The sequence below is a fragment of the Hyla sarda genome, chromosome 4, assembly GCF_029499605.1.
Source record: "Hyla sarda isolate aHylSar1 chromosome 4, aHylSar1.hap1, whole genome shotgun sequence".
NCBI classification, from domain to species: domain Eukaryota; kingdom Metazoa; phylum Chordata; class Amphibia; order Anura; family Hylidae; genus Hyla; species Hyla sarda.
Window position 1 is genome coordinate 303574535 of NC_079192.1, and position 288358 is coordinate 303862892.

The following is a 288358-nucleotide window of genomic DNA, read 5'->3' on the forward strand; positions in this document are numbered from 1 at the left end:
TTACTGCCTAAAGCACTATGCCTGATTTAGTTTGTGAAAAGGAGGGGGATTGCGATAAGAGAAAAAAGCTGGAAAAGTCGGGACAGCAAATTCTGATAAGATTAGAATTTGCAGTCGTCATGGTGCACAGAGCTTACTGGAGAGCAATATGAAAAATTAAGAACTTCAAAGAAGACATCATTGAGTTTAGAGGGGTTTTCTAGCCATTAAAAAAAAAAACTATACTCAAAATTCCCTGCTGGGTGCCATGTGATGACTTTGCATACATTATCCATGTAGTGCTGCATCCAATCATATGCTGAGTGAAAGGACTGAGCCAAACTACATAGGCAGCATGCATGGACCGAGCCACACATACCAGGGGAAATAACAGAGGAAACATACAATGAAAAATTCTAATAAAACATGTTTCAAAATTGTTATTTAAGGGGGAATATGAATATTAACTAAGACGAAAAGGTTGTCAGAAACTTGTGCATCTTCTCCAGTCCTGGGCACAGCTCCTTTCTTCTGCGCACTGCATTCCCTGGTTACCAAGGGAAACAGGCCAATCAGAGCTGGCCTTAGTGTCCTGTACCTCCATTCAGTGTGTATTTAGACGGGCGTCTGCTGACCACAGATGCCCATGATCGGTCTATTATTAGCCTTCACCTCTCCTAGTACGACTTAGGTTTCCTATGATCCTTACCATTTGCCTGTTCAACTTGATGTGACTCTGCTGGTTTGGTTTCTGTCCGTTTACATATTAGCACTGTAATCCCCCCCCCCCCCCCCCCCCCACCACCAAATAAACTATTTTATTTTTTACACAAAAAAACTAAAACAAGGATACAACAATATCAGAGGAGTGTCAAAATGAACATGTCCATAATTACCACCATACATATGAAAAAATATGAAAATCAAAATGGCTCCGAATTAAAGTATAAAGAAGGCAATCCTCCATAAGTAACATAAAAGAGAAAGAAAAAGCAATATATAAGTCCACAGGTAAAAGAGAAAAAGGAAAACAACATACCTTGCAGCCACGAACACCCCATATCCAGGCAGCTCAGGGGAAAAAAGTGGACAGGTAGGAGGCTATAAGAGTGATCTAAGCAGGAGAGGATGAATGGTGGAGGGTTCTAAAATCAGGGGAGGAAACAAAGTCGATCTACGGGAACCATTTAGCCACATATTTGGTCAAGTTGCGGCACGTGTCCGCTAAAAGCTCCTCCATTCTTTTCAAATGAGCCACTTCATGGAGCCAGAATGAGAGGGGTGGAGGTAACATGGATCGCCAGTCAAGGAATTACAGTCCAGGCAGCTAGGAGCAGAAAACGAGAAGAATTTTTTTCCCTTGAGGTATTGCTGGCAGGAGCACCGAGAGAAGGAGAGGGGTCGGGTCAAGAGGTAAGCTAACTGAGGTTAAACGGTATATCAGGTCCAACACTTGGGACCAAAAAGTAGACATATGAGGGCATGTCAGCCAAATATGGTGGATCCTGCCTCCTGGTGCACCACAGCGCCAACACACATCTTGTAAGTACAGATAGAAACGGAAGATAGCACTGTAATTTTGTCTTTTATGTGGCCATTTGATTTGGCCCAACAAGTCTTCCCGTTTATTTATAAGCACTGCACTGCTCCCTACCTGATGTAACACAGGTCAGTAGAACAGACAAAACCTCTTTAACTTCTGTATATTCTGCTTGTGATTGTATTTGATCAGTACTCTTGTAAAGTCTGTAGTTTGGTAATACTTTGTCTACTGCTTGTGTTACTGTATGATGGTATTATTATTTATATTGATGCTTGTATAGTAGTAGACACTTATTCCTGACCGAAATAGCAAGTACATGCCTGCAACTGATTGTGTGATTATGTGTTTTTATATCCAACTTTTCTTTTAATGGTATCTTTTACATATTTAAAGGACTAGTAAAGAAAGTGACCAAACAACAAAGTTGACACAGTGCCTCGTCCCCCTAAGTTTTAATTATAGATTTGGCAATGTTTCCTTCTCAAGTTTTAAGACCAATAACTGTTTAATTTTTTCCATCTGCAGAGCCCTATGAGGGCTTATTTTTTTGCGTGATCAATTGCATGCACAAATATACGTTTATCAAAACCACATTTGTTTGCTTAATTAGTATAGATGTTAAGATGAAGAGTTAATGATCTTAATACATATATAATACAAATACATAGCTCTTAAGTGGAGAGTTTGTATTAATACATATTCAATCCGACACCATGATCACAAACCTCTGTTTCTATCTACATAATGATCTTTTTCAAAAGTATCTGAAAATAAACATAAAAGTCTGCAAACATATGAAACAATGATAAACCAGTATCCTTATTTTCTGTGTGTACATATGCATGTTGAGATATTCACATACTTGTATAACAGGTGTCACAGAATAAGCTGTGTAAGTAATACATAAGCTGTGTGTGTATACAAGCATGAGCATAAATGGAACCAGCATATGATTAGGAGCTGTAAAATAAATGAACAATAAACCTGTCCTACATAATAAAACAGAATAAATATACACGAGTAAAAGATAAAAGATGAGCAAACATAAATTCTGTCTCTTTATGATAGGTGACACAGCAATACCAAAATATTGGAGATGAAAGTAATAATAATGCATGTTATCTTTGGCTATGGGGTCGGAAGCTTATGTTGAAGAAAAATTGGTGGCATGGTAGTAATTCCTCTCTGTCGCCACTTGATGATGTAGCTTTACGGAGGCAACATGTATGATATTCTGTTGTCCTGGTCATGCACACATGGTGTTCCTTGGGACACCATAATCATCTCAAGCGTAACATCGAAAGCCCCTGGCTGAACAAGTATATTAATGGCCCATACAAAAAATATGGAGAAAAACTGTACCAGGTTAAGCCACCCCAAAGGACGAGGGGGCACTCCCTCCATCTGGAGAAGAAAAGGTTTAGTCTAAAGGGGCGACACGCCTTCTTTACCGTGAGGACTGTGAATTTATGGAACGGTCTACCTCAGGAACTGGTCACAGCAGGAACAATTAACAGCTTTAAAACAGGGTTAGATACATTCCTGGAACAAAATAACATTAATGCTTATGCAGAATTATAAAGCTACATCCCTTCCCCTTATCCCCTTGCACCCTTCAATTCAATTCCCTTGTTGGACTTGATGGACGTATGTCTTTTTTCAACCATACTAACTATGTAACTATGTAACAATTTACAGCTATAAGATCTTCAAACATGCTCATAGCTAAATACAGGGGAGCTTAGCTCACAGCTCTGGCGGAGAGAAAAGACCCTGGCTCAACCATTAGTTTCTAACAGTGTAGAGCCTGTTTTCCTCTGCACTGTTTTCCTCTACATTATATGACATCTTTATTGTACATCTGCAGAGTGGAGGGAGACAGAGGAGTAGCCTCACCACAGGAGGCTGTAGACTTGTTTTTTCTTTTTCTTTTTTTTTTTTTGTTGGGGGGGGGGGGGAGACTTGGGCTAAAGAAACTATCTATGTTGTAGACCTATAAAAAGGGGGAACTACCTACAGGGGAAGGGCTACCTTAATGGTGAAGACCTATAAAAAGCAAGAAAATACCTAAGAGTGGGACAACTGCCTATAAGCTATATAAGGGGATGGGGCTAATGACATACTGGGGGAACTACCTGGAGGGAATTTGTTTTGAGGGAAAATCTTCCCATATGGTGGTATATATGTCTTCAGTGTCTGATTGGCTGAGCCCACCCAGTTCTTAGCACTAAAGAGACCACGACTCATCAGAGAAGGGCAGAAACCACATGGTCTGTGTCTCTCAGGAGGGTAGAGGCTGCTTTCAGAGAGTGATTTGGACAGAGACAGAGTGGATGGCTGGATGATGTCATTCCCTCACTTCATGCATGTAAGTGACAACCAATGAGGGGAAACTGCTCTATATAGCTAATGAATGATATTTAGGGAGAGTGCAGTCCAGAGGGCGGTCCAGTAATACATGTGACAGAGCCCACCTGCCTCTCCGGACCCTCCCCTCCATCTCCGGGCACAAAGTTGGTGCAGGATGTGCGGAAGCATAGCTTCCTCGCTCTGTAAGCAAAGTGCGTTGCAAAGTTTAAATCAAAAGTGGAATATGTGGAGGCCATTCTGTGGTGGGACATGACCCCAAAACAAAAATGCCCTGCTAGGTCCGGGACGGTTGAAAGCTATAAGTTAACAATGAGGTTTCACAGTTTATAGGCAGATGTAATATATCTGCATTGTTATAACTGATGTGGCTTTAAGGATTAGTAGAGGTATGTTTCAAAACTCAATGAGGAACTCTTTTTTTAACTTATGAAAACCATACCACTATATTCCACGTCGCTGTGAGAGCATCACTCAATAAAATATTAATTACACTTCCTGTACTACATATTTGTGCACGGACACATAAAGGAGTGATTGAGTAAACAACAGTATATTATAACAGTACAGCGACATCTCTAAGGATTACAAAAGCTTTCCTGTAACAATATAGTCACCTTTGTCACAATCTGTCATCTGCTTATAAACAAGACTCTTGTTTGGCTTGATAATCTTATAAACCTATCCTAACACTAAAAACCCTTTTAATACATTGGAACATTGAAATAAATACTGATTATAATATAATAGTGGATACTAGCAAACTGACTTAAAATGAGAACTGTGGCACAGCACTTTTCATTTCCCCTGTGCACGGGCTGCAAATACAAAAAAAATCTAATTTTAACTCACCTTCCTACGTTCCCCTATTGCGCTGATATCGGCGCTCCAGTCCTCTGGAGATGGCCCGCTTCCTGCTTTTTGGGCTCAGTGACTCATACTGCGCTCAGCGTATCACCGGCCGCAGCGTTGTCCCGCCTCGTCATGTAAGGAGCCTAGGCCCACCTTCTTCCTTCTGCCCAGGCTTCTTACATGACAGTGCACTCAGCCTATCACCGATCAAGGTGGGACATGGCTGCGGCCGGCAATACGCTGAGCGCAGTATGAGTCACGGAGCCCAAGAAGCAAAAAGCGGACTAGTTCCGGATGACCGGGATGCCGATATCGGAGCAACGAGGGAACGTAGGAAGGTGAGTTAAAGATAGCTTTTTTAGTTTTTGCAGCCCGGGCACAGGGGAAATGAAAAGTTTTTGGGCAACAGTTCTCCTTTAAGTAATTTCTCAATTTGGAACCCTATATGACAGTACCAGTGTAAAATTTGTGACTTTAGTACAAAATATTTAGTTCATTAGGGCTCCAATCATATTAGCATTACAGCTTCCATTCCTAATAGAGCAGTGACAATTGTGTTGAATCACAAAAATCAAAGAGGATCTTCCATTTTGGCTCTCCTTATAGGAAATCTGTCATTAGTGTCACTCGTATTAATCTGTTGGTACAGGCTTGTAGTGTGGGTGACACTTATGAAAATGATACTGACCATGGGCTGATACATGGCCCCATTCACCCATTATCCTCCTTAGCTCCTTAAGGACTTAGGGCGTACCTGTACATCCTGAGTCCGCTCCCGTTCTATAACGCAGGGCCACAGCGTCATAGCGGGTCGGGCCCAAACTCTAACAATGGCCGGGACCCGTGGCTATTAACCCTTTAGACCCGGTATTCAAAGTTGATCGCCACATCTAAAGTGAAAGTAAAAGGCTGCCGGATAGCTCAGGAGGCTGTTCGGGACCACCGCAATGAAATCACGGCATCCCTAACAGCTGTAGGAAAGCAGGAGGGTCCCACACCTTCCTCCTCGCTGTCCAATCGTCGAATGACTGCTCAGTGCCAGAGATCCAGGCATGAGCAGTCCAGCGGCAGAATCATTGATCAATGGTTTCCTATGAGAAACCATTGATCAATGTAAAAGATCAGTGTGTGATCTTAAAAAAACAACGGTGTAAATAAAAATAAATATAAACATATGCGGTATCGCTGCGTGCGGAAATGTCCGAATCATAAAAAGATATCATTAATTTAACCGCATGGTCAATGGCGTACGTGCAAAAAAATTCCAAAGTCCAAAATACTGTATTTTTGGTCACTTTTAATATCATGAAAAAAATAAATAAAAAGCGATCAAAAATTCCGATCAATAAAAAAAAAATGGTGCCGTTAAAAACTTCAGATCATGGTGCAAAAAATAAGCCCTCATACTGCCCTGTATGCGGAAAATTGAAAATGTTATTAAATATATATATATTTTATATAAATATAAAAAAATATATACATTTTCCTGCATGTAGTTGTGATTTTTTTTAAGAATTACGACAAAATCAAACCTATATATCCTTTTAATCGTATGGACCTACAGAATATAGAGAAGGTGTCATTTTTACCGATAAATGTACTGCGTAAAAACGGAAGCCCCCAAAATTTACAAAATGGCGCTTTTTCTTCAATTTTGTCGCACAATTATTTTTTTTCAATTTCGCCGTAGATTTTTGGGCAAAATGACTGACATCATTACAAAGTTGAATAGGTGGTACAAAAAATAAGCCATCATATGGATTTTTGGTGCAAAATGGTAAGGGTTATGATTTTTAAAAGGTAAGGAGGAAAAAACGAAAGTGCAAAAACGGAAAAATGCTCAGTCCTTAAGGGGTTAAATAGGCAGCTGGTTAGGTGCAGTGGCTCCAGTTGCTTACTGATGTCCCCTCTGCTGCTTTATTAAGCCTGCTTGTAGCAGTGCCGAGTGAGGAAGCAGCACTTATGACATCAGCATGCTCCAAACCTGCTGCCTGAATAAGGAGGATAAAAGTCAAATGGGGCCATAGAACAGCCTATGGTAAGTATTGTTTTTAGCGGTGTCAACAGGTAAGTGCGCTGGCATTGATGACAGATTCCCTATAATCAAGCAGAGCAGAGAATTTTAATAGTGCAACTAGAACCTAAGCATGGCACAAAGAATATCGCACTTACATTTATTTTTCAGTATAATTTATTTGTGATGGCAACCAAGCATAGCAAACCAAACTTATCCTATGGTATGGAGCAAAGTGGCTTGATTTGTGACATTGCCACTGTGATAAATATGCTAAAATGGGCACTATCAGATTCAAAAACATTTTATATTCTGTACATTTTGGCAAAACTTTAACCTTTCTAATGAAATTAATAAGAAAATGTTATTTCCTTTTTAAAGAAATCATGGCTTTGTCCAAACTGAAGCACAGGCATAGACCAAGTCCAGTAAGTGAGAGTGGGCTAACATTCCTCAGTGTTCTCCCCTGTCTGATAGTACTCCTCTGTGCTCTCTCCTTTCTTATACGACTCTTCTGTGCTCTCTCCAGTCTGATAGGACTCCTCTGTGCGCTCTCCTGTCTGATATGACTACTCTGTGCTCTCTCCTGTCTGATAGTATTCCTGTGTTCTCTCCTGTATGATAGGACTCCTCTGTGCTCTCTCCTGTCTGATAGCACTCCACTGTGCTCTCTCCTTTCTTATACGACTCTTCTGTGCTCTCTCCAGTCTGATAGGACTCCTCTGTGCGCTCTCCTGTCTGATATGACTACTCTGTGCTCTCTCCTGTCTGATAGTATTCCTGTGTTCTCTCCTGTATGATAGGATTCCTCTGTGCTCTCTCCTGTATGATAGGACTCCTCTGTGCTCTCTCCTGTCTGATAGCACTCCACTGTGCTCTCTCCTGTCTGATAGTACACCTCTGTATTCTCTCTTGTTTGATAGTACTCCTCTTTGTGCTCTCCTGTCTGATATGACTGCTCTGTGCTCTCTCCTGTCTAATAGTATTCCTGTGTTCTCTCCTGTCTTATAGGATTCCTCTGTACTCTCTCCTGTATGATAGGATTCCTCTGTGCTCTCTCCTGTATGATAGGACTCCTCTGTGCTCTCTCCTGTATGATAGGACTCTTCTGTGCTTTCTCCTGTCTGATAGTACTCCTCTGTGCTCTCTTCTGTCTGATAGTACTTCTCTGTGCTCTCTCCTGTCTGATAGCACTCCACTGTGCTCTCTCCTGTCTGATAGTACACCTCTGTATTCTCTCCTGTCTGATAGTACTCCTCTGTGCTCTCTCCTGTCTTATAGGACTCCCCTGTGCTCTCTCCTGTCTGATAGGTCTCCTCTGTGCTCTCTCCTGTCTGATAGGACTCCTCTGTGCTCTCTTCTGTCTGATAGTACTCCTCTGTGCTCTATATTGTCTGATAGCACTCCTCTGTGCTCTCTCCTCTCTGATAATACTCCTCTATGCAGTCTCCTGTCTGATAGCACTCCTCTGTATTTTCTCCTGTCTGATAGTACTCCTCTGTGCACTCTCCTGTTTGATAGGGCTTCTCTGTGCTCTCTCCTGTCTGATAATACTCCTCTGTGCTCTCTCCTATCTGATAGTACTCCTCTGTGCTCTGTCTGATAAGAAAGGAGAGAGCACAGAGGAGTCCTATCAGACAGGAGAGAGCACAGAGGAGTACTATTAGACAGGAGAGAGCACAGAGGAGTCCTATCAGACAGGAGAAAAGGAGAGGAGCGCTTCCATGTGAAGAATCCCATGATTCTGACAGAGACCGTGATCACCTGGTGTGGTTGTGCGGTCTGCAGGCACAACACTGACAAATCGCAGCAATGAATGAACAGGACAGCTGCTGCTGCTTCCCACACTGGATCTCCAGCGTATGCAGATCATGAAAGGGACATTAATTCCCTTAAACGCGTTGTGTGTGTGCTAAATAAATGTTTAAACTTACTGAAGCAGTCATCCTTATCCACCATACAGCAGTGCGATATCAAGCTTCCAGTTTCCTGTTCTATCAGACAGGAGACAGCATATCAGACAGGAGAGAGTACAGAGTAGTACTATCAGACAGGAGAGAGCATGGAGGAGTACTATCAGACAGGAGAGAGCACAGAGAAGTACTATCAGACAGGAGAGGGCACAGAGGAGTACTACCAGACAGGAGAGAATACAGAGGAGTGCTATCAGACAGGAGAGAGCACAGAGGAGTACTATCAGACAGGAGAGAGCACAGAGGAGTACTATCAGACAGAAGAGAGCACAGAAGAGTACTATCAGACAGGAGAGAGCACAGAAGAGTGCTATCAGACAGGAGAGAGCACAGAGCAGTACTATCAGACAGGAGAGAGCACAGAGGAGTACTATCAGACAGGAGAGGGCACAGAGGAGTGCTAGCCCACCCTCACTTACTGGACTTTGTCCATGTCTGTGCTTCATCTTGGACAAAGCCATGATTTTTATAAAAAAACAAATTACATTTTCTTAGGAAGTATGTTAATAGGTTAATGTTTTACCAAGATGTACAACATATAATTTTTTTTGTATCTGACAGTGGCCATTTAAAGGGGGCATACCCTGTGAAAAGGTAAGCACAAAAGAATAGAAGAAGAAATTAAAAAAGGGGGTGGTTAGTGTGGGGCACGCCCCAATGAGGTAACCTGTGAGTGGAAACCTGCAGTATTTAAGAGGGGACAGTTGTTCCTCTCACAAACACAAGTTGACAAATCAGCCTTAATAACTTGTGGTCAAGGCAACCAGTGTGGAAAACGGAGCATTTACCCTATGTATGGAGTAAAGCAGCTTGAGTTGTGCTTTAGTAAATATGCCTAAAGAGAACAAAAATCAAACAGATAGGATAGTTAAACACATACATCATTGATACCTCAAGCATGAACTCTCATTATTTACATAAGATTCTGAAAACTTCTGACATTCCCTTGCATGGAAGCCACTAACTCGGACACTACAGCCGCTTCTGCTGTAGCTCTCCCGGGGCCTTCGGGTCTCTCGTCATGTGCGGTACCAAGCCCGGTAGCAGTCATGTCGTTTAAGATGCAGTGGCAGCATTCCCATGAACCAAGCTTCCTAAATAACATGCTGGAATATGAGGTTTGGAGGGTGGTTCATCCCTAAGTGGACACCTGATGAACTGGAGGACACTTTACTGATGCATTCTTTCATCCTGGTGGCCAGGAGATGCCTACTCTTTCATTGGCTTTCCTCTGACATACCAATGGAAGGGGAGGTGTTACAGCAGATGATGAAGTAACTCTTCATGTATGAGAGGGAGTACGGTAGAATCCGGGAAAATTCGGCCAAGACCTTTTTTAGGAAATCGAAAACCTTTATTGTTTCCTTCTTATCTGACTCTGAGATTGCACAGGTAGTGGCTCCCTTTAGGAACACCTCTTAGTTCTTGTTGAGAGGGCCGGCAGGCTCATTGGGTCAATTGGGAGTGAGCTATTGTGAAGATGAGGGTAGCTGACTGGAAGTGGTACGGGCAAGTATATGTTTTTCTTGGGTGAAATAACTAATGTGACTTTAGACCTGTTTCGGTAGGGGTGTGGAGGCCCGATTTTATTCTTGTCTTCTTTTTTGTCTTCTCTTTGTGTGGCGAGACAACCTGGATGGGGGATTTAGGGGGGGGGGGGTTGGTTTCTTTTACACTTTATGATACAATGGCATTAATATTGTACCTTCATTTTATGTCCTATGTGCTGATTTCTCATGTTCCTGTTGTCTAGATAGTGGTGTAAGCCACTGTGTGCAATGTATGCCCATGTTACTGTTTCTCTGTTGGGATTGCCCAACAAGTGTGACAATGTATAATATCATAAACTGTGATATGCCCGATATGCAGCAGCACACAAACACACACATATATATATATATATATATATATGTAAAAGGTTGGCACAACCTGGATTTATGGGAGGAGCCGCTAGCCTCCATATAACAGGGATAGGCGTTGCAGGCGTTTACTTTCACCGTGGTGAGTCTAAGCTGGGAGCGGACAGCGGTGGCCAGTGTTGCAGGATAAGGTAGGACTCAGGTTTGGTCCCAGGCGGCGTCGGCGATCACCGGAGGCAGCCCGGCGGGGTAAACTGTTGACACCGGGTGCTTCCGGTGGGTGTGGCGCGGTCCTGGGGCCAGTGTGTCACTCACCCGGGGCCTGGTGTCGGCTTACCAGGGCCAGCAGGGGGGTGAGCGCTGGTGGGGACTTAGCCTGCTGGCGGTACCATCCGGCGGGGTGGTCGCGGCAGACGATCAGCTGATCTTGGGGCGCCATGTCTGGTGCGCTGCACCGGCGTCCTGCGCACGTTGCCTGGAGACCCGGATCAGCTGATCGAATGGATTTTACAGCCCGGCCTCTAGCTTACGCTATTGGGCGCAGCGGGCCCCGCTGTCCTGACATACCCAGCTGTGGTTGGGATTGCAGGTGACGCGGGGGCCTGAGTTTCATGCTGGTAGCAGCAGGTTGCGATACGGGGGACACCAGGGGGTGCCCGGTCACGTGGCTGACAGCAAGACGACTTTGCTGCACGTCAGCCACCGGGTGCCTCCAGCTGTTTTCTTATATAGGGGGTCACATAGAGATTCGGCAGGGATGCATCATGTACATTTAGTAAGATGTTTTGTTTAGGCTGAATAGTAATATGCTACATATGGGGCACGTGCTTGATGTGGATATATTTCATATGTACAGCAACTTCGCACGGCCATACTAGCATGTCCAGGCACGCAACGACAGTGGGTATATATACAGCTGCTACATACCGCATGTGGACTATAGGATACTTGGGTAACAATATTTCCCCTATTCCGCCCTTAGATCCGTTATTGCAGCCGTGTCTCCAGTTGTCGCCTCTGTCCTACAAGGGTCCTCATATTTATTGTCTGACGTATAGCCTAATTTAGAAGGTACACCTTGTAACTTTTTCCGCTTGGTTATGTGTTTCAGGTTAAAAATCGCTAGTCTCTAGTCTTCACATCTGTTCAGTTGTCAGGCTAACACGTGGCTCATATTGTTTTTATTTCCCCGTTTTCATACGCAAGCCATGCATAATTTCCGTAGCTGACTCTCTTTTCAGGCACCTCTAGGTGTAAGCGTTTGGTATCTCATCACATACTGGTTGACTTATGTGCTATCGTGCTTATTCTCTTTCATGCGCTGTCATCCTTTCTTTTGTGCGTATGAAATCTAGCGGTTCTTTTTCCATCTTAGTAGTTTCTGTGTTTTCCATTATTTACAAATGTCTGGGGCTTTCTCATTGCTCGATTCTGGCTGGTGGTAGTTGACAACCTGTAGCGCACATGGGTTACGATGGTTCCTTCGGTAGGGGAACGATGCCATTGGCTTACTCATTCTATCACAAGGGTACATTTCTGATGTCATAAATTAGCATGCGAGTTACATTTGGTTTACTCTGTCTTACATAATTATCTCCGTAGTGATAGCTTCACGGTCGCTGCTAGGGTGCGAGGTCGTGCGGTCACACAGCCAGCAAGTATTTTTGATCAGCGGTATGTGTCATATGGTAGGGTTTTTTTTGGGTCGCTTATTGAGATTTGTGGTTAATTACACATTATGTTTCTAGGTGCTGCGCTAAGTAGGAGGTAAGGTGGGCTAAATGGTAGCCTAGTTCACGCGTGGATGGTGAACATTAGTCACATGGCGCGGGTAGAGCACGTTACGATTATTTCTCCTTCTCTGTTTCAGTCACTGTCGGTTTGAACTATTATAGATGGGCCTCCCGACTTATTGTCGGCACGGGCACTGGCTCTGATCAGTCTATCACGGCTACAGACCAATTAGGGAAGTCCTGTCACGGCTACAGGCATAAGTCACTCGGTTCAGTAGGTTAAACTGGCTCTGTTCCGTCCCTGAGTTCCCATAGCCTTGCCTCGCATGGAGCCAGTCGGTTGCGCGCCAGAACCAGTGATAATAGAGGGTAGAATCGTCAGTCATCGTGAGGCCGCAGATGACTGGTAGGAGAGTTTTTACCTTTTTTCGGTTGCACGTATGAGGCGGTCTGCTTGTTTTCTTGCCTTTAGGTGTCCTGGCAGGTAAGTGTACATGTCAGGTAAGAGGGTGACGTTCGTGCGTTTCACTCGTTCACTTCGGGGGTTCGGGTAATCAACTGGTTCTAATACAATTTGGGGGTCTTCGGGGTTATCTTGTAGGATCATGTCCCACGGGTCGGACATTGAGGACCATCTCTCAGTCCCTGAGACGCCATCCAGGGCTTCGGAGCACAGGAGTACATCGTCCTATCGGGCATGGACCATCCCTAAAATCACGACAGAATTACGCAGGAGAGGAGTACCCTTCCCGGCTACTGCCAGGAAGGTGGAGTTGTATCGCATCATGATGGCGGATGCTCCGGGCACAGGTCAACAGGCAGACCAGTTCTCTACCATCCAGACGGCACTCACACAGCTGCAAGGCATGATGACGGGGTTCTCCACTTCCCTAGCGGTAGTGGCTAGTGGCATGGACTCCATGGAGGCCAGGCTGCCGGCTACTCCGCAGGGAGTGGTCTCAGTAGCTGTTCCAGTGGCAGGGAATAATGTCATTAGTCTGCAAGCCACTAACTCGGACACTACAGCCGCTTCTGCTGTAGCTCTCCCGGGGCCTTCGGGTCTCTCGTCATGTGCAGTACCAAGCCCGGTAGCAGTCATGTCGGAAAAGTCTCACCGGATCTTGCCAGCCCACTTCATCCCTCCCAATATCCGAAAGGACATTTTAGAGGGAAAAGACGTTAATTTGGTTTCATTACTAATTGCTTCGCATGAGCTCGCTGACAGTAAGACCATAGCATGCGGGGAGGTGTCAGTCGTGCTCAAAACCAAGGACATTAGGCTGAGTAGGAAATTAACTTTGCCGGAATTCATGTTAGCTTTCAGCATCTACCGTGATGTTATCTGTTCAGTTTATCCGTTGCGCAGAGAGGAGTTAGATATCTACCTATACAAGCTCACGGAGCTGGGGCACAAATATGGTGGTAGCGCTTTTTATGATTATCACGTGTCTTTCGCAGCCCAGGCAGTGGCAGCGTGGCTGCAATTTCAGCAGGCCACTGACTGGACCGTGATGGACACAGAATTATTTTGCCGCCATTTCGCTCGTTTGAAGGCCCCGGCCTGTAACCATTATAGCTCCATTTCTCATACCAGCACTTGGTGTGAGCAAGTAAATAATCAAGCCTCCTCCAGTTCTGGCCCGGCTCCTATCCATTCTTCTGCCCAGAAAGTGGCAGGTCTAGATAAGTTAGGCAGACCAATCAAGTACCTCGGCAAGGCCTAGGTATGTAATAATTACAATTGGTTGGCCTGCAACTATTCCCAGTGTAAGTGTCTGCTTGCTGTGTTTCAGAGCACATCCGAAGACGCAGTGTCCTCAGAAAAACACATGACTAAGCGTGGTGGATGTGGAAGCCTTGGCAGCCTTTTTGTCATCACACCCCAATCAATCTTGGGTGCAGTGGCTGTTGCAAGAGCTCCAGTTCGGGTTCCATACAGGACTGGTGGCAGTGCCTCAACAGGCATTCACTTGCCACAATTTGCAGTCTGCTGATAGAGACCCAGAAACAGTCACCACGCTTATACAGGCAGAAGTTCAAAAGGGCTACATGGTAGGCCCCTTCTCGGAAATACTCTTTCACACATGGCGAATTAGCCCAATTGGAATAGTTGTAGGAAAATTCTCGAATAAAAAACGTTTTTACCTAATTGTAGTGTCGTCCCCAGTCTGAATGCCCTGATCGCTTCCGAGGAATATTCAATGAAGTATGCATCGGTGGATCAGGCCATCCAGATTGTTTTATCCTTGGGTCCAGGTGCATGGATGTCCAAGGCGGATGTGACTGACGCTTTTAAGTTGTTACTTATTAGACAGGACTTATGGAAGTGGCATGGGGTTCAATGGCAGGGAATGTTTTATTTCACCATTAAACTGACGTTTGGTGCAAAAAGCAGCCCATGGCTGTTTGACCAGTTTGCTTCCGCATTACATTGGATTCTGGAATCAGTCCTGAATTGCCCACATGTCATTCATTATTTGGATGACTTCCTGATCATCGAACCCTCATGCCATCCTCCCACCGGGTTACCAACCACTAGGCAACTATTCACAGCTTTACAGGTCCCTGTTGCCGAAGGGCCTAGTACCACCATCACTTTTTTAGGTATCGTGTTGGATTCAGTAGCCATGGAAGCAAGGCTGCCAGAGGAGAAACTGGTTTGTATTAGACAGACCATAGACTTATTTTCTAGAAACCGCCGTTGCTCCAAGGTAGAGTTACAGAAGCTCCTGGGCATGCTGAATTTCGCTGCCAGAGTTATCTCGCAAGGGAGAACGTTCGTGTCTCGTCTCTTGGCCTTGCTTCCTACGGCTTCAGATCAACATGCAATACTGCATCTAGACAACGAGACCATGAGTGATCTGGTCATGTGGAATCACTTCCTGCGGTCCTGGAATGGCATTTCTTTTTTCAACCCTGTCGAGGACAATTTTTCCCCAGGGATTTTTTCTGATGCTTCTTCCATAGGGTATGCGGCTATATGGGATTCCCACTGGATAGCTGGTCCTTGGCCGCAGGAAGTGTTATCGATAGAAAGATTTTCATCCACCTCAGCGTTATTCGAAATGTATCCAGTAGTTGTGGCTGCGGCTACCTGGGGCTCGCTGTGGTCCAGGAAGACGGTGGTATTTTTCACTGATAACATAGCTGTGGTGGATATTATCAATAAAGGGAGATCAAGGTCTGGTCCCATTATGTCTTTCCTTAGGAGGTTAATAATATGGTTGTCCTTGTCTCACAATTTTCATGTGAAATGTCAACATGTACAAGGGATACGGAATGTAGCGGCAGATGCCCTATCACGTACTAATTACACTCTCTTTTTTCAGGTTATGCCAGGCGCAGACAGGTCAGCCACGCGGGCACCTCTTGTCAGCGACCTAAGGTTCCTTTAGATCACTACATGTCTGTTGCTAAAGGTCTGATTAATAAATCACTGTCTAAGAACACGGCTAAAGCATATTCTCAAGCATGGAAAATGTTTTCAAATTTCAAGCAGAAGTTCCCACAAGACAGTCATGATAACGTGTCCTACATCCTGATGTTTGTAGGTTTTTGCCACACTGACTTAAAACTTAGCCATAACACGATTAAGTTATACCTGTCGGGGATCCAGCATTTCATGTCCTTAGAAAATCCTGGGGGGTGGGTCATTATTTTCGGCCCATCCTGTTCAGGCTATTTTAAGGGGTATCCAGAAAACATCACCTACAGCCACACCTGGTAGACTTCCGGTTACTGGCCCCCTGTTTACACAATTGTCCCAGTTACTGGATCAGCATCCTTTTGGGGTTCATGGTAGTAGAGTGGTAAAGGCAGCTATGTATCTGGCCTTTTATGGCTTCTTGCGACCGGGTGAGTTTGTGCAAGCACAAGGTTCTAGGAACTTTGTACAAGTGGGTCAATTACAATTTTCCCCGGGTTTAGCTCAATTGACACTCTCCTCCTCTAAGAATTTCATCGGTAGCACGGTAGTCCCTCACTTCACTACGGATCATGCCTGGTGTCCAGTAACGGTGCTGAAAGTGTACATACAGTTTCTAGCTCCATCCAAATCGGTCGCACCACTCCTGCCGTTCCCGGTCAAACCCCTCTCAATCAGTGTGTTCGTGACGCATATTCGCTGTCTCTTGAGTTCCCTAGGTTTAGAAGCTTCTAGATTTTCCGGGCATTCATTCCGGATAGGAGCAGCATCAGCAGCATCCAGCAATAATGTCCCGGTGCATGTTATTAAGAAATTGGGCAGGTGGAAGTCGGCGTGCTACGCTACGTATATTCCTGAACCACACAATGAAATGCTTAATGCTGTTAAGTCTTTGGTTTTCTGAATAAATATTTTCCCTAAGATTGTTGTCTTTGCCCTCTTTCAGGCTTACCCCCGGCAGCTGCTTGGGCACACCACAAGCCGTAGTTATCTTAAAGGTACTAGTAAGGTAGGGATAGGCACACACCTCGTGTCAGGCGGTAGGCTCTGACCATAAATATATATATATACCTAAAAACTAGAAAAGGTGGTAACTAAGCATTCCTAAGTATACAGGTAACCTGTTGACATGACAGTGTTGCTGATAGTATGAAGGCCCCGTATGCATAATATCAGCAGTAGTCCTAACTCCTGCAAGTCAGCCTCTAGCAACAGTGGTAAGTGTACGTCCTGAGTAACGATACCACCCCCTGCTCCTCAGCGGAGAACACATTGCCAGTAGCCTTTCCAGCCATTGCCAGAGAGTGAAACCCCCAAAACACATTAGTAACCCTGTCAATGTGTCACCATTGGCGACTTCCCACTTGACTGCCCCACAGCAGGGAAAGCTTGAAAACTGCACCAGTGGTACAGCCGTGTATTGGGGCCGGCACTTACCTTCCCTGCTCTGAAGACCCGCCACACAAAGCATGCACAACCTTAACAGACTTTATTAAAGTCAAATATCAGGATCTGACAGTATTAGTTAGAAAACGGAGTCGGCATGAACAGAGCTTTAGAATGGGGCCTCGGCTCCCAAAGAAAGGGCATGCTGCAGATGGCACATGTTCCATTAATTTCTACAGATACCTGAGTACAGTACTCTAGATTTTTTTCACTCCCATAAAAATAAATGGAGTGTGTGTGGTCTGCAGTAAGCACTCTCTCTGAGAGTCGGGGCCTCGTTCTGGAGATCAGTGGGTCCCCAGCAGTCGGATAACAGACACTTATTTCCTATCCCCAGGAAGTTGTCTTTCACCAGACAACTCCTTTAATTGTGACAGTCCGATGCTGACAAAACCAAGTCTGTGTGCAATGACTAATCCCTGCACCATGTTGCGGCACATGCAGGCATGGTTTCACCTACATGCAGCTTTCACAATTAGGCCACCCTTCTAGACAGAGAATACTTAAAGGGGTACTCCGGTGGAAAACTTTTTTTTTTAAGTGAACTGGTGCCAGAAAGTAAAACAGATATGTAAATTACTTCTATTGAAAAAAATCTTAATCATTTCAGGACTTTTTAGCAGCTGTTTGCTACAGAGGAAAATCTTTATTTATTTATTTTTTATTTTTTTGTGTTGTCCACACTGCTCTCTGCTGACACCTGATGCCCGTATCAGGAACTATCCAGAGCAGGAGAAAATCCCCATAGCAAACCTATGCTGCTCTGGACAGTTCCCCACAAGGACAGAGGTGTCAGCAGAGAGCACTGTGGACAAGACAAAAAAGAAATTCAAAAAGAGAAGAATTTCCTCTGTACCATACAGCTGCTAAAAAGTACTAAAAGGATTAAGATTTGATAGAAGTAATTTACAAATCAATTTAGCTTTCTGGCACCAGTTCTTTAAAAAAAAAAGTTTTCCACTGGAGTACCCCTTTAAGAATTTTATGACAAGAGTGTACACAGAATAACACATTTCTTGAAACTCACTAGACATGTTAAAATGTATATTTCACTTGAGTGAGACTGTAGTGTCTAGAGTTATGGAAACTGTGTCAGTACTAGGGCTTTTGACACAATTGGGAAGGGGGGTACTGGGTATTTTTCATAGTGTACTTGTGTACTTAATATTATTATTATTATTTATTTTATTTTAACATTTTGTTGAATTGAGAAAGATGAGCCCCCATTTCTAGAAAAAAAACCTACTCTGTTAATGTAACAGTAGTCAATATTAGAGCTGTGCCGGTTGTAGTTAGACTCAGCTTCACGGCCACCTGTTCTTATATAGTAGGTTGTACTATTTCTCTCTTATCATATGTATATAACTCAATAAAAAGCAAGCATTAACCTTGACTTTGTATATCATCTTCAAAAGAAAAGACAAATCAGTCTTGCCTTAGGTACATATTCCTGGTTTAATTTGGCTGCATTACAATATTTTCTTTGGAAGGGCATGCAATATCCTATTTGAATAAAGCAAGTCTAAATAGCAGAAGAACTGTATGGGAATGTCAAATAAATATTGACTGGATGACTTTTTCATTCTCATACTTTCATGGTGACTGTGCCGACTACGGACATGATGCCAAATACAACAATTATCTACCCACCTTTGTACTGGCACAGATTTAAAGTGTCAGAAAATGCATTAAAAAAAAAAGAAAAAAAATGAATTTCGAAGTGAAATGTTCTAATAATGTAATGTTTATTTCCCCACAGAAGTTAAATTTGGAATCAAGGTATATGTAAAGGGCCTTATCATCTTTAAAAAAAAAAATTGTTTAAAAGATATGGCCGGACAAGTACATCAGAAATATATAGTTTGATCACCAAAATTCAATATGCTCTGGTTTTATTCCAAAACGTTTCAAATGTTTGGATCAATCGGTTTGACAAAATCTCGCAAAAAGTTTAGTTTAGTCTGACTATACTTCACCAGTAGCACAAAAACTTAAAGCCTTGTATTACACTGTAAGAAAAATAAATTGTGTAAGGATAGTGCCTAAAACGTCACTTTTATTAGTGTTTTATTAAAAACACACCACAAAATTATATCGCGAGCCCGTCACCATTAAAATGATACGAGTACCAGGCTATTAATGAACATCTGAGCCCACACCGCTCAGGATTTGCACATTAGTCCAATCTCTTGTCCTCAAAAGGGCAATAGTGCCATACAAAGTAATTCACTCCAGAAATAATACTCACGCCTTCAACGCGTTTCTGCTGGTCTGTTATTGACCAACTTCATCAGGATGGCAATGAGCCGTTATGGAGATTTAGTATAGACATTGGATGAAAAGTATACACTACAGTTATTTACAGTTGGTATAACATCAGTTTGGTTTCACTATAATATGTCTATCAGTAACCTGTAAAATAAAGAGATGAAGGCAAAAAAGTATCCATTTTATCAATTGCTCTACTAAACAAGTCATCTATGTGGGATTTTGCACGTGTCCAATGTTATACATTGGAAAAACTATACGAGAGTTCCGCAAACGCATCTTGGAACACATTGGAGATGTGCAAAATTCTTGGGATACCCCCATAGTTAATCATATCAACACATATAATAGTGGAGAGGTGTCATCGCTACGATTTGTAGGAATTGAAGCACTGCAAAGGCATCCAAGGGGTGGTGACATAGATCGACTACTTCAACAACGGGAAAGTCGATGGATCTGTGACTTGGGTACCACCTCTCCGGGGGGGTTGAATGAGCAATTACATTTTGGTTGTTTTCTGTAGATATGATGTAACGGATTGGGTGAGGCGATGATGGCTAGGTAGACAGGGAGGACTGTAGTCAGTCCGAAGGAGTCAGCTCATCTCCTAGTGGGAGGGAATAATAGGGCCATTGTAGGAGGATCCTGAGCGGGACTGCCCTTTTTAGGGCGGCCATCCCACCTAGGTATAGGGCTATTTAAAACAGGGAAAATAGGGCTCAGTCAGAACCCCCTTAGGGCCATGCTATAATCCCTTCATTCAGTGATAGGTAGCCCCTCCCCCTATACCATCCACCCAATCCAACGCAGGATAGGTACGGATAATTATGTTCTTGTTCATTAATAAACTTATTGGATACTTTATCCGAAACATCAATTAGAATGTCAGGTGCCTCCCTCTGTATAATCGTTGGCTTTTGGATGTTACTATAGGTCTCGATTTAGACAAAATTATTATTATGTTATGAAGCCATGGATAGGGTTAATCATTTTAATGATTATTTTGATATCACTCATATAGGATGGGATAAGTGATTTCTCCATGACTATATATTATAGGAAGATCGCTTATTCATATATGGGGGTATATGTACATCTCCTTATAAGTACCGACAATAGATGTGTTACAAAGTTGTGTATATCTGCATACTTGTAAATCCTCATAAGATAAAAACATGTAGTAGTGGTATATCGTAGTGCTCTATAACAGACATATACAAAGAAACCAAGTGTAAGCATTGATGAACAGCCTCCTCTCCGGCCACGGACTCAACCTGACGTCAGTGGGGATTCCCTATATGTGAACACGGTATCCTCAGTGCGCGCGCCTCTGTTGACGTCAGAGAGAGGGCGGCACACTGCTGACGTACAGGGTCCGGAACCGGATATGAGGCAAGATGCCAGAACAAGACAGCGCGAGCAGCAGTAGCCGATAAGTCACGGCTCCCTGAGCTACTGCAGGTTCTGCTCGGTGTCCTGGACTTTTGAAGGAGCATCGGTCCCGTAACAGCTTTGCTGTATAAACGTTTTTTTGAAGGCCGTGGGAGTGACACATTATCAGCAAAATGTATGCTCTTTTTATCCCTAGGTGCGGAATGAGCATCCGAGGAGGATAGATGTTATGAACACCTCCGGTGACCGGGGATAGATGTTGCTCCTACTTTCTCTTTTCAGGCGAAAAACTTCACTGTATTCACAGGCTATCCTAATCGGCATGAAAAAGTAGAACTAAAATAAGTGTCATAATAGGAATGATTTTCTGTGGATACTTTTTTGTTTTGGTCTCTTTATTTTACAGGTTACTGATAGACATATTATGGTGAAACCAAACTGATGTTATACCAACTGTAAATAACTATAGTGTATACTTTTAATCCTAAGTCTATACTAAATCTCCATAACGGCTCATCGCCATCCTGGTGAAGTTGGTCAGTAACAGACCAACAGTAACGCGTTGAAGGCGCGAGTATTATTTCTGGAGTGAATTACTTTGTATGACACTATTGCCCTTTTGAGGACAAGAGATTGGACTAATGTGCAAATCCTGAGCTGTGTGGGCTCAGGTGTTCATTAATAGCCTGGTACTCGTATCATTTTAATGGTGACGGGCTCACGATATAATTTTGTGGTGTGTTTTTAATAAAACACTAATAAAAGTGATGTTTTAGGCACTATCCTTATATAATTTATTTTTCTATTTCTATGCCGGATAGGTACCACCTAGTGGGGTAGATGAGGCCAAAACAATAATCATCAAAACATTGTATTACACTGTAAGGTCACATTAAACAAGTAAATGGATGGTGCCTGGTGGTAACTAACAGCTTGTTTAAAAACATGCTGTAGTAGCAAATTTTTTATGGTTTTTAAAATAAAATAGTTTTTTTTTTTTTTTTATATATATATTTTTTTTATTCATGGTGAAAAAAAAAAGTTGCTGTTTATATGCACCCAGAGGTTTCGGAAGAAGCAATGGCTATTTCTAAGCAGTTCAAAAATTATCTTTCTTTGGATGCAGATGCCTGCTGATAATTCACAAGATGGTTTTGTGTCTGGATAGTGATGAAGCATTGGCTTTTTACAAACCATCAAAAAAGCTTCACTCAGAAATGGCAGAACTTTTTTCAACTGACTAATAAGTTACTAGGCTTTTTATTCTTTCGAATCCTAAACACCCCCTTTATGCTTAGTAGAAATTATTTTTTTTTAGGTTGTCCCAAACCACTGTTCCTACCTAATGTCATGTATGGGCAGGGAAAAGGTGAAGTCCTGTACTTGCCCACAACCCCTGTCCCTTCCTATTTTGTATCCGCCTTACTAACTGATCCACAACCATGAAGACGATCACTCTCTCTCTCTACGTGCTGGGACTTCAAAGTCAAAATAACAAACTAGAGAAACCTCAGGGAATGTCAGGAATACAAAAAGGGTAAATACACACAATACAATACTCAGGGGAGACAAGCAAACACACAGAATAGTCAACATGCTGTGCTGGAACCAAGAGGACAAAATATAAACCAAGATGCAAAACATGAGAGAATATCCTAAGACAAAAGTCGTGGTCATAAAATACCTGTCAGGATTCGGCAGGCTGGATGTGGATCCTCTGTGTCAGCGAGGGATTGGCGTGGACCGTGTCGGTGGACCGGTTCTAGGTTGCTACTGGTATTCACCAGAGCCTGCCGCAAAGCGGGATGGTCTTGCTGCGGCGGTAGCAACCAGGTCGTATCCACCGGCAACGGCTCAACCTCGCTGACTGCTGAGAAGGCGTGGGACAGAAGGACTAGACAGAGGCAAGGTCAGACGTAGCAGAAGGTCGGGGCAGGCGGCAAGGTTCGTAGTCAATGGCGATAGCAAGAGGTCAGGAACACTGGTAAGGCAAACACTATAAACGCTTTCTCTGGCACAAGGCAATAAGATCCGGCAAAGCAGTGAAGGGGAAGTGAGGTTATATGAACAGGGAGCAGGTGGAGGCTAATTAGACTGATTGGGCCAGGCACCAATCATTGGTGCACTGGCCCTTTAAATCTTAGAGAGCTGGCGCGCGCCCTAAGGAGCGGAGTTGCGCGCGCCAGGACGTGACAGCCGGGGACCCGGACAGGTGAGTGACTTGGGATGCGATTCACGAGCGGGCGCGTCCCGCTATGCGAATCGCATCCCCGCCGGCAGTGTCAGTGCAGCGCTCCCGGTCAGCGGGTCTGACCGGGGAGCTGCAGGGAGAGGAATGCCGCGAGCGCTCCGGATAGGAGCAGGGACCCGGAGCGCTCGACGTAACAATACCAAGTAATCAAGAGCAAAGCAGAAAGCAGGATGGAGAAGCTAGCTTCAGAAACAGTGTTCTTTCACAGGCACTCAGAAATGGATTAGGCAGACTTAAATACCCAGGCCTAACAGGGTGTGGGTAAAGGCTGGAATCTGAATGGATGAAGAAAAAGCAGAGGGGATAAGCTAGGACGTCGCCACAGCAATTGACTAGACAACATACAGACATTTAAAGAGACACCACTCTTACTTGGATGATCTGCCCTAAACCATGGCCTCCTATTGGCTGGTGGTCCATACACTGAAATTATTGCAAAGGAGCATCAGAGAACTTAACTCCTTAATGACCAAGCCCAATTTCACCTTAAGGACCAGGCCAATTTTATTTTTGCGTTTTCGTTCTTTCCTCCTAGCCTTCTAAAATCCATAACTCTTTTATATTTCCATCTACAGACCCATATAAGGGCTTGTTTTTTGCATGACCAATTGTACTTTGTAATGAAACCTCTCATTGTACCATAAAATGTACGGCGAACCCAAAAATTCTTTTTTTTAGGGAGGAAAATTAAATGAAAACCCAAATTTTGCACATTTTGGAGGGGTTTGTTTTCACACTGTACAAGTTACGGTAAAAATGATATGTGTTCTTTATTCTGTGGGTCAGTACGATTAAAATGATACCCATGGCTAGATACTTTTATATTTTTGTACCGCTTAAAAAAAAAAAATCTTTTTGTACAAAATCAGTCATCTAAATTTGCCCTATTTTGACCACCTATAACTTTTTCATTTTTCGGTATATAGGGCGGTATGAGGGCTCATTTTTTGCGCCGTCATCTGTACTTTTTTTTAGATACCACATTTGCATATATAAAACTTTTAGAGAATTTTTTTATAAATTTTTTTGAATAAAATGTGACAAAAAAGCTCCATTTTTTGACTTTTTTTAATTTTTTACATTTAGGCCATTCACCGTACGGGATCATTAACATTATATTTTGATAGTTCGGACATTTATGAACGCGGCGATACCAAATATGTTTATTAAAAAACATATTTTACGCTTTTTGGGGGTAAAATGGTAAAAACGGACAATTTTCATTTTTATTATGGGAGGGGATTTTCACTTTTTTTTACTTTTTATTTTTACATTTTTCAACTTTTTTTCACACGTTTTATGTCCCCACAGGGGACTATCTATAGCAATCCTTTGATTGCTAATACTGTGCAGTGCTATGCATAGGACACAGCACTGTTCAGTATTATCGGTGATCTTCTGCTCTGGTTTGCTGGATCGCTGACCAGAGCAGAAGACCCCGGGAGACGGCCGGAGCCAGGTGAGGGGACCTCCGGCCGCCATGCTGGATGATCCGATCATCCAATCAAAGTACCACAATGCCTCAGATGCCGTGATCTGTATTGATCACGGCATCTGAGGGGTTAATGGCGGATATCCGCGCGATCGCGGATGTCGGCCATTACAAGCGGGTCCCCGGCTGCTAGCAGCCGGAACCTGATGTGTATGACGCGAGCACTGTTCCGATGCTCGCGGTCATACACAGGACGTAAATGTACGTCCTGGTGCGAGAAGTCCCGCCAAGCAAGGACGTAAATTTACATCCGTGGTCGTGAAGGGGTTAAACAGGCTAAGTCAGCAACACACAGGCAAAATAAGTACAACATCGGCAAACAAGGATAAATTAGGAACAATACAGAGTCATTACGAGTGGGACTCGTAGGCAGCGCTGGTACCGGGCCAGGTACATATGTTAAAAGATGAGTGTTTGATCAGTAGGGAACTGATGGATGGAACCTCCAATGAACAAGAGAAATAAGGACACGTGTTGTCATGTATGGGCAGGGAAGAGTAAAGCTCTGAACTCACCCACTCCCACTTGCCCTGCCTACTTGTGTACCCACCCTAGGTGACGGGTCCACAACCACGGTTACATTCCCTGCCTGAATAAGTGCAGGGAGTAAAATGTCAACAAAATAAACTTACAATACAGACGGAGGTCGGGACACTGTATGGAATCACACACACTAACTTATGTCACAGTCCACAAGCAGAGTCAGTACCAAGAGATAACAGAAAAACAAAATCGCAGAAACAAGAGAGGAGTCAGAGAGCAGAACCAATGGATCAAATATGCCAGAAATACACAATACAGTTCAAACGTTTTCTAGGAGTATGAGCTCTTTTGCAGGCAAAAGCTGAATGAGAGTTTAAATAGGGAGCTAAGCAGGTGAAAAGACAACAAAGTCAGCTGACCATCCAGAGAATAGGGAGTTTCTACAGTAACCAGAACAACAAAAGACCTCAGTGCAGATTAACCCTTTTGGTTCTTACAGTATCCTCCCCCCCTTTTAAAAGGGACCACTGGACCCTTAAGCACCTTAGAGTACAAAGGTCTTGACTTTGGCTACAGATGGACCATCAATGTTCTCATCTGTATCCTCATCCTCCAAATGACACCACTCATTGGTGTCCCCACAGTTATCCTCCAGAATCTCATTACTTCCCACTGACGGCAAGTCCACATGAGTGCTCTCGACAATCTTATTGCCCATGGTGCCACAACACTGGAGCCAGTCAGAGGTTGCTGCAAAACAGGCCTTACAACAGCTTTAGCTGTTAAATCAGGTTGTATACTAGATGGAACAATGCCCCCCAGAAGAACTGGCGTAGCTCTCTGAGAGGCATGAGCTGGATAAATACTGAGGGCTTACATTGGTAGCTAAGCAGGTGAAAAGCCAACGACCATCCAGAGAACAGGGCGTTTCCACAGTAACCAGAATAACAAAAGACCTCGGTGCAGACTAACTCTTCGGGTCCCCCCTGGTTGAATGGAGCAGTGTTATGCCGAGCGCTCCGGGTCCCTGCTCCTCCCCGGAGCGCTCGTGGCGTTCTCCTCTCTGCAGCGCCCCGGTCAGACCCGCTGACCGGGAGCGCTGCACTGACATTCATGATGGGGATGCGATTCGCATAGCGGGAAGCGCCTGCTCGTGAATCGCATCCCAAGCCACTTACCCCTCCTGGTCCCCGGCTGTCATGTTCTGGCGCGTGCGGCTCCGCTCTCTAGGGCGCACGCGCGCCAGCTCTCTAAGATTTAAAGGGCCAGTGTACCAGTGGTTGGTGCCTGGCCCAATCAGTCTAAATTAGCTTCCACCTGCTCCCTGTCCATATATACCTCACTTCCCCTGCACTTCCTTGCCGGATCTTGTTGCCTTGTGCCAGAAAAAGCATTAGTGTTGTCCAAAGCCTGTGTTCCAGATCTTCCGCTATCCTCATTGACTACGAACCTTGCCGCCTGCCCCGACCTTCTGCTACGTCTGACCTTGCCTCTGTCTAGTCCTTCTGTCCCACGCCTTCTCAGAAGTCAGCGAGGTTGAGCCGTTGCCGGTGGATACGACCTGGTTGCTACCGCCGCAGCAAGACCATCCCGCTTTGCGGCGGGCTCTGGTGAATACCAGTAGCAACCCTAGAACCGGTCCCCCGACACGGTCCACGTCTATCCCTCGCTGACACAGAGGATCCACATCCAGCTAGCCGAGTCCTAACAGTAGATCCGGCCATGGATCCCGCTGAGGTGCCGCTGCCAAGTCTCGCTGACCTACCCACGGTGGTCGCCCAGCAATCGCAGCAAATTGCCCAACAAGGACAGCAGCTGTCGCAGTTGACCGCCATGTTACAGCAACTTCTGCCACTGCTACAGCAGCAACAGGAATAACGAGGCCTTCTGCGCGACCTTTAAAAAGGCCTATCCAGTAACATCAAGGATGTGCTGGCCGCACGAGAGATTCCTGCCAACCTGCAAGAACTTATCCATTTGGCCACCCGCATTGACATGCGTTTTTCTGAAAGACACCAGGAGCTCCGCCAGGAAAAAGACCTTGATCTCTGGGCACCTCTGTCACAGTATCCTTTGCAATCTACCCCTGTCCCTCCCGCCGAGGAGGCTATGCAAGTGGATCGGTCTCGCCTGACCCATGAAGAGAGGACTCGCCGTAGGGATAAAAATTTATGTCTGTACTGCGCTAGTACCGAACATTTCTTGGTGGATTGCCCTATTCGTCCTCCACGTCTGGGAAACGAATGCACGCACCCAGCTCACGTGGGTGTGGCGTCTCTTGGTACGAAGACTGCTTCTCCACGTCTCACTGTGCCAGTGCGGATGTCTCCTTCTGCCAACTCCTCCTTCTCAGCCGTGGCCTTCTTGGACTCTGGTTCTTCTGGAAATTTTATTCTGGCCTCTTTGGTGAATAGGTTCTGCATCCCAGTGACCCATCTCATCAAGCCGCTCTACATTTCTTCGGTCAACAGAATGAAGTTGGACTGCACTGTGCGTTACCGCACAGAGCCCTTGCTTATGAGCATTGGACTGCATCACGAGAAAATTGAATTTTTCGTCCTGCCCAACTGCACCTCTGAAGTCCTCCTCGGTCTGCCATGGCTCCAGCATCATTTTCCTACCCTTGACTGGACCACCGGGGAGATCAAGAATTGGGGTCCTGCTTGCCGCAAGAAATGCCTCACGTCTGCTCCCAGTCCCGTCTGTCGGGCCTCAGTGTCTCCTCCTGAGCCTGGTCTCCCCAAGGCCTATCAGACCTGCTGACCGGGAGCGCTGCACTGACATTCACGATGGGGATGCGATTCGCATAGCGGGATGCGCCCGCTCGCGAATCGCATCCCAAGCCACTTACCCGTCCCAGTCCCCGGCTGTCATGTTCTGGCGCGCGCGGCTCCGCTCTCTAGGGCGCGCGCGCCAGCTCTCTAAGATTTAAAGGGCCAGTGCACCAGTGATTGGTGCCTGGCCCAATCAGTCTAAATTAGCTTCCACCTGCTCCCTGTCCATATATACCTTACTTCCCCTGCACTTCCTTGCCGGATCTTGTTGCCTTGTGCCAGAGAAAGCGTTAGTGTTGTCCAAAGCCTGTGTTCCAGATCTTCTGCTATCCTCATTGACTACGAACCTTGCCGCCTGCCCCGACCTTCTGCTACGTCTGACCTTGCCTCTGTCTAGTCCTTCTGTCCCACGCCTTCTCAGCAGTCAGTGAGGTTGAGCCGTTGCCGATGGATACGACCTGGTTGCTACCGCCGCAGCAAGACCATCCCGCTTTGCGGCGGGCTCTGGTGAATACCAGTAGCAACCCTAGAACCGGTCCACCAACACGGTCCACGCCTATCCCTCGCTGACACAGAGGATCCACATCCAGCTAGCCGAATCCTAACAAGCAGTGCTTGGACATGCATACTGCTGCTCCATTTGACTTTCCAGGCAAGTCAAGTACTCTTACTCTTTACAATCATCCCTGATTCATACAATGCATTCAGAAATGTTTCAAACTCTTACTTTTTTCACATTTGGTTATGCTATGGCCTTGTGCTAAAATAAAACAAATATCAAGTTTTACCTTATCAATTTGCACTTCATACCCCTAGACATTTTTGAGAATTTCTTAAAATGAAAACACAAACATTTTGCATGGACATAAGTATTTAGACCCTTTGGTATGACACTTGCCATTCTATTTTATCATCTTTGAGATGCTTCTAACCTAGAAACATTATTGGACATAATTTGGAAAGACACAGCCCTGTGTATATAAGGTCTCAAGGCGGAAAGAACTGCATGTAGAGCTTAGAGACAGGATAGTATGGAAGCACAGATCTAGAAAAGAGTACAAAAAATGTCCAGGTCATACACTGGGAAAGATTAAAGGGGTACTCCGCCCCTAGCATCTTATCCCCTATCCAAAGGATAGGGGATAAGATATCAGATAGCCGGGGTCCCGCCGCTGGGGACACCTGGGATCTCCGCTGCGGCATCCCACTATCATTAGTGCACAGAGCAAACTCGCTCTGTGCGTAATAACGGGCAATACAGGGGCCGGAGCATCGTTACGTCATGGCTCCACCCCTTCGTGATGTCACGGCCCGCCCCCTCCATACAAGTCTATGGGAGGGGGCATGGTGGCCATCACGCCCCCTCCCATAGACTTGCATTAAGGGGGCAGGTCATGATGTCATGAGGGGGCAGAGCAGTGATGTCACAATGCTCCAGGCCCCTGTATCGCCGTCATTACGCACAGAGCGAGTGTGCTCTGGGCAGTAATGATAGCGGTGTGTCGCAGCGGAGATCCTGGGGATCTGACATCTTATCCCCTATCCTTTGGAGTACCCCTTTAAGTGGGAAAAAGTGAGAAATATAAAACATAACTTTTATTATTACTGAAATTTTTTTGGGGAATAATGATTCAGAAAATAATCTCTCAATTGAATAAATATATTGTTGTATTGTACTCCCTTGTCTGTGAGTTTCTTATATTGTAAGAGTGGGATCTATGTTCTATTAAAATTCAATCCCACACCGTTTCTATCAATAAATGTAAGCACCAGACGTCCACTAAAATATTACTCTTTTACCACACAAAAATAGACTACAGTCATCTCCTTGTATGGTAATATCTGTATAGGAAAAAGAAGAGAATGTATAAATGTGACATCTACAGGAGCACTGTACATAGGAACATGGATCCCACTGTTATGATGATATAAGAAATACATAGACACGTTAATACAATACAACAATATCTTTATTCAAATTAGAGAATATTTTACTATTCACTATTTCTCAAAAAATGTATCAGTAATAATGAAAGTTACATTTGATATTTCCCACCTTTTTCCAGTTTATGACCTGATTATTCTGTGGGGTGGTGTCCATTCCGATGCAATTTTCTTTTGGCGCCATCTATGGTTAAATACATACAAATAAATGTCTACTACACTGAAAGTTCTAACGAACACATAATTATTAAATGGAAGAAGTTTGGAACAACCATGTCTCTCCCTTGAGATGACCACCCCACCTAACTAACTAAAGAGGGGAGAAGGGCCTTGCTAAGAGAAGTGACTAAGAACCTAAAGGTCACTCTGGCTGAGCTACACAAGATCCTGTGTGTAGATGGAAGAAACTTTCAGAAGGTCAACCTTCAACATCACTGCAGCACTCCACCATTCTGGGCTTTATGGCTTAGTGGCCAGAAAAAAGCCTCTCCTCAGTAAAAAGACATGAAAGCCTGTCTGGAGTTCGTAAATGCAACTAAAGGACTGTGAGAAACAAAATGCTCTAGCCTGATGAAACCAAGATTTAACTTTTTGGCCTCAATTCTAAGCGTCATGTCTGGAGAAACCAGACACTACTTATCGCCTGCCCAACACTATCCCTACAGTGAAGCATGGTAGTGGTAGCAACATGCTGTGCAGGTGTTTTTAAGTGGCTTAGACAGGGAGACTGATCAGGGTTGAGAAAAACTGAATGGGGCAAAATACAGAGATATTCTTAATGAAAACCTAAACCAAAGTGCTCTGGACCTCAGACTGAGCCAAAGATTTACCTTCCAGCAAGACAATGACCCTAAGCATATAGCCAAGAAAACATAGGGATGACTTAGGGACAATCTGCAGAGAAGACTGGCAAAAAATTCCCAAATCAAGGTGTGCAAACCTGTGTAGGGGCTGTAAATATAAAATATGAACATAACAAAATGGAAAAGAGTCTGAAGACTTCAGAGTGCACTGTATATATTGTATAGTACTGCCACCTTGTGGCACAACTTGAATATGAGCCTTTTTGGTTTATTTCAAGAAGATAGTTTTAGGCTAAAGCTGAACAAATGCCCAGTGTATAAACATTTGCTATGAAGCATACATTAAAACTTGCATAACAGCATTTGCATGTGTTACATATAGCATGTGTGTCAAAGATTTCAATGCAGATTTAACCCCTAAAGGACACACAACCCATTTTAGCCTTGAGGTAAATTTTAGCCTTGAGTCAATTTAAATGTTTTTTTGTTTGTTTGTTTTTTCCCTGTCATTTAAGAAGCCATAACACATTTATTTTTCCATTCACAGACCTATTTGAGGGCTTGTTTTTTGCATGACCAATTTCACTTTATAATGACTCTTTTCACTTTACCATAAAATGTACAGAGAAACAAAATATATTCTGTGTGGCAGGACATTGAAAAGAAAACCACTATTTTGCAAATTTTGGGTGGGGTTGTTTTCATGCTATGCCCTTTACAGTAACACTGACAGGGTATCTTTATTCTGTGGGTCAATATGATTAAAATGCTACCCATGTTTACCTTGTTTTCCATTATTATACTGCTTTTATAAAAAAGTATTTTTAGGGTGTATTCACAGGGGAGAGCATCCGCACCATATTTGATGCCATAGATGTGCTGCCGGCACACACGGTAGAGGAAGCTCCTTGCTGCTGCTGTAGCCCTCTGTGTGTCTGCTCCCACTGGCAGTCACAAGTGGACACACAGAGCTATGGCAGCAGGATGCTCGCTCTGCCGTAACTGTGTGTCCCAGCAGCCCATCCATGTCGTCAAATATGAACTCCCGTGTAAGTACACCCTTAAATAGTTTTTTAATCCTTGAAAACCCCTTTGCAGTTTGATTGTTTAAATTCACAGCATGCCAACAGTCTACTGCACTTTTTCATGTTCTTTATGAATGGAGTTTATTTAAACCCATTCCATCTGCATTGTGCTGTACTTTATGGTGAGCAGTAACTTACACCATAATGTACATTAACACCAAGGGGATTCTGTGAGCTCAGAATCAGAGCCTACCAAATCAGCAGTGGGAGCCAGTTGTCAAATACTCCAACCACAACCCCATAGATGCAGTTAGTACAGGATCCCTCTGTTTTCTCAATGCGATCGCAGGGTTCCGTGGGTTGCCATGGTAGCCGGATGTCAAACTAATTTAGTAAATTATTGTGAAAATTTGTAAATTTGCTGCAAAATTTCTCAGCCCTCTAAGGTCCCAAAAAAGTAAAAGGACATTTACCATATGATGGCAATATAAAGTAGACATTGGCCCTCATTTACTTAGAAAATCGGGTTGTAAGTCTATCTTGCTTTCTTACCCGACTGCTTTTTCCCCCTGGTATTTATTATTATGTCGCATCCTGTTTGTCGCACTGGGTTTTGTAGGTTTTGGTTTCCAACTCCTGTTGGGAAAAAATCCAAAACAATTCAACAAATTCTGGTTGGAAACATTTATAAATACGTGGGAAAGCTCAGAAAAGTCGGGTTACGCCCCTTTTTCGGGTTTGGGAGAATCCACATCGGGTCCGTCGGGAAAAAATGTTGCAGACAAAGATGCGCCAGAAAAACCCGACAAAACAATCGGGTTTAGAATAGTAAATGAGGGCCATTATGTAAATGTGAATTATTATCTGATTTATGTGACTTGAATATAACATTTAAAAAAATGCCAATTTTTCCAATATTTTATTATTTTTATTACAAGTAATAACTGATGGCATAGACCAAAATTTTCCACTAACAAAAAGTACAATATGTCAGGAAAAAATAACCTCAGAATTACTAAGGTACAAAGTTATTAGCACACAAAGTGAGAAAGGTCAGATTTAAATTTCTGTGCCGATTCGTAATTGGAATCCAGCAGGGAGAATTCTCTGCAGCAGAGTCCCATTGAATTCAACGGGATTCTGCTCCGCTGAGCACACAGCGGAATTTAAGTGCCAGATGTTTCCATCATGGAAATTCCATTTTTCATGTCCACACAAAGAATGACCATGTGCTTCCATAGGCCATGTTCGCACAGCATAACATTTGTGGAATGTCCGTCTGGAAAAAATTGGCACACATTTTGCAAATAGTGGGTGCCGGCAAAATATGCCGGCACTAGAATAGCTTAAAAGTGCGCCATCTCCACTCAGAGAAGTAAAATCAACTCTTTCCACAGAGGCCGGAATTAGGATTTCTGCGGCAGATGTTTGCGCCATGGAAATGCCACTGTGTGTTTGGTGCAGCAGAATCCTATTGAAAGCAATGGGACAATGCTGCAATGGAATTTCTGAGCTTGGAAATCCTGCCATGTGAACGTGGCCTCAAAAGGTTAATAATTTCCTCCCTATGTTGCCAATTTTAATTTGGATTTATTCACCAAACCCATTGCAATGCAACAGGGGGTAATTGTGGCAAAATCAGCAACATGTGCTTCATGCTATGGATTACAAACAAAAAGAGAAAACACATATTGATCCTTTTAGACTCTGTTTAAATTTCCCTTTTTATCACCGTTATATGCAGATCAGTGGCCAAAGGAAGATGTTAAATTAGTTTATACACCTAACCTATGTTATCTTAATAACATCAACTAACATGTGCAGTACAGCTGTCAGAGTTAAAATGTAACTTTTATCAACCTGATTCATTTCCTTGTGTAGGAGCTGTTTGCATGTCTTTATTGTGTGTATTATATGTAAAAATTATAATTTATCAGTCAGTTTATCTGTCTAGAGGTGTTGACTCAGGAACCTTGGGACAAAATGTTAGCCTCAGCATGGATGAGGGCAAGGAAAGAGAGGGAAGGGCAGAGAAAGTGGGCAGAGGAGGGGAGAGGAGGCAGGGAGGGGAGACGAGGGGAGGGGAGAATAGGGCAGGGGAGGGGAGAAGAGAGCAGGGCAGAAGAGGGGAGGGCAGAAGAGGGGAGGGCAGGAGAAGAGAGAAGAGGGGAGGGCATGGGAGGGGAAGGGAAAAGAGAAGAGGGGAGGGCAGTGGAGGGGAGACAAGGGGCAAGAGCCTGCATTGCCAAAATGGCTTTGTTAAATGCCTTGACTTGGAAATCATGCTTCCCTGCAAAAGCTGCTGCTTTCACACTTTTTGTGTAGCCTCTGAGGCACCCTGGTTGGGAAACAGTGCTTTATACAGATGCCGAGTGTTGGGGGCCTGAGTGCAAATGCAACCACTGTAAACCATATAGCTAAATACCTGAATACAACTAGGTATTCTATGACTTATTGCTACTGAATGTAGTGTGTGCAAATTCACTCTCCTTGAGAAGAAAAAAATGTCTCACACAAGCCAAAACTCCAGTTGGCCGGATATGTCTTAGACTCTGTGGGCGTCTTATTTTTATAGCAGAGACCTAACAGTGTTTGGGGATTATTCTCAGGCAAAGTCTGAGAACCTATAGTCAGCACTGACAGAATAGATTCATCAGCATGGGTGTAGACTCATGGGTGTAGATTCTGTTGGCTTGTCCTTGTGAAAATTTAAAGATGGACATTCCACAGACAGCAGGTGGGGGCAGATCATGTTCTCACTAGGACAGCTCAGAAATGCGTTTTCTCCATAGACGGCAATGCATTTGCTAGCGGATTCCACAGAAAGAATTGACAAGTTCTCATTTAGTAATGCTTTGTAATGCTTTGAATTACGTGTTACAAAAATGTGCATGTGAAATGTGTTTATGGAAAATGCCCATACGTTTTCTTTCATTTTTATAGAATCAAACACAAGGTTAAGCCTTTCGATTTATTGCAGTTTTTTTTGTCATACAATGATGATAAATGCAAATATGCTTCATGAATTAATGTTTGTTTGTTGTTTAACAATCTTTATCTGACATTAACATCAGCCTGGCTTTCCTGTAAAATAACAAGCAAGAAAAGGGTTAGCATCAATATTTTTTAATATACTTATTTTGCCTTGACATATTAGTACACATCACACAATATGCTATATGCCGTGGAATCCCATTGACAGCAGTTCAGTGGTGTGACCCCAGACTAAATCTTGGAATAATCCCTTTGAGAGTCTACTCCTTGGTCTTTCCCCCCTGCCCGCCTGGCAACCTCTGCAAAGCTGAACAGACACAGCATTTTTGTTTAAGGGTACATTCCCACACGGCGTATTTGCTGCGTATTTGCTGCTGCATATTTTATTTTCTCTGTTGAAGTCAATGGGTAGGAAAATACACAGCAGCAAATACGCAGCAAAATACGCCACGTGGGAATGCACCCTAAAGGAGAAAAAAAAGCACCAAAAACCTGCAGACAGATATTACCTAATTAGCTAGAAGTCAGTAGAGAAATATTGACCCTATAGTAGGGTTTTTAGGCACATTGTCAGTTTTCTAAACTGCAGCATGCTCTAGGTATGATTTCTTTTTTCTTTAATAGTGGTGTTGTTTCTCTCATAGTCATGTGTGCATATATGTTGGCATTTTTCTGATGTTTCTTTTTCCCAATTTTCTCAATAAAAATCCTTGAGTTACATGATGAAAGAATCACATGACATGACAGGAGAAAAAAATATATTTTTGTGGGTTTTTTTCAAGCAAAAAAAAGTTGTGTGTTTGTAACCCAATACAGTGAGGCTACGTTCACACGGCGGAATGTTTGTGCAGAACTCCGCCGGATTATGCAAATGTGAGGAATGTCCACACATGTTTTCCGTGCAGACATTTTACATCTTGTGAACATGGCCTTAGGGTTCTTTCACATGGTGGAATTTCCAGCCAAACATTCTGCAGGCAGCAGGCATTGGCAGAACGAGCCAGCACTAGGACCACTTGGAAATCCCCATCGCCCTTAACAGGAATGCATTTCCACGCAGAAACTACTGCTGTGTGTTAACATACCCTAAGGGCCTGTCTACACTGCTGAATCTCTTGAGATATTCCAGTCAGAGATTCTGTCTGCAGCGAACACCAACAAAATGATTGATGGTTGGATCACGTACATGTGCGGAGTCTCCATAGATGGCACTGCAGTCCAGGGAAATTCAGCCAAAAGAATGAACATATTAAATCTTTTTGTGGGTCCTAAATCTTGAATTTCCACTGAGAAACTTTCCATAGCGGAAGATCTGAATTGTGATTGGTGCGCCAGAATCTAAGGCTGCTTTCACACTATGAAAAGTACCCGTTATATAATGCCCGTTATAAAATAGCGGGCAATCGCGGGGTTAAACTGCCATTGACTGATGTTAGAAAATCCCTTTATAGTCTATGGGATTTTTCTAATAGCCGTTTTAACCCGTTATTAATAACGGACGTTATTTTATGACGGGTGATAGTAACGGGAGAATTAGTGCATGCACTATTTCTCCCGTTCATTCGCCCGTCAAAAAATAACGGCCATTGTTAAGAACGGGGCGATAACGAGTTAAAACGGCTATTAGAAAAATCCCATTGACTAACGTCCAGCGCTCAGAGTAGGAGAATTTGCAGAATAGTTTCAGGTAGTCATAAAAAGCAGAGTGATGGTTCACTTACTTCACTTGGGGGGAGTGTAAGATCAGGTCTCACATACTATCCCCCCTCCAGGAAAGCATATAGGTAATGACCAGTAGAAGTCCTCACATATCAAAAGGGTTTTAACAGCAACGCGTTTCGGAGGTCATATATATAGCCTCCTCTGAAGAAGGAGGCTATATATATATGACCTCCGAAACGCGTTGCTATTAAAACCCTTTTGATATGTGAGGACTTCTACTGGTCATTACCTATATGCTTTCCTGGAGGGGGGATAGTATGTGAGACCTGATCTTACACTCCCCCCAAGTGAAGTAAGTGAACCATCACTCTGCTTTTTATGACTACCTGAAACTATTCTGCAAATTCTCCTACTCTGAGCGCTGGTCTTTTTCTATATTTGTTTATATTCTTTGCTACGGATTCCCTATGGGTCTTCCGGAATACCTTGCGCACTCCTGAAAGGGATGTCCTTGTGTCAGAAATTGGGAGATTAATATCACGTTTGAAGAGGACCCAGGGTGTTTGTGGGGGATTACACACCTAGTGTGACCCCCACTCACACCGGGTGAGTAACACACACCTCATTTCATACATTTTGGGATTAGAGCGCCGCCTTCTTTTTATTAATATACTGTATCTCATTGACTAACGTCCGTTAGTGATTTTCTAATGGCAGTTTAACCCCACGATCGCCCGCTATTTTATAACGGGAGTTATATAAAGGGTACTTTTCATAGTGTAAAAGCAGCCTAATTGAAAACAATGAGACTCCAAACACCTTCAAAAAAAGATATATTGATATAAAAAAATACGGCAAATAGAAAGTTCTTAACTCATTAAGGACCCGGGGTTTTTCAGTTTTTTTGCATTTTCGTTTTTTCCTCCTTAATCAGAACTCTTTCAATTTTGCACCTAAAAATCCATATGATGGCTAATTTTTTGTGCCACCAATTCTACTTTGTAATGACAGTCATTTTACCCAAAAATCTATGGTGAAACGGAAAAAAAATCATTGGGAGACAAAGTTGAAAAAAAATTTGGTAAATATGACACCTTCTCCTTATTCTGTAGGTCCATATGATTAAAATTATACCCTACTTAGGCTGCATTCACATCTCTATTTTACATTACGGGTGCCGGATACGGCTGGGGGAGGGGCAAACCAGGCTCTCCCGTACCCCAGCCGGACCAGCACTGAACTCTATTTACTTTAATGAGCCAACCGGAGTCAAACGGTGACTCCGGTCGGCTCATACTACGGTTTGAGGTCCGGTCACAAAACCAGATACGGGTCAAAAATGAGCTGACCGGAGTCACCATTTGACACCGGTCGGCTCATTAAAGTAAATGGAATTCAGCGCTGGTACGGATCGGGGTACGGGAGAGCACGGTTTGCCCCTCCCCCAGCCAGATGTAAAAACGAGATGTGAATGCAGCCTTATATAGGTTTGATTTTGTCGTACTTCTGGAAAAAATCATAACTACATGCAGGAAAATTGATACGTTTAAAATTGTCATCTTCTGACCCCTATAAATGTTACATTTTTCCCTGTATGGGGCGGTATGAGGGCTAAGTTTTTGTGCCGTGATCTGCAGTTTTTAGTGGTACCATTTTTGTACTCATAGGACTTATTGATCGCTTTTTGTAAATTTTTTCATGATATTAAAAGTGAACAAAAATACACTATTTTGTACTTTGGAAAAAATTTTCGCGTACGCCATTGACCGTGCGGTATAATTAATGAAATATTATTATAATTCGGACATTTCCACACACAGCTATACCACATGTTTATTTTTATTTATACTGTTTTTTTTTTTAAATGGGAAAAGCGGGATGACTCAAACTTTTATTAGGGAAGGGGTTAAATGATCTTTATTCCCTTTTTTGTTTCCCTTTTTTTTTTGCAATGTTATAGCTCCCATAGGAGGCTATAACATTGCACACACTGATCTTTTACATTGATCAATGGTTTCTCATAGGAAACCATTGATCAATGATTCTGCCTCTTGACTGCTCATGCCTGGATCTCAGGCACTGAGCAGTCATTCGGCGATCGGACACCAGGAGGCAAGGTAAGGGACCCTCCTGCTGTGTCACAGCTGTTCGGGATGCCGGGATTTAGCCGCGGACATCCCGAACAGCCCCCTGAGCTATCCAGCAATGATTTACTTTCACTTTAGATGCAGCATTCAACTTTGAATGTCGCGTCTAAAGGGTTAATAGCACGCGGCACCGCGATCAGTTCACACACAGTTTTTCAGCTGCTATTTTGCCTTTGGTCTGTTGTTTTTTAAACCCATATAAGTATAAAAAGAGACTAAAACAACGGTGTGTTAACATAGCCTTAGAGTCATGTGAAAGTTGCCTAGCTGTGAAATTTAACAGTTAAAAGACAAAGCAGATAAAAAATAAATAAATAAATAACCTTCAGTTCGCATTCCCCATCAAATACAACCAGTAGGTTAGCATTCCTGCAATAAAAAACATGAAAATTATATCAATATCAAGTCTGGTTCGCATTTTCCAAGGACTGGCATGATAAATTTGGACTCTGTATGCACTAGTTATCAGGAGATGATGAACAGATTTAGCATATTTTTTGGTTGTTTTGATGCCAAAGTTGATTAAAAAGTGGCGCAAACGGTTTACACATCATTTTGATTTAAATTATAGTATAATATAATTTGCTTTGTTTTCACCATGCAAAAAGGCTAATTCATCACTTTTTAGTGTCACCACAGTACAAGTAGTATAAAAAGTGCCAAATTACAACAGAGTCCTTGTGGCATGTCCAATTTTTTTTTTTGTTTTGAAGTTGCATAAATTCGAAGAACTTGACAATTAAAAAAAACATTATAATTTTAATTATGAAATACATTTTCATATTAAAAACTTTCAAGTAATCTGTGAAATCATGTTTGTTTGTGTTTGTATTTCGCGTATCCATATGCCGGTCTGAAGTAAATTGCTGCCCCTCTAACCCACACCAGATTTAATGAGAGGTGCATGCCCTTCAATAAATCTGGTGCATGTCAGGTTGTCTGAACGACAGCTTAGGAATTATACATCAGCTCCTATCCAGCATAGATTTTCCTTACAACTTACACTTGCTTGCAGGGGTAAATTGTAGAACATTCAGTAAAGTGGACGGGCACACCCATTTTATGCCATGCTGCGCCTCCTGCCTGTCCACTTGCACAGTGTAGAACAAGCAAACAATTGCATTTTTTTAAGCAACATTAGGTTACTGATTTAGGGCTCATTCACACGGGCGTAAAATAAGCTGTGGATCCGCCGAAAATGGACCCCTACAGTGTGCTTCAGATTTGCCTTCTCGGAGCAGCAATCCGCCGCTACAAACAGACACACTGCGATGGGCGAGTCGCAGTATACTCACACACATCGCGGCTTCTCTCAGCCTAGCTCAGGGAGCAGGGGGAGAGGTCAGCAATGTGTGAGAGTACACCACGCATGCCTACGGCCTCTCGCACATCGCAGCAGTGTCTGCTCATAGTGGCGGTTTGCAGCTCCAAGCAGGTACATCTGGAGGCACACTTTAGGGATCTATTGTCAGCGGATCCACAGCATAAAATACGCTGTATAGGATTTATCCCTGGCAACAACTTCTTGTCACACCATGGTTTAGGCTAGGGCTAGATGGCAAATTTCTTCACCTGACATGAAGATTCTGAATGCTGCTTTGCGACCTTGCATGAAACGATTGTCATTATAGTTGTTTTGCTAACAATACCTTCATTGGTAAATTGTTGGACACAGGTCATAAGTCAAACACAATTTTGTTACTACAGACATCAGTGCTTTTTCTGTGTTTAATCCTTAATGTCATCAGGCGTACATGTACACCCTTGTTGTATCAGATTTAATGCACCAGGGTGTAAATGTAAGCCCTGGAGCATTAAGTGACTATGAAGAGAGCGCAGGAGCTGCACTCACTTTCTAGGCGATGAGTGCCGGATACTATCAAATAAGATAGCAAATAAGTGTCGAACTGCTGGGGCCCCCTGTGAACTCCTGTACGGGTTTGTTTTACTTACCCGTCCTGGGTGCAGTACGGCTCCTGCCTTCCTGGACGTGGGTAACTGACATAGTGATGTTCTGTCTCAGACGGTGATTGGATGAATGTGCCATGACTTGCCCATGCTCAGGAAGGTGGGAACTGGAGAGTGCAGAGGACGAGTAAGTAGGATGGGCCATACACAGGAGATAGACAGCAGGGGGCCCCAGTGGTCAGAAAAGTGTCTGATAAGTTTAGTTCCCCGGAGTACCCCTTTAAGATTTTTTTTAATGGAAGTAATTAAAAAAATCTGTATAACTTTCTGCCACCAGTTGATTTAAACATTTTTTTTCCTCCAGAGTACCCCTTTAAGGGGTTAACCTCTGAAACACTCACCTTTTCTTAGCATTGCAAAAAACACATTTGTTGGAATAGGTAACAGCATCAGATCCGCAGACTGGTTTATAAATTCTATTGCAAGCTCCTCCAACTCCATGGCATTCATCCTGAATGAGTGAGAAAGTGTTCAGCGTCACAAAGTTTAAAGGGGTACTCCAGTGGAAAACATTTTTTTTTAAATCAACTGGTGCCAGAAAGTTAAACAGATTTGTAAATTATTTCTATTAAAAAATCATTACTGTTCCAGTAATTTTTAGCAGCTGTTTGCTACAGAGAAAATTGTTTTTTGTCTTGTCCACAGTGCTCTCTGCTGACACCTGATGCCCGTATCAGGAATTGTCAAGAGCAGGAGAAAATCCCCATAGCAAACCTATGCTGCTCTGGACAGTTCCTGACATGGACAGAGGTGTCAGCAGAGAGCACTGTGGATATGACAAAAAAGAAATTCAAAAAGAAAATAATTTCTTCTGTAGTATACAGCTGCTAAAAAGTACTGGAAGGATAAAGATTTTTTTAATAGAAGTCATTTACAAATCTGTTTAACTTTCTGGCATCAGTTCATTAATCAGTTCCACCGGAGTACCCCTTTAATGGTTTTATGTTGTACTACCAAGAAATGACAGGGGTTGTCTAGGACTATTTTTCGATATCTCTCTAATTCATTGACAATTATAATAGAGCTTAAAGATTTAATGTGCTGAAAAAAACCCTCTCCCTGCGGTATGTCACAGAGCTTGGCGCCGCGCCGCCCCCCCCTGTGCACACACTGCAGTAGTGATCAGTCAGTACATTACCTATATGGGACAGCTGTACACAATACAGATATTGATACATTCCTATAGCTGGTCATGATAAACAATATGTCATTATGTGACTTTTCATGTGAATGTTGAAAAAGAAATTTGACTTAACCTTCACAAGACTAAAGAAACGAAAAATAAATGATTCATATACCGTAATTTTTATAACTAGCCAAAAAAAAAACACTAGGTACAGTAATATTGAGTGACTATTGTTTACTGATTACTTGGGTAATATGCATTGTCATTTTTTTTAACCTTATGAACTATTTAATCTAATTTATGGGGATAAAATGTTGATCCAGGGATTTATTATGATGAATCAGGAAGGAATTTTCTCCCTGGTATGGGGCAATTAGCATTCGCATCATATGGGTTTTTTGTCTTCCTCTGGATCAACAGAGTAAGGATATAGGTTGAAGTTGGTTTACTTTCTTTTTTAACATCATGAACTATGTTACTATGTAGCGAAGGGCTAAGGCCCAGAAGCAGCCTCCCATTGTTTTCAATTGGATTCTGCAGTACCATTCACACTACAGAATTTCCCCATCTTGGAAATTCCAGATCCCAGAATGAACATGTTCATTCCTTTTGGTGGAATTCGTTCTGAAATGCATTGCCATCTATTGAGACAGAGTAGTCCTAGCGCTAGCTTGTCTGTTAGTGTCTGCTACAGATGAAATTTCATAGTGTGAATGGGCTCTTACAATGAATCAAATGTTCCTTTAAAATGCCTAAATCTTATGCTATACCATGTAAAAAAAGAATAAAGTGCCTGTAAAAAGTAATACATATAATCCAGCCTTGTGACAAAATTACACCAAAATAAGGAAAGGGGAGAAGGAAAGCAAAAAAAAAAGAACCCCTTTATACTTACTCCACTTGTCTCTCCTTCAGCACCACCACTTATTCAAACGGCAAGTACACATGATCCCTGAGGCCAGTCATTGACTGTAACATCCTGTTCACAGTGTAGGGCAGTGTTACCCAACCAGTGTGACTGCAAAACTACAACTTTCAGGATGCTCAGACAGCCAAAGGGACGCTGGAAGTTGTATTTTTGCAACAGCTGGAGGCACATTGGTTAGGAAACACTGGTGTTGGGTGATATTACAGGGGCACTTCAGCTAAGAATTCTGAATGCTGAAGTAGTGCTAAATGAATGGCAAGCAAAGGCGTAAGTATGGGATTCTTTTTTTTTGTTCCACGAATTTCTGCCATGGACTAATTTTGGCACAAGGATGGAAAACTCCTTTAAAAACAAATACATATAATAACATTATATTTTTTGTATTTTTGCACTTGGAATGGAAGAGGCTTAGTATACACAGAAGAAAATTGTTGAGTTTATCATCTGCATAAAACATATTTCTGCATGCTAAAAAATGGCGCAAGTATACTCCACTCCCAAGGTGGTATAGGATGTGGGAAGTTCGTTGGACATGCTTTTAAAAAATTAATGTACTTTATTATTTTGTGTTCTTAAATTAACTTTTATTATTAGACTTTAAACTAAATGAATTATTAGACTTTAAACTAAATGAATGAAAAAATTGGTGCTCAAAAGTGGTTTAAAATTACATGTAGTATATGCCCATACTGATCATATTAACAGGTGGAACACCACTCTCATATGTAGTAGTAGTGGGAAATACGTATGTTAGCCCACTTAGATTGTCATATATCTCATGCGTTTAAAAACGTTAGATGCCTCCCCTACATGTTTCGGTGAAACATCACCGTCATCAGGAGGTGTGGCAACACCTCCTGATGACGGTGATGTTTCACCGAAACATGTAGGGGAGGCATCAAACATTTTTAAACGCATGAGATATATGACAATCTAAGTGGGCTAACATACGTATTTCCCACTACTACTACATATGAGAGTGGTGTTCCACCTGTTAATATGATCAGAATGGGCATATACTACATGTAATTTTAAACCACTTTTGAGCACCAATTTTTTCATTCATTTAGTTTAAAGTCTAATAATAAAAGTTATGTTTTAGGGAATCCTAACATATAGGGATATCTGTACCCCAGGCTATGTGCTCTGGGGTAATTGTGTTTCATAATTGATCAGATCCCGGATTGTCCTTTTAGGGGGACACTTGTGATTAGTGTTCTTAACCATTAAAATTAGACACAGGCACCCCACCAGAAAAACTATGCAAACAAAAAGAAAAATTGGGTAAATTTTTACGCAAAGGATAAGCCTCCCTCTTAGGGTACAGTCACACAAAGCATTTTAGCCTCACAAATATTTTTCTCAGAATTTGCTTAAAATAGAAATTAAAAAAAATAACCTTTTCTTCACATACACCCTCAGATATAAACAGTAGGCCAGCATTTCTAAAAATAAAAACATAAAAAAGGTGTTAATATTACATTTGGTTCAAAATCTTCCAAGGCCTGCCATGATTTACCTGGATACTGTAAGCACTAGTTATCTGGACAAGGGGGCACATTTAACAAAACCTGTCCAGAGGAAAAATTGCTGAGTTGCCCATGGCAACCAAATAGCTCGCTTCTTTCATTTTTCAGAAGCCTTTTCAAAAATGAAAGAAGAAATCTGATTGGTTGCTATGGGCAACTCGTGGAAAGGTTTTGATAAATCTCCCCCACTGTTTTTACTCTGGACCCTGTTCACACAATTTACCTAAACATAACTTGCTGTCATTTTGAAGACCACAAAATGCTGTAAGTAAATGGAAACATTTAGGGAGGCATTTATTATATTCCGCACAGATCAGTAAAAATGTGTAAAAATAGTTTGTGCAAAAGTGTGCAACTTGTTAACAAACTAGACATTTACCCATAGAGCAAACATGTTTGTTCTTTGAGTGGAATTTCGCGGGTTTGACTGCATTGCCGTCTTGAAGATGATTATGGCGGAGCCAGTTGCAAGCGGACATTCAGCCACCAGAATTCTGCTGTCTGAATGTCCGCAGCATGAACCAGCCCTAATGAGGACATGAATTGTTGTTTCATGGGGAATGCAAGTATTAGGAGGGCCCACAGGTCGGATGGCCACTAAATGGCCACTGTCCTTTGTAAAAACTTTGTCTAAGCAACAAGGTCTGAGTTTTCCCCTGTTCAGGAGAACGAGCTAGGAGAAGTTTGCGCTCAGCCTGTTCTCTCCCAGCTCCATTTCACATGTGGGAGACAAACTTGCCATGTAAGTCTATAAGCCTGTCTAAATCACGTGATACGGAACTGGAAGAAGAGCATGCGGCAGCACAGACTTCTCCCGGCTCGTACTTCTAATCAGAGGAGGTCTGAACACTCAGACCACCGCCGATCAAACTTTTGACATGTGAAAACTTTTTAGAAATGATAAATACACCACTGCACAAAAGTAGAATATACTATCTACTCTGCTTATATGGTATGGACTTTGTGATATGCTGCTATGCATTATTAGTTCATGGCTGCAGTGCAAAGACAAAATGTAGGTCCTCTTGGTGATATTTTCCTGGCTATTCGTACTTTTTTATGTCTATGAGTCATAACACAGTGGGGGACATATTCAAGAACAACTGTAATCTCTGTTACAATATCAGTCACATTTTCACCTCTTGTACTGCTTTTAAAATATGGGAACATTCCCTTTAATGCCACTTTTGTTTTTTTTGTGTCACTTTTGGGGTTTTCCACATCAAACATGTCAGTGGTGGGTGACAAATTGTAAATCTCGAAAAAATTCCTGTGGGATCAAGGTAATATCACGTAATTTACCATGCTTATGCTTTTAGTGCCCAGACAATCGACAACTAAGAGGTAACATTACTAAGGGTAAAGTTGAGGTGGACTAACCTTTAAGCACACAGCCCGTTTTCACCTTGTGGACACATCCAATTTTAATATTTGCATTTTTGCTTTCTCCTCCTCACCATTTAAGAGGGATAACCTTTTTTTTTTCCATCGACAAACCAGGGCTAAGGAGAAGGTAAGGAGAATTTCGGCCACAATCTGGACTCATTGTATCCCTGCAATCGTGCCGTGGGTGGTCTGATGAGTATCATGAAGCCCCCTTAATTGTTTAGATGCCTTGATCAGTATGGATATTGACATCTAATGGGTAATGGTGGACATAAGTGTGATCGCTGAAGTCTGCTATCAGCAGCAACTCCCCGGTTGCTGATAGCAGCCGGGACCGACAGTCTATAAAGCAAGCGCAGCTCCAGCACTTTCTTCATAGATGTATAAATATATGTACGTAACTGTGCACCAAATACTAGAGCACAGCAACTATTGAAAAACCGACGTGTAACCTTTGGTGGAAACTTTTCGTGTGTGAAACACAATAATTTTGACACAAAAAGTTCTTAATATGTTTCCTACTTTATTTGTTTTTGATTTCAACTGCATTGTATGTTTTGACCATACATTGTTGCATAGGCAAATACCAGTGATTTATATTATAAACCTGAGGCAAGTTTCTGTCCTTTCTATTTTTAACCTCTATAACACTCACTGTTTCTTAGCACTGCAAAAACCGCACTTGTTGGGATAGGTAGCACCATCAGATCCACAGACTGGTCTATAGTCCAATGTACAAACATCTCCATATGTTTGGCATTCATCCTGGGGCTGTTTATTTTGAATCAGTGAGAAAATAAGTGTAAAATGAGATGTAAAACATTACTGACAGAGAGAATGTTATTTCTTATACCAAAGAATTAAAGGGCTTGTCTAGCATTGTTATTTTTTATTTATAGAGGTTATCCAGGGATAGAAACAAAAAAGATAATTTTTCCAAGAATGTTTATATCCCTGTATAACCCCTTTAACTCTTTAATTCAGGACAAAAACAATAATAATAAGACTTTTCTACTTATCGGAATGGAAAACCTTTCCTTGCAACGTTATCTCCCCGCTCTGCATACTCATTGCAGTGATGTTTAGTCCATATATCACCTTCTCTGCCCTCTCCTAGCCTGTGCAATGTAAGGGACAGCCATACAAAGAACAAAAACTGTTTTCCCTTCTATAGCTGCACATGTACAGTATGGAAAAACAAATTGATTACCAAAAATATCCATATAAGAAATGGAATACAAATATTTATATTAAAATTTCTACTTTAAAAGGGGTTGTCCGGGGACATAATATGTGATCTTAACCTACCACGATGTCCCACAGCTGTCAATCCAATGCTTCATGGTCAGAAATACAGATGTGAAATATTGACCATAATTGTGCCATGTGTTCACCCACACTAAACCCAATATACTGGGTTATAGTGTGGTGAACAGGAGTCCGATGAGGGGTCACTGACTAAAATACGTACCTTAGGTCTGGAGATATGTCCCACCGAATATCAGCTGCTATATTCTCTGAATTGCACACCGATGGCTGCCCCAATGGCTCAATTTGAATATTCATTGTCTGTGACTCCACCTTCTTGTGATGGGAAGTCGCTGGCCACGTGAGCGCATGTGCCGACTGAGCGCTCACATAGACAAACAATACAAATGGAAATTGATCCAGCAGGGCCCGCCTCCAGTACGCAATTCACAGAATATAGCAGCAGATCTTTAATGGGACATATCTCTAAGGTACATATTGAAGTCGAACTCCTGTTCACTTACACTATAACCCAGTGTATTGGGTTTAGTTTGATCGAAAAGGCTGATCATCTTCCTTTAAAGGGAAAGTTTAAGACATAGCAGATAAAGTATAATACAAATAATAAATAAATGTACCTTTATGTGGCATTTACTCTCAGATACAAGCACTAGGCCGGCAATCCTGCAATAAAAAACATGGAAATCAATGTAGAAGAAGAACAAGTGGCACAACTAGTAACCACAGGGTCTAAAACAAAGGATACAGTGCAGGTGTGGGTTTTTTCTATGTTTGCTCAAAAACATGGAAATGGTGTCAATATTAAATTTGGTTCCAAACTTCCAAGGACTGACATAATTTATCTGGATGCTGTATACACTAGTTATCTTGCTGCCATCCTTTAATGTCAGTAAATGGAAATATTTATTGATACTATCTAGAGACAGAAAACCTTTTCTATGTGCTGTTCATTTAAGGGGTACTCCGCTGGAAAACTTTTTATTTATTTTTTTATCAGCTGATGCCAGAAAGTTAAACAGATTTGTAAATTACTTCTATTTAAAAATCTTAATCCTTCCAGTACTTATCAGCTGCCGTATGCTCCACAGGAAGTTAATTTTTTTTAACTTCCTTTCTGTCTGACCACAGTGCTCTCTGCTGACACCTCTGTCCATTTTGGGAACTGTCCAGAGTAGAAGCAAATCCCGATATCAAACCTCGCCTGCTTTGGACAGTTCCTGACACAGACAGTGGTGTCAGCAGAGAGCACTGTGGTCAGACAGAAAGGAAGTTCCAAAAGAAAAGATCTTCCTGTGGAGAATACAGCAGCTGATAAATACTGGAAGGATAAAGATTTTTAAATAGAAGTAATTTATGAATCTGTTTAACTTTCTGGCATCAGTTGATTAAAAAAAAATGTTTTCAAGCGGAGTACCCCTTTAAATGAATCAGAAATGTCCATAGTAAAGAGCCTTAGACTGGATTTACTAAGCAAAACATTTCCTTAACCCCTTCAGGACCAAGCCCATTTTGGCCTTAAGGACCAGAGCGTTTTTTGCACATCTGACCACTGTCACTTTAAACATTAATAACTCTGGAATGCTTTTAGTTATCATTCTGATTCCGAGATTGTTTTTTCGTGACATATTCTACTTTAACATAGTGGTAAATTTTTGTCGATACTTGCATCCTTTCTTGGTGAAAAATCCGTAAATTTGATGAAAAATTTGAAAATTTTGCATTTTTCTAACTTTGAAGCTCTCTGCTTGTAAGGAAAATGTATATTACAAATAAAAAAATTTTTTATTCACATATACAATATGTCTACTTTATGTTTGCATCATAAAAGTGACGAGTTTTTACTTTTGGAAGACACCAGAGGGCTTCAAAGTTCAGCAGCAATTTTCCAATTTTTCACAAAATTTTCAAACTCACTATTTTTCAGGGACCAGTTCAGGTGTGAAGTGGATTTGAAGGGTCTTCATATTAGAAATACCCCACAAAAGACCCCATTATAAAAACTGCACCCCCCAAAGTATTCAAAATGACATTCAGTCATCATTTTAACCCTTTAGGTGTTTCACAGGAATAGAAGCAAAGTGAAGGAGAAAATTCACAATCTTCATTTTTTACACTCGCATGTTCTTGTAGACCCAATTTTTGAATTTTTACAAGGGGTAAAAGGAGAAAATGTATACTTATATTTGTAGCCCAATTTCTCTCGAGTAAGCACATACCTCATATGTCTATGTAAATTGTTCGGCGGGCGCAGTAGAGGGCTCAGAAGGGAAAGAGCGACAAGGGGATTTTGGAGAGTACGTTTTTCTGAAATGGTTTTTGGGGGGCATGTTGCATTTAGGAAGCCCCTATGGTGCCAGAACAGCAAAAACCCCTCACATGGCATACCATTTTGGAAACTAGACCCCTTGAGGAACATAACAAGGAATAAAGTGAGCCTTAATACCCCACAGGTGTTTTTCACGACTTTGGCATATGTAAAAAAAAAAAATTTTTTTTTTCACTAAAATGTGTGTTTCCCCCCAAATTTCACATTTTTCCAAGGGTTAATAGCAGGAAATACCCCCAATATTTGTAACCCCTTCTCTTCTGAGTATGGAGGTACCCCATAAGTTGACCTGAAGTGCACTATGGGCGAACTACAATGCTCAGAAGAGAAGGAGTCATATTTGGCTTTTTGAGAGCAAATTTTGCTCGGGGGGCATGTCGCATTTAGGAAGCCCCTATGGTGCCAGAACAGCAAAAAAAAAACACATGGCATACCATTTTGGATACTAGACCCCTTGAGGAATGTAACAAGGAATAAAGTGAGCCTTATTACCCCACAGGTGTTTCACGACTTTTGCATATGTAAAAAAAGAAAATAAAATTTCCACTAAAATGTGTGTTTCCCCCCAAATTTCACATTTTTGCAAGGGTTAATAGCAGGAAATACTCCCCAATATTTGTAACCCCTTCTCTTCTGAGTATGAAGGTACCCCATAAGTGGACCTGAAGTGCACTATGGGCGAACTACAATGCTCAGAAGAGAAGGAGTCATATTTGGCTTTTTGAGAGCAAATTTTGCTCGGGGGCATATCGCATTTAGGAAGCCCCTATGGTGCCAGAACAGCAAAAAAAAAAACACATGGCATACCATTTTGGAAACGAGACCCCTTGAGGAACGTAACAAGGGATACAGTGAGCATTTGCCCCCCACTGGTGTCTGACAGATCTTTGGAACAGTGGGCTGTACAAGTTTTCATTTTCACAGACCACTGTTCCAAAGATCCGTCAGACACCAGTGGGGTGTAAATTCTCACTGCACCCCTCATTACATTCCGTGAGGGGTGTCATTTCCGAAATGGGGTCACATGTGGGGTTTTGTTTTTTTTGCGTTTGTCAAAACCGCTGTAACAATCAGCCACCCCTGTGCAAATCACCTCAAATGTACATGGCGCACTCTCCCTTCTGGGCCTTGTTGTGCGCCCCCAGAGCACTTTGCGCTCACATATGGGGTATCTCTGTAGTCGGGAGAAATTGTGTTACAAATTTTGGGGGGCTTTTTTCCCTTTTACCTCTTGTGAAAATGTAAAGTATAGGGCAACATCAGCATGTTAGTGTAAAAAATTTAATTTTTTTACACTAACATTCTGGTGTAGACCCCAACATTTCCTTTTCATGAAGGGTTAAAGAAGAAAAAGCCCCCCAAACCTTGTAACGCAATTTCTCCCGAGTACGGCGATACCCCATATGTCGCCCTAAACTGTTGCCTTGAAATACGACAGGGCTCCAAAGTGAGAGCGCCGTGCGCATTTGAGGCATAAATTAGGGATTTGCATAGGGGTGGACATAGGGGTATTCTACGCCAGTGATTCCCAAACAGGGTGCCTCCAGCTGTTGCAAAACTCCCAGCATGCGTGGACAGTCAACGGCTGTCCGGCAATACTGGGAGTTGTTGTTTTTCAACAGCTGGAGGCTCTGCTTTGGAAATAGTGGTGTACCGGACGTTCTTATTGGGGGAGGGGGGCTGTGTAGGGGTATGTGTATATGTAGTGTTTTTAACTTTTTATTTTATTTTGTGTAGGTGTAGTGTAGTGTAGTGTAGTGTAGTGTTTTTAGGGTACAGTCACATGGGCGGGGGATTACAGCGAGTCTCCCAGCGCAAAATTTGCTGCATCTCAAGATGCGAGAAACCCACTGTAAAAGCCTCGCCCATGTGAATGTACCCTGTACATTCACAGGGGGGGGGGGGGGGGGGGGGGTGCACCAGCTGTTGCAAAACCACAACTCCCAGCATGCATGGTCTGTTAGTGCATGCTTGGAGTTATAGTTTTGCAACAGCTGGAGGCACACAGGTTAGGAAACACGGAGTTAGAAACAGACAATGTTTCCCAACCAGTGTGTCTCCAGTTGTTGCAAAACTACAACTCCCAGCATGCCCAGACAGCTGAAGGGCATGCTGGGAGTTGTAGTTCGGCAACATCTGAAGGGCCAGATGTTGCTGAACTAAAACTCCCAGCATGCCTGGACAGTCAGTGCATGCTGGGAGTTGTAGTTTTGCAACAGCTGGAAGAGCACAGATTGGAGACCATTATACAATGGTCTCCAAACGGGGGCCCTCCAGATGTTGCAAAACTACAACTCCCAGCATGCCCAGACAGCCAAAGGCTGTCTAGGCATGCTGGGAGTTGTAGTTTTCAGACTCCTAGAAGCAGCAGTGAAGATCTTCACTGCTGCCTCTGAGGACCACATACTTACCCGTCGCTGCTCGTCCACGTGGCCGGTCCCGCGCTGCTCCTCGGTCCCGCCGCTGGATCAGGTAAGTCCGCCGGTCCCCACGTGTTCCCCCCGAATGCCGCAGGTCCCCGCGAGCCCCTGCAGCCTTCGTCCCCCGTTCTGCCCGACTTCCAGGGGCGGGCAGTGCGGGGGATCTCAACTTTCACCCCAGATCACTGTGATTGGTCCACAGGGACCAATCACAGTGATCGCTGACCAGGACCATCAATGGATGGTCCTGGGGGTGAAGCAGAAGTTGTCCCCTGCTGGAAACAGCGGGACTTCTGCCAGTTAACCCGTGCGATGCTACGCATCGCCGGGTTAACTGAATGTCATTTATAAACGCCGGGATGCGCGAACGCACTGCACAACCCGGCGTTTATATATGATATTCTGCGGGAAGGGGTTAATGTCGAGGTAATTCCACCGTGTGCATGGAGCAGCAGAATCCCATTGAAATGGGGGTGAAATGGCGGTCTTAATAAATTCTCCCCTAAAGGTTTTCCAAAAAAGAAAGCAAATATTTTATGTAATATATAAATAACTAGCTGAGTACCCGGCGTTGCTCGGTTTTTCCTTCCTAATCCTTGTAAGGGAGGAAAATAAACAAAGGAGGAAACTTTTGACTTCATATCCCGTCCTCATATATTGTTGTCATATCCCATCCCCATATCCCGACCTCCTATCCCGACCTCCTTTCCCAACCTCCTATCACGATCTCCTATCACGACCTCCTATCCCATCCTCCTATCCCGACCTCCTATCTCGATCTCCTATCCCGTCTTCCTATCCCGTCCATCTATCTCGACCTCCTATCTCGAACTCCTATCTCGGCCTCCTATTTTGACCTCCTATCCCATCCTCCTATCCCGTCCTCATATCCTGGCCTCCTATCCCGTCCTCCTATCCCGACCTCCTATGTTGACCGTTTTTTCCTTCCTAATCCTTGTTGGGGAGGAAGCTTTTGACTTCATATCCCGTCCTCGTATATTGTTGTCACATCCCAACCCCATATCCTGTCCTCATATCCCGACCTCCTATCCCGACCTCATATCCCATCCTCACATCCCGTCCTCATATCCTGTCCTCATTTCCTGTCCTCCTATCTCGACCTCCCATCCCGACCTCCCATCCCGTCCTCATATCCCGACTGTCACGATGCCGGCTGGCAGGAGGTGGATCCTCTGTGCCAGAGAGGGATGGCGAGGACCGTGCTAGTGGACCGGTTCTAAGTCACTACTGGTTTTCACCAGAGCCCGCCGCAAAGCGGGATGGTCTTGCTGCGGCGGTAGTGACCAGGTCGTATCCACTAGCAACGGCTCACCTCTCTGGCTGCTGAAGATAGGCGCGGTACAAGGGAGTAGACAGAAGCAAGGTCGGACGTAGCAGAAGGTCGGGGCAGGCAGCAAGGATCGTAGTCAGGGGCAACGGCAGGAGGTCTGGAACACAGGCTAGGAACACACAAGGAAACGCTTTCACTGGCACGATGGCAACAAGATCCGGCAAGGAAGTGCAGGGGAAGTGAGGTGATATAGGGAAGTGCACAGGTGATCAGACTAATTGGAACCACTGCGCCAATCAGCGGCGCAGTGGCCCTTTAAATCGCAAAGACCCGGCGCGCGCGCGCCCTAAGGAGCGGGGCCGCGCGCGCCGGGACAGGACCGACGGGGAGCGAGTCAGGTACGGGAGCCGGGGTGCGCATCGCGAGCGGGCGCTACCCGCATCGCGAATCGCATCCCGGCTGGAGGCGGTATCGCAGCGCCCCGGGTCAGTGGATCTGACCAGAGCGCTGCAGTGAGGAGAGTGTAGCGAGCGCTCCGGGGAGGAGCGGGGACCCGGAGCGCTCGGCGTAACAGTAACAGCCTGAGAACCTGAGGAGCAGACTTTTGTCTAGGATATTGTCCTCAGGTTCCCAGGATCTCTCTTCTGGACCACAACCCTCCCAATCCACTAAAAAAAAGGTTTTCCCTCTGACCTTTTTGGATGCCAGAATTTCTTTGACGGAGAAGATGTCCGAGGAGCCGGAAACAGGAGTGGGAGGAACAGATTTGGGAGAGAAACGGTTGATGATAAGTGGTTTAAGAAGAGAAACGTGAAAGGCATTAGGAATACGAAGAGAAGGAGGAAGAAGAAGTTTGTAAGAGACAGGATTAATCTGGCACAAAATTTTGAAAGGACCAAGATAGCGTGGTCCCAACTTGTAGCTAGGGACACGGAAGCGGACATATTTAGCGGAGAGCCATACCTTGTCTCCAGGGGAAAAAATGGGAGGAGCTCTTCTTTTCTTATCCGCGAACTTCTTCATGCGTGATGAAGCCTGTAAGAGAGAATTTTGGGTCTCTCTCCATATGATGGAGAGGTCACGAGAAATTTCATCCACAGCGGGCAGACCAGAGGGCAACGGGGTAGGGAGGGGGGGAAGAGGGTGACGGCCGTACACCACGAAAAATGGGGATTTGGAGGAAGATTCAGAGACTCTGAAGTTATACGAGAATTCGGCCCATGGAAGAAGATCTGCCCAGTCATCCTGGCGGGAGGAAACAAAATGTCGTAAATAATCACCCAAGACCTGGTTAACTCTTTCTACTTGTCCATTGGATTGAGGATGATATGCAGAAGAAAAATTTAATTTAATCTTGAGTTGTTTACAGAGAGCCCTCCAGAATTTAGACACGAATTGGACGCCTCTATCCGAGACGATCTGCGTAGGCAACCCGTGAAGACGAAAAATGTGTACAAAAAATTGTTTAGCCAACTGAGGCGCTGAAGGAAGACCAGGAAGAGGGATGAAATGTGCCATTTTGGAGAATCGATCAACGACCACCCAAATAACAGTGTTGCCACGGGAAGGGGGTAAATCAGTAATAAAATCCATACCAATCAGAGACCAAGGCTGTTCGGGGACAGGCAGAGGATGAAGAAAACCAGCGGGCTTCTGGCGAGGAGTCTTATCCCGGGCACAGATAGTGCAGGCTCGCACAAAGTCCACAACATCCGTCTCCAGAGTCGGCCACCAATAGAAGCGAGAGATGAGTTGCACAGATTTCTTGATGCCTGCATGACCTGCGAGATGGGAGGAGTGACCCCATTTGAGGATTCCGAGGCGTTGGCGTGGAGAAACAAAGGTCTTTCCTGGAGGAGTTTGCCTGATGGAGGCTGGAGAAGTGGAAATCAGGCAGTCAGGAGGAATGATGTGTTGCGGAGAGAGTTCAACTTCAGAAGCATCCGAGGAACGAGAGAGAGCATCGGCCCTAATGTTCTTATCGGCAGGCCGAAAGTGAATTTCAAAATTAAATCGGGCAAAGAACAGAGACCACCTGGCCTGGCGAGGATTCAGCCGTTGGGCAGACTGGAGGTAGGAGAGGTTCTTGTGATCGGTGTAAATAATAACTGGAAATCTTGATCCCTCCAGCAGATGCCTCCATTCCTCAAGTGCTAATTTAATGGCTAGAAGCTCTCGATCCCCGATGGAGTAGTTCCTCTCCGCCGGAGAGAAGGTCCTAGAAAAAAAACCACAAGTAACAGCATGCCCGGAAGAATTTTTCTGTAGAAGGACAGCTCCAGCTCCCACTGAGGAGGCATCAACCTCCAATAGGAAGGGTTTGGAAGGGTCAGGTCTGGAGAGCACGGGAGCCGAAGAAAAGGCAGACTTGAGCCGTTTAAAGGCGTCTTCCGCTTGAGGAGGCCAAGACTTGGGATCGGCATTTTTTTTGGTTAAAGCCACGATAGGAGCCACAACGGTAGAAAAATGTGGAATAAATTGCCTGTAATAATTGGCGAACCCCAAAAAGCGTTGAATAGCACGGAGTCCGGAGGGGCGTGGCCAATCTAAGACGGCAGAGAGTTTGTCTGGATCCATTTGTAGTCCCTGGCCAGAGACCAAGTATCCTAGGAAAGGAAGAGATTGGCATTCAAACAGACATTTCTCTATTTTGGCATAGAGTTGATTGTCACGAAGTCTCTGAAGAACCATACGGACATGCTGGCGGTGTTCTTCTAGATTGGCAGAAAAAATCAGGATATCGTCCAGATATACAACAACACAGGAGTATAAAAGATCACGAAAAATTTCATTAACAAAGTCTTGGAAGACGGCAGGGGCGTTGCACAGGCCAAAGGGCATGACCAGATACTCAAAGTGTCCATCTCTGGTGTTAAATGCCGTTTTCCACTCATCCCCCTCTCTGATGCGGATGAGATTATAAGCACCTCTTAAGTCCAGTTTGGTAAAGATGTGGGCACCTTGGAGGCGATCAAAGAGTTCAGAGATGAGGGGTAGGGGGTAGGGGGTAGCGGTTCTTAACCGTGATTTTATTAAGACCGCGGTAGTCAATGCAAGGACGTAGGGAGCCATCTTTTTTGGACACAAAGAAAAATCCGGCTCCGGCAGGAGAGGAGGATTTACGGATAAAGCCCTTTTTTAAATTTTCCTGGACGTATTCAGACATGGCAAGAGTCTCTGGGGCGGATAGAGGATAAATTCTGCCCCGGGGTGGAGTAGTGCCCGGGAGGAGGTCGATAGGACAATCATAAGGCCTGTGAGGAGGTAGAGTCTCAGCTTGTTTTTTGCAAAAAACATCCGCAAAGTCCATATAGGCCTTAGGGAGACCGGTCACAGGAGGAACCACAGAGTCACGGCAAGGGTTACTGGGAACCGGTTTTAGGCAGTCCTTGGAACAAGAGGGCCCCCAACTCTTGATCTCCCCAGTGGACCAATCCAGGGTTGGGGAATGAAGTTGAAGCCAGGGAAGTCCAAGGAGAATTTCAGAAGTGCAATTGGGGAGGACCAAAAGTTCAATCCTCTCGTGGTGAGATCCGATGCACATTAGAAGGGGCTCCGTGCGGAAACGTATGGTACAGTCCAATCTTTCATTGTTTACACAATTGATGTAGAGGGGTCTGGCGAGACTGGTCACTGGGATGTTGAACCTGTTGACGAGAGAGGCCAAAATAAAATTTCCTGCAGATCCGGAGTCCAAGAAGGCCATAGTAGAGAAGGAGAAGGCAGAGGCAGACATCCGCACAGGCACAGTAAGACGTGGAGAAGCAGAGTAGACATCAAGGACTGTCTCACCTTTGTGCGGAGTCAGCGTACGTCTTTCCAGGCGGGGAGGACGGATAGGACAATCCTTCAGGAAGTGTTCGGTACTAGCACAGTACAGGCAGAGGTTCTCCATGCGGCGTCGTGTCCTCTCATGAGGTGTCAGGCGAGACCGGTCGACCTGCATAGCCTCCACGGCGGGAGGCACAGGAACGGATTGCAGGGGACCAGAGGAGAGAGGAGCCGAGGAGAAGAAACGCCTCGTGCGAACAGAGTCCATATCCTGGCGGAGCTCCTGACGCCTTTCGGAAAAACGCATGTCAATGCGAGTGGCTAGGTGAATGAGTTCATGTAGATTAGCAGGGATTTCTCGTGCGGCCAGAACATCTTTAATGTTGCTGGATAGGCCTTTTTTAAAGGTCGCGCAGAGGGCCTCATTATTCCAGGATAATTCTGAAGCAAGAGTACGGAATTGTACGGCATACTCGCCAACGGAAGAATTACCCTGGACCAGGTTCAACAGGGCAGTCTCAGCAGAAGAGGCTCGGGCAGGTTCCTCAAAGACACTTCGGATTTCCGAGAAGAAGGAGTGTACAGAGGCAGTGACGGGGTCATTGCGGTCCCAGAGCGGTGTGGCCCAAGACAGGGCTTTTCCAGACAGAAGGCTGACTACGAAAGCCACCTTAGACCTTTCAGTGGGAAACTGGTCCGACATCATCTCCAAGTGCAGGGAGCATTGGGAAAGAAAGCCACGGCAAAACTTAGAGTCCCCATCAAATTTATCCGGCAAGGATAGGCGTAAACCAGAAGCGGCCACTCGCTGCGGAGGAGGTGCAGGAGCTGGCGGAGGAGATGATTGCTGAAGCTGTGGTAGTAACTGCTGTAGCATAACGGTCAGTTGAGACAGCTGTTGGCCTTGTTGCGCTATCTGTTGTGACTGCTGGGCGACCACCGTGGTGAGGTCAGCGACAACTGGCAGAGGAACTTCAGCGGGATCCATGGCCGGATCTACTGTCACGATGCCGGCTGGCAGGAGGTGGATCCTCTGTGCCAGAGAGGGATGGCGAGGACCGTGCTAGTGGACCGGTTCTAAGTCACTACTGGTTTTCACCAGAGCCCGCCGCAAAGCGGGATGGTCTTGCTGCGGCGGTAGTGACCAGGTCGTATCCACTAGCAACGGCTCACCTCTCTGGCTGCTGAAGATAGGCGCGGTACAAGGGAGTAGACAGAAGCAAGGTCGGACGTAGCAGAAGGTCGGGGCAGGCAGCAAGGATCGTAGTCAGGGGCAACGGCAGGAGGTCTGGAACACAGGCTAGGAACACACAAGGAAACGCTTTCACTGGCACGATGGCAACAAGATCCGGCAAGGAAGTGCAGGGGAAGTGAGGTGATATAGGGAAGTGCACAGGTGATCAGACTAATTGGAACCACTGCGCCAATCAGCGGCGCAGTGGCCCTTTAAATCGCAAAGACCCGGCGCGCGCGCGCCCTAAGGAGCGGGGCCGCGCGCGCCGGGACAGGACCGACGGGGAGCGAGTCAGGTACGGGAGCCGGGGTGCGCATCGCGAGCGGGCGCTACCCGCATCGCGAATCGCATCCCGGCTGGAGGCGGTATCGCAGCGCCCCGGGTCAGTGGATCTGACCGGAGCGCTGCAGTGAGGAGAGTGTAGCGAGCGCTCCGGGGAGGAGCGGGGACCCGGAGCGCTCGGCGTAACACCGACCTCCTATCTCGATCTTCTATCCTGACCTCCTATACCGTCCTCCTATCCTGACCTCCTTTCCCATCCTCCTATCTCGACCTCCTATCACGACCTCCTATCACGACCTCCTATCCCGACCTCCTATCCAGTCCATCTATCCCAACCTCCTATCTCGACCTCCTATTCCGTCCTCCTATCCCGACCTCCTATACCGACCTTCTATCCCGTCCTCCTATCCCGACCTGTAATATGTGTACCAGGTATTGAAATATCTCCAGCTGTACGGAAGTTATGTGGGAACATACATTTCCCATTGATTTGCATGGGACTTTAAAACAAAAACCCCGACCCTCACAAATGGGGGTAGTTAAGGGTTAAATTATCTATCCTATTTTTTAAGTGGACATATAAGTAACATGTGACCAAGTATTATCAAAATATCTCCAGCCGTTCGGAAGTTATGCAGTAACATATATTTCCCATTGACTTGTATGGGACTTTAAACATAAGCCCCGCCCCTGGAAAATGGTGGTGACTAAGGGTTAAATCACCTATCCTATGTTTGTTGTTGACATATAAGTAACATGTGTGCCAAGTTTCATGTTAATATCTTTAGCCGTTTGGACGTGATGCTGGAACATACACACATACATACATACACACAATGGGGAAGATTTATCAAAACCTGTCCAGAGGAAAAGTTCTCCAGTTGCCCATAGCAACCAATCAGATCGCTTCTTTCATTTTTCACAGGCCTTTTTAAAAATGAAAGAAGCGAGCTGATTGGTTGCTATGGGCAACTGTCCCACTCTTCCTGTGCACAGGTTTTGATAAATCTCTCCCATTGAGTTTTATATGTATAGATGAACTAGCTAAATACCCGGCGTTGCCCGGTTTTTCCTTCCTAATCCTTGTTGGGGAGGAAAATAAACAAAGGAAGCTTTTGACTTCATATCCCGTCCTCATATATTGTTGTCATATCTCAACCTCATATCCCGTCCTCACATCTCGTCCTCATATACCGACCTCCAATCCCGACCTCCAATCCCGACCTCCTATCTTGACCTCCTATCCCGACCTCCTATCCCGTCCATCTATCCCGTCCATCTATCCCGTCCATCTATCCCGACCTCCTACCGTGTCCTCCTATCCCGGTCCTCCTAGCCCGACCTCCTATCTCGACCTCCTATCCCGACCTCCTATCCCGACCCGTAATATGTTTACCAGGTATTGAAATATCTCCAGCCGTATGGAAGTTATGTGGGAACATACATTTCCCATTGATTTGCATGGGACTTTAAACAAAAACCCAGACCCTCACAAATGGGGGGAGTTAAGGGTTAAACTAACTATCGTATATTTTAAGTGGACATATAAGTAACATGTGACCAAGTATTATCGAAATATCTCCAGCCGTTTGGAAGTTATGCAGTGTCATATTTCCCATTGACTTGTATGGGACTTTAAACATAAACCCCGCCCCTGGCAAATGGGGGTAAATCACCTATCCTATGTTTGTTGTAGACATATAAGTAACATGTGTGCCAAGTTTCATGTTAATATCATTAGCCGTTTGGACGTGATGCTGGAACATACACACACACACACGTTGAGTTTTATATATATATATATATATATAGATAGATAGATAGAACAAAAAACATATTGATTGTCTTTGCATATGAAAGATAGTAGAACATCCCCATCTACATAACAAAGGGAAAGTGAACAAAAAAAGGTACTCTTTCCTGTTTTAACCCCCTGAAACACTCACCTTTTTTTAGCACTGCAAAACATACATTTGTTGGAATAGGTAACACCATCAGATCCACAGACTGGTTGATATTGTGAAGTACAAATATTTTCATATGTTTGGCATTCATCCTGGGGCTTTTTATCCTGAATGAGTGAGAAAATGAAAATGAGATATTAAACAATTTTGACATAAAAATGTTAAAATAACTTTGTAATACAATAGAAAACATCCAAAGGATAGGGGATAAGATGTCAGATCGCCGGGGTCCTGCTTCCACCTCACACCGGCTTCGGATCCCGACCACAATGGCGGAAGAGCGTGACGTCACAACTCCGCCCCGTGTGACGTCACGCCCCGCCCCCTAAATGCAAGTCTATGGGAGGTCCGTCACAGGTGGGTGCTGCAGCCGAGATCCCGAGGGTCCCCAGCAGCGGGACCCTGGCTATCTGACATCTTATCCCCTATACTTTGGATAGGGGATAAGTTGTCTAGGGGTGCGGAGTACCCCTTTAACCTTCTTAAATGAAACATGAATTTTTTTTTCAAAAATGTTCCACAACACAAAAAAAGTTAAAAGAGGGAATCTGTACATCATTTGTTACACTAACCAGAATATCACTTGAAACTCACTCAATGTTTATTCTTATGTAATAAGCGTTGTAAAAGGGTGTTGTAATGAATCATAGATAATATTTTGCTGTCTAAAAATATCAGAATGTTATGCTCTACCATGTAAATAAGGTCTATTTTAGCCTCTGAAGGACACAGCCTATCTTGGCCTTAAGGACACAGCCAGTTTTCATTTCATTTCTATTAAGAGCCATAACCCTTATTTCTCCATCCACAGACCCATATAGGGTTTTTCTTTTGCATGGCACTTTTGATTTTACTATAAATTGTATGGGGCAACCCCATTTTTGTGGGGCTGGGGGGGGGGGGGTTGGTCTTACACAGTGCTGGATCAAAAAAAATGTTTTAATAGTTTGGACAATTACACATGCAGCTACATCAAATATGTTAATTTTTTGGGGGGGAGAATTGGAAAATAAGGGTCATTTTATTTTTTAAATAGGGGAGGGGGTTTTATTTAATTTTAGAGACTTTTTTTATTTTTATTTTATATACAATCATTAGATAGCATTCACTGTATATAATGCTATGCCTATGACATAGCATTACACTGTGAGATTGACATTTCACTTATATAGCAAGGCTGCATCAGCGAGCCAGCGATCGGAGCCAGGAGGCAGGTAAGGGGACCCTCCGCCACCATTTTATCTTATTGTACAATAAGCAATAAGCTAGGGCAAGCTTTACTGTCACTTTAGACAGTGGCCTAAAGGGTTAAACGATGGTAAGCGGTGGGATCGCCGCTGCCCGTCATTAGCAATGAGCGTCTGGCTACTGACAGTAGCTGAACTCACTGCTCTGAAGCAAGCGCAGCCCCTGTGCTTGCTTGAAAGTAACTTAACGTCTTAGGGCATACATGTTTGCCCTGGTGCGTTAAGGCCCAGGGGCAAGGGCCTACCTGTACACCAATGTCCCCAATAGTAAAAAAAAAAAGGCAAACTTTTTAAACAAAATATGTATGTTTAAAAGTTTCCTAATCTGACTCCTATAACTTTTTTATTTTTCTGTATACGGGGCTGCCATGTTTATCAGTACCACTTTTGTATACGTATTTATCACTTTTTATTCTATTCTTTCTGGAATGTGATGTGGCCAAAAATCTGCAAACTTGGACTTTGGTATTTTATTTACGCCATTAACCGTGCGAGATCATTAATATCATATTTTAATAGTTTGGACATTTCTCGACACCACATATGTTTATTTATTTGTTTTATATTTAAACCGAAAACAACAACTCAACTTCAGAAGCTAATAACTATTGGAAGGTTTAAGATTTTTTAATAGAAGTAATTTACAAATCTGTTTAACTTTCCAGAGCCAGTTGATATATATAAAAAAGTTTTGGCCTGGAATACCCCTTTAAGGCGTTAAAACTTTTGAATGTTTTAATGATTTATACAACACAGTAGGAGCAGGTACTGTGCGTACACATACGCCTTGTGTCCTTAGGTCTCATTTACACGGATGGATCCCTAGCATATTTTACGCTGCGGATCCGCCAACAATGGACCCTACAGTGCTGCCTCCATCTGTGCCTGCTCAAAACAGCAATCCTCCGCTACGAGCAGACACGCTTTGATGTGTATACTCGCACACATTGAGGCTGCTCTTGGCCTAGCTCAGAGAGCAGGTGGAGCGGCCATGATGTGTGCGAGTATACACATCAAAGCGTGTCTGCTTGTAGTGGCGGATTGCCGTTATGAGCAGGCACAGATGGAGGCAGCACTGTAGGGTCCATTGTTGGTGGATCTGCAGCGTAAAATACACTGTGGATCCATCCCTGAATGAGGCCTTAGGGTACGTACGTTCACACGTACAGGATCTGCTGTATATTTTCTGCAGCTGATTTTGCTACCTATTGAAGCTAATGGATTGCAAAATCAGCTGCACAAAATATGCAGCAAAAATATGCAGCTGATCCTGTACATGTGAATGTACCCTTAAGGGGTTAATGATAAACTACCAGTGTGTTCACATGTCGTCCTTCCAGAGGGGTCACTTTCCCTCCTCCAGTGTCCACAGGTCTCCAACAGGTCACATTACCAGAAAAATGTATGGAAAAATCGCGGCAAAAAATTGTGCGATTTTACCGCGATTTACGAAAAATCGCGGTAAAACCGCGCAATTTTGCAGCGATTTTTCCCAAAAATTGCTCTGATAATGTGACCTGTGGACACTGAGGGAGGGAAAGTGACCCCTCTGGATTTCTACTATACACATGACCTAGCCCCAGGATATACTGCTGATCAGGGGGGAGAGAGGGAGGACACAGGACGTCACTCACCTCACATGAAGCTGCTCTGTGTTCCGGAGGCCTGTCAGCTCTCGGCCCCCGTCCTCTCCAGTGCTGGGGGCGGAGCCATCATCAGGTACCTTCATCCCTGCTCTGTCTGTCTCTGCTAATGGTACGCAGCGCAGGGATATCCCTAGCAGCTGCAGCGGGCTCTTTACCCAGCCTGTCAGTCCGCCCCTGGCCCAGATACTAGTATCGGTACATCCCTATTTATTTTAAATTGGGGGGCACAAGGGGGTGCACGGCCCCCCCCCCTAGCGACGCCAATGATCAGATTGCTTCTTTCATTTTATAAAAGACCTCTGAAAAATGAAAGAAGCAATCTGATTGGTTGCTATGGGCAATTCAGCAACTTTTCCTCTGGACAGGTTTTGATAAATCCTTATCCTTCACCTTATGGCAGAGCTGGATAAGCGGACTTTTATGAAAGGTTAAATACCCCTGTTTGTGTTTTTCTTAACTTAACACTGCTTTAAGTATGTAAAAAATTACCTTATCAGTGCAACTTTTCCTGTACTTAATCTTGATGTTATCTTGGTTTGTATTCATCTTCCTGTAAACACATGAAAAATAAATTGTCAAGGAAAAAAGGTTGTTACAATATTTCTATGATACTCATCATTTGACCACGTTCACACAGATTCCGTGCCAAAATCATTACAGAATCTACTGATATTCTGCATATAATGTAAATGAATGAATACCACAGATGCTGCACAGAAAGCCTGCAGATTAGCCCCCGAATGACAATGAAGCTATTCTATGTGTGGATCACGTTGCACATCCAGAGCAGAAAACCATGTTTCAGTCTTGTTTCTTTGCCATGGATTATTTTATATAAATTAGACTAGCACAGTGATCATTGTAATACATGTAACCAAATAAAATACAATTGCTAGTGTATTACAAAAAGCTCCAATATACAGTATATACATCATGGAATAAAAGCTGTGTATTTGCATTAGACAAAACCTATGTATTATCAGACAATTTTATATAAAAAGAAGGATTACCGTATATATTCGAGTATAAGCCGACCCGAGTATAAGCCGAGACCCCTAATTTCAACCCAAAATCCCAGGAAAAGTTATTGACTCGAGTATAAGCCTAGGGTGGGAAATACATCATCCCCCCTGTCATCATCCAGACCCGTCATTAACATCCTCATCATCATCATCCCCTTTTCATCATCCCACACATCCCCCCTTCATCATCCCCTTGTCATCATCCCACACATCCCCCCTTCATCATCCCCTTGTCATCATCCCACACATCCCCCCTTCATCATCCCCTTGTCATCATCCCACACATCCCCCCTTCATCATCATCCCACACATCCCCCCTTCATCATCCCCTTGTCATCCCACACATCCCCCCTTCATCATCCCCTTGTCATCATCCCACACATCCCCCCTTCATCATCATCCCACACATCCCCCCTTCATCATCCCCTTGTCATCCCACACATCCCCCCTTCATCATCCCCTTGTCATCATCCCACACATCCCCCCTTCATCATCCCACCCCCCCTTCATCATCCTCTTATCATCCCACACCCCCCCCCTTCATCATCCTCTTCTCATCATTCGCCCTCAGTGGTCTTCAACCTGCGGACCTCCAGAGGTTTCAAAACTACAACTCCCAGCAAGCCCGGGCAGCCATCGGCTGTCCGGGCTTGCTGGGAGTTGTAGTTTTGAAACCTCCGGAGGTCCGCAGGTTGAAGACCACTGCGGCCTTCGACATCATCCAGCCCCCTCTCACCCCCTTTAGTTCTGAGTACTCACCTCCGCTCGGCGCTGGTCCGGTGCTGCAGGGCTGTCCGGAGAGGAGGTGGTCCGGTGGCATAATGGTTCCGGGCTGCTATCTTCACCGGGGAGGCCTCTTCTCCGCGCTTCCGGCCCGGAATAGAGGCGTTGCCTTGACAATGACGCAGAAGTACGTTGGCAATGAACGCACCTCTGCGTCGTTGTCAAGGCAACGTGACTATTCTGAGGCCGGGCCCGAAGCGCTTAGAAGAGGCCTCCCCGGTGAAGATAGCAGCCCGGAACCATTATGCCACCGGACCACCTCCTCTCCGGACAGCCCTGCAGGACCAGACCAGCGCCGAGCGGAGGTGAGTACTCAGAACTAAAGGGGGGTGAGAGGGGGCTGGATGATGTCGAAGGCCGCAGTGGTCTTCAACCTGCGGACCTCCGGAGGTTTCAAAACTACAACTCCCAGCAAGCCCGGACAGCCGATGGCTGCCCGGGCTTGCTGGGAGTTGTAGTTTTGAAACCTCTGGAGGTCCGCAGGTTGAAGACCACTGCGGGTGGGGGAGTTCACTCGAGTATAAGCCGAGGGGGGTGTTTTCAGCACGAAAAAACGTGCTGAAAAACTCGGCTTATACTCGAGTATATACGGTATGTATGTTGTATGTAAACCTGTCCATTTCTCAGAAGAAAATAGTAGCTGTCCAGCACTTTTTAAATCACAGTATACATAGTGTAGGAGTTCAAAGCTAGGCCCTTAACACAGTATAGGTGATAAGTATCTGATCATGGGTCCATGGGGCCGATCATGAGAATGGGGACCCAATGTCATCTATCCAATGGAGAGGCAGAAAGATTTAATCTTGTTAATGTTGCTTTTTAATTTTTAAAATCTTTCCTGGGAGCAGCAATATTTGAGGCACCCATTTCCTCCTTGTATTATCTCTTTTAACAGAAAAGCAATACATTTAAATAGATCAACTCCTTAAGGACACAGCCCATTTTGGCCTTAAAGGGGTATAAGAAAACATCTTATCCTCTATCTAATTGCGGGTGTCATGCCGCTGGGGACCCATGTGATCTCTGGGCCGGCAGAGGTGGCGTCCGGAACAAAGAAGATTGGAGCTTCTGCATTCATTATGTCATGCCACGCCCCCTCCATTCATATCTATGGGAGGGGGCTTGAAGGCTAATATGAAGCCGTCACACCTCCTCCCATAAACATGAATGGAGGGGGCGTGGCGGCCATGTTCGCCAGTCATCGGGCATCGAGCAGAGTTCGCTCCGTGCACTGAACGACAGGGGTGCCGCAGCAGAGATCACGGGGGTCCCCAGTGGCGGGACTCCTGTGATTAGACATCTTGGCAGCTGTTTGCCAGTACCGGCGAGTCCCTGGCTGCTGATAGCACCTGGGACCTGCTGTGCATGAAGCGAGCACGAGAACTGCGCTCGCTGTCTCATGTAGAGGATGTAAATGTATGTCCTGGTGCGTTAGGTACCAGGATACCAGGAGGTACATTTATGTCTTATGTTCTTAAGGGCTTAATGGAGTATCCAGATAGAGAAAAAGTAAAGCACCCTCCACCAGAAACTAGGGAGTGATGGGGGACATACACATCAAGTATTATATGTGAGTATAATATTACTCTGTTGCCTTACTTAGAAAAATGTAATTAAATCCCCTGCTTCCTAATGATGATGAAAATACTTATTAGTGTTAATATTGTCCCAGTCTATACAGCATAGCTGAAAAGTGAGCACCAGAAAGGGGAGATGTCAGCCTATTGTGTGTGCACTGGTGGCCAGTTTAAAAAATAAAATAAAAAATGTTTCCAATAAAAACTAGATTAAAACAAATATTTTTTTCTGTTGCTAATTCCTTTATAAAAACCAGAATAATTATTTTTATTGTTCTTAACCTTTAACATTGATGTAGTCATTTTTAGATCCAAGCCTTGTTTTTTTGTGGCATGAATTGCAGTCAATTTTAATGTTTTTGTTCTACTTTTTTTTTGCACTATTTACTGATTATTGTACCACTATTTGTACTATATGTTACATGTATAGAGCAGGCTGGCATGAGTTACCAAATATGTGCATATTATTTACGGTATTGTAACATTTTTTTAATTAAATTGCAAGATTTTCCACAAAAATAAATAAATGTGGATCGCAGTGGGTCTTAGCAGAATAACCTGCTGCGATCTGCACCTCAGTCCCTGGACTATAACTCCCATCATGGATGGAGTCTGTCCATGATGGGAGTAGTAGTCCTAAAAGTCCCGCAGACAGGGGATGTGCAAGTGCCATCCCTCAGCGCTGCGGTACTACAACTACTCCCATCATGGGACAGACTCTGTCCATGGTGGAAGTTATAGTACAGGGGCTGAGGGGCAGATGGCAGCAGGTCATTCTCCAGAGACCCGCTGCGATACGCATTTATTAACTGTAAAAGCCGGCGGCACATGCGGCTACACTGCTCTCCCCGCCGGCTGCTGTATACACTGTCATAATTCATAATCCCCGCCGCCGGGAGACTGGAGCTCTGATTGGTGAATAGCTTTTCACCAATCAGAGCTTCATTCTCCCGGCCGCGGGGATTATGAATAATACTATACAGTATTCCCCGTCTGGAGCAAGCGGGGAGCGCAGTGGAGCTGCATGTGTCACCGGCTTGTTATCTTAATAAATGCGGATCGCAGTGGGTCTCAGCAGAATGACCTGCTGCGACCTGCACCTCAGCCCCTAGACTATAACTCCCATCATGATGGGAGTAGTAGTCCTAAAAGTCCCGCAGCAGGGGGAAGTGCAAGTGCCATCCCTCAGCGCTGTGGTACTACAACTACTCCTATCATAGGACAGACTCTGTCCATGATGGGAGTTATAGTACAGGGGCTGAGGGAAAGATCGCAGCAGGTCATTCTCCAGAAACCCGATGCGATTCACATTTATTAACTGTACAATCCAGCAGCTCCACTGTGCTTCCCGCCTGCTCCTGTATACAGCTCTCATAATTCATAATTCCCACCGCTGGGAGACAGGAGCTCTTAATGATGAATAGCTTTTCACCAATCAGAGCTCCTGTCTCCCGGCGGCGGGGATTATGAATGATGACAGCATATACAGTATTCCCCGCCGGGAGCGCAGTGTAGCCACATGTGTAGCTGGCTTTTACAGTTAATAAATGCAGATTGCAGCGGGTCTCTGGAGAATGACCCTCAGCCTCTGGACTATAACTCCCATCATGGGCAGAGTCTGTCCATGATGGGAGTAGTAGTCCTAACTGTTCCAAAATAGTTAATATATTATGTTTAAAAAAAAACAAAGGGGAACACAAGTTTCACATTCTCAGATGCTTTCTGACACTTTGGTACATGTCCTCCGAGGTGGTATATATTTGCTTTTGTGCATTTTTTTTGCATTTAAAAAAAAACACAGTTAATAAATTTGATTCTACAGTAGAAAGTGCTCTATGGTAAACTTAACCGTAGACATGGCAATGAAGAATTCTATCAGATTTTGCGCAAAAAAACAAAAACGCAAAAAAACTCAAGAGTTAAAAGATACACACACAAAAAGCTCTAAATACAATAAATTAAATAAAATAAATTCCCTTCTTAGACCCTGACCGATAAAAACTTTTTAAAATGTCCCTAGGACATTGACAATGGTTGGAAGAAATGAATTCACAGAAATGAATGTAGTGCTGGCTGTGCATGCATGGTTTGCTCAGTTCATTACAGGGGAACATTTATCACCTTTCTAACAAACAGTGGGAGTTCCACTTGTCAGACCCCCACCGATCAGCATGTTATTCCCTATTCTGTGCTAACACCTATTTATAATTTTCTCCACATTAATATTATATTTTCATTTGGTCTTTCTCTTAAAACTATACTATATTGTTGTGAATATATATGCTATTTGGTCAAAGGAGTTTTCATCTCAGAGGATTTTTCATTGTAGAGGATTTATAGAGGATTTCATTATAGAGGATTTATAGAGGATTTCATTATAGAGGATTTTTAATTATAGAGGATACTGATATGCCATGAAACCAATACATGTGAAAATATCCTTTACTTCCAAATCTAATTTTATTACAAACAGACATAAAAGTAATGATGGAGTTGAATATGAAAATGTTGAATATGAACAAAAAAATAATCTTGACTGTAACATAAAATAATGATACAGTGTGACTGTACTGAAACGTGAACTTACATTTTGTGTGAACATAGCTCACATTCATTGGAATAGGTACGTCCATTTGTACCGCATACTGGTTTAAGCATCCTGTTGCAAGCCAACCCAATTCCAGGTATGGGAATGTAGACATCACAGTTAGGCTGCACACAAAAATATAGTGGTAAAAATGTTTTAATAAATATATTTTGTAAAGGAAATCTTTACAGCAACCATCAGATTAAGGTTGCCATCTTTTCTGTTTACTATCTGCACTTGGGGCCTTGTTCATCCAAATTACCAGTAGTGTTGAACACGAATATTCAAAATGCTAATTTTTACCTCGAATATCTGCACTTCGCGATTTGGCAAATATTTACAATATAGATTTGTATTCGTCATTCGTCATTATATTCGACACTGATCCCTCCCTTCTTTTAGGTGAAAGATATAATTGCGCATGTGCACTATGCAAATTTAATTACGAATTTTCGCTTGAAAAAAAGAGAAGGAACATAGCGAATTTCGCGAACATAGGACAAATATTCATCCATAAATTTGCAAAATATCGCAAATTCGAATATGGCCCCTGCCGCTCATCACTAACAGTCTTTGTATTTCAAAGCAGTCTTAGTTCCTAAGAATTTTACATTTAATAGTTTCGATAAATTAGGCCTTTAGAATCTTGCCTTTAGTTAGTACTGTAATATTTTGCTCGTAAGGCTTAATGTATAATGTGCATTTGTTAGAACCGAAGACAAAACATGAACAATGTAAACCTATCGAGGGAGATTTATCAAAACCCGTCCAGAGGAAAAGTTGCTGAGTTGCCCATAGCAACCAATTAGATCGCTTCTTTCATTTTGAAAGAGGCCCGTGAAAAATGAAAGAAGTAATCTGGTTGCTATGGGCAACTCAGCAACTATTCCTCTGCACAGGTTTTGATAAATCTCCCCCATCATTTTTGTGAAAATACATAGAACTCAATACCCCATAATGAGAACGTGAAAACTGAATTTAAAGGGGTATTCCAGGAAAAAACTTTTTTTTATATATATCAACTGGCTCCAGAAAGTCAAACAGATTTGTAAATGACTTCTATTAAAATATCTTTATCCTTCCAATAATTATCAGCTGCTGAAGTTGAGTTGTTCTTTTCTGTCTTGCAACAGTGCTCTCTGCTGACATCTCTGCTTGTCTCGGGAACTGCACAGAGCAGAAAAGGTTTGCTATGGGGATTTGCTTCTACACTGGACAGTTCCCGAGACACATGTCGTCAGAGAGCACTTAGAAAAGAACAACTCAACTTCAGTAGCTCATAAGTACTTAAAGGATTAAGATTTTTTAATAGAAGTAATTTACAAATCTGTTTAACTTTCTAAAGCCAGTAGATATATATATATAAAAAAAAGTTTTTTCCTGGATAACCCCTTTAAGAAACTTTTTCAAATGTATTAAAAGGAACAACTAAAATGTTGTATGGGTATGCTGTAAGGATTTGCTATGACACTTGATATTTAGCTCTGGCTCCTTCTATTTCTCTTGATCATCTCTGCTTGATCTCACCTTGATTGGATTCACCTGGGGTAAATTCTATTGATTTGACAGGATTTGGAAACACACAATCCTGTCTTTATAAGGTCTCTGAGGTGAGGTAGCCATGAGGTTGGAAAAGTTGCCTGTAGGAGAACAGTACAGACTGTCTGGAGAACAGTACAAACATTTTCTGATACACCCAAGTCACAATGGCCTTCATAATTCTTAAGTGAAAGACATTTGGAACAACCAGGACACTTCCTAGAGCTGCCGCCTACCAAACTAAGTAATCAAGGGAGAAAGACCCTTGTAAAAGAGGTGATCAAGAATACAATAGTCCCTCTGGCTGATCTCCAAAGATCTTGTGTGCAGATGGGAGAAACTTCCAGAAGGTCAACTATCACTGCAGCACTCTACCAATCTGGGCTTTATGGCAGAGAGGACAGAAAGAAGACTTTCCCCAGTAAAAGACACATGAAAGCCAACCTTGAGTTTGCAAAAAAAGCTCCAAGACTGTGAGAGACAAAATTCTCTGCTCTGAACCAAAATGTTACTTTTTGTCCTCAATTCTTAATGTCATGTGTGGGGGAAACCAAGCACTGCTTATCACCTGCCCAAAACTATCCCCGCAGTGATCATGGTGGTGGGAACATCATGCTGTGGAGGTGTTTTTCAGTGGCAAAAGAGGATCTTCAGGGAAGAATGACAGAAAATCATCAAATCCAGGTGTACAAACCTTGCCACCCAAGAAGACTGGAGGCTGTAATTACTACCAAAGGTGCACCAATTAATTACAGAATGACCGGTATAGTTTCTTATATCAATGTAACATTTTAATTGTTCCTTTACAATAAATTAGCAAAGACTTCTAACATTATGTTTTCACTATGCCACTATTGGGTATTGAGTGCAGAATGATTTTGGGAAAAAATATACACGTTTTTAACCAATGTATATTACAAATATACATATAATGGCATTATCTACATTGTATAAAAGGTTTTTGTTAAAGGGGTACTCCACTTGAAAACATTTTCTATTAAACTAACTGGTGCCAGAAAGTTAAACAGATTTGTAAATTACTTATATTTAAAAATCTTAATCCTTCCAGTACTTATCAGCTGCTGTATGCTCCACAGGAAGTTTTTTTAAAATGTATTTTCTGTCTGACCACAGTGCTCTCTGTCTACAGCGAGAGGTTTGCTACGGGGATTTGTTCCTACTCTGGACAGTTCCTAAAATGGACAGAGGTGAGAGCACTGTGGTCAGGCAGAAAGGAAATTCAAAAAGAAAGAACTTTTTCTGTAGTATACAGCAGCTGATAAGTACTGGAAGGATTAAGATTTTTTTAATAGAAGTAATTTACAAATCTGTTTAACTTTCTGGCACCACTTGATTTAAAAAAAAAAATGTTTTCCAGTGGAGTAGCCCTTTAATGACAGGTACACTTTAAACTGCTGGGACTTCCACGATCCTTAAATAGGGAAAACCTGGTTCTTATTTGCATGAGAATTATACACATAACAACTAATTATAGAAATGTCATCATTGCACAAACACATCTGCTAGGTAAAACTAACAGAAAATGAAAGTGTTTTTATGAAACTTAATTTCCTTTATAACCTCTAAAAATAAAAAAAATTATGTAAATACCTCAATCTCTACATCAACAGGGTTACAGGTGATACCTATAAAACAAAATGCATAAGAAATGAATACATAGTATGATAAATATTGCATGTAAAATAGTAAAAATATTTTCTTATCATTCTGACTTTACCTGAGAACTGACTTTACCTGATATTGTGCAGGTAATATATAGTTTAATTTTTGATATTGAAATATTGTAAAATTGCTACTGCTATACAATGATTAATCTTGAATAATACATGAATAATTCAGAAAAAGGCAAATGCACAGAAAAAACTCTAATTGTGTAATAAAACACATCATGTTTAAAAATAGTAATAATAATGACATCGACACACTGAAATATAAAGAACGCTCAATAAAACAGTTATTAAGGATCTAGACCTGAGAAACTGGTAAATGACACAACAGCAAAGACAATGATTCCTATGGGCTTCATGGTGAAACTGATCAATAGATCTGCAAGTACTTTTCTACATGCTCGCTCTATATGTATGGATCCTGAAGATGTTTACTTAAGGCAGGGCTAAAAGGAGACTCCCTCAATATTGTGCTGAACAAATATGCCATACAAGTAATGTCACCAGCTAAGATCCAGCTTTAATTTATTGATGATAAAGTGGTAAAATGTACAAATATTTGCTTTTACTTAATTACTAAGAAGACATCGGAGTGGAAGTTCCAGCCATAGTTATATTGGTTGTATCTTATCTTCATCCCTTTGATAAAATGAGAAAAGCAAGATTTTTCTTATACAGGAATAAACCAGCAATAAAAAAAAACAAAAAAACAAAAAAACTAAAAGTGCATTAATGTAACATTAGCGCTCTGGCCAGACACGCTGGCCGTGAGCGCTCTCTTGACATGTCCCCGCTGTCGGCGGGGCTGGGATTCGCATCGCGTGACACGCCTGCATGCGAATCTCAGTTTGTCACTCACCTCCATGCTCCTTCTGTTTTCACAGCCCCAGCACAACTGCCCCCGCCTCCTAGGGTGCGCGTGCTGGAGCTGTTTCATTTAATGGGCCAGTATACCTTAATTAGTGAAATCACCTGTGTACTCAATCGCCAGGTCCAGTATAGTAGCAAACTGATATTTATTGCATCAATAACAGCAACGTTTCGGCTAAAAGTGAGCCTTTCTCAAGCATGAGAAAGGCTCACTTTTAGCCGAAACGTTGCTGTTATTGATGCAATAAATATCAGTTTGCTACTATACTGGACCTGGCGATTGTTGCTGTTTCCTTTGGAGAGAGTGTGAAGTGCACCCGCCCTTGGCGTTCGGGTGGATTACCGGCACATCCCCAGTGGTCATCCAGTGCTGGCTCCCTCTGTGTTTTCACCTGTGTACTCAGTTACAAGTTCCTGTACCTCTCACAGTTCCCTGCTGGATCTTTGTTGCCTAGAGCCAGAGAGAAAGCATTCATGTTATTGTCTTGCTGTGTATCTGATCCTTTGCTCTGTGACCTGACCTTGCTCCTTTCCGCCTGCCTACTGACCATTTGCTACATTGCTGACTACGCTACTGTGCCGCCTGCCCTGACCTTCTGCTATACTGAGTACCAGTTGCCTTATCCCTCCTGTGCCTCGCATCTCCTCTGCTGCCTGTGTGGTCGAGTCGTGCCAGGGGTAGCGACCTGGGTGCCGCCAGCCGCAGCAAGTCCATCCCGTTTTGCGGCGGGCTCTGGTGAAAACCAGCGGCACCTTAGACTCAGAGAGAGAGAATGGCACACTGTCAGATTATACGCAGTTACAAACATATGTCTCATCTCATAAGCAGGAAAGAAGGCTTCAAACCAAATGGCCTTGAAGCTTTCTTGTTAGCTCAGCAACCTTTACTATAAATCCAAAAGCAAAGAGTGGGGGATGGGCACTACAACACGTATATACAGCTAACTTCAAGCAAGCACTATAGGTATGTCTTGGTGAAGTTGGGTGCAAGACACTAGCAGGAATAGGCAATTCCGCAACATAAAACAAAAAAGAACAAAAGATGTGTCTGCACTCACCAAAGTATTCAAATACAGTTCATGCTTTATTGGCTAAGGAGCCAACCACAGGAGCGTATAGCTATAACAACAGCATGGTTCTGCGTCAAAGACTAATCTTCCGGTTCCTGATCCATTGGATTTACTGCTCAGGTATATATGGAAAAGGGGAAGGGGGGAGGAGTGACCCAATCACCATTTTTAAAGATACATTACACATAAAGGTAAAGAATAAAACCAATAGAACAAACACATATCTTTAATATAAGTTTCCTGGCTATAATTACTAATAAAGTTTATAATCAGTTCATAATGAAAGAAATACAGACAAGATGGTGGCTTATTGACAACATGGCTGATGATATACAACATGGAGTATAAAATATAGAAGTTGTATATGAAAACGTATATAAAAATGTATAACAAGCTGACTTCCCTTACAATCCCCCATTCAAAATTTAGAAAACATGAAGACATGATGGATTCCAGGTTCTAAACCACCCCTGCTGGACTTTCCCTAATTGTCACTACTTTTCTTCTGCCAGGTTCACCAATTTCTGTTTCTTCTGCTCACTTTTGATTATTTCAGTCTCTGGAATGAGGGAATCCATTCTTTATTCCATAGGAGTCATATTTTGGTAATTTCCACAAATGAACAGCATAGGTTAAATAACTTGAAAACTGAGTATATCAATGGGAGTATCAAAATATTTGTAACATAACATGCATAATACCTGAAAACCACCCTCCCAAACCCATGAACCAGTTTGCAGGGTCTAGTGATGAGAATGTCTCACTCCACCAGTTCATCATACTTCTGTCTTAGTCTTTGTATGTCCTGGAGTGTCCTATGGGTTTTTACATTTCCGTCAGTGCCTATGTAATGACAGCAGGCTGGTCCTACAATGTGGCACATACCCCCTTAAGCTGCTGTCAGTTAATCTAGCACTAGTGTATGTTGATTAGTCATTACTATCAGCTGATTTTGCACCAGTATGGAGGTATTAAGGACATCTAGAATGTCAAAGATTTGGTCATCAAGATAGTTGGTAGCTTTCACCAACTACCCCACATTTGCATTACCATCAGGTACAGCATAATAGAACTAATTAGTTTATTAGCAGCCCCCATTCATACTACATGTAACCTACCATTCTTTCTGTGGGGATTATATTTTTTTCTCCTTTATACAACATGTGTCCGGGTACAGTTCTTAAGTCTGTCATTGTCATGTATAATGCAGAAAAATATAGAAAAATGCTGCGGTGGCACTTCCAAGGGATTAACCCAAAGTCGTGGGCATAGGTATAAAATAATTTATTTCTACAGCATAAAGAAATCAAAGAAAATAAATAAAGCAAGACGTGTTTCGGGAGTCACAGCTCCCTTTTTCAATTGCAGGTGGTTGCTGTTGCAATTGAAAAAGGGAGATGTGACTCCCAAAACGCATCTTGCTTTATTTGTTTTCTTTGATTTATTTATGCTGTAAAAATAAATTATTTTATACCTATATCCACGACTTTGGGTTAATCCCTTGGAAGTGCGACCGCAGCATTTTTCTGCATTCTACATACGGACCCACCTCTGGGCTCCGTCCTCACGCTGCAGGCCTGCATACCAAGCTACCATCACCGGCAAGGGACACGCTACCCTCCACCCGGGTACCCACCTACATCGGCTAAAGACCTACACCGCACCTGGCGCTACCTCCGCTTTTTTCCGCTATATACTGATTGTCATGTATAGGGATGAGCGAATCGAATCTGAAAAAATCCGAATTTGTTACGAATTTCAGGAAAAATTTGATTTGCAAGGAATGCGAATATTGCCGCGTGAATCGCTTCATTAAACTCCATATAGTGCGATCCAGGCTCCAGAGCATCTGAAATGGCGGATCCACATGTGAGGACATGGGGCAAGGAATCCTGGGAAGGTGGGAACAAGGGTAGGCGGGAGGACCCTGAATCACATGCAGGATGCAGCCTATCAGCAGCCAGTCACCCCTGTGATGTCACAGCCCTATATAATCGGCAGCCATATTGCAGCCAGTCACTTCAGTCTTTCACTGCAGAGAGATAGATAGGGACAGATAGTGCTGTGTGTTTTACAGAAAAGCTTTTTTTCCAGCAGCGATTCCCCCCCTAGTCAAGTCAGCGTTCTGTTGTTCTGAGGGACAGAGAGCAGCGTGTGTTTCACAGAAAAGCATTCTTACTGCAGCGATTCACCTCCCAATCACTGTCTACAGCGTTCTATTACAGAGAGGGACAGAAAGCAGCGTGTTGCACAGAACAGCAGCGATTCATCTCAAGCACAAATGCTGGCTAGACGCACTGATAGGTAAGGGAGTGAGATTGAGAGAGAAAGGGCAATTTTGGGTGTAATACACAGCAACTGTATGCTGCAGCACTGATCTGTACTACTGGTATTGTGCACAAAAAATGTTTTAAGCGTACTGTAGCACATTTTTCTCCCCTCATAAGTGCATACCACATACGTACATATAAGTCGTGTACTATTTTGTTCCTGTTAAAGTCTCAGGGGCCTAGATACCATGAAAGTCCAGGCAAAAGTACTCACCTGCTGGTGTTGTACACAAATACTTTTTTAAGCATACTGTAGCACATTTTTCTTCCCTCATAAGTGCATACCACATACGTACATCTAAGTGGTGTGCTATTTTGTTCCTGTTAAAGTCTCAAGGGCCTAGATACTGTGAAAATCTAAAAATGAAAATGAGAGCGCTCCATATTGCAATTAAAACAGGGACATATAGGTGAGGGGAAAATAATCAAACCGCTCACCCTGACGTGTTGTGCAGCCCGTTACACAACAAGGGTAGAACGTATAAACAGATGTCCAATGCCCACTGACTCCGTGATATGTGTAAATCAAGGTAGCTTCAAGAGTAGACGCTGGCTCAGCTGGGTGCAGGAATAACTCACAGAACAGCCGAAAGTGGAGATAAAAAGAAGTTGCGCAATAGCAGTGAAACACGTTGCATTTTGGCAATAAAGTTTTTATCTCCACCTTCGGCTGTTCTGTGAGTTGTTCCTGCGCCCAGTTGAGCCAGCGTCTACTCTTGAAGCTACATTGTTTAGATACTGTGAAAGGCCAGGCAAAAGTACTCATTGGCTGGTGTTGTACACATATACTTTTTTAAGCGTACTGTAGCGCATTTTTCTCCCCTCATAAGTGCATACCACATACTTACATCTAAGTGTACTATTTCGTTCCTGTTAAAGTCTCAAGGGCCTAGATACTGTGACATGCCAGGCAAAAGTACACATCGGTTGATGTTGTACGCAAATACTGTTTTAAGCATACTGGAGTGCATTCTCTTCCCTTCATAAGTGCATACCACATACGTACATCTAAGTGGTGTACTATTTTGTTCCTGTTAAAGTCTCAAGGGCCTAGATACTGTAAAAGGTCAGGCAAAGGTACACACCGGCTGGTGTTTTACACAAATATTGTTTTAAGCGTACTGGAGCGCATTGTCCTCCCCTCATAAGTGCATACCACATACGTACGTTTAAGTGGTATACTATTTTGTTCCTGGTAAAGTCTCAAGGGCCAAGATACTGTGAAAGGCCAGGCAAGTACACACTGGGTGGTGTTGTACACAAATACTGTTTTAAGCGTACTGGAGCGCATTGTCCTCCCCTCATAAGTGCATACCACATACAAACATCTAAGTGGTGTACTATTTTGTTCCTGTTAAAGTCTCTAGGGCCTAGATACTGTGAAAGGCCAGGCAAAAGTACACACTTGCTGGTGTTGTAGACAAATACTGTTTTAAGCATAGTGGAGCATATTGTACTGCCATCATATACACACTAAGTATGTCAGGCAGATGTTATGATTCGGCTAGCTGGATGTGGATCCTCTGTGTCAGCGAGGGATTGGCGTGGACCGTGTCGGTGGACTGGTTCTAGGGTTGCTACTGGTTTTCACCAGAGCCCGCCGCAAAGCGGGATGGTCTTGCTGCGGCGGTAGCAACCAGGTAGTATCCACCGGCAACGGCTCAATCTCGCTGACTGCTGAGAAGGTGTGGGACAGAAGGACTAGGCAGAAGCAAGGTCAGATGTAGCAGAGGGTCGGGGCAGGCGGCAAGGTTCGTAGTCAATAGTAATAGCAGGACGTCAGGAACACAGTAATGGTAAACACAGTAGTAGCTTTCTCTAGGCACTAAGGCAACAAGATCCGGCAAGGAAGTGCAGGGGAAGTGAGGTTATATGGACAGTGGGCAGGTGGAAGCTAATCAGACTGATTGGGCCAGGCACCAATCCCTGGTGCACTGGCCCTTTAAATCTTAGAGAGCTGGCGCACGCGCGCCCTAGAGAGCGGAGCCGCTCGCGCCAGAACATGATAGCCGGGGACCGGGACGGGTAAGTTGCTTGGGATGCGATTTGCGAGCGGGCGCGTCCCGCTATGCGAATCGCATCCCCATCATGAATGTCAGTGCAGCGCTCCCGGTCAGCGGGTCCGACCGGGGCGCTGCATAGAGGAGAATGCCGTGAGCGCTCCGGGGAGGAGCAAGGACCCGGAGCGCTCGGCGTAACAGCAGAGAAGTGCCAGAACGTGCACAGAGGAGTGGTAGAGGCCTAAATTCATCAGGCAGAGGTCGCAGCAGACTAGGGGCGAGTGGCAGCAGGAGTCGCAGCGAAAGGCCTGAGCTCCCGGTATCAGCTAGCAGTCGTGTCTTGACCAGCAACCCATCTGCTGTCATTAATTGGTTAACTCGGCCATCCATTTCATCCCAAGTGACATCTGACACCCACGCAATTATTTGTTTAAATTATATTAAATATTATTTAAAAATGTACAAATCACATACAGATTACAGGTGTTGCTATTAGAATCACTGGCGCAGAGCGTCTGTATGTGGCAGCAGGGTCGGGAGACCATATGGCATCACAATTGAAGATATTTTTATTTAATTTTAATAAAATTTTTATTTATTTTAATTTTTTCAAATCCTTTTTTGAAGACCTATTGGAGGGCAAGTCTGGTGCCAGCAGCCGTGCTTATTCCATCTCCAAGTAGTGGAAGTGTTAAGATTTTTAAAGGGAACCAATCATCAGATTTACCCTATATAACGCTTGGCAAAGTGTTATATAGGGTAAAATCTTTATTTTCACCATTCCCGGGGGATGCTCCTGCCCCCAGGGATGATGAAGATATGAAGTTATAAACTAGTCACCGCCGCCGCCGTAAGTAGTCACCTGGGCGGGGAGCTCTTCTCACCTACTCCCGTGAGCGACGCCCCCTCCGCTTGATTGATGGGCAGCGTCATCGCTCTGCTCCGTCTGTTCAGTGAGAAGAACAATGACGCGGCCCATCAATCAAGCCGCGGGGGCGTCGCTCCCGGCCGAAGAACGGGAGTAGGTGAGAAGAGCTCCCCGCCCAGGTGACTACTTACGGTGGCGGCGGTGACTAGTTTATAACTTCATATCTTCACCATCCCTGGGGCAGGAGCGTCCCCCGGGGATGGTGAGGACAACAATTTTACCCTATATAACGCTTTGCCAAGCATTATATAGGGTCAAATCTGATGATTGGTTCCCTTTAAGTAGAAGAAAATTACAAATCTGGCTAAAAAATTTTGAAACCAACTGGTGGCAAAACATTAATCTCAGAGTTCACCTCACTCAGGTTTATGGAAAGGACTGTTGCAGAAAATTCTACAACTCAAACTACCCTCCTTTTAAATCCACCCTTGATGACCTTGTCACATATAATACTACCTCTTTTTTATAGCACTTTTATCACAGATTTTAGTGTTTTTTGAAGTTTGTATTTTTTGCATATGCATGCACATCTGTAATCAGGGCTGTAGCTTCGATGAGGCAAGTGTGGTGATCGCCTCAGGTGTGCTGTTTCAAGGGGGTGCAAAGGGTGTCCAGCACACATTACATTGAGGCATTGATTCCCAACGAGGGTGCCAGGACACTCTGGTGGGAAATATGGTGCTAACATGTTTTTATTTTTCTGCCCAGGCCTGCGCACCTGCCCAGGCCCTCTCCTGTGGCGCAGCTCTGGACTCTGGATTCTCCCTGGTCCCTCAGCAGAATGATGTGGATGGAGTTAAGGAGCAGGGGCAGCGCTGACAGAGGCCTACTCAGATTCAGGTAGTGCACCCCACCCTTCTTTCACTCCTCTACACCTCTGTACACCTCTGTCACCCCTCGTTACCTCTCTGTAACCTCTGGACACCCCTCTGTCACTCCTCTACACCCTTCTAAGATCCCTCTAAACTCCTCTGTCACCCATGTACACCTATCTACACCCCTCTGCCACTGTGTGGGGTAAGGCTGGTTATAAGAGCCTTGTAGTTTGCAGACTTGGTTTAAAGATGTTTCCTGATTAATGAAAAGTGACTTGTAAATGTAACCCCTTAAGGACTAAAAATCATAACACTTTCAATTTTGCACATAAAATTACATATTATGGCTTATTTTTTGCGCCACCAATTCTACTTTGCAGTGACATTAGTCATTTTACCAAAAAATCCATGGCGAAACATGGGGGCTTCCGTTTCTGTGCAGTGCATTTTTTGGTAAAAATAACACCTTACCTTTATTCTGTAGGTCCATACGGTTAAAATGATACCCTACAATGATAGGTTGGGTATTGTTGTACTTTGGAAAGAAATCATAACTACATGCAGGAAAATGTATACGTTTAAAATTGTCATCTTCTGACCCCTAGAACTTTTTTATTTCTGTTCTGAAGTTTTTAGCGGTACCATTTTTGCATTGATAGGACTTTTTGATCACTTTTTATTCATTTTTTTATGATATAAAAAGTGACCAAAAATACGCTATTTTGGATTTTGGAATTTTTTTTGCGCGTACACCATTGACCGTGGGGTTTAATTAATTATTTATTTTTATAGTTCAGACTTTTACGCACGCAGCGATACCACATATGTTTATTTTTATTTACACAGTTTTTTTTATGGGAAAAGGGGGGTGATTCAAACTTTTATTAGGGAAGGGGTTAAATGACCTTTGTTAACTTTTTCTTTTCACTTTTTTTTTGCAGTTATAGCTTCCATAGGGGGCTAGGACACTGCACACACTGATCTCTTATATTGATCCCTGCAAAGCCATAGCCATAGCGGAATTTCACGTGGAATTGGAGCGGAATTGGCGCAAATTCCACGCCAATTCCGCGCCAATTCTGCGTGGAAATGATTCCGACTGAAAAAAAAAATTAACATTGATCTCTAAGGGAGTAAGACGCTGATTCTGCCTGAAAGAAAGAACATGTTCTTTCTCCTAGCGGAACAGATTTCCTCGTCAGAATTCTGCTTGAGGAAATTCTTCAGTGTGAACTGAGGGGAGGAAATTCTGCACAGCTCTATGGGGATTTTCACTGCTGAATGATTTGGAGAGGAAAAAGCAAGCAGAATTACTCGTGGAAATTCCTATCCAATTCCTCAGTGTGAACATACCCTAATGCTGGAAAAGTGCAGAGCCTAAAACTAATATGTTTGTGTTGCAGGTTCTGCCCAAGAGTTTTGGCTGGAACAGATTATCATGATGTCCTGTGCCAGATGGGGAAGAAAAGAAGAGAATGACTCTGGTCAGTGAATATGTCATTTGTGAGTTGCTGCCTAAAACTGTACTGTAAGCTACATAAGAAACATATTAAAAAAATGATTTGGTAAGGGTGTCCCGCTAATTTTTTTTCCCATGGGTTGCTACTAGCCAAAATGGGGGGGGGGGGGCACAATTTTCTGTTCTTGACTCAGGAGCAAAAAGAGCTAGCTGCAGCTCTGTCTGTAATGAACATCATGTAACAAAATGTTTAGCACTTATCTGATTGCCTTTTAGTATGCAAACTTTGTTTAAAAGGGTACTCCCGTGGAAAACTTTTCTTTTTTTTTTTAAATCAAGTGGTGCCAGAAAGTTAAACAGATTTGTAAATCACTTCTATTAAAAAAATCTTAAACCTTCCAGTACTTTTTAGGGGCTGAATACTAAAGAGAAATCCAAAAAAGAATTGCTTTTCCTCTGATGTCATGACCACAGTGCTCTCTGTTGACCTCTGCTGTCCATTTTAACAGCATATGTTTGGGGATTTTCTCCAGCTCTGGACAGTTCCTAAAATGGACAGCTTTTTAAGATTTCTCTTTAGTATACAGCCCCTTAAAAGTACTGGAAGGATTAAGATTTTTTAATAGAAGTGATTTACAAATCTTTTTAACTTTCTGGCACCATTTATTAAAAAAAAAAAAAAAAAGGTTTCCACAGGAATACCCCTTTAACGACAATGGTGACGTGGTACTTAGCGCACCATGACGTACATTTACGCGTCATGTCCGGCAGGTCCCGGCTGCTGTCAGTAGCCAGGGACCCGCCGGTAAAGGCGGGCATCCGCGATCGCACGGATGTCTGCCATTAACCCCTCCGATGTTGTGATCAATACAGATCACGACATCTGCAGCTGTGCGGTACTTTGCACGGATGATCCGATCATCCAGCACGGCGGCCGGAGGTCCCCTCACCTGGCTTTGGCCGTCTCCCGGGGGCCTTCTGCTCTGGTCTGCGAGCGAGCAGACCACAGCAGAAGATGACCGATAATACTGAGCAGTGCTGTGTCCTATACATAGCACTGCACAGTATTAGCAATCAACTGACTGCAATGAATATTCCCCTATGGGGACATAAAAAGTGTAAAAAAAAAAAAAATAAGTTAAAAAATGTAAAACAAAAAAGTAAAAAACTGTGAAAAATCCCCTCCCCCAATAAAAAAAGTAAAACGTCCGTTTTTCCCATTTTACCCCCCAAAAAGCGTAAAAAAAATAATTAATACACATATTTGGTATCGCCGCTTGCATAAAAGTCTGAACTATTAAAATATATAATTAATTATCCCGTACGGTGAACGGCGTAAACGTAAAAAAATTTTAAAAGTCCAAAATTGCTGCTTTTTTGTCACATTTTATTCCAAAAAAATTTATAAAAAATGTATAAAAAGTAAAACCTAATCAAATCAGTAGTACTGATAAAAACTACAGATCATGGCGCAAAAAATGAGCCCTCATATCGCCCCATATATGGAAAAATTAGAAAGTTATAGGTGGTCAAAATAGGGCAATTTCAAACATACTAATTTTGTTAAAATGGTTTGAGATTTTTTTTAAGCGGTATAGAAAAGCATATAATGATGGGTATCATTTTAATCGTATTGACCAACAGAATAACGAAGACATGTCAATTTTACTGGAAAGTGTACAGCGTGAAAACAAAACCTTCCAAAATTTGCAAAATTTCGGTTTTCTTTTCAATTTTCCCACATAAATAATATTTGTTTGGTTGCGCCGTACATTTTATGGTAAAATAAGTGATGTAGTTACAAAGAAAATTGGTGACGCAAAAAACAAGCCCTCATATGGGTCTGTGGATGGAAATATAAGAGAGTTATGATTTTTAGAAGGCGAGGAGGAAAAAAAGAAAATGCTAAAATAAAATGGGTCTGGTCCTTAAGGCCAAAATGGGCCTGGTCCTTAAGGGGTTAAAGACTTTTTATAATTTATGAAACTTAACTTGTAAATTTTGAAATAAAATTTTATAGAATTTAAATAAATTATTTTGATCCATAAAAGTCAGGTAAGAAGTCCAGAATTTTGTCACTACATTCTCATGGAATGAAGGGCATTTCCAAAAGAATCTGCATGTCCTACTGAATAACAGTATTATTTCACTAACCCAGCAGACACGCTATGTGTGTAGGCAAAGTGTTCTACACCCCTATTGAGGCTCTCTGTAGGCCAGAAATAGCCATTTTTAATAGCGATTTGCTGCAATAAATTTTGGGGGGAAATTCAGCGAATCGGCCGCATCGAATTCTTCAGAAATTTGCTCATCTCTCGTTATTTAGTTATTGACCAAATACTTATTTTCCACCATAATTTGCAAAGAAATTCTTTAAAAATCTGACAATGTGATTTTATGGATTTGAATACAGGCTTCTCATCTTTTTAAATGGGGGAACTTGCACAATTGGTGGCTGACTAAATACTTTTTTAACTCTGTATATAGTCTGTCGTCAGGCAGGCTGTACAAGTAGATTGCAGATATTACTGATCATGCTATGCAATGAACAGTAATATGAATTAAGAGACTGCTATTAATAGTCACTTATGGGAACGTAAAAATGTGAAATAGTCATAAAAAATAAAAAAAAATATGTTGGCGCTATGGACAGGTATTTGCCCCACAGCAGCTTATAAATGCAAAATCTATTGGGTCCCTGTTAAACCATTAAAAACATTGTCTGAAAAATCCCACAGAGGGAATCCCTGAGGAAGGAAAACGCTTTTTTTCCGAAACGACGTTGGAGTAACCTTTTTGGCCTGTAGTGACGTCACTCTAAGCTACGGGATTCAGCTCCTTTCACTTTTTCAGCATGAAGGTAGAGACGCCGCTGGCCGGGGCAGATCTCTGACACTTTCCTACACCCGGATCATCAACACAAACCAGCTTATACCGGAAGAACGGGACCGGAACAGTAGCATTGCACAGATAGCTTGAAAGGTAATACGTTCCTGGTACATAGCATAATACGCTGCGCAACTCCTGTAATAGTGTTTGCAATACTCTGGAGAAGGTGTACATATATTATTTATTACTTATTACTTGTTACTTATACTTACATGTTGATTACAACTAAGCATATCAAGTCCTCAATAGCGCTGCTGCCAATCAAACTCTAATAAAAATTTTAATCCCCACCATTTTTCTATTTTACAAATAAAAAAATAAACAAACATATTTAGTGTTGCTGTGTGTGGAAATAAACCACTAAAATATAAAATTAAAGGGGTACTCCGGTGAAAACCTTTTTTCTTTTAAATCAACTGGTGGCAGAAAGTTAAACATATTTGTAAATTACTTCTATAAAAAAATGTTTAATCCTTCCAGCACTTATTGGCTGCTGAATGCTACAGAGGAAATGCCTTTCTTTTTGGAACACTGATGAGATCACGAGCACAGAGCTCTCTGCTGACATCTCTGTCCATTTTAGCAACCATGCATAGCAGATGTATGCTAAGGGCAGCATGGTGGCTCAGTGGGTAGCACTGCTGCCTTGCAGTGCTGGGGACTTGGGTTCAAATCCCACTAAGGACAAAAATAAATAAAGCGTTATTATTATGATAATAACGTCAGCAGAGAGAACTGTGCTCGTGATGTCATCAGAGAGCATTCCAAAAAGAAAAGAATTTCCTTGGTAGTATTCACAAAACTCTCGGAACTCTCGTATGCACGAAACTCTCGGACTACAAAACACAATCTAAGATCTTACAGAACAGATTCCGACAAAAAAACTACCCATCGACGCTACTGAAAAACGCATTCCTCTCCAACTTGGCAACTGAACAAACCACCCTTCTACCATCAGACACACTCATGCAGAAAGAAAAAACAGAAACCAACAATTATGGCTTTAACTTCATCACGACATATACCCAAGAACACAAACAGATCAAAAAAATCTTTGATAGACATTGGAACATTCTCCTAACAGATCTTATCTTAAAGAACCTCATCCCCCAAAAAACCCGGTTTAACCTTCCGTAGGGGACAAACCATCAAAAACATACTTGCTCCTAGCCGTCTAAGAAAAGAGAAAAAGAAAGAGTCACACACCCTCACCCCGGGATCCTACAGATGTGGTAACAGAGGATGCCTCTGTTGCCAAACCATACTACACGGAAGACAATCTTTCACCTCAAAAAACATTGCCACAACATTCAGAATACAATCACATATGGACTGCGGGTCCTCATTTGTCATCTATCTAATTGACTGTGTGTGTGGCACATACTACATCGGCAGGACCACCCAGACCCTAAGAAAACGTCTCAACGGCCACAGACACAACTGCCAAATAGGATACCTCAAACACAGTGTGTCAAGACACATCCTGGAAGATCACAACAAGGACTTTTTGTGTTTAAGGATTACACCCATCGAGCACATCTCTGCAAAATTGGACAACAGACAAGCAGCCCTGAACAAACGGGAAGCTTATTGGATCTATAAATTAAAATGCCTGATGCCAGACGGTTTAAATGAATGTATAGAGCTTTGAACCATTTCTCCACTCCCCCCCCCTCTTGCTTCACCCCTCCTCCCCTCTTCCCCTGGCTTCCCCCCCCCCCCCCCGGGCCCCCCCCCCTCGCTGTCCCTTTCCCTCTCCACTCCTTTTCTCCCCCCCCTTTCACCCTCCTCGTTCCCTCCCCCCATGGTCCACCTCTTGGCTTCCCCTCCCTTTCCCATCCCCCCCGCCCCTCTCCACTCCTTTTCTCCCCCCCTTTCCCCAACCCCCGTTTCCTCCCCCTCTCCCATGGTCCACCTCTTGGCCTGCCCTTCCCACATCCCCCCCCACACACACTCCTTTCCGTCGTCACTCATTTCCCCTCCACCCCTCACCCATCTGCTAGTCACATCATCCATCCCTCCCTTGGCCCCCATACTACAAGGACCTTCATCAACTCCAAAAGATCCAACAATAATAACAAAAACAAAAACTCCACCAACCCCTCCACACAACCCCGACACACGGGGTGCAACACAGAGAACCAACCACCGGAGGAACCCCCCAAATCAAGCTACCCCACCGGACCAACACGCATCAGGTCCACCTCCCTCTACACCCCCAGGACAGAGACCCGGCACTCCAGCTCCACCCCATCCCGCTGATTCGGAACCATCCCCCCAGGATAGCATTTGTTATTCATTACATAGCGATTCTCCCACATGCTCATTCATCCGGAGAGAACTCCTAGAGCTCTGCGAATCCCCTCGGGATCCTTTTTGTTTAGGTGAAATCACCATTGTCCCCTCAGACCAATGGACGGAAGCTGGAGAAGAGATCCTGGAGTCACCCAACAACTTTGGTTCCCCGCAAAGCAGCATCTCCCAGGTCTCTTTTTTAGGGTTCCCTCCGTTGAGAACCCACAGTCCACCGACTACACCGGTCCGCCACCCATGCCGGACACACAAAATAACACAATACTTCCAACCGACTGCATCAGGCACCACCATCTACAAACCACCTCAGAAAACATCCCAAAAAAGAAAAGAAAGACCAGAGGATGCAGAGGTGGAAACAACAGATCCCGACACAGGGCACATCATCCACAGCCCAAAAAAGAACAAACAGAACCCATAAAAAATTTTAACCTCTCCACCTATCAACTAAACGAGGCAGAAAACTCCCTCCTAAGAAAGGGCTTGTCATTCTGCACCACCCAGAAAGCAGACGACTTCAACCTATTTCTCGATTTGAATACTTTCACTAGAAAACTAACGCTGAAAAGACACTTCGAATTAGAAAAACTCAAAACCAAGTCAGGATCAACTACCACTACCATCACCACCACCATCACCCCAGATTCTGATCATGTGCACTAAGATGTTAAGCCTAAAAGCTCTTTTTATCCACACCACCACAAGGGCCACCATTTGCATGCTTTTTACAATTCTGTGATGGAAGATTTCTTAAGGCTCAACACCACGCAATCCATCTCCAAGGAGAGAAAAAACCTCACATGGTCAGAGAACCAAGCCCTAAAAACTCTGAAGGAGAACCGTGAGATAGTGATAAGAGGAGCAGATAAAGGCGGAGGAATCGTGATCCAAAACCGAGAAGATTACGAAGCTGAAGCCCTCCGAATACTCTCAGACTCCATGTACTATGATCTTATCACCAATGACACATCGGCCATTTACAACCAAGAGTACAAGCGAACTTATACACTCCGCCTACATAGAAGGTGTCATAAAAAAAACTTTTCCTCCTGACCAAATCCCCACAGATGGCCTTCTTTTACCACCTTCCAAAGGTCCATAAGTGCATCACCAAACCCCCAGGAAGGCCCATCATTTTGGGAATTGGCTCACTCACGAGCCAACTTTCACATTACATAGACCTTTTCCTTCAAGATATCGTGATCACTCTACCTTCCTACCTGAAGGATTCAGCCAGTCTAATTAAAGATCTACTGGCATTTCCCTGGGAAAAGGACTACCTTTTCATAACCCTTGACGTCACCTCACTCTACTCCAACATCTCACATGACCTAGGACTCAAAACTACGGCACAATATCTACACCAAGCCAAAAAAATTCAAGGACAAACAGATCAACTTCCTTCTGGACGGTCTCAAGTTCATCTTGACCCATAATGTCCTTTATGACCCCATAATGTTCCTATAACGACTCCACTACCAAAAAAAGGGCACAGCAATGGGGACCCGTGTGGCCCCCAGCTATGCAAACCTGTTTATGGGGGGGGGGTTTGAATCTAAATACATTTTCGGCTCCACCTCCTTCCTACCTCACATTTGCTACTATAAATGCTACATAGATTACCTTTTTTTCATCTGGAGGGGCGATTTGGATCAAGCCAACCGGTTCATACAACATTTGAACAGCAACAACTGGGGACTAGAATTTACCCCCACTCTGGACCCCAGTTCTATAGTCTTTTTGGACCTACAGGTGAGCCACCATCTCGGGAAGATAACCACCACCACACACTCCAAGAAAGTCGATACGAACAGCTTGTTGGATTTCCACAGCGCCCACCATAAGAAATGGCTCCTCAACATACCCTATAGTCAATATAGAAGGATTCGCAGGAACTGCACAAAACTCTCGGACTACAAAACACAATCCAAGATCTTACAGAACAGATTCCGACAAAAAAAACTACCCATCGACACGACTGAAAAAAACGTTACCTCCCCCCCTCCCCCCATGGTCCACCTCTTGGCCTCCCCTCCCTTTCCTATCCCCCCCCGCCCTTCCCACATCCCCCCCCCACACACACTCCTTTCCGTCATCACTCATTTCCCCTCCACCCCTCACCTATCTGCTAGTCACATCATCCATCCCTCCCGTTTCTTGACGCTCTCAAATTACCCTCCATTTTTACTTCTCCTACTTTGCTCTGTAGTATTCAGCAGCTAATAAGTACAGGATGGATTAAGATTTTTTAATAGAAGTAATTTACAAATATGTTTAACTTTCTGCCACCAGTTGATTTAAAAGAAAAAAGGTTTTCACCGGAGTACCTCTTTAATAATTCCATATGATGATCAGGGTAAACAGTGTAAAAAAAATATCAAAAAGCCGTATATATGCAAAAGTGTTAATAAAAAGTACAGATCACAACGCAAGAAAAAAAAACTCACTCACAAAGTTCAGCCTATGGTACAAATAAGAAAGTTATAAGGGTCAGAATAGGACACTTTTAAAGATATTTATTTATTAGTACGATTATAGACAAGCGTCTAAATATTAGTACTGTTTGAAATAGATTGACTCACAGAAAAAAGATAAAATTTTAATTTTAGCCTAAACACTGAGTAAAAACGAACCCCCCTCCCGAAAAAAAAAAATTTTTTGTTGCACTGTACATTTTATAGTATAATAAAGGGGTCATTACAAAGTACAATTGGTCATGCAAAAAACAAGCCCTCATATGGCTTTATAGATGGAAGAATAAAAGCATTATGTCTCTTAATGACAAGGAGGAAAAACTAAAATGAAAAATTTAAGTTGTTTGTGTTGTCATGGGCTATGCCAAAATGGGCTATGTCCTCAAGGGGTGAAGGAGGCCAGGTTATTTTTACTCCTTTTATGAATCATTCCAATGCTATCTAAATGTACCTGGGCCCCAGTATGCATCAGTGGATATGCTCTCTACATTCCACCATTTCCACAGCCGTTTCAGTAAAGGAGACTTTCTTGGACCCCTGTTCTACAACTAGCAGCACTCAGCATGGTTGTCTACTCTACCCATTGATTTTCAATAAACTCTTATTCTGTCATGTTCAACAGAAAATGGATATAGCAGGGGTTAGTCTAGGATCTGTGGAACGTTAGGTCGCTGCATACACGGGCAACCTTCTTCTGCCTTACCTCGCAACCTTTTTGGATGAAATGGCCAGATATCCTTCTCTTTCCAACTATTAGACTAACTTACAGATGTCTGGACCTTGAAAATCTCCTTACTATCCAGTAAACATTTTCCTCTGTCCACTCCTTTCACCTTCAAATGGGCTATGGCTTCTTTGAAATACTTGGACACTCATCTCACCTCTCAGGCTTGTATGTCAACTTGTTCTCACTCCTGCAGACCATGAAATAACTTCTATGTTTATGAGGTTCAACACATTTATGTTGTTTGGTAGATGCTCTATATTCATACTGAACATGCTGCACGGTATTCTCTATCTTCTCCAGGCTTTGCCTATTCAGGCCTTCTTTACTAAAGTCTCCTCTCTCCCCTCATCTGGACAAACAAGTCAGCTCATCTGGCCAGGTAGATTCTTTATAGGTCTAAATCTGCTGGGGAATAGCTCTTTCCATATCAGTATTAGGTTGCCACACATTATGCCCGAGTTGTTGATTGGCATAGACATTCTAAAACAAAAAATGTTGCTCTTGAAACTATGGTCTCCTAGATCTTTCTCCGAGACCATCCTTTCCCCTCCCCACTAGATGCCATACCTTGAAACTTTGTAACTGCCTCCTAGCTAAAAGCTCCAATTGTGCATCCTCAGCCATTACTTTCTGCCTCGGAACAGGACCATAGACTTTCTTTTTAGGACCCCAGGAGACTGTTTTCATTTTTTTGGATGCATTTTTCTTCAAAATCTAGCTGCAACCAAAAGGTGTGCTAATCATAGCTCTCCAGAGGTACAGTGTTCTCACACACCTGCATAAATTTATCATTTGGCTTCACCAATTTGCTGGAAAGGATGGGGTCAATCAGGCTCTTTCCTTAAATTTTTTGGGAGTGCTCTGTGTTTTCTGCTTTCTGAAGAGAGCTGTTGTTTCTTCTTTCACTGACCACTCGTTCCCCTAGTCTCCAGTCTCTTTTTTCTCCTTTGTCCACTCTGATTTTATAGTCAAAACCTATTGGTTATCTCATTAGCATCATCTTTGTAAATGCAGCTAGGGCCTAAATCCTGGCCCTATAGAGGCATCTGGAGGCTCTGGCGCCAAAGCTCTGGATTCGTAAAATGGGGCACTTGATTGCACATAACTGAAAACAAAGCAAACAGTCCTCAAAGTAATCCTAAAATGTGACCAGTTGAAATTAATAAAAGTAGTTTTGTTTATTTAAAGTATCAACAATTTAAAACAAATAGATATTTTAGCTCTTTCCACAGGCCCCTTGTGGCTATATAATAATATACATTTAAATAACTGATGATAAAAAGAGAATAGGAAATGATAATTCATAAAATATAAAAATAGATTAAAACGTTAACAGAATTTATACACAATAAAACAAAATCATAAGATCCAAAGCCACAAATTCAGTGATAGAGACACACAGCTGTTATAACTGAATTTCCCTAAAGGGAATTGGTAGTCTCTCAATAGAATGCAGAATAAATATGGTCATCTGTGGATTGATATAATTGCAGCATTGTTGTTTAATAAAGATGTCTGTATTGGTAATTAGCTCTCTCACTCTGGAAATACAGATGCGAGCTTTGATTTAAAATATTAAAATGCAGTTCCAAAATGTGTTGTTTGTGCTAGGCAGATGTTTGCACTTAGTCTTTCATTTATAAGCCTTTTAAATACCGTAGATATGCATGCTAAGGGTGTAGGTGACTTTAAAATTGTTATGCCTGCTCGGTGAGTTAGTAACACTTTCTAATGTGAAATTAGGCTAATCGCTTTAAAAAATAAATAAAACGTTGGTGCTATGGGGCATAGCATTTGATCTAATCCCGGGACCTGTGTAGGAGGGATGTCGCGCACTCCTCCTGAGAGTTTCAATCCAGCTCATGCTACTCGCTACAGAGTGTTCAGTCAGTGCTTTGCCTGTGTGGGACAGCTATGCGTACAATTGCTTTTAGGTATGCAACATTTTACCACCCACATTATTCTGCAGGGCTTTTGTTTCTCGTCTTTTGGCGTTGCTTCCATTAGCATATGAGCAAATAGTGTGGCATGGTTGGATGGTGAGGCCTTGGCTACGTGGGATAGGTTCTTACAATCCTGGAATGGCATATCATTTTTTATTCCTGTGGCTGACAGATTTTCTCCAGGGGTATTTACTGATGCATCATCTTCAGGTTTTGCGGTTTTATGGGACACCCATTGGCTGGCAGCTCCTTGGCCTCTTGACATAGAAGGTTTCGCTACCACTTCTGCCCCGTTGGTAGCTGCAGCACACATTTGAGGTTCTTCTTGGTCTAGAAAGACCAGCGGTTGTGGAGATTGTTGATAAGGGCAGGTCTAGATCTGGCACAATTATGAGATTTGCGAGGAGGTTGGTTTGGTTATCCATGTTACACAATTTTCATATGGTCTGTGAAAATGTCGATGGTATCAAGAATGTTGCAGCAGATTCATTGTCTCGTGCTAAATTTAATCTCTTCTTCCAGGTCATGCTGGTAGCCTACAGGGCACCTACCCCAGCTCCTCCCATCAGTTGTCTGGTTTTGGATTAGAACATTATATGTGTCTTGCTAAAGAACTCATGAATAAAGCACTGTCAAATAATAAGGCTAAAGCTTATTCTCATGCGTGGAAAGTGTTTTTGGGTTTTCATCAAAGATATCCTTAAGGGGTGAGTTTACCACTAGCGGGTTCCTCATTTCTGAATTGGGGCAGTAATTGGTGTTTCATAGACATGCTGAACTCACCCTGGCTTCCTCTAAGAATTCAGTGTCCAGCACAGTGGTGGGGTACTATTCTACTAGTCAAGAGTGGCGTCCCATTAGGGTCATTAAGGAATATCATAATTTTAGTGTCTCCACAGCGGCAGCTCGGCACACCTCTAATCACAGTAGGTTGGGTGAGGAGTATTCATGTTTCGTATGTAAGGCTTTGACCATAAATATATAAGGTGGTGTTAGTGGTGATTCATAAGACTACCATAGGTGTAAAAAGTGTGAGGTGCTCAAGAAATGCTCTGTGAAATATAAGTAAATTATGAGCTGTGGAAGTGAAAAAAAAAAATGGATAAAAACAAAAAAAATATATATATAGAATAACAATACCAGATAAAATATTAAAGGATTCTTGAATAGAAAACTAAAGATAAAGTAGCACAGGAGTCTTGAGTAAAGAACTAAATATGGAGTACTGGGTTTGGATCAACCCTGGCAGTGGTCATGTAGAGGAGAGCTCAACCCAGGATTAAAGGGATACTCCGCCCCTAGAAATCTTATCCCCTATCGAAAGGATAGGGGATAAGATGTCAGATCGCCGGGGTCCCGCTACTGGGGACCCCAGGAATCGCTGCTGCAGCACCCCGCTATCATTACTGCACAGAGTGAGATCGCTCTGCACGTAATGACGGCAATACAGGGGCCGGAGCATCGTTACGTTGCGGCACCGCCCCTCGTGATGTCACGGCCCGCCCCGTCAATACAAGTCTATGGGAGGGGGCGTGGCGGTTGTCACGCCCCCTGCCATAGACTTGCATTAAGGGGATGGGCCGTGATGTCATGAGGGGTGGAGCCATGACGTCACGCTGCTTCGGCCCCTGTATCGCCCGTCATTACGCACAAAGCGAACTCGCTCTGTGCAGTAATGATGGCGGGGTTCCGCAGCGGCGATCCCCGGGGTCTCCAGCAGCAGGACCGTGGCGATCTAACATCTTATCCCCTATCCTTTGGATAGAGGATAAGATGCCAGGGGCGGAGTACCCCTTTAAAGAAAGCCAAAAAGTTCAAGCCCAGCATTCAGACCTTTAGGCTCTAAACTTTTAAAAGGGTATTCCAGGCAAAAACTTTTTTTTATATATCAACTGGTTCCGGAAAGTTAAACAGATTTGTAAATTACTTCTATTAAAAAATCGTAATCCTTCCTGTTACGCCGAGCACTCCGGGTCCCTGCTCCTCCCCGGAGCGCTCGCGGCGTCTCTATCTCTGCAGCGCCCCGGTCAGACCCGCTGACCGGGAGCGCTGCACTGACATTGCCGACGGGGATGCGATTCGCATAGCGGGACGCGCCCGCTCGCGAATAGCATCCCAAGTCACTTACCCGTCCCGGTCCCCGGCTGTCATGTTCTGGCGCACGCGGCTCCGCTCTCTAGGGCGCGCACGCGCCAGCTCTCTAAGATTTAAAGGGCCAGTGCACCAATGATTGGTGCTTGGCCCAATAAGCCTACTTAGCTTCCACCTGCTCCCTGTCTATATTACCTCACTTCCCCTGCACTTCCTTGCCGGATCTTGTTGCCATTGTGCCAGTGAAAGCGTTTCCTTGTGTGTTCCTAGCCTGTGTTCCAGACCTCCTGCCGTTGCCCCTGACTACGATCCTTGCTGCCTGCCCTGACCTTCTGCTACGTTCGACCCTGCTCTTGTCTACTCCCTTGTACCGCGCCTATCTCAGCAGTCAGAGAGGTTGAGCCGTTGCCGGTGGATACGACCTGGTGGCTACCGCCGCTGCAAGACCATCCCGCTTTGCGGCGGGCTCTGGTGAAAACCAGTAGCAACTTAGAACCGATCCACCGACACGGTCCACGCCAATCCCTCTCTGGCACAGAGGATCCTCCTCCAGCCTGCCGAATCGTGACACTTCCAATAGTTATTAGCTTCTGAATTTTTCTGTCTAACTGCTAATTATTCTACGGATAATTTGCACCTGAATGGAAGGGGGTCCGCTGTGCTGGGGGAGAGAATCCTGGAAGAGGTGGCTGAGTATTTAAACTAGGTGAGTGGGGGGAGGATAATAAAGCAAAGAAAGCAGACAGTGGGATGGATAGGTTAGAGAGGGGTCAGGACATAATGGTGGGTGGAGAGGAGTCCTGTGGGGGGAGGTTAAGAGCAGTGGATAAGGAGATCCATGGGTTACAAACCAGCCGTAAAAATAAATGTAGCCCGAAAAATTGTAATCCCAATAATTCAAAAAATTCCATTAGCCCCAATAACTCAATAACTACAATAAGCCCCATTAACTCAAAAAATACCATTAGCCCCAATAACTTAAATAACAACGTTAGACCCAATAATGCAAAAAATCCCATTAGCCCCAATAACTTAAATAATAACGTTAGACCCAATAACTCAAAAATACTATTAGCCCCAATAACTTAAATAGTACAATTAGCCCTTATAACTCAAAAAATAACATTAACCCCAATAACTCTGAAAATCCCATTAGTGAGACTATATGTGTAAAACTTAATGGAAATGTAAAGTGTATGTTCACAAATGCCAGAAGCCTAGCAAATAAAATGGGGGAGCTTGAGGCCTTGATACAGGAGGAACATATTGATATAGTTGGGGTCACTGAGACATGGCTGGACTCCTCACATGACTGGGCTGTTAATCTGCAGGGGTTTACATTGTTTCGCAAGGATAGAATGAACAGAAAAGGTGGTGGAGTCTGTCTGTATGTAAGAAGTGGTATGAAAGTCAGTGTGAACGATGCCATAGTGTGTGATGATTCTGAGGATGTGGAATCATTGTGGGTAGAATTACAAAAGGAGGGAAATATTGAAAAAATAGTATTTGGTGTAATCTACAGACCCCCTAATATCACTGAAGAGATAGAAGGTCAGCTGTATAAACAAATAGAGAGGGCCGCCCGGGCAGGTACAGTGGTAATAATGGGAGATTTTAACTATCCAGATATAGATTGGGGTCGGGGCTGGCTAAAACTACAAAGGGGAGAAAATTCCTAAATTTATTGCAGGATAATTTTATGGGCCAATTTGTGGAGGACCCAACAAGAAGTGATGCCTTGTTGGATCTGATCATTTCCAACAACGCAGAGCTGGTTGGTAATGTAACTGTGCAGGAAAACCTTGGTAATAGCGACCACAATATAGTTACTTTTGACTTAAAATGTAGAAAACAAAGACAGACGGGGAAGGCAAAAACATATAACTTTAAAAAGGCAAATTTCCCTGGGCTGAGAGCTGCACTACCGGACATAGACTGGGGGGAGGTGTTCTCAAATACTGATACAGAAGGTAAATGGGACATCTTTAAATCAACTCTAAATAACTATACAGCTAAATATATACCAAAGGGGAACAAATATAAACGATTAAAACTAAATCCTACATGGCTGACAAATGATGTTCAAAGAGCAATAAACAACAAAAAAATAGCCTTCAAAAAATTCAAATCTGATGGGTCAGCTATAACATTTAAACAGTACAAGGAGCTTAATAAAATCTGTAAAAATGTAATAAAAACAGCAAAAATTCAAAATGAGAGACAGGTGGCCAAAGAAAGCAGAACTAATCCTAAATATTTTTTTAGATATATAAATACAAAAAAAACAAGGACAGAGCATGTAGGGCCCCTTAATAATGATAATGGGGAGGTTGTCACGGGCGATCAAGAGAAGGCGGAGCTACTGAATGGGTTCTTTAGTTCTGTATACACTATGGAAAAAGGAGCTGACATTGGCCAGGTCAGTGCTGGTAACACATCATGTAATGTACTGAACTGGCTTAATGTAGAGATGGTACAAGGTAAGTTAAGTAAAGTAAATGTAAGCAAATCTCCAGGGCTGGATGGACTACACCCAAGAGTTCTTAGAGAGGTAAGTTCAGTAATATCTGTACCCTTGTTCATGATATTTAGAGATTCTCTTGTGTCTAGTATTGTGCCAAGGGACTGGCGCAAGGCTAATGTGGTATCAATCTTCAAGAAGGGCTCTAGGTCTTCGCCAGGCAATTATAAACCGGTAAGTCTAACGTGCATTGTGGGTAAATTGTTTGAAGGACTTATAAGGGATTACATACAGGAATACATAGGGGATAATTGTATTATAAGTGATAGCCAGCATGGGTTTACTAAGGATAGAAGTTGTCAAACCAATCTAATTTGCTTTTATGAAGAGGTGAGTAGAAGCCTTGAAAGAGGAATGGCTGTGGATATAGTGTTTCTGGTTTTTGCCAAAGCGTTTGATACTGTCCCTCACAGACGTCTGACAGGTAAGTCAAGGTCTTTGGGCTTGTAAACTTTAGTTTGTAACTGGATTGAACACTGGCTCATGGATCGTACCCAGAGAGTGGTGGTCAATGATTCGTACTCTGATTGGTCCCCGGTAATTAGTGGTGTACCCCAAGGTTCAGTACTGGGCCCGCTGTTGTTTAATTTATTTATCAATGATATAGAGGATGGCATAAACAGCTCTGTTTCTATCTTTGCAGATGACACCAAGCTTTGTAGCACAGTACAGTCTATAGAGGATGTGCATAAGTTACAAGATGACTTGGATAGACTAAGTGTCTGGGCATCCACTTGGCAAATGAGGTTCAATTTGGATAAATGTAAAGTTATGCATCTGGGTACTAATAACATGCATGCATCGTATGTCTTAGGGGGGATTAAACTGGCAGAGTCACTGGTAGAGAAGGATCTGGGTGTACTTGTAGATCACAGACTACAGAATAGCATGCAATGTCAGGCTGCTGCTTCCAAAGCCAGCAGGATATTGTCATGTATAAAGAGAGGCATGGACTCAAGGGACAGGGACATAATACTCCCCCTTTATAAAGCATTGGTACGGCCTCACCTGGAATATGCTGTTCAGTTTTGGTCGCCTGTTCATAAAAGGGACACTGCGGAGTTGGAAAGGGTGCAGAGACGCGCGACTAAACTAATATGGGGCATGGAACATCTTAGCTATGAGGAGCGATTAAAGGAGTTACAATTGTTTAGTCTTGAGAAGAGACGTTTAAGGGGGGATATGATAAACGTATATAAGTATATAAATGGCCCATACAAAAAATATGGAGAAAAACTGTTCCAGGTTAAACCCCCCCCCAAAGGACGAGGGGGCACTCCCTCCGTCTGGAGAAGAAAAGGTTTAGTCTAAAGGGGCGACACGCCTTCTTTACCGTGAGGACTGTGAATTTATGGAACGGTCTACCTCAGGAACTGGTCAAAGCAGGAACAATTAACAGCTTTAAAACAGGGTTAGATACATTCCTGGAACAAAATAACATTAATGCTTATGCAGAATTATAAAACTACATCCCTTCCCCTTATCCCCTGATGGACGTATGTCTTTTTTCAACCATACTAACTATGTAACTATGTAATGATGATGTCGCGTCCCGGGAGCTGTGCATGATGGGAGAAAGCAGTTAGACAGAAAACAGCAACTCAACTTCAGAAGCTAATAACTATTGGAAGGATTAAGATTTTTTAATAGAAGTAATTTACAAATCTGTTTAACTTTCCTGAGCCAGTTGATATATATAAAAAAAGTTTTTGCCTGGAATACCCCTTTAAATTTGTAAATTTTTTCATATCTGCTCTTGACATTTGGGTCGTATAGTTATTGCCCCCTCTCCAACTATTTTTTACACTCCGTATGGCTGTTAACAATAATTTAGAAGGCTCTGTGTTGTTATTTGTAGCAAAATGAGCTGATAGTTGATGATTTAGGTTGCCTTTCCGTAGATTAAGATTTTTAACTGCCTTTTTGTTTTGCCAATATATTGTTTATGGCAGTAACAAAGCAGAACATATATAATACTGTTAATATTATAAGAAACTCTGTCCCATTAAAAATCGTTAACAAGAGATTTGATCTTGTAGGTTTTTCTTGAAAAGCTAATGAGTTTAAAATTTGCAATTGCACCCACAACCAAAGAAGCCTTTAGGATTCAACCTCTTAAGGACTGGGCCATTTTTCATTTTTGCACTTTCGTTTTTTTCCACCTCACCTTCTAAAAATCATAACTCTTTCAATTTTCCAACTACAGACCCATATGAGGGCTTCTTTTTTTGTGCCACCAATTTTATTTGTAATGACATCAATCATTTCACCACAAAATCTATGGCGAAAGAAGAAAAAAAAAAAAGCCATTTTGTAACTTTTGGGGGCTTCCGATTCTACACAGTGCACTTTTTGGTAAAAATGACACATTGGGCCTCATTTACTAAGAGTGTCGGGTTTTTACTAGTGGGAAATATTGTTTCAGACTTGCATAATTCCACCTTATTTACTATGGGGATCACAGATTTACTGTGAATTACTATTTTCTGTGAATTCAATAGTACATAGGTTGGGTTGTGAAACCCAGCCCCTTTTTGGGCCGGCATCACCCCATTTGCGACAGACCACAGCCCCTTTTTCGGCTTTTTGCAGTGCAATGTCGGGTTTTCCAGATTTTCCTGGCGCACACTGTCGCAGACTGGCACAGACATGTCGCAGACACTCTGCGCCAAAATAACCCCACAAAAACTGGTCGGTTTCAGCTTAGTAAATGAGGCCCATTATCTTTATCCTGTAGGTCCATACAGTTACAAGGATACCTAATTTAGGTTTTATTTTATTTTACTACCTGAAAAATAATAATGTTGCTCAAAAAACACTTAAAGAGCAACTGTCATGAACTTGGGACTATATAACTTACACACAGTCTTTATACTGTGTGCAGATTGTGTCTACAGTCGTGTTTTTACCTTAGTTCTCTCTGCTTTTATCACCCCAAAAAACCACACACAGTCAGATAGGCGTGGCGCAAGGTTCGCTATGCCCCGCCACTGACACGCCTATACCCTGTACAACAGCGCTGGGACCGCTGTGTGATTGACACAGATTGTGTCTAGTGTTTTTACCTTTGTTCTCTCTGCTTTTATCACCCCAAAAAATGTTTTGATAGCAGCCGCACACAGTCAGATAGGTATGGCGCAAGGTTCGCAATGCCCTGCCACGACACGCCTATCCCCTGTTCGTCAGCGCTGCGACCGCTGTGTAATTGACACACAGGTCCCAGCGCATGCGCATCTTAGCTTATACCCTGTGCGCGCCGCAGCGTGTTATCCTTGCAAGCGCTCGCAGGTGACGGGTGTGAGTGCATGCCAGGATAACAAGCTGCGGCGCGCACAGGGTATAAGCTAAGATGCGCATGCGCTGGGACCTGTGTGTCAATCACACAGCGGTCGCAGCGCTGACGTACAGGGGATAGGCGTATTGGTAGCAGGGCATAGCGAACCTTGCGCCATGCCTATCTGACTGTGTGCGGCTGCTATCAAAAAATTTTTGGGGGTGATAAAAGCAGAGAGAACAAAGGTTAAAACACTATTGTAGACACAATCTGCACACAGTACAAAGGCTGTGTGTAGCTTATATAGCCCCAAGTTCATGACAGTTGCGCTTTAAACAACACAATATAACTCCAAGTCAATCACACTTCAGTGAATTCACACTGTCACTCAGGAAGCAACACTGATTGACAATCAATTTCACATGCTGTTGTGCCAAATGGCACAGATAACAGGTGGAAATTATAGGCAATTAGCAAGTCACTCCCAATAAAGAAGTGGTTCTGCAGGTGGTGACCACAGACCACTTCTCAGTTCCTATGCTTCCTGGCTGATGTTTTGGTCATTTTTGAATGCTGGCGGTGCTTTCACTCTAGCATTAGACAGAGTCTACAACCCACAGTGCAGCTCATCCAGGATGGCACATCAATGCGAGCTGTAGCAAGAAGGTTTGCTGTGTCTGTCAGCATAGTGTCCAGAGCATGGAGGCACTACCAGGAGACAGGCCAGTACATCAGGAGACCTGTAGGAGGGCAACAACCCAGCAGCTGGACCGCTACCTTCGCCTTTGTGCAAGGAGGAGCACTGCCAAAGCCCTGCAAAATGACCTCCAGCATGCCACAAATGAGCATGTGTCCACTCCAACAGTCAGAAACAGACTCCATGAGGGCCCGAGGTCCACAGGTGGGGGAATGTGCTAACAGCCCAACTCCGTGCAGAATGTTTGGCATTTGTCAGAGAACACCAAGATTGGCAAATTCGCCACTGGTGCCCTGTGCTCTTCACAAATGAAAGCAGGTTCACACTGAGCACATGGGAGTCTGGAAAAGATGTGGAGAACGTTCTGCTCCCTGCAACATCCTCCAGCATAACCGGTTTGGCGGTGGGTAAGTGGCATTTCTTTGGGGGGGGGGGGGGGGGCCGCACAGCCCTCCATATGCTTGCCAGAGGTATCCTGACTGCAATTAGGTACAGAGATGAGATCCTCAGACCCCTTGTGAGACCATATGCTGGTGCGGTTGGCCCTGGGTTCCTCCTAATGTAACACAATGCTAGACCTCATGTGGCTGGAGTGTGTCAGCAGTTCCTGCAAGAGGAGGGCATTGATGCTATGGACTGGGCCACCCATTGCCCAGACCTGAATCCGATTGAGCACATCTGGGACATCATGTCTTGCTCCACCAACGCCACTTTGCACCACAGACTGTCCAGTAGTTGGTGGATGCTTTAGTCCAGGTATGGGATGACATCCCTCAGGAGACCATCCGCCACCTCATCAGGGGCATGCCCAGGCACTGTAGGGAGGTCATACGGGCATGTGGAGGTCACACACACTACTGGGCCTCATTTTGACTTGTTTTAAAGACATTACATCAAAGTTGGATCAGCCTGTAGTGTGGTTTTCCACTTTGATTTTGAGTGTGACTCCATATCCAGACCTCCATGGGTTGATAAATTTGATTTTCATTGATAATTTTTGTGTTATTTTGTTGTCAGCACATTCAACTATGAAAAAGACAAAAGTATTTCATACGATTAGTTCATTCAGATCTAGGATGTGTTATCTTAGTGTTTCCTTTATTTATTTTTTTGAGCAGTGTATAACTACATGCACCAAAATTAGTATCTTCTTTTTTTTATAATTTGCTTATTAGACATTTCATAAAAATTATAACAAAGCGGATTAAGATATAGACATCACAGTGTTACACATCCAATCTTCAATTTTTCACTACATTGCAGTATAAACCAACAAAACATTCCTCTTCCACATTTTACAGTCATGGCCGTAAATGTTGGCACCCCAGAATTTTTTTTTAGAAAATGAAGTATTTCTTACAGAAAAGGATTGCAGTAACACATGTTTTGCTATACGCGTTTATTCACTTCATGTGTATTGAAACTAAACCAAAAAAGGGAGGATAAAAAGCAAATTGGACATAATGTCACACCAAACTCCAAAAATGGTCTGGACAAAATTATTGGCCCCCTTAACTTAATATTTGGTGGCACACCCTTTGGAAAAAATTACTGAAATCAGTCGCATCCTATAACCACCAATAAGCTTCTTACACCTCTCAGCCAGAACACTCTTCCTTTGCAAACTGCTCCAGGTCTCTCTTATTGGAAGGGCGCCTTTTCTCAACAGCAATTTTAAGATCTCTCCACAGGTGTTCAATGGGATTTATATCTGGAGTCATTGCTGGCCACTTCAGAACTCTCCAGCGCCATTCATTACTGGGTGCTTTTTGATGTAAGTTTTGGGTCATTGTCCTGCTGGAAGACCAGATTTCTGACACTGGGCTGTACAGTGCAACCCAAAATCTGTTGGTAATCCTCAGATTTCATGATGCCTTGAATCAAGGCACCCAGTGCCAGAGGCAGCAAAACAACCCCAAAACATCATTGAACCTCCACCATATTTCACTGTAGGTACTGTGTTCTTTTCTTTGTATGCCTCATTCCGTTTTTGGTAAACATTAGAATGATGTGCTTAACCAAAAAGCTCTATCTTGGTCTCATTTGTCCACAAGATGTTTTTCCAGAAAGATTTTGGCTTACTCAAGTTCACTCTGGCAAAATGTAGTCTTGTTTATTTTATGTCTCTGTGTCAGCAGTGGGGTCCTCCTGGGTCTCATGCCATAGCATTTCATTTAAATGTCGACAGATAGTTTGTTCTGACACTGATGCTCCCTGAGCCTGCAGGACAGCTTGAATATCTTTGGAACTTGTTTGGGGCTGCTTATCCCCCATCCGGACTATCCTGCGTTGACGCCTTTCATCAATGTTTCTCTTCCGTCCATGCCCAGGAAGATTAGCTACAGTGCCATGGGTTGCTAACTTCTTGATAATGTTGCACATTGTGGACAAAGGCAAATCTAGATCTCTGTAGACGGACTTGTAACCTTGAGATTGTTGATATTTTTCCACAATTTTGGTTCCCAAAACTAAGTGAACTTCTCTCCTTTCTATCTGCTTTCAGGTGTGATTTTTATATTGCCCACACCAGTCACTTGCCCCAGGTGAGTTTAAAGGAGCATAACATGCTTGAAACAATTTTATTTTTCCACAATTTTGAAAGGGCGACAATAAGTTTGTCCAGCCCATTTTTGGAGTTTGGTGTGACATTATATCCAATTTGCTTTTTATCCTCCCTTTTTTGGTTTAGTTCCAATACACACAAAGGGAATTAACATGTGTATAGCAAAACATGTGTTACTGCAATCCTTTTCTGTGAGAAATACTTAATTTTCTAGAAAAATTTCAGGGGTGCCAACATTTACAGCCATGACTGTACATTTTTTCCCTACTCCCACCCACCCTACCCCTGATCCCATTAGAAAAGGGAGAAATCAAATTACAACAATACCATGTGAGCGACATATTTCCTAACATCTCCCAATCATCCTATATTCCATAACCTTGTTATTTTTTACAAAGAATTTACACGAGGAAGAATCATCTCTTACAATGTTTTCCCCACCCATCAATAAAGGAGAGAGAGAAAGAAAGAAAGAGAAAAAAAAAGGATACTGTTGGCAATATTTAGGAAGGCCAGTATTTATATACTTTACTCCATATATCTTTCCCTTTCGCCCATAATTGCTCTTTTCTCTTAACACTCTGAATTTCTCTTTGACATTCTCCCACAGAGGGTTCATGAGGTTTAATCCAGTAACGCACTATTACCAATCTTGCATAGAACAAAGTCCTACATAAGAACAGGGCTGTGGAGTCGGTAAATGTTCCGACTCCGACTCCGCAGTTTTTTGTACTTCCGACTCCCCTTTATTAATATGCAAATGTATTTATAAACACTTACAATTGAATCCAAGAAGCTGTTCCACCAAGTTCTTCTAAGCTCTTCTAGCAGAGAGAGGTAGTTGGGCAGAAGCTGCTGCCTTCTCCTTTTTGTGAGCTGATCTGCTGCTGAAGATAGGGCAGTGGGAGGATCCAGGAAGGGATGTTTTTATTATAAAACATGATTTCCCTAGTAGAATCCCATAGTCATGTTTAAAGTTTAAGCTAACAATCGGAGTTTACAAGTTTTTATAGCCTTAGCTGAATGGCAGCAGTTCTTCCAATGGTTTACATCTTCAGTCTTGAACTATTGACCCTCCATTCCCTTCACTTATACAAGTGTCTCTTGTCCTGCAAAAAACATATTTAGTTAATCCCTTGTCAGTGAAAGGCTAGGTTACCCATGGGTTCCCTGTAACAGAACACAACACTATGGAAAGTATAAGTATTGCCACTCCTAATTGTGCATTGCGTGCCATATAGTGAAGCACATGAAAAGAATGCTTCTTCACAGTCACTTAACGTGTTCGTTTTGCGGTTACGTGAGGCACTGCATGCATTGGTCTTTATTCTTACAGTAGAGAACTCATTAATTATAACTTTTTGTGAATTGGGACATTTAAGCTTGCTTTTTTTTTATTCCAATCTAAATTTAGTAGAAGTCGGTGCATTGTTTGCCGACTCCGACTCCTCGACTCCGACTCCACAGCACTGCATAGGAACTCCTTAGTCATCCCCATATTTTCTATGTCCCCTAAAATAATGAACATAATAGTACGAGGAATCTTTTTTTCCTATTTTACCTTCAAGAATGTTCAATACTTGCTCCCAGTAATTAGATATTACTTGACAATCCCACATATAATGTCTAAAATCCACATCCTCACTTCCACACCTCAGGCAATTTGACGACTCACATATACCAAATTTCCTCATTTGGATGGGGGAATAAACGGCCTTATGTAACATCCTAAACTGGGTGATTTTGTGCTGCATATTCAATTATACTCTATTCAAATTAACACCAATATTGTGCCAAGTTTCATTCACCAACCCACCAACTCCTTTCATCCATTTAAAAAAAAAATATTTTTCAAACCATCCTCTCCTAACCAGGAGTTCCAAAACGTATACAAACATGAAAGTTTGTATAAACGTGAAAGTTTTTTTTCCCCCAATTCAAACTTAATAAACCCTCAAAAATTCTATGGTTATTTATATTAAAACAGCTTTTATCTGTTGTGCAGGCGACCTCGTATTTAATTTGTATATAATAAAATATTTCACTATCCTTCATACCCAATTTTTTTTAAGTGTTTAAATTCGTGTAATTTTCCATTTTCAAACATTTGATTAACCCAACTGACACCCAGTTTTTCCCAATATTTACTTTCGCAAGTCAAAAATTCCTTCAAATTCCTGTTCCCCCACAGTGATGTAAAATTCTAACTATTTACTCCTATTAGACTACTTCTTAGTGTACACCATATCTAATAAAAAATGTTGCCAAAGGATACCCAACCCCTGATTAGATTCCATCAAAGTTCCTAGTTCGAGAAGTTCAAAGATATTTGTTAAGCCCCTTTCTCTTATCAAATTATTGAGGCCTGCAGATTCCTTCCAGTTAATCAATTTAAAAAATTTGCTAGACATATAATATATTTTTAGGTTAGGGAGATTAATACCTCCCCTTTCCCAGGGGGGGCATAAAATTCTGATATTTAAATCGTTCTCGTTTGCATCCCCACAATAACCTGCCAAGTTGGACTTCAACTTTCCTGAACCAAGAAGGTCCCATCCCTATAACATTAAGCACTGCGGAATCTGTAGGCGCTATATAAATAAATAAGAACAGAACTTGGGGCAGAATGACCATCTTAATAATTGCCGATCTCTCTGACATCAAAAAGGGCATCCTACTCCCTATTTCCACTCTTCTATTCGAGTTAGATACAAAAGGTATAAGATTATCTTTCTGAAAGTTATCAATTTTAGATTATATTTTATACCCCTAGGTACATAACATTATCAGATTTGTTAAGGATCTTGAGTTTCTCCATTGATGTCTCTATTTCTTTATCCAATGGGAGTAGCACCGATTTACCCCAGTTTATATCTAGATGGGTTGGGGCATTATCGGCAAGGTAATTGCCGATACCGATAACATCCAAAATCGTGAATATAATAATCGGTCGATCCCTAACGCAAATAACAAAGGTGATAGGGGGCACCCTTGCCTCGTTCCCCTACTCAATTCAAACTTTTTGGATGGAATACCATTAATCAAAATATTAGCTTCCGGTTGATTATATAGTAATTTTACATAACTTATAAACCTCGGACCCAGCCCGAAGTGCTCCAAGACCCTCCAAAGGTATCCCCACTGTACCATATCAAACGCCTTTGAAGCATCCAATGACAGGATAGAGCTGGGACCAGATCCATAAAATTGCATAGCCTCATAAGCTCTCTGAGTTTTCCTATGTACTGTACATCCTGGAATAAATCCTTCTTGTTCTTCTCCCACTATATGTTCAATTACTTTATTTAATCTCCTTGCTAGGACTTTGGCAATTAATTTAATATATGTATTCAGCATGTTTAAAGAGTACCTGTCACCAAACAAAACTTTTCATATAGTGTTCCTTGGCACTTTCCCATTCACATCATATTATCAACATAAATATGTTTAAAATGTAATATAAAGAATGGCCACTAAGTGGCTCTGTTCCATTCCCTGACACAATTAATACAGAAAGTGAAAGCTCCACAGATTCTCACAGAAAGCTGCACAGACTGACAGCTGAATGAGAGCCTCACTGAAATCTGCAAAGACGATTGATGCCTAAATTGACTGCTTTAGTATAAATAATCGGAAGGTGGGGGGGATGTAGATAATGTTGGCCCTAGGATTTTATCTTCCAGCAGTAAATGTTTGTAGATTAGCTTTTTATATTCTTTATTGAATGGGAGTATTATTGTAGATTCATGATCATTATTTTGTGCAGTCTGTTTGTAAACTGTGGGTATAGATTCAATCTGTACATCTACAATTTTTCTCTACTCAGACATGGGGTGAATATAATGTTATGTAAATTGTTATTGAGAGGGAATAAATATTCTTATAATTCTGTGAAGTTCTTGTCCCAAGTAGGAAGCCTTTAATGCTGAATTTGTGCGAGGGGGAGTGAATTCATGCAGGAGGCACCACTATAAAACGCCCCCGCTACAGACGGGCGGGGCGTACGTGGTTCCAGGCAGGGAGGAAGAGAGTTGTGTGCGGGAGCAGAGTGTCGTTCCGGTATGGTAAGCCCACTGCGCCGCTCGTCGGGTTTTCGGGGTCTCAGGACCTCCCCGCTCCTGTTCCCCCCGCTCTGGGCTCCTCCACGCTCCCGGGGTGGCTCACTGATGCCCCATCCAGCGCGCCCAGCACCCTAACCGCCACCCACTTCCCCCAGCCGCAGTAACACGTGGGGCTGCGTGGCGCACAAGGGGGTGGGGGCCCCTGAACTCCAGCAGACCGTCCGCCTTCCCCTACCCGGTACTTACAGGGAGCAGCCCCCCCTCCCGCTCCCCGTGGTCGGGCCGCAGGGTAGGCGGGGGGCAGAGATCCTCCCTGTAACCGGCTCGGCCGGCCATTAGCAGCAAGGCTGTAGGCCCTGCTGTAGCCCTCGGGCTCCCCGGCTCCTGCGGCCGCAGGGCCAAGTGGTGCAGGGGGGCGGGGCCTACCCTGTCAGCTATCCTGGATCAGCCGGAGCTGCCCCCGGTTCCGGCTGAACGGGTGGGCCACGGTGGTTCTGGCCACCGCCATTCCGCCCGCTTCCTTTGGGGCTCGAGGGGGCGGAGCCGTTGTGAACCGGCCGCAGGTCAATCCAGGCCGGTCCTTTACACGATCTGCGGGATCTGCTTCGTGACAGATGTATCTGTCAATAGCAGCTTGAATGGCTTTCATCTTTGTAATTTAATGTTAAACAGAATTATAACAAATCCCCATACCAGCATCTGTTACAGTCACTCAGCATTCTCACAGCAGTCACTCAGCATTCTTACAGCAGTCACTCAGCATTCATACAGCAGTCACTCAGCATTCATACAGCAGTCACTCAGCATTCATATCGTACAGTCCCTCAGCATTTATACCATACAGTCCCTCAGCATTCATACCATACAGTCCCTCAGCATTCATACCGTACAGTCCCTCAGCGTGCATACTGTACGGTCACTCAGCATGCATACCGTACAGTCACTCAGCATTCGTACAGTACAGTCACTCAGCATTTATATTGTACAGTCACTTGCATTCATACAGTACAGTCACTCAGCAGTTATAATGTACAGTCACTCGCATTCATACAGTACAGTCACTCGGCGTTTATACCGTACAGTCACCTAGCATTTATACCGTACAGTCACCCAGCTTCATACCAAATAGTCAATCTTAGCATTCATGCCACACAGTCACTCATAACATCCATACCTCATGTAGCTTACACGGTTCCCACGCTCATTCGTTCCACACTGCAAACATGTATACGGTACATACACTCACAGCATCTACTGCTGTTACGACATAGCAGTTCTTTACCGTACATAGCTCAACATGTACGCACGTTTCATAGTATCTCACTGCATATATAGGTTCATAGCACTCATACCATGCAGTCACTTATAGAGATGTATTTCATATGTAGCTTCACACGATACATACACTCATGGTTTCACACTGCGCGCAACACGTATACGGTACATACACCCGTAACATTTCTGCTCTTACGTTACATCAGTACCATACCGCCCACCGTTCCATACTGCACACACGCTCAAGCGTTTACACCGTGCACAAACATTTTTCCTCCTGCATAACAGGCGCTCTTAATGGCACACGCAGGGCATACAGTTAGTATATATAGAGCACACACTCCATAGTGTTTCAGTGGGTACAGAACGTTGTTACAGTACACACATGTTCAGGGTCATATGCAGCAAGTACAGGTACATCATGGCATCGAATACACGGTCACAGCGTCACATACAGTGGGTACAGCTGTGGTATTATGTACAGCACGTGCGCTTTTGCTGTCACTTACAGTGGCTACAGTTCCTGTTTGCATCCCACACACGCTCAGTGTTGCACACAGTGGGTACAGTTACAGTATCACACATAGTACTCACGCTCATACTGGCACACACAGGAAGTACAGTCCCATTGTCGCATACAGCACACACGCCCGCAATGTCATATTTAGTGAGTACAGTTACAGTATTGGGTACAGTCCATGACAATAGTTTTCATGCAGTGTGCACAGTTCCTTGTCACACACAGTACATATGCTGTTCACGCCACACACTGTGAGTACAGCCATAGTACCGAACGCTCACACCATTAACACCGCATCGTGCCCGTCACGGTTATACGGCACTCACGTGTGTCACTGTATTCATACGTGTGCGCATACGGGTCGCTCTGAACATACGCTCACAACTATTGTCGTATCCAGCTCTTCATTGTGTTACCGCTCATAGTTAGTCCTGTTCATACGCACAACCTTACACGGCATACACCATCCACATGCTCGTAACTTCATACTGCACAGATAGTCTCAGGTTGTTCGGTACATTCACAAATAGTTACGCTGCACACACGTCGGTACCGGCTACTGGTCCCCGCAGCTGACATTCCAGTCACGTTACCATAGTAACTGCTCAGTCACAGATTAAGCATCTGTATCTGTCATACACACACCTGCTACCTTCTAACTATCGTACAGCACGCACTAAACTGTGACCGCTGACACGTCATTCTGCACATCCATACCATGACACAAGTAGTGTTCACCCACTTCACCGGCCACGTTCTGCAGGGAGACGCGCGATTTAATTGTTGTCACTGACATATCTTCCGAATAACAACTTCACGTCACATGGGTGGTTGTTTCCCCATCACACCTGCCACGCCCGCAGGGGGCAGCACTGCGCAGTTGCTGTTACTGACACTTCTTGTAAGCTTCGACATCACGAAACACAGAGGGCTGGCATACCCCACATATGCCATGCCCACAGGGGGTCACACCGAGCAACTGTGGTTATAGACCCGTCAGATCTTACACTTAAAAAAAAAAAAAAAACTTCTCATGCATGCTGCACGCAAAGGACAGCCACACATACCACGTTCCCTCGGAGTCAGGCTTTAGATGGGTAGATGGGTCGTACAGGGGTTTGGGGGGGGGGGAGGAGGGACACATACATGTCCTTCACACAGCACTCTGCTGCCATAGTGAGTCAAGGGGGGCGGGGTTATCTCCTCGTCGTCAAAGCCTGTACTGAGGGCACCCCAGCACAGTCTCCTTATCGACAGCTCAACAATGCTTGCATACCCTTTCTCCAGATTGTTGCATCATTTCCACTGGTTACCAAAGCCCCACAAGTGGCTTTCCTCTTCAGCTTTAAGCTCGGGGGGGGGGGAATTTTTTGTTGTTCCTGACTCTGCTTCAATGCAATATGTCCACTCTTGATTGCTTACCACAGTTACTTGCTCCACACACTGACGCTGCTGCTGACACAGCTTCAGAGCCTCGCGCATCCCTCACCCACCAGGTTCCTCAGTCCTGACTCACTTCAGTCGGGGTCCTGGTGAAGTCTGTTGTTCCTGACTCTGCTTCAGTACAATATGACCACTCTTGTTGCTTACCATAGTTACTTGCTCCACACACTGATGCTGCTGCTGACATGGCTTCAGAGCCCCACACGTCCCTCACCCACTAAGTTCCTCAGTCGGGGTCCTGGTGAAGTCCGTTGTTCCTGACTCTGCTTCAGTGCAATATGACTCGATACACATAGGCAGTGGGTCAACCGTCTGGCTGACACGTCGCAGTGGGGGCCCCTGTGTATGCTGTTCTGACTCTTCTTCAGCGCAACAGGATACACTTAGTCTCATCCCATTTCTCCACGCATACATCATGTCAGGCACTCAGCTGCCATTCACTTCCGCCTTCAGGGAGATTCATGGCTCAGTCAATGTTTCGCCAACACAGGTCATAGAGTCACAATTCCTCGACTCATAGATGGTTATTTCACGCATTATTTGTCTCGTCCACCCATGTCAGCTCCACGCTAACAGCTATCTCTTCCACAAGCACGAGGGTTACTCAAAGACCTATCACGCCTACAGGTACGAGGTTCGAGTCAGATTGCCATCCCAGGCACAGCGGTTACGCGAAGACCTGTCACACCCGCAGGCACAAGGGTATGTGAGACCTGTCAGTCTACAGGTACGATAGTCACATAGAGGCCTGTCACATTCACAGGCACGAGGGCATGCAAGACCTTTCAGAGTCTACAGGTACGATAGCCACGCAGAGGTCGGTCACGTCTGCGGACACGGCGGCTCGGTTGATGCCTGTCTGCGGGCATGATAGTCCTTAGGCTTGACTGTCACTGAGTTCTGCAGGCAGGATCAGGGTGAGGAGGCCCGTCGTCCGCTGCAGGTCATTACTCCTGAGACCATATCCATGACAGTATGTTGGCAGGCTAGGACATGACTCACGGTACAGTCCAGTCAACTTCATATCACTTAACTAACAATGTAGATTTTGCCACTTATCAGCAGGGACAGGATATGCCCGACAAGCTTTATCGGTTCCTCTTTCGGAAAATCACCACAGTAAGTATGTCAACATGAACGTATCAGCAAGCACGCAGTCAGGTCCTGTTTCAGTGCCGGGCCGGACGCAGTAGGCGTCACCACCTATCTTCCCAGTGTCAGGTACTGCCTCATATGGTCGCTAGCCGGCAGGCACAGCTCCCTGGTTCCTTGAGTCTAGTAAGAACAGTTTAGGGAAAGACAGATATGACTGGTTGTGGCATCGGTTATCATGGTCAGGAATGTTGTCATTAATTCTACTTCTTGACTTTTTTGCCCTCTTTAGGCGTGCCCTCATACGCGGTTATTGGGCACAACTCAACCGCTTTGTCAGTCAATCTTATTTACAGGTACGCAGGTTTGTATGTAGGTACGATCTCAAGTACGGAACAATTAAAACCGCTTGGTAAGTCAATGTATGGTTTGCATAGTTGTGTATTCAGCGCTCGCTACCACAAGCTCGAATGTAAGTCCTGAGCACAAATAAAATATTGGTTGTACTCTGTTTTTGTGGTGTTGATTTGTCGCACGATTTGTCTCAGTTACTGTTTAGAGACTTTTCATTGTGACTTTTGCTTCAGAAGCTTTAGGCTGGGTTCACATCATGTTTTTGCCATACTGTTTTCAATCCATTTGGCAAGAAAACGTAAGGCAAAAAAACAGATGGAACAGTATGGAAAAAAGTAAACCGTATGCGTTTTTAAACAGTATACTGTTTTTAAAAGTGCATACAGTTCCGTCAGTTTTTATAGAAAAAAAAACCATACGTTTTTGAAAATTGTGTCCATTTTTAATGGAAGGGGTCTTCGGTGGGGACTTTAGGATTCAAATGCGCATGTGCAAAGTAAAAACGTATATGTTTTTCCCGATGGAACCGTATACATGTGCGTTTCCCATTGACGTCCATGTTAAAAAAAACGTATGCGGTTGCAGTACAGTTTTTAAACCGGAGACAAAATCGTGGTAAATCCTATATATCTATACCACCAGACCCATGGCAGGTTAAAGGGGTAAACTGCTGGAAAAATTTTTTTTAATCAACTGGTACCAGAAAGTTAAACAGATTTGTAAATTACTTCTATTAAAAAATGTTAATCCTTCCAGTACTTATCAGCTGCTGTATGCTCCACAGGAAGGTCTTTTCTTTTTGAATTTCCTTTCTGTCTGACCACAGTGTTCTTTGCTGACACCTCTGTCCATTTTGGGAGCTGTCCAGAGCAGGAACAAATCCCCATAGCAAACCTCTGTTGCTCTGGACAGTTCCTGACCCGGACAGAGGTGTCAGCAGAGAGCACTGTGGTCAGACAGAAAAGAAATTCAAAAAGAAAATAACTTCCTGTGGAGCTGAATGAGTCAGCATAACTCATGTGAGGGTTGATCCTCGCCCCTGTGGTGGGAGATCCCCGCTTCTTTGTTTTTATTCATCCCTCTATCCAGATTGATCTGCTCCCCCCTTTTTTTTACAAGTTTGCTTCCATAATCTTATATGGGTATCTCCTGCTTGGTTGCCTATGTTATTAGTTTATGCTGATATATAGTGTTGCCTTTTACCTGAAGACCAACAGTGTTTATTTCTCTCCTTTGGAAAAAGGGTTGTGTTGTTTTCTGATTTGATAAAACGAGAATAATAATAAATAAAAAAAATAATAATATATATATATATATATATATATATATATATATATATATACAGCAACACAGCTCTGCAGACCCCTTCTTCTACTTCTGCAGTAGTTTGCAGCCCACTGTACGATAGTTCTTAATATGTTGTCCCAGGAGATATGCAGAATGTCTGTATCACTCCATCTCACTGTGCTCCGCTGCCTTACATTTACTATACTGTTATTGCAGGTGTGTAAGGGGTGGGGGGTCTTGGGCTCCAGGTCTGCTACAAAGACACTGAGCTGCGTGACTTGTAAAGCAAGGGTGGGCTCTGAATTCCATTTTCACTCATCGACCAGCTGGATGGCAGGGGCGATGATGAGTGCACCTAAGAGCTAGCCGGCAGGCTGTAGACTTTAGATGGCATGATCAGCATTGATCAAAGTGTCTAAAGGGTTAATAACAGACATCGGCGTAATTAGTAGTGAGTGCCTGACTGCTGATAGCAATACTTCTTGGGGGACATTTATCAATGGATGTAGACTTTTATTTATTTATTTTTTTGGTGCATTTTAGGCGCAAAATTTTGTGAAGTTACCATTTTTGTGTTTTTTTTGTATGTTCTTTTTCATACAGCATTTTTCAAAGCAGTGTATTGTTTGGAACTTTATGTAGTGTATTGTTTGGAACTTTATGCAGTTAGCATGAAGTTATGTGTGGAATTTTTTTTTTTTTTGCGCAAAGCCTACTTTATTGTGAAAACCTACACCACCTAATAGGACACATACAAAAGTGTCAGATGCCAGAACACAAAACTTAAACCAATCGCTGCAGATCGCTGGTTTCTATAATTGCGCTAAATTTATCAAGCGCCTTTTTGGTAAATTATAAGCAACTGTGCAAACAATACACCAAGCAAACGGGTAAAATCTTTGCTAACTTACACCAACTTTGATAAATGTGCCCCATTGAGTATAAAGCGAGGCCTTACACCGCTAAGTTCACGGAACACAGATATGGCAGGAAACCTTATTATGCCGCCTCTTCCACCCTGAGCTTGGTGTTATGCTCTCAATCGTAATGACAGGTAATATCTAGGTCACCTTTATAACGTCATCTAATTTCCAGATTAGGATAATTAGGTAGATTCCGCCCCCACTCATCAGCCCCCGAGGTTAAACAATCTTCTCCATATAAGATAAGCAGCTTTCAGCCCCCTAGGAACCCGACACAGGCACAGTAAACAGTACGGTGGCCGGTGTGTGACAACTACTGGGCCACAAGCCTGAAGTTACAGGCTTCTATCTTTTAGCTAAGATTCATATCTATTGCTTTACACGGCAAAACAAAGGCTGAAACTAGGCTGAGCAGCAAACATGGCAGCGCCCCGCCGCCTCTCACTATTAGTCGTTACCGCGGCTCCCCTACTACACTACGTTACTTCCTACTGACACTGACAACGTGACGTAACGCGCTGTGCAGTCACATGTTCGTGATCAACCAATAAAATCTCTCTCCGGTCAGCGTGCGTTCCCCTGTACTGTAACAGCTGCTGTGTGCTGGGCAAATAGCGGCCGCTCATTGGCTGTACGTAAAGCGAGAGGCGGGGCTGGGTCAGGAAGTGTTTGCTTGGGCTGACTGTACCTAGTTTCCGGTACCCAGAGAAGCTCAGCAGCTGGACGGCACGGAGCCGGTTCCTACCGTTTGCCTGGCTGGGAGGTAAAGTCCGGGGAGCTGAGAGCGGCCGGGTCCATGTGTGAAGGATGAGGCTTTGGTACAGGCGCTCCATGATCTACTCCTCCTGCTCTGCTCCACTAGAGTTGCTGTGCTGCTTTACGTCATGTTGTTCCGTTTGCTCGTTACAGTAAAAGTTTAACGGTAGTCATGTGATTAGTCCCCATGACTGAGTGGACGGACACATTGTACATCAGGGGTGACAACATATGATTGCTTCGCTGGCTTCATGTCACACTTAGGGTGCTCGTGAAGCTGCAGCTGATTTTGTCACTACAAGTCCCAGCAGGCCCCACATTGCCTTTTGTTCTAAGGAGCAGCGCTGGAGTGCCAGGAGTCTGATGTACTTATGAGACCGAACTGCCCCCAATACTGTTATCAAGTGTTTAGGACAGCTGCCCTACATCTTTAACCCCTTTCTGCTCCATTTACATCATGAGTGGGGGCTTTAGTGTAACCTGCTGTACAGTTATGGTGCAGGCTCAGAAGCTTGGGCCAATGGCATATGATGGCAGATGGAACATACATACAGAACTCACATCCTGACTAAAGGGAACCAATCATCAGATTTTACCCTATATAACGTTTGGCAAAATGTTATATAGGGTAAACTCTTTATCCTCCGCATCCACGGGGGACACTCCTGTCTGTGGGAATAGTGAGGATATGAACTTATAAACTGCTCCCCGCCAGCCCCGTAAGTAGCTCATCTCACCTAGTCCCGTGTCTATGTCCGGCAGCGACGCCCCTTCGGCTTAATTGACAGGCCGCGTCATTGCTCTGCTCCGTCTGTTCAGTGAGCAGAGTGATGACGCGGCCTGTCAATTAAGAGGAGGGGGCGGCACTGGTGGCTGAAGACACGGGACTAGGTGAGATGAGCTCCCCGTCCAGGGTACGACTTACGGGGGCAGGAGCGTCCACCGGAGATGGTGAGGATAAAGATTTTTACCCTATACAGTGGTCCCTCAACATACGATGGTAATCCGTTCCAAATGGACCATCGTTTGTTGAAACCATCGTATGTTGAGGGATCCGTGCAATGTAAAGTATAGGACAGTGGTCTACAACCTGCGGACCTCCAGATGTTGCAAAACTACAACACCCAGCATGCCCGGACAGCCAACGGCTGTCCGGGCATGCTGGGAGTTGTAGTTTTGCAACATCTGGAGGTCCTCAGGTTGAATACCACTGGTATTGGAGGTTGTACACACGTGTTCCCGCCACTCCGGACCGTCACCGCTGCCCTGGATGTCGCCCTCCATCACTGTCGCAGTGTCCCCGATGCTCCGGCAAGGCCTCTGCTTCCCCGGCCTCCTCGCTCTCCGTCACCGCCATCACGTCGTTACGCACGTGATGACGATGATGGAGAGCGCCGACGATGCAGGGGATCCCAAAGAGGAAGCGCCGGAGCCCCGAGGACAGGTAAGTGATCGTCACCGGACCACACGGGGCACCGTAAACGGCTATCCGTTGGTGCTGCCTTTAACATGCGATGGCCTCTGAGAGGCCATCGTATGTTGAAATGATCGTATGTCGGGGCCATCGTAAGTCGGTTTGCCAAATATTCTATAGAGTAAAATCTGATTGGTTCCCTTTAAAGGGAATCTGTTTGCAGACACTGTTGGATAACTGTTAGGGTATAAAAGAAAACTGTACTGTTCCTGGCGCCAATGGTGGTTGCCAAATTGCAGGCATCCAGGTTTGTTGTCTTTGTCCACCTTTTAGGCTATGTTCAGACGTTGGAATGTCTGCACAGAAAATTGTGCAGACATTCCACAGACAGCATCTCATCTCATAGATGAAAATGCATTTCCATACGGACTCCTCAGAATCATTAGACTTGTCTATTCTTTCTGCAGACTCCAGCTTCAGGATTTCTGTAGCACAAACATCTGCTGCAAAAATTCCATTGTGTGGATAGTGCAGTAGAATCCCATTGAAATCAATGGGACTCTGCTGCTGCGGAATGTCCGTGCAGAATTCTTCATGGAAATTCCATTGTGTGAACATAGCCTTAGGCATGTCACCATTATGATGGCAGGCATAATACTGTATACTGCAATACAGAAATATAGCAATGCATTATTGTAACAATCAAGGTCCCCAAATGGGACTAAAATACCGTTAAAAAAAAGTTTTAATGTTAAAAATAAATAAAAAGGATGAGAAACCCATATGTACCCCAAAATGATACAGTTCCCAAGACAAAAGACCTCATACCCTCAAAACTCTCTAATGATGGAAAATGAAATAAAGACACAAAAAACACATTATGACTTTATTATTGCTACTATCGTGCAGAATAATTGGTAGTATTTTTGCTTTAGCATGGACAGCATAAAATTAAAAAAGCTGTTTTTTTTTCTATTATCTCCCAGTAAAAGTTTTAAAGGTTAAATGGATAAAATATTTAAACATTGAAAATTGCTCAAGATGGCATGAGTAAATAACTGAAATACCTATTCACCTTGCCTCAATCATTCTCTGTCCTGGCACATAGGAAATGCCCACTCAGTCATTCACCGGCTAAAATGGGTCACCACTCTAACCAGTGTTTAGCCGAGCAGGCATTATTATTGTGTGTTGGGACAGAGAACAGGAAACCTGGAGGAATCGGCAGCACGTGAACATATGAGCCCAGATTCATCAATCTGAGCTGTGATTGGTTGTCATGGGAAAAAGGACAGTTTTTGTCTCCAACTGAATGAAACATGTGAGCCAATGGCTGCCATATGAGTATAGTGTAGTAGGTCGAAACTTACAGTGGACAAGAGTGTGGGGGAGCTTGTGTCTCATGAGTACATCAGACTCCTGACATACAGCACTGGCATCGCTCTTGATGCTGCAGCTATTTCTGCCCTTGCATGTTAGAGCAGTTATTTGGCTTTTTAATGACTGCATCCTAATACCTGTAATTTTTAATTCTTTCCATCAACTGAGCACTGTGAGGGCTTATACTTCCTATGGTACCTGTAAAAAAAAACAAAAAAAAAAAAAAAAAAACTTTTGCCATGTTTTAACAACATGTAAGAAGTTTTAATCGGTAGGGATCCAGATGATGAGACCTTCACTGCTGTGCCCATTAATTTCTGTTAGTCACACTCACCTCATGAGCAGTGTATGGCTTTACGTAAAATGTATAGCCCCCTCCGTTCATCCAAACTTCTTTTGTCACTATGACTTGTCAGACTTTTTCTTAAATGGGCACTGTCAGATATAAAAACTTTATATGTTGTACATCTTGGCAAAACAATAGTTTTTTCTAATATACTTCCTTTCAATTTTATTTTTTTACATTTTATTAAAGAAATCTTCCTTTTAAAATCCCACCACTAGGGGTTCCCATACCTCCTGGGACACTGATGAGTCCTACAGCAGCATGAGCGTGTCCAAGGGTCATAGACACAAGATGGCTCATTGACAAGGCTGCAGAAGTAACACAGCCTGCAGTAACACTACTGTAACACAGAGTTTTACCAAGCATGTGCCTCCAGCTGTTGCAAAACTAAAACTTCAAGCATGCTGGACAGTCAAAGGATGTCTTGGAATGCTGGGAGTTGTAATTTTGCAAAAGCAACACTGATGCAAAAACAAGTTATCCAAACAGTGTACCTCCAACTATTCCAAAACTACAAGTCCCAGCATTACAGCACTGCCTAAGGATCATACACATGAGTGACATAGGAAGATGTAAGTTATAAACTCACCATATTGCCTTAGGTGGTAGAGTACAGGCAATCTCCAATAATTATTGTGGGTGTGTGTTCAGCATGAAACCAGAGAGGAAAGGGTTACAGAGCAGGGTTGCCAGGCGCCCAAAAGCAGTGAGTCAGCAGAGTAAGGGAGGGGGAGGAGTCATCAATGCAGGCAAGAGAGGGACATGCCCCCTCCCTTTGAAAAGATGGAAAAGACATAGGCCCAGAATTATCAAACTGTGTGAGAGAAAAAGTGGAGAGATTTTCCCACAGCAACCAATCACAGCTCAGCTTTCACCTTACTGGAGCTATTCAGCTGAGCTGTGATTGGTTGCTGTGGGAAAATCACTGCAGTTTTTCTCTCTCACAGTTTGATAAATTTGGGCCATTGAGCAGTGTTAATATGCTATGTGAAGTAGGGATGGGCGGTACGGCCAAATATGTTTATCACGGTATTTTTTTAACTTATGGTGGTTCCATGGTATATAACGGTATTTGCCCCTCCCCCAAAATTATTAGCCCAGTGCTGCACTGTCCCCATCGGGGTACTTCTCACGTCACCCGCAAGCGCTGCTCTCCTCGTCCTCTTGTTTGTTGCGGCCGCCGGCGCTGACACTATACTGTGCGGTATCCCTTTGCTGTATCCCTATGTCCGGGCTGCAATTGGTAAACAAAATAAAACTAACGCATGTTCCGACATCGGCCTTACGCTGGGGACGGGAGCGTCGGACAGCCATCAGCCTATCACTGGCCACAGCGATGTTCCACCTCGGCCGGTGAGAGGTTGAGCCCACTGTCATGTAAGAAGCCGGCTTCTTACATGACAGTGGGCTCAGCCTATCACCGGCCGAGGCGGAACATTGCTGCGGCTGGTTATAGGCTGACGGCTCTCCGACGTTCCATTCCCTGATAAGCAAGTCCGGACCGACGAGGAAGGTGAGTTAAGTTTATTTTGTTTACCTTTTGCAGCCCGGGCATAGGGATACAGTATAGAGCAGTGGTTTGCAATCTGCAGACCTCCAGATGTTGCAAAACTATAACTCCCAGCATGCTGGGAGTTGTAGTTTTGCAACATCTGGAGGTTGAAGACCACTGGTTTAGACTGTCAGCGCCGGCGGCCACTACAAACAGGAGGACCAGGAGGGCAGCGCTTGCGGGTGACATATGTGAGTAGTAGCGCTGGGCTGATAATTAATTGAGGGGGAGGGGCAGAACAGCGCTCGCGGGTCACATATGATTAGTTCCCCGATGAGGACAGCGCTGGGCTGATAATTAATTCATTCCTGAGGGGGAGGGGCCCAACCGGTATTGCGTTATGGGTTAAAATTCATATCGAGCAGCACAAAAATTTCGGTGTTCGGTATGAACCGGTATACCGCCCAGCCCTAATGTTTTTTCATAATCTCTGGGATGCACGTCATTTAAAGGGGTACTCCGGTGGAAAACAATTATTATTATTATTTTTTTTGTTTAAATCAACTGGTGCCAGAAAGTTAAACATATTTGTAAATTACTTCTGTTTTCAAATCTTAATCCTTCCAGAACTTCTCAGCTGCTGTATCCTCCAGAGGAAGTTTCTTTGTATCCTCCAGAGTATATCTTTCCGGAGTTCATTTCAGACTGACCACACTCCTCTCTGCTGACACCGCTGTCCGTATCAGGAACTGTCCAGAGCAGGATAGGTTTGCTATGGGGATTTGCTTGCTTGATACCCCTACAGTCTTCACAAGGTGTACACCTGTTTTGTGTCTCTTTTCAGTTGGCCATAGGAGGCTTAAAGGAGTGCTCGGAACTGTCCAGAGCAGGAGAGGTTTGCTATGGGGATTTACTCCTGCTCTGGACAGTTCCTGACATGGACAGATGTATCAGCAGAGAGCACTGTGGTCAGACTGAAAAGAATTCCAGAAAGAAATAAAACTTCCTGTGGAGCATACAGCAGCGGAGAAGTACTGGAGTGATTAAGATTGTTTAATAGAAGTTATTTACAAATTTGTATAACTTTCTGCCACCAGTTGATTGATTTTTTTTTCCTCCACTGTAGTACCCCTTTAAACAAAACCCATAGCAAGCTTCTCCTCCTCTGGACAGTTCCTGAAATGGACAGAGGTGTCAACAGAGAGCACTGTGGTCAGACAGAAAAGAACGACTCAACTTCCTCTGTAGTATACAGCAGCTGATAAATACTGAAAGAGTCTATCTTTTTTAATAGAAGTAATTTACAAATCTGGTTACCTTTTTGGAGCCAGTTGATATGAAATGTTTTTTCCACCAGAGTACCCCTTTAATATTACTTGCAATAAATAAATAATGTATAATATCAGTGGAGGACAATATAATTTATTTATTCCATACTAGGCACACTTGAGGACTGTTCCCCTTTTGGTTTTCTAGCTATTTCACATTATTGCACATTTAGGTATTGGTGCAAAATCAGTTAAAGGAAATCTGTTACCAGTGTCACCTGCATTAACATGTTGGTACTGACAGGTAGTGCAGGTGACACTGATGACAACTGTACTCACCTTGCCCCGTTCCGTGGCGGGGATCTCCAGTAATCTTCTCTGTTAAACTTCAGCTCCGGACGGTTTGGGGCATGGGCGGAGCTTAGTGATGTCACCGCTGCTGCTCCTTGCTGGGTCCCGCTGCTAGAGAACAGCAACGGTGATGTCTCTAAGCTCCACCCATGCCCCAAACCGTCCGGAGCTGAAGTTTAACAGAGATTATCGGAGATCCCAGCCACGGAACGGGGCAAGGTGAATACAGTTGTCATCAGTGTGACACTGGGGACAGGTTCACTTTAATCTCAGCGTACACTAGCCCTTTATGTTGTCAGCTGCACCACATATTTTTAATATGTATTTCTTTAAATAATGAACATGAAAAAAAAAAAGATTTGTAAATTACTTCTGTTCAAAAAATCCCACTCCTTCTAGTACTTATCAGCTGCTATATAATACAGAGGAAGTTCTTTTCTTTTTGAATTTCCTTTCTGCCTTCCCACAACTGCTCTCTGCTGACTCCTCTGTCCATTTAAAGAACTCTCCAGAGTAGGAGCAAATCCCCATAGAAAACCTCTCCTGCTCTGGACAGTTTCTGGGGAGTCAGCAGAGAGCACTGTGGTCAGACTGAAAGGAAATTCAAACAGAAAAGAACTTCCTCTGTATTATATAGCAGCTGATAAGTACTGGAAGGATTTGGATTTTTTAATAGAAGTAATTTACTAATCTGTTTAACTTTCTTGCATCAGTTGATTTAAAAGAAAATGTTTTCCAGTGGAGTGCCCCTTAAAAGATCTAACAGGATGATATCTGATCCCAGGACTGAAGATGTTGCTGCTGTTTTGTTTTATACTTTTACAAAATGTAACTGTATTATTTTCTACATGTTTTTTAAATTTTGTTCTGTTTGGCTTTCTTTTTCTAGGAAGATTTAGAGAATTAGGGTTTGAACATGGGACCCCGTCGGAAATCTGTTAAACCGTGCAGAACAAATAGTGAAGGAGTAGAGAATGGCAGATCCAGTGACCCTAAGGATTACATGAATCAGCTGTCCCATGAAGTGCTTTGTCATATATTTAAGTGAGTGTTTATACCGTCCATTCTGGATTACTGGATCTCTGTATGATTGCCGCATGCTGGCTATTAGCAGCGGCGTGAGGTGGAAATTTGGGGAGGAGCCGCCGCAAGTCTGCACTGGTCGCACATTTCTGCCTCACAGCAGCCCCCGGCTACTGAAATCAACCGGGGGCTGCAGTGTACGGAGCGGGCAGGAGTCGGGAGCCTGCTCCATACAGACTGCCAAGCGCCGCCACGCTTGTTAGGTCCAGCCCTGCCTGCCCAAAGCCGGGCTAAGGGGCGGAAAAATATACCTGCCCAGCACCCAGAACTGCATGTCCCGGGCGTCGGGCGATAGGAATTCCACATCCCTGGGTAGTGTTGGTCTGTTTAGCCAATAATCAGCACATGTAATAGGGTCCCTAGGCTTTGTCTACACTAGCAGTATAGTTCTGTCCTTTCAGGTTTCTGTTGCCCAGATGAGCTTTATAGTTCTCTGCATGGTCATTTCCAGTGTCATAAGGTGTCATTTTCAGTTGTTAAAGAAACATTGCCATTTATGTGCATCTAAGACTGTAAATTGAGGCCTCTGAGAATGAGCGTGAATGGATGTTTGTCTATAGACATACTAAGTCAGACTTGTAAATTGGTCTGTATATACTGCATATTTTGAAATGCTTACAGGGGTGTGGAAATTTTATAAAAAACTACCGTACTTGTCCACGGGACTAAAATGGAGAAAAATCTACTTGTCCCTCATGACGATCCACTTGTCCCGGCCAATTTTCGCTTTTACGCTCACTTTTTCCTCCTCACCCTATAATAGCCATAACGAACTACTATAATGATACCTTTTTAATTTTTCAATAACATATTCTCCAAACCAGATAATTTTGCAGATTTGGTGGTTTTCTTTTCTACACCATTTACCTTGTGGTAGTAGTACCAGATTTTTATAGTTTACGTCATGTTTTACTCATTTAAAAAGAATTCTGAACTTATAGCTTTTTTCCCCCCACATACCAGGCTGTATGAGGGCTAATTTTTTGCGCCATAATCTGTTTTTTGTATCGGTACCATTTTGGTATTCGTCTGACTTTTTCATCGCTATTTAACTTTTTTTTCTGGGATATTATAAAAATTGCAATTCTGTGGTTTGGTATTTTTTTTTTACATTTACCGTATGGGATACATAATGTTCTATTTTAATAGGTCGTACAATTACGCATGCAGCGATACTAAATATGTTTATTTTTATTATGTTTACATGGTTTTATATAGGAAAAGGGGGATCATTTTAATCTTTAACATGGAAGGGGTTAAGGTGTGTTTTTTAAACTTTTATTAAAACTTTTTTTTTTGAACACTTTATTAGACTTTTAGAAGGAATCATTAGATTCCTCATACAGATTAATATAGTTCAATTGAACTTAATTGATCTTTGTGCTCTGCGATCCATTGATAGAGCCCAGTCCAGCCAGGATCTATCAATGACAGAGCCACGGGACAGCAGGAAGCAGGGGTAAGCCCTCTGGCTACCTGCACTGTGGATCGCCCGCCCGCAATCGCGCTGTGGGGGGCGATTCACCCCACTAGCCCACCAGGGAGCATTCATAGGTCCCTTTAGATGCCGCTGTCAGCTTTGACAGCGGCGATCTAAAGGGTTAATAGCCAGCCGCAGCAATCGCCGCATGCTGGCTATTAGCGGCGGCCCCCAGCTACTGAGAACAGCCGGGGGCTGCAGAGTATGGAGCAGGCACGAGTCCGGAGCCCGCTCCATACAGGCTAAGTGCCGCATGCTGGCTGGAAACATGCGCCCCGTGCAGACTTGCGTCCGCTCTCCGAAGCTAGAGCTGGGGGGAGCGAAGGCAGAGCAAGGGAGATAGGACGTGCACAGCCTCTCATCTCCCCCTGCTCTGCTTCGGAGGACACACGTTTCCACAGCCGGGGGCTGCAGAGTATGGAGCGGGCACGAGTCGGAAGCCCGCTCCATACAGTCTGCAGAGCACCGCAGTGCTTGTCAGGTCCGGCCCTGCTTGTCCGAAGCCGGGCTAAGGGCCGGAAAAATTCACCTACCCGGCATGTCCCGGGCGTCGGGCGATAGGAATTCCACATCCCTGTACTAAGTATTTAGATACCCCCTGTATCCTGATACTTTTTTTTTAAAGTTGTCCAAAAATATTTATATTTATTTTCAGCCATTTATATTGTGCCAACATATTCCACGCTGTTTAACAGAGGATATCACTAGATGTCTCCATTGGGGCTCAAAATCTTGATTCCAAACATTTAGTATATTTTGATTGAGGGCTCTAGTTTAATGGTGGAACTTCTCATGTAGGCTAGGATAGTGGTGGTCCTCTTTACTAGGAGTAGGCTAGGAAGATCTGAAATCGATTTTTCAGATTGTTTACATTCAGTCCAATTTTATTGATGGAAGGAGGTAACCTATGAAATGGGTATTAAGTAGGGATCGACCGATTATCGGTTTGGCCGATATTATTGGCCGATATTCACGATTTTGGGAGTTATCGGTATTGGCAATTATCTTGCCGATAATCCTATAATGCCCCCCACCGCACCACATCGCACCCCCCACCGCACCGCTCCGGCCCGATTGCCTCCCCCATCCCCGGTTTTATAATTACCTGTTCCCGGGGGCCGGGGTCCACGCTACTTCCACTGGCTCCTGCTGCGTCCTGCGTTACGCTGTGTGCAATGACGAGTGACGTCCTCAACGCGACGTCACCGTCAGTGCGCACAGTGATGGCTCAGGAGGACGCCACCCGAGGCAGATGCAGAGTGGACCCCGGGAACAGGTAATGATAAAACCGGGGATGTGGGATGCGGTGGGGGGGGGCATGGTTGGCTTGATAGGACTCAGGAGAACCCCCGAACAGGCAGGGGGAGAGAAGCGAGTGGCGGCGGAGCCTATGGCACCGCAAAAGCCGCTGCGGTTCATTGATTTAAAGCGCCCGATAATTTATACCGGAATATCGGTATAAGTTATCGGCCCTAACCTCCACAGATTACGGTATGGGCCCTAAAAAATCGATATCGGTCGATCCCTAGTATTAAGAGTATTACACCAACCTCAAATTAATGCAATTTATGGGTTGTCTGAGCAGATATCTTCCACTGCAAGACATTATGTGCATGGAATGCTTGTCAAGGAAGCTGAAGGAAGCCGTGACTCTGTACCTGCGTGTTGTCAAAATGGTTGACCTTTGTGCTGGACGCTGGTGGGAGTATATGCCAACAGGTGAGCAGCAAATATCTTTATCATTTTTTTTCTGTACCTATAGTCAAACTTTATTGCATTTGTATGACCTATTTGAAGGAGTTTTCAAGTACAAGGCCCAAATTTACTACCTCTATACTAGTGACCACCTTTCCACTGACCATTTTACGATATTTAAATGGTCATAAATCTTTTAACAAAATGTGCTTAAAGGAGAAGTATCATGGACAAAAACTTCCACAGCGGCGCATCACGACCCCCCACTTGAAGCAGCCTGCCATGCCCCCTTCATATAACTCTATTGGAGAGATGTTCGGCAATCTTCAGCTCTCCCATAGAGCTATATAGAGGGGGCGTGGCAGCCCCCGCTTCAGGCGTGGGTTGTGACGCGCTGCTGTGCAGGTGAGCCGGGGCTTCTTACAGGAGATTGCAGTGGGCCCCAGCGTTAGGACCCCACACGATCTAAAACTTATGGTTGGGATAAGTTTTTGTCCGTGATAATTCTTCTTTAAATGAATAATACTAGTAAATCTATCTCTTAAAAGAAAAATGCCTCTTTCACAATTTCTCAGGCTCCTCTCTGACTTAGAAAGCTGCTAGAAATTTGTCTTAAGAGCAGTTTATTGAGACACTGAGAGATTAGACATGCTGCCCATTGAAGTCTATAAAGAGAGAAGATAGCTGCATAGAGAAAGTAAGAGTGAAACACAAGCCTCTGAAAGCTCCAGCAAGTGAAATACCTCGGTGATGCTCCCAGCGGTCGGACACCCTGTAATGTCCAGAACGGGTAATGGCTCTTCCCGCTGCATGAAGTGGCAGATAGCACGCTCTCCATCCATTTTCTATGGGATTGTTGGAGAAATACCAGCATGTCTTCAACGCCCATAGACAATGCATGGAGCGTGGTGATCGGTAAAGAGTTAACTTTTTGGCAGACTTTTTTCTTGTTTCCAAACAGATAATGTTACTTGTTAATATTGCTTTTCTATGTGTGTAGGTTTTACTGATTCCAGTTTTCTTAAACTACTTAAGAAAATGCCAGATATTGAACAGCTTTATGGCCTTCACCCAAGATATTTGGAGAGACGCAGAGTTCGCGGCCATGAGGCTTTCAGTATTCCTGGTGTGCTAGAAGCTTTGCAGACCTGTCCAAACCTTCTGGTGAGTGCCTACTAAGCATATCGAAAAACAAAGTAATAGAACTAGTGTTGAATGTTTCTACTGTCATGTCACCCATCATTCCTGTTTAGATGTGTATTAATATTAAATGGACATAAGAAAACTTTTAACATATTCCATGTTCAAAATAGTCCTTTTATGTACTATGTAACATGGAACATGTTTAAGTCTTTATTTCTGGACTATCACCAGGGGGTAGAGACATCTCATCTCGAACTTGTAGAAGCTATATGGACGTATATGCCACAAGTTCACATTTTAGGCAAGTTTCGGAATCGCAACGGAGCATTTCCCATACCCCCAGAAAATAAGCTTAAAATACCTATTGCTGCAAAAATCCAGACCTTACATTTAGTGGGTAAGTACCTGATTTTCACAAAAACCCTTGTCCGATTTGTTTTGCAGTTTTTATCTTAAAGTTTACATCACATGATGACTCTGGCAGCAGAATATATGTTTACTTTTTCACCCCGTTGTCCGAGCCAGAGACGTGCACGGGACTACGGCTGTTCAATGTATGGATATGGTGGAGGTCCCATACCCTTGCATGGGACTTCAGCAAAATATGTAGATTGAACGCCGTAGTCTTACGCAAGTCCACCCTGGATGTATGCTTTACAACAAACTTTGCATAGATCAGTAGTGAATATAATATATCCATTCTAAAAATCAGCTCACCTTTAGATTAAATTACAAGCAAACGTCTATGAAGGGGGGTGATGGGAGTGTCTGGTAACACACAGACTTCTGAGATCTCACCCCAGGGCTTTAAACACAATCTAGACTGTTCACTGCTTCTTTATCATGCATTTTAGACTATGAATAGGGACATAGAAGTACATGATCTCCTTTGTGTGTGTGCAGTGTATGGCAAACACTGCAAACATTAGGCTCTGCCCACCAGCTCTGGGAGAACCTAAAATTACAGAAGAAGCCTGAATAGCAGAAATCTGCTGAAAATACCATATACAAGTTATAAAGTAGCCAGAAATAGTGCAACTCCTCATGTACACACACAGGACAGCTTATCCTGAAAAGTCACCAAAACAGGTACACCTTAAGTTGTTAAGCAGTTGTCTCCTTTTAATCCATGTACAGGAGTGAATGTTCCTGAAATACCCTGCATTCCTATGCTGCGTCATCTGTATTTAAAGTGGGTGCGTCTAACCAAACCTCAGCCTTTCAAAGATTTCTTGTGCATTAGCCTACGGACCTTTGTGATGCGAAATTGTGCTGGTAAGGAAAGATTAGATTTTCTTCTTTTTTTTTTACTACATTTGTGTTGCTCATTTTGGAACATTATATATTCATCTAGAAATATTATGATTAAAAGTGTCTGATAGCCTTAGGCCTTATATCTCAGCAACCTTTTAGAAGGGGATTCCAACAAATTGTCATTGTGTTACTGACAGGCCCTGTGTTCTAGATGACTAGGTTTGGTGCTTTTCTCAAACTTATCCTGTTTTTGTGCAGGACTCAATTACGTGTCACTTGGAACATGTTAGGCAATGCTTTCATATGAAGGGACTCCACCTGAGTGGCTATGACCTGTTGTTTTATTCTTTTTTTTTCTTTAACCAACATATATAAAGTGTTTCTGTGATGTCAAAAGTTTTAATCAGTCACTGTCTTAGTGCTAAGCCTCCCACTGATTGGTGGAAATTGCAAGGCTCGGTGTTAAAATGCTCCACACACTATAGTGAAGTCTGTCTACTGCAATGAACGCCGAGCCGGGGAGCATAGCTACACCCATCTGTATATAGATATTGGAGGCAATCTTAGCATATAGATAACTGTGTTAAAGGGGTTATCCACCATAAGGTGATTTAAGTATGTACCTGCCAGGCAGTAATGTACATGCTTAGGAAGGATCTGCGCTTGTCTTGGGGCTAAACCGCTATGTTGTGAGATTACCATAACACTGTGGCTAGCTTTTTGTGACCTGGTATTTCCTGTCTGAGTTTTCTTCTTTTTCCTACAAATCCCATAATTCAATTTCTTCCCTCCCACACATCAGCCACCCCACCCATTGAAACATGAATGAGCTGCATCCATTCAAAAGACCTGTGGTTTTCAATCAGGGTTCCTACAGCTGTTGGATTAGTTGCAGATTGATCTCTCTCCCACCAAGCGATCCCTCCACCCTTTGAAGCAGACAGACTCCCTGTCATCAGCTGACTACAGTGGTCCCTCAACATACAATGGTAATTCGTTCCAAACGACCCATCGTTTGTCGAATCCATTGTATGTTGAGAGATTCGTGCAATGTAAAAAGTGCATTTAATACTCACCTGTCCCCGCTGCTCCGGACCGCGTCCTCACCGCTCCCAATGCTGTCCCAGGGGCTCCCGATGCTGTCCCGCTGCTCCGGCGTCTTCTTCGGGATCCTCCGGCTTCTTCCGCATCTTCTCCAGGGTCCTGGCCTCGCTTTCTGGTGATATTATTACGCTGCTGCGCCGGCACGGCGTGCGTAGCGACGTAATAACGACGCCGGAAAGCGAGGCCCGAACCCTGGAGAAGATACATATTTGATCATATGTCGGGGCCATCGCATGTCAGGGGGTTACTGTAGTGAGTCAGGTCTCTGCCTCATTTCAAGCTGGGAAAAATCTGAGACAACAGTCATTTTGTATGCTGTTACAAATAAATATTGGGGTGAAAATCTCAGAAGAATTGGGAGAAAACCATCACACACAGGTACAGACACTATATTATGAACTACACGGACTTTACAGTCCCCTGTAGCATAGTCAAATAAACAAAATTCCTGGAATACCCCTTAAAGGGTGCCTGTAACCGAAACAAGTGAAAGAGTACATTAAATATATGGCAAAAGGAAGGTGTTGTGGGCTCTGTATAGGGGTTCACAATTACAAGGTGTGATAGTGAGTATTACTAACATGTAACAAAACAGTATTAAAAATTATTAAAAGGAATGTTGTAACGCTGCTGTTTGCCAAACGCCAGCGTACCATGTGCCCCAGGTCTTACCTGTGCCGTGCGACATTCTGGGTGCCATGTTCCTGCTGCATTTCCTGGTCTGTCATGTGTTTTTCTGCGCCATCCACTAGGGGCCGCGCGAAAGCACTAGCTATGTTTTATAGAGCTGATGTGCGATCCCTAGTGGTTCCCCTTCCAATCTGTTGAAGGCACTACCTATAAAAGGAGGCCACATCCGCTGTTTGGGGCTTCAGAAAGATTTAGTTTGTTTGCATTGTTAGGTCTCTGCCTGATCTGTCTTCGGTCCTTGGTTCCCAATCCGTGCCTGTTTATTGGACTCTGTTTGCACTTTGTAAATAAAAACCTTAACCTCTTCAGGACGCCGGGCATATGCATACGCCGTGCATCCCGAGTCCTTAAGGACGTGGGGCGTATGCATACGCCCGTGGGAATTCCGGTCCCCGCCGCTAGCCGCTTGGGGACCGGACCGGGATGCCTGCTGAAATCATTCAGCAGGCATCCCGGCACATCGCCGAGGGGGGTCCTGAAACCCCCCTATGTCGGGGATCGCAGAAAATCGCATGTAAATTCAGGGGCAGTGGACCCGATCAACCGGAAAATAGGGATGATCGGATTGGTCAGTGACAGCCCCGATCATCCTGAGGGATAGAAGCGACGTCGCAGTGCTGCGATCTCTTCCTATCCCCTGCCATTAGTCAGAAATTAGTTCTGACCAATGGCAGCGCAGGACAGTGGGTTGCCATGGCAACCCCCGTTCTGCCCACCCCTGGATGTCGGGCAGAACGGGGGGAGAACATGGCGGCCTGTACTTGAGGACCAGATGCGATGGGGCCCGGCGATCATCAGAGACATCAGCGGAGATAACGGCGCAGGTAGGGAAACGACGACGGTGGCGGGGGGGGGGGGGGGGTGTAAGGAAGGGGGCAGTAGGCGATATTTACTGCTGCCCTTCCTAGTGGGTGCCAAACTGCAACTCCCAGCATTTTCCTTACAAGCAGAGAGCTTCAAAGTTAGAAAAATGCAAAATTTTCAAAACTTTCATGAAATTTTGGGATTTTTCACCAAAAAAGGATGCAGGTAACGACGAAAATTTACCACCAAAATAAAGTAGAATGTCACGAAAAAACTATCTCAGAATCAGAGTATTCGGTAAAAGTGTTTGAGTTACTAATGCGTAAAGTTACGGTGGTCAGAATTGCGAAAAAGGGCTCAGTCCTTAAGGTGAAAAAGGGCTGCGTCCTTAAGGGGTTAAAGGAGATGTCCGGTGCTCACTTTTCTCATTTTATCCGTTCCGGGCTGAAAAATAAAAGAAAACAAATTTTCTCTTACCTGCCTAGGCTCCCCCGGTGCTTCGGTACAGGTGTTCGGTCCCCGGGCTGTATTCTTCTTACTTCCTGTTAGCCTGGCACGTCACACGGAGTTTCAACCTATCATCGGCCGCAGCGATGTCCCGCCTCGGCCAGTGATAGGCTGAAGCTTTGTGTGACGTGCCGGGCTAACAGGAAGTAAGAAGAATACAGCCCGGGGACCGAACGCCTGTACCGGAGCGCCGGGGGAGCGTAGGCAGGCAAGAGAAAGCTTATTTTCTTTTTTTTTTTTTCTTTTTTGCAGCCCGGAACGCATACAATAAGAAAAGTGACCCCCGGACATGTCCTTTAATCAGCATTGCTGCATCTGGTGTTATTTCTAAGTGTCAGTTTAGCCCCATTCTGTCTGCCTGGCCGGCTGCCACTTGTGGCACAGTGGGTCTGCACCTGTGGAGCGTAACAAATATTTTGGCCCCAATGAGAGTTTATCATCACAAACATAGGAAACTTGAAAAAGTTAAACTGATCAAATAAAAAACTGTATGGCACAAAGCATTGCTAGGCTCATTGTCATTTATTTTAGTGATAAGTGTGGATTACAGTAGGTATATGCCTAAAATATTTGCTGAGAACAACCACTTTGAAGCTAGGAAAAGAGAAAAAAACGAAAGACCGGCAAAAGGTGCCTGGTGTGATACCGTAACGAAGGATGGGCTAAGAGCAAAAGTAAGCAAGGCGTATGTGGGCCTGCGGAGCCCGTAGGTAGTGGGTACTCACCTGAGGCGAGTAGATAACTCGCATATCAACCCACAGCAGGGTTAGAGACTGGAGACAGCTGCTGGGCCCAGGGTGCAGGAGAGGCATAGCCCGTCCGAAGAAAGTGGTAGCCAGGAGATGAAGGGAAAAACCCTTTTCAAGTCCAGTGTTAGGAGGATATCCAGGGGGAAAATGATAAAGCGTGAGCGCAAGGAATAGAACCACGCAGGATCAATTTATTAAGCAAACAAGGCAGGTATACACAGGATAACACGTTTCGGGGGACAGTGCCCCCTTCTTCAGATCAGTGTAACCAAATGTAGGCACATACAAGTTTAAATACATTACAAAATGGCGCCAAAAGCAAAAAAGGGGGAAGGAGCCACAGGGGTGTGTGGAGGTGGGGGCAGTGAAACTAGAGCCAGGAGCAAGCAAAATACATAGTATGCATTGAGAAAGGTGTGTTGGTGTGTTTAGGAGTAACCAGCAGGCTTTGGCAGATGTAAATGAGCTAAAATACAGGGGGATATGTGTCTCTGTCCGCTCCGTGTTCCCGGTGCGGACAGAGTGGAAGTTCGGGTATCCACAGACTCGTCGCTAGGGACGTAGCGGGCGCGTCATGTGGTGGGAGCGTGTTTTCATGGAGACGCGTCCTGTGCGCATCACGTGATAGGAGCGCGTGGTAATGGGGATATGTATAGTGAACGGGTGCGCACCGCTGCAGGGGACAGCAGTGCGCATGTTATGTAGGTAGTCAGGAAAAGCATGTAATGAACGGGTGCGCATCACTGAAAGAGACAGTGGTGCACATGACGTGTGGGTAGTCAAGGAGACGCGTCCTCTGTAGGAGGGTGCGCTATAGACAGAAGAGGGGCAGTGGACACTGGTGGTGTAAATAGCAGCGCTGCCAGGGGGGAGGGATGGCGGTATTAGTGGCTGTGTGGAAACAATGGAGGAGTGTGTGTATTGTAGTATAACTCATAAAAAGGAGGCAAAGTGGCATGAATGAGGGAGGAGGTAAGTGGAGGGTGAGCGTGGGAAATGGGTATATGAAAAATAGTAATACTAATGATGATAATAGAGACCTATGGAATGGGATGTGAATGTGTCCAAGGGTGAGTGGGAAACAGAGCCTTAGGAGTGTGAAAAGGGCTCCCTGAGGGCTTGTGGTGAGTATATTCGAGCCATGGGAATGTGGAATAAGCTCCCAGGGGGCTGGAGGGTAGATTTAAGAGATATAAAAAATGAGGGAGTGTGGAATAAACTCCCAGGGGGCAAGGGGTGGCAATAATGCCCGATAAAGGATTGAGGGGGGGTATTTGCGTGACCAGAGATCTGGAAAGTGAAGTGACCACTATATTAGGAGGAGGGATGGAGATGTGTGTATGGATGTCCGGCGAGATGAGAGTGGTGGCAATAAATGGCCGCACAGGGGAAGGGGTGGAGGGTTACGGGGTAGGGACCTAAAGGTTGCACTCAATCATTTCATTAAGACCACGAGGGGTCAGGGTCTGTAGGGAGTGGATCCAGAAGTTTTCTCTGCGTCTCAAGGTGCTGAATCTGTGGGTGATGCCTTGGCTGATCTGCTCAATAGGAGTGGCTGTTATGGTGTCAAAATTCTTGTTGTGATGTTCAGCCATATGACGGGAAACGCTGTGCAATTGAAAGGCATTGTTGGTATTGCTGCGGTGTTTGTTGATGCGTTCGCTAAAGCAGCGAATGGTCCGCCCCACGTATTGGAGTCCGCAGTGGCATCGTAGCAGGTACACCACATATTTGGAGTTGCAATTCAAGCGCGATTTGATGTGATACGTGGTGTTTGTGATTGTGGAGGAAAAGGTATTGCATTTGTGTGAGATGACTGAGCAGCACTTACATCTAGGGTGCCCGCATTTGTAGCTCCCGATGTTAGTTAGGAAGTTAGATATGGGTGTCTGGATGGTGCGATATTTCAGCTTGCTGGGTGCTACCAGGTTGTGTATAGTACGTCCCTTTCTGAAGGTGAGAGCTGGTTTGGTGGGTAATAGGGGCCCCAGATACTGATCCTTAAAGGGTAGCTCCCACCATCCTATTTTTTTTTTCTGTCCCTGCCTATTGCCAATCTATCCCTAACCCCCTCCCTGCTTTTAATTTTTCTTTTTACTATATTAAAAATAACTTTTTGTCTGCCTGGTAGTGTGCTCACTACCAGGCAGACTTCCCCAGCAGGCACCACGTCACTGATGCCTGCTGGGGACAACACTTCCGCCCTTAGTTTATCTACACAGGGTGCCTCCAGCTGTTTCTCCACTACAACTCCCAGCTTGCCCTGACATCTATAGGCTGTCAGGGCATGCTGGGAGTTGTAGTAATGAAACAGCTGGAGGCACCCTGTGTAGATAAACTATAAGTTAGTGCCATGCGGCGCTACGGTGCTAGCCCGTTCCCTCTGTCAAGGCCCCCACCTATACCCCGTTCCCTCCATCACAAAACCCCACCCCACGCCCGCCCGCATACCCCGTCCCCTCCATCACAAACCCCCCGCCCGCATACCCCGTTGCCTCTTACTTACAGATACTGCAGAGTCCGGCGGCGGCGATGACACGTGCGGGAGGAGTGGCCTCCCAGCCAGTGGCCAGGGAGCCAATGCGCTCGCTCCCTGCCTGTCTGATTGACAGGCAGGGAGTGAGTGCTGCCTGAATTAAATAAGGACAGATGCCCGGCCGCATCAGTCCTTTTTCAGGCATGACGTCACGCCAGGCTGCAGCCGGCCACTAGGAGGGAGACTCCTAGTGGCCGGTTTTCAAATGTAAATTACACCATGTTAATAAAAAAATAAAAAAAAATAATGCAACTATATTAGAGAGATGTTGTAGTACATATGTACTACAACATATCAAAAAAAAAAAAAGTTGGTGACAGTGCCCATTTAAGTAGAATGGGCCACTGTGTCTGCAGAATTTTCTTGATGTGGGTGTGTTCACGGCTGAAGGTTGTGATGAAGTTGGAGGACCGTTCTTGACCCGGGGTGGTGATGGCGGGTTTGGGTAGTAGGCAGTCGCTCTGTGTAAGGGCATGTGCCCTGTTGTAAGAAGAGTTGACAAGGGCTAGTGGATATCCTTTGGCCTTGAACCTGGCCTTCAAGATCTTCCTTTGTGAGATGAAATCATCATCATTGGTATAATTTCTCCTCATCCGTTTGAATTGACCGAACATTTTGAAGCCATTTCTTGTAGTGTCCACTTTTAAAATTCAGGTATCTGTTACTGTCTACCTGTTTGAAGTATGTTTTTGTAGACAGGCAGACAGTATTGTTGTGGGAGACCACGACGTCAAGAAATGCGGCGGCGGCGTTGAAGATGGTCTGGGTGAAATGAAGGGACTATGTGTTAGAATTGAGGTCTGCTAGGAAGTTGCTGAGTGATTTTCCCAGATCAGAAAAATGTCGTCTATATACTGGCGGTAATATAGGTAGTTACTGAATAGGTGGTGAGTATAGATGTGACGTTCCTCAAACATGCCCAAGAAGAGGTTGGCAAAGCTCAGGGCTACCTTGCAACCCATCACGGTACCTTTGTGTTGTAGATACATCTGACCAAGGAATTCTATGTAGTTGTGCTTCAGTATGTATCTAAGTCCTTCCAAAATGAACTCTTTCTGTGCGGAGGGCATAGTGGGGTCCTTTGCTAGGAAGAAGGCGACGGTTTGGATGCCCAATTCGTGGTCGATGACTGTGTATAGTGAGGAAACATCCATTGTGACCAGGGTTAGACGGGGTGAACACTTGAATTGTGAGATGGATTTGATGAAATCGGTGGTATCTTTGAGATGTGAAGGGAGAGTGATAACGTATTTCTCTGTTTCCCACTCACCCTTGGACACATTCACATTCCATTCCATAGGTCTCTATTATCATCATTAGTATTACTATTTTTCATGTCCCCATTTCCCACGCTCACCCTCCACGTACCTCTTCCCCCCTCACCCATTCATGCCACTTTGCCTCCTTTTTATGAGTTATACTACAATACACACACTCCTCTATTGTTTCCACACAGCCACTAATACCGCCATCCCTCCCCCCCCTGGCAGCGCTGCTATTTACACCACCAGTGTCCACTGCCCCTCTTCTGTCTATAGCGCACCCTCCTACAGAGGACGCGTCTCCTTGACTAGCCACATGTCATGTGCACCACTGTCTCTTTCAATGATGCGCACCCATTCATTACACGCTTTTCCTGACTACCTATATGACATGCGCACTGCTGTCCCCTGCAGCGGTGCGCACCCGTTCACTATACATATCCCCATTACCACGCGCTCCTATCACGTGACGAGCACAGGATGCGTCTCCATAACAACGCACTCCCACCACATGACGCGCCCGCTACGTCCCTAGCGACGCGTCTGTGGATACCCGAACTTCCGCTCTGTCCGCACCGGAAACACGGAACGGACAGCGACACCTATCCCCCTGTATTTTAGCTCATTTTGGCTCATTTACATCTGCCAAAGCCTGCTGGTTACTCCTAAACATACCAACACACCTTTCTCAATGCATATTATGTATTTTGCTTGCTCCTGGCTCTAGTTTCACTGCCCCACCTCCACACACCCCTGTGGCTCCTCCCCCTATTTTGCTTTTGGCGCCATTTTGTAATGTATTTAAACTTGTATGTGCCTAAATTTGGTTACACTGATCTGAAGAAGGGGGTACTGTCCCCCGAAACGTGTTATCCTGTGTATACCTGCCTTGTTTGCTTAATAAATTGATCCTGCGTGGTTCTATACCTTGCTCTCCCGCTTGATCATTTTCACCCTGGATATCCTCCTCGCACTGGACCTCAGCAGCGCCTGACTTGAAAAGTTTTTTTTTCCTTCATCTCCTGGCAACCACTTTGAAGGGATTTTCCAAGTTGTTTAACAATTCAGCCACAGTAAGCTATACTGAGTAGTATAATCCCCTGCTTCTTCCAGTGGCACCATTTTGGTCTTTCCCACAAGGTTTTCTTTACTTGGCTGCAGTGTTGATGTGCCTGTATACCCATGTCTCATCTACAGCCTATCACTGGACTCCGGGGTCTTATACCATATACGCTAAGGCCAGTGATTGAATCAGCAATGCTGGAAGGGGCTAGATTTAAAGGGTGTTCCCACCTCATTACGCAATTTTTGCAAATTGACTTTAATGGGAGTAGTGCAAGCAGTGTAGCCCTGCGAGCTATGCTGTTTACATAACAAAGTCAGAAGGAAAAGAAAGAAACAAAAGGAACAGGAAGTGAATCACAAGCAAAGCAGTCATGTGACCCAGCCTGAGAAATACAAATAAAGTGTAAAGAGATATATAATAGCATCTACAAAAGTCACTGCAATGCTAGTTAATTGAAAAGTCCCAGTCAACAACTTTAACCTTTTAACTTTGTTGTTGAAGGGCCCACAAACTCATTAAAGTATGTGCCATTGGTCACTGGTTTGGCATCCGCTCGCAACTTGGAACATTTAGAGCTTGTTCGAGTTCCTTTTCTAGGGGGCCTTATACAACATGTGGTGGAGGACAGCTGGAGGTCTGGTAAGTGTAAACTGTAAATGACATGAATAATATTGGCTCACAATTTTATAACCTTTGAATCATGGAAAACTTGTTTTAAAGGGGGTTATTATGGCCAAAGTAGCACTTATGTATATTTTTAGCTAACCATATTCAGGGACAAGTAAAAAAAAAATAGATGTGTAGATTGTTTTATTCTTTGATGCCACACATGTAGCATTGTTCCTTTTATAGGTATGTTTTCCCCTATTCTTTGTTTAAAATAATACTATGCAATATGCAAACTACCCCACAAAGTGTTAAAACATTTATTTTCTCTGTTTAATAACAACAACAATTATGTGAGTGTAATATGTAATGACATGCAAAAGATAGAGGCGCTAGATTGTGATACATGTCATCATGACTATATAGCTTATATCATTCTTTTCCATAGCACTGTTTAGTTGGAACATTTGCTGGGAAGTGGCAACATATTAATTTTAGCATTTTTTTAATTTTATTTTTCAACCTTTTGTTTGATTTTCAGGTGGCTTCCGAAATTTGCACACAATTGTTTTAGGAGCATGTAAAAATGCTTTGGAAGTTGATCTTGGCTACCTCGTAATCACAGCTGCTAGAAGGTAGGTTAAATGAGTCATCTAGGATTAAAAAATATAGAAAGACATAAAGAAAAACTTGCAATATACTTACCAATTTTACTATTTTCTTCCACAGTCTTTTGTGTCAGCTTCTACACACATCTATGTGTCTTCAAGGTTACAGATTACAAACAAACCCTGCATAGTCTGATTCAGACTTATTTTTTCCTTTTGTCCTTTATTTCTTGTTGACCTACGAGATGTATGTTAGCAAAAAGTAGCGGGCAGGTGAAAGGTGCCATTACCATACTGTAAAGCGGGGTCTGGTAGAGGACGTCCCCGCTCAGTACTGCCTGACACTGTTTTTTTTTGACTAGGCCCATATGCAGCATGAGGCACCAAAATGTCCTCATTTCGGCTGCACTGACGGCGTACCATTTATTGGGCCTAGCCAAAAGTGAATCAAGGTGGTGGGCAATGAATTGTTGGGCGTACAAGTTCGTTTGCTCCACCATTAGATTGACAAAGTGGTCACTGAAAAAATAACTAAAAAAAGTCAATTTCAGTGTATCCGGCCGTGTCAATCCAGATTGGGGAGTGCGGGGGCAGGGAAGTGTGTATGTGTGTGCTCGGTGTAACTGTATATATAATGGTGTGTGATTTATAAATCACACACCGTTATATGGGGGGGGGGGGTAACGCTGCGGCCAACAAAAAAAAAAGGGGTGGCAAATCGCAGGGTGGTCCTTAAGTACCAGGGTGTCTAGGCATACCTGTACGCCCGTGATCCTTAAGGGGTTCAAAAAAATATATTTTCCAGTGGAGTACCCCTTTAAGGCCCATTTAGGCCTTAAGGATCGGCCAATTTTATTTTTGCATTTTCGTTTTTCCTCCTCGCCTTCTGAAAATCTTAACTCTTTTATATTTTTATCCACAGATGAGTATGAGGGCTTGTTTTTTGTGCGACCAGTTGTCCTTTTGTAATGACCACTAATTTTACTATAAAATGTATGATGCAATCAAAAAAATACTATTTGTGTGGGGAAATTGAAAAGAAAACCACAACTTAGCAAATTTTGGGAGGTTTCCTTTTTAACACTATACAATTTACGTTAAAAATGACATGTTTTCTTTCTTCTGTGGTTCAATACGATTAAAATGATACCTATGGTTACTTACTTTTCTATTATTGTACTGCTTTAAAAAAAATCTCAAACTTTTTAACCAAACTAGTACTTTTAAAGGGGTACTCTGCCCCTAGAAATCTTATCCCCTATCCTTTGGACCCCCCACAATCTCCTGCAGCACCCCCGATTCTCAATGCAGGGGACACAGTATCATGAGGTCACTGCTCCACCCCTCATGACGTATCGCCCCGCTCCATCAATGTAAGTCTATGGGAGGGGGGCCTAACGGCCGCCACGCCCCCTCCCATAGACTTACATTGAGAGGGTGGGGCGTGACATCACAAGGGGCGGAGCCATGCCCTCACAATACTCCATCCCCTGCATTGCCAGTTATCAGCCACAGAGCAATCCTCGCTCTGTGCAGCTGAGACATCTTATCAGCTATCCTTTTGGATAGGGGATAAGATGTCTAGGGGCGGAGTACCCCTTTAAAAACCCTCTATTTTGACGACCTATAACTTTTTTTTTCATTTTTCTGTATAAGCGGCGGTATGAGGGCTTATTGTCTGCACCGTTATCTCTACTTTCTATTGATACCACATTTGCGTATATAAAACATAATACATTTTTTCTTAATTTTTTTTGTAATATGATGTGACAAAAAAGCAGATTTTGGACTTTTTTTTTCTTTTAAGTTTACGTCATTCACAGTACGGGATCATTAACATTATATTTTGATAGTTCAGGCATTTACGCACGAGGCAAAACCAAATATGTTTGTTTCCTTTTTTTTTTTTTTTTTTTTTACACTTTTTCGGGGTAAAATGGGAAAAGGGACAATTTAAATTTTTATTGGGGCAGGGGATTTTTCAAATTTTCTTTCCCCCCCCCCCCCCCCCCTCACTTTTTATGTCTCCATAGGGGACTATGTATAGCAATCACTTGATTGCTAATACTGTTCAGTGCTAAGCTTAGGGCATAGCATTGAGCAGTATTATTGGTGATCTTCTGCTCTGGTCTTCTCGATCTCAGACCATTATGGATGATCAGTACCCCGCGGCAGCGCTGGGGGCGATCGGATCATCCATTTTTCTGACTGCATTGCCGCAGATGCCGTGATCTGTATTGATCACAGCATTTGAGGGGTTAATGGCGGGCATAAGCGCAATCACTCATGTCCGCCATTACCGGCCGTATGGGACCTGCCGTGCGTGACGCAAGCAGCACCCCGGTGCTCGTGGTCATGTACAGGACGTAAATGTACGTCCTGGTGCATTAAGTACCACCTCACCAAGACGTACATTTACGTCCTGTGTCGTTGAGCGGTTAATGACACCTCTCCTTAAAAAAAAAAAAATAAACTAAATAAATAAAGATAAAGATATATAAAATTCCACAGGGTCAAGTGTCACGATAGCTTGAACATGTTGGATGGCCTAACAAGGAACCTATCAGGAGTTCTATTTTGCCCAACCCATGGGCAGCATGAAACGGGGACAGGCTCCCACATAATTTACGCTGAAAAACTGTAATGTTTCATAAAAATCAGGGTTTAAAAATTAACTGGGACAGGGGCAATAGGTCATCTGCACTAGCCTCATTAGGCTTGATTTACTTGTCCCTTTTTATGCACAAATGGGGAAAGAGCAGTCAGTCAGGACTCTGTCAAGAGATTGTGTACGTGAGTTTTTGCCTTGTTCTTAGCTTATCTTTAAAGTATGGTTTCTCAGTCTCTTCTTGAGGGACACAGGAACCATATGTATAGGCTGCTAACACTAGGAAGAACCTATTCCCAGCAGTCGGTGAAGGCTTCCTGGGCGGTCCATAATTGGGCCTCAGTCCTCCAGGTGTGAAAGGTGGTGTTCCCTGCCCTCCTTATTTTGCTTCAACAAAGTGGCTTTTTCTCCGACAGTGGCTTTTTCTCTGGCAGGTTGTTTTCCCACCCCAGGGAATGCTTTTGAACGTCCCAAGTAGAGATGAGCGAACTTACAGTAAATTTGATTCGTCACGAACTTCTCGGCTCGGTGGTTGCTGACTTTTCCTGCATAAATTAGTAAAGCTTTCAGGTGCTCCCGTGGGCTGGAAAAGGTGGATACAGTCCTAGGAGACTCTTTCTTAGGACTGTATCCACCTTTTCCGGAGCACCGGAAAGCTGAACTAATTTATGCAGGAAAAGTCAGCAACTGCCGAGCTGAGAAGTTCGTGACGAATCGAATTTACTGTAAGTTCGCTCATCTCTAGTCCCAAGGTTACTGTGTCCATGCTGCTACCGAGAAGAGTATTTTTTTTTTTTTTGAACTCTCATTGGGTATTACAGCTCCCACCCATTTCCTTTTTACCACTCAGGTGGATTGTTTGCCTGTTGGCTGAATTTTTTTAATTTTTTTTATTTTTATGTCCTTTAGACCAACTGGTTAGTTCAGTGTCAGTGGGAAGGTATAGCTTGCTTAGGAGGAGCAGCCTATACCCACAGTTCATGTGTCCCCTTCTCTCTATATGACCGCCAGAGATACGCAAGTACAGCTCTCCGGTATATCCAAGGCTCCCATAGACATAGCATGGAGCATGTTGCCAGAGGTACCCCCCCCCCCCCCACCCATCCCGATCAATCTTATCCTATATACTGTGCATAGCGGGAGGAGTTAAATACTGGAATACCTCTTTAAATGAATTACTAAAGGAGTCATGCAATTTTGCCAAATCATACACAGGCCTTTCTTTCTCGACTTGGGTATCTCTGGTTTGGCTAGTATCTGTTCCTTAGGCTGCTTTCACACTATGAGCATTCATCCGTTATTAAATGTCTATTTTCTGTGTAAAAACGGCCGTTTAATAACGGATGAAATAAAGGGTGCTAATGGCTGAATAAATATTCATCCGTTAAGACCCGTTATCCCTCATGTATTGCCAAACACCTCTGCCTACAGTCTCCCACAGCCGGGACTACTATTGCTCCCATCATGGAACAGACTTGTTTCCATTATGGGAGTAGAAATTCCCTGGCTGCAGGAGTCTGCAGACAGCTGGGGAGGCTACATTGGTGCTTGTACTACTACCCCCGTCATGGAACAGACTCTGTTCCATGATGGGGGTTGTAGTACAGGGGCTGAGGGATTGATCGCACCGGGTTTCACTTCTGAGACCCGATGCGATCAAAAGTTATTAAGCAGGGGAGCGGGCGGCATGCTCCGCAACCCTGCGATGTATCAGTGTGTTTTAACTCTCATTTTTGAATCTCCCGCGGGAAGCCCTGAATGGCCGGTACCGAGGAGCCAATCAGGGCTCTCAGCGAGAGATTGAAAAATGAACTTTGGGATTAGCAGGGGCAATATCTATATTAAAAGCTTTGTGGGGGGCAAGATATTTAGCGCTGCAGAGGGGGCAGATATATAGCCTATATATCTAGCCCCCCAGCAGTGCATTAGATAGGACCCCCGCCTGCGCATTAAATATATACCCCCCCGCTGGTGCATTAATTATATACCCCGCCAGCGCATGTGTATGCTTCTATATACCTATGCCACTGCAACGCTATATGTGAAAAGCATTCTAGCAGCAGCATCGGCCGGCCCGATGTTGCTGATAGAAATACTTTTCATACATCGTGCTGTAGTGGCATATGTATATAGAAGCGCTGTGGGGGGCAGATAACGCTATATGTCTGCCCCCCCCCACAGCTCTTCTATATACATATACCCCTGCCGCCGTATGAATGAAAAGTATTTCTATTAGCAGCGCATAGAGCCGGGAGCCGACACTATGCACTGCTAATAGAAATACCTTTCATATGGCAGCAGGGGTATATGTATGTAGAAGCACTGTGGGGGGGGGGGGGGGCAGATAACGCTATATGTCTGCCCCCCACAGCACCTCTATATACACATGCCCCTGCCGCCGTATGAATGAAAAGTATTTCTATTAGCAGCGCATAGTGCCGGCTCCCGGCACTATGCGCTGCTAATAGAAATACCTTTCATTCATATGGCAGCAGGTGTATATGTATATAGAAGCACTGGGGGGGGGGGGGGCAGACATATAGCATTATCTACCCCCCCAGAGCTTCTACATACATATACCCCTGCTGCCATATGAATGAAAGGTATTTCTATTAGCAGCGCATAGTGACGGGAGCCGGCTCTATGCGCTGCTAATAGAAATACTTTTCATTCATACGGTGGCAGGGGTATATGTATATAGAAGAGCTGTGGGGGGCACATATACATGCGCTGCGGGGGTATATATTTAATGCGCCAGCGGGTACATATTTAATGTGCAGGCGGGGGTCATATCTAATGCACTGCTTGGGGGGGCTAGATATATAGGCTATATGTCTGCCCCCCCCCCCCCCCCCCCCCTTCTCCAGCGCTATATATCTTGCCCCCCACAGTGCTCTTTGGCCCCTGCTACTCTCAAAGTTCATTTTTCAATCTCTCGCTGAGAGCCCTGATTGGCCATTCAGGGCTCCCCGCGGGGGATTCAAAAATGAAAGTTAAAACACACTATACATCGCAGGGTTGTGGACCATGCCGCCCGCTCCCCTGCTTAATAACTTTTGATCGCATCAGGTCTCAGAAGTGAAACCCAGTGCGATCAATCCCTCAGCCCCTGGACTACAACCCCCATCATGGAACATACTCTGTTCCATGATGGGGGTTGTAGTACAAACACTAATGTAGCCTCCCCAGCTGTCTGCAGACTCCCCCAGACTCCCCCAGCCCCGGGAATTACTACTCCCATCATGGAAACTGTTCCATGATGGGAGTAGTAGTCCTCCCTCAGCACTGCAGGAGTCTGCTGATGTCACCTCTTCTGAGCATGCTCAGAAGTAATAACGGATATAATAAACTATGGCTGACTGATGAGCCTTAATGCCATCCATTTGCACACAGACTTCAATGTTAATTTACCCATTTCTTGTGACGGAAGAAAAATTTGTGCATGTGCCGTTATTTCTTCCGTCACAACGAACGGCCGTTATTCATGACGGACTATAACGGATCATAAAGGATAATCAAAAAATCCCATAGACTTTAATGGGATTGTTTAACGGCCATTTACCAGGGCTTTTCTAACGGACGTTTGTAACGGATGAATTTTTATAGTGTGAAAGCAGCCTTATCAGTGCAGACCACTCAATAACCTGCTCTATCTATAGATGGGTGACGTTAGGAGGAAGCTCTGCTTTGGCTAGTATGAGAGAGTTTTCTTCCTTCTGGAGGAGAGCATGTTTGCATATATTTCACATACAGCATTGTCTGAAAAATATTACTCTGTACCGGTGATCTCTTCAATAAATCGGTCTTCCCTCTGAGCTTTGTTTAAAGTCAAGCTAACAAGAATGGTGCGTTCTTATGTTTGTTTTTTTGTTTGGTTTTTTACTCAAGGTTACATGAAGTACGCATCCAACCTTCATTGACCAAAGATGGAGTTTTCTCTGCATTGAAAATGGCTGAGCTTGAGTTTCCACAGTTTGAAACTTTACACTTGGGATATGTGGATGAATTTTTGTTACAATGTAAGTACAAATGTGAAGGCACCTGGTTTTATATCCGAATAATGTTTTTTTTTTTTTTTTTTTTAATCAACTGGTGCCAGAAAGTTAAACAGATTTGTATATTACTTCTATTAAAAAGAGCTGTGTTCCAAAAAGCAAAGAATTTCCTCTGTAGTATTCAGCAGCTGATAAGTACTGCAAGGATTAAGATTTTTTAATAGAAGTAATTTACAAATCTGTTTAACTTTCTAGGACCAGTTGATAAAAAAAAAAAAAAAATATTTCCACCGGAGTACCCCTTTAATTTGTGAATGTTTTCTTTGTTGTAGTTATGAACCATTTTTATTTTATTTTAAAATGTACCTCTGATTTAGACAATTGAAATAACAGGAAAAAAACACATCATATAAAACGTCCCTGGTGGTCTAAGGAAGTGGAGGAGGCAATGTCACTAACTTTGTTGGTTTAGGGCTAAAGAAGGAGTGATCAGCCCATTGGCTTTAATCAGAGGGTGTCTGTTTGCTAAGACCCCCATCTATCCATTTAACAAGTGGAGAAAAGTGCACGGCTGATTGTTTATTCGCTGCAGGAGATGGACTTCAATGACTTTCTATAGAATCCATTTTAGCCAATTGCTTCTCTACTCATTCTACACATCTCTGATGCTCCATCATGACTCTAAAAACATGTATATACACACACAGTTCTGTTGCCCCAACAAAAAACACACACACACACACATACATTTTAATACAGTCTCTGCCACAGTTTTAAAATCAATGGAAGGCTGCTGCAAGTGGAATATCCATAGCGTGAACAAGCTTTTACATGCAGGCAAGATGTTTTCTTGGTTAAAAGTGTGTCTCGTAGTCTGAAAAGTATGGTATTTTTTTTTTTATTGCTGTATGAAACCATCAATATATTTTATGTTTTGTATAGGTAAGATGACAAACGCAGATCTTATGAAGTATGGCTTGGCTGATGTGGCTGAGAATCCTGGCATTATCACAGATATCGGGATGAAAGCTGTAAATGAAGTCTTCTCCTGCATCAAATACTTGGTGATATACAACTGCCCCCACCTTCATAATCCCAAAAATTGGATCACAGGTACAGAATAATAAAGGGGTTTGCCACCTTTTGACAATTTATGGGGAGGAGGCAGGATGATGTGCAGAGCCACATGCTCCTTCCTAGAATGCCATGAATGAATGGAGGAGTCGTTGGCCGCGTGCAGGGCCTGGGGAACGGGTGGGGGAAAAGCTGTATCATCAAATAAACCTGGCCCACAATAAAGGGTCTATTTATTAGCAAGTGATTATTACTGTAGTCTCCTGATAAGTTGTTAAAAGGTGGCCTACTCCTTTTAAAAAAGAACTTATTTTTAGGAACATTTTTTGATTTTGTGTGTTCAAAAAGTTAAGGTTGCTCTGCAGATATTTTGCTCTTCTGCTGGTCACTGCTCCTGCCAAAGAACAGAATAAAATTTTATTACAATCTATGCTTAACCTGTACGCCCTTGTCCCACTCCCCTTCTATGACTCACGCTCAGGAGCTGAGCTCGAGTCATAGCCTGAAGGTCCTGGTGGCTAATGCCTGACATCACCGATCACATTGATGCCCAGCATTAACCCCTTAGACACTGCAATCAAAGTTGCTCGTGGCTTCTAAAATGTAAAAAAAAAAAAAAAAAAAAAAAAAAAAAAAAATTTTTAAAACCACTCTCGGTCGCTCTTTATAGGGGGACACCTAATGTGCCTGGGACTGGCCAGCTATGATTTTTTTCCACCTACTTGCCCCCGTGGTGTCTGTCCTTCTCCCTTGGGGGCCTCGCGGACAGTCCCAGCTCGGGGTGCTTTTCTTCCCTCACTTCTTCTCTGTTGAGGAAGGAAGAGAAAGTAAAAAAACAAACAAAAAAAAAACAGTCTCTGTTCATTTGGTGTAGACTTGCGCCCTCTTGTGGCCAATACTTGTTTTGCACTCTAACTTCTATTGCAGTGCAGTGTTCTTTCCTATGGTCGGTATTAGGGGCTGGGCTGCCGCTTTATTTTTTTCAGTCAGGGATTCACGGTCCCTTGGGAACTAATATGGATATAATGAGGCAATCTGTTCACCGCTACCACTGAGGCCATAGGGTGCTCAGCAACTTTTGAGGTTCCACATCTGTCATGTCTGCTGGCCACCCATCGTCGGGTGTTCTTGGCATGTCATATTTTGATTCCCTCCTCCACAGGCTACCACATCTAGTGGATCCAGTGCTAGGTCTCCAGGGGATTATCCCTGCGTGAGCATGGTTTGGCCCGATATAACACTGCAAAACAGTGGTTTCGCCTGTCACTCATCTCATGGCTTCTGCATCTGCGGCTGGCACTCTGGTACCCCACTGCTGATGCAAGGTGTCCGAAGGAATGCCCCGTTGTCTTCTTGGACTCATACAAGTCAGCCAGACAGTGGTCTGTATGGTATCCTCTGGCGCCTGTCACACATCACATAGTTGACATATCTGTGGCTGGAGTCTGGTGCCTCCCTACTATGTGAGGCATCCGATGGAGTGTCCCGTTGTCTGCTATGGACCCATACCAGTAAGCCAGACAGTCGTCTACATGGTTGCCTACACCGCCTGTCATACCTCAAAAGGCTGATGTATCTGCGGCTGGAGTTCCGGTACCTCACAAATGTGTGAGGTGTCCGACTGAGTGTCCCGTTGTCTACTATGGACCCATACCGGTAAGCCAGACAGTGGTCTGCCTGGTTTCTTCTGCCACCTGTCACACGGCTCATGTGTCTGTGGCTGGAGTTCCGATACCCCACTGCTGTGTGCGGTATACGAAGAACTAACAAAGTGTGTCCTACGGACCCTATGAGTTGTTGTCTACTACGGACCCATACCAGTAAGCCAGACAGTGGTCTGCATGGTTTTCTACACCACCTGTCACACATCACACAGCTGATGTATCTGCGGCTGGAGTTCGGGTACCTCACTACAGTGTGAGGTGCCAATGACATGGCTCGTTCTCTTCTATGGACCCATACCAGTAAGCCAGACAGTGGTCTGCATGGTTTCCTACTCCACCTATCACACATTACATGGCTGGTGTATTTGCGACTGGGCTTCTGGTACCTCACTACTGTACGAGGTTCCCGATGGAATGACTCTGTCCACTATGGATCCATACTGCTTGTCACACATCTCACTGCTGTCGTATCAGCAGCTGAAGTTCCGGTACCTCACCCCTGTGCAAGGGCCCCTTATGGAATAACTCGCTGTCCACTATGGATCCACACCAGTAAGCCAGACAGTTGTCTGCATGTTTTCTTCTGCCGATTGTCACACGTCGCACGACTGATGGTTTTTGTCCCGGTACCCCACTGTTGTGCACAGTATACGTAGAACTGACCCAGCGTGTCCCACGGACACTATACGGGAGGTCAGGGATGCATTCGACGGCTCCTCTGTCTCACTCTATCTCCCAGGGGTGGGGTTTCTCGGCCTTCCTGCCCTCCCATCAATGACAAAGGGGCACAGTTATCGCCTATCTGACTGTTCCCTTTTCGCCAAACGCCTGAGGGTGTTCTTGTTCAGCCAGTCTGTTGTCTACACTGTTTCGCTGCCTTCGGTCTGTGACCTCTGGGCTGCAGCGGACATAGCCAGGTTTCCTGTACCTCACGGCTGGGTGAAGGATCTGAAGTAGGGTCCCTACAGGTATTGGAGATTGATACCAGTCGAACAATCTTTCGTCTGTTGAGTTTTCTACACGACCAGGTCGCCAGTTGGATAGGCCGCACTCTAGTACCCCGCTTTCTGTGGGAGGTTGAATGGAGTGACCCTGGGTGCTCAGGAATCCTTTACCTGCTGGCCAGACTGTTTTCCACATGGCTTACTACTACTACGGGTCACCTACCATACAATTACTACTACTACGGGTCACCTACCATACAACTACCTACGGTAGTTCAGGTTACCCACTGCCGTGATGTCGTTTTTGAGTGAGTCGCCCCATGTTGCCCCATGGGCCCTATACAATGCACCACTTACTGGTTTACAGGGTTACCTACTTGGCCAGGTCCCTCTCTGCATTCCTTCTACTCTGTCTACAGGCTGGTATCTCACTCCACTGTGTGTTTCCCTATGCGGCACACGGTGCGGCCTTGGTCCCTTTGCCACATAGCGTGTTCTAATCCACCTGGTTACCTCCCCGTTTCTGCCACAGCTGCAGTCCGGTGTCTCTCTTCCAGCTGCAGTTCCGCAGAGTGTGTACCTGTGGGTTCTAGGCACCCTTTCTACCTGTAAGTCACTCTGTGTCTGCATTTTTTTTTCCTGCTCCACATTCATTCTTCATCTCCTGAGTCTGTGTCTGCAGCCTTGGTGTCTGGCACCATTAGGAGATGGGGTGTGGGCTTTTTTTTTTTCTGCAGGTCCCAGGGACTTTCTCAACAACAGCAGCATCACTCTTGTTTTCCTTTCTTAGGTTGCACTGTTGGTCTTCTAGAGGCATACCTCCCTTCATACTGGTCCCTTGGATGTCTGCGGTTTCTTTCGTGTCTGCAGTCTTGGTACCCCACTGCTGTTGTGGGGTTCCCACGTCTGTGTTCCTACATATGCTAAGAACGCTCTGTAGGTGTAGAGCCCACCTTTTCTTTTGTTCGGTGGGGTGAGCCTACGGGCTTCCGGTGATTTTGTTTCCGCAATTCTGCGGCGGTTGAGCATTTCTGTTCTGACATGGTGCCTGCTGGGGTGATGGTCAATTCAGCCCCTTCCTATGCCTCCAGGTGTGTGTTTTTTTTCTGGGGTTTCTGTCCGGGATGGCTCAGGCACCAATTCATTACTGTCTGGAATGTCTCTCAACACGTCTTTTTTATTTTTTGCCCATCTCCATTTGCCTGGTGTGTTTTTGCCAGTCCCCTTTCCACAGGGGGTTTGGGGATCAGGGTGCTTAGCATGGGTCTGTACTTGAGTTTTCATCTCGACCATCCTTGGTTTCCCTATTTTGTTGAGTTTTTTCCTGCCGCCAAGATGATGCCATCTCTCTGTTCCCACTATATAGGTGGAGTATCTGGCTGGCTCCCTGTTTTTTTTGCTGAGAACATTCAACAGTTTCTCTCTCTCTCTCTCTCTCTCTCTCTCTCTCTCTGTCCTGTCCTGTCTGTCCTGTCCTGTCTGTCCTGTCCTGTCTGTCCTGTCCTGTCTTGTCTGTCCTGTCTTGTCTGTCTGTCTTGTCTGTCTCTCTGTCTGTGTCTCTCTCTGTCTGTCTGTCTGTCTCTGTCTGCCTGTCTGCCTGCCTGTTTTATTTTGCAGGCCAGTACGGTTATGGTGATACCTCATTTATGTACTTAATTTGATGTTTTTTTACTGTTTAACTATAAAAAACAGTTGTTGATTAAAAAAAATCTTGTTTGTGCATCACCATTTTTTTTGAAAGCTGTATTTTTTTATTTTTATATTGTGATTTTTTTTTTTTTTTTTGCAGTTTTTATGATTTTTATTTATTTTTTTATGGCATTCATTATGCGTATTAAATAATGTCATGGTTTTATTGCTTGGGTTGTTATGGATGCGGCAATGCCAAATATGTGTGTATAATTTTTATTTTTTTGTTTGGGGGGGGGGGGGGGGATTGTGTGTGTTTATTTTTTATTTAATTATAACTTATTCACTGTATTTATTTGTTTATTTTACAGTGTTACACTGACACGCACAGCAGATAAGACTCTGCCTTGGGCAGAGCCTGATCGGCTTCCGTAGCCAGGTAACCAGAAGCCTTGGCTACCAATGAGACCCTGCGATCTCATTGCAGGGTCTCATTGGAGAACAGAGGGAGCTCCCTCCCTCTGTCACCGCAATCAGTTCTGCAGTCACCTTGACAGCAGCACTGAAGGTCCTCCTGACAGTTGCAGCGGGTGCCTGGCAATATGCGATCAACTGCTCCCACCCCCGATCATTGCCCGCAGCTGCGGCACCGTGATCGTGAATGGGCGTATGTATACGTCCATTTGTGGCAAGGCACTGCTAAAATGGACATATATGTACATCCATTTGCGGGAAGGGGTTCAGGGGTGTGGAAATTAAAAAAAACTACTTGTCCAAGGGACTAAAGTGGAACACAATCTACTTGTCCCTCAAGAAAATCCACTTGTCCTGGTAGATAAAAAAATTTCAACCAAAATAGTACGATCCCCCCCACTAGACCACCAGGGATGGATATAAGATCCCTTTAGACACTGCTGTAAACTTTGACAGCGGTGATCTAATTGTTTAATAGCGGCCACGGCAATCGCAGCATGTCAGGCTATTAGCGGCGGGAGAGCTGTAGCTCCTTTTACGCCCGAGGCAAGCGCAGAAAAGTCTAGATGTAACTTTTTGATCACCTTATAAAAAATTTCTCATATGAAGTGACCAAAAATACATTTACACCGTTGACCTTACGGTTTAAGTAACATAATATTTTAATAGTCTGGACATTTCCACATGCAGCGACACCACTTATGTTTATCTTTGTATATTATTTTTATTTAAAGAAAAATTGAAACTTTTATTAGGAAAGGGGCTTATTCACATGTGTATGCACTTTTAAAAATATTTTAATCACTATTTTTCAGTCTTCATAGGGACTTATATATGGAGCCTTTTGGTTGAAAAACACTGAACAGCGCTGTGTTACTGGGGGGGGGGGGGGTTGTTCTGCTTCTCCAGTTTATGTGGTGCATTATTTACTCTAATTTATGTGTCAGAAAATGAATGCTGGAAGTTGCATTTAGTTACTAGATAACTACAACACCCAGCATGCCCTGATACAGCCTATGGTTGTGTGGGTGTTGCAGCATGTTGCACTGTATAGTAGTACAGTTAAGGTTATTGTGTAACATGCTGGGAGTTGTAGTTTTGGTTTGTGTCAGCTGCAGAGCCATAGGCTGTGTCAAGGAATACTGGGAATTGCAGTTAGTAACTACAACACCCAGCATGCCCTGATGCAGCCTATGGCTCTGCAGCTGACCCGAAACAAAACTACAACTCCCAGCATGTTACACTTTATAGTTCTACAGTTTAGGTTACGGTGTAACATGCTGGGAGTTGTAGTTTTGGTTCAAGCGTGTTTGCGGGCATCCGTGGGGCTCTTGGTTGGCGGGTGAGTATGAAGGGGGGGGGGGGGGGGATTCTGGGGGTGCAATTTAGTGTGTGTGGCCAGAAGCCACTGAAAATAAAGACACGGGCCCTTGGGCACTGCCCTAATGCCCGACGTGTCAGTCCTCCCCTGTACGAAACATTCATGCATACACACACAACCCCCGCCACTGCCCCCCCCCCCCAACATCATACATTACATACACACATCACAGATACATCATACACTCACACCATACATATGCAAACATCATACATACACCCGAAAATCTCACCTCACACCGGTACATGAGAGTTTAGGGTTTGAAAAGGTGTGTCCAGTCTGAATACATAAGGGATTAGGGTTTGCAAAAATCTGTGTTCGTGCTTGTCTAGGCTTGTACAGTGTGATCTGTGCAGTGAGCAGACACACCCTCCCATCAACCAATCACAGTGCAATCACAGTGTCTGTGCTGCAGCTCTGCAGACTCAGCACTTTCATCAGCTGATCGGGACACAGAACTTGTCAAGACACAGAATTTCTCATTACACCGGACGTCCTCTCTCCCCTCACCCGCTGTGTTTTCCCCGTGCAAACTTTTAACCTCCCCGTGGTAGATTAGTTCCTGTGGACACAGAGCAGGGGGAAGGAGCTGTGTACCGAGCTGTGTACGTCCTCGCTCTCCCCCTGCTTCTTGTGTAATGCAGAGCTGCGTCCTCCGGGAGGGGAGATAAGGGGGCTCTGCGGTCAGCTGGGGGCCGCCGCCACCCCTACATACACCCTGAGCGCTGGTGTGAGGTGCAGACTTGCATCAGCTCCTGCGCCTCACACCGGCATTAAAGAAAAATACAGGGGAAGTCGGTCTGTCCCTGCTTGCCCGATACAAGGCTAAACCTATAAAAAATTCACCTGCCCGACGCCCAGAACTGCTTGTCCCGGGTGTCGAGCGATAGGATTTCCACATCCCTGGGGTTAATTTATTACAGATTGAAGGGCAGTACAATTACAGATGTTTCCTATAATATCATTTTATATATAAAAAAATTAAAAATAAGTTAAAAAAAAGCAACATTAAAGCTTTACTTTACAGAGACAGTTGCAATTTATGTTGTGCATACACGTTTTCTCTGTTTCCTTACAGATCACTCTCGGTGGAACCGCTTGGTTGATCTTAGCTTGGTGCGTTGCCATGCCATTAAGTTGGAATCTTTTAGCCAGTTTGTTGAGCTGCTCCCAAGTCTAGAATTTATCTCTCTGGACCAGATGTTTCGGGAACCCCCTAAGGTTAGTTCTTGGGAGAAATAACAAGTACATTTTGCCAAGAGCTGTAGGTCTTTGACATAACTAGCCAAGTAAGAACTGTAGTGAGGCATTTACAATTACAATCCCAGTAGCTTTTAATGGCTGTTTTTTTTTTTTTTTTTTTTTTTTACAGATGTATTAAATGAAAAAAAAAAAAAAAAAAAAAAAAACATTGCTGTTGTTAGTACATGTTATTCTTCAAATGTTGCTGGTATGAAGAAAAAAATGACATCTGCTGCAAATTCTTAAAATTTTTTACTATAAATTACAAGGAAAATCCACTAGAATGAAATAATTTTATCCTGATACAGTACCTAAAGAGACCAGCGAGAGGCTAAGATGCACTATAAATGAGAAGAAAAAGAAAAAAGCAGACCTTATTTCTGTGTTTATTTTGTTTTCAGCCGCAGCACAATGTTATTTGTTATGATAGTATTGGGATTTGATGTATGTTCTCTTTATCGATGTCGTCATATTTTGTTTACTTCCTCGCTTGTAAACTTTCAAAAGTAAAATATGTGCAAAGAAGGCTTTCCTCCTATTGGATGTAGCTACCATGTCAGTCAATTTCTGACCTATATAAGAGCCTTGAAACCTGCTTATGAATTATTAGTCAAACAAGAATGTTTTACAAAAGGAAGTAGACTTATCTGAGACAGCTGTCCTAGGGTTCTTGCCCCTCTTCAGTAAAGAACAGGGTGTTGGTTGACTAGGTGAAAGGCCTATGAAATGGATCTACAGGAATATGGGGGAAGATTTACCAAAACTTGTGCAGAGGAAAAGTGGTGCAGTTGCCCATGGCAACGAATCTGCTTGCTTCTTTGATTTTTAAAAAGGCCTCTGAATCAGTTGCTTTGGGCAACGGCCCCACTTTTCCTCTGCACATGTTTGATAAATCTCCCCCATGGGGTCAACTTGAGGATACCTTGAGGCTGGCTAAAGTCTATACAGGTAGGCAATGCTCCTTGGGAAAAAGGCATGCAAAAAAATTTTCATCCTGGAGAGTACATGTTCTAAGGCATTTTTTTTTTGCCTTTTTCCAGGGTTGTGCTCGTGTAGGTCTTAGCGCAGGAACAGGTATTGGAGTGTCTTCAGCCCTTGTAAGCAATCAAAACTCAAACAATGAGAATGAAAATAACAACAATCACCAGAACAACAACCTGCAACATAATAACAATAACCAACAGCCGCAAAACATTCCACCACCGCAACAAGAGGAGGGAAATGAGGATCCTGAAGTCAGAGCAGAGAACCATGTGGTGGAGGAACAACATATAGCAGCGGAAGGTATACCATACAGGCATCAATCAATATTTATTTCAGTAATACAAGTTGTATTCCCTTAGTGAGCAAGCAAATTTGGTCCTTATTGTCCTAATAGTTCAATTTCTCCATTGTTTCATTTTAAGAGCTATAACTTTTTTTGTGAAGATGCCAAATGAGGGTATTTTTTGTTTTGTTTTTTCATTTCAAGGGTTCATATAATTGTATTTATACAATTTTTCATTCTTTTGTTTTATAATTCTCACTCTATGATTTTTCCTCTGTGTCAGTACGGTTACAGCGATGACAAATTATATAGTTTGCTTTTAAGTTTTAGTAGTTTGGCACAGTAGAAACACTTTTTAGATTTATTTTTTATTGCTCTCATTTCAGGTATCTTTTTATTAATAATACTAATTATTATTACTATTACAGGAGTAGAACTTACAAAATACTGACATTTTCACTTACTTTCCATTCACCTTGTGCTTTCTTCTGCAGCTCTGAATGTCATGGAAGATATACCACAAGATGAAGTTAGACCGGCTGTGCAGGACAATGAAGCTGCAGCCCCAAATTTGGCTGTTATACCAATGGATGTAGATGAGGAACGAGCAGGTTGATATTAAATAATTTGATTATTTTCCTATACTTTTTAATTTTGATCTGCATTAACTGAGCACATACATTTTGTGTTACATTCTTTTAAAACATGTAATTGTGTCATCAAAACAAGTATAAAATATTTCGGTCAGAGATTTAAGAGTGGGTAGTCAGTTTATTATGTCAATGAATGTGTCATTAAGCAATCTGGAAGATTTTTTTTTTTTTCCCATATGGTGTGAAATATGCCATTATTAAAGTAAATGTATCGCCATTTTTTTTTTTTTTTTTTTTTTTTTTTTTTTTTAAAGAACTAGTTGGTAAGACCAAAATCGCATGAGAAAAAAAAATTACTTGCACTTCACATGCATCTTATGCAAGAATAATTTGTGTATTTTATTTCTTTCAAAAATACTAATATTTAAAATGTTTTATCTTTCTATAATAGTATTGTAGACACAAGACATAATCTATTGCATATACAGTAGATCATTATAAATTCATAGGTGATAACAGTATTGGGATGTTTCGGTCATAGGGGCCTTTTTCAACAGGTATTAATTTAACTGCATTGGAAGAGAAAAAAAATGGATGTTTCCCTAAGTTTGGTCCTCTGTGAATGTTGTGCATGTCAGGAGCTTGAGAATGCTCTATGTGTAATGAATGATCTGTTCTGTCTTCAATATTATTATTAAAAGATTTACAGGCCACATGGAAATATTTTAATAAAAAAAAAAGTTGAGTGCACTTTTTATTGCATTTTATCTGCGCTCTTTTTTTTTTTTTTTTACAGCATTTAGAGATTATGGGGGAGATTAAACAAAATCTGTGTAGAAGAAAAGTTGACCAGTTGCCCGTAGCAATCAGTCTGATCGCTTCTTTCATTTTTTAAAAGGCCTCTGAAAAATAAAGGAAGTGATCTGATAAGTTCCTATGGGCAACTGGTCAACTTTTCCTCAGCACAGTTCTTGATGAATCTCCCCCTATATGTCTGTGACATGTCAAGTTTTTTTTAAAGTGGCATGTACACATCAAAGAATAATTTAAATACTATTGTGTATATCTTGTGCATCTTTATTTTAGTTGATGTGCCAGTTATATGTTGCCTGCCAACTTGATTCCTTCTCCTGCAGCTAACCCTAATGCAGTCAACATTTCCCATCATGCCTCTGATTTTGCGGAGGGAGCAGCGAGTCTCATCATTGCACTTTCTCTAAAGCATCTAAGCAAGTGGAATATCAGTGACCTAGGACTTTTGCCCCCTAACTCGCACTATAGAGTCTGTGTATTGTCTTCTTTTTGAAACTGTCTCTTTATGGTTGTTCAGTTTCTTTTAACTCTTACAAGCAGGAGGCATAGGAAAAGTATTGTCAAGTTGTCTCTCATAAGAATATGCTGGAAATTTTGCAGATAACAGAGAACAGTAATTTGAGTCAATGGGTTTTTATAACAGCAGACTATCATTGTATAGACCAGACTACTATATCACTGTACTTTTGGTCTCTTTAGATAAAGTTGAAATAATATCTTCAGCAGCAAACTATACCTGGAATGACAAGGAGGGGGAAACTGGGTGGAGAGGGCTCTGAGATCTGCCAGGATCGCTTTTCATTTCTGTAGTTCACAGGAAGGTAGCCACACAGGAGAGACTTGCATCCTGTGTACACATTAGAACATGTAATATTCTGGTGGTGTCATATGACTTAACTGCACAATATTAGTTAGTATTATGTCCCAGAATTATTTTCTAGAGCGCTTCTTTAAATATAGTTGTATTTATATCTTCTTAAAAGGTACTTAAGTGTTCACATAACTTCTGACATGTTAAAAGTTGTGATCAGTGGGGGCCCAGCTTTCTTTCTTTCTCTTTGTCTCTTTCTTTCATCCATAGGGTATATGTTAGGGGTTTGTCTAAATCAGGCAGCAAGGAACAGTAGAGAATTTGAAATTCTGGAAAGTAGTCATTTATGGTAATCAGAACTGTTATAATAGCAACCTCTGGATATCTTATCTAAAAGTAAAGATTCTCTTTTATGAAATAAGTGTGGACTAAAGGCAAGACTGCCCTGACATGTGTACATGTACTGCAGGTCCCAGTGGTTTACAGCCTGCTGTAAAAGCTGCACCAATCACTGTCCACGATTCTGACAGTGAGGATGAGGATGATATTGGCAGTGCACCTAATGCCGGTGACACATCAGTCAACAACTATTCTCATGAAGAAGATAAAAGTTTCCAGTTGTCAGAACCTCAGGATGGCACAAATGATTGTGGTGAGTATTTACTGAGAATATGTAACTTATCACATTGTATAAGCAAATACATGAAACTGTTTCTGAATTGGTTTCTCTTCAATGTGCCATAGGGTTCATGTTCTTGTCTGTAATATGGAATATCATTTAGCTATATGAGATAAATGGTAAAAACTGTGGAAAGTTCAGTTTATTGTTTCCAAATGTAAAATACTGCACTTGGGGGAAAGCATCCTCCATCTGAATTTTGTTCTGGCATTCTATGTTAGCCAGTACTTCAAAAAAGAACAATTTAGGGGTAGGGATTTCTGACATCTTAAAAATAAACAATTTAGCCAGGTGTTAGGGAAAGCTAATAGAATGCTTAGCTGCATAGCTTGAGGTTTACTCAGTAGGAAGAGTGAAATTGTGATCCCACTGTATCGAGGACTAGTGAGACCACATCCAACATACTGGGGGAGATTTATTAGTAACTGTGCAGAGGAAGAGTGGTGCAGTTGCCCATAGCAGCCAATCAGATCGCTTCTTTAATTTTAGAGACCTGTGAAAAATGAAAGAAACAGTCTGGTTGCCAAGGGCAACTGCACCACTCTTCCTCTACACATGTTTTGATAAATCTCCCCCACTATATTCAGTTTTGGATACCTTAAATGCAAAAATATATTGACAAAATAGAACAGGTCCAAAGATGGGTTACAGAAATGGTGGAATGCATGGTGAAACCTATTAAGAAAGACTTAAGGAATTATAGCTGTATCGTTTGGAGGAAAGAAGGGAGACTAGGAGATGATCCAACACTTTAAATATGTTAAAAGGTTAAATAGGGTTTAAAAGGGAAGATACAATGTGAGCTTGGGGGGGGGGGTGTTAGGAAGGGGAGAGTGCATAAAACTTTACTTTTATTTAGATTCACCTCAAAATAAGTGTAGTAAATTATCAATAAACTGACAGACTGTACTAAGAAACGTCAGATTCCCTGCACCACCTGTTGAAAGATAGCGGGGTAACAAAGACCATAATATGCAAGGTATCTCATAAGCAATCAAAGAACCCGTATGTAGGGCCTACGTGTTTCAGCCCATCAGTATATGGGGTATTTACAGGGTATGTATATAGGCAGATACGAGATATAGTCAGTGATAATGCAAAAGACAGCAGCAAATGGGTTTATGCTGCTATCAAGAAATAGACCCGTAACAGCATAAGTCAGCAGTGTCGAGGTTAAACATTACATATCATAGTACAGGTCATGGTACGGAGCACCATCCAGCCACTTCCAGTCGACATAGGGATTAAAGGCAATATAGATCCACCTATTAGGTCAAATAAGAGAGGGCAGAAACCGAAACGATTCAGGGCCAGGAGGTACTCACTGTTAAGACATCCGGTCCTCTGTTTGTGCACCCGCAGCGGCGGGGAGCCGTGCAGTATATCCAGCTCCCAAAGCACGCGAGGACCCTTTGCCAGTGTCTGAGATCATATCCGGTTCCGGACTGCATGGGCGGAGTTGGGAGATACGTCATGCTCTGCGGAGATGCGGGGAGGCGTGGCGCAGCTCCGTCTATCAGACAGAGCTGGCTCCAAACTGAAGTTAACCGGTACACTGCCGGAAGGATATGCATTCTGGGCCGCACTTAGCAGCCAGTAACAGGAATAAGCTCCAGTATTAAAGGCCATTAGAATGCACACTTCTAATGCTGTCGCATGCATATATGTTGAAGAAGGCTCAGTGAGTTATTAGGCACTAAAAAGTAATAGCCAACCAAGTTGCCTGTACTAAGATAAATGTCAATTGAAGTTAGATTGTATAGGTGTGTATGATCTCAGAATGCCACCCTGTATTGAAATCTGCACCAGCCGTCATGTCTGTCACCCCGGTGATCGGGGAGGGATGGATGCTAGGATGTCGGGGTGGGGATGTGATGGTGGTCAATCAAGAATGATGGATATCATAGGTACCACTGATGCTGTGACAGATTGCTACTTGTGACAGGTGTTGCTTAATCAATACAGAGGGCTAGGGTAAGAGGGTAATATGAGAGGGTAATATGCCCACTGTAAAAATGGATAGGATGGATAATTAATAGGGGTTAGTACTACTGACGGGGGGCCGGTCACCTCCTAGCAATATATGGGAGGGGAAAGGAAGGCGAGGGCCTATTGAGTCTATATCCAATCCTGATATGTCCCTAGATAAATGGCCCTAAACCTAGGCGGGGTGGCCGCCCTAAAAAATAGCGGTCCCGCACTGTGACCTAAGCTATTAACCCCTATTACATCCTACATATGGGTGGGCTACCTCGTGGGCTGACTACCACTGACTACCTATAGCAACCACCATTAAGGAGTGATCCCCCGTCAGAAAGGAGCATGTTAAATAAAACAGGATAAACAGAGCTGCTCGTTGAGGCTATCTTGCACCATCTTGCAAGGGAATAAATCCATCTGGCCTCACGTTGGAGTAACAGTCTTGATTTCGCCCCCTCTAGGAGAGGGTCTAATACACTTGAGTACTTACATACTTGAGGCCACAGGAGCATGTGGCTATGTAGATCATGGCCTTCGTTCCACAGTTAATTAAGTTCTTGATTTTGTACATCTTACCAGTTCTGTCAATTCTGTTTTGAGTTTTTGACATGAAGTCACAAGCTCTGCAGTGACCACATTTCAAAGAACCCTCCATTTTATATTTGTCAAGCCAGGTCCTAATTGTTGGAGCAAGATGGCTATGTGTAATGCAATCACCTATGCTCTTCCCCTTAAGAAAATTAATCTGTGGATACTTCCCCATTATGTCAAGTAGATCCCTATCCATCCTAAGTATAAGGGCTGTGGATTCGGTAGATAAATGTTCCTCCACGACACAGACTCCTCTCTATTAATATGCAAATGTATTTTATACATTCCTTGAAGGAAAGAAAGGCAACATACATGTCATTACCACAGGACTACTGGCTGGGAAGCCAACAGTCTACTGTATTGAACAGTTTTTGTGCTGATCTGCTGCTGAAGATAGGGCAGTGGGAGGATCCTGGAAGGGGCATTTATTATAAAACATGATTTCCCTAGTAGAATCCCATAGTCATGTTTAAAGTTTAAAGGGGTACTCCGCCGCTAGACATCTTATCCCCTATTCAAAGGATAGGGGATAAGATGTCAGATCGCCGGGTCCTGCTGCTGGGGACCCCCGGGATTGCCGCTGCAGCACCGCGCTATTATTACTGCACAGAGCGAGTTCGCTCTGTGCGTAATGATAAGCGATACAGGGGACGGAGCAGCATGACATGGCTCTGCCCCTCGTGACATCACGGCCCGCCTCCTTAATGCAAGTCTATGGCAGGGGGTGTGATGACTCGCTCTGTGCAGTAATGATAGTGCGTGCCGCAGCGCCGATCCCTGGCGTCCCCAGCAGCGGGACCCCGACGATCTGACATCTTATCTCCTACCCCTTAATTCCCTGGTTGAACTTGATGGACATATGTCTTTTTTCGACCATACTAACTATGTAACTATGTAACTATGTAACTATGTCTAGGGTCAGAGTATCCCTTTAAGCTAACAATCGAGTTTACAAATTTTTATAGCCTTAGCTGAATGGCAGCAGTTTTTTCCAATGGTTTACAGCTTCAGTCATGAACTATTGACCCTCCATTCCCTTCACTTATACAAGGGTCTCTAGTCCTGCAAAAAACATATTTACTTAATCCCTTATCAGTGAGACACTAGGCTACCCATGGGTTCCCTGTAAGAGCAGAACACAACACTATGAAAAGTAGAAGTATTGCCGCTCCTAATTGTGCGTTGACTGCCATATAGTGAAGCACATGAAAAGCATGCTTCTTCACGGTCATTTAACGTGTTCGTTTTGCGGTTACGTGAGGCACTGCATGCATTGGTCTTTATTCTTAAAGTAGAGAAGTCATTAATTATAACTTTTTGTGAATTGGGACATTTTAAACTTGCTTTTTTATTTTTTTATATTCCAATCTAAATTTAGCAGGAGTCTGAGTCGGTGCATTGTTTGCCGACTCCCAACTCCAGGTACCCAAAATTTCGTCCGACTCCGATTCCACAGCCCTAAGTATCCCCCAGTGGCGTTGGAGGATCTCTCCAATGGGACCAGACATGTTGTCAAACGTTCTAATAATTCTACATGTCTCAGGGGTGCTCGACAGTGTGTTGTTTTGGTATAAGGAGTTCCTGGCGGGATGTCTGGATCGCATGTCTGTATGCAGAAGACAAGATGTACTCAGGATACCCTCTGTCCCTGAATCTGCCTCTTAAGTCCTTTGCCTGCTCTCCCACCTCAGGAGACTGTTGGAGGCTGTGGATTTATGGTAAACTGTGGTGGTTAGGCTCCCTGCATTATCTTTCGAGATATTTACATCAAGAAATGCCAGAGAGGTTATTTCAAGGACGTATGTAAACGTCATACCAATATTGTTGTGGTTAATGGGATTGATAAATTTTGTGAACTCAACAGAGGTTCCTGTCCATAGGATGAATCCCTCTCGTCAACAAACGTCATTGTTGCCTCCCACCACGCTAAGAAGAGGTTGGCGTATGTGGGAGCACAGGGACTGCCCATGAAAAGAGAAAATAGTTGTTTAACCCCTTAACGACAAAGGACGTATATTTACGTCCTCCACCGGCTTCCGTGATATGCCGCGATTTTCACGCGGTTTCCCGCGTCATATCTGGTCGGGCCCTTCGGCTATCAACGGCTGGGACCCGCGGCTAATACAGGACATCACCGATCGCGGGGATGCCCTGTATTAACCCTTCAGACGCGGCAATCAAAGCTGACCGCCGCGTCTGAAGTTAAAGTGAAAGTAACCCAGCTGCTCAGTCGGGCTGTTCGGGACCGCCGTGGTGAAATCGCGGCATCCCAAACCGCTTACAGGACACCGGGAGGGCCCTTACCTGCCTCCCATATAGTGGTCTCCAAACTGTGCCACTTCAGATGTTGCAAAACTACAACTTCCAGCATGCCCAGACAGTCAGTGCGTGCTGAAAGTTGTAGTTTTGCAACATCTGGAGGACCACAGTTTAGAGACCACTACACAGTGGTCTCCAAACTCTGACCCTCCAGATGTTGTAAAAATACAACTCCCAGCATGCCCAGACAGCCTTTGGCTGTCTGGGCATGCTGGAAGTTGTAGTTTTGCAGCTTTTAGAAGGCCACAGTGAAGATCACTTATCGCGATCTTCACTGCAGCCTTCTCCGCCGCACTTTACGGCCGCCGCTCCTCCTGCTGCAGCCACTGGTTCCTGATGCCGCCTCCGAAGGTCCGGGTAAGCCGGAACCATGCTCCCTCCTCGCCGCCTGTGTTCCCCCGCTCTGCACCGACTTCAATCGGTGGGCAGAGCGGGGGGAAATGAACTCTAACCCCCCGCTCCCGTCCTGCCATTGGTGGTCAGCCTGACCGACCAATGGCAGGGGATAGGAGGGGGTGGCAACACTGCCACCTCGCTCCAATCCTTTACACTGACCCGATTTGCCCGGATCGCGGCAAATCGCATGTCTGAATTGACCTGCGATTTGCTGCGATCGCCGACATGGGGGGGTCTCAGGACCCCCCTAGGCATTGCCACGGGATGCCTGCTGATAGATATCAGCAGTCATCCCGGTCCGATCACCGCCCGGCGAGCTGCGGTGATTGGAAATACGGAAGGCGTATGGATACGCCCTCCGTCCTTAAGTGACGGGACGCGAGGGCGTATGCATACGCCCTCTGTCCCCAAGGAGTTAAAGAAGGCGTATATTTGGGTTGGGTATATGTTTTGTCACTAAAAATATCCTGTGCTTCACTGAGCCATTCATCTAGATTAAGTGTGCCGAAATAACGAAAATGTTCGTGGAAATATACGGGTGTCCACCCACCCGGTATAGACAGTCTTCCAGCAATGGATAACAACGTAAGGAAGGGGCGAGTGCATAAACAGGGTGATCGGTTGAAGATGACTGCTGCTTTCTAACAGCAGCCATCTTCACACAACATCTAGTGGGGACTTAACCCCCTCCCGTATCACCGCGATTGGACAGTACATTCATAAGTCCTATAACGGCGAACGCTGAGCGATACAGCCCCGTGACCCGGTGGAAGGAGAAAAAATTATGATTGCAGCTGTCCGAGACAGCTCCATTCACTAAATGAGGCAGGTGGCAGGGATGCCACCCCCTCCGATCGCTGCGAATGGCCGGTCTGACCGGTCCAGCCAATTGCAGCGCTCTGCATAGTTTGAATACCTCCTTCCCCTATCTGCCCGCTCACTCTAGTCTGGGCAGAGAGCGGGGAAGGTGTTCTGCTGCAGCGAGTTACCGGCGGGAGACCGCTGGTTATCAGTGGAGACAGTATTCACTGTGCAGTGCATCATTGGCGAGTGAGGGTGAGCAGTAGGGCAGGCAGGGACAGTTAGCAGGCAGGGCTGTTCTGCACCAACACTGCTCTGTGGGTCTCTGTGACCCATCAGAGAATTTGCTGCCCCAGCATGCCCCCATATTTTTGGGGGGTGCAGGTTTTTTTTTTTTTCTTTGCATTTTTTTTTTTTTTTTGCGGTTTGCCGTCCATGCCACCAGTCGTAGTTCTGCACTGTGTGGCCTGACCGTACCCTTTGTACTGTTGCAAAAGCACTACATCACACTTTTCACTTTACGCTATTCACAAATAAAGTAAGTGAAAACTCTACATTTACACACACGCACACTTACCCCCCCCCCCCCGGTCCCATCCCCCCCAAAAAAATTCTAATGTCCCTTAGTGGGTCCATGTTTTCGGTGGAGGAGGCATACGCCATGCTTGCCTCCAACAGCGAATCCGCCAGTGATGAGGAAGAGGGAGACCCGACCTTCCTCTTTTATTCCTCTTCCTCATCATCCAGTGAAGATGAACCCCCTAGAAGGCGGCGGAGCTTGTGCCGGGCAATGCCGGGACAGGCCCCCCAAACTAGTAGCCCTGTCCCTCGTACAATTTTTCCCTGTCCACCATTCTAGCGGCACTATCCCCCTTACAGATGACCCTGTCTGGACCCCAGTTCCGGACAATTATGCGCCACTGATTCTTGGGTTTGCTGGCTGCCCAGGACTCCAAATTGACACCACAGGCCTCACTGAAATTGACTTTGTTTTTCTTCAGTGAGGACTTTGTCAATTTGATGGTGGCTCAAACATACTTGTATGGCCAGCAGTTTGTGGCCCAGCATCCCAATCCTTTTTTGGCTAGGCCCGACAGATGGACCCCCATCAATGCAGCTGAGGTGAGGACTTTTTGGGGCCTCATGCTGCATATAGGTAGTAAAAAAGCTGAGCATTAGGAAATACTGGAGTGGGGATGTTCTGTATAACACCCCCCTCTACAGTATGGCCATGCCATGCCACGCTTTGAGGCTGTCCTCAAATGTTTGCATTATGTTGATGTTAATCCCCAAAAAGTCCCAAGAACGTTGATCCTGGGATTTATTCTGTCCCGAAAAGATCCCGCATATGACCGCCTGTTCAAAATCAGGCCGGTTATAGATCATTTCAGTAATACATTTACAAAGGCGTGTATCCCCCAAAAGGAGATCGCTATTGACGAATTCCTTATTAGTTTCAAAGGGAGACTCCATTTCCGCCAGTGCATTCCCAGTAAAAGGGCAAGGTGTGGAGTGAAAGTATACAAGCTCTGTGAGAGCACCTCAGGGTACATTTACAGATTTAGGGTTTACAAAGGGAAGGATTCCCGCATTGAACTTTCAGAATGCCCCCCCATCCTGTGAGTTAGCGGTAAAATTGTGTGGGAACTGATGTACCCACTGCTTGATAAAGGTTACCACTTGTACGTGGATAATTTTTATACAAGCATCCCTCTCTTCAAGTCCCTTTCCACTAGAGCCACTGCTGCTTGTGGCACTATGCGGAAAAATCTGAGAGGCCTCCCCACATATCCCCCACCGATCCCTAGGGGTGGGAGCAGAGCCCTTACTTGTGAAAATCTGCTGTTGGTCAGATATAAGGATAAGAGGGAGGTCCTTATGCTGACGACCATTCACGGTAACGGCAGCTCCCCTGTCACTGTACAAGGTGCCACAACACCAGTCCTCAAACCTGATTACCTCCTACAACTGCAGGGACATTCCTGCAGTTGTAGGAGGTAGTGATCAAGTCCCTGATCTTTGAAAACCATGAAGGAGAGAGCCTGAATACCTCTTAAACTGTAGGCCCGCATATCGTACCAGGGAAACATTTTCTAGGAGAGGTCCCCTGGAAAAAAAGGACGGTCCCAGAAAAGGTGCAGAGTTTGTTCTAAAAAAGGGAAAAGGAAGGACACAATTTTCCAGTGTGACAACTGTCCTGAAAAACCAGGCCTCTGCATCAAAGAATGCTTCAAGGCGTACCAGAAGTCTGTGGAGTATTTATGATTTACCCCATTTATATTCTTCCCCAAATTTTAGTGGATTGTACACTAGCCTGGATGCGGTGTGGTACACCACTTTTTTGTTCTTTTCCAATGCATTGGTGATGTTGTACATGAGCTTGGAACCACGGCTATGTACAGCGCTTTTCCGATGCATTGGCAACGCAGGGACATTACAGTCCCTCATTGTAATAATCCCCAAAAAGTCCCAAGAACGTTGATCCAGGGATTTATTCTGATTGCCATATTTGGAGTCGGGAAGGAATTTTTTCCCCCTGGCATGGGGCAAATTGGCATCTGCCTCATAAGGTTTTTTTTGCCTTCCTCTGGATCAACACAGTAGGGCAGTGTTTCCCAATCAGGTTGCCCCCAGCTATTGCAAAACTACAACTTTTTTGGAACAGGGGGTGGTGAAAAAAAAAAAAATAATAACTTTTTATGCTAACTTGTTGCTGTAGCCCCAAATTTTTCATTTTCAAAAGGGATAAAAAGAGTAAAAGACCCCCAAAATTTTAAACACTATTTCTCCCAAATATGGAAAAACCCTATATGTGGATGTAAAGTGCTCTGCTGACGTACTAGAGGTCTCAGAAGGAAAGGACCACCATTGGGCTTTTTGGAAAGTGGATTGAGCTTGAATGGAGGCATGTCGTGTTTGCAAGGCCCCCATTGTGCAAAGACAGTGGAAACCCCCACAAGTGACCTCATTTTGGAAATGACACCCCTCAAGGAAAATAAGAAGGGGTACAGTGAGCATTTAGACCCCAAAGGGGATTCCAAGGTTTTTGAAACCGTAGGCTCTAAAAATAAAAAACATTTTTTAATATTCAGAGCCCACTGTTAAAAATATCTTGGAATAACTGTTGGGGTGTTAAGGCACACTGTACCCCTTGTTACGTTCCTTGAGGGGTGTAGTTTCCCAAATGGTGTGCCATGTGTTTTTTATTTTTTTTCCCCTGTTCTGGCACCTTGGGGGCTTTCTAAATGCAACATGCCGCCCAAAAACCATTTCAGCAAAATTCTCTCTCCAAAAGCCAAATTTTGCTCCTTCTTTTCTGAGCTCTGTTGTTCGCCAGCATAACACTTTGCATCCACATATAGGGTATTTCCTTACTCAGGAGAAATTGGGCTACACATTTTGGGGGGCTTTTTCTCCTATTACCCCTTGTAAAAATGAAAAAATTTGGGGTAACACCAGCAATTTAGTATAAAAAATTACATTTTTCATTTTCAAGTCCAACTTTAACCAAAGTTCTTCAAACACCTGTGGGGAGTTAAGGGTCACTGTAACCCTTGTTACGTACCTTGAGGGATGTAGTTTCCCAAATGGTATGCCATGTGGAATTTTTTTGCTGTTCTGGCACCATAGGGGCTTCCTAAATGTGACATGCCCCCCAAAAACCATGTCAACATTTCTTTTTGTAGATCCTTCCCTTCTGAGCCCTATAGTTCGCCAGCAGAGCACTTTAAATCCACATATTAGGTATTTCCATACTCGGGAGAAATTGGGCTACAAATTGGTCTTTTTCTCCATTTAACACTTGATTTAGAATTTTTGCCTTCACTTTGCAGCTATTCCTGTGAAACACTTAAAGGGTTAACAAACTTTCTGAATGTCTCTTTGAATACTTTGATGGGTGCAATTTTCATAATGGGGTCATTTATGGGGGATTTCTAACATAAAGACCCTTGAATTCACTTCCAAACTGAACTGGTCCATGAAAAATTCAGATGTAGACATATTTGTGAACATTTGGTAAATTGCTGCTATACTTTGAACCCTCTAATGTCTTCAATAAGTAAAAACATGCCAACTTTATGATGCACACACAAAGTAGACATATTGGGGGAGATGTATCAAAACTGGTCCAGAGGAAAAGTTGCTGAGTTGCCCATAGCAACCAATCAGATCACTTCTTTCATTTTTGAAAAGGCCTCTGAAAAATGAAAGAAGCGATCTGATTGGTTGCTATGGGCAACTCAGCAACTTTTCCTCTGGACCGGTTTTGATCTCCCCCATTGTATATGTCAATCAATATTGACTGAATATTGATTAATTTATTTGGAATGTCCACTTTCCTTACATACAGAGAGTTTCAAATTTAGAAAAATGCTAAATTTTCAAATTTTTCATGAAGTTTTGGAATTTTTCACAAAGAAATGATGCAAGTATCAACAAAAATTTACCACTAACATAAAGTAGAATATGTCACAAAAAAAACAATCTCAGAATGAAAGGTAAAAGCATCCCAGAGTTATTAATGCATAAAGTGACACTGGTCAGATTTGAAAAAAAAAAACCTTAAGGCCCAAATGGGCTGAGTCCTTAAGGGGTTAATCCTCAGTAAAGGAAATAATAAAATGGTGGTATTTTTCTGCCAATAATCCTCCATGTTTTAGCTAGTTGATTCTCCCTGCACTTAGGCTGTCAATCATGCTGCTGTAGTTGGGAGGGGACTCGGAGCGTAACTGGACCTGCTGTGCCCCCTTCTCTGTAATATGATAGCAGTTATGGCACGTGGTGATTAATGTTAAAGGGGTACTCCACTGCCCCAGGGTTTGGAACCTTTTGTTCCGAATGGGGGGCTGCAGGGGTCTTGACGTCATGGCCACGCCCCTTGTGACGCCTTGCTCCCTCAATACAAGTCTATGGGAGGGGTGGCAGCTGCCAAACAAATGTTCCAAACGCTGGGGCAGTTGAATACCCCTTTAATTCTCAGTCTTCTGCAGACCTGACAGGTCCCCAGGTTGGCATGTAAGGACGTGACAGGTGCACTTTTAAAGATACTACTTTTGACGCATCATTGTGAGATGTCAGAAGTTTGGATTTGTGGGCTCTAGGTGCTGAGACCTCTACTTCTACTAAAACCGATAGACAAAAGCATTTAGCGAAGCTATTTACTCCTTTGCTTCTATTTGGCCCTTCTGAAGATGTGATGTATAAATTTATAGATTCTATGAATCCATATATTGCTTACTCTGCTACCCAAGGAGAACAAAGCTAAAATGAATGGGCACTGTACTTTGATCTTGACTTTATAAATTTCTGTATGTTCAGGAGTGTCTACTATTTTTTGTTTTGGGTGCAATCTTTTTAGTAATAACACTGACAGCTGGAGGTTCCATATTAGTATTGATATCAGCCACATATTTGTATATCATTTTACACTATTTATTTTCACTCTTTCCAGTTGTAAGTGGAAAAGGTAAAACGCCATTGCGAAAGAAGTGCAGTGCTGCATTCAAGAGTCCAGCACCGCAAACTACCCCAAGTGAAGAAAGTAGCTGTGAAAAGGGGTGCCAGGTGACAAGTGAACAGATCAAAGCTGACATGAAGGCAGCCAGTGACCCCTCTGACAGGACCAAAGGAAAAGATTGCTCCAATGAAGTGAATGCGGCAGGTGGTGTTATAAATGCAAGTGACCCTGATCCCCAGAATATAGGTACTGATCAGCCTTTGAATGAGAGTCCTGATTCTGTGGAGGGAGTAGGTTCATGTACGTGTGCTAGACCAGAGGATTTTGTGCTCAGTGCTGCTCAGGGACAAGAGACAAGTGCATTATGTCCTCATTGCTCCAACAATGTGAACAAAGAACAAAAATCACAAAGGAGAAACAGCGGGAGTTATGACATACCACAGCCTTCAACTAGTCACTCCTCTTCAGGAGAGGAGTCTGAAAACACTCTCAGGACTCCACAAAATGGAGCATACAGGACTAATTCAGGTATAGGGGTGGATATAAATGCGTCTTCTGCAAGCAGCAGGTTACAGCAAGGAGGCCATAATCCACACAGGCCTCTCACAAGAGCAAGAACAAGGCTATCTCAGGTGTCTCTTATTTCTGACGGGGGTGAGTGTATTTTGTATTTTACTTTTTGCTAAAGGACTTAACAGCTTCTGTCTTGTCAGGACCTCTTACGCAAAAGTAAATTTTTGGTTTTAATGTATAACTGTATTTAATTTAAGAATCCACACCAAAAAGCAGAAAAGCTGTAAAGAGGAAACGGACAGCAGATAAATCTACAAGCACCAGTGACCCTGTTATTGAAGATGACCATGTCCAGGTAGGTTTACAATATGTATACAGTACATAGCTAAAATCTTATTGTCATTTTATTAAATAGTGTGTCAATTGTAGAAAATATTGTGAACTAAAATTATTGCCATAAATACTATACACATCAATCTGTATTAGGTTTCATTCTCTGCCTTTATTGATGAATAATTGCCATACTTTTCGGATTGTAACCCCTTAAGGACCACAGGTTTTTCCGTTTTTGCACTTTCATTTTTTCCACCTTACTTTAAAAAAATCATAACTCAATCAATTTTGCACCTAAAAATCCATATGATGGCTTATTCTTTGCGCCACCAATTTTACTTTGTAATGACAGTAGTCATTTTACCCAAAAATCTATGACGAAATGCAAAAAAAAACAAAAAACATTGTGCAACTAAATTGAAGGAAAAACTTCATTTTGTAAATTTTAGGGGCTTCCGTTTCTACGCAGTACATTTTTCGGTACAAATGACACCTTATCTTTATTCTATTGGTCCATAAGATTAAAATGATACCCTACTTATATAGGTTTGATTTTGTCGTACTTCTGGAAAAAATCATAACTTCATGCAGGAAAATTTAGAAAGGAAAAAGGACCCAGGGCGTACCGGTACGTCCTTGGTCCTTAAGGGGTTAAAGGGGTACTCCGGTACCACAGCTTTATGATTATCTAGCATGTTTGTAGCGAGTTGAGCACTTTTGTAATTCACATGTTCTACATCTGTCCACAGCATATCTGCTTTTTACTCATCTCTTTCCTGTGACGGAAGTTCAGTAGTTTTTCTGGTTGCTTTTGATTGTTGTCCACACTGGCGGCCATATTTGTTCACTGTTGTGGACAAAACGTTTGTGCTGCAGGCCTTGGTGTTTTTATTTCTCCTGAAATTCTTTTGCTCCTTTTCCACACCCCCGTAAGGAATATTCATAGAATTTTTGTTGTTCTGTGATTGGTTAGGAGTTCCGTGGCTCACAGTATAAGATGACAGCGGGAGGATGGATGTCTCCTCCCACTGTCAGCCAGCCCTGCGCCCACGGCTCACAGTGTACTGAATATCCTGTATCAGTGCTGCAGCTGGTATGTAACCCCTTCCCCGCCATGGGGACCGTGCACCCGCGGGGCGGAATCCAGGGAATTGGCTATCATGATTCCCCCCAAGGGCACACGGTTCCCATGCCGGGGAAATTAGTAACATGTCAGCCGCATCGCTATCATGATTCCCCAGAATCACATTTTTCTTACATGTCCTATTATATCCCACTTCATATCAGATGTTAAAAAAATGTTGTTCAAACTGCTCCCACAAAATTCTCAAATTAATGATGAACTACTTTTACTACTTATAGGCATAGATAATTTTCCAAAGAATGTTCACATACCAATTGTTCATATTTGTCTGATGTTTAGATCATTGATAGCCTCCAAATGGAAAACGAAGGATGTTCCCCATATCGGAGAACTGATAAATGCCCTATTAAATAACTATACTTTTGAATTGGTCCTGGCTGGGCAAAAAGGCAAGAGAGAGAAATGCACTTTATTATGGGATTCTTGGATAAGACTATATAAACCCCCATGACTATTCTCATATAACTAGAGTTCTAGAATGTACTGTGAAACACATGGAAATATTTCTACTCGACATCTATACCAATTTGTACCCATTAGTCAGTTGAAATAACTTGCGTATACTGGGGACAATATTGTATCATATGATAACAATACTCAATGGGAAGACAACATACCTTATATTTTATTTTTTAAGTTTCTTTAATTTTCCTTTAATTTCATTGGTTACACCTATGTTAGTCCATCTATGGGCATGTTTTGTTTAACTGTTTATCAGGTAATACAAAAAACATTCATGGGAGGTATACACATATCACAAGTGTTCACTTCCGAGCTTAAGTATTCACTTATTGATGGGTGAACGCTCAATGTTAGACTCATGTATGTTCATAGTCATGTTAAAGTGTCCTCGTGTATGTTTGTTAATGACATATGTGTATGCCATCACTTCATAGAGAAGCGTTCCTCTTACAATATTGCTTGTATATTGCCTTGTTTGTACTAAAATTTTAATAAAAATGATTGTTAAACTGACTGTGTGGGACGGGGTCCTTTTCAGGAGATCGCGGGGGGCTCCAGTGATGAGCTACTTATCCCCTGTCCTGTAGATAGGGGATATGTTCATTTTGGCCACAGTACTCCTTTACATGACAGTGACACTTTTTGATGTTTGTCATGTGATTTCACCATATTGCACTGTGATTCCATCCTTGCAATCCTTTTCCTTATGTTGTGTTTTCAAACTCTGGGTATATTCACACGTAGATTTCACACAGGGAATTTTGCTACACATGGGTGGAGATTTATCAAAACCTGTGTAGAGCAAGAGTAGTCCAGTTGCCCATAGCAACCAATCAGGTATCTTTCATTTTTTAGAGGCCTGCAAAAAATTAAAGAAGCAATTTGGTTGCTATGGGCAACTGCACCACTCTTCCTCTACACAGGTTTTGATAAATCTCTTCAGCAACCCCCCCCCCCCCCCCCCATTGACTTTATTTGGTCCACAGCAAATCTCTCACTTGCAGATTCTTTGTGAACCATTGGTGGGTAGCAAAATCCCAAGTAGATTTCCTACAGCAAATCTGCTCTGTAAAATCAGTCAGACTTATTATATGTGAATGTACCATTTTTAAGTACTGTACTTTTTTTTTTTTTTTTAAACTCCTCATGACCTTATGATAAACCCACACATGCACACAGTACAAAGTACAATAGGTTATGCAAAAACAATCTCTCATATGGGTATAAAGATGGAAAAATAGTTATGACTCTTAGAAGGTGAGGAGGTAAAAACAAATTTAAGTTGGCTGTGGCCTTAAATCGTACCTGTCAGATTTCACAAAAAAATATTAATATATCACTCAGTACCTAATCCTGACCATGTACTTCTATTTTTTTTTTTTTTTTATCCCTCTAACACCTATATTTATTATTAAAAAAATAAATAAATAAAAATCCCTCTATTAGCTCACAGTGTTAGAAATCCTCTCAGGGGAAGGTATGTCTCTCCTTTGTGATGATGGGAGGTGATTGGTGTGTCTGCTCATGCAGCCTTGTCCATGACTCATGGACAAGCTGATGTTGCTGCAGGACTGACTAGTGTCCCAGTAGGTATGGGGACCCCCTAGTGGTGGGATTTTCAGGAACCATTTAGGGAGATTTATCAAAACTTGTGCAGAGGAAACTTTTCTGAGTTTCACATAGCAACCAATCAGATTGCTGCTTTCATTTTTGGAAAAGGCCTCTGAGAAATTAAAGAAGGGGTCTGATTGGTTGCTATGGGCAACTCAGCAACTTTCTCTGAACATGTTTTGATAAATCTTGTCCATTTTCTGTATTAAATATTCAATATTTTGTAAATTATCATATTTCAAAAGGTCTTTAATTTTCATCAGTACCAACATAAAAAAAGTTTTTGGCTCTGACAGTGCCCATTTAAGGGGTTAAATAAAATAATTTTAAGAATATAAATAAAACCCCTCCCATAATAAAAATTAAAGGAAAACACCCTCTGTATGGATGCTATTGAGCCCATTCCGGCATGGGCCTTCTCGTTTTTCAAGTCTGTCAAGAACTTGGCAAAATGTTCGCAGTCGCCATCTTGGATCTTAGCCAGATAGAGCAAATTTGTGCTTTCAGGGAACTTTATACCTTTCGATTTTATGGTCGCCATGTTTTACGGCACAGCTGTTAGAGCCATCATCCTAAAGGCCAGCAGCTTCTGTAAAGTAAGTCCTGATCAAAGGATGCTCCCCCCCCCCACCTTCAATGAGGTCACCAGATTTTCGAGTGACATAAGAAGAAAACCTGTGCAGTGAGCCCTGAGGTATCTGTATACTAATTAAGTTCATAAAAGAAAACCTGTTATAATAAACAGAATTAGAAATTAGTATGAAAAAAAAACATCTTCTATATACTTACTATATGTCATGGTTGCTGATCTCTGATGCATTTAAAAATGTTTTGTGTTTATATTTATATGCATTACACTAAGGGGCAGAGTTAATTGGTCCATATATTTTATATATTCAGAATTTTTTGAAATTTGGTGTGTTATGTAGTCTATTGAACTATTTTTTTTTTTTTTCCCCTAGGTTTTGAACCTTAAATCTAAAAATCTTGTGGGTATTACCCTAACGAACTGTGGTATTACAGATTTGGTTCTTAAGGACTGCCCCAAAATGATGTTCATCCATGGTTAGTTTATTTCAGATTACTATTGGACATAGGAAGATGTGTGTGGACATATATATATATATATATATTTGAGATACTTGTGGTATAGCACCATTGCACTTTATATTTATGCATAATGGACTGTGTTGTATATTGTAACTATATAGCTTTTTTTTTAATTTGTACTATTGCATTTTATATTAGTTCTAGTGTTATAATTGGTACTTTATTTTGTCCATTTGTGATAATGGGGGAGATTTATCAAAACCTGTCCAGAGTTAAAGTTGCTGAGTTGCCCATAACAACCAATCTGATTGCTTCTTTCATTTTTTTGAAAAGGCCTGTGAAAAATGAAAGAAGTGATCTGGTTGGTTGCTTTGGGCAACTCAGCAACTTTTCCTCTGAACAGGTTTTGATAAATCTCCCCCAATGTCTCATATTTTGTATGAGTGCATACAGTTACTGAATTTGTGTATGGTAAGTTTAAAAAATTGAGTTATAATTTTTTTTTCTTTTTCCAGCAACACGATGTCGTGTGCTGAAACACTTAAAGGTGGAGAATGCTCCAATTGTCAATCGCTTCGATTATGCGCAATGTAAGAAACTTAACATGGAACAAGTACTTGACCAAATCCTTAGGATGCCCCCTGAGAGAAATCGCATAATCTATCTGCGCCCCATGCAGCAAGTAAGTTTATCTGTCAAAGTAAGAGGAAAGGGAAATAAACACTTTTAAAATAATGTATTTTTCTTTTAGGATGTCCTATTAAAGGAATGGTGTATGAATAGTAAAAATAATTTGATATGGGAATTCTTTGAAAATGCTCAGTCTTACATCAGCTTAGCTTTGAATTAGTAAAATCAGCCTGACAGTCATCATTAAGTAACAGATTGTATTTCTTTGTTTTCATTTTCTTTGTTCTCTAAACAGGTAGACACCTTGACATTAGAGAGAAAAATATTCAGTGGTCCATACCCCTATCACATCTGTATCATACATGAATTTAGCAATCCTCCTAATGTTAGAAATAAAGTTCGTGTTCGGAGCTGGATGGACACTATAGCAAACGTCAATCAGTGAGTATATATGGTGTATCTTTCTATTACTGTTACTACACAACTTATTTATTTTTATTTTCTAACCTGAAAAAAGCCACAGAAAACTGACCTCTCATTTGGCACTCCCAAGATGTAGTTTTTGTGACGTTTCGTCAAAAATTATTGGTTTTAGTTTTGCCATTTTTCTGTCTGGCATTTTACCCCCTGCACTTTTCTCATTTCAAGTCATGCAGTTTTGTTTTTTTGTTTGAAGAATTAAGGGGAAAAAATATGCAGCAAATAATTTTTTTTTTTTTTGGCGGTTTTGCCAGAACACTTGGCATCCTGAAGATGAGGTAGAGATGTTGACATTTTGGCGGCCTCCTCAATATGAGGATCATAAAAATCCCACTCTGAGGTCCTACTGGTCCGAAGAAATTTTATAACACCCCTGTATACAGAGATGTTATGTTCAAACTTCAACCGGCTTTTTAAAATAAGACTTATTCTTACCGTATATACTCGAGTATAAGCCGAGTTTTTCAGCACGATTTTTCGTGCTGAAAACACCCCCCTCGGCTTATACTCGAGTGAGCTCCCCCACCCGCAGTGGTCTTCAACCTGCGGACCTCCAGAGGTTTCAAAACTGCAACTCCCAGCAAGCCCGGGCAGCCATCGGTTGTCCGGGCTTGCTGGGAGTTGTAGTTTTGAAACCTCCGGAGGTCAGCAGGTTGAAGACCACTGCGGCCTTCGACATCATCCAGCCCCCTCTCACCCCCCTTTAGTTCTGTACAGTACTCACCTCCGCTCGGCGCTGGTCCGGTCCTGCAGGGCTGTCCGGAGAGGAGGTGGTCCGGTGGGATAGTGGTTCCGGGCTGCTATCTTCACCGGGGAGGCCTCTTCTAAGCGCTTCGGGCCCGGCCTCAGAATAGTCACGTTGCCTTGACAACGACGCAGAGGTGCGTTCATTGCCAACGTACTTCTGCGTCATTGTCAAGGCAACGCCTCTATTCCGGGCCGGAAGCGCGGAAAGGAGGCGCCCCCGGTGAAGATAGCAGCCCGGAACCACTATCCCACCGGACCACCTCCTCTCCGGACAGGCCTGCAGGACTGGACCAGCGCCGAGCGGAGGTGAGTACTGTACAGAACTAAAAGGGGGTGAGAGGGGGCTGGATGATGTCGAAGGCCGCAGTGGCTGCCCGGGCTTGCTGGGAGTTGTAGTTTTGAAACCTCTGGAGGTCCGCAGGTTGAAGACCACTGAGGGCGGATGATGAGAAGAGGATGATGAAGGGGGGGGGGGGATGATGACAAGAGGATGATGAAGAGGGGGGGGGATGATGAAGGGGGGTGTGGGATGATGACAAGGGGATGATGAAGGGGGGATGTGTGGGATGATGACAAGGGGATGATGAAGGGGGGATGTGTGGGATGATGACAAGGGGATGATGAAGGGGGGATGTGTGGGATGATGACAAGGGGATGATGAAGGGGGGATGTGTGGGATGATGACAAGGGGATGATGAAGGGGGGGATGTGTGGGATGATGACAAGGGGATGATGAAGGGGGGATGTGTGGGATGATGACAAGGGGATGATGATGATGATGAGGATGTTAATGACGGGTCTGGATGATGACGGGGGTCTGGATGATGACAGGGGGGGATGATGTATTTCCCACCCTGTGATTTTGGGTTGAAATTAGGGGTCTCGGCTTATACTCGGGTCGGCTTATACTCGAGTATATACGGTAATTATTTAAATTCAAAATTTGAGAAGCTATACTTTTTAGGGGTGTTTAAGTTTCCGCTTATATGTACTTATGAAACGAGCACGTTTTGGCATGAAAATGTATAAGTTGTGTGAGAGCGAGTCTTGCTACACACACATTCCTATTTTTTGATGGACAAATTGCGCCTTGAATATTCCCCTTCCACTTTATAGCCAGGAAAATTGTTTAGTAGCATTTACATTCCCTTTCGGGTAAGGGGCTTCATCTGAATACAGATTATTATACCAGCGTTAGAAAAACCGTGGCCTGTGGTACAATACGGCAGAACCAAAAGTAGCTACCCAAACCATTCATTCTACTAAAGTTAAAGGGGTACTCCGCTGCTCAGCGTTTGGAACAAACTGTACCGAACGCTGGAGCCGGTGCCGGGAACTCGTGATGTCATAGCCTCGCCCCCTCATGATGTCATGCCCCGCCTCCTTAATGCAAGTCTATGGGAGGAGGCGTTATGGCTTTCACGCCCCCTCCCATAGACTGCATTGAGGGGGCATGGTGTGATGTCATGAGGGGGTGGGGCTATGGCGTCACAAGCTCCCGGCTCCAGCGTTCGGAACAGTTTGTTCCAAACGCTGAGCAGCGGAGTACCCCTTTAAGGCAAGCGTGGATAAATAGAAAAAACACCCTTCCCATTATCCCCCTATGTGTATACTGTGCGATTAAAAACCAAAGATGGTAGATGGGTAGATTGATAGATACAGAAACAGAGATATATTATATCACAGAAATATATAAATGTTTTTCTTTCTCCAATTATTATGACTATGTCATGCCATATGACACATAAATAGACTGTGTCTGGGTATCCACTTGGCAAATGAGGTTCAATGTGGATAAATGTAAAGTTATGCATCTGGGTACTAATAACCTGCATGCGTCGTATGTCTTAGGGGGGATTAAACTGGCAGAGTCACTGGTAGAGAAGGATCTGGGTGTACTTGTAGATCACAGACTACAGAATAGCATGCAATGTCAGGCTGCTGCTTCCAAAGCCAGCAGGATATTGTCATGTATCAAGAGGCATGGACTCAAGGGACAGGGACATAATACTCCCCCTTTATAAAGCATTGGTACGGCCTCACCTGGAATATGCTGTTCAGTTTTGGTCACCTGTCCATAAAAGGGACACTGCGGAGCTGGAAAGGGTGCAGAGATGCGCGACTAAACTAATATGGGGCATGGAACATCTTAGCTATGAGGAGCGATTAAAGGAGTTACAATTGTTTAGTCTTGAGAAGAGACGTTTAAGGGGGGATATGATAAACGTTTATAAATATATTAATGGCCCATGCAAAACATATGGAGAAAAACTGTTCCAGGTTAAGCCCCCTCAAAGGACAAGGGGGCACTCCCTCCGTTTGGAGAAGAAAGGGTTTAGTCTCAAGGGACGACACGCCTTCTTTACCATAAGAACTGTGAATTTATGGAACAGTCTACCTCAGGAACTAGTCACAGCAGGAACGATTAATACATTTAAAACAGGGTTAGATACATTCCTGGAACAAATTAACATTAATGCTTATGCAGAAATATAAAATCCCATCCCTTCCCCCAATATCCCACCACACCCCTACCCTTCAATTCCCTGGTTGAACTTGATGGACGTATGTTTTTTTCGACTGTACTAACTATGTAACTATGTAACATGGACTGACAGGATCCTGGGAATCCATAATCCTTTTGTTATATACAGTAAATAGTGCTGGATATGGCATCATAGTATGTTCTGTAAGAGAATGGTTGTTTTGCGCACATCCACAATATAGGGAATAAGTAGCTAATCCCCAGGGGTCAGGGCACTGGGACCCCCCTCGATCTCCGGAACGGAGTGGGAAAACTTATTGACTAGAGTATAAGCTTAGGGTGGGAAATGAAGCCATAGACACAATAGAAGCCACCGCTTGTTCGAGTGAACAGAATCAGGAGCTGCAGATCGAAGCACGAGAGGTGAGCGGCACATAGTGCCATAAACACACAGTGCCATCACACATGCCGTATCCGCAGCGTATTTTATTTAGCACACAAAGCTGCGACCGGGTGGGTTGTGTTTTGGAACTTTCAACCAATAGTTTAGACAGAAGATCTTTTGTTTAGGAAAAACATACTTTTAGTCAGTAATATAGTCTGAACACTTCCAGAATATTTCCAGAAAAATTCATCAGCCTTCGCAGGTCAGATTTGATTGACTGCCAGGAGTGAGGCATGCAAATCTCCTTGGCTTATAACTAGCTCCTGAGACCGCTGTCATAAAAGCATTTGACATGTTTGAGTGACATGTCAAATCCATTTTTAAATTATAGTGAAGTTTGAAGGGGTATTTGGAAATTTCGGATTTTGGCGCTGTTGGTCCTGCTGCTCAGGGCTTTCTGGTCTCTGTGTGACAAGCAGGAAATGCCCACTCAGCAGTGAGCCACCTCAGCTAATGACCGACTCTGTACTGAGTCGGCATTTACGTGTCCGGAAAAAAAGAAAGGAGACAAAGATAACCCTGAGCTGCAGATTCGACAGGATTGGAACAGCACCGCCGTGCATTAACGTCAAGTGAGTACAGGATTTTTGTTATACGACCACTCTGGCCACTTATGAATGTCAAATTTTCTCTTTGCAATACCATTTAAAGGGGTACACAGATGGAAACCATTTTTTTTAAGTCAACTGGTGCCAGGAAGTTAAACAGATTTGTAAATGATTTCTCTTAAAATAAATCTTAACCCTTCCAGCTGCTGTATACTACAGAGGAAGTTATTTTCTTTTTGAATTTTCTTTTTGAATTTCTTATCAGTCTGACCACAGTGCTCTCTGCTGACACCTCTGTCCATGTCAGGAGCTGTCCAGAGCAGGAGTAAATCCCCATAGCAAACCTCTCCTGCTCTGGACAGTTCCGAGCACTCCTTTAAGCCTCCTATGGCCAACTGAAAAGAGACAAAAAACAGGTGCACATCTCGTGAAGACTGCAGGGGTATCAAAATGCAATAGGAAGTAAAAATGGCTTCTTACCTATGGGTGTTATGCTAAGAGCACAACACCTTTTATGAGCGTGAAAGATAATGTGGTCAAACGCCTCGTTGTCCGTCTGGCTTCCAGTGGCTTGGGTCAGTCTGATAATTGCAACAATAGGTGGACGTGCAGGAACACAGGGGAAAAAAGGACTTCTAGATTGGCACATCTCCACAATGAGTATAGGTCCGAATTTCAAGCAGAATTTATTAGTAATAAAGTGCAACACACAGACAGCATTTCCAGACCAAATCAGGCTCTTCGTCAGGCGTAATACAAGGAATTGAACAGTGAATGCTTACATAACACAAGGACTAATCCGTTCCAGGTCACTGAACAGACCAACGGCAGCATAAGGTGAATTAAGGACTTAAAATGCATAATATATAATACCTTGTAAGGAAAGGAATGCCTATACAATAAAAACACACAAAACTAAAGCAAAAAACATTATGCTAAGTTTATGTGCAAAATTTAAAGCTGTGTTGAAGAAAAAATCCTTTACAGAGGCTTCATAAAAGATATATTTAAAAGTATATACACAACTATATAAATATGACCAAAAGTATAATTAAAATAGACCCTTAGTAGATTGAAAACAGCTTAACAAAATAAACAGGAATAGAAGATGATGATACCTGCAGCATGTAGTGGAAACGCCATAGCAAGAACGTGATTGCTGTAATGGCAATGACCAGAGGGAGCAGTATAGGCACTATAGCCAACCAAGGCTGGAAAAAAACAGACTAATGGTGGGAAATAAATATCTGGTGACTATGCAAATACACGAAGGCTATTAAAGACTGTGGTGCGTGGTGTTACAGAACTGAGTATGATTGCTGTGGCTGTGCGAAAGACATAGGACTGGGACCCGCTGTGAATCCCAACACGCGTTGGACTCCAGCGTGATAATGATATAAAAGTATAGAAGTGCAGGTAAAAATTAGTAAATAAGTCACGTGGTAATCAGATGATAAAGTACAGCTCAAAGTGGATAAATAAATCACTGCCGAGCAGATGATAGATTAATACAGTAAATAAAGACTTTTAGTTGAACACCTCAGTGATTTCATTAAGTCCATTAGGGACTATAGTGGACAGTTTTTCTATTCCAAAAATGTTGAGGTGCTTTAAGGTTTCGAACCAGTTGCTAGCATCATCTCTTACCTAGTCAATTGGTGTGATGCGGTTTGGGTCTGAGGCTTGTGGATGATGATTGGTTCAATGTCGTTAAGGACCGTGCAATAGAAATTTCTTCTTGATATTTTGCTGATGCTAATTTAATCGGTGGTGTAATGGCTGGGTAGTCCATTGTGGAGAAACACCCTTCTAGAAGTCCCTTTTTTCCTAACTCTGTTCCTGCACATCCACCTCCTATGGTCAATTGCCACTTACCGTAGTCTGATGGGCTGAAGCACACATTAAACGTTGAATCTAGGTGTGCCCAACTGTTACATATACTATCTATCTGCCCCACAAACTTAGATTAAAATGTTTTACATAGTCACAGTAATAAAGTCTTTTGTTTTACCCTTGAAACTATTAGGCTGCAAAGCTTCCTAGACTTCAAATCTTTTCTGATATTTTCTCTTCAGAGAGCTCATTAAGTACGAATTCTTTCCTGAGGCCACTCGCACGGAAGAAGATGTAAAGAAATATACAAAGTATCCCTGGGGCAGAGACATTTACACCCTAGAAGGTAATTAGCCCTTCAAACACTCCCTTTAATGGGTTATCTGCAAACATTAAAGAATACCTGTCAGCAAATAAAACTTTTAATAAAGTGTTCCTTGTGTAATTAGAAGACACTTTCCCATTCACTTGCTTTTAAAATTATCAACATAAATGTTTAAAATGTAACGTTTAAAATGTTACAGAAAAAACGGCCTCTAGGTGCCTGTGTTCGGTTCCCTGCCACAATTAATACAGTGAGTTTAGTCTCCTCCTGGCCTGGCAGGAGACCAAGCTCAAAGTGCTTCTCTGCACTGAGCTTGATATACCGCTGCACAGAGCCTCATCGAAGGCTGCAAAGAGTCTCATTGAAAGCTGCAAAGAGCCTCACTGAAACATGCACAGAGCCTCACTGAAACATGCACAGAGCCTGAGGTCTTCTATTCATCACAGCACTGCAACAATGTGAGGGTGGAAGTGGTCCCCCAGCAGGCCTCAGTGATGTCATTCCTGCTGGGAAACACCCACTTTCTCCTGCTGGGAGATTGCACTATGTGAGCAAGAATCAAGGTATGATACAGAGCTTTTTAACCCTGTGCACGGTCCAGGTCTATAACACGGGGTCACGCCGTGACCCCACGTCATAGCGGGTCGGTCCCGGCGGCTAATGAAAGCCGAGACCTTGGGCTAATAGCATGCTGCACCGATCGTTGTGCTGTGCGCTTTTAACCCTTTAGACGTGGAGTTCAAAGTTGATTGCTGCGTCTAAAGTAACAAAAATACACTCCTAGCAGCTCAGTTGGGCTAATCGGGACCCTCCTGGTGAAATCGCGATGTTCCGATCAGCTAGAACACGAGCAAAGGGTGCCTTACCTGCCTCCGGCATGTCTGATCGGCGATTGATTGCTTCGAGCCTCAAATCCAGGCTTGAGCAATCGACCGCCAATAACATTGATCATTGCCATGGTAATGCATGGCAGTGATATGTGTAGCAGATCAGTGTGTGCAGTGCTATAGCCACTGGAGGGGGCTTTAACATTGAAAAAAAAAGTGTGAAAAAATATTTTATAAAGATCATTTAACCCCTTCCCTAATAAAAGTAAGAATCACCCCCTTTTCCCACGTTTTGCCGTGGATTTCTTGGTAAAATGACTGTCACTGCAAAGTAGTATTGGTGGCGCAAAAAATAAGCGATAATATGGAATTTAAGGTGCAAAATTGCACCTTAAGGGGTTAAAACTCTGAATATTTTTTTTGTTAAGGGTGGGAGGTGTGTTAGGAGTAGTTAGGGAACATAGACTGAGTTAGTTTAGAAAAGTTTATTTGGTGACAGGTACTTTTTAAAAGAAAACATGCTCTCCTGCTAATTCTCTGAGCTGGTTCTACTGTCAATCCAATAGTGCTGGTCCTGCTGCTCAAAGCTTCTTGTCCTGTGCCCTGACACATATTAAATGCCCTCTCAGCCAATCACTGGCCTCAGTGGTGACCTGCTAAGTGTTTGGTTTTCCTGTGTGTTGGAATGTAGAGCAGAAAGTGCTGATAGCAGGGACAGGCACAGTTGGAACAACACCAGCAGGGGATCGGTAGCAGGTGAGTACATGTTTTATTTTACCTTTTTCTACCACCATCAGTTCTTCTATTTTTCTGGATATACCCATTAATAGGGGATTAGATGCACCTCCAGCAAACAGCTCAGTTTGCAAGCGAGAGCCAATATTTTCTGGCTGCTGCAAAAAAGGAATATAGCGTAACTTGAGTCATTTAGATTTCCCCCAAAGGGAGAGCAAATACTTGTTTATGAAGGTAACTACAGGAAGTAGATACCTCTCTATCATCACTGTATATGGAGTTTCGATCCTAACTAACTCTACTAATTATTTTCCAGGTGTTGTGGATGGTGCCCCGTACTCAATGATCACAGACTTTCCCTGGTTACGCTCACTTAGAACTGCTGAACCAAACAGCTATGCAAGATATGACTTTGAGGATGATGAAAAAAGTACGTTGAATAAAAAATGTCCAGGCAAGCAAAAAGCTTTGTAAAATTACATTGCATTATCTTGTACAGATCCCAAGTTACAGTTTGTAATGTATTTCAGAGTTGCATTACATTTTTGCATGCTTCAGATTTCTCAGGATTACCCCTTTAACTTAAAACGTACCTGTCAAATACCAGGAAAAAAAAAGAGAACGCCCATTTATAAAAAAAAAGAAATAAATATATATAATATCCCCTATCCTAATTTTTTATAAATGGGAGTTTTTCTTTAACCTACCAACAAATTTTATGTGTGGGGGAGAAAACCAGAGTACCTCTGGGAAACCTAAACATATGGGGAGAATCTATAAACTTGTTGCAGATGTTGTCCTTGGTGGGCCTTGAACCCAGGAACCCAGCGCTGCAAGGCAAAAGTGCTAAAAACTGAGCAACCTTTTTACATTTCAATTGGTTTTTTAAAGTTAACATACATTTTAATAATTAAAATACATAAATTAACCAAGAATAGACTCCCTGAAATTTGTACTTTTGTGTAAGCCTTCAAAGACATTGTATGTACATAGTACTTACATCCATTCGTTAAAAAAGGCATGTGGCCTCTCTAGTGTTAGTGCAACTGTCAACACCCAGTTTGCTATTTAGTCATATATTTCTATATAAAATACCAGGTGACTGGCACAACACAGAGCTATAAGAAAATATTTTCCAGAAGTTTTTCATGGAGAATACACATATTTACGAAGACAAAGCCAGAGTGGTTTAGGGGGTTATGCAATTATTAAAACTTATGATCTACCCACAGGAGATAGATAAGTAGTTGATCGGTTGGGGGTCTATTTTCTGGGACTCCACAAATTAAGAGAATGGGGTTCCTTTTACCCCTTGTGACTGAAACTATGGGAGTGCCAAAGATGGGAGAGTATTGCACTCTGATACCTCCATCAGTTACATAGAAAATTAATCACAAGAAACCCCCATTCTCTTGGAGTTCTAGTACTAGGATAGCAATCAATCTGATACTTATCACCCATCTACGTTGTTATCTTGGGGAAACCCCCTTTTAACATGAGGCTTTGACTGTGTTTATTTGCACATTGATATCCTTTTTTGTTTCTTTTTATTACCAGCTACAATATATGCACCAAGGAGGAAAGGGCAGCTTTCGGCAGACATTTGTATGGAAACAATCGGTGAAGAGATATCAGAGCTACGGCAGATGAAAAAGGGAGTTTTCCAACGAGTTGTTGCCATATTTATCCATTACTGTGATGTCAATGGAGAACCTGTGGAGGATGACTATATTTAAACAGAACTTATTGCCTTGATATCATCAGTTTTACTTTCTCTAGCTGCATAACCTAGAGATGTGGCAGGTAAAAGGTTGAGCTAATGGAGATAAGCACCATAATGTTCCATTGGATCCTTTTGCAGCACGCTCCACTAATAGCTATAGTGGGAGGAAGTCCTTTCTCTGAAGACCAGCAAAGAAAATAGTACTCTGGGGTGGCCCAGCGCTCTTAAGCCCTATATTTTTCACTTGCATTAAGTCTTCCTGTGAGCTTGGATACAAAGAGAGTGCTGTTTCGCATAGAACAGTAGCGTAGTCACTTCAATGCTGTATCCATTAAGATCTATTCAATGCCATAGGTCCCTTAACCATCTGGCTACGTCATATACAAGAAGTAAAATATTGTATAGTTTTTCTAGTGGTAACCCTCCACTCTCAGCTACAACAGTTGAGCGTTAGTAAAGCTATTAGTACTAGGTAGAAAACTAGATATTCCCAGGAAATGGATAAGCCTATTCAGGCAGTGATACACTTAAAAGATATACAGGTTAGAACCAGGAAGCTTCGTACAAGCGTGTCTGTGGTGGAGGCCTGGCTGAACAGAGACATTTTACTAGATGCAGTGAATGATGCTAAGGCCTTAAAATGTTGTCCAATATAAAAACCATAAATGGTCTTAAGAAAGATCAAAACAGATGAACATGTCATTTTGCTGTCTTGGCAAAGAAGGATGCAACGAATCTGCCTGTTACCCTTATGAGATGGGTATGCAGCGCTGGCAGTTCTGTGAGCTGCAAAGCAAAGCTGTTTTTTTGTTTTTATAATTCTAAATCGTTATGATTCGTTGCACTGAGTTAAAGCTGCCATCTTCTAGAAGGTGAATCAAGTTTCCAAGGAGCAGCTTCTTGTTAATGTAAAAGTTTGTATTTTTTTGTATTATTATTATTTTTTTTTTCTAATTGCACAGAGCAGATTGTAAATTGCGTGACAATGCTTTGTCTGGATTTTTAACTCTACCATCTACATCCTTCCAGATATGGTAAAACAATGTCAAGTAAAAAGTACATGAAAGGTCACGTCAGTGTGTGTTTTAATTTGTAAATTTTACAGCAAAATGTTGTGAATGACATTGCGAGCTTATTAGAGCTTTGTCATTTAACAGAAATACGGGGCAAACGTACAGGATGCCATGTGCTTGCATTGTCAGACTGTTTGCTATTAACAAAATAGTTTAAAGAAAGTGAGTTTCCAGAGCATATGTAATAGACACAAATAACCAGGGATGGACACAGGCCAGTGAGGGTCCTGTGCGAGGACAGTGTACTTTTTTTTTTTTTACACTAGCATACCTGTGGATAGTGTTCTAATTTTGTTAAACTAACATGAACATTATCAAACTGCCCATTTATACATTCTACCATTTTATTTATTTCTCTGTTATCCAAGGCTTGCTTAAAGGGGTCCTCCGCCGCTAGACATCTTATCCCAAGATGTCTGATCGGGGGGGTCCCCAGACATCTTGGCTGCAGAACCCCAGACCTCGGTGCACTGAGCGGACTTCACTCCATGCCGGATGACTGGCGATGCGGGGCGGAGGCTCGTGATGTCACGGCCATGCCCCCTCAATGCAAGTCAATGGGAGGGGGCGTGGCGGCAGTCTCGTCCCCTCCTATAGATTTGCATTGTGGGGGCGTGACCAAGACGTCACGAGCATGGGCGCTGCACACAACGCTCTAAACCAGGGGTCGGCTTTTGAGTGGCACCGGGGGCTCCGTGCGGAGTGGCAGTCACTCCGCTAATGGGGATCCAGGACACTTGTCCCGGATCCCCAGGCTAGCGAGAGCCGCTTTCAGCTGTGTGAGCATGCGCGCACACACAGCTTAAGCCTCCTCTCAGTGTGAGCTGCAGGACCTGCGGCTTCACTGAGAAGAGACCTGTGACCTCTGCCCCACGCAGTGCAGGCGCCGATGATGTCACTCATCGGCGCCTGCACTGTAGCGGGAGAAGATCGCAGCCAGCTTGTGCTGCCGAGGAAAGCCTGCGTGGGAAATAGGTGAGTAAAAGTTTTTAGTTTTTTTTTTATCATCCTGGAATCTGAGCAGGGGAGGCAAGGTGATATTGAGGGGGGTGCAGAGTGATGATGATGATGAGGAGAGGGGAGGCTATAGAGTGATGATGAGGGGAGGGGGGGTACAGAATGATGATGATGAGGGGAGGGGGGTGCAAAGTGATGATGATGATGGGGGTACAGAGTGATGATGTGATGATGATGAGTGGAGGGGGGTTCAGAGTGATGATGATGAGGGGAGGGGGGTTCAGAGTGATGAGGGGAGGGGGGTTCAGAGTGATGAGGGGAGGGGGGGGGTGCAAAGTGATGAGGGGAGGGGGGGGGGTGCAAAGTGATGAGGGGAGGGGGGGGTGCAAAGTGATGAGGGGAGGCGGGATGTGCAAAGTGATGAGGGGAGGCGGGGTGTGCAAAGTGATGATGAGGGGAGGCAGTGTGTGCAAAGTGATGATGAGGGGAGGCAGTGTGTGCAAAGTGATGATGAGGGGAGGCAGTGTGTGCAAAGTGATGATGGAGGGGGGTGCAGAGTGATGATGAGGCGAGAGGTGTGCAAAGTGATGATAATGATGAGGTGGAGTGCAAAATGATGATGGGGGGTTGCAAAGTGATGAAGATGAGGGGGGTGCAGAGTGATGATGAGGCGAGAGGTGTGCAATGTGATGATGAGGGGGAGTGCAAAATGATGATGATGGGGGGGTTGCACAGTGATGAAGATGAGGGGGGTGCAAAGTGATGAAGATGAGGGGGGTGCAAAGTGATGATGATGAGGGGGGTGTAAGTGATGCTAGGGGGGTGCAAAGTGATGATGGGGGTGCACGTGATGGGGATGCGGGGGAAGGGGGTGCAGGGGAAGGGGGGTGCAGGTGACTGGGAGGGGGAGGATGATTTGGATGTGAAGGAGAACTGGCTACTTCCCTACCTGGCTACCTACACAATTACCTGCCTGGCTAACTACCTTATTAATTTCCTGGTTACATACCCACCTACTTAGCCACCTGGCTACCTACATAGCAACCTAAGTACCTACATACATATATAGCTACCCATTTACCTACCTTGCTACCCACCTATGAACCTCCATATCTACTTACCTACCTGCATAGCTACTTACCTACTTGGCTACCTACCTACCTATATCCAAGGAAAATCGTAGCTCACCAAAGTATAAAGTGCAGAATTCAGTGCAGTTTATTCCATTCCAAACAGCGTTACAGAGCAGGCAACGTTGCTTCTCATACTTGATAAAGGCGAAGACAGGTTGCTGAAACGTAGCCTGCTCTGTAATGCTGTTTAAAATGGAATAAACTCCACCAAATTCTGCACTTCTGGGGAGTGCTCTGGAAAAATACAGAAACTAAGATGTTTGTCTTGCAGATGCTGCAGTGATGGGTTTTGGCTGGAAGAAGTCGTCATGGTGGTCTGAGCCAGATGGAGAACAGAAGGAAAGAGGACGCTGCTGACCGTAAAAGACGTGAATTGTGAGTTAGTTATTGGAACTGTATGTATATTATTGCTCAACACGACTGGGGTCTGATCCTTGGGTCTGTATTATGTAAAGGTCTGTATTGTGGTGGGCGGTGATTCTGGGGTCTGTATTATGGTGGGTGGTGATTCTGGGTCTGTATTATGGTGGGTGGTGATTCTGGGGTCTGTGTTATGGTGGGTGGTGATTCTGAGGTCTGTATTATGGTGGGGTCTGATTCTGGAGTCTGTTATATGGTGGGTGTTGAATCTGGGGTCTGTATTATGGTGGGTGGTGATTCTGGGGTCTGTATTATGGTGGGTGGTGATTTTGGGATCTGTGTTATGGTGGGTGGTGATTCTGGGGTCTGTGTTATGGTGGGTGGTGATTCTGGGGTCTTTATTATGGTGGGTGGTGATTCTGGGGTCTGTATTGTGGTGGGTGGTAATTCTGGGGTCTGTATTGTGGTGGGTTGTGATTCGGGGGTCTGTATTGTGGTGGGTGGTGATTCGGGGGTCTGTATTGTGGTGGGTGGTGATTCTGGGGTCTGCATTGTGGTGGGTGGTGATTCTGGGGTCTGTATTGTATTGTGGCCTGATTCTGGGGTCTGTATTATGGTGTGGACTGATTCTGGGGTCTGTGTATTATGGAGGGTGGTTATTCGGGGGTCTGTATTATGGTGGGTGGTGATTCGGGGTCTGTATTATGGTGTGATAAATGTATATATAAATTTTATATGCTGTATATGTAAAATGCCCATTTAAGATGAAGACTCCATACTTCTGTTACTTGTCCACTCCTCCCCCCATCTGCTCTCTCCTATCTCTGCCCCCACCATCGTGTAGAGGAAGTTGAGGGCCACGAAGACAAGGCACATCCCCCATGCTATTTCCTCACTCCCTATATGCTAGAACATCCCACTAGTGAGGGTGGGAACTTATGTTAATGACAAAGGTGTTATAACCATGTGAAGGACTGAATAAAGGGAGAGAAGCATTTGAAACCGACATGGCTCGGTTTGATTTACTTCGCTATACTTCGGTATATATTCTGTATACGGATTTGGTAGGGAGTAAGATAGCTACAAGAACACTGATAAAATCTACATCAATGGTGGGCGGTGATTTGGGGGTCTGTATTATGGTGGGCGGTGGTTCTGGGTTCTGTATTATGGTGGGGTCTGATTCTGGGGTCTGTATTATGGTGGGGTTTGATTCTGGGGACTGTATTATACAGGTCTGAGTTAAAATGGTTGTTCTCACTAAAGTCCTTACTGCGAGAACAATATATATAGACAACTCTGAAAAAGCCACACACCCACAAACCCCACCCACATCAAGCCACACCCATATTGCCGGCACACCAAGCGACTTCGGGAAAAAATTGTGCACAGCACTACAAAAAGGTTGCCTACCCCTATCTAAACGAACGCCAGCAGCGGGACCCCTGCGATCAGACATCTTATCACCTATCCTTTGGATAGTGGATAAGATGTCTAGGGGCTGAGTACCCCTTTAACCCCTTAGAGACCAGCCTAATTTGTGTCCACATCAGTGACCAAGCACTTTTTTATATTGTCAGGTTTATAGATATCCACTGAAGTAAGCCGCGGCACTCAGTACTTAAGGTGCAAAAGAAGTGATTTATTCCATGCTAATACAAAGCGACGTTTCAGCTGCCATGCATCATAGTAGTGACAGACAAAGGTATATATAGCTATACAAGTGATTAAAACATTAAGAGTATGCAATCAAACCATTAAGGCATACAAGAGTAAAAGTGCAAAAACATGATATGATACAGGGTAAAACTACCACTGTAACATACATTAAGCAGTGATGAGTGCAATAATAAAAACAGTATAGCCCGAAAGGCTGCTAGACATTATAAAAAGTTACAAAGTCATTCAACAATTTTAATTGCAAAACAGGTGAATTAACATAAAATTATGATTAGATAGGCGGGACATGATGGCTGCACTCACCCTCAATACCATATAAGGAAAACGCCATAATGTGCTGTATACATTCTAAAGCATGTAGCGTGTCCATGGCCGGGGGCGCCAAATCACGTGACACCCTCTGTCATGGCTACATAAGCTCCGTCAGGTATGTCTAAATTGGCATTTTTTTTTAAGGAAATCGGATCTATCCCTCAGATATGATTTGGTTCTGGTGGCATAAGGTCTTAATACTTGGTCTGCAAAGAGTCACATGATCCCGCCTCGTTCCGTTCGCATCTGAGCTGACTTCCTCTTCTGTGCAAATCGCGCAGATGAGGAATACCATTTTGGGAAAGGGCAAAAGCGGTGGAGCCATCACCCACAGCAACTCTAAGATATGAGTGAGAAAAGGATTTATTAGGAAGAGAGAATAGAATAAGTAAAGATAAAATAAAATAAAAATCAGAAGTCTTGAGAAAGTAAATACATAAAAAATAAACTAAAATGAAATAGGAAGTAAAAAAAATAATAAAAAATAAAATAAGAAAATTTAAAATAAAATTGTAAAAAATGAAAATCAATTAAAAAGGTCAAAGAAATTAAATACAAAAAATCTAAAAATATATTCTAGTAATACATCCTAGGTGTAATGCACAGTACCTGGTTCCACACAACCAAGACATCATGAATAGGCACGTATCTCCCTCTCACCTCCAGGTCTTCTCTTACCCCCGCACTATGGATTTACCCATGTGCTGACAGGGATACCTCCAATACCCATAGGCATATTGTATGTCTTATGGGACTAGGAGTGAGTTTTCCCATGAGCGAGGTGGGCATTTAGCCAGGGGGTGCCATACACTCACAGCATTCACCTACAGGTTCTGTGTCTTACCGTAAATACAAACAAAATAGTAATAAACAAAAAAATAAAGAATAATGAGAATAAGTGGGTGATGAATAAAATAAGGAAAAATAGAAAATGAGAAGCAAAATAGCAATTGAAGTCATAATAGAAATAGAAACACTCATATAGGGTTACTGCGGGATATAGGTCCCACTAACTTTTATTGCACCTTACAAGACAATAATCAGCAGATAATTATATATATGATATAATAATATTAATGTTGAGAGGTGACTGCAGACCATCATCTTCTCGCCAATCTAAAAGAAGAAAAAGAAGAAACTTATATTTACAATTCAATATTTTAAGTCACTAATAACTAGACTGGGGGGATGCTAAATAACTACTGGTTACTAAGGGTTATGCTGTATAAATTTGTGGGGTAACGGTAAAATCCACATTAAGTGAATTCAGGTAGAAGACAGACATGGTCGCACATCTACCATCTTGCACAATGATCTAATTGCTTCTCAGCATAATTTCAAAAACTAACAGGTTGTTAGTATATACGTTTTGATCAAAAAGTACAAAGCCCACTCGCCACGTCAAGGCCACCTATTTAGAGTGGGTCCCTAACGTCCCTAGCATAAAATGGTGTAGCACGGCCTTGACGTGGCGAGTGGGCTTTGTACTTTTTGATCAAAACGTATACTAACAGCCTGTTAGTTTTTGAAATTATGCAGAGAAGCAATTAGATCATTATACAAGATTGTAGATGTGCGACCATGTCTTTCTTCTACCCGAAAATCCACATTAAGTCTATTCGTGCGGAGTGACCCTAGTTGGTAAATCCATCTCAATTCTGTCTTTTTAAGTTTACTTACACGGTCGCCACCTCTTTTGGGGGGGGGAGGGAGGAGTATGATCCAAAAGAAAATTTTTTAAATCCCAGTCAGAATGACACATTTCAGTAGAATGCTTTGATATGGGTAAATCCAGACGTTTCCTTCTAATTGTGTACCTATGATGGTTAATACGCGTTTTAAAATCCCATGTGGTCTCGCCCACATAGACAAGACCACATGGGCATATCAACGTGGAAGTGCAGGTTAAGTAGTGTTTCAGTCTGTATCATTTACCCGTTTTCGGATGGGTAAACTGTCCTCCTTTAGCATCTGGGGACAGTTGATACACTGACAACACGGGAATAAGCCCTTGTTTTTGACTGACAAGTATTTCTGTGATGATGTCTGGACATGTCCGCTTTGATTAATTTGTCCCCAAGGTTGCGAGGCCTCCGATAAGACATCAGAGGAAAACTCGCAAACTCGGGGATGGCTGGAAAGCTATCTTTTAACAATGTCTATTAACAACTGCGGCCAATTGGCCGGAGTGTTCACCAAACGTGGATACAAAGGCTACTCTTGTATGAGAGTTTTTTTTAATCTAGACTCGTATATTAGCTTTTTGCGATCCATTTTCATCACCTTCTGCTTACTTTCCTCAAGAAGGCGTGGGGGATATCCCCGTCGCCTGAAGTTTGTAACCATTTAGTTTAAAGCTGGTTTGACTTCTTCATCCCGCTCAATGATTCGCCTTGCCCTCATCATTTGACTAGTTGGCAATGTGCGGACCATCGAGCGAGGATGGTTACTTTTGAAATGAAGGGTAGAATTAGAGTCCGTAGGTTTAACATAAAGATTAGGGACTAAATGGTGTTCATGGATAGAAACCAAAGTATCTTAAAAATGTAAGTATCTAAAAAATTAACAGACTCCTGTGACGCAGTTAAAGTAAATTTAATGTGATGGTCAACTGAATTCAAAAAGTGGTAAAAAGAATCCAGTGCTTCCCTACTTCCCTTCCAGACCAAGAAGACGTCGTCTATGTATCTCCACCATCCCAATAAATTATCGGAATGGTGGGACACATAGACTGACGTCTCCTCCAGCACTGCCATGTACACATTGGCGTAGGTGGGTGCCACTTTCGTGCCCATGGTGGTGCCGGTGGTCTGGAGGTAAAAGACATCATTAAATAAAAAATAGTTGTTACGTAAAATAGTGTAAAGTAACTCAATGATGAACTCAACCTGTGCATGTGAAAAATCAGGTTCCACCATGGACCTGACAGCCTGCACACCGCCATCATGTGGGATGGAGGTGTACAGGCTAACAACGTCCAGGGTGGCTACATAAGCTCCGTCAGGTATGTCTAAATTGGCATTTTTTTTTAAGGAAAGCGGATCTATCCCTCAGATATGATTTGGTTCTGGTGGCATAAGGTCTTAATACTTGGTCTGCAAAGATGGATAAGCCACTGGTTATGGAACCCCGCCCGGAGACAATGGGTCTTCCGGGGGGGGTCCACCAGGGATTTATGGATCTTTTGTAAAAGATATAGAACAGGTATCACAGGCTATTCAATGTACAGGAAATTATACAGTGTTTTATCAATAATTCCCGAATCCAATGCCCTATCCAGCAACTTCTTGACTCGTGCAGATATCTCTTAAGTGGGATCTGTGTATAACTTTTTGTATGTTGAACCATCCATTAATTGGCGATTGGCTTCCCCAATGTATTTACTCCGATCCATAACCACAATGACTCCGCCCTTGTGAACTGCCTTGACCAGGCTCTCTGCTGCTGGCACCCCCCGACCTATATGGTGTGCTGTTCCTTTGGAAAATTCAGGTTTATAGATAGATCTTTTTTTTTTTTTTTTTTTTTATTATTCTGACTACAATGTTGCCTAACTGGCGGCATTTTATATTACCACATAGAGGGACATTTATTAAAGTCGGTTTAGGTGCACTGATGTTATACACAGTTTTTATTAGTGTAGTTGGTGTGTACATGCACCAAATTTATTAAATGGTGCAGCGCCTGTGATAAATATGGGGCTAGTATTTGTGTGAAATTTCACTTCAGAATACCACTTTGTATGATTCCTGCTCTACAACTTTTTTTTTTTTACCTGTGTGACTTTTTGGAGCTGATGTCTACAGCAAGTTTAGTAAGCTAGGTCTGGGCTGGTGTATGTTTGTGGTGTAATTAAGGGCTATGCGACAAATAGCAAAAAATGTGCACCTAAGTCATTTTAGTCAAAATACTTTAGCAAAAGGTTGCACACGTTTTGCGCAAGTGCGAAAAATGTACACCAAAAAGCAGTGTACAAAGCTTGATAAATGTCTCCCTGTGTGTTTTTTTTATAACCATTTATTCTGGGGCCTTTTACAGGGCATAATGTTTTTTTTACCTGGCAGACCCAGGGACCCATAGTTAGGCTCTAGCTGCCATAACAAACCATCAACATGGGTGCTAATGGACCACGTTATCAAAGGACTTAAATGGCTAGGATGAGATATAGGGGTTAAAAGTAGTCCAAGGCTCTTTCTAATTTCATTTATCTTGGGCTAAGGCTGATGTTTTGTGACATTTGTCTAATACAGATTGATAAATCCAGGCCTATGTGGTGCCATGAGATTTATCTTGAGATCAGCAGTGGAGCTGCATAACTAAACAAAACGTTATATCTATGTTTAGAAAACTGCAAATCCTTCTGGAATTGTTAAAGAAAAAAAAAAAAAAAGCAAACCCATACAGACTCATAGGTTGGTGGTTGTGTGTGTATACATTGGGGTTCTTGCTCAAATCTGTATAAAAAAACACATAAAATCCTGTCCTTGTTGCTTGTAGCTATGCAGTTTTCCTTTTTAATAAAGGTGGCCATATTTATAAGATACAGTAATAGCCAAAAACAGCCATTAAGGCTATCCATCGTATGTTCTTAACCTCTTAAGGACCCAGGGTTTTTCAGTTTTTGCACTTTTGTTTTTTTCTCCTTACCTTTAAAAAATCATAACTCTTTCAATTTTGCACCTAAATATCCATATGATGGCTTATTTTTTGTGCCACCAATTCTACTTTGTAATGGCATTAGTCGTTTTACCCAAAAATCTATGGCGAAACGGAAAAAATAATCATTGTGTTACAAAATTGAAGAGAAAACGCCATTTTGAAACTTTTGGGGGCTTCTGTTTCTACACAGTAAATTTTTTGGTAAAATTGACACCTTATCTTTATTCTGTAGGTCCATACGATTACAATGTTACCCAACTTATATAGGTTTGATTTTGTCGTACTTCTAAAAATAAATCATAACTACATGCAGGAAAATGTATACGTTTTAAAATTGTCATCTTCTGACCCCTATAACTTTTTTTTTTCTGCGTATGGGGCATTATGAGGGCTCATTTTTTGCGCCATGATCTTAAGTTTTTAGTGGTACCATTTTTGTATTGATCGGACTTATTGATCGCTTTTTATTCATTTTTTCATTATATAAAAAGTGACCAAAAATATTTTGATCTTTTTTACGCATACTCTTTTGACCGTGCAGTAAAAGGAATGATATATTTTTATAATTCTGACATTTCCGCACGCAGAAATACCACATATGTTTATTTTTATTTACACTGTTTGTTTTTTTCACTTTTTATTTGCAGTGTTATAGCTCCCATAGGGGGCTATAACACTGCACACACTGATCTTTTACACTGATCAATGGTTTCTCATAGAAAATCATTGATCAATGATTCTGCTGCTTGACTGCTCATGCCTGGATCTCAGGCACTGAGCAGTCATTCGGCGATCGGACACCAGAAGGCAGGTAAGGGAACCCTCCTCGTGTCCTACAGCTGTTCTGGATGCCGCAAATTCACTGCGAACAGGCCGGAGGTGGCTGGAAAAAGCCAGTGGACAAGGTGGGACAACCCAATTAATGGCTGAAGACAATCTACTGTCTGCTAAAAATGTGATTGGCCAGGTCTGTTTTTTTTATTTTTCTTTCAGTTGTGGTCAAATGCCATGATCATTTTCAGTTTGGTCCTCGTTCACAATTCATAGTGTGAACCACAATGCGTAGTTCCATGTTGTTTTGGTATGTATTTTGGCATGCTGTGTGAACTTGGCCTTACAGACTGAGGACAGTCGCTGTGCTGGTAAGGCTACGTTTACATGTGCACGGAGACACCATTAGGAGTCTCCATAACAGATTCTATTTCTTTTACAAGAAAAGTGACGCACCTCAGCAGAAACTAACAAACCCTATCGAAAGCCAATAGGGTCCCTCAGGGACCTTTTTATTTTTATTTTTTGCATGATGGCTACGACAAAGCTTTGTGATATTCATTATAAACAGAATGCAAATGTGAATGTATGATGAAAAATAACGAATATATGAAGAACTATATATCATTGGTTGCATTAAACAATCTCAACACTAGATGGGGCCGCTGTCCAGTAAGCTATTTGCAAAGTGTAATTTTGTTTTCCTGGCATCAAGTCATGACCTTTTATAATAGTGTAAAATAATTTGGGTAATTGCAATTGATGTGTTCTTTCAACGCGAACAACACAGATGTGCAGCCAATTTTTCTGGAACAGCAGAAGATTGGATAGAATATTCTAGCATCTGGTTTTATTCAGTAGCTAAGACAGGCTTGTTTGGAGGTAAATCTATTGAAATGACACAATGATATATAGAATTTGGATCTCAAGAAATTTGCCTTGCTACATTTTTGCATATTTTTACTGTTTGTGTCACCAGCACTGCAGTGTTAATACATTTTCATTACTATATGGAGTTAATATAGCATAACTAATGTTCGCTGTGCAGGATAACTAGATGTGGTTAACCGTGTGCTACCAGGGTCATATTGTTTCTTTCTTTCTTTTCTTCCTTTCTTTCCACATGTGCTTTCCAGTAACTGAAGAATGGACGTATTCCTCTCCAGCCACAATCTATAACAGGAAGAAAAACCACAGTGTCAGATATAAGTGAGTGACAGGAAATCTGTCTGTTGGGTATATGGGTGTTCTTTTTAACCACAGGAAACACTAAATGTGTCTGCCAAGAACAATATATCAAAGGATGGGTATTGTAAGGATTTTTAAAGTATGCGAGTAGAATCATTAGACCACACTTTCTATGATATAGAAATATAAATTCATATCTTTTTAAGTTATTTAAAAATAGGGTTATTAACAGGTAGGCATATAAATATAAATATACAGTAATCCGCCATATAGTTGTAACACCACTTACAGCCAAAATAGTAACATTATGTTGCGCTTTTGGCACCTGTCTAGGGTAGAACATATAAGGCTGCAGGTGAACAGTCAGCTCTTAAACTCCCCCATTGACTTCATCATTGTATATAAAAAGTTATTTTCTCTATAGGCTTCATTGGGGGACACAGACCGTGGGTGTATCTTGCTGTCTCTAGGAGGTGTGACACTATGGTAAAAAAAAAAGTCAGCTCCTCCCAGCAGGATATACCCGCCTTCAGGCTCTGAGCTAGTCAGTTTAAGCTTAGTGTCTGAAGGAGGTGGACATGGGCTGGATTCTCCAGTCCAGGTCTTCTGTTTTTTATTTTCTTCTTTTTTACCCCATTATGTCCGTACCCAGGGCTGTTCCTCCATCTAATCAGAAACCTGGAAATTCAGTGACTTACTATACCTGTAAGCACTGTCATACCAAGATGCCTGGCTCAACTTAGCCCGCTTGCTCTGCCTGCTCCACTGCTCCCCCAGACCCCCTGGTTCCCCCTGATGCCCCTTCGGTCCTGGTGGGTTCAGCCACTCCTCTGGCTTGGGTTTCTTCCCTGACCCAGTATATGGCTGACTTGACCCAAGTCTCCCGTTCGGTGGCTGAGGCCTCTGGGGAAATGGTGTCCGCCTTGAAGTGGTCTTCCCTGCGCAGGACCTCTGAGAGGGCCCGCTCTTCGGTCTCCTCCTACTTCACACTCTCACAAGAGTGCTAGGAGTGCCTCGTCTAACTTTTCCATTGAGTCTTCGGATAGACTTGAGCGTTCCCCTCACGGGTCCTGCCCCCCCTATCATCTGGGCACAAACGTTGCTCCTCCAGAGGACGTTTTCGGAATCTTCGAGGATCTTCGGATGTATCCTTTCATCGTACTAAGCCAGCACCTCAAAGGTTCAGCTCTCACGCTGACTTTGACGACATTCTGGAATCCGCATGGAAACATCCAGACAAGAGATTCCCGGGAGTCAAGATAATTCAAGAGCGTTATCCATTTGACAAGGACTTTGTCGCTAAGGTGGCTTCCCCTCCCTCAGTGGATCCACCAATCTCCCGGATCTCTAAGGCGACTACACTGCCTCTGGCAGATGCCGCTGCCTTCAAAGATTCCGCGGACAAGAAGGTAGAATCTTTAGCGAAGTTCGCTTCTGAAGCAGCTGGCTCTTCTCTTCTTCCCATCTTCGCCTCGACATGGGTCTCCAAGGCCCTGTCGGAGTGGTGCCAACAGCTCCATCAGGATATCTTAGCGGGATCCCCCCAGAGGACCTATCTGCTCTGGCTCTCCGATGCGCCAAGGCTGGGGACTTTCTATGCGCAGCTTCCATGCAGTCAGCCTGTTGTTCTGCTTTTGCTGTGGGTCACCTAGAACCCCTCCGCCACTCTGTGGCTTAAGGCTTGGAATGCGGATGCCGCTTCCAAAAGGTCTCTCACTGAGCTTCCCTTTACAGGCAGCCGTCTTTTTGGCAAACGCCTTGATGAGATTATCTCTGAGGCAACAGGAGGTAAGAGTTCCTTGTTACCTCAAAATAAGGCTCGCCCTACTTCCCAAAGGAAGTCCTTTTCCTTTCGGTCCGATTAAGGGGTCTGGACAGGCGCCCTCGCGGGACAAGAAGGCTTCCTTGTTCCGGGCACGCCCGTCTTGGAAGTCTGACTCCAACCGCTCTGGCCGTTTTGCGCCCAAATCGGGCAACCGCAAACCCACTTCTGCATGAAGTGAGGCCTCCACCCGCAGTTTCTTTGCGGGTGGGAGATCATCTCTTGTTTTTCCGAGACATCTGGACCTCACACATTCAGGACTCTTGGGTCAGGGACATGGTGTCCAACGGTTACCAAATCGAATTCGCCTCCCTTCCGAGGGATCGCTTTTTTCGATCCCGGTCTCCTCCCCTGGCGAAGCAATTCTGTGCGGCTCTCCAGTCTCTGCTTCTCAAGGGGGTGATCGTCCCGTCCCTCCCGGGGGAAAGTTTTTGGGGTTTCTATTCAAATCTCTTTGTGGTCCCCAAGAAGGACGGTTCTGTACGACCAATCCTAGACCTCAAGCATCTTAACCGTAATCTTCTCATCCGCCACTTCCGGATGGAATCTCTTCGCTCGGTGGTGGCGTCCCTGGAACAGGGGGAAGTTCCTTTCATCGGTGGACATAAAGATGCCTACCTCCATGTGCCAATATTTCCGGGCCATCATCGGTACCTCCGTTTTGCGGTTCCGGAGGGGCACTTTCAATTTGTAGCCCATCCCTTTTGGTCTAGCCACGACTCCTCGGGTCTTTACAAAGATCCTTGCGCCAGTGATGGGCCTGTTATGGTCGAAGGGGATCTCGGTAATACCCTATCTGGACGACCTTCTCATCAAGGCTCCAACCAGAGACCAGACTCTGGAGAATCTGGATCTCACTCTCCACACTCTAACTCGCTTCGGGTGGCTTGTCAACCGGGACAAGTCAGTCCTCCGGCCTACCCAGTCTCTAACCTTTCTGGGGCTTCGATTCGACACGGCCTCTGCCCGAATTTGTCTTCCGCCAGACGAATGTCTGGCGCTCCAGGAGGGGGTCCGCTCCCTGCAGACTCCGGTATCAGTCTCCATCCGCACTTGTGTGGAAGTCCTGGGACGGATGATGGCAACTATGGAGGCCGTACCCTTTGCCCCGTTTCATTACCGCCCCCTCCTACTGGCGATTCTCTCTCGATGGAACAGATCTCCCCTGTCCCTCGATCGTCAGATTGTTCTCCCTCTCAGGGTCCGTCAGTCTCTGCTCTGGTGGCTCCGCTCCCCCCTTCTTCTCCAAGGGCAGTTGTTTCTTCCCCTTCATTGGCAGGTTGTTACAATGGATGCCAGTCTGTCGAGCTGGGGCGGCGTGTTCAGGGATTGGACGGTTCAGGGACTCTGGTCTCCCCAGGAGACCCTTCTTCCGATAAACATATTGGAATTACGGGTGATTCTTCTTCATTGGGAGCCCCATCTTCAGTCTCGTCCTGTCCGCGTTCAGTCGGACAACGCCACGGCCGTGGCGTACATAAATCGACAGGGCGGCACTCCTAGCTCGGCAGCCATGGCCGGGGTAGCCAAAATTCTCTCCTGAGCGGAGAGCAAGGTCCCGGCCATTTTGGCGATCCATATTCCGGGAATGCTCAACTGGGAAGCGGACTTCCTTAGTCAGTCCTCACCCGACCCCGGCGAGTGGTCTCTTCATCCGGAGGTTTTCACGTAGCTCTGCGACCTCTGGCGCGTTCCGGACGTGGACCTCTTCGCGTCCCAGCACAATCAGAAAATCCTTCCGTTTGTGTCCAAGTCCCGGGACCCTCAAGCTTTGGCCGTGGATGCCCTAGTGATTTCTTGGGCGGGGTTCGCCCTACCTTATCTGTTCCCTCCTCTTCCACTCCTTCCCAGGGTGCTGTGGAAGCTCAAGGCAGAGGACGTCCCTGCAATTCTGGTAGCTCCAGATTGGCCCCGAAGGTAGTGGTACGCCGACGTAGTCAGGCTCCTGGACGACTCTCCTCTGCACCTTCCGCTCCGCCCGGATCTACTCTCTCAGGTTCCTTTCATCTCAATGAGGACATTGTCCTCCCGTCCTTTTGCCCGGCTCCTTCTCATCCGAAGGAGCGCTTACTACACAAGCTGGACGTAGTTCGGGCTGTTCGGTCTTATCTCTCCATCACTTCTTTGTTTCATCAGTGTGATTTCTTTTTTGTCCTTACGGAAGGTCGTCGCAAGGGACAACCTGCTTCCAAGGCCACCATTTCTAGGTGAATTCGGTCCGCCATTTCCGCCATAGGAAGCCTATCGCTGTAAGGGGAAGATTCCTCCTTTCAGGGTTGTGGCTCATTCCACACATTCTGTTGGGGCATCCTGGGCTCTCCAGAATAGAGCCTCGGCCTCGCAGGTTTGCAAGGTGCCTACCTGGTCGTCTTTGCACACTTTCTCGAGGTTCTACCCGGTTCATAATTTTGCATCGGCTGATGCTAGTCTGGAGCGTAAAGTGTTGCAGGCGGCAGTGGATCGGCCGTCTGCCTGATTACTTATCTGCCCACCCAAGGGACGGCTTTGGTACATCCCACGATCTGTGTCCCCCAATGGAGCCAATAGAGAAAAGGAGATTTTTAAACACTTACCGTAAAATCTCTTTCTCGAAGGATCCATTGGGGGACACCCTTTTTGGGTTTTTCCTTTGGTTCTCTGTCCGAGGGTGTGTTCAGTTATGTTTTTTCTTCTGGTTCTCGGACAGTTTTGGGTTTTTCCTTGACCTATTGGTCTCCTCCTATTGCTCTGGAACTTAAACTGACTAGCTCAGAGCCTGAAGGCGGGTATATCCTGCTGGGAGGAGCTGACTTTTTTGTTACCATAGTGTCGCACCTCCTAGAGACAGCAAGATACATCCACGGTCTGTGTCCCCCAATGAATCCTTCGAGAAAGAGAGATTGCGGTAAGTGTTAAAAAATCTCCTTTTTATCTGATTCTTGGTGTATGTCGTGTACTTCCCCCACATTTATGAAAGAGGTGCAAGTTCTTAATACAAAGCAAAGCACTTTAAAAAGCTAACACCACTCTCAAGTTGTTTTCTTAAAGGGGTACTCCGGCGCTAAGACATCTTATCCCTTATCCAAAGGATAGGGCATAAGATGCCTGATCGCAGGGGTCCCGCCGCTGGGGACCCCTGTGATCTTCCATGCCGCACCCCGTTAGAATCAACCCTCGGAGCATGCTCGCTCCAGGTCTGATTACTGGCGATCACAGGGACGGAGCGTAGTGACATCACGGCTCTGCCCCGTGTGACATCACGCTCCGCCCCCTCAATGCAAGTCTATTGGAGCAGCGGGACACCCGCGAGCAGGCATAAGATGGATAGGGGATAAGATGTCTTAGCGCCAGAGTACACCTTTAAGAGTGTAAATGGTTTGCCCAAAAATGTGACTTTTTAACACCCTCACCAATCATAAAGCAGAAATAAGTGGACTATTGTAAGGATCTGAGTGACTTTGGTTGCAATGACTGGACAACTTAGGTGTTCATTAGTAAAATACCTACCAAAAGTGACAAATAGACAACGAAAAGGGTCAAGGGCACCAAAGACTCATTGATGCATATAGTCAGTAAATGTTAGCCTATCTGATCCCAGAAGAGCTACTGTAGCATAAATTCTTTATTTTTTTATTTTATTATTATGATACAAAGGTGTTAGAACACACAATATCTTGCCACTAGCTGCCTGCCTATGGGGCATATAGGCACAGACTGGCCGTGCTAGCCCCTGTCCACTGCTGAAAAAAAGCTTAGTGTGCATGTTAGTGTCAACTCTAGACAATGGTGTAATGGAAGAAGGTCAAGTCACCTTGTGTGGTCGATCAAATTATTTCATTTACATCCTGTAGCTGGCCCACTATGGTGAGATGGGAAGTTGGAGGAAGCAGAATGATGCACTGGGCAATGTTCTGCTAAAAACCTACATTTTTAGTCCCTCATATACTGGTATAAAATAGACCAAACATAATCACAAGTAGACTAGCTTGTCTATTAAAAGCCTACGGCTACATTGTAGGATCATTGAGGCTTTTGTTTTTTCTTTAACACCTTTTTGACAGTATCTGGAGACAGAAAATGTGACTGCAGATTTTGACTTTAACATAAACTGACATGTTCCAGGTTTAATAACTGTGCCACAGTTCGATTTCCATGCACAGCTATCTGAAACGCGTCATTGGACAATTTTTATGTATCTTATTTCCTTTTTTAAATAAATGAGTTTTTACTTAGACTTGCTGTCAAGATCTATGTAGCCGCATAAAGCATATAGCCATTCTTCTGCCTCCAGATACTGTAAATTATGGTATGTTTTCTTATGTAGCCTTCAGCCATCCACCTCTCTGGGTGAGTTTTATATTGGGTGACCATGCCATTGATTTGACATGCCACAATAAATTATGATCAGTATATTAAAACATTCGCTGAAAATTAGGACTATAAATCCCGCTTGTCTACCATAGCGAATTGAATTTTTCTTCAATGTTAATGGAAAGCAACATCTATTGCTTCTAGTGACCTGAAGATGTCAATCACTAGTAAGAGAACATGGGGTGACATTATGGCAATGTGCTTTTTAGCAAGAAATACAGAAGGGCCTTTTTTTAGGATTTGGGGGGGGGGGGTAATGTCTGACATGTTTATAAATATCCTTGATTCTAGTAGGGTAAAAGAAATTCCAAGTTTCAAGTGACACATATAGAACTTCCAAAATTGTAACATTTAGTCACATCCGCTTGGACACTGATTTGTTGTTTTGTGTAACATTATTTACATTATTTATATTTGGGAAGGCAGAACGATACTCTTCTGGGAACTATGCAGCCCGCCTCTAAAGCAAGCATTCTACGGAAGTCCCATGCAAGTCTATGGGACTACTAGCATTTCCGTTGACCTCTTGCTTTGGCACTTAGTTGCTGGGAGTTTTCAAAACTATTGTATCCTGGTGCCGCAGCAACATTGCAATTACACTTTAAGGTTATTCAATAGGTACAATAAAAGTGCTGTATTAAAATCTACAAGTTTTACCTTGTTTTATATTCATTTGAATTTTATGCTAGCAGCTTTTACTGTTTAAGAGAACGGGTACACACTGCTAATTTTTTACATATTTGTTGGAGATAAATTTCCTTATTAACCTTCATAAGTCAAAATCTTCAGCAAATTCACAGCGTGTGAACATACCCCAAGTCTAATTATACACCTACGCTCAGAAAAGACTCCAACAAAATGAAAATCCAAGGAAAAAACCAATACAGTCACTAACACCTACAAAATGTCTTCAGTGTTTCAATAGCTAGATATACAGTTATAGTTGAACTATAATCCCTAGCTTTAATTTCAAAAACTGGTTCAGGTTCCACCTGAAGTACATCTGGGACCTTCTATTCAAATCATTGACTCCATTAACCCCTGTCAATTGTTGCCATTCTTGGGAAATGCTACAGTCGTTGCTCTTTTAAATAGGCACTGTCATTAAAACTAATTTTTGCCATTGCACTCCTTATGGTAAATTAAAAAAAAATTCTAATATACTATAAACTTTTAGTTTGAAAAGAAACAAACAATGTTTTATTTGTGTTTAAAAAAGCTGCCACTTTGTGTCTCCCTACTTGTCCAAAGCACATTTCCCCCATCTCTTGCACAGACTTTGGACTTCTGGTGGCCTGGCAGAAATCAAAAAATAGTAAATGCAGTCTGGAGTGCTGAGAAGGTGTGTGCAGCCTTAGCCAATCATGGCTCATCTCACACTGAACTGCTCTGGGTTGTGTGTAGCAGAGTGAGGAAAGAAGTTCTCCCCTGTATGGCTTCAGATGATGTCACACCTCCTGGGGAACGCCCCTTCCCAGTCTGTGAATCTGACTGAGACTTAGCAGAAAATACAGAGCAATATCTAGGTAGAAAATGAAAAAAACAATATAAATTAAGGCAGGGGGTGGCTTATCATAATGGGGGCAGTGAGTTGGGAGGTTTTAAATTTTATCAAGATCGTGACAGGTACTCTTTAACCCCTTAAGGACACAGCCCATTTTCACCTCTAGGACGCAGCCCTTTTTTGCACATCTGACCACTGTCACTTTAAACATTAATAACTCTGGAATGCTTTTACTTATCAATCTGATTCCGAGATTGTTTTTTCGTGACATATTTCGTGAAAAATCCCTAAATTTGATGAAAAAATTGAAAATTTTGCATTTTTCTAACTTTGAAGCTCTCTGCTTGTAAGGAAAATGGATATTCCAAATATATTTTTTGGGGATTCACATATACAATATGTCTACTTTATGTTTGCATCATAAAATTTATGAGTTTTTACTTTTGGAAGACACCAGAGGGCTTCAAAGTTCAGCAGCAATTTTACAGTTTTTCACAAAATTTTGAAACTCGCTATTTTTCATGGACCAGTTCAGGTTTGAAGTGGATTTGAAGGGTCTTCATATTAGAAATACTAACTCATAGACTACCAAAAAGGCAGCCCAAAAAAAAAACCTTTTTTCCATATATCAAAAAAGTGAGATTAAAAGTGCAATCTTTATTGTATTAGGTTCGCACTTAGTAGTGTTTTAAAATCTAGAGCACCATGTCGTCCTACTTCTTTAAATATATATATATGAATAGACCATCCGGTCTAATGAATTGAATACACACTGAAGCGAAGACGAGGTGCCTGCAGAACACCTACATTCAGCGCTATTATAGGACAATGGAGCTCAAAGTTAAAAGCTTAACATGGCCCCCCTCGACATGTTTCACTGCCTCAGCAGCGTTATCAAGAGGTAAATGGTGCCAATGTTTTCCCCCAAATTTTACATTTTTACAAGGGATAATAGCAGAAAATACCCCCCAAAATTTGTAACCCCATCTCTTATGAGTATGGAAATACCCCATAAGTGGACGTGAAGTGCACTGGCGATGAACTACAATGCTCAGAAGAGAAGGAGCATCATTGAGCTTTTGGAGAGAGAATTTGGCCATGTGCATTTCCAAAGCCCCCCGTGGTGCCAGAACAGTGGACATAAGTGCAAAACAATAAATACCCACATGTGACCCCATTTTTAAAACTACACCCCTCACGGAAGGTAATAAGGGGTGCAGGGAGAATTTACACCCCACTGGCATTTGACGGATCTTTGGAACAGTGGGCTGTGCAAATTAAAAATTTTATTTTTCATTTTCACAGACCCCTGTTTCAAAGATCTGTCAGACACCTGTGGGGTGTAAATGCTCACTGTACCCCTTATTACATTCCGTGAGGGGTGTAGTTTCCAAAATGGGGTCACATGGGTATTTATTGTTTTGCACTTATGTCAGAACCCCTGTAAAATCAGCCACCCCTGTGCAAATCGCCAATTTAGACCTCAAATTTACATGGTGCACTCTCCCTTCTGAGCCTTGTTGTGCGTCCCCAGAACACTTTGCGCCCACATATGGGGTATCTCCGTACTCAGGAGAAATTGCGTTACAAATTTTGGAGGCTTTTTTTCTTTTACCGCTTGTGAAATTTTAAAGTATGGGGCAACACCAGTATGTTAGTGTACTAAAATGTTTTTTTTTACACTAACATGCTGGTGTAGACCCCAACTTTACCTTTTCATAAGGGGTAAAAGGAGAAAAAGCCCCCCAAAATTTGTTAGGCAATTTCTCCCGAGTACGGCGATACCCCATATGTGGCCCTATTCTGTTGCCTTGAAATACGACAGGGCTCCAAAGTGAGAGCGCCATGCGCATTTGAGGCCTAAATTAGGGATTTGCATAGGGGTGGACATAGGGGTATTCTACACCAGAGATTCCCAAACAGGGTGCCTCCAGCTGTTGCTAAACTCCCAGCATGCTTGGACAGTCAATGGCTGTCCGGAAATGCTGGGAGTTTTTGTTTTGCAACAGCTGGAGGCTCCGTTTCGGAAAAACTGCTGTAGGATAAGTTTTTCATTTTTATTGGGGGCGAAGAGGGGGTGGTAGGGGGGGGGGGCAGTGTACGTGTGTATATGTAGTGTTTTACTCTTTATTTTATGTTAGTGTAGTGTAGTGTTTTTAGGTTACATTCACACTGACGGCGGATTACACTGAGTCTCCCGCTAGGAGTTTGAGCTGCGGCTGCAGCTCAAACTTGAAGCGGGGAACTCACTGTAATCCGCCGCCAGTGTGAATGTAACCTGTACATTCACATGGGAGGGGCAAAACTATAACTCCCAGCATGCACTGACAGAACGTGCATGCTGGGAGATGTAGTTATGCAACAGCTGGAGGCACGCAAGTACAACTCCCAGCATGCCGAGACAGCCATTTGCTGTTCCTGAATGCTGGGAGTTGTAGTTTTGCAAGATTTAGAGGGGTTCAGGCTATAGATCACTGACAGTGGTCTCTAAACTGTGGCCCTCCAGATGTTGCAAAACTACAAATCTCAGCATGCTAAGACAGCAAACTGCTGTCTGGGCATGCTGGGAGTTGTAGTTTTGTAACATCTGGAGGGCTACAGTTTAGAGACCACTGTCAGTGATCTCTAGCCTGAACCCCTCTAAATCTTGCAAAACTACAACTCCCAGCATGCCAACACAGCAAACAGCTGTCAAGGCATGGTGGGAGTTGTAGTTTTGCAACATTTGGAGGGCCACAGTTTAGAGACCACTCTCTAAATTGTCGCCCTGCAGATGTTGCTAGCCAACAGACTCCCGGACACGCGGCGCCATACTCACCTCCACCGCCGCCATGATCACAGCCGCCGCCGGGTAAGTGACCGCCGCCGCTACTACACGGTTCCCCCCGCTGTGCCCGGACACCGATGGGTGGGCATAGCGGGGGGGGGGGGGGGAACCGAACTTTAACCCCCCCGCCCCCAGTCTGCTATTGGTCGGTCGCTCCTATGGATAGGAGGGGTGGCAACCCTGCCACCTCACTCCTATCTCTTCAAGGGGGATCGAGGGTGTCTTGGACACCCCCGATCCCCCTTATTTTATCGCGGCGCCGCCGTTGATGGGCAGGGGGAGAGCACTCCCCCTGCAAACACCATAGATGCCGTGATCAGAACTGATCACGGCATCTATGGGGTTAATGCTGCCGGGACCGGCGCGATCGCTGCCCCGGCAGCTGCGGTGGGACTCCGGCTGTGATTGACAGCTGAGTCCCACCCGCGATCTCCTGCGCTGCCCGCGGCAGAGCAGGAGATCGCTTGGACGTATGCATACGTCCATTTGCGCGAACTTGTAGTTCACCTGGACGTATGCATACGTCCAATAGCGGGAAGGGGTTAAAAATCTTGATCTATGTGTGGGTAATATAAAAAAAATATTTTTATCCAGCACTATCCTCTGACTGGGATTTGTTTGCGTGCCCCAGGCCCAGAAGCACTACTGTTTTTTATTAAAAAAATGTTGCCTATATTATGCCCACACCATTACTAACCCCACAGCGCCATGTGTTTTTTTTTTTCCCCAGCACAGCTGCATCCATATGTTTCTGTAACTGTAACATGTGATCAGAAGTCTGACCCACTAAAAATTATATTGCTTGAAGGGTTTATCCATCGACCCTATGGGGGAAAAAAAAATTGTCCATTTGTCATAGCAATTACCCCATAATTAGAATTTACCCGCTTAGTTTCTAGTCACTATCTTTCTGTTTTGTGTTTCTTTGAGACAACGTTTCTTTGAGTCCTCAAGGGTCCGCCGCAGTTTTTTCAGCATAATAGGGATTCAGGGCGCTGCATTTGCGCGCCCTCCCCCCCTCCATTTTTTTGGGGGGGGCGCAGCATTTTTTTTTTTTTTTCACACACCGTTAAATATAAAGTTCACACCAAACACACACACATTACACACTTCCCTGCCCCCCCCCCCCCACACACACACACACACATTTTAAGACACTTATGCCCAAGGGTGAGTCCTGTGCCCTTACCCATGAAAACCTGATCAGGTATAAGGATAAGTGGGATGTGCTGACCACAATTCATGGTAATGGCTGCTCACCTGTCCCTGTGCGAGGTACCACAACAACGGTCCTCAAGCCCGATTGTATTCTGGGCTACAATCAGTATATGGGGGGAGTTGATTTCTCTGATCAAATCCTCAAGCCATACATGGCCATGCGCAAAACACGGGCATGGTACAAAAAAGTTGCAGTCTACTTGGTACAGGTTGTCATGTACAACTCTTTTATAAAGTCCCAGCACGCTGGCAACACAGGAACATACATTCAGTTCCCAGAAGAAGTCCTAAGGGCCCTGATCTTTGGCGACCGGGAAAGAGCAGGGCGGAGTTCCCAAGTAACTGGAAATATAGGTGCCAGGATCGTCCCAGGCAAACACTTTCCAGGTGAAGTCCCCCACACTGGAAAGAAAGGACAATCCCAGAAAAAATGCAGTGTGTGTCACAAGAGGGGGATATGGAAGGACGCCACCACTCAATGTGACACTTGCCATGATCATCCGGGCCTCTGCATTAAAAACTGCTTCAGGGAGTATCACACTTCCATGCAGTACTTAATTTTCCCTTTTCATTTTAATTTCCCATAATTTGAACCCAATGTACCAAGTCCAGAGTACATTCCAAGTTTTAACCCCATAAATCATTAAATTGGCCCAAAAAAAATGTTTCATCAAAAAAATAAAAAATAAACCTAAGACCTCTGGGGGTATTTTTTCCAAAGGACTTTTTTTTTATGTTGCCTCTAATGCGCAGTGCTCTCTTTCCACCTGATCGGGGTGCGCATTTGAGGGAAAAGGTTAAGGACGGCCACACACATCACATTCCCAGAATGATGATTCAGAGCATAGGGTTTGGGGTGGGCATATTTTTTTAGTTTTGGCTATGCTCTGAGTCATCATTCTGGGAATACAACCTGTTTTATCATTTTCCGTCCCACTGTACCCCATTTTAGTAACTTACCCCATGTAACGGTCCTTGAGGGGGGGGGTGCACCTGCAGAGCTGTTTATGCCCAGATATGAGGGATGTCCTTACTCCAAAGAAATGTATTTACAAATTTACGGTGACATTTTCTCCTGTTACCAAAAATGTAAAATTTAGGGTAACCACAGCATTTTAGTGTAAAAAATAAAATTTTTCCTTTACACATCCCACTTAATGAACATTTATCAAACACCTGTGTGGTGTTAAGGCTCATTGTACCCTTTGTTACGTTCCTTGAGGGGTGTAATTTCCAAAATAGTATGCCATGTGGGTTTTTTTTTTTTCTTTTTTTTTTTTGCTGTTCTGGCACCATAGGGGCTTCCTAAATGTGACATGCCCCCCAAAAACCATTTCAGTAAAACTCACTCTCAAAAATCCCTTTGGCGCTTCTTCCCTTCTGAGCCTTGTAGTGCACCCACAGAGCACTTAACATACACATATGAGTGTCACGATCACAACCTATCGGTCCAGCTAAGACGCTAGAGAGAGTGTGATGGTGCAAGGGTTAAGGCCACCAGACCTCTGGGTATCCACTACTAGTCCCAGCAAGTCACCAAATTAACCCTTAGATAAACATGTTTCACCAGAGCTTCCTTCAGAAAGGCGAGCTCATATATTTAGAGATCAAAGACCAGCGCTGATTAATTAAACATTTAATCTGATAAAAGGTATCACAGTGCTATATATATATATATATATATATATATATATATATATATAACAACAGAAACAAATGACATACAGGTACAAAAATATATAAAAGAGTTTGGCAAGGCAAGTTCAGAAAACAAAAGATGAAGTTCTTACAGCATGATGATATAGCAGTCCATGAGAGTGAGGTTCCAGCTGTTCTTAAGATGGTCTTGTCAGCTTGTGGCACAGCCTTCAACAACAGTTGAGTCCAGCATTTTAAATATTATTTCTGCTTCTTTGGAGGGAAACTCCATTCCCCCCCCTCCTCTCTGATCCCACCAGGTGGGGCATCTCTCTTCCTGACCCCTTATCTGTTTGATAATATGATGGGACCAGATGCACGACTTCAAAGGAGATACCAAACAGCCAGACCCCCAATAAAATGCAATACACAAAAACAAAGGATACACTGTCTGAATGACCCCTCACCCATGTCTTGGATAATACATTACACACAGATGCAATTATAATACACATGTAGGATTCAATAATCAGGCCTTGGGCCTGACAATGAGGTATTTCCTTACTCGGGAGAAATTGGGTTACAAATTTCTCTCCTTTTACCCCTTGTAAAAATTCAAAAACTGGGTCTACAAGAACATGCGAGTGTAAAAATTGAAGATCTAGAATTTTCTCCTTTTCTTTGCTACTATTCCTGTGAAACACCTAAAGGGTTAACAAACTTTTTGAATGTCATTTTGAATACTTTGAGGGGTGCAGTTTTTATAATGGGGTCACTTATGGGGTATTTCTAATATGAAGACCCTTTTATATCTACTTCAAAACTGAACTGGTCCCTGAAAAATTTCGATTTAGAAAATGTAGTGAAAAATTGGAAAATTGCTGCTGAACTTTAAAGCCCTCTGATGTCTTCCAAAAGTAAAAACATGTCAACTTTATGATGCCAACTAGAGATGAGCGAACTTACAGTAAATTCGATTCGTCACGAACTTCTCAGCTCGGCAGTTGATTACTTATCCTGCATAAATTAGTTCAGCTTTCAGGTGCTCCCGTGGGCTGGAAAAGATGGATACAGTCCTAGGAGACTCTTTCCTAGGACTGTATCCACCTTTTCCAGCCCACCGGAGCACCTGAAAGCTGAACTAATTTATGCAGGATAAGTCAGAGACTGCCGAGCCGAGAAGTTCGTAACGAATCGAATTTACTGTAAGTTCGCTCATCTCTAATGCCAACATAAAGAAGACATATGGTATATGTGAATCAATATATAATTTATTTGAAATATCTATTTTCCTTATAAGCAGAGAGCTTCAAAGTAAAAAAAAAAAAGAAAATGCAACATTTTCAATTTTTTCATAACATTTTGGAATTTTTCACCAAGAAATCATGCAAGTATCCCCGAACATTTACCACTAACATATAGTAGAATATGTCACGAAAAAACTATCTCGGAATCAGGATAAAAAGCCTCCCAGAGTTACTAATGCTTAAAGTGACAGTGGTCAGATGTGCAAACTGCCGGGGTCCTTAACCCCTTAAGAACCCAACCCATTTACCAGAGTGATTTTTTGCACATCTGACCCCTGTCACTTTAAGCATTAATAACTCTGGGATGCTTTTACTTTTCATTCTGATTCCGAGATTGTTTTTTGTGACATATTCTACTTTATGTTAGCAGTAAATTTTTGTTGTTACTTGCATCCTTTCTTGGTGAAAAAGAGTTGATGAAAAAATGTTGCATTCTTCTAACTTTGAAGCTCTCTGCTTGTAAGGAAAATAGACATTCCAAATAAATTATATATTGATTCACATATACAATATGTCTATTTTATGTTGGCATCATAAAGTTGACATGTATGGAATAAGCAGAAATAAATCCAAAGTACAGAGCACTCACCCGATATGCTGTACAGAACTTCTTTATTCGTTCGGCAGAACAAACACAGGATGCAGTGCAGGGAGGCAGATGGTGAGACGCGGGGGTAGCTAGTGGGGACGGGCCATTATCGCGCCGGGGAGCTTCGTCAGGCCAGGTGAGATGACGTAGGGGAAAAGGTGTGTTTTATACAGAGCAAGTTGCTATGGAAACACAGGTAAACAGGAAATGTGCAACTTAGAATACATAGTATAACATTATACTTAAAAACCAATTACCTTTTCAATGGCGCTGCAATGTTAGATTAAGGTATGAGAGCCCTGACTTCTAGTTTCTCGTTCAGTCCTAACGTTCGTACGAGAAATCTATCTGGCTTCGCTAAGAAGTAGAACTTGATGCTTGTTTAAGTTTCTATCACTGTGTTCTACCCTTTCGATACTAGCGAAAGTGAATTGGTTTGGATCACTGCTGTGGCAAGACTGCATATGAGATATCCATCTGCTAGCCCCTACACCTGTACGCAGGGAACGAATATGCTCCCTTATTCGGTGGAACAAGGGTCTTCTCGTTTTCCCTATGCAGTATCGATTGCATCCCCAAATCAAACAATACACTACATAGGGTGTACGGAAAGTTGCAAAGGGACGAATCTGAATATGGTAGCCCCCTAAATTGAGGAAACTATTTTTACTATTATATTTACAAAAATTGTAGCTGCCACAGCAAAAATTCCCCTTCGGTCGGGTTTCTGTCAACCAGTTGTGAGTTTTTGATTGAGTGTTTTTCATTTTATTGATGTAATTTTGTATAGTAATATTTTTACGATAGGTAATGATAGGGTTGGATTGAGTTATAGATTCCAAATCAGTGTCCTGCTGCAAAATGTACCAATTGTTGAGGATGGCTCGTCTAATATGTTTATTCATGGGGGTATTCTTAAAGGTAAAAGTGAATCTTTGTGGTTTTTCTGAATGTTTAGGGTTTCTTTTATATACCAATTCGGATCTAGGAATAGCTGCAACTTTATCTTTGGCATTTTTTAACACTTGAGGGGGATAACCTCGCTGTAACAAGCGCGTCTCTAACTCTGCTGCTTGTTGGATATATGATGATTCAGTGTTGTTGATGCGCTTTAGATGTATAAATTGACTAGTTGGAATGCTGTTTTTGGTGTGGGTAGGATGGGATGAGGCATAATGGAGAATAGAATTCCTGGATGTGGGTTTTCGGAAACCTGAAGTGATGATGGCTCCATCAATAATGTCAATTTTCACATCCAGGAATTTTAAAGGAACAATTTACAGCTTTTGTTCAGCATCTCAATCAAATCAATAATATGAATATGACATTTACTTCAGTTTTTGGAGATCAAAGTTTAGAATTCCTGGATGTGAAAATTGACATTATTGATGGAGCCATCATCACTTCAGGTTTCCGAAAACCCACATCCAGGAATTCTATTCTCCATTATGCCTCATCCCATCCCATCCCACACCAAGAACAGTATTCCAACTAGTCAATTTATACATCTAAAGCGCATCAACAACACTGAATCATCATATATCCAACAAGCAGCAGAGTTAGAGATGCGCTTGTTACAGCGAGGTTATCCCCCCTCAAGTGTTAAAAAATGCCAAAGATAAAGTTGCAGCTATTCCTAGATCCAAATTGGTAAATAAAAGAAACCCTAAACATTCAGAAAAACCACAAAGATTCACTTTTGCGTTTAAGAATACCCCCATGAATACACATATTAGCCATCCTCAACAATTGGTATATTTTGCAGCAGGACACTGATATGGAATCTATAACTTAATCCAACCCTATCATTACCTATCGTAAAAAATATTACTATACAAAATTACATGAATAAAATGAAAAACACTCAATCAAAAACTCACAACTGGTTGACAGAAACCCGACCGAAGGGGAATTTTTGCTGTGGCAGCTACAATTTTTGTAAATATAATGGTAAAAATAGTTTCCTCAATTTAGGGGGCTACCATATTCAGATTCGTCCCTTTGCAACTTTCCGTACACCCTATGTAGTGTATTGTTTGATTTGCGGATGCAATCGATACTACATAGGGAAAACGAGAAGACCCTTGTTCCACCGAATAAGGGAGCATATTCGTTCCCTGCGTACAGGTGTAGGGGCTAGCAGATGGATATCTCATATGCAGTCTTGCCACAGCAGTGATCCAAACCAATTCACTTTCGCTAGTATCGAAAGGGTAGAACACAGTGATAGAAACTTAAACAAGCATCAAGTTCTACTTCGTAGTGAAGCCAGATGGATTTCTCGTACGAACACTACAGGCCCGTTAGAACTGAACGAAAAACTAGAAGTCAGGGCTCTCATACCTTAATCTAACATTGCAGCACCATTGAAAAGGTAATTTGTTTTTAAGTATAATGTTATACTATGTATTCTAAGTTGCACATTTCCTGTTTACCTGTGTTTCCATAGCAACTTGCTCTGTATAAAACACACCTTTTCCCCTACGTCATCTCCCTGGCCTGACGAAGCGCTCCGGCGCGATAACGGCCCGTCAACACTAGCTACCTCCACGTCTCACCATCTGCCTCCCTGCACTGCATCCCATGTTTGTTCTGCCGAACGAATAAAGAAGTTTTGTACAGCATATCGGGTGAGTGCTCCGTACTTTGGATTTATTTCTGCTTATTCCATACTTGTGTACTATACGTGTCAGCACCTGGACCCTGGCTACATACTTCTAAGGGAACCGTAACCAGCTGGAGAGCCTTATCACGTGTTCACACACTCAGCGGGTAGTGCCCGATAATCTTTGCTTTTGGACAGATAAAGTTGACATGTTTTTACTTTTGGAAGACATCAGAGGGCTTCAAAGTTCAGCCATAATTTTCCAATTTTTCACAAAATTTTCAAAATCGGAATTTTTCTGGGACCAGTTCAGTTTTGAAGTGGATTTGAAGGGCCTTCATATTAGAAATACCCCATAAATTACTCCATTATAGAAACTGCACCCCTCAAAGTATTCAAAATGACATTCAGAAAGTTTAATCCTTTAGGTGTTTCACAGGAATAGCAGCAAAGTGAAGGAGAAAATTCAAAATCTTCATTTTTTACACTTGCATGTTCTTGTAGACCCAGTTTTTGAATTTTTACAAGGGGTAATAGAGAAAATTCCCCCCAAATACCTCATATGTGTATGTGAAGTGTTCAGCGGGCTCAGTAGAGGGCTCAGAAGGGAAGGAGCGACAATGGGATTTTGGAGAGTGAATTTTGCTGAAATGGTTTTTGGGAGGCATGTCGCATTTAGGAAGCCCCTTTTGTGCCAGAACAGCAAAAAAAAAAAAACCATAAGGCATGCTTTTTTGGAAACTACACCCCCCAAGGCACGTAACAAGGGGTCCAGTGAGCCTTAAGACCCCACAGGCGCTTGACAACTTTTTGTTAAAGTCGGATGTGTAAATGAAAAAAATGTTTTTTTTTTTTTGCGTTTATGTCATAACCGCTGTAAAATCAGCCACCTATGTGCAAATCACCAATTTGGGCCTCAAATGTACAAAGTGCGCTCTCACTCCTGAGCCTTATTGTGCGTCCGCAGAGCATTTTACACCCACATATAGGGTATTTCCATACTCAGGAGAAATTGCGCTACAAATTTTGTGGGTCTTTTTTCCCTTTTACCTCTCGTAAAAATAAAAAGTATGGGGCAACACATGTTAGTGTAAATTTTTTTATTTTTTTACACTAACTGGCTGGGATAGACCCCAACTTTTCCTTTTCATAAGGGATAAAAGGAGAAAAAGCCCCCCAAAAAGTGTAACGCAGTTTCTCCTGAGTATGGAGATACCCGATATGTGGCCCTGAACTGTTTCCTTGAAATACGACAGGGCTCCTAAGTGAGAGAGCAATATGCGCATTTGAGGACTAAATTAGGGTTTGCATAGGGGGTGGACATAGGGGTATTCTACGCCAGTGATTCCCAAACAGGGTGCCTGGACAGTCAGTGGCTATCTGGAAATGCTACATTTTCATATTTATTGGGGTGGGGGGGGGGAGTGTAAGGGGGTGTATATGTAATGTTTTACCCTTTATTCTTTGTTAGTGTAGTGTAGTGTTTTTAGGATACATTCACACGGGCAGAGGTTTACGGTGAGTTTTCTGCAAGGAGTTTGTGCTGCCGCGGAAAATTTGCCGCAGCTCAAACTTGAAGCAGGAAACTCTCTTTAAACCCGCCTGTGTGAATGTACCCTGTGCATGCTGGGAGTTGTACTTTTGCAACAGCTGGAGGCACACTGGTTGGAAAACCTTAGTTAGGTTCTGTTACCTAACTCAGTATTTTCCAGCCAGTGTGCTTCCAGCTGTTGCCGAACCTAAACCCCCCCCAACCCCCCCCCCGCGCCCGATCTGCTATTAGTCAGTTGCTTCTGACCGACCAATAGCAGGGATAGGAGGGGTGGCACCCCTGCAACCTCACTCCTATCCCTTCAGGGGGATCAGGGGTGTCTTGGACAACCCCGATCCCCTTATTTTCCAGGTCACCGGTGACCCGTGTGATCGCCGACATGGAGGGTCTCAGGACCCCCCTGGGCATTGGCACGGGATGCCTGCTGATAGATATCTATGCTGCACTATACCCTATGCTGCACTATTAGAAAAATAAATCCAGAAGTGCTTCTTTAAAGAGGCAAGTATCATGTACTCGCAAAATAGTACTGATTTCTGCAAAAAAAAAAAACTGCACCACGATTTGTTTGTAGGTTGTATGTAGTATTGCAACTTAGTTCTATTGAAGTGAATGGAGCCGCATTATAATACCACACACAACGTGTGGACAAGTAGTGTGTGGTTTTTAGAAGAAATTAGCTCTGTTTTTCTGTTGCTGGATAACCCCTTTAACCCCTTAAGGACTCAGCCCATTTTGGCCTTAAGGACTCAGACAATTTAATTTTTACGTTTTCATTTTTTCCTCCTCGCCTTCTAAAAATCATAACTCTTTTATATTTTCCTCCACAGACTAGTATGAGGGCTTGTTTTTTGTGCGACCAGTTGTCCTTTGTAATGACATAACTCATTATATCATAAAATGTATGGCGCAACCAAAAAACACTATTTTTGTGGGGAAATTAAAAAGAAAAACGCAATTTTGCTAATTTTGGAAGGTTTCGTTTTCACGCCGTACAATTTATGGTAAAAATGACATGTGTTCTTTATTCTGAGGGTCAATACGATTAAAATGATACCCATTATTACATACTTTTCTATTATTGTTGTGCTTAAAAAAAATCACAAACTTTTTAACCAAATTAGTACGTTTATAATCCCTTTATTTTGATGAACTCTAACTTTTTTATTAGCGGCGGTATGTGGGCTCATTTTTTCCGCGCTGATCTGTACTTTTTTTTTTTATACCACATTTGCATATAAAAAACTTTTAATACATTTTTTATAATTTTTTTTAATAAAATGTATTAAAAAAGTAGCAATTTTGGACTTTTTTTTTAGTTCACGCCGTTCACCGTACGGGATCATTAACATTTTATTTTAATAGATCGGACATTTACGCACACGGCGATACCAAATATGTCTCTAAAATTTATTTTTTATGCTTTTTGGGGGGTAAAATAGGAAAAAACTGACGTTTTACTTTTTTATTGGGGGAGGGGATTTTTCACTTTTTTTTAACTTTTACTTTTAAATTTTTTTACATTTTTTTTACACTTGAATAGTCCCCATAGGGGACTATTCATAGCAATACCATGATTGCTAATACTGATCTGTTCTATGTATAGGACATAGAACAGAGCAGTGTTATTGGCGATCTTCTGCTCTGGTCTGCTCGATCTCAGACCAGAGCAGGAGACGCCGGGAGCCGGAAGAAGGAAGGTGAGGGGACCTCCGTGCAGCGTTCTGAATGATCGGATCCCCGCAGCAGCGCTGCGGGCGATCCGATCATTAATTGAAATCGCGCACTGCCGCAGATGCCGGGATCTGTATTGATCCCGGCACCTGAGGGGTTAATGGCGGACGCCCGCGAGATCGCGGGCATCGGCCATTGCCGGTGGGTCCCTGGCTGCGATCAGCAGCCGGGATCAGCCGCGCATGACACGGGCATCGCTCCGATGCCCGCGGTTATGCACAGGACGTAAATGTACGTCCTGGTGCGTTAAGTACCACCGCACCAGGACGTACATTTACGTCCTGCGTCCTTAAGGGGTTAAAGGGTACCTCTCATCAAAAAAACTTTTGATATATTATAGATTAATGTATGCAGAATAACTTTACAATTGCATGTTATTAAAAAAATATGCTTCTTTCTATTTAATTTTCCACTTTGAAGAAATGACCACTAGGGGTCTCCCTACCAGTCCTGGCAGCAAGCATTTCAGACTCATGCTGGAGTCCTAAACACTACGAGCTGCCAGTCTGTTTTGTTCACAAAGGAGAACACTCAGAGCTGCCAGCCTGCTTTGTTCACAGTCTGTTTGGCTGTGAACAAAGCAGGCTGGCAGCTCTGAGTGTTTAGGACTCCAGCATGAGTCAGAAATGCTTGCTGACAGGACTGATCGGGAAAAATACAATAGAAAGAAGCATATTTTCATTAACATGCTATTGGAAAGTTATTCAACATTCATTAATCTAAAATATATCAAAAGTTTATTTGATGAGAGGTACCCTTTAAGCATGCTGAGATCATTTTAGGGCTTGTTCACATGAGCATATTTCAAACTCGCAGTGGAACTCACGCTGTGAGTTTGAAAAGAGGCGGAATCTCCGTGCGCTATCCGCATGCAGACCTTTTTTACTTCAATGGCTGGAGGAGTCGGAAGTAAAGAAATTGGTTGCAGGCTCTTTTTTAACTGATTACTCTTTTTTTTAAGTGATTACAGGCTCTTAGTTATTCTCTTCACATCATGTATGGCTATCCTGTTGAAGAGTTAATTTGTTTTTGTTTTGTTATCTGATCAATTATTGGTAATCCATAGATGCTCAGTATGGCTTCCACCATGGTTAATTGTTTGACAGGATTTTTTTCTTAAAATACTTGATTTGAACCTAGCCTTACGTAAACCAGAGTGCGAGTATAGAAGTCGTCTGCCTTTTCTAACCTTGGGCCAGCTGCCATATTTTTCCCAAGCAATTAACACCTTTTCAGACAATGCACTCACTCCAAATATGTAAGAGCTGCACTTGTCCTGCGTCAGTGTTGTCTGTCCCAGGCTCGGGCCCAGCAGTTGTGTGGTAGTGTCAGCTGCTGTTTCCACTGAAATCTCCTCCAAAGAAAGGCTGAGATTAAAGGAATTTAGATCTTGTCATTGGTGACAGTTTAACTGCCTTGGTTTTGAGACATGTCTAAATAATGGGGCTTCAGGATTATTCTACCTTACCTGATATATTGCTTAAAATGTAACCCGAGCTCATGGGCTCAGTCATAAAAGTACCAGGAATCCTGGCTAGACAAAATTTATTGTTCTACATTAATTCATTAATCAAGTAGAATATATCAGCTGGAATTCCTATTCCTGGAGGCTGGCGGATTCTGAATAATACTGCTATCTGATGCCTTCACAGACTGAGCATTTCTGTATTTCCAATATAAAAAACATTGCTTTGCTTTGCGCCGTTATTACATTGCTGTAAAGTAATATATTTGAATTCAGCGATGTAAACAAGAAGGGAAATATTTTTCCTTTTTTTTTGTTCCTTGTTTAATTTGTTTTTTTTTAAACTACTTGGCACTCAGCACAAAAATATTTTTTGTAAGTGAAAGTTAATTTCCAAATAATATCCATACAGTAAAAAACTGACATCCATTTACACACATCAGAATGCTGTCTTAAAAATGACTCAATAAATCAAGTTCAAGATTTTAATGGCAACTTATTTTAGATGTATTTTAATTTCTTTCACTACAGCTTCATGGTCTGAGGCAGAAATGGATTTGTGTCTACAGGTTGTGAAGGTACAGAGGCAGCTTTATCAATAATGTTGCAGGAACACGTTCTGGCCCTATGTAAAAATTCATTTAGTTGAGGGATATGTTGTTACAGGGCTCTTGATAAATGAGACATAAGAAAGTGGAGCACATAGCCTATGCTTGCTTTATAGGAGAATGTTCTATATCAAGACTCACCTGTCAGAAGTACAATTTGTTATATCTGTTTTCATGAATAGCACATTTATAAATTAAGTAATACATACTTGCACAAAAAGATGGCATGCATACATAAAGTAATATGGTCCAATGGGATGAGAGGTCAATTAAAGGGTCCCAGGCCACAGGGGGCTTTGATATTTAAGGGGTACGGCACAAGTGGGGGTACCCATTGACACTGCTATCTGACCCAATCTTGCAGAAACCTGTAGAAGATGCCTGTCTGATTTAACTAGAACCATGAAGAGATTGAGGAACATAAGGGAGAAACATAAGGTGGAGTAGGGAAGCAAGAGAATTGGAATAAAAAAAAAAGGGGGGGGGGGAGGGGAGAATGAAGAGGAACTAACTTCTTTGAAACAGAATCCATGGGTCCCAAAGGTTGAGGAATTTGCTGGGGTCATTGAAGTCCTCTGGTACCAGCTTCTCAATTCTCATTATGTAGATGACCTCTTTTTGAACCCATTTTATTGTTGTTGGATGGTTGGTGTCCCTCAAGTGTTTAGGTATAACTGATCTTTGGCCGATTCGCAGAATTTTCCCCAAAAATTTGTTTCAGTCCGAATTTATTTGTGGTGAATCGCTATTAAAAATGGCTATTTCTGGCCTACAGAGAGCCTCAATAGGGGTGTAGAACACTTTGCCTTGCTGTAACATGCATAGGGTATGTGCTGGGGTTAGTGAAATAATACTGTTATTCAGTATGACATGCAGATCAGAGGCGTCGCTATTAGAATCACTGTCGCAGAGGGGCACAATGACAGAGCCTGGAGGTGGGATCAGTATGAGGAGACCATATAGTGGCTGAATGACACCGCGTGGAGGTGGCAGGAGCATGAGGAGAACATATGGTGGCAGAATGAGATAGCCTGAAGGTAGCATCAGCATCAGGAGTCCTGAAAGTGACCCGGTGATAGAGTGGTGCGGTGGGTGGCAATACCAGTACCCGGTGACGAAGGTGGGTGAAAAAGTGAGAACTTGGCATCAGAGAACTTGGCATAGCTGAGGCAGGTAGGCAGAAGAAAACTGTCTCTTTTGTAAAAGTGTTGAGGATATGCATTACATAAAACTTAAAGGAAAACTGTCAGCTTGCTCCCCCTGCACTAACCAGTGGTACTGGCTGATTGTACAGGGGAACGCTGATCAGTTTGATGCTTACTGTGCCCAAATCAGCCCAGCTGTTCTGCCAATATCTTCATTTTTCCCTATATGCTAATGAAGTGCTAACTGGCACAGGTGGCGTTAACTGGCACTCTGTCGTCACCACTGCCGGCCACAGCGCAACCTAGCTCATCATTATTCCTCCCCTCTCTCTTCATTACAGAGCGGCATATTTCTCGCTCACTATACACACAGGGCTTTCCGGCGGCAGCCCAATGTGTGCAGTGACTTTTGGAGGAGTAGCCGCACGTCACAGTCACAACAGCAAACGGCCCAGCCTCTAAAACTCACTACACACATAGGGCTGCCCTGAGTGTATAGTGAGCGAGGATTACGCAGCATATTTCCCGCTGCTGCCGCAAATTCTGCACAGCGTGAAATAAGCTGCGTATATGCCAGGTGGGAACGCACCATTACCTCGCCTGTGCCAGTTAGCACTTCATTAGCATAGCATTAGCATATAGGGAAAAACGATATTGGCAGAAAGGCCGTTTCGCTGGTTAGTGCGGGGGAAGCAAGCTGACAGTTTTCCTTTAACGTGTAATAACATGCTTAAGATAAAATATATAGACCCAAATTTTTTTCTTAAATCAAACAAAAGGAAAGGTGTGCAAAAAACACTATGTTCCACCTACACCACCAAGTATTAATGAGATGTACAGACCTCTAAAAGGAGGAAGGGAACAACGTAAGGTCTATTGTAACCAGTGGGGGTAAAAACTTCCCCTGTAAGGCCCTACTCTTGCATTATTAATTCCCTTCTTTGCAAGTGTTACTCACCCTAAAAACGGCAGCCCCACACAGGAACCTCTCCCTATTTCCACCTACAAACACTGCCATTTCCCAGGGTTTTTTAGGTGGAAATAGGGATTGGTTCCTGTGTGGGGCCGACCTTTTTAAGATGAGTAACACTTTCCTTGAAAAGGTGGAAGGGAACAACATATTGTCCATTGTAGCAGGTGGGGGTAAAAATTTCCCCTGTAAGGCCCTACTCTCACCCTATTAATTTCCTTCTTAGCAAGTGTTACTCACCATAAAAAAGGTGGCCCCACACAGGATACAGTGTTTGTAGGCCGCCCTTTTTTAGGGTGAGTAACACTTGCCAAGAAGGGAAATAAAAATGCAAGAGTAGAGCCTTACAGAGGAAGTTTTTTGCCCCACCGGTTACAATGGACCATACGTTATTTCCTTCCACCTTTTAATTGTCTTTGCATCACATCAATACTTGGTGGTGTAGGTGGCACATGGTGTTTTTGCACACCTATCCTTTTGTTTGATTTCAAAGAAATGTTGGGTACATAACTTTTTATAATATTCTTAGGATAAAATATAAGTTTTCCGTAATGCATATCCTCAATACTTACTTGTGGTTTGATGTGGAGGAATGTATGTAACTGGGGAGTAGTGCCTTAAATATGTTTAGCACTATCCATATTTGTGAAGTGTTGGTGTGGCACCATGGTCAATCTACCATTTGATGCATCAAGCATTGGTGGGTAGAAATCCTGGCTGATCCATGCCTGATTCATCTTCACAATGGTCAGTCTCCGCATTTTTCGTGGACAGACGAGTTCTCCTTGGGGTAACTATGTTTCGCCACTTATAATGTGGCTTTCTCAAGGATGACAGCTAGCAGTCATCCTTGAGAAAGCCACATATAAGTGGCAAAACATGTAGGATGTTAGCAGTTGTGTGATTTTAATTACCCAATTCCACTGGCACATGAAAAAGTCTGAGAGGCAGTACACACTGATGGTACAACTGCCTCCAATGCCTGCACAATAAGCCTCTAATCAGCACTAACACAGTACTGAATATCCCCTCCAAAAACTAGTTCAATAGAACAGTTGTATGCAAAAAAAAAAAAATGGAGAGGATAGTGGAATAAATTCCAGTGGATTTTGTTGTGGTTTTAATATTCCTCCTTCTTTTTAATAATAAATTAAATAAAAGTTATGTTTTAACAGAGTAGGGATTGAGGAAATAGTGCCTTATGAGCACACTTGTTGTTTAGTTGTGCGTAAACCTCCCCTTCTCTTGGGGCAACATTTAGTTGTTGGTATTACCGCCATGCCCTGCACACATGGTATGCTGTTAGGGGGAACTGAGACTTGTCCGTGCAGTGGAGGCTGAGGACACGGTGGAGGATGAGGAGGCAGAGTCGCACACTGTCTCAGGACCAAAGGCCTGAGAGCGTGGAGGCGGAAGCGGTGTGCCTGTCCAAGTTGCTGTTGTGGCTATGAAGGAACCACATTTACCCAGTAGGTCATAAAGGACATGTATTGTCCCTGACTGTAGTTACAGCTCCACACGTTGACACGGCCGTGCACTTTGGTACACACCGACAGGCTCAAGGACTGGCCCACATTCTGTTCCACAAAATTGTACAGGGCTGGTACTGCCTTCTTCGCAAAGAAATGACGGCTTGGGACTCTTCACTCCGGGTCGGCACAAGCCATCAGTTCTCTGAAAGGTGCCGAGTCCACCACTTGAAAAGGGAGGGACTGCAGCACTAGCAACTTGGACAGCAGCACTTTCATATTGTTGTCTCTTGGACATGGCTTCGCCGATGGATTGCTGGTGAAATGACTGACTTGAAGTAGGAGGAGCAGGAGCATCTGGACAGACAGAAGATGGGAATGACACACAGCTCCCTTCGGGTGAGGTGGTGGAGCATTGGCTGTCTGAAACCGGGAGCCGCATGCCACTGGGTGATGCAGCAGGCTGGACCACCACATTGGAGCCACAGTTTTCACAGGCCACTTCATGGTGACATTGCATATGTTGACGCAGGGCCGTGGTGCCAACATTGGGACCCTGGCCATGCTTCACCTTCTACAACACATCTTGCATGTGGCCAGGTTGACATCCTCCGGATGCTTTATAAAAAAAACTGCCACACCGCCGAGTGGCTGATTTTCCCACCAACAGTCCACACTGTCCACAACATTGACTGCTACTGCTGCCGACTCCAGGAACCCCTGTTCCACTACCTCCCAGGAAGGTAGGCTGTCGCGAAGCAGCCTTTCCACTTCTCCCACCATGCTGACTGCTAACCATGCTACCACCTTGCTGGCTCAGCTGCTGCCTCACGGGCAACCTGCAACGCTCTTCTGATGATGATGAATCCCCTTCTGCATCCAGCTCCCAAGTGCATTCAGCTTCATCATCATCGAACTGTGTCTGCACGTCACTGATGTCCTGTTCAGGTTCCTCAACCGTGTCTGCTTCTGGAGCCTGAATGCTCGCAGAGGCAATGGGAGGACAGGGACTGCTTCCGGGCCATGCCAACTGAGGGTTGTATCTGAGGAACCCACCGACTTTTGACTGGGGGTGTCAGATGTCACTTGTGATGAATTGGATGACCGTGTTAACCAATCGATGACGGCAGATGGGTTGCTGGTCGAGACACGACCGCTAGCTGATATCGGGAGCTCAGGCCTCTTGCTGTGACTCCTGCTGCGAGTCGCCCGTAGTCTGCTGCAACCTCTGCCTGATGAATTTAGGCCTCTGCCACTCTGTGCACATCCTGGCACTTCTCTGCCTGCCAGTGTGTACATGAGAGGAGTACAATATTTTCTACTACGCTTAAAACTGTTTTTGTCTACAACACCAGAAGGTGTGTACTTTTGGCTGGCCTTTCACAGTATCTAGGCCCTTAATACTTTAACAGGCACAAAATGGTACATCACTTAGATTTACGTATGTTGTATGCACTTATGAGGGGAGGACAATGTACTCCAGTACACTTAAAACAATATTTGTCTACAACACCAGCAGTACAGACCAGTGCTGCAGCTGCAGTGCTGTGTACTACACCCAAAATTGCACTTTCTCTCTCAATCTTACTCCCTTCCCTATCAGTGCTTCTAAGCTGGATTTTGGGCTTGAGATGAATCTCTGCTGTAAAAAAGCTTTTCTGTGCAACACACTTCTCTCTGTCCCTCTCTGCAATAGAATGCTGATGTGACTGGGAGGTGAATTGCTGCTGTAAAAATGCTTTTCTGTGCCATACACACTGCTGTCTGTCCCTCTCTCTCTCTGCAATAAAAGGCTGAAGTGACTGGCCGCAAGATGGCTGCCGAATATATAGGGCTGTGACATCATAGGAGTGGCTGGCTGCTGATATGCTGCATTGGATTCAGGGTCATCCCGTCTACCCGCCTTCCCAGGATTCCTTGCCCCATGTCCTTACATGTGTATCCGCCATTTTAGAAGCCCTGGAGCCTGGACCGTACTAAATGGAGTATAATGAAGCGATTCAAATTTTTCCTGAAATTCGTAAAGAATTCGGATTTGTCAGATTCGATTCGCTCATCCCTAGTTACAATGAAATGTTTAAGCAGGCCCTTCTTAATGGAGAATGTGGAACATTGGAGCTTACAGAGCAGGTTACTGATCTTATAACTTGTCTTGTTGCTAAGACTCTCTTCCAGAAAAGTCACAACTCTGCATGTCTACCTTACTTAACATGTTGTACACCCACAGGACCAACACTCTTCTGGGACTAAACAGGGGGGGAGATGTTAATAAGAAGCATGGGATACCAATACCATCTGGTCAGCCACCCCCCTTCTGATATAATTCAATCATGTCTTCAGTGGCAATAGACAATATCTGAAAATAGACCCAACAGTTTAGATTAGTTTATCAGCACATTTTCCAGCTTGCATTGCTAGTATGGTAATTAACCCTCTTTGCACACTGGCTGTGGGAGCTACAATACCCAGCATCCCTGCCTTCTTCCCTCCAAAGCCTTACAGCAATTCACAGCAAGGGTGTGTTAAAAATGAAAGCAAACATACTAAACAAACCTAATGTATACAGCAGAATGGTCACTAAACAATAGGATCTCTCATCAAATAACCCAGAATTTTGGTCAACTTGAGATCGATAACTTTGCATCCCTGAACAGGAACCACTGTTCTTATCATCTGGATGTCTTGGCTCTCAGCTAGAAGAGCATACATTTATGCTTTTCCATAGCCGCTAAATCCACCATATCTAACTGTATTAAGAGTACCATAATCTTCTGTCTTCAACAAGAAAGTCTGGAAACACCTACTGGATTAAAAGCTTACTCCATGTGATCCACAGCCATCCATCTACAAGTAATTTGCAGACCTGCCACATATAAATTGCCCTCAATTTTCGTTGAACACTATCGGCCGGACTTAGCTCAGAGCTCAGCCCTAGGCAAAGTCATGCTAGAGATGGCAAAAGACCTATGAATCCTACTCTTTTCTTTGTGCCACTTAGATCCCATAATGTGCTGCTGTAGAACAACCAGGAATAAACAAAATGTTCTTTACTCACCTGAAAATTTCAGTTCCTGTAGTCAGTAGGCAGCACAGGGATCCCACCAATATACATTTTCACTTGCTGTATATGAACTCAGGGGTCTACCTCTTTCTAAGGGTATTTTCATGAAGTGGTTTAATCATAAATTATATTAAAGAATTGCTGATTACTCTTCTGTTTGTTCCAGAGAACAAAAATTAACCCATACTGTGCTGACTACAGACTCCAGAAACTGAACTTTTCAGGTTAATAGAACTAATTGTTCTGTTCTGAAATAAGTTTATATTTACTATAAACAGGAACAGAATGAACTACAAAAACTACAAAGCCATTATCCTTAATACTTATTGGACTTTCCACAAACTTCTAACAGGCTTTCAAAATAAGCAAATAGATCTAAGCTAGTCGATAAACGCCTACATTGGCTTACTTTAGAGCTTAGTGAGATCATTGCTATGACATACTTACATTTTTTTTTATATAATAAAGATAATGTTCCATAGAGACAAAATAAATAAACAGGGAGATTGTTATTGGGCGCTGTCTGTCACTAATATAATGGCAGTGAACGTACAGACATGCCTTAGAAGGGTGCCTCCAGTGGACTCATGATAATTCTGTAAGCTCTCACTATCAAGAGGTGAGTGACTCCCTCACAAGGACAGCCATGTTATCTCAATAGACTGACATTGTTTACAGTATGGCTTTACTGAAGAATAGAGATGAGAGAAATTACAGTAAATACGATTTGTCACAAACTTCTCAGCTCAGCAGTTGATGACTTTAGTCTGCATATATTTGTTCAGCTTTTAGGAGACTCTTTCCTAGGACTGTATCCACATTTTCCAGCTCACCGGAGCACCTGAAAGCTGAACTAATTTATGCAGGATAAATCAGCAACTGCCGAGCTGAGAAGTTCGTGACGAATCGAATTTACTGTAAGTTCGCTCATCTCTACTGAAGAACTCAGTGACTAGACATGGAGATGTTGTAACATGTCACTATTACCAGATATGTCCATCTAGTTTAATGAAGTGTAAAGAGATGTGGATAAAGAGGGAAGGGGATATAGGCAACTCAATGGAAGGTGAGAACCCCATAAAACATGGGCCAATTTGTCAAAGAACAAGGGAACATATCCTGGGATTAGTTGTGGGATTATCAGAAGCAGCATGAGAAAATCCTATTCTACTGAAAACGTTTTAGATGCTTGAAACATACTTCTATGAGATGTGGTTGGTAAGTGAATGTAGACATAATAAAAGATGGACTTAATAGGTCAGTACTCTCCTTCTATGTTTCTAAAATAAAAACTAACCCCCCCCCCCCCCCCGATCCTGAGTGTTGAGTAGACTGTATCAACATTGAAAACAAGAATTCTGTTAATTTATTCTGGAAAATCGTCTAAGCTTTTTATAAGGCCTTTAGCTTCCACTAGTTCCTTAAAGGAAAGGTAGCACCTAATTTATTTATTTCCAATATGAAGAGAAGAAGCGGAGCAACTCACCAGTATCTTAGTGCAGGGACTTTGTTTATTTCATACGTCCATAAAAATCAAATGACAGACAGGGGGGCAGGATGGAATATGCGGGGGTATTCAAGCTGTGCAACAGGCCGGTATCGCGCCGAAGCGCTTCGTCAGGCAGGTGCCTGACGAAGCGTTTCGGCGCGATACCGGCCTGTTGCATAGCTTGAATACCCCCGCATATTCCATCCTGCTCCCCTGTCTGTCATTTGATTTTCATGGACGTATGAAATAAACGAAGTCCCTGCACTAAGATACTGGTGAGTTGCTTCGCTTCTTCTCTTCATATTGGAACTATTCACACTTAACTTGCAGCGTGTTCAGCAGCAAACCGTTACACAGGTGTGACTTCCCACATCAGCATACCTACACCGGTGATATCCTAAGATCCATATAACAGTAGGCAGTTGGTGCCGGTCCCATACTTCTATACATTAATTTATTTATTTAATCTACAGATGAAATACATTTTTCAAACCTCAAAAGCCTGACCCCTAATATCTCCATGCAGATTTCAGCAACACTATTTTCTGCCAGTATTTTTATAGGTTTTGTGTTATTCAACATTATTTTTTTTTTAAACCTGCTTATTAAGAAATATGAGTCCGACACATTTAAGTATGAAAACACATTTTTTCAATTGACAAAAATATGCAACACTTTATTTATATATAGATTTTTTTTGCAATGTAGCAGAAATGGGCAAAGTGCACAAATTGAAAGAAGATATTTTATAGTTTTATCATATACTATACATGTGTGTCCGCAGACACAAATAGGCTTTTATAAGGACGCCTTGTTCAATTGGGTCATGAAAAGTAGATCCGTTCATATGTAGAGTCCTTTTTACAACAACAAATAATGACATTTAGAAAGTGGAAACAAAAATATTATAAAAATAATAAATACGGTAAATTATTATTCATTTTCTGTTTGTTCCTTTAGGTAACAGCCATGTAATAAAACATCTAGCACTGCGAAAAAGGAATAACAACAAGAAAGGCACAGGTAGGGTTTACATGTGAAACACCTTGAAGTAGGCCAGGGTATGTTTTGAAGTAAGCAAATAGTATTTATGCATGCTACAAAGTTACGGTCAATGAGTGTGTATGTATATATATATATATATATATATATATATATATATATATATGTGTGTGTGTGTCTGTGAGATGAACTAATCAGTGCCAACTAGTCAATGTCAGTGGCAATGTCATGTGGTGAAGCTCTAACAAAACAACAGTAACCATCTAATCATCGGTTAAGTATCAGTTAGCCACCCCGACCAACTATGTTGCTGCTGTTATTAAAGGGGTACTCCAGTGGAAAACACTTTTTTTTTTTTTTTTTAATTAACAGATTTGTAAATTACTTTCATTTAAAAATCTTAATCCTTCCAGAACTCCGCTGCTGTATACTACAGAGGAAGTTCTTTTCTTTTTGAATGTCTTTCCAGTCTAACCACAGTGCTCTCTGCTGACACCTCTGTCCATGTCAGGAACTGTCCAGAGTAGGAGAGGTTTGCTATGGGCATTTGTTTCTGCTCTGGACAGTTCCTGACATGGACAGAGGTGTCAGCAGAGAGCACTGTGGACAGACAGAAAAGATATTAAAAAAGAAAAGAACTTCACGTGGAGCATACAGAAGCTGATAAGTACTGGAAGGATTTTTAAATAGAAATGATTTACAAATCTGTATAACTTTCTGGCACCATTTGTATAAAAAAAAACTGTTTTCCACCGGAGTACCCCTTGACATTTTTTACTGTGTGTAAATAAGGTAAAAGCTGTAATGAACTGGTGTAATGAGGTTGTCTCATGGAGGCGACCACTTTTAAATAGAAGCTTCTATCTGTACAATAGCAATCCAGCTTAGAGCTTGAAGAAGACTTGCATCAACACCTGCAACTCAAAATATTGTGGGTGTTGGTGAAATAAAAAGCATAATTGTACATAAAAGGAGTACTCCGCCCTTAGACATCTCCTTTGGATGGGGATAAGATGCCAGATTGTGGGGGGTTTGGCCGCTGGGACCCACCGTGATCTCCAGTCCAGCACTGCTGTGTTCTGAACACAAAAGCTTGGGTCTTCCATGTTTGTGACATCAGACCACACCCCTTTTATTCATGTTTGTGGGAGGGGGCATGACGGCCTGAGATCATGGGGGATCACAGCAGCCGGATAAAGATTCCCAGATAAGTCCTTTTACTTATAAATTAGATTAGAAAACAAGAGTTTTATTTTCTCCACAAACCATTCTTGGCCAAGGACTATATCTGGTATTTCATTGTTTAAGCAAATGAGGCTGAGATGCAGCACTAAACACAGTTCATGAATAACAGTGGCGCTGCTTGTGTAGGAACAATGCCATAGACAAGGGTGGAACAGATCTGAATGTCAATGCATAAAGCACACTAAAAACAATACTTAATATGAGGTTGGAAAAAATACTCATTTGTCTGGATAATACAATACATAGGTGAAATGACTGAATCATTGCGCCAAGTGAAGGAGATCCTAGTTATGCTTCCGCTTCAGCAAATCATTAAAATAAAGTGTAAACTTCATTCTGTTTAAGAAACGTCAACTCCCTAATAAAATACTGTATATAAAATGGATTGTCCAAGGTGGTAAATTTGGTTTGTGGCACTCCTATTAGAAGCTGAGAAAATGTACACATCAATGGGGTTATCTGGGCAGCAAGGTATTATGCATTTGCTCAGGGAGTGGATAGTAAAAAAAAAACTCACACACTTACCTTCCTTGCTCCGAAGCTGACATCAGTATTGTGTATCTCCGATCATTTGACATCATGTCGTCCCCCCCCCAGCACTTCCGGGTTGGGGGAGGACATGATGTCAAAGACAGGCTCCGTCAATCAATCATTGTGTGGGTAGGCCTGTGATCATGTGATCAATATCGACAGTGGCACAGAAGCAAAGAGGATAAGTGCGCTTGTGTGATTTTTTTTTTTAGTTACCAACTACCTGAGAAAAATGCATAAAAACCTTGCTGCCTGGCTGACCCCTTTAAAGGGGTACTACGGTGGAAAACTTTTTTTTTTTTATCAACCGGTGCCAGAAAGTTAAACAGATTTGTAAATTACGTCTATTAAAAAAATCTTAATCCTTCCAGTACTTATTAGCTGCTGAATACTCCAGAGGAAATACTTTTCTTTTTGGAACACAGAGCTCTCTGCTGACATCACGAGCACAGTGCTCTCTGCTGACATCTCTGTCCATTTTAAGAACTTTCCAGAATAGGAGAAAATCCCCATAGCAAACATATGCTGCTCTGGTCAGTTCCTAAAATGGACAGAGATGTCAGCAGAGAGCACTGTGCTCATGATGTCAGCAGAGAGCTCTATGTTCCAAAAAGAAAACTATTTCCTCTGTAGTATTCAGCAGCTAATAAGTACTGGAAGGATTAAGATTTTTTAATAGAAGTAAAATGGCACACGTTGATTAAAAAAAAAAAAAAAAAAAAAAAAGTTTTCCCCCGGAGTACCCCTTTAATAGGATCATCACATACAACAGATACAGAACTGTTTTGATTTTGTTGACTGTTTTCACACTGATAAACATCTTTATAATGATATACAAAGATGATAATGTTTTGTACAAATGATAACATTCTATGAAACCTAATTTGTACATATCAGGTTTATTCTAGAATAATTTGTGCGTTGTGTTTAGTTAGAATGAAGTAGCGTGCCGAAATATAGGGATCATATGGGAACCATATAAAAATAAGCTCATGCAAAAAAAAAAAAAAAAAAAAACAGATGCGCATACAGACAGAAATATGTCCACAAAATATGCAGAGCTCAGTTATAACAATGACCTTTGAGTAAAGGAAAATTGATATAATTTGTATCAGGATGTCTTTATCACATATCTCACAATGTCTAAAACAGCAAATCATACTTAAAGAACCACTCCAGGATTATTATAGATTTGCTTATATAATGGAGCATAGGCTATTGGAGAATAATGTAGAAGTTTTTGTGTATGCTTTTTTACCTAAGCTGATGTGGCATGCATGAGATTTCAGATATTTCTGATTGCATTTCCATGGTAAAATGACTTGATAATGCGGCGTAAATTTCCCATAAATGATCTGGCTGAGGGGTGATGTTTGATCATTGCACCTGGTGATCTAGTCAGGCCCCTAGTGCTAGAGTTGGTTAACTGACCCAGGACTTGACATCCTCGGACAAATTAAGCCACCTACATTTCTGTGGGTCAGACTAGTGATCACATGACGAAGTTAGAGTAATGAAACGCTGCAGCTGTGCTTGAATAAAACAAATGGCACTGTATGGCTAGTGATGGTGAGTTTGCATGATATGGCCAAAAAGAAAAACCTGGAGTGCTTCTTTAAACCTCATTTTTCAATTTCATTAAATGGTCACACACTTTTCAACAAATTATGTGTACATCAATAGGATAAAGAATATAAGAAAATTTGCAATACAGATGTAGCAAGCCTTAACTGGATCCCTGGTGTGTCATCCTGCGTTCAGGAATAAATTGCAATATAATAATGCATAACACAATGCTTAGTTTTACTCAAATACTGGCCTTATCTTGATCCCTGGTACATTAGGATGTTCCAATACACGTCTCATTAATGTGTGGAGTTAAAGGGGTACTCCGGTGAAAACCTTTTTTCTTTTAAATCAACTGGTGGCAGAAAGTTAAACATATTTGTAAATTACTTCTATTAAACAATCTTAATCCTTCCAGTACTTATTAGCTGCTGAATGCTACAGAGGAAATTCCTTTCTTTTTGGAACACTGATGACATCACGAGCACAGTGCTCTCTGCTGACATCTCTGTCCATTTTAGCAACCGTGCATAGCAGATGTATGCTAAGGTCAGCATGGTGGCTCAGTGGTTAGCACTGCTGCCTTTCAGTGCTGGGGCCTTGGGTTCAAATCCCACTAAGGACAACAATAAATAAAGAGTTATTATTATTATTATAATGACGTCAGCAAAGAGCACTGTGCTCGTGATGTCATCAAAGAGAATTTCAAAAAGAAAAGAATTTCCTCTGTAGTATTCAGCAGCTAATAAGTACAGATTTTTTTTAATAGAAGTAATTTACAAATCTGTTTAACTTTCTCGCACCAGTTGATTTAAAAGAAAAAAGGTTTTCACCGGAGTACCCCTTTAACACACACTTTAACACACACAAGTAAGCCATTGCTAAATATGTATATCTTATTAGAGATAAATGCCTCTTTGCTAATTATCTAGCACTATTTTTATGCCCCCTTCCTTGTAAAATTAGCAGTCACTCTGAATAACTATGAAATTTGTTAGATCAGCTCACTGAAGTGTCGGGTTTAATGCTGGCCTTTGATGGTAGGGGAAAAAGAACTTAGCTGAAGAGTGAAACGGAGGTGGAGATGATCACAGAAAAGCTGCCAAAAGCCCTAGTAAGTGTTTAACTGATTTACAGTTTACACTGCTCTGTACTACTCTATAATGTCTTCCATGCTACTGCTGATTCCGAGTGTGTGCTTTAGAGATATAAGGAAGCAATATCTCATATTCTGTGTGTGTCCAGTGGGAGACATCACAGTAGCAAGTCTCCTTTATCCAATAGCTTAGGGACAACTGAAAATCTGAGTTCGAGTCTGCAGAGGGGAAAACTAGTGAAAAAGTCAGTGGTCAGAAATAGTGCTACTCCTCATTTACAGACACATGCAGCTTATCTCTAAACATTTGTTGAAAGGTTAGTGAAAATTTGACATGATTATTGTAATCATTTTTATTTTCCTGACTTGACACCTTTATATATTTTTTTTAATTAACCATTAGTTACTGTAAAAGGTTTTCACAAAGTTTGTGCAATACAAACAGAGATTTTTCAGTTTATACAAAAAATAATTCTAAGAAGTAACCGATCCTACGCAAAATTCATGAATACACCAAGAGCGATACATATATGAATTCAAAAATTTTTTTTTATTGAAACCAACTACAAAAAGTGATCATTTTAAAATCACATAAAATGCCATGTACTGTAATCCCAAAAATCTACTCCAGCACAAAGTAGAGTTAAAAGTGGATGTTCTAACAGTGCAATTGGATATGCATAGAGTTAAACAAGGGAATGTAAATGAATCATATACAAAGTGCTTATCAAGTGTAGTAGGAAATAGTACATGTTTCTTGAAAGTCTAGCTATGCATCAACACATACTATTTAAATAAAAAAAATACACATTACCAAGTGGGTAGAGTGCGTAGGGAGCCGCCACCCCACGACTTTTCGCACCATCAAGGCTTCATCTGGGTTGTGGTCTAACTAAGGGACTGCACTCCTATTTATATGTAAGTAGACCCAATGAGAGTATTCCAAACAACAATAACAGCTGAAATCAGGGGACTGTTCAACCCTATGCATTTCAATTGCACTTGAAACTGTTAGAGCCTCTACTTTGAACAATTTTTTATTTGGATTACAGTATATGGCATTTTATGTGATATTAAATGTATTGTAATTGTTTGTAGTATGTTTCAGTAAAAATGTATTCTTGGATGCATATACATATTGTTCTTGGTGTATTATTTAGAGATCTTTTAAGACAAGGGAATGCCATTCTCCATTGTTAAAGGGGTACTCTGGCGGAAAACTTTTTTTTACATCTACTGGTGCCAGAAAGTTAAACAGATTTTGTAAATTACTTCTATTAAAGATTCTTAATACTTCCAGTACTTATTAGCTGCTGAATACTACAGAGGAAATTATTTTCTTTTTGGAACACAGAGCTCTCTGCGGACATCATGACCACAGTGCTCTCTGCTGACATCTCTGTCCATTTTAAGAACTGTCCACAGTAGCAGATAATCCCCATAGCAAACATATCCTGCTGTGGACAGTTCCTAAAATGGACAGAGATATCAGCAGAGAGCACTTTAGTAGGGGAATGGTTGCCCTGCACTTTAAGATAAAAAAAAAGTAATGTCACACTTTTATCCATGTTTCATTTATGTGCCATATAATTGTAACTCTTATAAGCACATTTCTCTAAGAAAAAGTCTACCAATTCTGAGATAATGTACATGCCAATAGTGTAGACTTTTTTTGAAACTCAATTTAAACATCTTGAACCCCTCCCTGTCATAATTCTGTATCGTATTATATATTATGTAATACATCTGTATTATATCTGTATCTTTACTTTCTTTTCAGTAATGAAATCAATATGTATCCAGTGGTAGTACAAGTCATGCAAAAAGTCAATAAATATCACTGGAAAAAAAAATAAGTGGATAGTTATTATGTAAGAGACAAAAATGATCTAGATGACCATATGGATAGAAGAGAATTTGAAACTGCATCTGGCGGGCATTATAATGACATGGTGTGCTAATGCTTTGTTGATCCAGACAAATATTGCTGAAGGAACCAGATTTGTTTTAGCTAATTTGTATAGACGAAATTCTCTAGAGATCCCTTGAAAACAGGAAAATACATGAAGCTGTGTGAATTTGCCGTGATACACGTTGGGTCTTCAACAAATGTGGTAACAGAAGAGTACTTGACTGCTATTTTGTTACTGTTTCATTACTCATTAACCATTACAAGATAGTTGCCAACCTACCAACCCAAATTATCTACATCTGCCCATATAGTGGTGTTAACACTAGTACTAAGCTGTATGCTGTGTTGTGAGCCCAGAGTGCAAAGTGTTTTGGGACCTGAGCTGTGAAAAAGTGACAAGTACAAAAATGTATAAACAGGAAACAACACATATATTTGGGGAAAATTGACATTAATTATGTTACCTGAAAACTAGCTTGCATGTGGATGACTTATATATGTGGATGACTAATTCATTAACTAGCTGATTCTTATATACAAGGTAGCATTGAATGGCCTATAATACTTCACTCACCTTCTTAGAGAGAATGTTAAAAAAAAATGTTGACCCTTTTAAAACTCATAGTATAAGCTTCATATCAGTAAGAATTACAAAGTGTCATGGTCCCCTATGGTCTTTGCTCACCTTGCTGCAACAATGAGGCATTGTACTTGATGTGGCAGGACTGATGCATTCAAATACTGGTTGTAGCAATGCAGGTAGTTTGGATGTCATGGCTATGGCTTCACTTTGCTGCTATCATGTCAAGTACGGCACATTAACAATGTGCTTTAATAAACAAAGATCATGGTAGAGAGTGGAAGAGTGTTTTATTTGATTTGCAGCCTTCTTGTTGGAATATTTTGAAACTTAATGGAATAGACAAGATTTTTCATATCTTCACTGTTGTTGGGACTGGTTTCTTTTCCTGGATGGACAGTGGAAGATTTCAAAGAAGATTTTGGGACCTCTTTTTAACTAATATGCAGCTTTTAAAAGCAGGTAGAAGAGGCAGAAACTAAGTGAAGCCAAGCACAAAGGAACAGTAGCAGATAGTACTATTGCTAAAACAAATAAGCAAGAGTCCCGGTTGACTGTTGCTTCAGTAATACATCCTTAGCATCATTTTTATTGGGCTGTTCTACAGAAGGCATCAGCTCCAATGTGACTATGTTTTATAGTTTAATGATAAGGCTAACATAGTGCTAAAAATTTTCCAAAATTGACCACACAGCTGTCAAGAAAGGGGTCCCTTAAGGTAGGTCTCCCTATTGGACCCAGTCTGTTAAAAAATAGGCAAAATAATGTATATCTGGTTCTTCTACATACAGTATCTCACATAAGTGAGTACACCCCTTACATTTTTGTAAATGTTTTATATTTTTTCATGTGAAAACATTGAAGAAATGACCCTCTGCTACAATGTAAAGTAGTGAGTGCTCAGCCTGTATGACAGTTTTGTGTCCCCTCAAAATAACTCAACACACAGCCAATAATGTCTGAACCTTGGCAACAAACTTTGCACTTCTCCACCTTCCGTTTGAGTGCCCCACAGATGCCCCACAATAATGCGTGGCCATAATTATTTTTCAGCACTGCCTTACGCCTCTTGGGCATGGCATTCACCAGAACTTCACTGGTTGCCACTGGAGTCCTCTTCTACTCCTCCATAATGACATCACAGAGCTGGTGGATGTCTGACACCTTGCCCTCCCCCACCTTCTGTTTGAGGATTTTCAATAGGATTTATATCTGGAGAAATGTTTACCAGTCCATCACCTTTACCCTCAGTTTCTTTAGCAAGGCAGTAATTGTCCTGGAGGTGTGTTTGAGGTCATTATGATTGGGATGCTGCCCTGTGGCCCAGTCTCCAAAGGGAGGGAATCATGCTCTGCTTCAGTATGTCACAGTACATGTTGCCATTCATGGTTCCCTCAATGAACTGTAGCTCCCCAGTGCTCTCGGCACTCATGCAGGTCCAAACCATGACACTCCCATCACTATGTTTGACTGTGGATAAGACACACTTACTTGTCTTTGTACTCCTTAACTGGTTGCCGCCACAAATGCTTGACACTATCAGAACCAAATAGGTTCCAGTAATTCATGTCCTTAGGCTCCTTTTCTTCTGCAAACTGTTTGCAGGCTCTCCTGCATCATCTTTAGAATAGGCTTCCTTCTGGGACATCAGCCATGCAGAACAATTTGATGCAGTGTACAGTATATGTTCTGAGCACTGAAAGACTGACGCCCCTACCCCTAACATTTACAGAAATGCTGTGAGCACTCATATGCCGACCATGGTGAGGCCTGTTCTGAGTGGAAACTATCTTGTGAAACCGCTATATGGTCTTGCCCTGCATGGTCTTGCCTACCGTGCTGCAGCTCAGTTTAAGGATCTTGACAATCTTCCTATAGTCTAATCCATATTTATATAGAGCAACAATTCTCTTTTATACATTCTAAGAGAGTTCTTTGTCATGAGGTGCCATTCTGAACTTTCAGTGACCAGTTTTAGAGAACATGAGAGTGATAACACCGAATTTAAGACACTTTCTGCCGATTTAAACCTGAGGCTTTGTAACACTAATGAGTCACATGACACTGGGGTGGGGGGAGAGGGAATGGCTAATTGGGCCCAATCTGGATATTTCCAAGCTTAAGGGTATATTCACTTTTGTTGCTCAGGTTTAGAAATTATTGGACTTAGGGGTATATTTACTTTTGTAGCCAAGGTTTATAAATCGATGGATGTGTGTTGAGTTATTTTGAGAGGACACAACATTAAACACTGTTATACAGGCTGTGCACTCACTACTTTACATTGTAACAGAGTGTAATTTCTTCAGTGTTATGTGGAAGCAAAAGGTTGGACAACAGATGGCGCTGCCTTGTGCCGTTACCAATGGTAATGCAGGTACATGTATTAATGCAAAATGCTCACGTACCTGCGGACTTTGGGCTCAGAGCTCAACATCTATATTAGCGTATAATGGCAAATTCTTTTGCAGAGCTGCCACCGGACCTGGATCCACCTGTGGAGGGTGGCTGAAATACACTTGTGTTACCGCTGAACTGGCCCAGACGGAAGGAAAAAACCCAGGTTGGTTGCGGGGCGTATTCCGCTGGTAGTAGAAAACCACGGGCACCATGGTTTTAAGGGTTAAGGTAATTTTATCATACAATAGACGACACGTTTCTAGAGCGTGTCGCTCTGTTTATCAAGTCTCTCTTTATCAAGAGACTTTATAAAGTGCCGCTCTCAAAACACGTCGTCTATTGTATATTAAAATAACCTTAACCCTTAAATCCATGGTGCCCGTGGTTTTCTACTACCAGCGGAGTGCGCCCCGCAACCAACCTGGGTTTTTTCCTCCCTTCTGGACCAGTTCAGCGGTAACGCAAGTGTACTTCTTCAGTGTTGTCATATGAAAAGATATAATAAAATATTTACTCTCACTGTGAGATAGTGTACATTAGCAGCAACATTGTACTGTGCATGTAAAGCTGACTCTTATTGAAAATGTCTATTGGTGACAAAACCACAACAAAACACCAAAGCTTCTGGAAGATCCTTCAAATTTTGCAAGCTGCTGAGCAGCCGGGCATTACAAGCCTACGTGAGGGGAATGTTTCTCACCTACATGGACATGAATTATGTTACTCTGAACAAAACTATACATGTAAATACTTCATATTATTTACTGATACCAATGTCGTCAGTTCTTCAACAATGTCTTGGTGATCTCCACACAGTTGCTGCCTGTCTGAATATTTTTACCAGTTAGGCACTGGGGCAGTATATATATATATATATATATATATATATATATATCTGTTAAGATATGTGTACATACACTCATATACACATTTTGCTAAAGAAAACAAAGCGTGCCATGCTGATCCAGTCTTTGGTTGTTTCTTTAAGATCAAAATTATACTGGTGAGCATTGAAATATAAATCCAGATAGCAAGTAAATAGTCTCATTCACATGTATAAGGAGGACTCAGAGTTGAGTAGTGCAGGAAGAGATTTCGCAGGAGCAAAAACCCATACTGTGTGGACAGCATTTTCTCTTGTCACCCACTGCAAACATTATGGTTGCCAAGAGCAAGTTTGGCTTGTGATTTAAAATCCAGGGCACTAGATGTTGTCGCTGGCTAGAAACAGGATTCCTGTGATTCTGGGTCATTATGGATAGGAAGCTTCTCACTCTCCTGATGATGTCCATTATATAGAACAGTGTACCTAAAAAGAAAAGAAAATAAAAAATATTGGAGTAAGATGTATTTATAAAAGGGTGCAAGTGATGTGCAAAACTTCAAAAACAATGCTGTTGTTCACATGACTATATTATGCCTCTGTATGACATCCAAGTTGTATAGAACCAAAATACAGTACCCATAGAAGACTACAATATATAATTCCGCCATATGCCTCCGATATCATGTTTCTTCAGGTTTCATATTACTAAGCTATTTACCCCATATGGTGGTACATTAAGGTATGGGTACATCAAGGGACAGGAAGGGGTTAAGATGGTTGTCCTATTCAGAAAAATAGGTCTAAATTGATGTGATGAATGATGTGAAATTAACAGCAGGGTACCATGGGGAAGAAGAACACTAGGGGGATGTATATGACCCAAAAACAGCAAATTTTTACTCTTTTACATATATGTATGTGGTGCACATATGATTTTACTAATTTTGCTTCACAGAAAAACCCCTTTAATGTCTGCCACCCATTAGTATATGGATTTAATGAGAACCTGCCAGCTCTCCCTCTCCTGTTATGGTAAATCCTTGTATTCCATAAAATGTGTACAGAATGCTCCTGTGTAGCCCAGGCCAGTTATCAATGGTAGTATGAAAAGGTGGTGTTGAATATAGACACAGCATGACAGAGTAGCATTGGAAAAAAAGGTGTGGGGTCCAAGCTTGGGGAACAGCCCAGGCCGATGGTCTCCCAATCCACCCTTGAGGCATTCAGTCATTTAGGAAAGGAATTGATGCAGCAGCTGCCCAACCCAGAAAACCTGGGCAAAATTACGCTCATAAATTCTCTTTCAGCAGAATCTGATTGCTGTCAATGGGATTCCGTGGCACAGTCCATATTATGGAATTTCAGCGGCAGAGTATCAGTAGCAGAAGCCAAGCTGAATACATTTCCATCTATAGAGAATGCACTCTGAATTCCCTGACAGAATTTTTCTGGTAAGAGATTCCATTGTGTGAATCTAGCCTTCCAAATTGCTCCATCAGCAGCTATCTTACACTGAACAGCATTCAAATCCATTTAAGAAATGGGTGCTGCTATCTGTACATGAGAACTGCCCTCCAGCAAATCTTATTCGCCAACAAAGGGGGGAAATATGTTGTTTATGGACTAAACCTTTTTACCGTCACTCCAGGGAGAAGTACCATGTTGCGCTCTGAGTACAACATTATTCAGTAAGCATACTTCGGGTAGAGTCACACACAACGTATTTGATGCTGCAGATGCACTGCCAGCAGTCACAGAGCGATGGCAGAGCAAGCTCCTTGCAGTGTGTCAGATTGTCATTGCCGGTGTAATGAAGAAAACTTTGTCCCTGTAGCGGAATGTTACCCTCCGCACAGGGACACTGTTTTCTGGTTTACAGCCCGCTCCCTCTCACTCCATCCTCACTACCATCTCTAAGGGGGATGAAGACACGATTTCTGCACATCTCCCAGCCTTTCTCCCGCCTGCGCCGCACATGCACCATCCATTCGCTAGCTGTTGCAAGACCCAGCATATCCTCACTGTAAGGGCATGCTGTGGGAGTTGAGTCTTGCAACAGGTGTATGGTAGATATGTAGCCCGGGTGGGTGATAGACATGCGGGTGGATTGGAGAAAGGCTGTGGAGCGCTGCTCTAGCTGCGCTCCACAGTCTGTCTAAGTGGCAGGGAGATGTGTGTAGAAACTGTATCCCCGTTTTCCTGAGAGAGTGTAGCAGGGATGGATTAAGATAGCGCGCTGTAAAACAAAAAAACATGTCCCTGTGTGGGTCACACACAGCACATCCGCATCGGCAATCACAAAGCAATGGCAAAATGATCTCCCTGTAGCTCTATGTGTCCGCTCGCAGCAGCGGATTTCCCACCAGTGTAATGAAGAAAACAGTGTCCCTGTAATGGAATGTGATGGTAGTGTCTACCATCACTTTAAAAATGCCCTCTGGACTATGCATGCTATACTAAGGTACACACCTACTTTATCTTTTTTTCCAAATTTGTAAATTGTTAGAATTCAGTACTGCAATTCAAGCTCATCTAACTTTGGCATACTGTTAAATATTTGTCTCGCTCTGCAAACAATGTTCTAGGTAATTGTACAACGTGTTTTTTAAAGAAAATGTGCAATCTTTGAAAAAAATCGTGGAACAGAATTCAGCATGTCAGTGCCGAATACACCAAGTAGTGTTAATTGGCTCTCATGATGATTAGCTTAATTATAACTGCATTATTTGGCTGCAGCCACTGATTGAAATCCCCGCATACAACTTCAGAAATCTCTAAACACCCGGGAATTAGAGGAGCTGAATATACTGTAAACCTTTCAGTGAAAAGAGCAAAAGGCAAAATATTTCAAAAGACAGCAGATGAGACAAAGTAGAACTTGCTAAAACATTACTACTTGCTAAAAGTAAAAACACTTATGACTTCTTAAAGATTACTAGCGTTCATATAAATTGTCCCTAAATGGAACATTTAACAAGCACATAAGTGATTTATAATACTTCTGTGTAAAACAAGAATGTTTATAAAATAATTTTACAGCTTTGGGTGTCCTAATTCCAATGTTGTTTTTACTTTTTTGCTATAGTGCCCCCCTCCTTATTCTGAAGATATAGAGGTTTTACTATTTAATTTATACTATATTTTGTGTGGAACAAGATTTTACTGATCAAAATAAGAGATACCTTTTAAGGAACCTCTCTCCGCTGAACCATTCCTTTTTCATGTTTAATGTATTGCTGACTGAACTCCCAGTCATCCGTGCAGGAAAGAGTCTTCATAAGAGGTGAGAGCCGGTTTGCACCGTACAGCTATGTACATTCGGTTTGCACTAAAGGCTCAATTACACTTCTGCCCCTCCTACTTGACAATCCACCCTTAGTCACTGACTTTTAACTGGGCATCATTCCCTTAACTGTATAAGTGCCTAGTGTAACACCATCAAGAAAACTACGGAGCACGATCGGGGGGGGGGGGGGGGTATCCACTGTGGAGGTAGCCGGAGGGCTTACCTCTGCTTCTTGCTCGTCCACGGCTCTGAAATTGATAGAGCCTGGCTGAACCAGGCTTTATCAATCAAGCATAGAGCGCACAGATCAATGTGGTTCTATGGAACCACATTGATCTGTATGAGGAATCTACTGATTCCTCCTAAAAGTCCCCTAAGGGAACTAAAAGTGTAAAAAAAAAAAAAAAAGTTGAATAAAAAGTAAAAAAAAACACCCATTAACCCCTTCCATATTAAAAGTTTGAATCACCCCCCTTTATCCAAATCCCATATAAAAATATGTAAACATAATAAAAATAAACATATGTGGTATCGCCATGTGCGGAAATGTCTGAACTATAAAAATATTATGTTAATTAAACTGCACGGTCAATGGCTTACACTTCAAAACTCCAAAATTGCGTCACTTTGTATACCCTAAAAAAATGTATAAAAAGCAATCAAAAGTCCCATCAAAACAAAAATGGTACCAATAAAAACTTCAGATCATGGCACAAAAAGTTAGCCCTCATACATCCCTGTATATGGAAAAATAAAAAAGTTATAGGTTTTTTTCTGGTTTTGCCGTAAATTTTGTGATGAAATGATTATGATGACATCAAAGTACAATTGGTGGCAAAAAAAAGCCCTTATATGGGTCTGTATGTGCAAAATTGAAAGCGTTATGATTTTTAGAAGGCGGTGAGGAAAAAACGAAAGTGCAAAAAGGGAAAAACCCTGCATCCTTAAGGGATTGGTGGGATGGTGGGGGGACACTGCAATTTCATTTAAATACGCACATGTCAAATAAATGTGTTTGACGTGTGTGTATATAAATGAAATTGTGGCGTTCCCCCCACCATCTTGTTTTTAATATGTCCTGAGTATGTTTTTTAGGGGGGTACCTTGTTGTTGTATTTTGCAATATGAATTATTATTAATATGACCTGAGTGTTGTATGTTTTTAGGAGGGGTATCTTGTAGGGATCGACCGATTATCCGTTTGGCCGATATTATCGGCCAATATTCACAAATTACCTTGCCAATAATGCCCCGCCCCCTCGTCCCACCTCCCCGGCCAGAGACCGCCGCCGCTGCTCCATTGTCTCCCCCATCCCCGTGTTATAATTACCTGTTCCCGGGGTCCGCCCTACTTCTGGCTCCTGCGGCGTCCTGCACTATTGCGCAGGAGCCAGAAGTAGCGCGGACCCCGGGAATAGGTAATTTTAAAACTGGGGATGGGGGAGGCAATGGGGCAGCGATGGTGGTTGGATTCAGGATCGGCAGGGGGAGAGAAGCGGGCGGCGGCGGTCTCTGGCCAGAAGATAGGCAAGTGGGAGCAGCGGTGGTGGTGGTTGGACTAGGGAGGACCCCAGGACAGGCAGGGGGAGAAAAGCAGGTGGCGGCGGTGGTCTCTGGCCCCCGCAAAAGCCGCTGCAGTTCATTAATTTAAAGTGCCCGCTTTAAATCATTGATCTGCAGTGGCTTGGGCGGGGGTGGGGGGTCAAATAGCCGATAACTTATACCAGAATATCAGTATAAATTATCGGCTATCGGCCTCTAAGTTCAATGATTATCAGTATGGGCCCTAAAAAATCTATATCGGTTGATCCCTAGTATCTTGTTCTGAAGTGAGTGACTTGAAAAAGTTGCCTATCTATATGTTGCACCCACTACAGAGTTCTTAAAGGGGTACGCCACTGGAAAACATTTTTTTTATTTTTTATCAACTGATATCAGAAAGTTAAACAGATTTGTAAATTACTTCTATTTAAAATTTTTAATCCTTCCAGTACTTATCAGCTGCTGAATACTACAGAGGAAGTTCTTTTATTTTTGAACTTCCTTTCTGTCTGACCACAGTGCTCTCTGCTGATACCTCTATGTCAGGTACTGTCCAGAGCAGTAAAGGTTTGCTATGGGGATTTACTCCTACTCTGGACAGTTCCTAAAATGGTGTCAGCAGAGAGCACTTGTGGTCAGACAGAAAGGAAGTTCAAAAAGAAAATAACTTCCTCTGTAGTATACAGAAGCTGATATGTACTGGAAGGGTTAATATTTTTAATTATAAGTAATTTACAAATGTGTTTAACTTTTCGGCACCAGTTGATTAAAAAAAAATATTTTTCTGTGGAGTACCCCTTTAACTGCCTCTAGAAGTGGCATCAGTACAAGAACGGTTTCAGGAGCTTCATGAAATGGGTGTCTATAGCAGAGCAACTGCACTTGGCTGTGTCAGTGGTGTAAAGCATACTGCCACTGGACTTTCATGGTTAAATCTTGGATTGGCAGATACCTGGGGAACATTATCTTCTTTAGGTAGTATAATGGTATCTGCTATTTTTCATGGTTTTGGCTAGGCCCCTTATTTTCTGTGTAGGGTAATATTAATGTTCCAGTCTGCTTGCTTCTTGCCTAAGTGGATGTTTACACATCTAATATCCATGTGTTTTTGCTGCAGGGATCAGAAAACCATGCAGTATCAGCATCTGAAAACTTGCTCCCACTGACTTCAATTGGAGGCGGGCAAACCCACTGCCAAAAAAATGGTGGAGGAACACAAGTGCACTGCACAGAGTTCTGTCTTCAAGTGCATTGTATGTCTTTCATTTTCGAGCTACACTTTCTTACTTGCCATAACTGACTGACTTCACAGAAGCTCATATGGCTGCATGAACACAAAATTCCACCTACATGCTCCAAAATTGTGTGAAAAATTCTTAAGTAAAATGCTTTAGCTGTAGAAGAGTGCAAGACTCTATAGCCAAGCCCATAGGGTCCTCAGTAAAGAGTCAGGTTTTAGACAATGAAACAAAAATTAAATAGACTTAATATCCCATGATGTAAATATTAAAGGGTTAAGTTAGATTTCCACTTACTGCTGAAGCATATGTTTCACAGAGGTTTATATTAAGTAAGGACATATTTAGGTACCATTTTGTATACAAAGGTGGAGGCAATAAATCCTGCATCTATTCCTGTAAACATTATTCCATTGTCTCTTTTGAAACAGGGTTCCGGTTCATAGTGAATTATTCAATTAAAACCATATTTCTATAGTAAAGTAAACTTCTTTATGTAAAAATTTAAAAGCAGAGACAGCCAAATGGTCCTAGTTATACCCACTCACTATTGTGACTTTTTGCATATGCAGGTTGGCACTGTAACAAAGTAAAGACAAATTCTTCAATGTTTCACTCTTTTGGAAATATGATGAAAACTGGAAATATGGAAATGAGGTGAGGATGGTGCTGAAGCGAGGAGTCTAAAATGTTTACTTTGCAGATCCTGCAGTGACAAGTCTTGGCCTGGAGAATTCTTCATGATGCCCAGGACAAAAAACGACTCTGAACAAAGAAGATGTCACCTGTGGTGCCTCCATGTATATGGTCACTGTGTAGGGTAAATCTTGGTCTTTGCATAGTGTAGTCTTAGTAGTGTGGGGATATTAGTCATTCTGTGGTGGTAGTGGTCATGGTGTGGTGGTATAACTTGTCCCTTGTATACTGGTATTATTGATAATATCGATCTCACAGGATTTAATAACGCAGGATTTGATCAGTAACAGTAGGATGGTAATATGTATGGTGATAATGTTCCTCCTTGTATACTAGTAATATTTGTCTCAGTATATTGTATTTAAACATTGCTACCATCTTTCTCTATAATTAAGTGTTGCGCCATTTTACTCTTTGAATTTGTGACATATGTGTATAATTATTATTATTATTATTTTTTTGTTATTGTTAGTTTTTTTTTTTGGTATAATCCAGATACAGCTCCCGAATACCCCTGGTGTTGTGTAATTGGTAGTACTTCCGCTTTCTGTTAGCAATGATTGTTTTACATTTTATGCACTTGAGTAATTGCAATAAATTATTTTAATGGTTTGCGCCTTTAGTTTACTTCGGCGCAAGCTTGTACGAAAAGGTGCAAACATAACAATTTGAAAAAAAGAGCTGTGAAAATCAACTACCCCTGTCACAATCAAGATTACAGCCAAATTCACCAAACAGCATGTGTCTAATGATACATTTGGCGCAAAACAACCAAAACCAACACCAAAAAAGCCAGGGTAAAAAGACACATAGAACAACAACTATTCATAAATTCCCCACATAGTTCCTATTTGTAGTATACATGAATATATATATATATATATATATATATATATATATATATATATATACTATATGCGGTGTGTGATACAGAATTTAATAAACTAGTAGACTAAAAAATTACCTATGACGGAAATTACTTCTGGTCTTTATCATTCTGGTAAATATTTAACTTTCTGGATATAACATCTCTTAATGAGAAATGTTAGTTTAAGGTAGATACCTATAATTTATATATCTTAGGTAAAAATATTTTATTCATATTAATTTAAACAAAAGATTGCAGAGTTTGAATTTTAGGCTGCACTGTAAAAATTGTTAGTGTAAATTCTGACTTGATGCAAGCTTACACTTACATTAGCCTGCAAAGATTTTATCTATTTATCTTTCCATCTATTATCTATTGTTACGCCTAGCGCTCCGGGTCCCCGCTCCTCCCCGGAGCGCTCACGGCGTCCTTCTCCCTGCAGCTCCCCGGTCAGCGCTGACCGGGAGCGCTGCTCTGCCATGGCCGTTGGGGATGCGATTCGCACAGCGGGACGCGCCCGCTTGCGAGTCGCATCCCAGGTCACTTACCCGTTCCCGTCTCCTGCGGTCATGTGCTGGCGCGCGCGGCTCCGCTCTCTAGGGCGCGCGCGCGCCAGCTCCCTGAGACTTAAAGGGCCAGTGCACCAATGATTGGTGCCTGGCCCAATTAGCTTAATTGGTTCCCACCTGTTCCCTGCTTATATCTAGTCTCCTCCCTTGCACTCCCTTGCCGGATCTTGTTGCCTTAGTGCCAGTGAAAGCGTTCTTTGTGTGTTTATACCCTGTGTACCAGAACTATTGCTATCTCCCCTGACTACGAACCTTGCCGCCTGCCCCCGACCTTCTGCTACGTCCGACTTTGCTTCTGCCTACTCCCTTGTACCTCGCCTATCTTCAGCAGCCAGAGAGGTGCCGTTGCTAGTGGATACGACCTGGTCACTACCGCCGCAGCAAGACCATCCCGCTTTGCGGCGGGCTCTGGTGAAAACCAGTAGTGTCTTAGAACCGGTCCACTAGCACGGTCCTCGCAATCCCTCTCTGGCACAGAGGATCCACCTCCTGCCAGCCGGCATCGTGACAGTAGATCCGGCCATGGATCCCGCTGAAGTTCCTCTGCCTGTTGTCGCCGACCTCCCCACACTGGTCGCCCAGCAAGCCCGACAGATTGCCCAACAAGATCACCAGCTGTCGTACTTGACCACCATGACTCAGCAACTCCAGTCGCAGCTACAGCAGATTCAGTCTCAGCTACAGCAGCAGCAACCATCTCCTCCGCCAGCTCCTGCACCTCTTCCGCAGCGAGTGGCCACTCCTAGCCTCCGCCTGTCTTTGCCGGACAAATTTAATGGGGACTCTAAGTTTTGCCGTGGCTTCCTTTCCCAATGTTCCCTGCATCTGGAGATGATGTCGGATCAGTTTCCTACTGAAAGGTCTAAGGTGGCTTTCGTAGTCAGCCTTCTGTCTGGAAAAGCCCTGTCATGGGCCACACCGCTCTGGGACCGCGATGACCCTGTCACTGCCTCTGTACACTCCTTCTTCTCGGAAATTCGAAGTGTCTTTGAGGAACCTGCCCGAGCCTCTTCTGCTGAGACTGCCCTGCTGAACCTGGTCCAGGGTAATTCCTCCGTTGGCGAGTACGCCATACAATTCCGTACTCTTGCTTCTGAACTATCCTGGAATAATGAGGCTCTCTGCGCGACCTTTAAAAAAGGCCTATCCAGCAACATTAAGGATGTTCTGGCCGCACGAGAGACTCCTGCTAACCTGCATGAACTCATTCATCTAGCCACTCGCATTGACATGCGTTTTTCTGAGAGGCATCAAGAGCTCCGCCAGGAAAAGGACTTAGATCTCTGGACACCTCTCCCACAGTCTCCACTGCAATCTGCGCCTAGGCCTCCCGCCGAGGAGGCCATGCAAGTGGATCGGTCTCGCCTGACCCTGGAAGAGAGGAATCGCCGTAAGGAAGAGAATCTTTGTTTGTACTGTGCCAGTACTGAACATTTTCTGGTGGATTGCCCAATCCGTCCTCCACGTCTGGGAAACGCACGCTCGCACTCAGCTCTCGTGGGTGTGGCGTCTCTTGATGCCAAGTCGGCTTCTCCACGTCTCACGGTACCTGTTCGGATTTCCACTTCAGCCAGCTCTCCCCTCTCAGCCGTGGCCTGCCTGGACTCTGGAGCTTCTGGGAATTTTATTCGGGACTCCTTTGTGAATAAATTCCGGATTCCGGTGACCCGTCTTGTCAAGCCACTCCACATTTCCGCGGTCAACGGAGCCAGGGTGGACTGTACCATACGTTTCCGCACGGAGCCCCTTCTTATGAGCATCGGATCTCACCACGAGAGGATTGAACTTTTGGTCCTCCCCAATTGCACCTCGGAAATTCTCCTTGGACTTCCCTGGCTTCAACTTCATTCCCCAACCCTGGATTGGTCCACTGGGGAGATCAAGAGTTGGGGGTCCTCTTGTTCCAAGAACTGTCTAAAACCGGTTCCCAGTAACCCTTGCCGTAACTCTGTGGTTCCTCCTGTATCTGGTCCCCCTAAGGTCATTAAGGACTCTGCCTGCCACAGGAAATGCCCCTCCCCCCCTCCCAGTTCCATCAGGCAAGCTTCTGTGTCCCCTCATGGCCCTCGTCCTGGTGTCACACTGCCCCGTGCCAGGTCCCGCCCTCTGCCCTCTCTCCCCATTCCTACTCCTGCGGTTCTGCCTGCCGTTGAGGAATCCCTCCATCCTTTCCCGGTGTCCTCATCCCAGGGGAGGCAGTTACCCGATAAAGAGAAGGGGAGACCTAAGGGGGGGGGTACTGTTACGCCTAGCGCTCCGGGTCCCCGCTCCTCCCCGGAGCGCTCACGGCGTCCTTCTCCCTGCAGCTCCCCGGTCAGCGCTGACCGGGAGCGCTGCTCTGCCATGGCCGTTGGGGATGCGATTCGCACAGCGGGACGCGCCCGCTTGCGAGTCGCATCCCAGGTCACTTACCCGTTCCCGTCTCCTGCGGTCATGTGCTGGCGCGCGCGGCTCCGCTCTCTAGGGCGCGCGCGCGCCAGCTCCCTGAGACTTAAAGGGCCAGTGCACCAATGATTGGTGCCTGGCCCAATTAGCTTAATTGGTTCCCACCTGTTCCCTGCTTATATCTAGTCTCCTCCCTTGCACTCCCTTGCCGGATCTTGTTGCCTTAGTGCCAGTGAAAGCGTTCTTTGTGTGTTTATACCCTGTGTACCAGAACTATTGCTATCTCCCCTGACTACGAACCTTGCCGCCTGCCCCCGACCTTCTGCTACGTCCGACTTTGCTTCTGCCTACTCCCTTGTACCTCGCCTATCTTCAGCAGCCAGAGAGGTGCCGTTGCTAGTGGATACGACCTGGTCACTACCGCCGCAGCAAGACCATCCCGCTTTGCGGCGGGCTCTGGTGAAAACCAGTAGTGTCTTAGAACCGGTCCACTAGCACGGTCCTCGCAATCCCTCTCTGGCACAGAGGATCCACCTCCTGCCAGCCGGCATCGTGACATCTATCTATCTGTCTTTCTCAGATCTATCTATCTGTCATATCTATAAGAGATGAGCAAATTTTTTTTTTTAATTCTATTCGGCCGATTTACCGAATTTTCCCCAAAAAATATGTTTTGTTTCAAATTTATTTGCACTGAATCGCTATTAAAAATGTCTATTTCTGGCCAACAGAGATCCTCAATAGAGGTGTAGAACACTTTTCTTTGTCATTACACGTATAGGGAGTGTGCTGTGTTAGTGAAATAATACTGTTATTCAGTATGACATGAAGATTACAGGCATTGCTATTAGAATCACTGCCACAGAGAATCTGGATGTGGCAGCAGGGAGACCATTAGGCATCAAAATTTAAGAGAATTTATAGATTTTTGTAATGTAATTTTTATTTAATTTAATTTGAATTTATTGAAATGTTTTAAGTATTGAGCTGGCGGTCCGCCCTGAGGCAAGCTACCCCCTGTTCCAGCTCGTGCCTCTCAGAGCCCTGCCCCCACTGTCTTACTCTTTGTGGAACTGCAAATGTTTCACTTAATCAGTTATGGTTCATTGTTATTACTCCAACCTGTTTCGTTGGATTTTTGTGGTAATTCCACAGCTATTATATGACGTCAACGACCATAGGGCCTCAGTCTTGAATAGATTACATCGATTTTTTGAAATGTAAATTTAAGATTTTGAAATGTTAAATTTAATATTACACTCCCAAGATTAATGTCCTGGGCCTGGCGTTTACTTTGAATAAATAGTGTGGTTACAAAAGACCAAATCTAACAAGGAGTCACATGTCATGGCGGCACAATGACAGAGCCTAAAGGTGGCATCAGTATGAGGAGACCATATAGTGGCTGAATGACACAGCCTGGAGTTGACGGCAGCATGAGGAAAACATAGTGGCTGAATGACACAGCGTGGAGGTGGTGGCAGCATGAGGAGAACATATAGTGGCTGAATGACAGTGTGGAGGTGGCGGCAGCATGAGGAGACCACATAGTGGCTGAATGACACAGCCTGGAGTTTGCGTCAGCATAAGGAGAACATATAGTGGCCGAATGACACAGCCTGGAGGTGGTGGCAGAATGAGACAGCTTGGAGCTGGCATCAACATGAGGAGAACATATGGTGGCAGAATGAGACAGCCAGGAGGTGGCATCAGCATCAGGAGTCATGAAAGTGCCCTGGTGACAGAGTGGTGCTGTGGGTGGCAATACCAGTACCCGGTGACAAAGGTGGGTGAAAAAAAAGAGAACTTGGCATCAGATTTGTGGCATCAGGCGAGTGGCAGGATCAAAATAGTAGTTGAGGCAGGTAGGCAGAAGAAAACAGTCTCTTTTGTAAAAGTGTTAGTGTGCACAAGTAAGTATTGAGGATATGCATTACGTAAAACTTAACTTTTAATAATATGCTTAGGATAAAATATATGGCCCCCCAATTTTTAAAATCAAACCAAAGGAAAGGTGTTAAAAAAACACCATGTGCCACCTACACCACCAAGTATTGATGTGATGCAAAGATCTCTAAAAGGTAGAAGGGAACAACATATGGTCCATTGTATCTGGTGGGGGTAAACACTTCCCCTGTAAGGCCCTACTCTCACATTATTAATTCCCTTCTTGGCAAGTGTTACTCGCCCTAAAAGGGTGGCCCCACACAGGAACCTCTCCCTATTTCCCCCTACAAACACTGCCATTCCCCAGGGTTTTTAGGCGGAAATAGAGTTTTTTTCCTGTGTGGGGCCGCCCTTTTTAGGGTGAGTAACACTTGCCAAGAAGGGAATTAATAGAGAATAGGGTCTTACAGGGGAAGTTTTTACCCCCCACCTGCTACAATGGACAATACATTGTTCCTTTCCACCTTTTAGAGGAAAGTGTTACTCATCTTAAAAAGGGTGGCCCCACACAGGAACCAATCCTGTGTGGGGCCACCCTTTTGGGGTGAGTAACACTTGCCAAGAAGGGAATTAATAATGTGAGAGTAGGGCCTTACAGGGGAAGTGTTTACCCCACCAGATACAATGGACCATATGTTGTTCCCTTCCACCTTTTAGAGATCTTTGCATCACATCAATACTTGGTGGTGTAGGTGGCACATGGTGTTTTTTTAACACCTTTCCTTTGGCTTGATTAAAAAAATTGGGGGGCCATATATTTTATCCTAAGCATATTATTAAAAGTTAAGTTTTACGTAATGCATATCCTCAATACTTACTTGTGCACACTAACACTTTTACAAAAGAGACTGTTTTCTTCTGCCTACCTGCCTCAACTACTATTTTGATCCTGCCACCCACCTTTTAAGAAAAGTAAAGTTTTAGATAATGCATTTCCTCAATACTTACTTGTGGTCTGAGGGCGAGGAATGTCTGTAACTGGGGAGCAGCACCTTAAACATGTTTTGCACTATCCATATTTGTGAAGTGTTGATGTGGCACCTTGGTCAATCTACTCTGATGCATCAGGCATTGGTGGGTAATCCTGGCTGATCCATGCCTGATTCATCTTCATAAAGGTCAATCTCTCCACATTTTTTGTGGACAGACGAGTTCTCATTGCGGTTACTATGGCCCCCGCCGCACTAAACACTTGCTCCGATGGCACAATACGGGCCAGGCAGGACAGCTTTTCCAGGGCAAACTCTGCTAGTTGCTGCCACAAATCAAGGTTCTGGTCTTGCTCCAGGTCTACCTGCTGCTGATGAGTTGCTTCACTATGCGGGTGAAGAAACCTACTCATCAGCGACTGTAGACTCAGGTTGCTGCTGATGGAGCTGGTACTGCTCCTGCCACCCCACCCCTCCCCAGCAGCAATGGCAGTAAAAGGTGAGCGCAGAGGGTCCCACCAAATCAGACCTGCGAGAGGATGGACGATGGCGCAGATAGGCATCGGACAACTGAGTACGTAGGATAGTGTTGCGGTGCACTTTGGTACACAACGACAGGCTCAAGGACTGGCCCACCTTCTGTTCCACAAAATTGTGCAGGGCTGGTACTGCCTTCTTCACAAAGAAATGATGGCTTGGCACTCTCCACCTCGGCTTGGCACAAGCCATCAGTTCTCTGAAAAGTTCACTTTAAAAGAAAGGGACTGCAGCACCAGCAAGTTGGACAGGAGCACATTCAGCTTCTGCTCCATTGGATTAGTGTATACTGTTGTCATTTGGACATGGCTTCGACGATGGATTGCTGGTGGAATGACTGACTCGAATTAGGAGGAGCAGGAGCATCTGGAGCAACGGAAGATGGGTATGACACAAAGCTCCCTTCGGCTGAGGTGGTGGAGCCTTGGATGGCTAAAACAGGGAGCGGCGTGCTGCTGGGTGATGCAGCAGGCTGGACCACCACATCAGAGCCACGGTTTTCCCAGGCCGCTTTAGGGTGATGCTGCATATGTTGACGCAGGGCCATAATTCCAACATTGGGACCTTGTCTACACTTCACCTTCTGCCGAAACATCTTGTTTAACCTATAGGTTAACCTCCTCCAGATGCTTGATGAAAAACTGCCACATCGCCAAGTAGCTGATTTTCCCACCAACAGTCCGAACTGATTGACTGCTACTGCCGCCGACTCCGGGAACCCCTGTTTCACTACCTCCTAGGAAGGTAGGCTGCCATGAAGCAGGTGGTCTACCCTGGGCACGTTTGGCTCCAGACTTTCCACTTCTGCCACCATGCTGACTGCCAACCATGCTACCACCTTGCTGGCTCAGCTGCTACCTAACGGGCAACCTGCAACCCTCTTCTCCTGATGATGATGAAGCCACTTCTGCACCCGGCTCCCAAGTGAAATTGGCTTCAGCATCATCATCAAGTTGTTTCTGCACGTCACTGATGTCCTCCTCAGGTTCCTCAACAGTGTCTGCTTCAGGAGCCTGAATGCTCGCAACACCACCTCCCACGCCACTCTCCTCATCCCTACTTGCCTGCCTAGCGTAGGAAGCAGAGGATGTCTCCTCCAATTCTTGGATGGGCAGTAGCTGCGGACTGTCCTCTAGATCGTCCTCATTAAATAGTGGAGCTGAACCCACCGCATAAGATACTTCTGTGGGGGAGGGAACAGCATAGGGCAGAGGAAATGGGAAGACAGGGACTACTCGCGGGCCATGCCAACTGAGGGTTATGTCTAAGGAACCCACAGACTGTTGACTGGGGGTGTCAGATGTCGCTTGTGATGAAGTGGATAACTGTGTTAACCAATCAATGACAGCAGATGAGTTTGCTGGTCGAGACACGACCGCTAGCTGATACCAGGAGCTCAGGCCTCTCGCTGCGACTCCTGCTGCCACTCATCCCTAGTCTGCTGCGACCTCTGCCTGATGAATTTAGGTCTCTGCTACTCCTCTGTGCATGTCCTGGCACTTCTCTGCCTAACATACTTAGTGCAGATATGAGGGGAGTATAATACGCTCCACTACGCTTAAAAAAGTATTTGTGTACAACCCCAGCCGGTGAGTACTTTTGCCTGGCCTTTCACAGTATCTAGGCCCTTGAGACTTTAACAGGAATAAAGTAGTACACCACTTATATGTACGTATGTGGTATGCACTTATGAGGGGAAGACAATGCTCTACAGTATGCTTAAAAAAGGATTTGTGCACAGCACCAGCAGTACACACCAGTGCTGCAGCAGACCGTCGCTGTGTACTACACCCAAAATTGCACTTTCTCTTTCAATCTCCCTCCCTTCCTTATCAGTGCTTCTAGGCAGGATTTGTGCTTGAGCTGAATCACTGCTGTTCTGTGCAGCACACTGCTCTCTGTCCCTCTCTGTAATAGAACGCTGTAGACAGTGACTGGGAGGTGAATCGCTGCAGTAAAAATGCTTTTCTGTGCAACACACACTGCTCTCTGTCCCTCTCTCTGTGCAACAGAATGCTGACTTGACTAGGAGGTGAATCGCTGCTGGTAAAAAGGCTTTTCTGTGCAACACAGCGCTGTCTGTCTCTATCTATCTCTCTGCAGTGAAAGGCTGAAGTGACTGGCTGCAATATGGCTGCCGATTATATAGGGCTGTGACATCACAGGGATGACTGGCTGCTGATGGGCTGGGTGCTGCATGTGATTCAGGGTCATCCCGCCTACCCTTGATCCCACCTTCCCAGGATTCCTTGCCCCATGTCCTTACATGTGGATCCACCATTTTAGATGCCCTGGAGCCTGGGCCGCACTAAATGGAGTTTAATGAAGCCATTCGCGCGATCAAATTGTGGCCATATTCGGATTCGTTTCGAAGTAAATGTTTCCTGAAATTCGTAATGAATTCAGATTCATCAGATTCGATTCGCTCATCCCTAATATGTATCTATCACTGTCATATTTATCTACCTATCTATGATCTATCTATCTATCTTTATACAGCATTCATTCCAGTGACAACATCAGAGTTATAACGTTATAACCCATATTTTCCACAACCTTAATCGTCAAGTCTTCCTCACTATTTTATAGCCACTTAACTAAGCAAAGTAGCAATTTAGGAGTTTTAGTAAACATTTCTGAGCGGATTCCGCAGAAAGAGTTGACATGCCTTTTTTTTTTTTTTTGGGTGGCCGAAGTTTGAATTTCTGATCCAGATTTTCCGACGCAGAAATTTTGCTATGTGAATGGTGCAGCAGAATCTCATTGCAAACAATAGGACTTTGCTGCAACAGAGTTTCCAAGCTAAATGTGTCCTCTGGATTCCGCTCAGAAATTCTGCCATGTGAATGAGGCCAATATACCGTATTTTTCGCCGTATAAGACGCACTTTTTCTTCCCCAAAACTGGGGGGAAAAAGTCGGTGCGTCTTATACGGCGAATACACCCCTATCGCGGCGGTCCCTGCGGCCATCAACGGCCGGGACCCGTGGCTAATACAGGACATCACCGCCGCGTCTGAAGGGAAAGTGACACTAACCCGGCTGTTCAGTCGGGCTGTTCGGGACCGCCGCGATTTCACCGCGGCGGTCCCGAACAGCCCGACTGAATAGCCGGGTTAGTGCTTACAGGACACCGGGGGGGACCTTACCTGCCTCCTCGGTGTCTTCTCCGTTCAGGGATCCCCTGTATGGCCGGCGCTCTCCTTCCTTGTCATCACGTCGTCGCGTACGTGCGTCGGCGTGCGTAACGACGTGATGGCGGCGACGGAGAGCGAGGATACCCGGCCGGCAGCAGAGACGTTCCGGAGCGGCGGGGACACGGCGACAGCAATGGAGCGACATCCAGGGCAACGGTGACGGGTCCGGAGCGGCGGGGACACGTGAGTATTACCTCCCATGCAGTGGTCTTCAATCTGCGGACCTCCAGATGTTGCAAAACTACAACTCCCAGCATGCCGGACAGCCAACGGCTGTCCGGGCATGCTGGGAGTTGTAGTTTTGCAACATCTGGAGGTCTGCAGGTTGAAGACCACTATTGGGTTCAAAATCTTAATTTTTTTAGATTTTGACCCTAAAAATTGGGTGCGTCTTATACGCCGGTGCGTCCTATAGGACGAAAAATACGGTAACTCACTGAAGAATTTCTAGAAGCTTGAGATGGATATGCTTGGTCACTGCCACTGTCTTTGTTTTTCACTTGAAAATATAGAATGTGCAACTTAGTATCTTTTTATTTGTTTTTCTTTCATTTAAATTTACCCACTGTTTCTTTTTGAAATGCTGACATCCTTCTTTTCCCTATCTTGGAAGTTTTTTGCTAGGTATTCCGCTGAATATTTCCAGTTTCTAATCTTTTGGAAGAAACACTTGACAGGATGCAAGAAACATATTTGTTTTTCATTACAGCCCCACAGTTGTGTTCAATAATTACTGTCATGTCTAAATTAACTTTGTTTATATATTGCCGACAGATATTTGAAACAGAGCATCTGCTAAGCACAGGAAAGAACAATCCCACAACCCAGTGGTACAGGTAAACTGGGACAAGTTGTGAAACGAATGCAAAAGCAATGCAAGATCAAAACTGTGGCCAAATAAGCTACCCATAATACATCAAATTAATCCATGTTCCCTTTAAAAAACACTGTTTGCACATACTATACATGCAATTTTTAGAAGCTCTGCAAATACATTGTTTTAGTTTATTGTTCTGTATAAAATCTGCCGGCTAGGTGATTGTTCAGATCTTGTTCTGGTGTTGTATTTGTATTAGGCACACTAATCTTTTATGAGAGCTTCCAAACTCCAAAAAGTACAGTAGGGAACAAAAGTTCAACTCAACTCTCCAGATGTATTTACACAGTGCTGTTGTGGTGCAGTTAAAGTTGCATCTAAAAAAATGGATGTGGTCTTTTATGCTGCATGATGGTAAATAGCTGAGGGGTTGACCAAATCACTATGTATAAAAATATCAAGGGTCTGTACAGAGACTGTGAAATGCAATTGTTCTGAAACTGTAAGGTGCAGCTCAATGGCTAAGGCTTGGTTCACACGGCCGCTTGCATCTGACCCGTTAAGGGTCCGATCGGCTATTTTTTTTTTCTTGAGCCAATCTCCTGAAACGGATTGGATGTAGCGAGTCCCGACGGCCCACATTCAATTGCATTGGGCCCGTTGGTGATCCGGTAATTTTACAGGAATTTAGCAGAGAACTAAAATAGTGCTTGCACCATTTTTTTCTCTGCTAAACTTGTCAGAACTGCAGTCGGAGCTCCACCTAACGTAACCTGAAGGCAGTGTGAACGAGGCCTAAGAATGTGCAAGGGTCCATGGCTGTGTCACGATCTGGCATAAAGCAGGAAGCATAGAGTGCACTAATAATGTAAGCCTTGCAGTTCCTTTGAATAGAATGGATATGCAGTGTCATCATTCTTACATGCCCATGATTTAACAGTCCCGCACCATGCTTGCAACTAGGGAACTGGGAGACTAAAGAGAATGACTATAGAGGCATTGTAGAAGAAGTAAAAGGTCTGCTGACATTCACCGCTTATGCTTCCAGGATCACCTATGGTTCTGCCAGTCTGGGAAGAGTGGGGATAGGAAAAATATTGCTGCCAGTGGAAAGGGGAAATTGGGGAGAAATGCCCCTTACATAAAAAGAGGGTTAGGTAAAATGCTTCTGCAAGTGAGGATAGAAAAATAGTGAATGTAACTTTCATAATTAGCAGAGATCACTCACTATTTAGGCAGCTACACCTGGGCAATATTATGGTTCTCTGTGTTAACAGTGAAGGTGTATTACTCTCCCAATATCCTGTGTATTGACCTGTTCCTGATATCTTACTCTGCTTCTGCCTGACTTATGTTTATCATATTGATTCTGCTATTCCTGACCTAAATTACTGACCCTGAACCTATTCTACCTGCCAGGACTCACCTGTCTGTATCTGACTGTGTGACCTTGCCACTACCCACGACGCCAACCTGTCTAACTTAACCATTCAATGCCACGCACCAGTGTTTCCTGGTCCTCTGGGCCAGTCGTTACCCACACCAAGACCACTCTTGGAAATAACAAGCAAAAATTATAAATAAAAAAATAGTGTAAAGAGCTCCTAAGCTTCTAAGGTATCTAGTTCTGTGTAGTTTTTCAAGAAATTATATGAAGCTTAAAGCATTTATAATACTTCTGCTAGAGTTGATTTTGAAAATAATCCTTGAGTTGTAAATCAGAAGAGTTAACATTAACATAATAAAAGAAAGAGATCTAGAAGGGTAATAATCACTGCACCATGAGTAGAATGTCAAATACCAATAAAATCGCATATGATTCTCCATATTAAAAAAGACCAGTGATTGAATTATAATTCTTAAAGGGCTCATCATCCTAGATAAGTAAGTAGAATGGCAGTGTAAAGAGCTCCTAAGCTTCTCTAAATCCCCTTCTAGTCTGACTCACTGCAGTTCACTCATGAATTCATCTAAACATACCAGTAGTAATTAAAGTTAGAACAGACTGCTAAAAATACACAGCAATGGTAAGGCGATGACATCATTTGGAACACTGCCTTGTGTAATAAAAAAAACGCAAAGAACAGATCTCGTAAGCCTTTGAGTGAAGCTTACACAAATTAATATTTCTGCATCAAAAATACAAAACCATTATCCCAACCTTTAAAAAAGTTAAAAACAGTACATAAAAAAGTGAAACTTTTAATGAACAAAAAATATAACCGAATAGCCTAACACTCTATTTACTAACTTTACAATTTTTTATCCCTTCTCTGCTTTATCTGTTTACATTTAGTGTTGCTCGCGAATATTCGCAATGCAAATTTTATTGGCGAATATCGCATATTCGCAAATTCGCGAATATTCGCGAATATAGCACTATATATTCGTAATTACGAATATTTTTTTTTTTCCACAGTACACATCACAGTGATCATCCCTCTCTGCTTCCAGCTTGTGTGGTGTAAAGAAGGCTCTAATACTACTGTGTGAGACTGGCGTGTGTGAAATTTGCATATGCTAATTTTCGAATATGCAAATTTTCGCTTATGCTAATTTTTGTATATGCTAATTTTTGCATATGCTAATTTTCGCATAAGCAAATTTTCGCATACGCAAAAATAAAACGCGAATATTACGAATATGCGAATTTAACGAATATATGACGAATATTCGTCCATATATTCGCGAAATATCGCGAATTCGAATATGGCCTATGCCGCTCAACACTATTTACATTCAGCCAATCACTGCCCGCTAAAGTGACCTGTTGACCATGGTGACATAACAACTGCAAGCCACCGCTTTTTATTTGCTTCATATATGCAAAATAAGCAACGTTTTACATAGACTATATTAAATGTTTTGTGTTATTTTGTTGTAGTGGGTGTGCAACAGCTTTACGTAGCTGACACTGCTTTTCACATATAGATGTGATAGCACACTAATCCTTAGCTAATGGGTTCTCTCTGCTTTTCCACTCCCTCCTCTCACAGTAGCTCAGTATTATGCAAATACCAGCACTAGGTGGTTAATGTTGTACATAGCAGATAAGAGTGTTAATAGTGAGAAAAGCATCCAAGTCTTCAGGGAGAGAAGATCACACAGGCTGTACAATAAGGAAAGTGTAAAGGAGACAGCGCACATTGCAGTCTGTTGGGTTGGGTTCTAAATCATATAGATATATCAGTGTAGGGAGAGGAGACGGGGGGTGGAGGGATAAGGAAAACCACACACTCTATGAGTGATACAAGTGTTGATAGTGAGGAAAGCATCCAAGTCTTCAGGGAAGGAATATTACACAGACTGTATAGTTACGAAAGTGTAGGGGAGACAGCACAAAGTTTAGTCAAATAGATGTATCAGTGTAGCAAGAACGCCTAGGAGGTGGGGGGAAGAAAACCACACACTCCACAGAGTGTCTGTTAGTACAAAGGACTGAGAAAAGATCTCACAAGCTGTATACGGAGAAAGCAATATAAGAATGCTGCTACATTAAATCTAATGAAGACAACAGACTCTTGGCCTTACAGAACCCACATCCAGCATGTTTACTGGGAGGGAAAGGCCCACATGAAAAAAGTTTGAAACATGGAGCAGGTTACAATCTGCATATCTAAGGGTCTGAGAATGAATGATGAAATGGAGGCTGCAGCCTTAAACTCAACTTTTTAACTAGTACCCACCAAAACATATAAAAATGATGTTTCCATAAAACTAGCAAATTTATATTATAACAATATTACTTTCTGGACTAATATACTTACTACCACATAGAATAAAAACAGTATGTATTTTTATCTTATATCAGGAAGATGCCCTTCTAGAATGAAGCCACTGTGGTGACCATCTGATCCCTGCAGGTCTTACTCCTGATACCCTGGAAATCTATGGCAGCTGCAAGAGAAATTTGATAAAGTAGCTGTCAGAACCTATAGGGTTAAAAAGTTCTGACAGGTTCTTTGTTGTTTTTTTGTTTCTGAGTTATGCCCGGCTGTCTGGACTGGTCAGCTGACTTTAATTGGAGCACCCGGAGTGCCTTAAATAAATAGAGGGGTTATTTTGGTGCGCCAGGGACAACCTAGACAACTTGTGTACCAAGGTAGCAGCATATTTGTCATGGTCTTTCTAAAGGCTGGAAGCTATAGAGATAAGTCCCCCCCCCCCACCCCACGATACCTACCAGGGTTGGTGAGGAGAGCTTCATTTAACCTCCATTGAAATGGTGTGTATGGATGACCCACAAGGTTCAGCTCAGCCAGGACCATGTCATGGTCAGACCACGTGGACAAAACATGACAAGCATATAAAAGAGAGGGTGGGGCAGGAGTATTAGTAAGTATCCAATCTATGTGAGTATAGTGATGATGGGAGGGTAAGTAGTGCAAGTAACCTTGGGTAGATCCATTATGCTCCCTCCATTATGAGGTAATATGCGACTCATAATAAGCAATAAACATTAGGCTAATCATAATACTCCTAGCTAGCAAATAATACATCCCCGTTGGCAGTGGTACAAAGACAGAGCAATGAGCCCATATGAAATAAAGTTTTAAAAAAATCGCACACATGAAGTATGCCTGAAACAAAAAATGAAACAGAACAAAACAACGAAGAAAAAATACTGCAAAACATGGAAAGCCAGGACACAAAATAGCGTGGCCGGGCCTACTTCCATCTCAACTTCGGGGGGTGGGGGGGGGGGGGGGCAAGGAGTTCAGCCACTACCAGCACCATGCATAGTGGGAGCCGGGAGAAGATACAAACAGCCAGGGAATGGTGGAGATCAAAGACACGATGGAGTCCAAGTGTAGAACCAGGGCGCTGGATCCTCCGCAGGCAGTGGAGCCTCCAAGAGATGAGTAGTCTTGGGTAACGTGGTCCAGGTACGAGAGGGGTGTGAGAGTCTCTGCGGCAGGGGAGCTGTCTCGGACCAAGAGATGTTCTCTTTCAGCAGGGCTTCTTGGGCAGCAGCAGACAGTATAGGAGCGAGATCAGACTTCAAACGATAAGGATAATGGGAAGCCCCATCAGTATTTGATATGTTTTCGCTGTAAAGCCAGAATAATGGGGTGCAAGGTGCGCCATCGTTCCAGCGTAGAAGGTGCTAGGTCAGAATAGAGGTGAACCTCAAAAAGGCAAATCAGGCAGCGTAGCAAGGTTCCTAGTGGCAGCTAGGAGTAAATCCCGGACCTTGGCATAGTGTAGTTTAAGCAACACATCACAAGGGACATCTGGATTTCTAGGATTTCTAGGCCAGGCAAGGGCCCAGTGGATCCTGTGCAGCAATTCAGGGTTAGTCTCAGAACAGGGAGGTAATATCAGTAAAAGACTCCGGAAGGCCCTGGATCCCCAAGTTGGCTCTGCGTAAACGGTTTTCTTAGTCCTCGAGCTTGAGCTCGAGGGCCTCCAGTTTATCGGCATGGAAGTCGATGTCATGGTGGTCGGCATCCTCCCCGTCCGTGAGTTCACCTGCATTTGCCTTGTTCTTGCATTATGAAAGCAATGTCTTCTTTGATGGAGCAAATGCAGGGCTTGACTCAGTTTGTCCATGATTTAGCTGAAAGACTTCAGCAATATGAGTCTTCTCAGTCTGAGTCAGCATTAGTCCAGACCTTGACTTTTGCAAGATCATGAGCAGTTAGTTCAGAGCTTGCTAGCCAGAATTCAGGAGCTGGAGTCTGCCCAAACTCAGGTGTCATCTGTTTCTGCTTCAGCTGCTGTGGAGCCACAAGTTAGTCTCCCTGACCAATTTTCTGGTAACCGCAAGATATTCAAAACCTTTTGTGAGAGCTGCAAATATTACTTCAGGTTAAGGCCTTACACTTCTGGTACTGAGGCCCAAAGAATGGGTATTATTATGTCTCTTTTGCAAGGGGGTCCCAAGGAATGGGTATTTTCCCTTGGTCCCGATGCTCCGGAGTTCTCCTCAGTGGACGCCTTATTTGCGGGATTGAGTCTCTTGTACGCTGAATTGGACTGTGCTGCATACGCTGAGAGTCAACTGCGTACATTAAAGCCAAGCGGCAGACCAGTAGAGGAGTACTGTGCAGATTTTAGACGTGGTGCGTGGCATTCAACTGGAATACTCCAGCCTTGATTTGTCAGTTTTTAGATTGGGATTATCTGACACCTTATCTTACCCCTCTCCTGACACCTTTGACCAAGCCATGACGTTAGCTGTCCACTTAGATAGACGTCTACATGAGCGCAAATGAGTGTTCATCTTCCTCCAATTCTCTCCTCTTTACCTTGACTCTACCTGTCTACAGGGTGGGCCATTTATATGGATACACCTTAATAACATGGGAATGGTTGGTGATATTAACTTCCTGTTTGTGGCACATTAGTATATGTGAGGGGGGAACTTTTCAAGATAGGTGGTGACCATGGCTGCCATTTTGAAGTCGGCCATTCTGAATCCAACTTTTTTTTTTTTTGCAAGAGGGTCATGTGACTCATATCAAACTAATTGGGAATTTCACAAGAAAAACAATGATGTGCTTGGTTTTAACGTAACTTTATTCTTTCATTAGTTATTTACAAGTTTCTGACCACTTATAAAATGTGTTCAATGGCCCACATTTACAATTGTAGTGTAAGTGAAGCATTTTTTAACACCTTTTTTTTTGTGTGCTGGTAATGTGTAGGAGCACCAAATTGACTAAATGGTCAAAGAGAATTTGATACATTTTGTGCAGGTCACATTTTCTTCACATACACCAAAAAGCTAAGCTAAGTCTGGGCTGGTGTAGTTTTAGAGACTTTTCAATGGCTTTGCTCCTTTTTTGCTCCTTTTGACAAAAAGGCACAGTTGATAAAACCCTTCTATATTATGTGTATTGCTAAAATCAGTGGATTGCAACTAAAGATCAGCAGATATGTGTAAACAAAAAGGCGCAAAAAAGGTGCAAAAAACCCTGCTTGCTCCTTTTTTTGCCCCTTTTTAGACACAAAAAAACTGTCTAAAGACAATGATAAATGTGGGCCAATGTGCTGCCCATTGTGTTGGATTGTCAATGCAACCCTCTTCTCCCACTCTTCACACACTGATAGCAACACCGCAGGAGAAATGCTAGCACAGGCTTCCAGTATCCATAGTTTCAGGTGCTGCAGAATGGGCAAAACAAAAATTGGAACAGGACCCTCAGTTTACACAGAAGATTTTGTTCAGTGATGAGACAAACTTTTATGTGAATGGTGAAGTTAACAAACAAAACCACCGCTATTGGTCTGACACTAACCCACATTGGATAGATCCCTCCAAGACTGATGGAACACAAAAATTTATGGTATGGTGTGGTATATGGGGTACAAAGATAGTGGGGCCATTCTTCATCAATGAAAACCTCAAGAACACTGGATATGTGAAATTGCTACATGATGATGTGTTTCCCTCTTTATGCACTGAAGCTGGCACGTTCCCTTAGTTTTTCCAGCAAGAACGTGCACCACCACATTATGGGTGTCAGGTCCGAGCATTCCTAGATGAACTGTTTCCTGGAAAGTGGATTGGTCGTCGTGGGCCAGTTGAATGGCCCCCAAGGTCTCCCAATCTGACCCCCTTAGGCTTTTATCTTTGGGGTCATCTGAAGGCAATTGTCTATGCTGTGAAGATACGAGATGTGCAGCACCTGAAACTACGGATACTGGAAGCCTGTGCTGGCATTTCTCCTGAGGTGTTGCTATTAGTGTGTGAAGAGTGGGAGAAGAGGGTTCCATTGACAATCCAACACAATGGGCAGCACATTGAACACATTTTATAAGTGGTCAGAAACTTGCAAATAACTCATGAAAGAATAACGAGTTACGGTAAAATCCATGCACATCATTGTTTTTCTTGTGAAATTCCCAATAAGTTTGATGTGTCACATGACCCTCTTCCTATTGAAAAAACTAAAGTTGGATTCAAAATGGCCCACTTCAAAATGGCCGCCATGGTCACCACCCCTCTTGAAAAGTTTCCCCCCTCATATATACTAATGTGCCACAAACAGGAAGTTAATATCACCAACCATTCCCATTTTATTAAGGTGTATCCATATAAATGGCCCACCCTGTATAATAACCAACCTGTGCCTGAGGTGGAGCCCATGCAAATAGGGTTAATTCGTACCCCAGAGGAGCTGAGAAGATTTTGTCAACTAAACTGCCTGTGTTTTTACTGTGGGGAGAATACACACTTCGCTTCTTGTGTCAAGCGTCCGCATCCAAGTGGCAAAGCGTGGAGGCCACTTGGGCGCACAGGTATGTCATGCCTCTCAGAGAGCTACACCTGGCAAAGATCTTCTGGGGGGCATTGTTCCATCTACTGTACAATCTGACTTAACATCTAAGAGAATTGTAAAGCCTGTTTTGCAGCAGTCTCTGGTGAAAAAGGCGTCATGTGACACCATGGGCAATAAGAGTGTGGAGTGTACTCCTGTTGACTTGCAGTCAAGTGAAGTAGTGAGATTCTGGAGGATGACTTTGAGGACACCAATGAGTGGTTTGATTTGGAGGATGAGGACACTGTTGGTCCATCTGCATCCAAGTCAAGACCTCTTTACTCTCAGTTTGTGAAGGGTTCGGTGGCCCCTCCTAAAAGGGGGGGGTACTGTCAGAACCTATAGGGTTAAAAGGTTCTGACAGGTTCTTTGTTGTTTTTTGTTGCTGGGTTATGCCCGGATGTCTGGACTTGTCAGCTGACCTTGATTGGAGCACCTGTTCTGGCTCCATATAAGCTTGCAGTTTACTCCCAGTCTTTGCCTGCTAAAGAGCTCAGTTTGCACTCCTAGCTAGCTTTCTACTATATCAGTAATATCTGGCATTTTGACCCTTTGGCTCCGCTCTCTGACTCTCTCTGGCATTAGCGATTTAGTACTTTGACAACTCCTGGTTTTTGACGTGGATAGTGGACATTGACTTCTTGTGTGATTGTGTTAGTTTTGCTTCTGTTAGTCTATCTGCTCCCTACTGTACCTTGACCTGTGTCTGTATTATTGTATTTTATTATTTTGACAGTTACGCCCCTCACTTGTCTAGGGAGGGACTGTCACCGTGGTTACGGACCCGTCGCCTAGGGTGGGTACGTGAGTAGGCAAGGATAGGGGAGTGGGCGAGAATAGTGTGCACTCCTTCCCTGCCCATTTTTTGTGTCTTATAGAGGGTGGTCTATATGAAGGCATATGGACAGGAGAGGTTTTTTATTTTTATTATAAACATGCATATATGTAAATAAAGTAACACTATACAATAGAGAAAACACTTACTATACATCCCCCTTTAGTTTATGCACATTTTTGCTCATTTACGCCTATTCATTGAAGCTGAACATATTTATCAGTCTGTCTGAGACAAATGATAACAACCAATCACAGCTCATTTACAAAAACAAAAGCTGACCCGTCTCTGTCTGAGATAAAACTCATTTCATTGATAAATCTGGGCCATCTTGTTGCCTTTATAAAGACAATGCAGAAAGACAGTCCCCTGGAAAATAAAAATGAAACAAAACAAAACATTTAATAAAATAATAAATATGAATTATTTCATAGAAATATTATAAAATCTGTTCGATTGGGCAGAGAGCACCGAAGACAGGCCCAATTAGAATATAACAAGAGGGTGCATGCCTTTCAAAATTCATTCAAATTTTAATACTCCACCACAATGACACAAAATACACACAAATGGGCTGAGTATGCAAAAAGAGTCTAATAACCAAAATCACCACATCAACAATCTTCTAAGAATAAGTGTCATATATAAATAATCCAAGAAAGAGGAACACCATAGTTCATATTGTCAGGATCCGGACTGGTATGCGGGGAGGACACGGGTAGTGGATCCTCTGTGTCAGTGAGGCGATGGCGTGGGCCGTACCAGGGGAACGGAATCTAAGGGGTTACTGGTTTTCACCAGAGCCCGCCGCAAAGTGGGATGGACTCGCTGCGGCAGTTAACCCCCAGGTCGTTCCACCCGATAGCGACTCAACCTCACTGACAGCTGAGACAGGCGTGGGACACAAGGACAAGGCAAAGGCAAGGTCGGACGTAGCAGAAGGTCAGGGCAGGCGGCAACGGTTCATAGTCAGGGGCAACGGCAAGGGTCTGGATACACAGGCAATAGGCATACGGGAACGCTTTCACTGGCACAAAGGCAACAAGATCCGGCAAGGACAGGAAGGGGAAGTGGGTTTATATGTGTAGGGAGTGATTGGGAACTGATTGGACCAGGCACCAATTAATGGTGCACTGGCCCTTTAAATCTGAGAGACGCGGCACGTGCGTGCCCTAGGGAGCGGGACTGCACGTACCGGGACTGAGCAGGAGGATGGGGCAGGTGAACGGAACGGGATGCGACCCGCGGGCAAGCACATCCTGCCGCGCGGATCGCATCCCCGCCGGGGGACACAGAGCAGTGCTCCCGGTCAGCGAGTCTGACCGGGGTGCTGCAAACAGGAGCCGAACACCGCGAGCGCTCCGGGGGAGGAGCGGGACCCGGAGCGCTCGGCGTGACACATATGAAGGAAAGTAGTAAAAAAATGGGGTAAAGGAACTGAAAAATAGCCCTAATTGTCCTCAAATGTGAGGAAATCAGCAGGGTACTCGCCCCTAAAAGATGACCCCTCATTCGAGCTTCCCTTTTGTGCCCTATAACACCCTCATATGTGTAACAGGTTTCATGTGGGCAGACTCATCAGAGGTTAGACAAAAACTGTTTCAGGGGTAAAAGTATACAAAAGTGCCCCATGCACCAGGTACATGAGAAAATATATACAAGAAATAACTAAAATATTTTCATCTGGCCATCCTCAGCCCGTTTGGGCATCTTTTGTGTAATTGTGGTGGATTATTATATTTTTTATGTATTGAGAATAAATATTAAAGTATTAGATGTTCACCCCTTCTTTTGTTATATAGAAATATCATACCCTTTTGCTGATATAGGAAAGGTGGCAGTACCAGTTTTCCAAAGGACAGAACGTTTTGTTTTAGTATCATACATAGCAATTATTGTTGATGAATATTCTCTATCATAAAATGTATCACAGAGTTTCACTTCGCTCTAGGCTGTAGGAAAAGGCAGAAAATGAAATAATAAAGACACAGCTCTTCAGAAGTTTTCCTTATACAGTATCTTAATGCTGCACAAGGTATTTGATGGGAGCGCAGCACTATAAAGAATGCAGGCTTCCATGCTGCTGCTATTACCTATGTTTTGTAATTAGCTGCCTCTACGCTGCACTTGGAACGATAATCACACAAAACGCATTATTAACAAAATACAGAAGCAACACATTACACAGCAGCCCACACATTCTGTATTGCTGGCAGATGTGTTCCAGAGAAAAGGCATTAATTACAAAAATACAAGGTGATTCAATTAAGAAAATAAATGGAAAGGGTAGAATAGCACTGCAGCAGGTTGGATTGTGGATCTAGGCAGTATGTATAATTATCAAAAACATACATTTAATCCTATATAACATTGTTACTATGCAAGGAGCCGGAGTGCTGTCAGGTTATTCCCTTACGTTGTAATAATCACCTTCTGATTTGTGCTAAATTAGTGAAGAACTTGTTTATTTATTCTTGGCTTGATCCTATTTAAAAAATTGTGTCACTGTTTTACTGGTGCTGTAGATTTATTCTTTTTCAAGTACGGTATTTATCGGCGTATAACACGCATATTTTAGACTACAATTTTTAGCTTAAAGTCTATCTGCGTGTTATACGCAGATAGACTGTTTCTGGCCCCGCAGAAGCCATTTTAGTTCAATGATTTAAAGCGGGTGCTTTAAATCATTGAACTGTCGGGCCAGAGTCCTGCCGCTGCCACCCGATTCCGTCCCGTATACCCCGTTTTATAGATCCCTGTCGCTGCCCGATTCCCTACCCATCCTCGGGTTGCATGTCCCGCCTATGCCCGATTCCCTCACCATCCTCGGGTTGCATGTCCCGCCGATGCCCAATTCCCTCACCGTCCTCGGGTTGCATGTGCCGCCGATGCCCGATTCCATCCTGGTGATCGTGCTCTTTATGGTCCTGCAGCGCCCTTATCTGTCACTGTGCATCGTGCACTGACTGACGAGTGATGTCGCGTTGAGGACGTCACTTGTGCGTGGCGCACAGTGAAAGATAAGGAGGCTGCAGGACCATAAAGAACGCGGTCACCAGGATGGAATCGGGCATCGGCGGGACATGCAATCCGAGGACGGTGAGGGAATCGGGCATCGGCGACACATGCAACCAGAGGACGGTGAGGGAATCGGACAGTGACATGTAACTATAAAACGGGGGATAGGGGACGGAATAAGCTGGCGGCGGCAGGACTATGGCCCCACAGAAGCCGCCTCAGTTCAATGATTTAAAGTGCCCGCTTTAAATCATTGAACTAAAGTGGCTTCTGCGGGGCCAGAAACTGTTTTATTGAGGTATATCCACTCACACACGCTCCCTCATTTTAACAATGATATTTGGGTTAAAAAAAACTTTTTTACACAAATTTCCTTGGAAAAATGAGGGTACGTGTTATAGGCCGTTGCGTGGTATACCCCGATAAATACGGTACTCATTTAGGATGGTATATCTAGCTGGTCTATGTTAAGTACACACTTGCATGATATTTTTGGTACTTTTTTTTGCTACTTAAAGGTTACTCCCCTGGAAAACATGTATTTTTTTTATTTTTTTTTTATCAACTGATGCCAGAAAGTTAAACAGATTTGTAACTACACAATGTATGGTGGTGTGCTAGGAAGGACTTAAAAAAGCCAGGACGCTTACATGAGCTTGATTCAATGATTAAGAGGTGTGGGGCACAATACTTTTGTCTAGGGATGTCTGATACCATTTTTTAAGACCGAGTATGAGTACCAATACTTTAATTCTAGTGCTCGCCGATACCAAGTACGAATACTTTTATTTTAAAGAGAATCTGACACCAAGGTGACGCGATGCGGTTTCTGGCACTGCTTACCGTGCTGATATGTCGGTTCCTTGTTGTGTACAATGGAGGTGGCTGCTGTAGTATGAGCCAAGATTTCTCTCTTCTCCATTGGACAGAACAGGGAATTTGCATTGGCGTCGAGACCGATGTCTCCGGAGCGATTGCACTGAAGTTCACATGGTGAGTGTTACACCTAGCGCTCCGGGTCCCCGCTCCTCCCCGGAGCGCTTACGGCGTCTCTCTCTCCGCAGCGCCCCGGTCGGTCCCGCTGACCGGGAGCGCTGCACTGTCATGGCCGTCAGGGATGCGATTCGCACAGCGGGACGCGCCCGCTCGCGAATCGCATCCCAGGTCACTTACCCGTTCCCGTCCCCTGCTGTCATGTGCTGGCGCGCGCGGCTCCGCTCTCTAGGGCGCGCGCGCGCCAGCTCCCTGTGACTTAAAGGGCCAGTGCACCAATGATTGGTGCCTGGCCCAATTAGCTTAATTGGCTTCCACCTGCTCCCAGACTATATCTGATCTCTGCCCCTGCACTCCCCTGCCGGATCTTGTTGCCTTAGAGCCTAGTGAAAGCGTTACTGTGTTTGTCCATACTGTGTACTTGACCTCCTGCTATTACCTTATTGACTACGATCCTTGCTGCCTGCCCCGACCTTCTGCTACGTCCGACCTTGCTTCTGTCTACTCCCTTGTACCGTGCCTATCTTCAGCAGTCAGAGAGGTTGAGCCGTTGCTAGTGGAGACGACCTGGTCACTACCGCCGCAGCAAGACCATCCCGCTTTGCGGCGGGCTCTGGTGAACACCAGTAGTGACTTAGAACCGGTCCACTAGCACGGTCCACGCCAATCCCTCTCTGGCACAGAGGATCCACCTCCTGCCAGCCGGCATCGTGACAGTGAGCAGCGGTAGAAACCGAGTCACCTGCACTACCTACCTATAAATTCAAGTTAGTGCAGGTGACTCTTCTGGAAGATTGCCTTCAATAGTAGGTAGTAACCCCTTGTAGGTAGTATAGATAGTTGCAGACATTAGTAGCAACCCCCCCTTGTAGACAGTGCCCCCTTGTAAACAGCAGCCCCCCCTTGTAAACAACAGCCCCCCCTTGTAGACAGTGCCCCCTTGTAAACAGAAGCCCCCCCTTGTAAACAATGCCCCCTTGTAAACAGCAGGCCCCTCCTTGTAGACAGTGCCCCCTTGTAAACAGCAAGCCCCCCTTGTAGACAGTACCCCCTTGTAACCAGCACCCCCTCCTTGTAGACAGTGCCCCCTTGTAAACAGCAGGCCCCTCCTTGTAGACAGTGCCCCCTTGTAGACAGTGCCCCCTTGTAAACAGCAGGCCCCCCTTGTAGACAGTGCCCCCTTGTAAACAGCAGGCCCCTCCTAGTAGACAGTGCCCCCTTGTAAACAGCAGCCCCCCCTTGTAGACAGTGCCCCCTTGTAAACAGCAGGCCCCCCTTTGTAGACAGTGCCCCCTTGTAAACAGCAGGCCGCCCTTGTAGACAGTTCCCCCTTGTAAACTGCAGCCCCCCCTTGTAGACAGTGCCCCCTTGTAAGCAGCAGCCCCCCCTTGTAGACAGTGCCCCCTTGTAAGCAGCAGCCCCCCCTTGTAGACAGTGCCCCCTTGTAAACAGCAGCCCCCCCTTGTAGACAGTGCCCCCTTGTAAACAGCAGCCCCCCCTTGTAGACAGTGCCCCCTTGTAAACAGCAGCCCCCCCCCCTGTAGACAGTGCCCCCTTGTAAACAGCAGGCCCTCCTTGTAGACGGTGCCCTTTGTAAACAGTGCACCCCTTCTAGACAGCGCCCCCACGGTAGTTGCTCACCAGCGGTTGCTGCTCCGCTGCCCCGTTCTTCCGTCAGCATCATGGCGTCCTATGGAGGATCATGTGACATATATGTCACTCTGCTTCCTCCGTAGCGTTACGCTGGGCGCAGTGGAGGAGGTGGAGTGACATGTTTGTCACATGATCCTCCATAGGACGCCATGATGCGGACGGCAGAACGGGGATGCGGACAGAAGGACGGGGCATTTGACAGCCGCACTGCAGCAGGTATCGGCCTTTGTATCGGGGACATTAAACGAGTCCCCGATACCATGCAAATGCCGGGTATCGGCCCCAATACTGATACTAGTATCGATCTCAGGACATCCCTACTTTTGTCCATATAATATATGTGTGTGTACAACACATAATACTGTGTATATAAATCCAGTACATTTACATTTTTGTTAATATTTTATTATCTTTTAATATGACAACACTGAAGAAATGGCACTCTGCTACTATGTATAGCATTGCACTGCCAGTATAATAGTGTTTAATATTGTGTCTCCTCAAAATAACTCAACACAAATAATGTCTAAACCTAATTGAATGTCCAAATTGGCCAAAAGTGTCAATATTTTGTGTTACTGACATTTATTTAGGGTTCACCAGAGCTTTACAGGTTTCCACTGTAGTCCTCTTCCACTCCTCCATGACAACATTACTGAGTTGAGGATGCCCCACAGATGCTCAATAGGGTTTAGGTCTGGAAACAAGCTTGGTCAGGCTATCACCTTTACCCTTAGCTTCTTTAGCAAGGCAGTGGACATCTTGAAGGTGTGTTTAGGGTCGTAATCATGTTGGAATACTGCCCTGTGGCCTAATCTCAAAAGAGAGGGGATCATGCTCTGCTTCAGTATGTCACAGTTCCCTTAACGAACATTAGCCCCTCAGTGCCAGCAGCGCTCATGCAGCACCAAACCATGACACTCCCACCACCATGCTTGACTTGGATGACAGCCATGCACACCAATTTGATGCGCTGTGTGGCATATGGTCAGAGCACTGACAGGCTGATCCCCTCACCCCTTAACCTCTGCAGCAATGCTGGCAACACTCATATGTCTATTTACCAATGACAACCTCTGGATATTATGCTGAGCAGGTGTACTCAACTTTTTTGATCAACCATGGCAAGGCCTACTTTGAGTGGACCAGTCCTACTCAGTTTCAGGGTCTTGGCAATCTTCTTATAGCCTGGGCCATCTTTATATAGGGCAACAATTCTTATTTTTAGATCTTCAGAAAGTTCTTGGCCATGGGGTGCCATGTTGAACTTCCAGTGACCAGTATTAGTGAGCGTGAGAGCAATAACACCAAATTTAAGACACCTGCTTTCCATTCACACCTGATACCTTGTAACAATATTGAGTCACATAACACTCTATGTTCTAAGATGTTCTTGATGATCTGAGGCAGTAGACGACCAGCTTTGAAAATAAAATGTAATTGTAATGTTCATGCCATATGTGGCCACTTAGTGGTTATGCAGCCTATCAAGAGTTTTGCTACAATGCCACAACATACATATTGAATATACTGTATATTGTGTATAAATTACATTTGTGAAAAGGTAAGGGTGAACACAACTGTACATCATAGAATACATTTAATTATAATGCAACTCAGTAGCAGTTATATTACACATGCATATGTTTAAAAGAAAAGTACATACAATGTTAAATGCCCTCTATATGCCAGCTATGTGCAACTGTATATCACCATTTTTGACAGATCTAAAAATACCAATGCTCGTTGAAGTTCCAATGTGTCAGGTTTTCTGACCAAATTTGGTGTGCACCTATTCTTCTTTATTTAGTTTGGTTTGTTCTTTGCGTCTGACTAGATCCAAAGAGCTCTCGTAGGCTACGTATCTGCACAACTTATTTTTGGCATTATGTTTTTTTCTTTAAAAACATTACAAAAACTCCCACATTTAGGACTCCCTTTTTTCCCAATAGTGAGTTTTTTGTCACCTGTGTTTTTATCATTAATAGTCATGTGATTCATGACTTGCCTAAAAGGGCATGAGGAAACCCAGCTTTAGGCTTAGAAAGAAAGGAGGCCATCATTTTTATGGATCTGGATGGGAATTTAGTAAAATGAACATCTACAAGTGGGCAAAATGTCAAACAGCTGCCAACTTGCCCGGGTCAGGTCCAAATATTCAGCTGTCTTGGAGACTAAAACACAAGATACTGATAGACGTCTCTAAGAACCATTTCATAACCATCAGCTCTCTATATTACTGTATGTGAGTCTACCATTGTAAAAAGTTATGTGAGGAAGAAATCATTACTGTAAGAAAAGAACATCATGACAAAACCAAAGTTTCCCCATGAACACCTAGACAGGTCTTATAGATTTCACAATGAATTCTTTATTGTACCAGAGGGGTTGAATATAACAGGGTGAGGATGTAAGACGACTGAATTTTAGCTAAAAAAGATTTTGCAACCAGACAATGACAATAAAAAAAGAAATACATTTTAGCAAAAAAATATTCCATGTGTGAATCTGACTAGTGTGCTTAGCATTAATATTATTATCTTCTAAAACAGACACGTCAGGCATAGTGACAGGTCGTCAATCTAGTCCAATAGCTAGTCCAATGGTGGAAAATGTATGATAGTAGCAATATATGCTACAACTTTAAAGACACTTTCAGTAGCAAGTTGCATGCCGGGACTGACCTGAAAATGTTTTACTAAAAACTTACAAAGGTCCCAAAAAAATTTACAATAAGGAATGATGCTAAACTGCCAGATGATAGAAAATTGTCACGGCTTAAAGCTAACATAAAAGAGCAACTCAAATATATGTTCCTATACATTACTTAAAATGTTCAGCAAAAGAAAGAGCATTGTAAGCCAAGTTTGTGCAAATGGATTCTTTCCTAGGTTATCTACTGAATCCGTGAGACTGAATTCTAACCCCGAAGACTGCTTTCTTATGGACAGATCTATCAGTCATGATAGTGAATGGTGTTCTGTATAGTTCACAGCTCCTCTGTAAGCCTTATTAAATAAGGTTTTAGAGCTGTACAGGATCCTTTATCAGTTCAGTTGGCATCTGATCAAGAAAACCAGAGCTTCAAAAGCGTTCGCACCAGAGAGCAATGTCTCATAAGTCTTTCCCTTTATTGTTACATTCAGCTAACCTGCCTGGTGAATGTTGATAGGCCATGTAGTACATGAAAAGAAAATAGAAACTGAATAAAAGCCGAACATTTTAATTCCAATAAGATGCAATAAATGACAATACATACTGAGAGAAGTCTTTATCATTACCCATCTCCGATGAAGGCGGCATCTCCTCTTGAGTGACTTTAGTTCATACGCTGAATGGTAAGCACATATGGTAGTACCATTCAAAGAGCTATGACATTGATAGTGTTATAGCTCAGAAAATGGCGCTGCCATCTGCACCACAGTAAGAGGAGGCAAGGTACCCTAGATGCTGAGTACAAGTGAATGTAATCATTGCAGACATAGCAAAATCACAATAACTAAAGAGAGAATATAGCAATTTCGGCACTGCACTGCTGATAACTGTTCCGGTGGTGATGCACAAAAGAGAGCTTTATGTCAGCATTATACCCAGGGTGCTCTTACATGGACAAAAAGTGAGTGATAAATGTATGTAAAGTAGAAAACTGAAGTGCAGCACTCACCAGGTTAGATGCATAGATTCAATCCCCGCGTTGTGCACCATATGTGGAATCTGAAATAAAGCGCTTCTGTGCATCTAACCTGGTCAGTGCTGCACTTCAGTTTTCTACTGTACATAGGAAAATCACAATAACGCCACCAATAAATAAAAAAGCTACTACCTGAGCAGTAAAAGTTTTAGCATATCTCCAAATGAAGCATCTTAGATTCTCACAGTAATGCCAGGTGTTGGTGAGGTTAACATACTTTTTCCTATTTGCAGAATGTTAAAAAGTGGCACTTCTTTTATTTAAAAAAAATTCAGTTGTAGCTCATCTCTGATAACAAGTTGTTATACAGGAGGTGTATACAGGTTGGGAACAAATCCCCATGTATTAAAAAAACATAATCCATACCATCATTTTAATCAATCTACCGTATAAAATAAATAGCTTCTTATTAACCCCTAGGCTATGTTCACATATTTATTTTCTCAATTTTAAAGCAAAAAAAAAATTTGTCAAAAAACTGCAGATTTTTTTCTCCATTATTGAGCTGTTGAACTCAATAGATAAACAGCAGTTACAACATAGGTATGGTGGCTCAGCAATGGATTCAGCTCAGTCACTGCGGGGGAGGTTCATAAATATACATAAGGGGCATTCTTAGCAGAGTTAACAGGTGGGTAAAGCAGTGCACTTAGGGGCTTTACTTAACCAAACATCTTCATATGCATAATGCTGTATCAATATCCTCTCCACCTCTTCTGTTCTGCTTCCCCAGAGTTCAGTATTGGACCCCTTCTGTTTTCTTATATACAACCATATGCTTTCAGGACATTGTTCTTGATCTACCTAAAATCATGTTGAGTATATGGCAACTGTCTTCACCATCATCATCTTTTTTTTCCCTTTCCCATGTCTGTCTTTAACATAACCATCTTTTCCAAGTTAGCCATACAGATTACATATGCATCAGCTGAACCATCCAATTTCGTTAGGACCTGCCAACCATTTCTGTCCCTTTCTGTGTTTTTGTATTTTTCTATTTTGGGGTCTGTTCAGACACTAGATTTGTTTCTAAACAGTCTTCTGTGCTATTCTCGCTTGGGATGAGTTAATGCTCTTAGCCTATGGCAGCACGGGTGGGGTTATTTAAACCCGAGCTCTGCTGGAATTTGTGGCTGGTAAATGAGTTCCACTCTGACCATGTCTGGTTTATCTTGCACCTTGCTTTTGTCTGTTTTAGCATTTATGTGAGTTTTAACCATGGTTATGAGTCCTGTTTATTATATAGATTTTAACCTGCTTGATTTTAGTACATTTGTCATGGTTTTAGTATTGTGTATGTTCATTCTGCATTTTCTGTATATATCCTAGTCTGTGTTCATATTGTGTTTTATCACTCCTGTATAGTTCTTGTTCTCAGTCCTTTGTTCAGTATTTAGTATCTAGACCCATATTCCTCCCATTGGAGTTTGGTTTTGTAGTATTCCGGTTTAGTATATTGGCACCTAATCCTCCATGTTATAGAGTTTGGTTTTGTAGTTCCTGTATTCCTCCATGTTTTGGAGTTTGGCTTTTGAAATTTTTCCTGTTTCTATTTATTTAGTTCAAGATTTCTGATCCATAGTGTTTTTTTGTACATGATCACTGATCATAGTGTACATAATTACTGATCTAGAGTGTCCTCTGTACTTGTATCTGTTTGTGTAGAGTGTTCTTTGTTCTGTGTCCAGTGTGAACTGTGTTCTATATTTCCTGATGCATTTAATGTTCTGACATTCAGTTCATCTGTTTATCCCCTGCCTCTCTTGGTTTTGTCTGCTGTATACTTATCCCTATAACTAGTCTTATTAATATTTTCATATCTTCTGTTAATCTTGATTCCAGTTTCTGAACTGTATGTTAGTAAGCTATATCCTGTCTGGTTTAAACTGTTTGTTGGTTATTGTATTCCCGTTATGTTCCTGACTTGTCCCCGACATGTACAGTTCCGTTTGTTTGGTTGACTTTGACGCCCATGCACTTTAGCGCAAGAAAGGGACCGGCTCTAAGTTGTCGATCCGTCATTTAGAGCGGATGGGCAAGTAGGCAGGGAAAGTGTTGTTAGGGCTCACTTCTCACTGCCCCCTGTTCCTGACAGGAAACTCACAACTCTTCACTGTTGGGGGGGGGGGGCATTGAACATATTGTGTTGCAAATATCGGATCATTTTACTCTTAACCTGTTGGAGACCCTCCGCCCACTCCCTGTCTATAGTGGATCGGGCCCGGCACCTAGCAATGGCTAATAGCTCGCGGCACTGACGCGTCTAAAGTGAAAGAACACTCCTGCTGGTTAGCTCAGGGGGCTGTTCGGGATCGCTGCGGCATCCTCTACCTTTCTCCTCACTGTCCGATCGCCGAATGACTGCTCAGTGCCTGAGATCCAGGCATGAGCAGTCAAGCGGCAGAATCATTGATCAGTGGTTTCCTATGAGAAACCATTGATCAATGTAAAAGATCAATGTGTGCAGTGTTTTAGCCCTCTATGGGAGCTACAACACTGCAAAAAAAGTGAATAAAGATCATTTAACCCCTTCCCTAATAAAAGTTTGAATCACCTCCCTTTACAAAACAGTGTAAATAAAAATAAACATATGTGATATCGCCGTGTGCGGAAATGCCCGAATTATAAAAATATATCATTAATTAAACCGCACGGTCAATGGCGTACAGCTAAAAAATTCAAAATTCCAAAATAGCATATTTTTGGTCACTTTTTATATAATGAAAAAATTTATAAAAGCGATCAAAAAGTCCAATCAATACAAAAAATTGTACCATTAAAAACTGCAGATCACGGCGCAAAAAATTAGCCCTCAAACCGCCCCATAAGCGGAAAAATAAAAAAGTTATAGAGGTCAGAAGATGAAAATTTTAAACATATAAATTTTTCTGCATGTAGGTATGATTTTTTCCAGAAGTACGACAAAATCAAACCTATATAAGTAGGGTATCATTTTAATCATATGGACCTACAGAATAATAATAATAATAATGTCATGTTTACCGAAAAATTTACTGCGTAGAAACGGAACCCCCCAAAAATTACAAAATGGTGTTTTTTTCTTCATTTTTGTCGCACAATGATTTTTTTTTTACGTTTCGCCATAGATTTTTGGGTAAAATGACTGAATTGGTGGCGCAAAAAATAAGCCATCATATGGATTTTTAGGTGCAAAATTGAAAGGGTCATGATTTTTAAAAGGTAAGGAGGAAAAACGAAAGTGCAAAAATGGAAAAACCCTCCTTCCCCAAGGGGTTAAGGAGATAAGCCGCCAGAGAGGAGTCTGAAAGCAGCTTTTTCTCTCCATTTCTTACAGAAACAGACACGCTTGTGTATGGAGAGATTAAAATGCATAGCTGTTCAGCTAGCTTAAATGGGCATTGTCAGATATAAAAACTTTTGATATGTGGTAAAGCATGCAAAACCAATAGGTTTTGCAATTGCTTTCATTAAAACAATTTCAGTATTTCGTACTGAAAAAGCCAGTCAAAAAACTGCCTCCCTGCCTCCTGGGATACATATCAGCCTGGCTGTGTCCACTTGTCATCACCTACATCATGGACCCACTTAATGGTTGACAAGTCTGCAGATCTAAAGCTGCTGTGATCGGCTCCCTCACGGTCTGTGTTTACTACACAGTCTCCTTTGTGAGATGAAGGGGAGAGGGGCAAGAGTACACTGCTGCCTGTGAGCAGAGGATGAAAGAAGCTGGTGACTGAACATGGGGACTGAATGGAGGAATTTTTTTTGTCCCTGCATTTATTTATGTGTGTGTGGATAAATATGTATGTGTGTAAATCTGTGTTGTCTAGATAATGTGCATGTGTATGAATAAATGAAGTCAATGTGTGTGTGTGTAACTAATACAGGGGACTACAATCCTATGCCTCCAGCTGTTGCAAAACTACAACTCCCAGCATGCCTGCACAGCCAAATGATGTGTAGGCATGCAGGGAGTTGTAGTTTTGCAACAGCAGGAGGAACACAGACTGCAGCAACACTGCTGTAAATCTGAGTTTTACCAATCATATGCCTCCAGCTGATGTGTGGGCATGTTGGGAGCTGTAGTTTAGCAAAAGCTGTAAGCACACAGTGTGTGTGTGTATAGCATAAAACCAGAAAGGAGAGTGTTACAGATACTCACTCCTGAGACCAGTGACTGAGGAGAGTGAAGGAGGGGGAGTGGTTATCACCTGAATTTAGAAAGGGACCCCTTGTTGTTCTGGTCGACAACATTAAAGGGGTACTCCACCCCTAGACATCATATAAGATGTCTGGTCCGCCGCTGGGGACCCCCGCAATATAGCACGCAGCACCCACCTGTTCCTGCTCGGGAAGCACTGGAGGGTCTGGCTCCCGACCACGTCACGACTCTGCCCCCGTGTGACACCACGCCCCCTCCAATAGACTTTCATTGAGGGAGCGGGGCGTGACGTCACACGGGGGAGGAGTCATGATGTTATGATCTTCCGTCCCCGTGGTCGGGAGCCAGACTTTCCAGCGCATCCGGAGCAGTAATAGGTGGGTGCTGCATGCTATATTGCGGGGGTCCCCAGCGGCGGGACCCCCAAGATCAGACATCTTATCCCCTTTGGATAGGGGATAAGATGTCTAGGGGTGAAGTACCCCTTTAAGGTAATACAGAAATGAAGCTCATTCTGAGAGAAATATAGGTCATAGACACATAAAAATGATATGTACATGATTAGGATGAGATACTGAGCAACATATAAAATGATTATTTTTTTTGGGTGACCTGACAGGTACGCTTTAAAGGGGTTGTGCGCTGCCCTGCAGTTCGGAGCTCCGCTCACAGCGTCCGGAAGTTCATTACTCCGAACGCTGTGTGCGGGCTTCCGTGTTCCCCATCCGTGTTCCCCATCTCCCCGTCTCGCCCGCCCCCTCGTGACGTCTCGCCCGCCCCCTCAACGAAAGTCTATGGGAAGGGGACGCGACTGCTGTCACGCCCCCTTCTCATAGACTTTGGTAGAGGGGGCGGGTGTGACATAACGAGGGGGCCGGGGGAGACGTCACGAAGGGGCCGGGCGTGACATCACGCCCGGCGGCTGCGAACACGGAAGCCCGCACACAGCGTTCGGAGTAATGAACTTCCGGACGCTGTGAGCGGAGCTCCAAACTGCAGGGCAGCGCACAACCCCTTTAAGACTAGAGATAAATGTTTTCAAATTAGACATACCGTATTTATCGGCGTATAACACGCACTTTTTAGGCTAAAATTTTTAGCCTAAAGTCTATGTGCGTGTTATACGCCGATACACCCCAAGGAAAGGCAGGGGAAGAGAGGCCGTCGCTGCCCGCTTCTCTCCCCCTGCCTTTCCTGGGGTCTAGAGCCCTGCTGCCAGCCCTTCTCTCCCCCCGATAGCCAGGGGGAGAGAAGCGGCGCCGACAGCCAGGGGGAGAGAAGGGGCAGCGGCTGCCCCGTTGCCTCCCCCCATCCCCGGTGGCATAATTACCGGGGTCGGGTCCGCTCTGCTGCAGGCCTCTGGCGTGCGTCCCCTTCGTCGTTGCTATGCGCTGCACGGCGCGGCGCATGACGTCATAGCGCCGTGCCGTGCATAGCAACGACGCAGGGGATGCACGCCGGAGGCCTGCAGCAGCGCGGACCCGACCCAGGTAATTATGCCACCGGGGATGGGGGGAGGCAACGGGGCAGCGGCGTCGGCAGTGGGTGCCGCTGCCCCTTCTCTCCCCCTGGCTGTTGGCGCCGCTTCTCTCCCCCTGGCTATCGGCGCCGGCAATGGGGCGCCGGCACCGATAGTCAGGGGGACAGAACGGGCAGCGGCGCCGATAGCCAGGGGGAGAGAAGGGCCGGCAGCAGGGCTCTAGACCCCAGGAAAGGCAGGGGGAGAGAAGCGGGCAGCGACGGCCTCTCTCCCCCTGCCTTTCCTGGGGGTGTATCGGGGTATACACGCGCACACACGCACCCTCATTTTACCATGGATATTTGGGTAAAAAACTTTTTTTACCCAAATATCCTTAGTAAAATGAGGATGCGTGTTATAGGCCGGTGCGTGGTATACCCCGATAAATACGGTATCTCTCATCTGTATTTAACTTCAATATGTCCTAACTGCACCAGCCAGGCTAATATTTTTTGACATATGGTTATACTAACATCTCTGCTCTGTTGACATCAATGCACTGGTTACCTGCTTCTTTGAGAATGAAATGTAAAACTCTCCGACTAATCAAGGTCAAGGTGAGTATTTTGTATTTTATTATTTTACACCATTAGAATTTGCTGTAATGTTGTTATCCAGCGGCTTGTCCAGTAATTGGCTGGGGGGCAGTGTGGCCCTCTGGGCCTGGTTGTCATGATTTCTAAGAGGAAGTGGAGCGCTACCGGGGACTGGAGCAGGACAGCGGAGACACTGCCAGAGCGTTGGAGTTAAGTAATAGTTTATTTTTTATATACGCTGTTAGGTGGGCAAAGTTGTAAAGAAAAACCCCTCCCGCTGGATAACCCCTTTAAGGTCTACATGCTCTTATTGGCTTTTAAGGGAAACACAGAGGAGCCGGTCTCCCTTACCACCTACTCATATCTATGGCACGGTATGCATTTTCCTAATCAAGAAGACGTTGGATATAAGGCAGGAGCCCTGAATGGGAGTTTAATAATGGTTTTATACAGAGACAATCTTATTTAATCACATCGGTTCTAGCATTTTCTGGTCTAATGTATCCCAGATGTGAAGGTGGTTATTACATTACATCTTAAATACTTTTACAACTGTCATTTTAGAGATGCAGAATGAAAACTGAGAACTACATAAAATATACCAAGCACTAGAAGCGTTGCTGATTGTCAATTTCAACACATTATCTGGAATATAAAGACCCTCCAGGGATAATCTTTCATATATTACACTTGATGTTATCAGAGGTTTTAATTATGTCTGATCAAAAGAAGGATAATGAAGAAGGTAGGATGTTAGAAACACTAGAAATTATTTCACTAGGAACTCTGTACACTGCTTTTTATACACTGCATGAATACTAAAGATTCAAGAAAATATCAACAATCTAGTTTAGAAATTTTGGGGAAGATTTATCAACATTAACATTGTCAACCAGGGTGCCTCCAGCTGTTGCAAAACTACAACTCCCAGCATGCCCGTATAGCCTTTGGCTGTCCGGGCATGCTGGGAGTTGTAGTTTTGCAACAGCTGGAGGTGCCTTGGTTTGGAATCACTGCATTATACTATTGTGGCGAGACAGCCTCATAGACATGCATTAGAAGTCCATTTCGGTCACACGACACAAAGCCAGGGGAGAAAAAGCACTTAGTGTGGAATCATTCTAGTGATTGGTCGGGGACTGAACACTCTGACCCCATCTAATGAAATCCCTTGAAGCAGAGGTGTAACTTCTGGGCCCCGATGCGACTGCAACCTCTACACCCACTATAGCTACTCCCCTGCCTAGGACATGTCAAAAATTTTCTGAAAACTCTAGTTTCCCTTTAAAGGAGTAGTCCAGTGGTGAACCCAGTGGTGAACAACTTATCCCCTAGCCTAAGGATAGGGGATAAGTTTGAGATCGCGGGGGGTCCGACTGCTGGGCCCCCCTCGATCTCCTGTACGGAGCCCCGACAGCCCGCGGGAAGGGGGCGTGTCGACCTCCGCACGAAGCGGCGGCCGACACGCCCCCTCAATACAACTCTATGGCAGAGCCGAAGCGCTGCCTTCGGCAATCTCCGGCAATCTCTGGCTCTGCCATAGAGATGTATTGAGGGGGCGTGTCGGCCGCCGCTTCGTGCGGAGGTCGACACCCGCTATCTGGCCGGAGAGCCTGGCCGCCGCACAGAGAGATCGCAGGGGGCCCCAGCGGTCGGGCCCCCCGCAATCTCAAACTTATCCCCTATCCTTATGATATGGGATAAGTTTTTCACCACTGGACTACCCCTTTAAGTGCTCCTCATTACCCATCTATGATTCCTCCGTAAGATATTTTCATGATTTCCATATAACCCCTTAAGGACTAAAAGGTTTGTTTTTTTTCTTGCACTTTTTTTTCCTCCTCGCTTTCTAAAAATCATAACGCTTTCATATTTTTGGGGGGTAAAATTGAAAAAAGAAACCTCACCATTTTGTAACTTTTGGAGGCTTTTGCTTCTACGCAGTGCACTTTTCCGTAAAAATTACACATCATCTTCATTCTGTAGGTCCATATAGTTACAATGAAACCCAATTTATATGGGTTATATTTTGTTTTACTTTTTTTTTTTTACAATTATAACTTTATCTATGAAAATTAGCATGTTTAAAATTGTCCTCTTCTGACCCGTGGTTTCAATAATGTTATATTTTTATAGTTCAGATATTTACGCATGCAGTGATATGACATATGTTTATGTTTATTTTTGCTTACATTTTTTTATATGGGAAAAGAGGGGTGATCCAAACTTGTTATTAGGGAAGTGGTTAAATGATAATTATTTAAAAAAAAATGTAAACATTTTCTCCACTATTTTTTAGTCCCCATAGGGGACTATTACATGCAATCATTAGATTGCATACACTGAACAATGGTATACCATAGTGGTTTCCCAATGTGGAACACACCTGTCTTCCTGACTTGTCAGGTGGATGTCACCTAGCCTGTGTGCTTCGGGCTCACTGCTCAGGTTTAAATGGATAATTTATTGCACTGTAATGTATTGCCAATGCACTTTTAGGCTCTTGTGTTCTAAAGAATTAAAGGGGTACTCCAGCGCGAAACATCTTATACCCTATTAAAAGGATAGGGGATAAGATGTTAGACTCGCGTCACGCCCCCTCCCATAGACATGAATGGAGGGGGAGTGGCGTGATGTCATGAACACGGGAGTTCTGGATGCTGTTGCTGCCGGAATGGAGATCACGGGGGTCCCCAGCAGTGGGAGTGCCGCAATCTAACATCTTATCCCCTATCCTTTTGATAGGGGATAAGATGATTTGCACCAGAGTACCCCTTTAACTTGTTTGTGCAGGAGGATGCTTAGGGGACCAGATGACTGCTTTAGCCAGTCAGGGCTTCTGCCCTGCTTCCCCAAGTCTGGCTAGATGGGGAGGAGTTAGTCCAGAGAGAGAGGAGAATGGACCTATACCTCACCACATGAGGACAAGCCTAAGGAAATCCAATTGCAACACTAATCTGTTTGCAGTAGTGAGAAGAGTCAAGAGAGCCCATGGACCTCAACTGCAAAGCAGAGGAAAACAGAAGATAGAAAGCCTCATGCAACTCTGGTCTAATAATCTAAAGTCCAAGCATGGCTGTAAGCCCTAATTCAGGATTCCTAAGTGGAGAGCAGAGTACACGTTAGTTATCTCCAAAATCGTGTGCAAGTTATTCAGTCAAGTTCAGACCTGCCTAAAGTAAATCCCTGTCAAGCAAGAAGCTAGTCAGTCAGCAAGGACTACAAGTCCCATAGTACCTAGAAGCAACTGTGATCCCTAAAGCATTCTTCGGAGAACTTTGCACTAAATGTTGAACTGTTCCTGTTAATTTGGCAAGTTCCTGAGTAAAATTAGTAGTTTTTGTAACCCTGCATCTGTGGCTGTTATTGCTCTTGGCCCAGGAAGCTACCCTAGCATCACAAACTCTTTTTTCATCACAACATCCCACCAGTCCCACATACACACCATTATCTCAAGAAGCCTATCACACTGCATAGCATTGATCAGTGTTATCGGCACTCCATTGCTCCAGCTTGCCATGGCTGACTGGACCATCAGAGCACTGATAGGACGGTGGAGGAGGCAGGTAAGGACCCTCATGCTGCTCTCTCAGCTGGTCTGGCATAAGACACATGTCCCAGCAGCTCCTAAGCATGGGTCATGTACTTAAAAGTACCTGTCATCAAATCATATTTTATAAACTAACTCAGATTATATTTCCTAACTACTCCTAACACTCCTCCTGCCCTTAAAAAAAATTCCGAGCTTTAAAAAGCTCTGTATCATACCTTTCCCCTTGCTCACATTGCGTGAGCTCCCGGCAGGAGAAAGTGGGTGTTCCCCAGCAGGCACAACATCATTGAAGCCTGCGAGATCTGTACCTTGCCATACCCCATACGCACTTCCTGGGTTCGAACTCCTGCCAGGCCAGGAGGTGCTAAACTGAAGCCTTATATGATTTTATGTATTGATTACACTATATATTTTTACATCCGCATAAATAAGTAGCATATCACTAAGGCTAGGTTCACAGTGCCGTTTGTTTCCGACCCGTTCAGGCTCCGATGACCTCTTTTTTTTTTTTTTCTTGAGCAGAACTGACCCTGAAATGGATGGGATGCAAACAGCTACTGACTGGTCCCAATGGACTCCATTCACCTGCATGGGGTCCGTTGGTGATCTGGTAATTGTAAAGGAGTTTAGCTGAGTTTAGCGGCATTCTATAATGTCAATAATTTAGTGTACTGGTTTTACACAACAGGCTATATATAACTTTTAGTTTTTCTAAAAATTCCAATACTTTGGGGTGATAAAAAAAATTACATTTTATGCGTAAAGGAAAATTACAGGCAAGTAAAGTGCATAAAGGACAGTGGGGTTGTTCAGTAAACCTAATAGATGTGACAAATGAGACTGCATCTATAGGATCTTCCTTGTTGATCTAGTATACTGAGTAAATCTATTTTCTTGCTGTACGATACCATTCATACAAAATTCCTATCACCTGGGTATGATTGCGAGGGTCATTATTCCTATTCAGTACCATACTGCACAGGTTACATTCCAGCAGATGTTATATACAATAGTAGTCACACTAGTCACAGCTTGGGTTCTTCCTTGAATGATGCTTATGATATGGATTCAGTGAAAGGGTGCAGAGGTAAATTCTTGTTATGAAAGGTGGTCCCACTGAGACTAGAGAGACAAAAGAAGAATGTTTGACAGGGAAATCTGCCATAATGAAGTATGATCCCACGCAATGAGTGGGAGTATAGCAAAGCAGCTACAGCGTTAACACTGTCTATGTGGTGAAAAGACAGATAATTATGTATTAAGTCCACCTTATAGTGCTACATTAAAGCACATCAATTACTGTATGTTGCACTATAAGATTCATGAATAGTTATGTACACTATAACATTATAGGGTAAGAGGCTAAACTGCAATGACATACGTCTTTTTTTACAGCTTACATTAATTACATGATTTCATAGAAATAAGCAGCAGTATAAAGAAGCATAAATAGGCATAGTTTAGGTCTACAAATCTTATAATGAGGATATTTACATCTGAAAATGCTCCAGCTATACACAGTAGAAACCTTGCAGTATTGCTCACTTGTTTAGGATATATATATATATATATATATATATATATATCTCAAATGTCTTGTGCATGTTTGTTCTACAATTCTAATTGAATTAGATAAATAAATAGATTGAAGACATGAAAGGCTGCAATAAAGGCTGACGAATAATACAATGGATTTGTACAAAAGATCAATATTTAATCAATATATCTTGACAGTAGAGAAAGGACAACCAAGAATGATAGACATGTTAGTTATCATCAATGATGTACATTGCACACACTTGTTTCTGTGTTTTTCACATGAATTTCTCGTGCTCTTATATGTGTTTTTGAGGTGTGTTTTTTTTTCTTATTTTATTTATAAAATGCATTTTTCAAGTTTTTTTTTTAACCCCTTAAGGCCCATTTTGGCCTTAAGAACACAGCCAATCTTCATTTTTGCTTTTGCATTTTTGAATTTTGCATTTCCTTTTTACCTCCTCTCCCTCTGAGAGCAATAACTCTTTTATTCTTCATCCATAGATGAAAATTTGTGGTGGGATATTGAAAAGAAAACCACAGTTTTGCAACTTTTGGGGGGGTTTAGTTTTTAGGCAGTGCATGCTAAAACTGACATGTTCTCTTTATTGTGTGGGTCAATCCGATTAAAATGATACCCATCTGTCCAAGCTTTCCTATTAATATTGGTTCATAAAAAAGTTCAACTTTTTTAACAAAAGAAGTATGTTTAAAATTTCCCTATTCTGACTGCTATAACTTTCTTACATTAACATATTTTATTAATTCTGACATTTCCACATGTGGCAATATCAAACATGTTTATTTTTATTTGTGAAATGAGTTATTGGGGGGGGGGGGGCTTATAAAAAAAAAATGTTTTTTACATTTTTAAACTCCCCACAGGGGACTATGTATAGCAGTCTATTGATTGTTGTAACAGTTCAGTGATATGTATAAGCATAGCACTGACCAGTGATATTAGTGATTTACTTGTATAGTCTGCTGCCAAACATCTGCCGCAGACAGCCCATTCAAACTCGTAATGGGAGTTCACAATAAAATCCACCCGCGTGAATGAGCCCTTAGGGTAGGGACACTGTGGAGCTGGAAAGGGTGCAGAGACGCGCGACTAAACTAATATGGGGCATGGATCATCTTAGCTATGAGGAGCGATTAAAGGAGTTACAATTGTTTAGTCTTGAGAAGAGACGTTTAAGGGGGGATATGATAAACGTATATAAGTATATTAATGGCCCATACAAAAAATATGAAAAACTGTTCCAGGTTAAACCCCCCCCCAAAGGACGGGGGGGCACTCCCTCCGTCTGGAGAAGAAAAAGTTTAGGCGACACGCCTTCTTTACCGTGAGGACTGTGAATTTATGGAACAGTCTACCTCAGGAACTGGTCACAGCAGGAACAATTACCAGCTTTAAAACAGGATTAGATACATTCCTGGAACAAAATAACATTAATGCTTATGAAGAAATATAAAATCCCATCCCTTCCCCAATATCGCGCCACACCCCTACCCCTTAATTCCCTGGTTGAACTTGATGGACATATGTCTTTTTTCGACCGTACTATGTAATGTTCGCTCCGGGTCTGATGACTGCCGATCATGGGACCGGAGTATTGTGACGTCACGGCTCCGCCCCCGTGTGACATCACGCTCCGCCCCCTCAATGCAAGCTTATGGGAGGTAACACTTCTAATTCTATGGTATAATGACACAAATTTTTAATTCAGCACCTAAATCCCTGAATGGGGTGCTGTTTTTCCTGTCATATATAACTATGCAGTAGGGGACAAAACGTTCTGCTCCATCTCCACAGCACCTGTCACCA

General features: G+C 43.3%; 3 protein-coding genes across 7 annotated transcripts in view; 1 reads left to right on the forward strand and 2 right to left on the reverse strand.

The window, feature by feature from the left end:
- Positions 1 to 34572: 34572 nt before the first annotated feature.
- On the reverse strand, positions 34573 to 114825 carry LOC130369446 (ovomucoid-like). Its single transcript, XM_056574736.1, has 11 exons — positions 114673 to 114825; positions 71932 to 71966; positions 68782 to 68906; positions 63302 to 63362; positions 59902 to 60026; positions 47249 to 47294; positions 46018 to 46133; positions 43847 to 43892; positions 40735 to 40844; positions 38749 to 38794; positions 34573 to 34706 (listed from the first exon to the last, which is right to left on the reverse strand). The coding sequence occupies exons 1-11, from the start codon at positions 114758 to 114760 to the stop codon at positions 34677 to 34679; spliced, it is 828 nt and encodes a 275-aa protein (XP_056430711.1). The 5' UTR covers positions 114761 to 114825; the 3' UTR covers positions 34573 to 34676.
- Positions 114512 to 185137, forward strand: FBXO38 (F-box protein 38). 3 transcript variants are annotated; one of them, XM_056574733.1, is made up of 22 exons: positions 114512 to 114690; positions 121824 to 121978; positions 125083 to 125216; positions 126193 to 126356; positions 126567 to 126732; positions 127473 to 127610; positions 136809 to 136946; positions 137455 to 137548; positions 144018 to 144148; positions 145067 to 145237; positions 152369 to 152511; positions 153573 to 153816; positions 154294 to 154410; positions 156486 to 156668; positions 168235 to 168894; positions 169011 to 169108; positions 173266 to 173368; positions 173869 to 174035; positions 174279 to 174424; positions 180764 to 180867; positions 182725 to 182838; positions 183966 to 185137. In XM_056574733.1, exons 2-22 carry the CDS (start codon positions 121851 to 121853, stop codon positions 184142 to 184144), a joined length of 3522 nt encoding a protein of 1173 aa, XP_056430708.1. In that variant the 5' UTR covers positions 114512 to 114690; positions 121824 to 121850; the 3' UTR covers positions 184145 to 185137. The 3 variants fall into 3 exon arrangements, with proteins under 3 accessions (XP_056430708.1, XP_056430709.1, XP_056430710.1); XM_056574734.1 differs by lacking the exon at positions 114512 to 114690 and adding an exon at positions 118098 to 118395; XM_056574735.1 differs by lacking the exons at positions 114512 to 114690; positions 121824 to 121978 and adding an exon at positions 125768 to 125982 and having other exon boundaries at positions 125116 to 125216.
- Positions 185138 to 238386: 53249 nt separating this feature from the next.
- HTR4 (5-hydroxytryptamine receptor 4) overlaps positions 238387 to 288358 on the reverse strand; it is a 511510-nt gene continuing 461538 nt past the window's right edge. For all 3 annotated transcript variants that reach the window (XM_056574737.1, XM_056574738.1, XM_056574740.1), the window contains one exon: positions 238387 to 239258. In XM_056574737.1, the coding sequence (XP_056430712.1) occupies positions 239171 to 239258 (88 nt within the window). In that variant the 3' untranslated portion in view covers positions 238387 to 239170. The remainder of the gene's footprint in view (positions 239259 to 288358) is intronic.

Bases quoted from the DNA above. Each gene is read 5' to 3' on its own strand.
- FBXO38 (XM_056574733.1), top strand. From the start codon at position 121,851: ATGGGACCCCGTCGGAAATCTGTTAAACCGTGCAGAACAAATAGTGAA. The intron at 153,817-154,293 runs GTATACCATACA...TTTCTTCTGCAG, and splicing joins ACAACATATAGCAGCGGAAG to CTCTGAATGTCATGGAAGAT. The intron at 182,839-183,965 runs GTACGTTGAATA...TTTTATTACCAG, and splicing joins CTTTGAGGATGATGAAAAAA to CTACAATATATGCACCAAGG.
- LOC130369446 (XM_056574736.1), bottom strand. From the start codon at position 114,760: ATGGAGCGCCTGTACCAAAGCCTCATCCTTCACACATGGACCCGGCCG. The intron at 47,295-59,901 runs GTGAGTGTTTCA...TTTTTATTGCAG, and splicing joins TTTTGCAGTGCTAAAAAAAG to GATTGCCGGCCTAGTGCTTG. The intron at 38,795-40,734 runs GTGAGTGTTTCA...TTTTTATTGCAG, and splicing joins TTTTGCAATGCTAAGAAAAG to GAATGCTAACCTACTGGTTG.